The sequence below is a fragment of the Sphaerodactylus townsendi genome, linkage group LG04 (assembly GCF_021028975.2).
Source record: "Sphaerodactylus townsendi isolate TG3544 linkage group LG04, MPM_Stown_v2.3, whole genome shotgun sequence".
Classification (NCBI taxonomy): domain Eukaryota; kingdom Metazoa; phylum Chordata; class Lepidosauria; order Squamata; family Sphaerodactylidae; genus Sphaerodactylus; species Sphaerodactylus townsendi.
The window spans coordinates 27443990-27732347 of record NC_059428.1 but is presented as its reverse complement, the minus strand read 5'-3'; the positions used below and the strand labels follow the sequence as shown (position 1 = coordinate 27732347).

General features: G+C 44.3%; 2 protein-coding genes and 1 pseudogene across 3 annotated transcripts; 1 reads left to right on the top strand and 2 right to left on the bottom strand.

The window, feature by feature from the left end:
* Window positions 1-124896: 124896 nt before the first annotated feature.
* ARHGAP20 (Rho GTPase activating protein 20) lies at window positions 124897-234268 on the top strand. 2 transcript variants are annotated; one of them, XM_048495015.1, is made up of 15 exons: window positions 124897-125136; window positions 150699-150784; window positions 185672-185842; window positions 195652-195801; window positions 199206-199247; window positions 199755-199839; window positions 205943-206020; window positions 209289-209355; window positions 214269-214457; window positions 222553-222731; window positions 225000-225161; window positions 226965-227074; window positions 227556-227745; window positions 229379-229493; window positions 231584-234268. In XM_048495015.1, exons 1-15 carry the CDS (start codon window positions 125038-125040, stop codon window positions 233314-233316), a joined length of 3456 nt encoding a protein of 1151 aa, XP_048350972.1. In that variant the 5' UTR covers window positions 124897-125037; the 3' UTR covers window positions 233317-234268. The 2 variants fall into 2 exon arrangements, with proteins under 2 accessions (XP_048350972.1, XP_048350973.1); XM_048495016.1 differs by lacking the exons at window positions 124897-125136; window positions 150699-150784; window positions 185672-185842 and adding an exon at window positions 195502-195550.
* LOC125432247 lies at window positions 134513-134662 on the bottom strand (annotated as a pseudogene).
* A 32979-nt stretch (window positions 234269-267247) lies between the features above and the next one.
* Window positions 267248-280935, bottom strand: FDX1 (ferredoxin 1). The gene is made up of 4 exons (XM_048495539.1): window positions 280641-280935; window positions 273834-273958; window positions 269690-269819; window positions 267248-267789 (listed from the first exon to the last, which is right to left on the bottom strand). Exons 1-4 carry the CDS (start codon window positions 280766-280768, stop codon window positions 267675-267677), a joined length of 498 nt encoding a protein of 165 aa, XP_048351496.1. The 5' UTR covers window positions 280769-280935; the 3' UTR covers window positions 267248-267674.
* Window positions 280936-288358: the final 7423 nt, after the last annotated feature.

The window sequence follows — 288358 nt, the reverse complement described above, 5'->3', positions numbered from 1 at the left end:
TCCATTTAAATTGGGGGGATTAGCTGGAGAGAGTGGGTAATTGGGATCAATAACCTATGTACACCAGGATTGTCCCCGGTGAGAACTCTTAGGGCATTTCCCCACTCACCACGACCCCCCCATGCCACGCGCTGCTCTCAGTGCGTGTCATTTCTGACGTGCGCCCAGGCGTCCCCACGCCCCCGCGCTCTGCACGGGGTCACCAAAAGGCACCGTTTACAAGAGCGCCAGGAATGACGCGCGCTGAGGTGGCGTGACAGCGGCAGCGTCGGGGCGGCTGCATTGTCACCGCCCCTGTCGTGAGGAGTGCCAGGGGACCCCGCGCTACTTGAGGAGAGTAGCGCAGGGCTTAAGGTAAGTGGGGAAAGGCCCTTAAATGAGCAGGCAATTGTTTACTGAAGTGGATTTTATTGAAGGATAAAAATAGTAAAACAAGGAATACATTTCAAGCAATAAACATATATGCACAAAGCATACAAGAGTTGACTAAGAGAAAAGGGAGAGTGTTGAATAAGATTTTAGGGGCAGCATTGATGTTGTTTTCACTCCAGTAACACATGAATGGCACAGTGATAAACAGAGTTACACTTTGCTAAATTCACTGGGTTTAGACTGATGAAACTTTGTTTAGGACTGCACCACAAACAGTGCTAGGGATTGGTTATTGGTTTTATTTTGCAGTGCTGCTAACAAAACGGGCATATTCGTATGCATCCTGGTGGAGTTTGATTTATCTCCTCAGATCTTTCCCCATCTAGAAGTTGCCAATAAGAACCAGTGAACTTCCCTCTCCCTTCACCTTCGTCTGGAAGTCTTTTTTGCATTCTTAATGTCCCTCACACTGTGCTTTTTCATTTTTATTCTTATTCATCAGAGCATGAAAAGCTTGGTTTTAAAACTGTGGGAAAGTACAGGACATGACACTGAGTCTTCTTATCCATGCTGCTGCTATATAATGAAATGGTATATAATTTCTTTTACCTTCTTTTGTGGTACTTTAGGAAGCAGGCAGCATTTGTTCAATGTGCTTGGTGGGGTTTTTTTGATTGCCCTGTTATATTTCCTTTTACAGTATGCAGGGCTGTAGGTGGATTCTTTACATTTGCAAAAGCGTTTGAATGTTACTGAGCAATACTTTTGGACAAAAGTCTGTTCAGCACCCACCAGCTGAGATAAATAAACTCACACAGATGTTCCTATTCACTCAGCCAATAACGATAGCAATGAGAAGGTCTGATTCACTGAGTTCTTTGCAGCAGGAAAATACATATTTCATACCATAGTTCCATCTCATAGGGCTCTTTTGAACTGAAGTGCTGGTGATGGTTAAAGATTTGTACGTCTGTACATTATTGAAACAAACGTGTTCCTACACAGGGGAATAATTTGAACCTGCTAAGTCCCCTGGGCTCTTGCATGTCTCTTCCCCTCACCTTTGCAATAAAGTAATGCTGCCAGTCAGGGGAATTAAGGAGGATCTAAAGAAGTACAAGTCTATTTCCATTTATGGGAGTGTCTGTTGTCCCCTTCCTACTGTGTCTGTTTAGAAGGAGAATTTATGTTTAGCTATTGAAAGCTAGTGTGGTGTATTGGTGTATTGTCCAATTAGAAGAAGAACAGAAAAAGAAGAAGAGTTTGGATTTATATCCGACCTTTCTCTCCTGTAAGGAGACTCAAGATGGCTTACAAGCTCCTTTCCCTTCCTCTCCCCACAACAGAAACCTTATGAGGTAGGTGGGACTGAGAGAGTTCGGAAGAACTGTGACTAGCCCAAGGTCACCCAGCAGGAATGTAGGAGTGCGGAAACACATCTGGTTCACCAGGTAAGCCTCTGCCATTCAGGTGGAGGAGTGGGGAATCAAACCCGGTTCTCCAGATTAGAATCCACCTTTTCTTAACCACTACACCATGCTGGCTCTTCAAGGATGAGTTGATGTGGAAGACCTGAGAATCTGGAAATCCACTGCCAGTCACAGTAGACAAGACTGATTGTGCTAGACCAGTGGTTTGACTCAGTAGAACGCAGCTTCATGAGTGTTTATGTGTTCTGACAAATAACAGCTGACATACAGACTTATAGTGCAAATGTTATACACTCAATGGGTTTGACTTGAGTAACCTATTTGAAGTTTTTTTTTAATGAAACCTATTACCTCTACTTGCATTCTATCTCTGACTACCACTCTACTCTTTTATTTTTGGGAATTAGGAAATAGATGATATACTTATGCCTGTCTGGATGTACTACTGAATTCAGTGAACATTTGACTGTAATGGTATCAAGATTTGTACTTCTTTTGAAGAGTAAAATTCTATCTTGATGCTCTAATGTGCACAGGGAGATCAGACTTATGTCAATTCGAATGAATTCCCCAAGTCCCTTTTTAATTACTGAAGCACCAAAAACACCAATGGATATCAGATGCATGAAAGCACCCTATTTACATTTCATTAAATGAGACCAAATCTCCCTTGTTTGGGAGTGTATTCCAGACATCTGCTTCTGCAAGGTATTGTGTAGCATTTGCTCCAATAGATCTGAGAAAGGATGACAGATTGCTAAAGTTTAAAGCCAAACAATAACTCCACAGACAGTTTAGGAACTAAAAATTTCCAGTGAAGAATAATAACTTTGAACTGAAAAATCTAAGCACAAATCTGGTAGTTCTGTTATTTACTGAGATAATATACGCTCCTTGAACATTTGGAATGTGCGCTAGAACTTCTAGGTATCATGGGTAGTATTAGGATAGATTATTGTGATCCACACCATTCCCCAAACGTATTAGTCTTATTTGTCAGGAGAGGGAACCACCTACGATTATTACTGCACTAGTGTAATGTAGTCACTATCCTGAACTTAATCAGAAGCAAGTTAGAAGCACAGTGGCAAAAATCTCTCTATCCATACAACGGACCAAATCGATAGGTGCAGAAATCAATAGGTGGAAGCACTATGCTATGAAAAATGCATTTTGCATCAACACAGTTCAAGGTTTCATTCATTCATTCATTCATTCATTCATTCATTCATTCATTCATTGGACTTGTACCCCGCTCTCCCTCTATCCTTCACTGGGACAAATTTATTGCAGCTAGATATCCCAGCCCTTGAACATTCTTTGACAACAATTGGACCTTCTTCTCTTTAAGGACTGTCAAAAGTGGAAGATAAAGCAGATCACAGAAAAATAAATAAAGCATTGAGATGAAGAAATCACAATAATTTCCCCTTTTCTGTCATGTGACTTCCCCCACTTCCTCGTCGCACTGTTGGACTTACTCCTGTGAAGCAAAGACAACACAGCAGTGGTGTATCTACAGAAAATGGCACCCAAGCCAAGCACTGAAATTTTGCCCCCCCCATTGCTCCATCTCTCACTGTGAAAGGTATTATTATTATTATTATTATTATTATTATTATTATTATTATTATTATTATTACTATTACTATTACTATTACTATTACTATTACTATTACTATTATCGTTGTCGTTGTCGTTACCATTATTACCATTACTACTACTACTACTACTACTACTACTTCTACTACTACTACTACTACTACTACTACTACTACTACTACTACTACTACTACTACTACTACTACGTTTATATACCGCCCTCCCCCGAAGGGCTCAGTGTGGTGAACACAGAGTATATAAACAGAGCACAAAGTAAAATCAATAAACATCCAGGAATAATTAAATTATGGCTCTGTACATATTAAAACCAAGCCCCATTAACACACAGCGTTCTAATTACAAGACACAATAGATGGCGTCCCACAGCCTAAACCCCTTAAGAGAGAGGGGGACGGCAGGGTCCACTGGTGTTATGAAAAAGGGGGGGCTATCAGCGCCCAGCCTCCCCAAAAGCTCGGTGGATATTAGTTTACAGATGGGAATGCTACCCCTTGTGTAGGGGCAGCAGCTGTGGGTGGAGCGTGGGCCACTTCCCCCTCCATTGCTACTATCACCGTTGCCACCACCACCACAAAAACCTGTGATTCCTTTAAAATTAAGCTTAACTTACTTAACCTTGTCCTCATCCCCAATCTCTTTCTGGCCACATCGTTCTCACCTGGAAGTAAGTTAAACTTAAGCTTAAATCAACCACAGGCTTTTGCTGTATCGGGGTGGTGGGGGAACATGGATGGCACTGGGTTACAATTCCAGTCCATAGACCCTGCTACACAACTGCAAGCAGTATGCACACTGTGAGCAACAATTTACTTTTAGAACAGGTGATTAGTGCTGGATTGGAGAGGCAAGGGACATAATGAATTGAGAAGGTAGGCATCCTGAGAAAACATGAGAAACACACTGAAGAGCCCTGATTCATTTCATTCTGGTTTTATTCCACAAAGATCCCTTTCAACTTAACTAAAAAGCAGCATAATTATATTCCCTAAAGCATATGTTGCAGTGACAGCATATGGCCGTGGTGTATCTTGAAAAGGCAAGCAGAGATCAGGGAATGACTAAGACTTGTTTTCAGCTGTAACATAATTTTTTTGTTCTTATTAGTACAATGGCATGGTCACCTTGAACCATTGTCTCTAAGCAATCTGCTGGAATTTGAGCAGAACGGGTTTCTCTTTGTCATTTGCTGCAATTAAACTCTGATCAGGAGGAACCGGGTTTGATTCCCAGCTCTGCTGCCTGAGCTGTGGAGGCTTATCTGGGGAATTCAGATTAGCCTGTGCACTCCCACACACGCCAGCTGGGTGACCTTGGGCTAGTCACAGCTCTTCGGAGCTCTCTCAGCCCCACCCACCTCACAGGGTGTTTGTTGTGAGGGGGGAAGGGCAAGGAGATTGTAAGCCCCTTTGAGTCTCCTACAGGAGAGAAAGGGGGGATATAAATCCAAACTCTTCTTCTTCTCTTCTCTTTTACAAAAAATCCAAATAATGAACATATTTGCCTGATACCTTCTGTATTCTGCCATCATACATTTATAACGTGGTTGTGGAACCATTGTTCTGATTACCACTATGAACAGATGCTTTATACTGAAGAGGAAGATGTCTTAGATGTTAAAAAGTACCATAAATATATAGGCTGCCTGCCTAGTTAATAGACTTATTCCTCAGCAAATTCAAAATTCATTAGTAGCACTGGGAGTCCTTTTGCTGTTCGGAGCCATCTGGAAATTTGATAAGCATAACATTCACATATTCAGCGACGTTACTAATGAAGATATGGATCAGTTCCAGACCCAGTGCTGGTTCTCTGTGGAATGTCCCTGAATATCTTTTTCCAACTCCAATGTTTATGCTTTTACTACTATGGTTCTATATATCTAGATAGCCAGTCCATGGTTTTGTGAGTTATTACTGTAATTGTGGTGATTTGAAGCATCCAAGCTTTCTCCAAAGGCTCCCATACAAGTAGTTCAGCGTACAAGAGCCACCATGGTGTAGTGGTTAAGAGCAGGTGCACTCTAATCTGGAGAACTGGGTTTGATTCCCCTCTCTGCCACTTGAGCTGTGGAGGCTTATCTGGTGGACGAGATTATCTTGAGCACTCCAACACATGCCAGCTGGGTGGCCTTGGGTTAGTCACAGTTTTTCGGAGCTCTCTCAGCCCCACCTACCTCACAGGGTAGGGGGGAAGGGAAAGGAGATTGTAAGTGCCTTTGAGTCTCCTTACAGGAGAGAAGGGGGGATATAAATCCAAACTCTTCTTCTTCTTCTTCAGCAAGTGGTTAGCATTATGTCAAATATACCCCCTTTGTCTCCCAAATTATTTGCCTAGCAGTCTGATTTTCTTTGTACAATTTATGACTGAATCTGACCTGGCTAGTCCCAGGCTAACCTGATCTTGACAGATTTCAGAAGCTAGGCAGGGTTGGATGAGCAACCTCCAAGGAACACCGGAGTCATGATGAAGAGGCAGGCAATGGCAAACCACCTCCAAACTTCCCTTGCCTTGAAAACCCTATGGAGTTGCCATAAGGTTGCTGTGACTTGATGGCTCACACAAAAAATATATATATTAAACTGTCTGGGCCATTTTTGGCAAATGTAAACTGTACAATGGCACTCCTTGCAGAAAAGGTAGGCATCTCTACTCAGTAAAATCCATGAATTAACAAAATAAAACTACATACATGATATATAACCATATAACAGGTTTGTTAACCAGGTGCTTCCCAGGTCTCCACACGTGGGGAAGAGGCCATTCCTGCAGTGGCTGAAGTAGAAGTAGAAGGTCACTGCTGGTTCAGCTATACCCACTTCTTGCTGCCAAGCTGACACCTTACCCAGGCATCCCGTCCTTCTCATATCACATTCAGAATGTCTGAACAGGACTACCATAAACTGAGTCATTGTACCTAATACATTCCATACTATATCAGACCGTTTCAGTAGGCACAGTGGATAGATTTTAACTAGAGGTGGGCAGATTCAAACCCTTGAAGCCATGAAGCTCACCAAATTACTTGGGGCCAGTTAGCTCTTGGCCTATTAGCCCAGTCCTCCCATACAATCTCCCAGAGCATCGACTGATACGCTGACATTTGTCCAGTTTTTCACCTGGTGATGTTGATGTGTAGTGTGTTGTCATTCTAGCAGTGACATAGGTATAGATCAGTGTTTCCCAACCTTTTCGAGGTAAGGGTACCCTTGACCTCACTCTTCATATCTCACGGTACCCCTGCCGTCCCCTCCCATTGCCCCTGCTTGCCACACCCCCCACCTTCCCTTCCCAGGGTGAAGAGAAGCACTGGGGGTTGTGGTGGCTGCTGACCTTGTGGCAGGCCCTGCCCCATGGGCCAGCTCCATGTCCTTGCTGGCGGCGGTGGGAGACACCACAAAAATGGGGGTGGTGGTAGTGTTGCCGCGGTACCCCTAGGACATGCTCACGGCACCCCAGAGTACCATGGAACCCTGGTTGAGAATGGTTGGTATAGATTATTTATGGGGTGGGTTCGGTGACTGAGGGCTTTCTGGCTGTTCCATTCCATGCAATGTTTCAAGCAAGCCGGACATGTAATGGGAGGGGTTTGAACCAGAGAAACCCCCTCCCCCTTTACCTATGTCCCTGCATTCTAGCCCTTGTACCACTTTCAAAACTCCCAGGGGTGCCAAGCAATCCTAACTACCTTACAGGGTTATTGGGAGGGAATCCTATGCACGCATGTTGAACTCCTTGAATGATAAGCCTGATACAAATGTGATAGATAATGTATTTTATTGTACCATATACCACACTACCTCGCATGAGCCAACGTATCACATTCAAAAACTCAATCTGTGTGTGCAGTCTGTTAGGAGTGGATAAAAATGAAAGAGCAGGTGTCAACTGAGAGTAAAAGAGCTTTATTTAGTAAGTAGTCTTTGGGTATTTTGTTGAAAGTTCTGGAGATAATGACGGCTGGGCCTTTGGTAACACTCACTTTCATTCAGCAAATGGATTGATGGCTAATATAAAAGAGTCTTTTAAAAAGACTGCATTGACATGAGCTACGGCAGAGCACGTAATGGTTCTCATTTGCTCTTGCCCTGTGAATATGGTCAGTATATAGGTCATTACAATTTGCTTGTAAAGTATCTTAAGCAAAACAAAATCAGATTCTAATGTATTCAACCTTTTCATATTATACATACAGAATGTCCTTTGATCGCCGGTGTAGAATGAGCAGAGAGAGGAATTACATACCATGAAATGTTATCTGCCATCAGCTAATTTTGGTCTTACACCAAGTAATTCCCAAGTCATTGTATGCCATCTGGACGTGTGAATATGCAAAATAAGGAGTACAGACTTATTTCTATATAATTCTGATCCTTTTCAACTGCTAATATGCAGAGGGGATTTTGTTTGAACACATAGACCTTGCTTAGCATATGGTGCATAGCTCACAATAGAAAATACTTTCCAGCTGTTGAATTTTCATGTATTGTAATTGCATCTTTAAATTATTTGAATATGAGGCTCACAAACCTCCTCCTAGGGATAAAAATCTTTAATAGATTCTGGGAGTAAGTATGCATGCATGTATATGTAAATAGATCACATTTCCTTATTCCACATTCACAGAGTAATTCCAGAAGATGCCCAAGGCCCTTAACTTCTGTCTGTGAAATCAATTTTGATAACACTATGTTTATTGCAATTTACTTTGGTTTAAAGGTAGAGTGGTAAGCACAGCGTTGATCAGATTTAGATTAATCAGTGTGCTTTGATGTGTTCTCATCCTGAAGCAAATTATTTTCAAAAATCAGTCTCTGAGACATGTAAGGAAGAGCTTACCCAAACAATGTACCTTGGAAAGAATCATGTGGGTGAAATTCTGTGGTTGGCATTGCAGTGGTGGGATTCAAATAATTTAACAACCGGTTCCGGTGGTGGGATTCCAATATTTTAACAACTGGTTGTTTATATAAGCACCATTTTAACAACTGGTTCTGCCGAAGTGGTGCGAACCTGCTGAATCCTTACACTGAATGTAAGGATGTATAAAACAGGTTTATGGCACTAAGTGACACTGTAATATGGCAGTTAATGGAAGAACATGCAGTAGTCCTCAAGGAAGAAGGACTTTTTCCTCACCCAAACTGTCTGTCACTATCTGGGACAAGTTAAAAAAAACCCATTCCATGTGATGAAATAATAAACATTTCACATAGACCAGGGGTAGGGAACCTGCGGCTCAAGAGCCACATGCGGCTCTTCTGCCCTTGCACTGCGGCTCCACGAGCCGAGCCGCCGGCCCCATCCTTGCACCAACTGCCCGTGGCCGGCTGGGCCGCGCCGCGGGCTTCCCCTCTCGCCCGCCCTGTTCGAGCTGGGCGGGTGCTTTCCCGGCGGCCGGTGAGGCCAAGCCACCGGCTACATCCTTGCCTGCCCTGCAGGCAGCAGGGTGGGCGCACCAATTGCCCGCAGCCGGCTGGGCTGCGCCGTGGGCTTCCCCTCTCACCTGCCCCATTGGAGTGGGGCGGGTGCTTTCCCGGCGGCCGGCAAGGCCAAGCCGCCGGCTTCATCCTTGCCTGCCCTGCAGGCAGCAGGGCAGGCACACCAACTGCCCGGCTTCCCCTCTCGCCTGCCCCATTGGAGCAGCGAGGCTTAGCCGCTGGCCCCATCCTTGCCCGCCCTGCAGTCAGCAGGGCGGACGCATCCATGCGCTTCTCAGAATGAGCGGAGTAAAAGGTAAAAAAACCCAATATGTACAGTGTTATCTTTATTTTAAATGTCAAAAATTATTTACGGCTCCAAGTGTTTTCTTTTCCTGTGGAAAACGGGTCCAAATGGCTCTTTGAGTGTTAAAGGTTCCCTACCCCTGACATAGACAATCAAGCACAGATGAGAAGTCAGAGAAGGTTAACTATGTGAGAGGACATTTGGAAAGTAAGGATACGTCACACTGTGGTGGGTGACATTTTCCAGTACATGCTATTTAATACTAATGATCAAAAACTCACGAAGAATACTTACACAGATACTTTATTCAGAAACTATCCATAAAGCCCATAGGTTGTTAGATTTTATCATTGCAAGTAATAATACATTAAACCAAGAACACTAAAGTAACTAAAATAAGCTATATTAAGTGCTTCTCATTTACATAAGTGGAAATAAAACATACAAAAACAAACAAATATTAGATAAAAATATTTTTTAAAAACATACTGTACATGTTTATCATTAAATTCAAGGTAGAAAACTAACCAAGAGACATCAAATCTTCCACAGGAATTTCCAAGGTTACTGAAAACTTTTGAGCAGCTTCTGGGACCCTTTGGTCATTACCTGCAAGAAAATTTCAAGGATGACACTCAAACCACCACTGCTTTTCACTGGCCTTGAAAACCTCTTTCTGGGATTGCCAGAAGTCAGCCGCAACTTGGCAGCACTTTAGACACACGCACACAACGCTGAGATTGGAACACAGAGCATAATCAGCCAAGGGGGTGACAGATAATCCTACAAAGTATCCTTCATAATGAAATGGTGGACATTTTATTTATTTATTTTACATATCTATACATCACTTTTCTCCCAAGGCGGTTGACTACCTCCTTCTCCTTGCCGCCATTTTATTTTCACATCAATCCTGTGTGTTTGGTTAGGAACAGAAAGTGACCGTCTCCAGATCACTCGGTGAACTTCCATGGCAGAAAGAGGATTTGAGCCAGGGACTCCTGAATCTTAATAAGACATTGGGGCCAAGACTGTCTTGGTATAAAAATCTAATAAATAATAATAATAATAAATAATTGATATGCTTTGTGTCATCTGGTGCTTTATTCCTAAAAGTTTTGTGCCATGATGACTTTTCTCCAGCGTTGATGCTTGCATATAACATCTTTAGGTGGGCCTGTGGAAAAGTGAAGCCAAATCCACATCCATCATGCCTAATTTCTGACCCAACCAGCAAATTTGGCATTGTGGCACAGTCTGATAATAGTTCTTCTAGGCAGAGTAACATTGAATCACAGAATCATAGGCTCATTCCGCACATGCAGAATAATGCACTTTCAAACTGCTTTCAGTGCTCTTTGAAGCTGTGCGGAATAGCAAAATCCACTTTCAAACAGTTGTGAAAGTGGTTTGAAAACGCATTATTTTGCGTGTGCGGAAGGGGCCATAGAGTTGGAAGAGACCCCAAGGGCCATCCAGTCCAACCCCCTGCCAAGCAGGAACACACAATCAAAACACCCCTGATAGATGGCCATCCAACCTCTGTTTAAAAACCTCCAAAGAAGGAGACTACACTACACTCTGAGGAAGTGTATTCCACTGTCGAACTTCCCTAACTGTCAGGAAGTTCCTCCGAATGTTTAGATGGAATTTTTTTTCTACACTTTGAACCCATTGTCCTAGTCTCTGAAGGAGCAGAAAAAAGCTTGCTCCCTCTTCAACATGAAATCCCTTCAAATATTTAAACATGGCTATCGTATTGCCCCTTAACCTTCTCTTTGCCAAACTAAACATCCCCAGCTCCCCAAGTCTTGCCTAATAGGGCATGGATTCCAGACCTTTTACTATTTTGGTCACCCTCCTCTGGACCTCATCAATATCCATCTTGAATTGCGGTGCCCAGACCTGAATACAGATTTCTTGTCTGGCAGTAAGACCTCCACTGTGTAGCTGATTTTCTTGGAATGGATGTAGCTGTATGTGTTATCAAATCACAGGACATCTGCCATGGGGGAGGGATAAACACCATTCCCTTTGTATACCAAGTATGTCACTCTATCAAAAAAAGAGAGATGAGATTAGTCTGGCATGATTTGGTTGTGAGAAACCCATGTTGACTTTTAGTGATCTCACTGTTCCCTTCAAAACTGTCTGTCTAATGATCTGCTCCAGAATCTTTCCTGGTATTGATGTCAGGCTGACTGGATGGTAATTGTTTGGGTCCTCTTTTTTCTCTTTTTTGAATAACATTAGCCCTCCTCCAATCCACTGGGACATCTGCTGTTCTCCAGGAGTTCTTATATTATAGCAAGTGGTTCTGAGATTACTTCTGCCAGTTCTTTTAATATCCTGGGATGTAGCTCATCAGGGCCTGGAGATTTGAATTCATTTAAGGTAGCCAGATATTCTTGTACCACCTCTTTGTTTATTCTGTGATGAATTTCCCCTACTGTATCTTCCGTTCCATGTTCCCTGCTACCTCAATGAGAGTGCGGAAGACAGCTGATTGGCAGTTAGAGTTGGTGATTCACCAGAAGCCCCACCTCTGAGCAGTGGCGTTCCTACCTAGGGACATGGGGTACCCTTTGTCCCCGGGCGCCCCCCATTTGGTCACGTGGGGGGGCGCCAACATTTCAGGGTCGTTTGTATGTTTTTTACATTTTAAAGTGTTTTTTCACGTTCCGGCCTGCAGGGGGCGCATTTTTAAGGCTAGCGGCACCAAAATTTCGACAGAATTAACACCCAGATTGTCTCTGATGATACACACAAAATTTCCAGGATGTTTGTCAGGGAAGCAGTTATGGGACTTCTGTGCTGCGCCCCATCCCCATTGTTTTCAATGGAGCTAACCTGAGATGGGGCTACCCATTTGAGGGACAATAACTTTAGTCCTCCTGAACATAACTTCACCAAGCCCTCAAAAAGCTAACACACACAAGCCCTGTTAACAGATGCACCCTGTTAAATTTTGGGGTCACTAGCTGTAAAATACACACCTTTACAGACACACCAAGACACACCCAAGATTCTTTGTTTTGCAGTGACTTTGCTACACAGTAGCCAATGGGGAATTTCTGGAGTGTGTAGGCAGGCTGCACATTTTGATAGAGGCACCAGACTTTCAGGGTGGCTCACAGGAGGGCATCCTGCTAATTGCATCCAGGTTTGGGAGACTTTGCTTTTTGGGGGGTTCAATTTCTGTCTGCTCCTTTTCTGCTTCCTCCCAGAGTTCAGTGTGTGGGCCTCTGCCTCGAACTCTCAACTCCCCCCTCTCCAGAAGCACAGTTAATGTGCTTGATGCTACATGTTTCTTGGATGGCACCATAGTCTGGTGCCTCTATCTCTCAAAAAAATGTGTTTTTGACCTCCATCTTGATTGACAGAAATTCCCCAGAATTTGCCAGGCTCTTCAGTCAAGTTCTTGTGGTGGGAAATTACTTTCTCTTACACACCATAGGCACTTCAATGGAAGCATCTGTTATGCCCAGATGGCTTTCTGGCATTACACAGGTTTCAACAGGAGGCACTGTGGTAGTAATTTTGCTCTGAGTGGGGGGCATTTCCTGTAGGGCTGCTGGTGTGAGTCTCGTGAAAGGAACCAGCAGTAGAATTTTGCTAAAATGTGTGTGGAAGAGGAATAATGCTGTGCAGCAATCGAGTTGAAGGTGAACCTGATGCCCACAGCATTCGCCATCACAGGCAAACTTTAGCAAAGTTGGCTGGTTCCTTTCTGGTGAGATTCACACCAAGCAGCCTTACAGGAAATAAGTACCCCAGAGAAAACTACTACTACAGTGCCTCCTGTTGAAACTCTCTACCACAGAGCTAGCTGGGCATAACAGAAAGCTCCCATTGAAGGCTCCATGGTGGGAAAATAATTTTTGACACTTTGTAGCATGCACATAAATACAGGCTTGATGAATAGGTAGATTCTGTGGGAATTTCTGGAAGTGTGCCTAAGCATATGACCTACACATTTTGAAGAAGACAGCGCTTTAGACTTTCAAAGGGGTATAGCTCATAGAGGACATTTAGTAATAGCATCCAAGCTTGGTGAGCTTTGCTTTGGGGGTGGGTGGGGCTGAGAGTTCTGGGAGAACTCACCCAGCAGGCTTCATGTGCAGGAGCGGGAAACAAAATAAGCCTTTGGGGGCCTAACATTATTTACAGAAGCAAAGGTCTCTAAGCCTGGCATGCAATTAGCAGGGGATGCCCTCCTGGAGCCACCTTGAAAGTCTGGTGCCTTCTATCTTCGTAAAATGTGCAGCCTGCCTCAGAAATTCTCATTAGCTGCAGTGGAGCAAAGTCACTGCAAAAAAAACAAAGAATCTTGGGCAAATTCTTTTGGGGTGCCTGGAAGGGAATGTATTTTACAGCTAGTGACACCAAAATTTCAGGGTATTCCCTATATTAACTATTCTATGATGTTACCTTAAGTTTGATTGCAGAGAACTTATTAAATCAACCCAAAGTTATTGTCCTCAAATGGGCTTAGCAGCCCCCATGATCAGGTTAGCTCAGTAGTGAAAACAAGGGGATGGGCACCTTTGGGGTGCCTTGCGACTTTGCTTCCTGAATCAAACATCACCAAATTTGGGTGGTGTGGTCAGGACATGTCTCTGGATGGTGTTTCAGGGTAGAGTGGTGCAGCTAGCTTTAAATGCTTTACGCTCCCTGCAGGCCGAAAATACTGTAAAATAACCCCAAATGCCCAAATTGGTCATGGTGGGGAGGTGGCTTCATACGCCGTAGCCGGGCGCCAAACTCAGGTTTTGTCCCCGGGCGCCAGTTTGCCTAGGTACGCCCCTGTCCATGCCCCAGGCGCAGTTCCCCCTCGCTCTGCCCCTGATGAGAGCACATTAGGCATTTACAATAATCTGTGCTGTGGTTGCCAACATGGCATCCATGGTGCCCACCAACACCTTTTCTGGTGCCTGCCAAGTGTATTTAGGAAATGTGTGTTGCCTGGTCCGATTTTGCCCAGCAACGGTTCTAATTGACTATTAGAGATTTGATTGGATATGCAGATTTTTTTAAACGTTGCTTTAGCAGCAACTGCCACTACAGCACAAAGATCTACAGAGTGTTACTTAAGTTAAGCTGTGGCAATTTTTTTTGTGTGGCTGGCTGCACCTCCTTCCATTGAATTGGTTGCTTTGTTGTGGCCGTTTAATAGCCTGTGATAATTTGCTATAGATGAGAGGAAAGCCCAACTGTTCATCTTGGTTTTCCTATATTCCATGCTGAGATCACAATGATGCACTTGGGTGTATTAATGCTACAGAGGGATTTATGGGCATAATTCTTGCTGAATCTAATGAGAGATAATGAGAGATAACGTTCATGCATAAATCCTGTATGAATCCAGAAGAGGGTACAGCTGCTGACAAATGCCAGTCTTAGCAACCACTGAGGGACCTCATTCTCCTGTTTTAATGAAGGTTACAACTCAAAAGCATTGTATTATGACAATGTGTCCCATTATGCATAGAGTGCTTTCCTTGGGGTTCTTCGCTGTGCGGTGGGGTCGTAATGGGGTCTGTTCGTGTTGCTCTGTTAACACGCAAGGAGGTGTCCACTGCCTGCTGCACGGCTTGCCTGCCCCTACTTCCGGGTTGCTCTCGGTAGTCACAAGATTACCGGCTTTGTTAAAGCCCTCTAAACTGATGTTATATTGATATTACTGTTATATTAAATTGCTGTTATACCGATATTATTATACTGATATTGCTGTGTTTTTGAAACAAAAGCGGCAGATCCATCTTGCCTAGGAGGAGCACTGGCAGGCTGCTTGCGCACCCCGATAGGATCATTCCCCTCGCTCTCTCCAGTGGGGAAATTGGCTGTCAAGCGTGCTCTGTTGGTGCTGAAGTATGGCAGCTCTGTTCCCCTCACTGCTGTAGCAGCTGCTGCCTCCACTCGCTCTTTCTCTCTGACAGTTCTCTCTCTGGCCCTTTCCGCACGGGCCAAATACAGCATCCCAGGGACGGCAAAAATGCCATCCCTGGGAGACCATTCGCACAGGACGCGTTGCTGCTGTGCAGCAGCGCCGTCCTGGCTTTCCCTGGGCGGCATGAAGCTCATTGAGTGAGGTTATTGATAAACAGCGTCTTCCCCGCGGCACGGTGCGAACCGCACTGCCGGGAAGCCGCTGCTTTCCCCATTGGCTCCACTCACCTGTGGAGCTCACTCTGGAGGTCGCAGGGCAGCGTGGGCAGGGCTCTACAGTCCTCCAGAGGGACTCTGCACAAGAAGGTGAGTGGAAAGGGACCACCAAGAGGCGGCTCCGCGTGGAGCCGCCTCTCCGGCTGCAGGGGAAGTCCATGCCGGTGGAGGTTTATTTCCGGTGGAGGTCCGTTTCCTCTAGGGTTACTGCTGCCACCACTTGATCTTCATAGGAATTTCCCACTAAGGAGGGTCAGGACCCCCTAGCTTCCTTTCCAACTCATAGGACTCATTTCTGTATCTCTTCTCCATTCCTGTGCACCACAGGGATAATTTATGGTCTGATACACACCTGAATGGATAGCTGTTTACCAATTGCCAGTCTTCCCCTGTCCTGGTAGCCCTTTCATAAAAAAGCCAAGTCCAAGAAAGTCTATAGTATGTGGTATAGAGAACTGCTATCAGGATCCAACTTTAAAAAGTATTTATTAAAAAAAAAGTATTTACAAGAAAACATTTAGCACAGCACTAGATTGAGCAAGGGGTTCAAAGGAAATGAGAGATAAATGCAATTCCTCTATCCATTCCTCTATACATACCTCAATGGACTTTTACATAGGGAAGGCTCTTCAGCTTAGAATATTAAACATTTCACAGGAGGATTCCCATCACCTGGAAGATCGTATCAGCTCCCTGGAGTAGCACATGGCCAAGTTGGCTGCCTCTGCCAGGTCTCCGACAAGAGCTCTGTCCCCGTTCAACCACGAAGGGAGTTCATTCTCCTTTTAAAATAAGGGTTAGAACTCCGAAGCATTGTGTTATGACACCGTGTGTCAATCGACAAGGTCTCAGCTAAGTAATACAAAACTGCAGAGGAGGCAAGCCAAATTCTGACAGGGAGTTGTTTAACATTCTTAAGAATATCAGAAGGGATGAATAAATATTGAATTCCACATCCCACCCATAACTGATGTTGCTGTCTTCACATTTCTGTGATGGTAACCTTCATAAAATAAATCTAATGACTGCATATTACTTGCGACGTCTGTATCTTGACCTTTTGCCAAGAAGCTCATGGAATTATATATGAGGTAATCCCATTTTTCCCCTTCACATCAGCTGTATGAGGTAGACTAGCTGTCTAAAAGACTGTGACCAGCCCAAAATCACTAAGCAAGTTTCATGGCTAAAGGTGGGGTTTAGATCTTGATCTCCCGCAATCTGTGACTATGACCACGCTGCCATCTTTGATGAAAACTATTTTGCTATACATTCAGATAGGATCTCAGAATTCAAATGAACCATTTGCTTTACCATGAAAGTCTGTATGTCAAAAACTATTTCCAGAGTTTGTCACGGTATTGTGTTTCCTTTATGGAATCCTTCTCTGGCATGTATTACAATAATAGAATCATAGAGTTGGAAGAGACCACAAAGGCCATCAAGTCCAACCCGCTGCCATGCAGGACCACACAACCAAAGCACTCCTGATATATGATCATCCAGCCTCTGTTCAAAAACTTACAAAGGAGGAGACTCCACCACACCCCGAGGCAGTGAATTCCACTGTTGAACAGTCCTGACAGTCAGAAAGTTCTTCCTAATGTTTAGGTGGAATCTCTTTTCCTTCACCTTAAATCCATTACTCTGTGTCCTAGTATTTGAGGCAGCAGAAAACAAGTTTGCTCCCTCTTCAACATGACATCCCTTCAAATATTTAAACATAGCTATCATGTCCCCCCTTAACCTTCGCTTCTCTAGACTAAACATCCCCAGCTCCCCAAGTCTCCCTTCAAAGGCCATGGATTCCAGACCTTTTACCATTTTGGTTGCCCTCCTCTGGACACGTTGCAGCTTGTCAATATCCTTCTTAAATTACGGTGCCCAGAACTGAACACAGTACTCTAGGTGAGGTCTGACCAATGCAGAGTAGAGTGGTACAATTACTTCCCTCAATCTGAACACTACTGTTATTAATGCGTCAAAGAATTGCATTGGCTTTCTTGGCTGCCATATCACACTGCTGACTCATGTTCAGTTTGTGGTCTACTAGGATTCCCAGATCCCTTTCACATATAGTGTCGTCAACCCAGGTGTCTCCCATCCTTTGTCTGTGCATTTCATTTTTTCTGCCTAAGTGTAGAATCTTACATTTATCTCTGTTGAAATTCATGTTGTTAGTTTTGGCCCAGCTCTCTAATATATCCAGATCATTTTGAATCCTGCCCCTGTCCTCTGGGGTGAAAGAACCATCCCTTCAGGTTCTTATCTTTTTAGACTTGCCAATTTGAAGAAGACATAGCAGGTGCATTGTATGTGACAATTTCTTCATTTTTCTGGTCAAACACCAGAGGGCAATGTACTTCTTCATCTGCTCAGCAAGATCATTAAAAACAAATAATTGCATCAGTTCCCAGCTGTCACTCCTACCCAGTAAGGGAGGTTTCTTATGTGGAAGTATGATTGGTAAGAATGAAAGTGTATATTTGCACTTATCTGTAGTTGAGGATAGGGGAGCACATCCACATGTGTAGTAGAACGGGTTCAGACAACAAGCCTAGCACCAACTTTTTACCGAATCAGTTTCTAGGATAAGGCATTTTTATTTTTCCAGGCTTTTGATAGTATATGAACTTTGATCTGTGGTTCTATTTTCTCATTTTCTACAGCTGTTTTTGTTACTTGGTCAAAAATGTTCATGTTGAAATTTGAATGCTTTTTATGCTGTGGCAGTGGCATCTTTCCTCTTTTTTTTGTAATTCTCTGAGCTGGCTGGGAAATTCCTTGAGACATTTTTAGTTGATAGACCTGATCTTAAATAAACAAATAATGGGTTGGATCCAAAGGATCTGTTCTGACGCTAAGTCTTCAGCAGACCGACAAGGTATTTGGAGAAGGGCTTCTCTGTCAAACCTAGCAGAGGGCAGTCCTTGGATCCCATTAGAAATGAAGGTACCTCATGACTGAATCACAACTGGCAGAGGGTTTCCAGAGGGGCTGGCAGAGGCTTTAACTGCTGTTGTAAACCTTTAGGTGGAACCTGAAGATCTTCTGGAATTCCAACTGATTTCTAGATAACACTGATCAGTTGTCCTGGAGAAAATGGCTGCTTTGGAGGTAGGGTTGCCAACTCTGGGTTGAGAAATACCTGGAGATTTTAGGGCTGAAGCCCAAAGAAGTTTGGGGAGTGGAGGGACCAATGAGGTATAGTGCTGTAGAGTCCACCTTCCAAAGCAGCCATTTTCTCTAGGGCAGGGGTCGGCAACCTTTACCACCCAAAGAGCCATTTGGACCTGTATTCCACGGCCCCAAAGATCTACCGAGCCGGTTCAGCCCCTCCACTCACCTTTCCTTCTGGAGGGCTGGAGGGACACGCCCACGCTACCCTCCGACCTCCAGGCCATGTGGAGCCGCAGTATAAGGCTGAAAGAGCCGCATGCGGCTCCAGAGCCACAGGTTGCAGACCCCTGCTCTAGGGGAACTGATCTCTGTTGCCTGGAGATCAGTTGTAATAGTGGGAGATCTCCAGCCCATCCCCTGGAGGTTGATAATCTTATTTGGAGGATGGACTCCACTGAGGTCCGTTCCCTTCCCAAATCTCACACTCCTCCAACCCCAAAATCTCCAGGAATTTCCCAACCCAGAGCTGGGAACCCTATATCCTATCACACACACTACCTGTTCCTTTTCACTGGAGAAACTGAGGTTGAATCTGGGACCTTCTGTAGGAAAGCAGATGACCATCCTCTGGCAGAGGCCAAGCCCATGTTTGAACTGGCCTTCCATGTGCCATAAACAGGATGCTGGATTAGAATGGATAAAAATTAAAATGTTTAAAAACTAATCCCAGAACAAAGGTATGTTTCTTGGAAGTATCCCCTTCGGTTTAATTTTTCAAATCCGATTGCCTTTATTACCAGTATGAATAGATGCCAACAAACCCTTGTTAGATCCTGAAGATTGGCAACTTAGAAGCGAATTGCCTCTGCTGTCTATGAAAAATATTGACTTGCATATGGTCTTAGCTTTTGTTTATAGCCAAAACACTCTTTGGTGATATCTGATATGGCTAAAAATGCAGTCATAAAAATGTGAGTTGAAGACATTAAAATCCATGTTTACAAGACATTTGCCAAGTCATAATTTATTACACAGGTCCATTGGTCAAATATGCCTGATAATGCTTTATTTATACCATGCAGCAATTCCTCACTTACTGTAGATCACTTTTTTTTCCCCTGAGCTCTTCCTATTCTAGGAAATAAAGAGGCCATATTAAGCACTTGTGGGACTCTGGCTCCACAAAGCACTCTGGAAATACTTGGAATGTGTTCTCTTTAAACCCATAAAATAAATCATGATCTAATCAGATGCTTTATCCAAATTCAATACATGTTGGGGAATCCATTTGTTCAGAGTGAATTCCTTATTAGACCCTTCTTTCTTTTCACTGACTCCTCTAAATGTAGCAGCACAGCAGTAGATTAATCATGACAATTATTCCCCAAATGAAGTAACAAGTATCACTAGTCTATTATTAAAATAAACATACATCTCTGCACACATATTTTATTACTTGTTGAAATCTCCAGTGGGCATAGCTATTCAAATAGGAGAAATTAATTTGAAAAAAAAAACAACCCACAAGTTTGAGTTGCACATCTGGAAAACTGATTATCCTCTACCTAGTGATCTCATCTGTCTAATGCACAATATCTAAGGGGCCAAAGATCATGATTCATCTGGAATTCTTCTTGGTAAGGCTTGGAGCGGTTTTTTTCCTGGAGAAAGCAGATAGTCACATGTTAACAACAACAACAAAATCTTTTCATAGAATCCTACCGTTATAAGGCTGAAGGACACATTCCACAAATTCCTTCAATGGGATGTCATGGCAACGTTACCAACCTATGAATAGGCAGGACCATGGCTATGATGCTGATTTCAAACATGTACCAAATAAGTAAGGTGGCCAATCAGGTGATTAGAACTGTGGGGAGAGGGAAGGATCTGAATTGCTCCACAAGGTTTTGAACTTTGAGATGCCATTTTCTCCGGACATCTCCCAGAGTCCTTTGCATTTTCTGGTTCATCATTGGTGACATGCTGCTCAATTATATAGTAAGATATCAGATATATATGTCTTAAATGACCATGAGAATTACAAACTGAGGTCTCTGGCCTAATCATGCAAAATCTGTGAGTGGCATGGTTGTTATGACTTAGACCAGTCCCCAGTCTCATGGACTTCTGGAATTTTAGAACAGGGACTGGATTCCATGTTTCTCAATTGGTATTCCCTGAAGACACAGATTTTCTTCTGAAGCACCTTCTGCTTTATTGAGGCAGAAGAAATTCAGAATTAGCTCTTTGCTGCGGGGAAGAAGATATTTTATGGAAGAAGCAAATGGAAAATCCATTGATGTTTTAAAGAGTTGCTATTTAAAGACCACATTTACACCGTCTGTGCTGTCCCTTAGGGGCACTTGGAAGACCAGTTCAAGATATTTTTCTTGCCCCAAGAATGATACTCTTGTTGCTTTCTCCTACAGTTGCCGGTCCAGCTTTTGGAGAGTGGGGAGTGGGGTCACATGATGACGCATGATGCTGTGACTTCACTTGCAGTTTATACCTGGAAGTAATATGATGCTGCAGGAAGCATATATGATTAAAGGACTCAGTCCAAAATGCTGGCACTGTGGAGATCAGGAGGCATATTATAGCCATATGTGGACGGAATGTATAGAAGTGAAAAAAAATTGGACAACTGTAATGTTACATATCGAGAAACTGGTGAAGATTAATATTGGGATAAATAATGGTTTAATGTTCATGGGTGTAATGGAGGATAGAAGGGTAGATAAAAAATATAGCTATATGTATAAAATAATGATCAAAGCAGCACATGCAACAATAGCTTTAGGCTGGAAAGAAAAGAAAAAATGGACAATCCAGAAATGGTTGGAATACATCTGGGAACAAGTGACACTGGACATTTTTGAAATAATAACAAAGAATAAACTATGGCAAGATAAACAGAGTGAAATCTTGAAGATATGGACCATATACGCGGACTGATGAAAGAAGCTGGAGTCAATGAGGAGAAATGGGAGAAAAGATTACAAAGAATGAACTTACTGCTGTTTGTTTGATAAAACTATGAAAAAATATAGGGGGGAGGGGGAAAAAGGGGAAAATGTATTGTTTGAAAACAAATGAAGAAAAGCATTAATATAAAATGTAATATTCAAATGTTACAATAAAAATTATTTTAAAAAATGATGCTGCAGGAAATCTCATATCTATGGGAGGGGTTTTACCATAATAATGTGCAGATCCCTAGAGCGTCGTGACATCATTTCCAGGTACAAACCAGAATTGGTATCACAATGCTATGTTGTACAGTGTAATTCCTCGCTCCCACTGGAGCAAAGGTGCCTAGCAGGACCCGGAGCCCAGGGGTGGGAGCGGGCCCTCTACCCCTTGAAGCATGACAACCATACTTGCTCACATACTGCTGCCTTCAGTGTTCAAGCTCTGTCCCTATGGAAATGCCCCAGGGACTTGGCTTGGACTCAGTGGTAGTGGAGTAGGTCCAGCAAGTGATACTCATTGTCTCCCATGCCATTGATGTCATGTCCATGAGACATATCAATGCCCCCCTCACTGTGCCTCCTCAAACAGTGGCTTGCGTGGGTCTCCAAAGAACTATCCCTGAGCATATGTGAGATTTTCAGCAAAATTAATTGCTGAAGTCATGATCTCAGGGTGTTGGTCTGAAAATAAATATTAATTTTAATTAGCTGAAATCAATCAGCACACAGAGACTAGCAGAATAGTCTCGTTTTTGAGGACCAAGTATAAGCAAGCCAAAACACACCAGAAAAAGGTGTGACACATTTTCACGCAGAAGGATATTGCAAAAATATTGCAGTAGAATATTGCAAAATGTGCATATGAAGTATTTTTTAGCAGGTCTAGCATCACTAGTTTGGGTCTCAAACTGGAAACCACGGTGAACTGAAAATAGTACTTTTGAATACATAGTCATATGGTAACATATAACCCCTCACAAGTAGTGTTCTGCAAGAATGCAAAAGGTATATGAGCACAGAAGCCCCATAAAACAGTTATGAGCTTTCTGTTCAGAGGAACAATAAACCAGGTATGAGGTTTTCACTGAGAAGAACAATAAAGTATTTGCCTCTTCATTATGATGCCTTATGCTCTAGTTGATACTCTCTCAGCTATTTATTTGTATTGATTTGTATGATTTTTGTGTATATTATTTCTCTATTTTAAAAACTTTTTGTAATACTACTACATTTTCATTGAAGTCACTTTCCAAATCTGAGGAGTGGCCGTGTGTAACCAAACCACATACAAGTACCTACTTGTTAGATCTGTATTACATTTTTAATCAAATGTCTTTCACTGAGCCATTTTTCATCCATTCCTCTCTTAATACAGGTATTGTGTATGATAAATGCTCCTGATGCCTTGGAACATTTGTTTCTACCAGCCACTTTTTCTAATTTGGACCATCACAATTAGTGGAATCTTCTATGGACCTGCCTAATGTGATTAGCATTGTCTAGTAATCACAGACTTTTCCCCAGTACCTTGCACCTGAGAATCCATTTAACTGAAGACACTGTAGATTTAACTTGGACTATGACTTTCTGCCTGCAAAGCAGAAACTATTTTTATTGCCGTTTGTTGTGGTTCTGACTTGTGTAAACTCTTTTGCTGTGTTTTAACAGAAAGCAGTATATAGTAGTGTCATCCGAAACAAAGTTGCACCCTTCTAAGGGTGACTTTGATGGGCTTAGGCCCCTTCCGCACATGCAGAATAATGCGCTTTCAATCCACTTTCACAATTATGTTTAGTATGGTTGCTAAATCTGCAAGCATTGGGGCATAATCCAGCCTGAAGAAACCACTGTTAAGCTCTGTGATTTTCAGGAGGGGAGTTAAACACTTATTTTAAAGTGTATAACTCTGGCTTGATGGCACTCACAGTATGCCTTAGCGTTGTATAAGGAATAGAATTTTCTCAGCTCATCTTTGGAATATTAAATAGGAGAAGATGAAGTTGTATTGAAGGAGCAGCAGTGGCGTAGGCGGTTAAGAGCTCGTGTATCTAATCTAAGGTTTGATTCCTGTCTCTGCCGCCTGAGCTGTGGAGGCTTATCTGGGGAATTCAGATTAGCCTGTGCACTCCAACACACGCCAGCTGGGTGACCTTGGGCTAGTCACAGCTTCTCGGAGCTCTCTCAGCCCCACCTACCTCACAGGGTGTTTGTTGTGAGGGGGGAAGGGCAAGGAGATTGTAAGCCCCTTTGAGTCTCCTGCAGGAGAGAAAGGGGGGATATAAATCCAAACTCCTCCTCCTCCTCCTCCTCCTCCTCCTCCTCACTGTGCAAGACATTATTGAGAATGATCGGCATTGCAGTATATATAAGATTACTGCTTGCCCAAGCAGAACTGTGTTTTTATTTCTTGTCATGCATTGTTGGATCTAACTCTTAAAACAGGGATCCCCAGCATCATGCCTGTGGGCACCATGGTACTCACCAAGTATCTTTAGAAAACTGGTGGGTCAGTGGGATTTTGCCCAGCAACGCTTCTGATTGGTCATTGGAGATCTGATTGACGGCACATATGTTTAAAAATATTGCTTTGGCAGCAGGTGCCATCACAACACTAGGCACTACATGACTGAAGGCAAGCTGCAGCAGCCCTTCAGTGACTGGCTCCACCTCTTATGGCAGCCATTTTGTGTCAGCCATTTTAAGCCTGCATTTTGATACTGTGCTGGAATTCCCAATGTGCCTTCAGGCTCAGAAAGGTTAGGAACCCCTGCCTTAATGTATTGCTTGGTGAGATATTTCTCATGCCATATTCACTGTAGAACGATGTCCATAGCTATATATTCACAGTGTTACTTGTCTGGGAAGAGCCGTGTACTGAATAATACTGCAAACAGAATACTAAAGAAGTGATCCATTTTGGCAAGATTTGCTCATGCCTGAAGGGAAGGAATTTTCTTCTCCCCTTTTCTTGGTCTTTTGTGGGGTAATATTTTCAAAGCACTGTACAGGGATTGTACTTTTTCATTTTAAAAAACCCCAACGCGTTCTTTATGAGCACAATAATTGGGCAGCTCTGTGGTAGTGTCTGTTGTTGGAAAAGAACACATTTAAAGGCAGAGGTTATAAATTCAGAACCCCCTACCTCATGTTAAATTGGGAACTGCTTAAAAAGGAAATTACTGAAAGTGTAACGTTTACCATTGTAATCTAATTGGAAGTGGGAAACAATGGCCAAATATCCTTTATAAGTCTTTATAATTACAGTATAAGATAAAACAGTGTAAAATAACCCATCAAGCCAAACTGTATCTGAATTAACACATGCAAGATGACAGCCACAGATCAAAACATTTTCTCTCCAGATAAACATCCTGCCATTAGGTCTGATCACCATCTCATAGCAGAAACCCTATATTCCCACAGAAGGGATTTAGGGGCAGACATCAGCAGAAAAGATGTGAAGTCTAAAGCCAACAATAAGAAAACAATTAGAAACAGACATCTCTTTCTTCTCAAGGACTCCACCAAGATGGGGAAGACATTTTATTAGTGCAGAGGTCCAAGAACAACTTACCAAAAAAAGAGAGATTTTTTAAAAAGTGCTAGGAAGTTTGTCAAAGTGAAAAGTGACATCGCTCTCCCCTTTGTCATAAAAAGGAGAAATTGACTCGTTTTATCCATTGCCCTTATGTGCTATGATGTGGACATAAAACGCCTGTGTAAAGGTCGTGCCACATTCCTTTGTACATCCACAAATATTCCCTGAATTGGTGAATGGTGTGGTTTGCCAGTCTCCCCTCCCCCTTTGGGGTTAGCTCTGGGTCGGGAAATATCTGGAGATTTCAGGGGTGGGCCTTGGAAAAGGTGGGATTTGAGGAGGGGAGGGACTTCAGCTAGGTACAGTGCCACGAACTCCACCCTCTAAAGCAGCCGTCTTCTCCAGGGGAACTGATTGTGGTTGTCTGAAGATCAATTGCAATAGTGCAATTCCCCGCTCTCAATAGAGCAATTTCCCGCTCTCAAGAAGGATGTGAGCCTTCTGGCACTGAACAATCTGAAGATGAGCGATCAATTCAGTTCTGATAAATTCAGATAAATTCAGTTCTGTTCTTTTTGGTTTATGTTCATCCACAAGCGTCTGTAAAAAAGGCATTAAGAACTCTAGCCGATCAGATTATGGAGGCTGAAGCCAAATACCCTGATTCACTGGTTATTATTCTGGGAGATTTAAACAAAGCAAACTTAAGGGAAGACCTACCAAAATACTTTCAGCATGTCAACTGTCCCACCAGAGGCAAGAATATCTTAGACCACTGCTATACAACACTGAAAGATGCTTATCGGTCTTTACCACGAGCAGCTGTAGGCCATTCTGATCATTGCATGATTCAATCTTTGTACCTGCTTACAAACAAAGATTTAAAGCCACAAAACCAATAACTAAATCAGTGAGAACTTGGACTGAAGAGGCAAAGTTAAAGCTGCAGGCTTGCCTTGACTGTACAGATCAACAAATTTTTAAAGACACCTCTGCAGATTTGGATGAACTCACAGATACTGTAACATCATATGTCAGCTTCTGTGAAGATCTTTGTATACCAAATCCAGGAATCCTATGTGTATATATAGTAACAACAAACCTTGGTTCACAGCTAAAACTTAAGCAGTTAATACTGCTCCAAAGAAGAGGCCTACAGAAAGGGTGATAGAATGCTGTATAATCAGGCCAGAAATGTATTAACAAAGGAGATCAGAGCAGCAAAAAGAAACTACTCTGAAAAGCTAAAAAATCAGTTTTCACCAAACGAAACAGCAAACATGTGGAAAACTCTCAAGAATATCACCGGTTACAGCAAACCACCTTCCCAAGCTGAAGGAAATCAGCAATTGGCAGACGACCTGAATGTGTTCTACTGTAGGTTTGAAAACAATCTACAGTCACCTTTCTCCACAACCTCTATCTCAGATGCACCAACAATAGCCAAACTTCCTACAATTGAACCCATTTCATTGGGTTTACAACCTCTGGTGATCTCAGAAAAGGAAGTGCAAGATCTATTTCACAGACAGAAGCCTGGAAAAGCACCAGGCCCAGACAAGATAACACCTTCTTGCTTAAAAGTCTGTGCTGTCCAATTGGCCCCCATTTTCACCCAAATCTTCAACAAATCACTAGAGATGTGCTATGTTCCTTCCTGCTTCAAACACTCCACTATCGTCCCAGTGCCAAAGAAGCCTTCCATCAAGGAACTGAACGACTACAGACCAGTTGCTCTAACATCTGTAGTTATGAAAACTTTTGAAAGGCTAGTGATGTACCATTTGAAAACCATCACGGATCCACTGTTGGACCCCTTGCAATTTGCATACCGAGCAAATAGATCGACAGATGATGCTGTTAATATGGCTTTGCACTATATCCTACAGCATCTTGAATCGCCAAAGACCTATGCAAGGGTCCTCTTTGTTGACTTTAGTTCAGCATTCAATACTATCAGACCGGACATTCTTCTAACCAAACTAAATCAGCTAGCAGTACCTGAGCATATTTGTAAGTGGATCACAAGCTTCCTAACAGATAGGAAACAGCAGGTGAAGCTAGGAAAAATTACATCAGACACCTGTAAAATGAGCACAGGGGCCCCCCAAGGCTGTGTACTTTCACCACTTCTCTTCTCTCTGTATACCAATGACTGTATCTCAAACGATCCATCTGTTAAAATACTGAAATTTGCAGATGATACAACAGTGATTGGTCTCATTCGAGACAACGATGAAACCGCATACAGACGGGAGGTTGAACAACTAGCCTCGTGGTGCCACTGGAACAATCTAGAACTGAACACACTTAAAACCGTAGAAATGGTGGTAGATTTCAGGAGAAACCCTCCCATCCTACCTCCTCTCACAATACTAGTTAACACAATATCAACAGTAGAGACCTTTAAAGTTCTGCGCGCCATCATATATCATGACCTGAAATGGTCACCCAATATCAAAATATGTCATCAAAAAAGCACAACAAAGAATGTTCTTTCTCTAAGCCAACTCAGGAAATCAAACTGCTCAAGGAGCTGCTGATACAGTTCTACAGTGGAATCATTGAGTCTGTCTACTTACCTCTATAACTGTCACCAGTTTTGGTTCTGCAACCAAACAAGATAGACACAGAATTTAGAGAAAAAACAGAACTGCAGAAAAAACAATTGCTGCTAATCTGCCTTCCGTTGAGGACCTGTATACTGCACGGGTCAAAAAAAGGGCTGTAAAAATATTTACTGACCCCTCGCATCCTGGACATAAACTGTTTCAACTCTTACCCTCTAAACGTCGCTACAGAGCACTGCACACCAAGACAACTAGACATAAGAACAGTTTTTTCCCGAATGCCATCACTCTGTTAAACAAATAATTCCCTCGATAATGTCAAACTATTTATTATATATTTATTATATAATTACTGCACTACTTTTTTCATCATTCCTATTACCCATCTCCTCCCACTTATGACTGTATGACTATAGCCTGTGCTGACATTTTATCTTATTTTAAGATTTTATATTTTATGCTTTCATTACTATTGATTGTTTCCTGATTGCTTACTAGACCTATATGACAATCATTAAGTGCTGTACCTTATGATTCTTGACAAATGTATTTTTCTTTTATGTACACTGAGAGCATATGCACCGGAGACAAATTCCTTGTGTGTCCAATCACACTTGGCCAATAAAGATTCTATTCTATTCTATTCTATTCTATTCTATTCTATTCTATTCTATTCTATTCTATTCTATTCAAAATGCATGAAAAGAAATGGTCCATCTCGGACTTAAAAGGCACTGAAGGAGGAGGATGAAGAGCAAGTTCTGAATGACTGTAAGCTTCAGGCGCTAAGGGAACTTTTCCCACAAAAAAGTGACCAAGAACTGTTACATCTTGTAGCATCAAATGATACCATAGATGGAGTAATTGCTGCTTGCCTCAAGTTGTTTGAAGGAGGTGGATCTGGAACTCTCCAAAGTCTCAGGTGACAATCTTTCACATCAACACCCCCCCCCCAAACCCACTATGGTATGTAAACTATCTTCTGAAGGACAAATCTGTTTATTTATTTCATTTATACCTTTCTCAGTGGGGACCCAAAACACCTTATTCTGTTCTCCTTACGTCCACTGTATTATCTCAACAGCCTTGTGCAGTATGTTAGAGACTGGGAGAAAGTGACTGGTCAAAGGTCACCCAGGAAGCTTCTGTGCAGAGCCATAGGGAGAGGGAAGTGCGCCTGGGGCACGTGTGCGCCCTGTGCCCCTGTCACATCCCCCATGACGCCCCTGGAACACCCCACCCCACCCTGCCCCCGCCACACCCTGCCATGCCCCCGCACCGGCACGTACCCGGGCAAGACGCCCCTCCGTCCCCTGGGTGTTACGTCACTGTTTCTATGGCAGAGTGATGATTCAAAACTGGGTTCTCCAGATCCTAGTCGGACACTTTAACCACTACACTGGACAGGCCCTCACATTAGCACATGGCCCAAGGGAAAAAAATCACAATACAATCCTACATAGAGCTTTCCCTGTTCAATCTAAAACTATAGAGTTTCTGGTGATTCCTATAACTATCACAATTGCTTCCAGGTTTTCCCCAGAAGTGCCTGTCATTAAGCTTGCAACACTGGCCCCATGATCATGTCCCTGCCCCCAACCCTCCCGCTAGTTCAGCCTTGCACCCTAATCCCTAACTGACAGGGTACAAAGGCCAAGACATCTTCCCCTGATGTAGTCTCACAGCACTGGTATTCAGAATCTTACTCCATCTGGGTTCCCTTTAGTTGCCATGGCTACTAGTGACGGATAGACCTATCCTCCATGAATCTGTTTAATCCCCTTTAAAGCCATCCGTGCTAGTGGCCTTTACTATAGTTCAGTCACTAATTTAAACTCTATGATTTAAGCATGATTGATTATAGCTGGACTGAGATCTTTCTCAACCGCTACTTGTTATGAGAACCAGTGTGGTGTAGTGGTTAAGAGCAGGTGGATTCTTGTCTGGAGAACCGGTTTGATTCCCCACTCCTCCACCTGAGTTGCAGAGGCGTATCTGGTAAATCAGATGTCTTTCCGCATTCCTACATTCCTGCTGGGCGACCTTGGACTAGTCACAGTTCTTCGGAATTCTCTCAGCCCCCCCCCCCCCACCTCACAAGGTGTCTGTTGTGACGAGAGGAAGGGAAAGGAGCTTGTAAGCCATCTTGAATCGCCTTACAGGAGAGAAAGGTGGAGTATAATTCCAAACTACTACTCCTCTTCCTCCTCCTCCTCTTCTTCTATACTACTTTTACTGTTTTTACTATTATATTTTATCATGTTATAAATTCCTTATTATTTTCAGTTTTTCATGGTTCATTTGATTGCTGGGTATAATAATTCAAATGATAATAACAATAATAAAAATAATGCCATTCTTAGCACAATTTTCCTGTCCAGTAGTCTTTCTTGTCAGATCAAATAGCCATCATATGTGCTTTCACAATCTTGAAGCTGAACTACTGTAATATGGTTTACAGAACAATGTCCTTGATAATGGTCCAGAAGCTCTAGCCAGTACAGAGTGTAATGGCTTCCTTCCCAGTGGCAACAGATGCTGGGATGATTTTGCTCCTCCATGTGCCTTGTATATAAACTTCCTTATATGCAGATGAAGACAATGGCAAACCACCTCTGCTAGAGTCACCATGAGTTGGTCGCAGTTCAGGAGTGCTTTCTTCCCCCCCCCCCCCCGAGCACAGTTCAGATTTGCCCTATAATACCCTAATTGTCTTGGAATTAACATATTAAGGGTGTTTTCACACTAAACTCTGTTCCACATAAAGAGAATAGTAGATTGTATATTCCTCTGATACAGAACAAGGCATGCCGGACCTTCTTTGTTGTAGAATGCTCTGCCTGGGTCCTAGTACCTACATACATTGACTTTGAGGCCCCTTCTGCACGAGCCAATAAACACGGGGTAATGACCAGAGGTGGGATCCAGCAGGTTCTCGGCTATGTTCCTGAGAGTGTGGTTGGGCCACTTTAATTAAATGTGTTGATGCCCGAGAGGGGGTTACTTCAATTGGTGATTTTTGCCTCCGTGATTTTTTTGCCTTTAGTTAAGCTCCTTACTCCTCTCAGCAGGTGCAGCATGCGTAAGGGAACTTGAAGCAGTCTCCAGAAGCAGGAGGTTGCACTGGCGTCGCATTGGCAGCCTGCGCTTCATGCGTGCATTCGCTAAGCTTCCCGGCCAAGGACTGGCGCCAGCTGGACTGCATCCTTACTTTCGGGCACAAAGCCCTGCCCAGGAATGCCCTGCTTGAAATGCCTATTGCCAAGCCCCTGTTACGTGCCCGCCCTTAGCCCATTGGTGCTATGCCACAGTTTGAATCCCACCACCATGGGAACCTGTTACTAAAAGTTTTGGATCCCACCACTACCTCTGATGATGGATGATCCATTCAGCCTATATGGCAAACGGCCATTGATAAACCTACCCTCCATGAATCTGTTTAATCCTCTTTTAAAAGCCTCCTACACAATACTCAGTAGTGGTGAGCTCCACAAACTAATTTAATTATGCAGTGGGCAAACAGAGCGAGTTTGCACCTTGCGCAATCATTTGAAGAAGTTCTCAAGGTTTATCTAGCAACATTGCTTTGAGGACCCGTTGTGTCTGTCTTTTGTATAAGATTCTTAGGAATGAATTGAACATTTTTTTTCTTTTGAAAAGGTAGATTTGTAAAATAAAACACATTTTTATGGCGTGTAACTAGATATGGGCAACAAGTCATTTGTCTATGAGCGATGTGCACATAGCCGTGTGCTCAACGTGCTTGCTGCTGCCCATGACGATTTCTGTATCTAGGCCTCTGTGGGGTAATTTTTTAGTTTGCAAAGGAATTATGGCCTGAAAAGCCTTTGTGCAAAGTCAGCTTTTCCTGCTTCGTTTTCTCAAACCTCTGGCAGCTCGTAAGACTCACAGCCAATTTTGTATCCATGCCTTATTAAAAATAAATTATACAAAAAAATCCCCCTCAGGTTCGAAGGGTATGTCCTGAATGGTGATGATTTCCAGACCTGGAGCTGAGCAACGAGGTTGGTAAAGACCTTTCTAGAAACTGCGTATAACCAAATAGCCCCAGAAATCATCTGCAGGCTAAGAACGGTTAGCATTAATTCATCCTGCCTACTCTCTCTGGAGTTGCAAGTTAAGTATGGTCTCAAATAATGGAGACAGCGGTTTTATTTAATGATGACAGTGTTTGGAGGGAGTTTATGTGGTGTCAAGAGGGCCAAGATGGACAGCAATAAACTGAAACATGAGCTAAAGAAAAAGAGGCACTGTAGAAAGATAGGTTTAAAAACTGGATAGGTTGAGTGGGCCAGCGACACTTATGGGAGTCACTGTGTAACTTAAGGCTATAGAAGCTTTACTTATATAATCTAGTGGGTTATCTGTAAACCTGGAGGAACTAGATGATTCTTAGAGTGTTCATTTTTTCTAGTGGCAAAAAGAAAGGAGAGCACAGCTCGTGTCTAAGCGGTAGAGAAGATCGTTAGCTTCCAAAAAATTAGATAATGCCATTGGTATCATACATTTATGGGACGCAGCTGGCACTTATACTCCTGATGTCAACCTTTGATTTTAAAATGCTAGTTCTTTGGGCAAGTCAGGAAAAGAGAGAGGTGAATGTATGAAACTTCTCTATGCTAAGTCAGATCATTGGTCTATCTTGCTCACCATCGCTTATTTTGTGGGCCTGACTGAAGCCGATTCTGCATGGGCCAAAAACAGCAGTGTGAAAACAGTGTAAAATGATTTAAAATGGTGTGAAAGGGGTTTACACCGTTTTCACTCCGTTTTCACACTGCTGTTTTTGGCCCATGAGGAGTCCACTTAAGTGACACACTGGGATATCCATGAATAGATTGGTCCAGCTCTTTTACAGATCAATTGCAATGGAGGAATTCAGCTCACAGTCATGGTGACGTGAGAGAAAGGGTTTAACCCTTCCCACTCATAACACTGCTTATCAAAATCAGCATTAGCCAGGGAAAGTAAAGATGATACCCCCAGTGGTGGGATCCAAAAATTTTAATAACAGGTTCCGATGGTGGTGGGATTAAAACAGTGACGACAACGCACACATGCGCCTCCAGTCCCTATTGGGCAGGGAGGTTGCTTTCGTAACCCCTTCTCGGCACTCAGAAAAAAATTAGTAACCTCTTCTAGAGAAGTGGTGAGAACTGGTTGGATCCCACCACTGGATACCCCCCCCCTTTTTTATGGTGAATGACTACCTGAATGAGTGAGATCAGCTAAACAGCTTTATGCCTGTTCACCATGCATGTCTCACTTCCACCTCACATCCAGCCCATCGCCCACACACATGATTTGGAAATGGGTAAAAACAACACACAGGTAAAAACAACACAAACAAAATAGGAGAATGAGGCAGTTACTCACTCCTGAAGCCAAGTCCTCCTGTTTGGCTTGGCCACTGAGACAGTCACCTGCCCTCTTCCACAAGCACTCGCCAGCATGGGGCAAGGCCATTGAGGCTGCAACAGCAGTTGACTTGGAACAGGCCAAGGCAGGACAATGGCAGTGACCGCAGCAGCAGGAGTGCACCCCTCTGCTGGCCACCTTCTCCTTGGCCAGGGGATGCCTATGGAAATGGGGAGAACTCTCACCATCTTCATAAGCACGCTGCTAGTTCCCCAGCTTTGCAAATCCGGGATCCAGTTTTGCAAGTGTGTGTGTGTGTGTGTGTACATGCATATGTCTGTGCTCGCCCATGAAGATGGGGAGAACTCTCCTCATCTTCATAGGTACCCTGCTAGCTCCCCCCTTTGCAAAACCAGGATCCAGCTTTGCAAGTGGGAGGGAAGCTATGCAGATGGGTAGGAACTCTCCTCATTTTCACAGACAGCCTGCTCCACCCAGTTCTTATTCCAGAAGATTTCAAGTCCCCACCTGGAGGTTGGTAACTGTACTTATTCAACCTGAATACCTGGAGTCAAGGAAAGTTATAGAAGTAACCTACTTGTCAAGTGTGGAATCACTTGTGATTCATCCCCTTTTTGCACCTGTGCATTTGTATGCACACTTTAAATGGCAGGAGCTGGTGGTGCATTTCATTGCTTGCTTTTTACACCTGTACAGTCAATGACATCTATTTGCAAAATGATTACAGGAACATTATGCAAGATTAGCTCGGTTGATGGGCCCAAATATGTCAAAGGCACCCAGGCACATAGAAGCAGCAAGTCTGAACTCAAAAATCTCAAGCAGATTATGAGCATTTTAACACAATGCTTTTTAAGGGCTACGCTTATAGAATTGTAACCTAGACAGCATACGAGCCTTCCCAAGTCACTTTTTTCTTCTCACCTGACAGAATCCCAGAGGCACTGTAAAGAGATGTTTTCAAAATCTGCTGTGGATATGCTGCCAAGTTTCTCTTTAATGTTGACGCCTCTCCTGAAAATCTTGTAATTTTGTGCAATTTCTCCTAATTCTAAGAAACTGACTGAAAGGTAAATTGTTTCTCACATGTGATGGCTGTTATATCTCAGAAGGGAATCTTTCTCAGTTGGATTTTTGTATAAACTTGTAAAAATTTGGTTATTGTCCCTGGAAACCATGAAATTTAAAAACTGGTCTGGTTTTTTTTTTTGTCTGTGCAATTCAGTTTTTATAATGATGTCTGTATTATCAAGCCAACTGTGGATTTTTTAAATTGGCCGAAGGTTTCCTTCCATAATACAAAAACATCATCAATGTAATGCTATCGTTAATATTCTCTGAAATGGGCTGCTTGAACAGTACATGTTTTTTTCTTCAAAATAACTGATACATAAATTAGCTACCTCTGGAGCCATGAGATACTACATTGCTGTACTTCTAATTTGCCAGTAAATCTTCTCATTAAATTTGAAATAATTTTTCTTGAATACAGTTCTGACAAGGCTATTAAAATGAAGAGGGGAATAACTATTGTCTCTCTTATTTAGTATCTTCTCTATTATTGTCATGACTTTTGTTGGGGAAAACTGGTATATAAGGAGGCCACATCAAATGTAGCGAACAGGGTGATTTCATCAGGGGTCTGCAACCTGCGGCTCTCCAGATGTTCATGGACTACAAATCCCATCAGCCCCTGCCATTGTGGCTGATGGGAATTGTAGTCCATGAACACCTGGAGAGCCGCAGGTTGCAGACCCCTAATCTACACATTAGAAGAAGAATTAGAGTTTGGATTTTTACCTCAGCTTTGTTTCCTGTAAGGAGACTCAAGGTGACTTACAGACTCCTTTCCCTTCCTCTCCCCACAACAATCACCTTGAGAGAGTTCTGAAGAACTGGGACTAGCCCCAGGTCACCCCAGCAGGCTTCATGTCCAGGAGCGAGCAAACAAATCCAGTTCATCAGCTCAGAGTCTGGAGCTCATGACAAACAGGTCAGCTTATTAATGAAATCTACCCCATCTTTTGTGTGAATGAAGGAACACTGGGAACAAAAGGTCTAAAAAGAAAGTGATTTTGGAAGGCTTGTATGTAGTCTAACGTACAGCAACATCCATGACCCTAAGAATCCATAATCTGCCTTGTTAGGCTGTTAGTCACCAACAGGTCATCATCCATGTGGGCAGTGCCGCTTTTGCAAAAATACAAAACCTACGATTTTTTTGTACTAATCTTGTTGGCAGAAAACAACATGATCTCAAACAATTCACAACCAGTAGTAGTGATCATGCATGCGGTTGATGCAATATCATGTGGTTGTGGAAAGATTTCTATAGTTAAGACAAGTAGACCTCTAAAATTAAGACTCTGAACGTAAGAGTGACATGGCACATAAAAAAGTTAGCGATTGCTCTAGTGGAGCTTTTATTAGATTATAAACATTAACCCACAAGCCTCTTGTTTTTGGTAATATATAAATCACATAGAGAGAATGACAGAATTCTGCTGAATTCTGAAGAAAGAAGCTGAATATATACTGAGGTTAAAAACTTTGCTGACAAATTGCACATGCAGAATAATGTGCTTTCAATCCACTTTCATGATCGTTTGCAAGTAGATTTTGCTATTCCGCACAGCTTCAAAGTGGATTGAAAGTGGACTGAAAGTGCATTATTCTGCATGTGCGGAAGGGGCCAAAAGGGTTAAATGAGAACATTTCTTGGCAGATGCATCTGCAGATACGAGCCAGTACCAGCTGGAACCAGAGCTTACTTTTGCCTCATGCATGCATGAGGACGCTTCTTCAAAGAATCTGACAGATCAGTACTAATTAATGTTAATTTAAAATGCGATTTCTTTGTAAATTTACAATACATAGTATTAATTATTGTTTATTTAAGTTTCTCAGCATTAAGATGTAATTCGATGATGTATTCTGTACATGTTCTGTGAATTGTTCTATGTGTAATCTTTCTAAATGTTTTTTCAAATGTTTTAATCATGAATTGTATATGTTTATACTGGTATTACTTTGTGTTATTTTCCCAGTCTCCCTGATGAAGCTGCCCGTGAAATGAGAAGGGGCTGTAAAGATTATTGAAGAATTTGCTTTCCTCCGCACCATTTGTTTCCTTGCCTTCATAACTGTGTAAGATATCAGAGAAGCAGACAGCGAAAGAGCGTCAAGATTTATTGAGCAATTTGTATGCATCAATAACTTTTGATCATCATTTCTACTCTTTTTTAAAATACTGTCAGACTGTTTATTCCTCTAGCCCTGTTCTTGCTCTGTCCCCATCCCTGTTACATGAAATTCTATTTTCAGGAGGTAGCAGAGATTGGAGCCTTCTGCATTGTTTTATTTAAAATATTAATATTATTCTTTTCTCCTAAGTAGAGACCTGAAGCAGCTTACAACATTACTCTACCCTCCTCCCTTACAATCCTTGTAAAAAAGTTGTGGAATAAGCAGGAATTTGGTTGTGGTGGGTTTTCCAGGCTGTGTGGCTGTGATCTGGTAGATCTTGTTCCTAACATTTTGCCTTGACACAGTGTGTAACAGACTTTCCTCTGTGATACACCTCTAAAGATGCCAGCCAAAGATACAAGTGAAACATTAGAAACAAGATCTACCAGACCACGGCCACACAGCCCGGAAAACCCACCACAACCAGTTGAATCCGGCTGTGAAAGCCTTCGACAACACATCAAGCAGGAATTTGTCAAAAATATTATACACGTTGACCAGGGGCTCCTTAGATTTTGAGGCCCTAGGTTTCAACCTGCAAAGCCTATAGATAAAACGGGCACCAATCAGACAACAATCCTGTGAGAGTCTGATAGTAAGTAGGGAGAACTTACAGCTTGCCCTATTTGCTTCATGAGCTGAGGTGGCTGAAGAGGATAGGACTGGCCATCTGCTATAGGAAGCACAGGATGAAGGAGGGTAGAACATGGGTGTGGGGTGTTCACAAATGTTCTCCCAGCATGAGGTCAGGACAGAGACAACAGCAGTGGGACACAAGGATGCCAGGCCCCTCTGTTATAGCTGTTGCATGAGGTCTCTTGGGAATTCCTCTCATTGCCTGATGACTACGTCTTGGGTGCTGTTGAGAGAAAAGGGAGGGAGGAATGTGCAGTATCCTAATGCCGGCATCACTTCAGGATTTAACTGGACACAGGGGATGCTCTGATGTTTCACAAAAACTCTAGAGTACCCCCTGTGCCACTTTCAGTTTTCATTGAAATGCTGTATGCATACCAACTCGATGCTGCTGCACCAGGCCCCACCCCCTAATTTTCCTGGGGGTCACCATTTGTGGCCTGGGATCTCTATGAGATAGAGGACTAAAGTTGGAACCCAAACAAAGTAATAGGGCTAGCAATATGATAATACCAGTAATAAAATTAAATTACTTTAGTGTAGTCAACCCCGCAGGGTCGTCGCTAAGGAATAGGCGAGACGCGGAGGAGGTTTCATCTGGCGGAGAGCGTCAGCAACAGGAAGCGCGGGTTTTCGTGATCCTGACAACTCTCCCTGTGCTGGTCTCTCGCACCTTTTATTAGGGTTTCATTGTGGGCGTGTAAAGGAGGTGGGTAGGGAGATGAGCGGGAGACCGGGAGACCTGGAGATCATCATGTGATGCATGATCTCACCTGGCTACGTGCGGAGAGGAGCGTAAGCGTCTGAGCCTAATCCTCACCTGGGGGCAAGACCATTGTCCCTGCGCCCGGTGACTGAGCCAGACAGTTCATGACCCGTGACTCATAGGGGGATGAGGAGTGGGGGTGCGGTGCGACCAGCAAGGCCGTAGGTCCATTGGCGTCCCAACGTTCTACCACGGTGCTGCTGGGTCAGCAGTGCATCACTACATCTCCTCCTTTTTTACATTTTAGAAAAAGGGGGACCGAAATGCTAAGGGGCGATTTAAAGGGACGCTTGTCTCCTCCGCCATCTGGTCAAGCTGACCAAGCTGCTTGTGTAACATTAGAACTTGGCTGCGGGGTAAGGGAAATTCGAGGGGCTTCTTGCACACGTTACAGGCAATATTAGACACACATTGAACGAAGCAAGATCCGATAACGAGGCACACAATTAAACCAATGCAGAGCTGTACAATAACACTCAACCATCCTCCCGGCAGCCAGCTCCAGAGGGCTGACCACCAATGGGGCAAAACATCATACTTCAGATTAGATACAACTTCTTGCAGCTCACGTACTTTCATATGAATCAATTGGGAATTATCAGAAAGATTAAAACAACACATATTATGTACATTCTCACAACCTTGGTGTTGTAATAACAATAAGTAATCAATAGCGGCACGATTGTCTAGGGTCGCTTGACGAAGTTCCTGCTGCTCGGAGGCCAGAGCGTCCAGAGCAATGGAGGTAGAATTGATGGGCTTCGCAAGGGCACAGGCCAGCCGGCCAATAGTCTTGGTGTTACAGGAAACAAGTCCGGGGGCTCCCACAAGGGAAGTTGCGAGGGGGACAGGCTCCGCCTTGGAGAGGGCGACCGCGTCGTTTCGACAGGAGGGATCGAAAGGCAGAGCGGAGCGGCGGCGGCGGCGTCCGGGCTCCTGGGGTGGAGCCTGGGGTAGCAGAGAGTCCCGGCAGACAGACAGGCGGAAATGCAGCAATAACAAATAACATAACTTCAAAAACTAGGGCATGCAATAAATTTAAACAACAAAACATGGCTAAACGATACATAGGCTGGATGATGGGCGGAAGGAAGGCAACCCGTGGTTGCATAATTGTCCAATGCATGGCTCTTGCTGTTTGACTACCAAAGCTACAGAGCGATGACGTTAGAGTCCATGGATTTCTCAAGAGCGTAGGGAGAGCTACTGATAGTCTTTAGCATTGCAGGTTCAGTGATTCTCACGAGCAAGGTTGTGAGAGAAGGCGTGTTCCAACAATTATTCAAGCGGCTGAAAACAGCGGAGAGTTCCAAGGGTTAATCTATCAGGAATGTTCCTGGCTGCAATTCCAAGTTTCAGCCAGGGGGCGGCAGAGAGGGAGAGAGAATGGCGGCTGTAGATGAGGAGCAGCGACACACAGCGTCAACCTTTGAGCCATAGCTGGCCCGAATGGCAGCCTGGGTTGCGATCTCCGTGGAAGAATGGGTGTCCCTCCCATCTTGGCCCAGGCTGGAGGGTGATCGGGCTCTCTCAACAGGGCGGCGGGGTCGGATCCTCCAGGGAGGCCCCGCTCCATCTCCGGGATGGGGCTGGCCTGGCATGGCGAGCTGGACTCCTGTATAGAAGAGAAAAAACAAGCGACGCTTTTCCCCCAGGGGTTTTGCGTGCTGGCTGAGTTAATTCGTTCTTATAGATGACAATGGAAAGCCCGAGCCCTGAGTGGGGGGGGCGGGCAATTTTTGATAGAGAATAGAGAAGAGTACTTTGGATATGGTCTGCTGGATGAGACCTTGATTGGGTCAATAGGGGGGGGGGAACTACTCCCCTTTTTTTCGTTTGTTTTGGCCAAGCTTTCGTTAGGCGCAGTTGGCCCATTCCGACAACGATCACTTGCAACATTCAAGGCGTTAAGAGATACAAGGCAGGGAATTGCCCGAAGGCTTAGGAGAAGGGAGAGGTCATATCCAGGTCGGATGTTTGTTTGTAAAACAATCCCAATCACCGTCTAAGGTGTGGGTTTTTTGCAAAGCAACTTGAACAATTCACAATTATAGTCATATCGTAATATAGCGTCTATAGGAAAGATATAGAGAAGATGCAAAGAAAACAGTTCCTGGGCTTGAGGTTTGATCACAGGAGCAAATTGAGAGGGGTTTGCAAAAAACCCTTTATCAGATCCTAGATCTAGAGGTGGGGTGCGTCAGCCCATTAGAAAGAGGGAGGGTGTGCAGAAAGGAAGGCAGGGGGGGGGGAAGGGTTTGGAAGTCAGCTCTACCTTCCCCTCCCGTAAGGGGACTTTGGCCGGTTTGAGCTCGCTTCCTACCTTCATAGCGGAGGCTGTGTAAGATAGGTGTGGCTGAGAGACCCCCCTTGGCACTGTGACTAGCCAGGGAGCCCTCAGCAGAGAATGTGGGAGCATGAAAATGATTTTGGCTTCATATGTAAACTTGCGCCACGCCAATGTGGCAGTGTAGGCTCAGATGGACGAAGGAAAAGGTTCTCAAGGAGAGGTTTGAAGAAAAGTTTTGAAGGTTTAAACTAAGATGGAGGCGGCTTGAAGCAGGTCCCATCGGTATCCTGGGGAGCACGCACGAGCTGTGTCCCGTTTAAGGCGGATGCTGTAATGGGCGAAGCCTTTCAAGGCATTGGCACACATAATCAGAAGGAGAAAAACTTTAATTGAAGCACAAGAGCATAGCTTAGAAGCAATGGAAAAATCCCCCCTATGAGGGGAAAACCTTAGGGGTCTCTTGAAAGGGGGCAAGACATACAGAACATACATAGGCATACAGAGCACATATAAAGTAACGAGGAGGATTGCAACTCTGATTTGAGATTTTGCTCTCTCTGAGGTGCTGACGATTTTGCTGCCACTGGGAGCTTTGAGCTTAGGGCTTTGCACAGGCTCAGAGGCTATGAGATCTGGTTTGAACCTTACAGCTGGAGAGGGCCAAGGGGGCTTCTTCTTCACGAAGGACTTTTGGCTTAAGGCCATTGTGCGAGCATCTTCCCCTTTCCATGCCTCATTGTCCTGTAGATTGGCTATGGGGCATTCTGAGGAGGGCTCAAAACGGCAGTCCTCTTCCGTCAGCATTCCTTTCTGCTGCAATTCAGTGACTGTGGACGCTGCAGAGATTTTGAAATGCGTGCCATTCTGGGGCACTGGCGGAGGCATGGTGACTTTGGAAGTAGAAGGGGCTAGCAGAGCAGGAAGTATAGACGTAGAGGGGGAGCGAGCAACGAGATTTAGATTAGCTGAACTTAGATTAGACTCAAGTGAGAGCATAGAGGCAGGGTGTTCCGGTGAACTTGGCAGTTTCTGCAGGATGTTTGTCCATACTTGGATGTGGATGGCTCCCTGGTGCATGGGGTCGATGACCCCTGGGATGATGAACAACCCCTGTTCAGCGGCGGAAGCTTTTGGCAAGACCAGCCTAATGGTCTCCGTGGGGATGGGATCACTATACTGAGCTGGAGCAGCGAAGATCTCATGGGGGAGCTCCGGGGGAAGGGTTTGAGGTGCGGATCTTGGTTCCGGGCTGGGGAGATGCCCGGGCGCGGGCCTCCCCAGCGGGCATTGGGAGCGCCCGGCCTTAGACTTTCCTGGGGGTCCTCGCCCTCTGGGGAGAGACCCTCCTCCGTCAGGGTTGTAGGCCCCCCCGCCGGGCAGCCTACAATTCCTCCGGAAATGTCCTGGCTTGCCGCAATTGAAACACTCGTCTCGGGGCTGCCTCATGGCAGCGGAGAGGGCGGCGACTAGAAGGCTGGCTTGATGGGCGAAAGACCCGATATCCTGGCAAGCTTTGAGCATGTCGGCCAGCTCGGGGTTCCTTCCTAGGCCTGTGATCGCTTTGCGGCACTCAGCGGAGGCGTTCTCCTTGGCAAGGCGCTTAAGGAGTTCGCCCTGGGCCTCCTCGTTGTCAACCTGCCTCTTGAGGGCCTCCTGGAGCCTGTTCACAAACTCAGCATAGGGCTCTTGAGGCTTCTGCCGGGTGCTAGAAAAACTTTGGGTTGGCTGTCCGGCATTGGGGACTTTCAAAAACGCCTTGTAGGCGCATTCAGAGGCGGCCGTAAGCGGGTACACCGGCAGGACGCATCTGATTGTTGGGGTTACTGGAAGGTACCGTGCCGCAGTTTGAGCTGCTGTGTAGGCATCGCCGGAGGCGGCTGCTCTGTTGAAGCACTGCTGGCGGAACTCACTTTCCCAGACCACAAATTGTGCAGGGCCCAGGAGCATGCTAAAGGTGGTCTTCCAGTCGCCTGGAACCATTAGGTGGTTCCTTGGCGATGGCCTCTCCAGCATGCCTCTCAATGAGGGGCTAGTGATTCCTACGTCTTCCGCATTGCTTTATGGAGCTCAGTAAGGATGTTATAGCTTAGGGGGCGGTACTCGACAACCCGCCGGATGACGCCACCCTCCCCCTCAGTATCTGTGAAGTGGACGGGGCACAATGCAAGCATCTTCGGGCATCGCCTTCTCCGCCAGGGTTTCTTTCTTCTGCAGATCGTGGGCTAATAATGCCTATGAGAGTTTTGAAACCCGCGCCATTACGTGGCGCTGACGGAGGTGCAGTGGCTTCGGAAAATGAAGGCGGAGCAAGGGGAGGGGGGCGCTGGAGCCGCTGGAGAGTTTGAAATGGGTGAAGGAGCCGAGGGGGTGAAGGAGGACAGGCGCCCAATTTTAGTGGATAGGAGAAAAATTCGGGTTGGAAATTCCAGCGAAAGATCGAAAGGAGGGGCGGCCTACAGCAGTGGAGCCATAGGGTCTGCAGGCTGATGGCGTACAAAACATTGTCTCATCGCCAGTAGCAGCTGACATCGGGCGCGCCAGGTTTCCAGCGAAGAGTGCTCCCGGCGTTTTCCCAGTCCTTAAGAGATTCAATGTCCCCCCCTCTGGGCACTATGGACACTGAGCTTCAATCTCCTCAACCAATTTGCGCAGCTCCCTTCTCTTTACGGGGACCCTGCCGCATTTCAAGTTAACGCTTTTCAGTTCGGCTAACGTGCTTGTCATAAGCCCTGCTTTTGCAAGCTCCCATACTCACCGGTGTTCCGGCCGGACGAGAGAGTCTCCTAGGACGCGTGTCTTCTGGATGCGCCGATCTGAGGACAGGCGACATCGAAACGGTGGTCCCTGGATGCGCCGATCCAGCCGGACTTCTCGGTATCAGCGGCCCTTCCCCAGGCGACGGTGAGCAGGGTGGAGGTTCGAGGATTCCCGGGTTTCGGCACCAAAGCTTGTAGTCAACCCCCGCAGGGTCGTCGCTAAGGAATAGGCGAGACGCGGAGGAGGTTTTATCTGGCGGAGAGCTGCCAGCAACAGGAAGCTGGTTTTCGTGGATCCTGACAACTCTCCCCTGTGCTGGTCTCTCGCACCTTTTATTAGGGTTTCATTGTGGGCGTGTAAAGGAGGTGGGTAGGGAGATGAGCGGGAGACTGGGAGACCTGGAGATCATCATGTGATGCATGATCTCACCTGGCTACGTGCGGAGAGGAGCGTAAGCATCTGAGCCTAATCCTCACCTGGGGGCAAGACCATTGTCCCTGCGCCTCGTGACTGAGCCAGACAGTCTGGCGACCCGCGTGACTCATAGGGGGATGAGGAGTGGGGGTGCGGTGCGACCAGCAAGGCCGTAGGTCCATTGGCGTCCCAACGTTCTACCACGGTGCTGCTGGGTCAGCAGTGCATCACTACACTTTAGCATCTGCTCTTACTTTCGGTTTGGAGTGATATATTTAAGTCCAGTCGCACCTTAAAGATGAACAGAACTTTCCAGGGTTTAAGCTTTCGGGAGTGAAAGCTCCTTTTTTTCAGATACTAATAAAAATGAAGATACCTTGGCCAGTTTGTTTATTTTCATTTCTAGGTGGTCTTTTGTTACCGGGAGTGATGGCAGATTACCTTTAGGATAAAAGTATTCAGTCAGTAAACCAATTACAAAATATGTTGAGCCCAATGAAGCAGATTCCATACTGTAGAAAACTGAACTCTTCCCATAAGGGATGGCTGAAAGTAATCCAAAGCACGTCCATTAATCCCTGCTCTTACATGCAGACTTCTTAACAGGATGGCAGGTTGCACTGAATCATCTACTAGGTTCACCAGCACTGTCTAGTTCCCATAGGTACTATGAACTGGGAGGGGGTAGGCGGCTGCGCACGCGTGCACGCAGTCGCAGGAGCGCACTGCCTTCTGGGGCGCTGCTGTTTCCCGCCCTGTGACAGGGCAGGAAACGGCAGCGCCCCAGAAGGCCGTGCTCCTGTGGCCGCACGCGCGGGAGGCTGCTGCACTGCCTTGCGCCCCAGAAGGCAGTGTGGCAGCCTCCCAAAAATCGGGACAATGGAACTAACCCGCAGGACGCAGGACAAATTGTGTGAAGGCGGGACTGTCCCGCCAAAAGCGGGATGTCTGGTCAGCCTACCATAGCCTGGCCTGAAACCAGACTGGGACAGAGGATTTATCCAGGAAGTCCTGTTCTGCAACAACCAGGGGATAGCTGGTCACATGCCTTTTCTTTAGCATTTTTTAAAAAGCTGGGTGTCCTCATGACTGCCTGTTTTAGGGCAAAAGGAAAGAGGGAGCAGGACAGCAGCTCCCAGTACCTCATTTAGGGTCGCCAACCTCCAGTTGGGGCCTGGAGATCTCCCAGTATTACAATTGATCTCCAGACTATAGAGTCCATTTCAGCTGGAGAAGAATGGCTGCAGAAGTTATTAACGGTAATAACGTCAGGCAGTGCTTTTTATTGTCTTCAGAAACACTACAAATAGCCCGTGGTTGTTTTTTTTTAACCTTGAAAGGACTGATACACATTCCAGAATGTGACTATTTAGGTCATGTTACTTCTTTTAAGGAAACCTCTCGCTTCTGGACCCAAGTGGTTAATTCTTCATGGTTTTTTTGTTTCAACACTAGTCTGATTTGTGATTACAGCTCATTATCGTTTGCAATATATCCATGTGCTTATGCCCTTTTGTTTTACTAATATTGTTATGCATCTGTATTTATGATGAGTCCAGAGAGCCAGAAATGGGAAAGGGAAATATAATTACAAATTAGCCTGGTGACAAAAGTGGGAGGTAGTCCACTGAGAATTTCTCCTAAGTAAACTTACTAAAATGTACTTGTGAACCTTCTGTTTGTTTCAGTGGGGCCTGTGTGAGCGAGACATTGCAAATGGGTTTTGCCATGTTCTGTAGCACATTATCCCGGTGAAGAAAACTGATCATAAATTTAATTTGCTGCCCCAAAATGACCCTGGTTCTCGGTAGAATCCAGTGCAAATAAAAATTATTCAGTGGCCCTTCTGATTGCAGAGATGTGTTTTTAAAATCTCTGATAGGAAAAGTACTTACCCCTGTTTTCCCCAAAATAAGACATCCTCTGAAAATAAGTCGTCGTAGAGGTTTTGCTGAAGTGCTAAATATAAAGCATCCCCCGAAAGTAAGACGTAGCCAAGTTTTTGTTTGGAAGCATGCCCGACGAACAGATCACCAGAGCATGCAGCTGTGGAGCGGAAAAATAAGACATCCCCTGAAAATAAGACATAGCACATCTTGAGGAGCAAAAATTAATATAAGACACTGTCTTATTTTCGGGGAAACACGGTAGCAACAAAAGAAGTACCTTGCTTGTCCTTGTAGTCCAGCATCCTGTTTCACACAGCAGCTTCCTCTTCAGCAAGACTTTTTCTGGGGTGCTGTGTGGTTTCCGGGCTGCATGGCCGTGTTCTAGCAGCATTCTCTCCTGACGTTTTGCCTGCATCTGTGGCTGGCATCTTCAGAGGATCTTATAGTAGAAAAGGAAAGCAAGTGGAAAATATATACCTTGCTTTCCCTTCCTACTATCAGATCCTCTGAAGATGCCAGCCACAGATGCAGGCAAAACGTCAGGAGAGAATGCTGCTAGAACACGGCCATGCAAGCCCGGAAACCACACAGCACCCCAGTGATTCCGGCCGTGAAAGCCTTCGACAATACAATACTTTTTTCCTTTTCTGTTTCAGGTGGGCAGCCAGTTTGGCCTGCAGTAGAACTAGATTTAAGTCCAGTAGCACCTTAAAGACCAATAAGATTTTCAGGACTTTCAAAAGTCAAAGCTTCTTTTGTCAGACATGAGTAGGGATTGAGATCTCTGAGCCCTTAAATCCTAGTCAGGAGGTGGAGGGGGGTCTTGCAAAGAAAAGATTCAGCATGCAAATGTATCAACAGAGAAGCTTCAAGGTGAGATTACAATACAAGATGGTTGAACTTGAATTCATTTACAAATTCAGAACAATAGACCCCCTCAGGGCTCAATAGGGACATAGGATTCTTATCACACTACAAATGCTAATTTTCTGCCCCTAAGCATTCCTTCCTTGCTGTAATCTTACTGATCACATTTTGCATTACACCTCTGCATTGTGACTTGCTTCTTTCCCTGCCTGCATGCCCAAATCCCCACGAATTTCTCATTCTGGAATTGGTGACCCTATGGCACTATGGGCTGCATCAGAGCACTGCTGGTGAAGGCTAGGCTACCTAAGCGGCAGAGACGGTGAACGAGTTTTGATCCTACCACAACACTGTCCCCAAAGAATAAATGTGAACCATTCACTTATATTGGATAAAAAATGGATACTGCTAAACCTGAATTCTCCCTTTCCAACCTGACAGTCACTACAGAACATCAGATTCCCTTCTTCCAATTGCAGCCTATTTAATTCATCCCATAGATTTCGGTGAGAGGCATTAAGAAGTCCAGTTTTCTGTTTTGTGAATAGATCTGAGTTTCTCTTGGACAGATTTGAGTGGGATGGAATCTTGGAAAGAGTTTTTTTTAAAAAAAATAGGTTTTCCTTAATAAATCTCTTATTTTATTTTTTTTAAAGACACAGTCTTGGTTTGTATTGCCAGGTAGTTTTCAACTCCTGAGACAGACTTCACCAATAGAACGCTACTTGGTATGTGGCATACAACTTTGTCAGAAGGATGGGAACACCAGCCAATTGCTAAAAGGTCTTTAAGCTGAATCTCTGTCCTATCCCTTTCTTGCAGGATCTTTTTAAGCCAGAGGTGGCCTCAAGGGTTCTTGGCCCGATGGTTGTAGCCTTGAGCTGGGAGGAAGATCTGCTGGAAGAGAGAGAAAACTGCTCTCTGATGGCTCCGCTTCCACTGTTGATTGGTTCATATTGTAGTTTTGTACTGTAAGATATTTTGGGTACATGTTGGAGAGAAAAGCAACACAAGCATGCTTAAATCTATAATAATCAAAGGGTATGTCTGTCCATCCATCTGTGACACAAATGACTCCAGCATCCCTGAAGAGCATCTTGGGTAGGGTTGGCAGCTCTGTGTGAAGGGAGGTACTTGGAAAATTTGGTGGTGGAGCCTGAGGACAATGGGGTTTGGGATGGGAGAACTTCAGCAGGGTATAATGTCATGGAGTCCACCCCCCAAAATGGCCATTTTTTCCTAGGCCCTAGGGGAACTTATCTCTGTTGTCTGGAGATCAATATAATAGCTGGAAATGTCTAGATCCCACCTGGAGGTTGGCAGCCCTAATCCTAAGTCTATAATGAGATAACTAACCACTGCTTGTATCCTGAGTTCCTGGTTAAACCCCTCCAACAATTATGTGGGCGTGAGGTATCCTTGTTCACCCTCCTATGTACGCTAGTCACGGGCCCCTTCTGCACATGCAGAATAATGCACTTTCAATCCACTTTTGCAATTGTTTGAAAATGGATTTTGCTATTCCGCACAGTAAAATTCAACTTCAAAGTACATTGGAAGTGGATTGAAAGTGTGTTATTCTGCATGTGCGGAAGGGGCCACAGAGTCCCTCTTTGTGGATGGTGTGCTAGCAGTTGATCCACTTAGCATACAAGCCCATTCACCAACTGACCTAACGCCAACACCTAAACTCCCAAAGTTATCCATGCATTTTGAATTGTTTTTTGCAAGCTACTTTGTCTTGGTAAATATTTTTTAAAGTGTAAAATGAACAATTGGTTAATTCATCTTATACTGTTTATTTCAGAGAAAACGTCAATAACTGGGACTAGCAGTTTCAACCCTGAAATAAGCAAGCATAATTATAACTAATTTCCATTTTCTTTCTCTCTTTTAAGAATGAGTGACTGGAGGCATAATTAAGCCGTATATCAAAAATGAAGTCTTACGGATGAATTTAATATGATGTTTACTACAAAGGTTGTTTGTGAAATGGAAATGGAAATCTCTTGCCACGGACCTTTAGAGGGAAGGGGTTCTTTTTAAAGTGCAAAGCAGGCCCCCAAAAGCTGTCAACCATTTGAATGCAAAAGATTTTGTGGAATGAAATAAGCATGCATAAGGACAGGTATAGTTTGCTTTTCCTGCTCAGTCAAAAGTATTGGCAGGGAAAGAGAAAATAATTTTTAATGGCCATTTGTCATTTGCAGTATCAGCTGTCTAAAATGGAATTTGACAGGAAATATCTAAATAGCCAATGAGGCTTATTAATGATCAAGAAATTCCTGGAGATCTGAAAGTAGAACCTCAGGAGGGTGGAATATGAGGGGAGGGAGTCCAGTGGGGATATGATGCCATAGAGCAGTGATGGCGAACCTTTTAGAGACCGAATGCCAGGGGCAGAGCGAGGGGAAACTGTGCCCGGGGCATGCCTGCGCCCTGTGCTCCTGCCACACCCCCATCCGCCCCCACCCTGCCCTGGAATGCCCCAGAACACCACGCCTCGGCCCCGGAACACCCTCACTATGCCCCTGCAGGGGAATGAGCCCAGTGCGTTGCGCACCCCTCGTCCCCACGGCGCTATACCACTGCTGAGTGCCCAAACTGGGGCGACGGCGCACATGCCCACCAAGAGGGCTCTGAGTGCCACCTCTGGCAAGAGTGCCATAGGTTCGCCACCCCTACCATAGAGCAAGGGTCTCAAACTCATTTGTTACGATATGACATAAATGTGACTTGGTTGGGCTCTCCAGGCCAGATCGGGAGTGGGGTAGATGGGTGGGTGCCTAAAATGGTGAGCCTGCTGTGGGTGCCTGGAACGATGAGGCCTCTCCAGCCCAGATCGGGAGTGGGGGTGGGGTGGGGGTGTTGCCTCGGTTGACCCGGGGCTTGATAAGGGGCCAAAGGCAGCCTTAGGCTGCATGTTTAACACCCCTGCCATAAAGTCTGCCCTGCAAAGCTGACATTTCCTGCAGGTGAACTGTGCTCAGCAGTCTGGAGATCAGTTGTAATTCCACAAATTCTGCAAACATGAGGTTGGTAGCCCTATTTCATAAACTGGAGGAGGAGAGACCTAGGAAGGCAATAGATCTTGCCAATAAAAACAGATGGCTAGGAAGAGGAGAGAGGAAAAGGGGATGGGCCAGATCAGTGATTACCATCCATGCTGAACCAAGGGTATATGTGGAATTTTAAGAACAGGAGGTGGCATGGCTTCACAGTCCCGAGCCCCCACAGAACTACCCCTCCCTGGCAGGTTGGGCTGTCAATCAATTATTTTAATTCACTTGAGATCTACATTAGGCCTCCTGAAAGCCACACTGCCCCATTTTTGTCTTGAAAAAAGACTTGGAAGCTTCCAATGGCTCATTCTGTTCTGACGTAGTATCATAGAAATCTATGGGCTGCCCAGCTGGATGCACTGAAGAAATCTTTGATGCTACATTCAGAGGTCCACGGGCAACTTTCTCCAAAACAAAACAGCAAAAAATGAGGTACTGATGTCAAAATCTTTCAAACGGTGCTTTACCAGGTTTTAGAGACATTCCTAAAAATTGTGTTTTTTTAAAAAAGCTGGCTTGTATTAGAAAGGATGTACCAGAGCCGGTATTCTTTTGAAACTTTTTGCTTAAGTGACATACTGTGAACTGCTTTCAACAGTCATTATAACCTCTTTTCGAACAAATACATAAAGTTCTTGATGCTGAATTCATGGTCCTATTTTTAGCTTCTGCCTGTTGCCAGGTACCCATTTTTAGAAAGCACGTGTACTAATTTTAATCCAACATGTACTGATGTACTCCTGTGTTGTATGAAAGGATTTCTTATTTCTTTCTAATACAATCTTAAGCATTTTCTCCAGATGGAATACGTATAATTATGTGTTTGAATATTCTGTCATGGAAATTCTTTACATGCTTATTTTTCAGTGCCTCTTCATGAATCCCTAAATAAAGAAAAGTGTTAGAATATCCTAACAGGAACTGGACAAACATTTTAGCTTGCTGTTTATGCTTCACCTGTTTCCATTACGCACTTTCGGAGGAATCTGTACCGTCTTCTCATTTTTTCCCCCTTTTGAGGGATCAGCTACTGGCACATGTTAGAAGAGAATTACCTTGTGCTGGGGAGGAAGACAAAAGACAGAGAAAGGCTGGAAAGAACAAGTTTATATTTATTAAATACGTTTCAAAAACACCTTGACTTTCAACACAGCTTGAGTACAGAGGCAAAATTTTGAGTACCTGGCAAAATTTTGAAAAAACTTGAAAAGCTGGTTGCATTGGATTATGGTACCATCCCAGAGCCTGTACAGTGTAATTATTAGGCTAGTTAGATTGTTGGAATTTGGCCCAGGAAGTTCAACCCCCCTATCAATGATGACTCTTATTGACTGACCTGGGTCACTCAGTACCTGTTAACCTAAAGTATCTCTCAGGGTTGTTGTACGAATAAAAATGAGGAAAGAGAGTCAGCTCCTTGGGGCAAAAGGCAGGGTAAAATATAATTTGTTTTGGGGTTTTTTTTGCTGTCAAGACACAGCTGACTTAGGGCGACCGTGTAAGTGTAACCCCCATGCCCAGAATGGGTTGGCCCAGAATGGGTTGACCCAGTAAGGGGGTGGAGACTCGGAGCAGCAGAGAGGCTGCAAGAGCTCTTTTGCAGAAGAAGCAAGGCTACCAGACTTGGACTCTGCAGTTCTCTTATAAGCCCTGTAACACCGCCTTTGTTAAAGCGTAATTTCAATATTGTTGGTAACTACTGGGAAGGTAGTTGTTGTTTTGCTATGTTGTAAATGTTGGAGTTTATTGTTTCAGGGTTTTCTTGTGTGGTTGTAATGGGTGAGAGTTCTCCTGGAAACCTTCATCATGTTGCAACCTGTTCATCAAGCCCTTGGAGTCTTCAAAACCAACCACCAGCAAAGAAGAATTTGGACTTGGCAATATCAGTAGACTGTAAATAGAAGGACTTGAAATGCAAACCTGAACAGGACCTTGAATTGTAAATGTTAAATGTTGATGTTTAATGTTATTTGTAAAGAGAAGTAAACCATTTTGTTGTTTAAAAATTGTTGTTGCAACTCATTCCAAGTACTGCCCCACAGAACCCACAAGCTGAGGTTACATAAGGTTTTCAAAACAATAGATATTCAGAAGTAGTTTGCTATTGCCTGCCTCCACATCACCCCATCTCCCCGATTTAATTAGATTACACTACTTGTTGGACAACCCTGATCCTTCTCTCTGTACGATAGTGGCAGACTTTCTCCTGGAAATTACTAAACGCCAGTAGATTTCCGTCGACCTGTATTGTATATGCTTTTTGATCTGTTTTAATCTGTTTTTTATTACTGTTGTACTGTTGTCTATGCCAATAAAGGCTTGCTTCTTCTTCTGCCTCCACATCACAATCCTGGTATTCCTTGGATATTTCCCATCCAAATACTAGCCAGGGTTGATCCTGCTTAGTTGCTGTGATCTGACGAGATCAGGCTAACCTGGAGCTTTCCGACCAATGCTGTTTGCTTCTAGAGCTCTTAACATAAAACAAACACTTTACAGAGAATGAAAACAGGAAAAGGTAAGCCCTGACCTAAGACTCAAACTCTAAGCATAGATTAAGCATAAGTGGAAAAGTGGAAAAGGAGGGAAGAAAATAGGATAAAATCCCTTCACACTGCGCCACGGAGAGAAGCACACCTTTCTTTGACATATCTCTGAAGATTTGTCAGTCATAGATGCAGCCAAAATGTTAGGAGCAGAAACTACCAGACCACGGCCACAGAGCCTAGAAAAACCACAACTGCCAAATAAAATATAAGTGATATAGCAGATCATTGAACTGCAGAGTTATTACCAGTCAAGGGTCTACTAATGATCTTCCTCATTATGGACATTGCTGTTGTACTTACTTAGACTTAATTCCACCTATGCAACTGGACACACTGGGCAACACGCGTTCTCCAACGAGTTCGATCAGCTGTGACGAGCTCATCTTCATCCCATGAGATGCAAGCCTTGTGTAGATCTTCTTTGAAGGTCTGTTGCTGTTGTACAAACTTTAATATTTTGTGGCAAGTTTGGGATAGATCTGTCGTTGGGAAGAAAGGGATGCACTGGCAGTCAGAAGAGGTAAAGGTTCTCAGATTGTGGGGTGGACCTCCTTTGGGGGATATGGGGCACCTAGAGGGAAGCTGCCATATTCCCAGAGAACAACTGAATCCTGAATTAGGTAATGTATCGATCCTTTACTGTCTCATAAGATCTGGGCAGTGGTAGGGCATTCTAAAGAACCCAGCCAGAAGTAAACATGGCTGGACAGGAAGTGATGGATTGCTGCTGTCAGAGGGGTTGGGACCATCCCTATCTCTTGGTCAGTCAAAAAAAGGAAATTGGCTGGCAGCAGGGGACAGAGACATGGATGGCAGATGGGGAGGACGGCCAGGAAAAAGGCTAGTCCCCAAACAGACCAAGAGATTCTGGTGGCCCTGTGGTCAACAGAGAGCAAGACAACCTGACCCAGAAAGTAGCCAGGATTGGAGATGTGATTATTATGTGCAAGGAGGATGGCACTTGGAAGGTGAGTACACTGGTGCAGGGAGATTCATGATGAGACCTAAAAAATCATAAGAAAGGAAAGATCTGCAGAAAAAAAAGAAGAGCCAAGGAGGAATCAGTAGCCCACAGAGGCCAGGGACTTGATCGAAGGCCCATTGGCTAACGTTACAAAGATAACTGACTGCTCTTATTGCTGCCACAATGAATTTGTGGGTTTAGTGCCCCATCATCCCAAAGTGATTTGGGAAGACTATAGCTCCAAAACAGCTAGTGCTTTTTCCTCATAGGCATAGGCTCTCTAAATGAGTTTCCCCTCAGGGCAAGTTCTACTAGTGCCAGGGTTGGGATAAGTACCCCAAGACACAAATGGACAATAGCAAATTCCTATGGATGTATTTTCATATAAGCGCACAAGTCTGCAGAGAATCTCTTTTCATCCTGAATTCCCACAGAACAAACACATCTTAAACCATGAGCTATAAAGGGAGCTCCAGAGCACCCTCAGCTCTGGGCAGGTTATGACTGTTACTGTTCTTATAAGGAGCCAAGGAAATCCTTATTAAAGTCCACCAAGTCTCTTGCAGGAATGTGCTTTTCAACCATCTTCCAAGAGCACAAGCAGCCAAAAGTGGCCGCCCTTTAGGGTGTATGGGGGGATTCAGTACAAAAATCCACAGTGTTTTCATTACTGTAATATCTCTCCACCATTATAGAAGGATTTAAAAACATTCAGGAAAGGCTTTCCACTGAGTGCAAAACAGAACAGAGCATTTCATGTTTAAAAAATAAAAATAAAAATGTTAAGTCGATCTGTGTGCAATGAGTTCATTTTCACTAGTGGCAAGTAAAGCTGCAGTGAGACCTGTCTGAGCTCATTTCCTTTTCTACCATCAACCATCTAGGCAAACATTTGATAAACCCATAGCAAATGAGAGAGAGAAAGAGAGAGAGTCCTCAAAGTTAGAAAAATCTTGGAGAATGCAAAGTGAAATCGAGATTCCGCTTCTATCAGTGTTAAACTATAGTGTTAGACTATAGCCTGTGCTGACATTTCATTTTATTTTATGATTTTACATTTTATGTTTTTATTACTATTGATTGTTTCCTGATTGCTTACTAGACCTATATGACAATCATTAAGTGCTGTACCTTATGATTCTTGACAAATGTATTTTCTTTTATGTACACTGAGAGCATATGCACCGGAGACAAATTCCTTGTGTGTCCAATCACACTTGGCCAATAAAGATTCTATTCTATTCTAAACCATATAATGAGATGTGTGGTGATAGCAGACCGTTCCAAATGCAGCTGCCAATCTGCGGTCCTTTCCAAAGACTTGACATGATCTAGTTTGGACATTGCAAACCTCAGATTTATGTCTGGCAACAAGACAGGGGGTAGATTTCTTCGTCTGAAAGTTCTTATTTCAGGACGATCTTTGTAGCAGACTTGCCCGCTTCCTCTGCTGTTGACTTGCCCTTCCCTTAATAGTTTCCTCGTCAGTCATACCCATGGAATTGACGCTGTGTTGTCCAGGGGTAACTCCTTTAAAAGGTTTGGGACACCTCAGGCTGTAGCATTGCTGAAGCTATGCAGGTTTGGGCCTAATCAGTGCATAGCTGAAGGCTCCAAATAAGGCCATCCAATTAATGTATTAGATTAACAATTAACAAATTGTTAATTGCCCTCACCTGGATAGCCCAGGCTACCCTGATCTTATCAGATCTCAGAAGCTAAGCAGGGGTGACTTTGGCAAGTATTAGGGTGGTAGACCTCCAAGGCATACCAGGGTTGTGAAACGGAGTCAGACAATGGCAAACTACCTCTGAAGGCCTTGAAAACCCTACCAGGGTTGCCATTAGTCAGATGTAACTTGATGGCAAAAGAAGGTGGTTATACTTTTGAGCAGGTGTGTCCAACTCTAGCCCTCCAGAGGTTCATGGACTATGATGCTGGTAGAAGTCCATGAACCTCTGGAGGACCAGAGTTAGAAACCCCTGCTTTAGAACTAGTATTTTATTTATTTAGAATATTTACACATAGACTCAAGGTAGATTACATGCTCTAGGTTAAATACAATCAAATTCAAACCTCAGGGACATTAAGTAAACAAGTCTCCTGTACCTTTCCCCACCTTGCATCATATGAACTACCAATGGAAGGCACTGATGGTCCAAGATCTTTTCCAGATTTCTTTCCCTCTTCTCTCCCTCTCCACTCAGGTGGAGGAGTGGGGAATCAAACCTGGCTCTCCAGATTGGAATCCACCTACTCTTAACCACTACACCACACCAGCTCTTGTGGTGTCAACTGAGACTTGTTTGCAAAAACCATAGAGGTAATTCTTTTCTAGTAAACACTCAAACAGTGAGGTTGCAGTTTTTCCAATTAGTACTTATTTTAATCCTGATTACTTTTTTGATCCTGTTAACTGTGTACAAAAAGGCTGTCTTAAAGATACTGTGCATTAATTTAATTGGATGTATTGTCGAAAGCTTTCACGGCCGGATTCAACTGGTTCTGGTGGGTTTTCACACTGAAACAGACTTTTCTCTGTGATACACCTCTGAAGATGCCAGCCACAGATGCAGGTGAAACATTAGGAACAAAATCCACCAGACCACGGCCACACAGCCCGGAAAACCCACCAGAACGATTTTATTGGACTTCGTCTGATTCTATCATATAATGTTAAACAGTTATCGTATTTACATTGTCCTACTGTTCCATAATTTCATAAACTTCAATTGTGTCCTGTTTTAAGATTCATTTTTTATTTCTTAGGTTGCTTTTTGTTTTTGACTTTCCTGTTGCTTTAATAAATTGCTTTTTAGATTTGATAGACTGGTCATTCCTAAAGGACACTCACAGCCATCATCTCTAGATTCCATTCTTGTTGGTTCTGTGCTCTTGATTCTGATAGTCTGCAGTGTAATGCCAACTCTGAAAGAAATCTGCAAACAATGTGGACTTAATTCCCTGTGGACCTCATACTTGCATTGCTTGAAAGCCTTTTGAAAGAAAAAAAATTCCCCACCCTGCTTTGGCCCCCACAGAACCCTCTTGGCTAGCAATGCACTTTACATTGCTTTTGCCCCACCAGCCTGAATATTTATGAGGTGGCATAGGATTTGATGGTGTCTGGTTCCATGCGTAATGCTGATGTCATCTGTTTTAAATTTAAAATGCCAGTTCTGTTTTGTAGTGCATAATAATTTGTTTCTTCAGCAGACTATAAAAAATTACACAGAAACTTGGCATGGGGGTGATTTGGAGGGCTTACTGTATTGTATTTGTGTGTATGTGTGTGTGTGTGAGAGAGAGGGAAGAACTATCCTCAGATAAATTTATTTTACACAATCGAAAGTCCATAATTTTTCACAGTACCTTCTATTCGGAAAAAAACGAATTCCTTGGCTAAGAACAACTTTGTTTTTGGCCCAAGTAATGTTTTGAAAAATAGCGTTAAACTCTGAAAACCTTGTGCAATAATTCAAAAGGTGTCCCTACTCTGAGGGTTAGTTCTGACATGGCACCAAACCACGGATTTGTGCTATGTAAATCATCCTGAACTTCATGTACTCCCACCTTCGCTGACCTGCTTGAAACCAATTAATAATACAAAACAAGCACAAATTACACTGTGTATGACTCACAGCACAAATAACTGTCCCACTTAAAGTCATCTAGTAAGGACACAAAGTCAGTGGTGTATCTAAGGGGGACCAGATGGGGCAGATGACCCAGGCACCACTTTTAATTATCATGTGGGGGTGCCTTTGATTGGTGCACCCTGGCCTCCCCTCCAGAAGCAAGCAGGGCCTGGTGGGGCAGTGGAGGCAGCAAGTCACCCTTCTGCTTGGTCCAGCAGCAGCTCAGCCCTCCCCACAAAAAGCAAGCAGGGCCTGGCAGGGGTGAGAGGGCAGCAGTAGCCATTTTAGCTATATATACCCTTAGCTCCAGTTCCTCTTTTCTCTCTGCAGAAGGCTGCTAATTCTTCCAGAGTTTTCTTTGTGTGTGAAAATCCTGCACCCAGCCTGACAGCACGTTGCAGAGGAGAGTCTCCAATTCCCCCTCCCCAGATGTGTGTGTGTGTGTGTGTGTGTGTGCGCGCGTGTGTGCGTGCGTATGACAAGTGGGGCTTCCCAGGGTGGGGAAAGAAATTTCCCCTCCACTTCGTGATCTTTGCCATCAGGCACCTGTTTCCCAAGCAAGCAGCAACTGCAGCAGCAGCATTCCCCAGCCCAAACTCTCTTCTTTGCTGCCCAAAGTTTGCTGCCACCACAAGCACTTCCACTTACTACTTACTGTGGACACATCCAAGCAGGCGCTGAGCATCAGGTCTCAGCAACAGTGGAAAGCATGGGGGGGGGGGGAGGCAGCACCCGGGGGAGCCCTTGCACCATTTTAGCTAGATATTCCCCTGCACAAGGTGTCCCAATATGTACATGAAAGAATACCGAGTCAGTATTTCCAAGATGGAACACACTAGTTTTCTATTGTTTCCCAATTCACTTCTTTAAATGGTATCAATATTATATGAAGTACAACTCAAATAATACAAAAGGTTGTACGTCCATCAACATTAGTTGCACACCAATAAATCCTTTGTGTTTAATCATACAAACATAAATCAGTCTTTGAACCACTGAACATATATGAATTAATAATTAAAGTATTAAGCTAATCAACATCTGGATAAATGCCTGACCTCGTCAGTGCTTCAGAGGCATACACACAACTTCATGGTATGCACACAACTCTCCCAAGTTTCATGAAATATCGAGAATCCACTCCTTGTTGGAAGGTGGAGTTGGCCTCCCTGAAATGGGCAGAGTATGGGAAAGCACACTAGCTCTTTGATGTGTTATCACCTCTTGATTGGAGGGACCAGATATGGCAGGCTTAAGTCCCAGGACCTGGCACTCAAACTGGTTGAGGCTCCAGGAGCCTTTTTGGGAAAAAGGTCTGAGCAGAGCAACTATTGCTTTGTTTGAGGATGCTTGTTCATGTGTGTGATGATTGATGGTTGTGATAAGAATAATTGAGGATATCAAACACATGGCCTGAGGGCTGGGATCCAGCCCCTAGAAGAAGGAGAAGGAGAAGGAGAAGGAGACGATGACAAAGAGGAAGAGGAAGAGGAAGAGGAAGAAGGGATATAAATGCAAACTACTACTACTACTACTACTACTACTACTACTACTACTACTACTACTACTAGTAGTAGTAGTAGTAGTAGTAGTAGTAGTAGTAGTAGTAGTAGTAGTTTGCATTTATATCCCCCCTTTCTCTCCTGTAGGAGACTCAAAGGGGCTTACAATCTCCTTGCCCTTCCGCCCTCACAACAAACAGTGAACTAGTATAGTGTCTGAGAGAGCTCAGAAGAACTGTGACTAGCCCAAGGTCACCCAGCCGGCGTGTGTGGGAGTGCACAGGCTAATCTCAGTTCCCCAGATAAGCCTCCACAGCTCAAGCAGCAGAGCGGGAAATCAAACCCGGTTCCTCCAGATTAGAATGCGCCTGCTGTTAACCACTACGCCACTGCTGCTCCATTTGAGAGGCTTAAGCCTGCTCCATTTGAGAGGGCTTATCAGGTCTATGAACCAGCTGAGGCACACCTGCTCTTGCTCTCGATCTGGCCTGGCTAGCTTGCTGCGAGCTCAATAGCCAAGCAGCCACCTTCCCTCCCCCAGCGCTGATCTGAGCTATTAAACTCGTTAGGGGGCTGCCAGCAGAAGAAGCCCTCCTCCCCTGGTCTGATCAAGTCACATTTGTGTCATATTCAACCCTTGTAACAAATGAGCTCAACACCCCTGCCTTGCAGGGTGTATCTAGAGTGCAGATATGAACAAGTTCACTGGAATGCTGTGAAGTAAAGCTCTCTGATCTTTAAAAGAGAATCTACATTCTCACCAAGGCTCTTTCCGCACATGCAGAATAATGCACTTTCAAACTGCTTTCAGTGCTCTTTGAAGCTGTGCGGAATAGCAAAATCCACTTGCAAACAGTTGTGAAAGTGGTTTGAAAACGCATTATTTTGCGTGTGCGGAAGGGGCCCAAGCTACACTTCCAGTGATCTTAAGTGGAGCGTGACAATGAACTTGGTAAAATACTGTTAAGATTAAATAGTAATGATGGGACCTCAGGCGCATCTCTGATGTCATGGGAAGGAGTGAGAGTCCTTCCCCACCCACCCCATTGGAAACACCTGCAGGGGGCGGGGCCTGGCAGCTACAACAGGAGTTCTACCAGCAGCCCAAGGCAGGTGACATGGGCAGCGGCTGAGATGCACCAGCTGTTCAGGGACTGTTTGGGGAGGGTTGATGGAGCAGACTCTATGCTAGTTCACTGTATTTTAGCTTTTGTAGTTGTGGGAACTGTGATTTGGGGGATAGCTGATATAATTGGTTATTGCTTATAGTATATTATTGTGATCCATTATTATGCTGTCGATATTGTTGTATTATGCTTTTTTGTTGTTGCTGTTTATGCTATGCTTTATTGTTGTTCACAACCGTCGTTTGCCGCCCTGAGCCCTCCGGGGGAGGGCGGGATATAAATTAAATGTGAAAATGAAAATGAAATGAAATCCGTATGGTCACTATTGTATACAAAGCTATTGCCCAAGGCTTGTGGCGGAAATGGGCTCTGAGTACATAGTTAGTTTTGATGTGACTGTGCAAACAACTACATTGGGACAAGTTGCCAGGCTGTGACTTGCGGAGGAAGGAGGGTAATTCCTTTGCCTCATATATGCATTTATATATTTTGAAACTGTATAGGTCAGCTCTCCAAAGGAACCGGCTCAAGAAGAAGAAGAAGAAGAAAAGTTTGGATTTATATCCCCCCTTTCTCTCCTGTAGGAGACTCAAAGTGGCTTACAATCTCCTTGCCCTTCCCCCCTCACAACAAACACCCTGTGAGGTAGGTGGGGCTGAAAGAGCTCCGAGAAGCTGTGACTAGCCCAAGGTCACCCAGCTGGTGTGTGTGGGAGTGTACAGGCTAATCTGAGTTCCCCAGATAAGCCTCCACAACTCAAGCGGCAGAGCTGGGAATCAAACCCGGTTCCTCCAGATCAGAGTGCACCTGCTCTTAGCCACTGCTCTTAGCCACTATACCACTGCTGCTTCCTTGAGCTCAAGGTGGCTCAAGAAGTAGAAAAAAACAATAATAAAATAGTATAACATCATTAACCACAGCAAACTATTAAAGCTCCAGCCATTATGCCAGAACATAAAATCATAAAACATAAAATATTTAACAGTCTAGAATGATCCTCATAGAACATACTTTAGAACATAATTTAAAACCATTTTTAAAAGGCCAAAGTCAGTTAAAAGCCCAGCTTTTCCCACAAAAGGGAGTTAGGACCAAGAGAGCCTGAAGGGGAAGACATTTCACAGACAAGGTGCCACCACTGAAAAAGCCTCCTCTGTGATTGCCGTTTGTCTTTTTATTGATGCAGGCACAGGCTCATAGAACAGAGTTTGAGAGACAGATCTGAACTGGCAGGCTGGATAATACAGGATGGTGGAGGTCTTTCAAATACTATGGCCCCAAACCTGATACTGTCTTAAAAATAAGAATCAGTACTTTGAATTGTGCCCAGAGACAAATGGGCAGCCTGTCCAGATCTTTCAGCTCAGGGATATGGTATGACACAATTGTACTGCTCTTCACACCTACAAAACACCCAATGGAAGGAAGATGCCTCTGTTCCCATCTCCTAGTGCAAAATATCAACTTGCAGGCACAAGAAAGTGATAATTTTGGTCTGTGCTGTGAAAAGCCACACTTTTGCTGGGTTCTGCAAAGAAGCTGCTGCTGATAGCATGAAATAGGCCAGAACAATGCTATTTTTGATTTTGCCAAATGATATCATGTAGAAAGAAGTCAGGTGCATTAGTAATAGGAGTGCCAGTCATCCCCTTACCTTACCTAGGACTTCATCAATTGACCTGGTGAGCCCAGGTGAGCCTCCCCTTATCAGATCTCAGAAACTAAGTAATGTTGGCCCTGGGAAAATTTTTAGAGATTCGAGGTGTGTGGGGGGGGGGGGGAGGCAGAGGAGGACAGAGAACTGGGAAGGAGAGGTTGCTTGGAGGATCTAATGCCATAGAGTTCGCCTTCCAAATCTGCCATTTCCTTCAGGGGAATTTATTTTCTGTAGTCTGGGAATCAGCAGTAATTCCCAAATGGAGGTTGGTAACACTGATCCATAATATGGGTTATGAAAGGAAATAAATTACAGTCCCCAAATGGAGGCTGGTAACAGTAGTCCATAATATGGGTTATAAAAGGAAATAAAGTTGTGCTCATAGTTTCTAGTTGTGTTTTATGTATTGTAAAAAAAAATAGTTGTATAAGAGACTAGCCTTAGGTCAAGAGCCATTGTTCCAATCACAGCGCAGTCCTAAAACAAATTAACCCTTTTGACCATAAAAGCAAGAGGTCCTGGAAGGGTATCACACTGTTTAGGATTTCACTGTTATTGAATTAAAATTTGACTTTAAAAAGTGATGGATCTCATTCAGAACCTGATTTCACAGAATATTCTACATTTTCACTGAAGTCTCTTCAGCCATGTTCATTTTAATCCCAGGGCCAGAACCGACAAGGAACACCATGAACAGCTGGCAATGGTTTACACAGCAAGGGTTCTGAAGCACTTTGCCCTGTTAGCATATCATAAAATCCAAGTTAAAAGGAGAGTAATCTCTCATCTCATCAAAGAAAATAAATTTGTCATAGGGAGAAAAATGTTATCCATCAAATCTTTCATACAGCAACTGGGAAACACTGCTGTTATATTTGTGGACTGGTTCCTGCATATAATAAACGTAGAAGTCATGTAACCCTTTCTCCATCTCCTTTCTTAAACTTTAGAGCTCTCCGGAAACACGTTAACGCATTTATGCTGTAAAGTCCTCTTTTCTTGAAGAAGGTCATAATTTTTCGGAAGGTCATAATTTTATATGAATAACAACACTTTTATATTTATTTCATAGACATGATCTCAGCGTGCCTTATAAAACCCTTGCAAGATGGAACAGGAGACTCAGGGGAAAGCATGCTAACTTCTTGATTTGCCATTTGCCCATGCATGGTTGGTAAACCCCTGACCTTTGTTCCAGTCCTCCACCTTCAAGAAATTGAGGTGTGGAAGAGAAAAAGACCAGAAAATGACCTCCTTGGAATTTTTCCAGGTCTGTGGGAATTTTACCATACAGATTAAGGGAAATTCCTGGAGTAGTGCCCGAAAGTGATGTCAGATCTCCAAATTCCACCATCCTCAGGCACTACCCTCAAAATCTTGCATCACGTCCTAAGTTCTGCAGAACATTGATTGGAGTGTCATTTTTTTTAAAGTTCTTCATTAAAAAAGCCTTGCACATAAGAAAGGAAGTGAGGACTTCTGTGTATTGCAGCAGCAGACTGAGTGATAGGCGGCTGCTGGCACATCTGCTACCTTCTCTGGGTAGGGCAAATGTGCCTGAATACTTCCTAATGCCCTTTTGGCCCTCCTCCATTGGATGGGGCTGTTAGATATTCAACCTAGTTTCCATTTTTTAAGACAATAAACATCAAGAGTTGGATGCTAAAATCTGACATAGAACTTTCAGTGAGGTTTGAATCACTGGAGTGAAAGGACAGGCTGCAAATTATCTGAAGTAGGGAAGGAATGGAGAGAAAAGATTTGATGCTTCTTTCTCTACTTTCAGTCCTCCCCTCTCCCCCAACATGGAGGCTTCTTTCTTTTCTAAAAATGGAGTTGGTATTCTAGTATGCCTCTGTGCACATCACATAGTTAGCTCCTGGACACTGTCAGTTCTCATGTTTGCTCCACACCTTATATTTACTGCATGAAAACTACAGAAGCTTCTGAAAATTTGACCATGATGGGGAGCTTCAGCATTAGGGTTGAAATTGCCAGCTAAAGGTAGAACACTTCCTAACTTCTCCATCACCTCAGGTTGTCACTGCTCAGCGACCTGGTGGGAGGGAAATGGTTGAAATGGGCAGGAGGCAATTAGCCTTCCCAATATGATGCTACCACTTCCACCACAAACTAAAAATGACATAATCACATCAGGTGATGCTTTAGTATCCAGTCCTAACTCTATGGTTAAATCATAGAACATTGAACAAACGTTCCAGCAGCATCTCCATGATATCACTTCTGTGTTACACTGAAGGTGGTGTGATCACACTGAGGTGCCAATTGCATGTTTCTTAATGTAAGACCCACCACCTCCATCTTCCGCCAGTGCCTGGCAACCCTATAACATGGCATCAGTGCCCTTAGTTTCTCTGATGGCCACTAGTCAATCGTTTCCAAAAAAGCTTTGGATAGAGTGACAGTGCAATCCTATTAATGAACTTAGAAGGATGTAACTCTGCTTAGGATTCCACTGCTAGAGTTTCTTGTAACGATTTATGAAGGAAACAATTTTTTTCAAAACAACTCCCCACACCTTCTACCCTTTACAAATAGAGCTCAAAATACAAACAGAGCTGGCTTAACAAGGAAGGATGGGTAATTAAAACAGGACCCTTATATAATATCAAACATAGGCAACATATTTTAAAATTGGAACGAGGGAGGTGATAGAGTCTTTTCCTCTCCGAGGCCTTCTGAGAGTCCCTCATGCTCAGGCCTTTGCTAGAACTGGGCTGGGTCTCTGTCCTGTTTCTGCTGCTCTTGGGGGCTGCTATGAGCAGCAATGGCATAATGGTTAAGTGCACTCTAATCTGGAGGAACCAGGTTTGATTCCCTGCTCTGCTGCCTGAGTTGTGGAGGCTTATCTGGGGAATTCAGATTAGCCTGTGCACTCCCACACATCAGCTGGGTGACCTTGGGCTAGTCACAGTTCTTCTGAGCTCTCTCAGCCCCATCTACCTCACAGGGTGTTTGTTGTGAGGGGGGAAGGGAAAGGAGTTTGTAAGCCACTTTGAGTCGCCTTACAGGAGAGAAAGGGGGGATATAAATCCGACTCTTCTTCTTCTATAGGTTTCTAGACACTGCAGCTCTTTGAGGCTCCCCTATTCTCTCCACAGAACACTCCCTCTCTTTAGAAATGTATGTTTGTCCCTTTTCTCAGGAAAAAAACTCCCCTTTTACACACACACACACACACACACACACACACACACACACACACACACACACACACACACACACACACACACACACACACACACACACACACGTATTGTTGATCTAAGTGAACATCTAACATCTGGATATAGCCTACAATGACATATTTAGTCTTTCGACCCATTCAGTGTTTGGTTTCATGGTTCAGATATTTTTTCCCCTCCCAGCTTTCATCAGCACACTCACACAGAAAAGGCTGAGTAATCTACTGCAAAGGAGAATTCGGCATAGTCCAGAGGAGAGTTGATTGAACTATTTGAACACGAGATAAGGTCTTGTAAATGAGCTAGACTTGTGTTATTCCTGGCACTGCTGAGGAAAAATCCAGCCTGTGTGTGAAGTTCAGACCTAAAAACACACTTATCAAAACTCTGTCCACACTACATGAAAGCAAAAGCACATGCTGGTACGTTTGCCAAACTGGGGCTCACAAAGCATCTTCTTGATAGGAAATATATGTAAATGACAACCAAAAGTGCACACAAAATCTCCAGCAGATTGTGCAAAAACAAAGAATCGTTTGGCTTTGCTTACATTAGAAAGGAGCACTCCCGAGACTAGAAAGCTCCATCTGTCTCTTATCATTATTCCCTTCTGAGCCCAGCAGGCTCATCTGCAAGGTCAATTTTGTAGTCCTAAAAAAGAAAGGCCCAGTACCCTGGTTGTAGCCCACACAATTCAGATCTCGTTTCTTCCTTTTGTGCCTAGCCAGCACAGAATGAGAGTTTCTCTGTACACACTTGAAGTCGCCTTATTATATCCAATCAGTGCTACCTATGGGTGGGTGACCTTGGGTTAGTCACAGTTCTTCTGAGCTCTTTCAGCCCCACCCACCTCACAGGGTGTTTGTTGTGAGGGGGGAAGGGCAAGGAGCTTGTAAGCCCCTTTGAGTCTCCTATAGGAGAGAAAGGGGGGATATAAATCCAACTCTTCTTATGCCGACGGGTGATGAATCTCCAGAATTTTTCACATCACATCATCCTTTAAAATGGAGACACTGGGGACTGAGCCTTGAATCTTTTGTGTGCTAAGCAGGTGCTCTGTCACTCAGTCACAGCCCTGCCCTGCAGTATTGCAATGACTGGCCAAAGTGTTTCTGCCCATCTCAGCATGTAAAGTAGCCTGGGCAGTGCTGTGCAAAGAATCAAGCTTATCTTCAGAAGCTAGAATGCTCACCAGAGCCAGACACAAAGGATGCAGACTTTTGTTTGGTTCTCATGGAGGCCAATCGGTACTAATTGGAATTCCAACAATAATTGGGAAATATATGAATAAGTTTCTGTCCACATGAAATCAGAATGAAACCCTGGTTTCCAGAAGGTGCTGTCCTGCCTCAAGGCAAAGGACTGCTTTGAGGACGCAGTGTGGGAGTCCAAAAATTTTATATAGGAAGCTGGACTGCAGCTGTTCAAGCTTGGATTTCCATGCGTTGGATCCATATAGGAACCCCATACAATAGATGTTGAACCACTTTCATGTTAAATACTTTCAGGGCCGCCGGGATGAATCTGCCACCATTGGAAGTAAAAAAACTTCAGGACAGCAGCAGAGGCACATTTGCTACCCTTCAGAGCCTTATTTCTATGTTTAGCCCAGCCAGGCTTATGTTGGAAGACAACCCCTAAGTATTTAAGGGATCAGACTTGCTCAGTAACTGAGTCCTGAATAGACCAGATCATAGTACTATGGGCATTTGAAAAAAACCATGACCTTAGATTTTAATGGATGTATTGAAAGCCGATTAGATTTGTAGTAGTTGTTGCATTTAAGGAGTAAGTTCTTGAGGCACTTGCTACTTTCCATAGATGTTCCCCTCCTGATGGTTGATGAGGTGATGGATAAATGCGAAGTGTGTTGTTCTGGTCTTGTTGTTCTGGTCTCTTCTTAAAAACATATTCTGGTCAGCAAGGTCTGTTGAAGCAGTGGATTTACTCGGAGTAGACCACCTTGCAGGACGCAATGTAGACAAGAACTGACAGACACACAGTCACCAGTGCAGTTCTATTTACTGCTATCTACTGACAAAGTGCTTCGCCAGACCACAGGTGTTTTCAGGCACACATCACTCTGTTGTCTGTGCTATCTATATACAAATGTGGTACCAATCAGGTGCCCTTACCTTATCAGGTTTTGCACACGGTACATGTTGTGCACTCAGTCCTAATTTGCACACGGCACCTGCTAGAAGGAGGGTCCAGCTGTCATTTAGATTTTGCTTATCTAAACACATGTTCTGACAAGGTCTGGATAACATCTGGGTGTCAGGAAGTCCAAATCAAACACCCCCAAATATCAACTCAGTCTTCAGTCCTTGCTGACATCATCTCTTAGCCCAGAATGAACTGGGCATGACTGCCTTGGAAATCATGAAACGTGTGGAAAGACTCTCTCCTTGGCTATCTTCAGCGGGAAATTCTTCAGGAGAACTAGAAATGTCAGAAGCAGTTTGTGGTCTTAGGCTTTGGCTACGTTTTGGTGCCTATAAACAATCAGGCCCAGGAAAAATGGGGAGATAGAACTTTGGTATGTCAAGATTTACCCGTGCTGAATAAAAATTCAAATAATTAAATTAAAATTTAACCAATGGAAATCAGGTGTGCACAAGGCACCCTTGTATGACCACTCCAACCAAGCTGAAGTTTCTTGTCCAAGATTATATTTAGCGAGACCTTATCCTCTGCACCTGCTTATTTAATAGAGAATTTTACCTTAAAATGCTCTTTCTCAAGACCACCTCCAAAGAAGGGTCTGCTTTAAAATGTTTTTACACAGCTTTATAAAGTGCTTTTTAAAGAAAAAGGATATTTGAACATTTAATGTCATGGAAGGGGCTCGAATTGCACTGGTGTGAGAGCAAAGACTGGCAGTTCTTTTCATTGCCTTTTATTCAAAACACATGATACCCTGACTGTATAAGTCTGAAAGAACGTCATCTCAATCCTCACACTGGAATCTCTTAAAAGAGATTTCACGGAGGTATCCCTGCAGAGCTCATTTGCTGATTTGCTAATGTTCCTGTTCAGGGCTGCCATTTTCTTCAGAGCTTTCGCTCTGCCTGTGTTCCCAAATGTATTTTGAAATCATCTGCCCTCTCAGCCCTTGAAACAAAGTTAAATATACTTTTTGCTCATCAGTCTGCATTGCAGAGGATACAAGTGAAAGCCTGATGTAAACCAAAAGGGGATTTTGAGAGCTGGTTAAATGAAACACATTCTTTCAAAGTATATTGTTCTCCACTTAAAAAATGCAGCATGATACAAGAGTATTACAGAAACTAAGAACTTCTAGTGGCCAATATGGAAAAAAATCTTGGTTATCCAGAATTAGTGCAATGTCAATGCAGTGATGCCTATTTATTAATTAAAAAAATGTTTTGCAGGTAGTAATGGGGGTGTGTAAAGTGCCACCAAGTTGCAGCCAACTTACAGGGTTTTCAAGGCAAGTGATTAAGCTGAGGTGGTTTGCCACTGGCCCATTACCCATGGGACATTTGCCCTGGTGCTGGTCTATGTGCACTGGGCTTGCAGAAGGCTCTCCTCACATTTCTGTAGTCATACACAAGGAGGAAGCCCACAGCCTGCAGCACAGATGCTTACATGGGCCTTTGGTTCTCTTAACTCTACCCATCAACAGTTTTAAAAGCACAGAGATCTCAGCTGACAGTCTCTCCTCTTCCCTTCCCTTCCCCCCCAGAAACTGAAATAAAGTTTAAAAAGCCCTCCTGATCATTGGGGAGGGCAGAAACAGAGCAGGGGAGGTGAGATGGAGCCAAATAGATGCCCTGCTTGTGCTGTCCCTTGCAAAAGTCCTCTCTGTTGCTTTGCAAGCCTTCCCCCTTGGCACGCCTCTGTGCTGTTGGTTCCTTCCTGCTTTTCTAAGTGCACAGATCAATCTCTGTGCTCTTAGAAAAGCAGGAGCTGGCAGTATGGGGTGGGGGTTGGGGTGGGGAGGAGGAAGGCATGCAAAGCAACAGAGAAGGCTTTTGGAAGGTACAGCACAGGCAGGGCATCTGTTTGGCTCCATACCACCTCCCCCACTCTGCTTCCACCCTCCCAAATGGGGAGGGCTTTAAAAACTGCATTTCAGTCAGCGGCGCAAGGGAGTGGGAGGGAGGCAGGAAGATGTCTGGGGCCAAGCTGTGCTCAATGGCAAATCTCCATGCTCTGGCAGCGAAGCAAAAATTAAAATCAGAATAGAAATGGTTTTGCTTGCAATAGAGAGAATGGAAAGTGAAAGCAGGGTTCCAGGAAACAGGTCTGTACAATAAAACTTGCTGCAATGGACATTCGCCCCCATCACACCGCAAATACCTTGTGTGCAATGGGCTATTGGCTACCTCTGCAGAATGTTCCTTGAAGGCCTTCTTCCAAGTACTAATTTTGCTTTGCTTCTGAGATCTGATGAAATCAGGCTAAATCATACTGCCTCCCCCTCCCCCAAGTAGTAATATGAATACATTTATGGTTTCTTTTGTAACAGAAACTGTCATGCCCCCACAGAGGCTTTTGTTATTTCCCCATTAAGATTCAGTTTCCCCATAGTTAGAATGGTTTTAGTTCGTTGTTAAGTCCTCGAAGGAAGGGTATTTTAGTTAGCCCCTGTCCCTTTAAGACATTTCCCAATAGGCAGTTTCTCTCTACCCAGCAATCACCTGTTTTAGCTCTTGCCAGTCAGTCAGAGTGAGGTGCCAAAGGTAGCTGGAGACTGGAATATTTGTGACGTATATGGTGATCCATAGAGCACAAGTTAAGGTTAACAGCAATTAGAATCAAACAAAGACAGAAGGGACTAAAAGGAAGCAAGACACAGTGGACTTTCCTGAAAGCAGCCAAGAGAAGACACAGTCTACAGCTTCAAATCTGCTCAAGACCAGCAAGTACTCCGATTTAGATAGACCCAAGGGAGGAGTTAGGGTCTTAATTCTCCTAATTAATAAACCTATTGTAGAACTGTTGAACCTGGCTTGTTTCTCCCCCACTCTGTCCTGGCCAAGTGCAGGGCACCAAAAACAGATTCACTTGGGGGGCAGAACAGAAACCACAGATCTCTTGTGTATGTTCGATCTACCTGTCAATTAGTGAATCAGCCCACCAATATAACATAAAAAAGCAGACTTCGGATGACTGCTCTTTCCAAAGACAGAATAAAAATATAATATTATGGATTCATGACTGGAACCCGCATTATCTAGTTGAGCTTTGAAAAGTGGTCAGTTCCAACGAGTGAGGGGTCCAATTTGGATCTGGACCATAGTGCGCAGAGAGAGTGGGCTTGAGCCTTCCTTTTGCAACTTTTTTTAAACCCAAAACAGCCCTAGGGAGCCACTAATTGCTAATCTGGGGAAATATGCAATGACATCTGCTTGTAAATTTCCTTAGTGGGGCAAACTACAGCTCCCTGGGGCCATTTCATATTGTGACAGTGATGTGGGCATGGAAAACTTAAACTTATCTCCTCACATGCCATAGCCTTGATCCAAATTGGGCCTTCACATTCCTGGGAGAATGAAACTCTGGATGCACATCTGGTCCAAAGTCCTTACTGTGGACCCAGGGAGGACATGAGGCCAATGTAATGTATAGTTTGGCTGAGCTATAATGAGGCTATACTCGGAGAAGAGCATGTCAGTTGCTCTGAGCTCCTTGGAGAAAGGGCGGGCAACAAATAACAATTTTTTTTTTAAAAAAAACTATACTGCTTTTGGCAGTGTTCTTAAACCTTGTGGATTCCATTCAAGTTACATTTTTGGCTGCCCAGTTCCCTTCACTCTGCATAGAGGATATATTTTATGGCCAACAGCAGATAATTTTAAGCTATCTCCACCCTCTTTCTGTGGTGTATTATGTACCAGAAAAAAATTATAGGCCATACTTCACAATTATTGCAGCAGTTCATTTTATGACTTGTCATTCCTCACTGGAAATGAAAGACTTCCATAATTATTTATGAATAATTTATGTGGGACTTAAGGTTGGAATGTTTCCTTCAGAGTGTTTTTCTCTGGCGTTTTGGGCTACTGATTTAGAGTGATTCTGAGGCAAATTATTTATGTTTATGCTGATGGGCCAAAGTTTCTTCTTTGTGGTGCTGATTGCAGCTGGTTTGGACCTCGGCTTTTGTGAAATATCTAGTATTTTCTCCCTCTGTCTTTCTATGTATCAGAAGGGACTTCAGGCAACAGTATGGAAATGATCTGAATGACTTGATAAACCAAGCCAGTGCTGCACTTTTGGGCTAGATCAGCCATTCTCAACCAGGGTACCGTGGTACCCTGGGGTGCCGTGAGCATGTCCCAGGGGTACCACGGCAACACTACCGCCCCCCCCCCCTCATTTTTGTGGTGTCTCCCACTGGTGCCAGCAAGGACATGGAGCTGGCCCATGGGGCAGGGCCTGCCACAAGGTCAGCAGCCACCGCCCCCAGTGCTTCCATTCACCCTGGGAGGGGAAGGTGGGGGTGTGGCAAGCAGGGGCAATGGGAGGGGACGGTGGAGGGTGGTGGCAGGCAGAGGTGGGATCCAGTAGGTTCTCACCGGTTCCCGAGAATAGGTTACTAATTATTTGTGTGTGCCGAGAGGGGGTTTCTAATTGGTGATTTTGCCCCGTGATTTTTGCCTTAGTTACGCCCCTCCTCTCAGGAGTAGCATGCAGAACTTGAAGCAGTCTAGCAGGAGGTGCACCGGCGTGCGTGGCAGCCTGCGCCTGCGTGCATTCGTTTCCCGCCCAAGGACTGGCGCAGCGGCTGCGTCCTTGCCACAGCCCCGCCGAGGAATGCCCGCCCCCGTAATGCCTGCCCCCGCCGTGCCCCGCCCAGCCCCATTGGCGCTATGCCACAGTTTGAATCCCACCACCATGGGCACCTGTTACTAAAATTTTTGGATCCCACCACTGGCAGCAGGGGTACCGTGAGATATGAAGAGTGAGGTCAAGGGTACCCTGACCTCGAAAAGGTTGGGAAACACTGGGCTAGATGTCAGCTGAAGAAAGTTTTGCTGACTGTATCCTCTGGCCCATAGAAACCTTGCCCCCTGAAAGAGAGTGGCACATAATCTTTTTTAAAAAGCTGTTGTGAAATGATTAGTAAGTGTGTCAGAATCTGTCTGGAAAGGCCCAAGTTCCAAGTCCTAAATTCTGGTAGGGTTGTCAGGCAATGGCTAGCACCTAACAAGAAGCTGGCATGTGTGAGATGGGGACATGGAGGAGTGCAGTCAGTACAACCGTGTGGTATCACTTCCAGGGGAAACCTGGAAGTGACATCACACCACTTTAGGAATCGCTGAAATTAATTTTTCTCCCACTGATTGATTGAGTGGCAACAGGAAGCAGGGGTTATCAGGGAAGATTGGCATAGCAGGAGACCTGGCAACCCTACTTGCTGGGTGACTTTGAGCCAACCATTTTCTCTTAGTGCCCTCCCTGGCCTGTCCCTGCCCTCAATCTCCTCCTTGCTGCAGCGCCACTTGCCTAGATGTACATTAAGCTTAGTTTTAAAACAACCACAGGCTTTTCGTGTGGAGGCAACGGCCAGGTTGCCCCCAGACAACTGACATCCATGGCAAGAGCCCTCCCTCGCCCCACCCTCCTTTCTCACCTGCTTCCTAGACACGAAAAACTGGAAGCCATTTTAAATAGGTTCTCAAAGAGATGGGTGGTGATACAGTTAATTACATTCTCAACTTGCCCTCCCGATAATTATAACTGGCAGCCTGTGGTGTTCAAATTAACATTATGAAATCTCTGCAGATACCCTCTAGCTGGAGCTTGTGGCAAAAAGGGAACCCCACTTTGCCTCTGAACCTCTAGTGTCCTTGATCCTTTGAGCTGAGGAGATTTGAAATCCAGCCTCAGGGCTGCCAACAGCCTTCTCTCTCTTTTGATAGTAAAAATGAGCTTTTAATGGCACTAACAAAATGTCTGCTTGTGTGCAGGAAGGTTGCTAAGTAAATGTATGATACAAGCCATGGGTGCCTGCACATTATCACTGGAGGTTAGTAATTCATTATCTCTGTATATAAACACCATTATAATATACAAGAACGCCATTAATCTTCCTGTCTCAAGGTACATACACATTTCACTGCATAATTAGAGACGGTTAGAGTTAGAGTTAACCCTACCATCACCATAGCAGGCCAAAGGCATAAGTTGTAAATACCTGCTGTAACTCTGCTGAAACTAAGAAACTGGATCTCATCTTGATCTCAGGTAAGTGACTATCGTAGGAATATTGATGCTAAGTAATAATAAGTACTGAAAAAAAGTTCTATTTCTAGTGCTAAGTGTAGATAAGGAAGCATGTATTCCTAGCACTAAATGTCTAAGGATCTTTACACATCCTGAGCAAGGGAACTGATAGGTTATTACGGTATATTCCTCAACTTGCCCTCCCAATAATTATAACCGGCCACACTTCACTATAGGGAAACAGAGCTGTTCTACACTTGCAGTAGAATGAAGGGTAAAATGTCAGTGGTGGTGGAATGGATGTAATATTTCAGGTTGCTGGTGGATGAGGGGATCACAGTTTTGCAATCATCTCTACAAAACATCTCTCCACAAACAGAAAATCAGAGCAATGAGAAACAGCACTTTACTCCCTGATGTGTTCCTTTTTTTAATTTACAGGTGGTATTTATTTAAGGGAATAGTCAAAACTGCCATCCCTTACCCAATGTGCTTCCTGTTTGCGGTGCACTGAGACAGGAGGTGCGTTGGGGCAAGATTTCTTATCCCACTGTGCTTCCTCTTACCCCATGTGTGCTTCTCGCTGGGAGCACTTCTGACACAGCTTTTTGCCCCAGAGCAGGATGAGGCCAGGGAACACCGATAGGGGGTAATTAGCCAAGGATAGTTATTTAGGGTGAGGAAAACAACATGTCTTAACCTACTGCATCTGTGTATGGTTCTCCAGTTGCACAGTGGCAGATAGGAAGGCGCTCCAAAGGGTGATCACTACTGCACAGAGGATTATCGGCTGCCCTCTCCCCTCCTTGGAAGAACTCTATAATTCACGAAGCCTAAAAAAAGCCCAAAATATTCTGAGAGACCCGTCTCATCCAGCACACTCTCTTTTTGAACTGTTACCATCCGGCAGACAATACAGGTCTATCAAAACTAGGACAAAGAGGCTTAGAGACAGCTTCTACTCCAGAGCTGTGGCTATGCTGAACTCCGTGGCTTCGTGTTGATGTGTTTGGGGCTGTGTAGGGATGGGTGGAGGAAGGGGAAAGTGAGGATGGGGTATGAGTCTGAAATTGTGTGCATCGAGGAATGCTGCTGTAAATTTCGTTGTGCGTGCACAATGACAATAAATGCTTATGCTTATAACTTTGGCTTTTATAATGATATCTCTTTAATTCCTTCCTTGATGGCATTGAATTATGTTTTCGGATTGTGACTGATTGATTTCATAGTATACTTGTTCATCTGATCTGTTCACTTTAGTATTTTTTATACAGAGACTTATGTATGTACAGCCCTCAGGGCTTTTGCAGAATGGCTAACAGAGAAATGAAAGAAACAAATACACAACATCTTCCTAATATGAATCAACTTCATTTTATAGATAATTGTATTCTCTGTTTTGTGATCTGTTATGCAACTTTTATTGTAATCCAGAATAAATGTAATTCTGGAGTGAATAAAGTTTACCCCCTTCAAGCTCTCCTTTTATGAGAACAGTAATGAGGCATAAATGCATTTAATTTTCTTTCTTTCTGCCAAGATGTTGTGTGCCTATTCAGCAACTGTTCTTGTACAGCCTGAGTCTTGTCTTTATACCACAAATCTCTGGATGTTTTTTTCTCTTTTAAATTAATTGTCATTCTGTGAAGTAAGGAGTCATGGACCATTTAGGGAGAAAAACAAGGCACAAATTATCCCAACAGGTGCAAATGACAGTCAGAAGAAAGGCTGACAATCACACAACTGAAGCCAAGCAAGAATTGTACCTTCCCTCTCTCTCAGACAAGTTCATGCTATCAAACACTCTTTGTTACCCTTTTGCAGCAGCAAGTAATGCAGTAATGCACCATTCCATGAAACTGTAGACAATGATTATGACAACATTCCATGCTGCCCTGTTTCAGGAGGTGTGTAAGGAAGTATTTTCTCAAAATAGTGTCAAATCACAATTGAGTCAGATCACTGGTCTATCAAACCCTGTATTGTCTACCTATGGTGCTCCAGATGTTCATGGACTACAATTTCCATTCCCAATTGGCCGTGCTGGCAGGGGCTGATGGGAATTGTAGTCCATGAACATCTGGAGCACCATAGGTTGGCCACCCCTAGTCTACTCTGATGGGCAAGGGCTGTCCAGGGTCTCAGGCACCAGTTTCTCACATCACCAACTTCCTTACCATTTTAATTAAGATGCAGGGGATTGGATCTACTTGTAAAGCAGATACTGTACCACAGAGCGAAGGTGCTTCCTATCCATGGTCCTCCCCTGCTGGCATAAGCGGTGGTGGCGGCTACTAGCTTACGTAGCTCTAAAAAGGAAATTACTTGAAAAAGTATATCAATGATTACTAGCTGTGAGAACTACATGGAGTCCCTATATTCAGAGGCATCCTCAACCTCCAACCTCATACACATATTGTGATAATGTTGTATCAATACAACAATGTTCAATTTCTGATTAATTAAACAAAAAGCTCCCCAGTGGGAAACAGGACAAGGTCATCATGAAGACAGTGTCAGGAGATGGTTGCCATCTCTGGGTTGGGAAACACTTGGAGATATTGGGAGGTGCAGCCAAGGAAGGGTTGGGTTTGGGAGGGGAAGTACATCAATGGGATATAATGCCTTCCAAAGCAGCTGTTTCCTCCAGATGAACTGATCTCTGGAGATTAGTTGTAATAGCAGGAGATCTCCATCCACCATCTGGTAGTTTGCAGCCCTACTGCCATGTGAGGAGAAAAATCTGAGCTTTCCCACCTACATAGCAGCTTTCCAGTATTTACTGTGATCATTCCCAAATCTTCACAGCAAAACTGATTTGTGAAAGATCAGGAAAAAACCATGGAAACGCTGTGATGTTTAAGAAAGTACCACAATGTTGTGGGGAACCAGAGGATAAAACTCACTTTCCAACAGCAATGAAACCAGAACAATGTGTGGAAATGGTTTGTTGGACTATTAGCTCATCTAAATGGCCTGAGTCAGGCACTGGACAGTTGAGTCAGCCATGTCCAAAATTCAGAAGACAAGCAGGCAAGTGAGACCAACTAACAGAACACATTTTTGGGAGGGACATCCAGTTTGGTATTATGGGTAAGATCAGTGGTGGGATCCAAAAATTTTAATAACAGGTTCAGATGGTGGTGGGATTTAAACAGTGGCGCCGCAGCACACACGCACCTCCAGTCCCTATTGGGCAGGGAGGTTGCTTTAGTAACCCCTTCTCAGCACTCAGAAAAAATTAGTAACCACTTTTAGAGACGTGGTGAGAACTGGTTGGATCCCACCTCTGGGTAAGATGTGGAAAACTGGAAGGTTCACATTTCCAATTTGCCATGGAAGCTTTTTGGATATCTGGTCAGCCTTTCAACACAATCTACCTCACAGGGCCACTGTTGTGAATTAAAAATGGAGGTGGGGGAGAATAAAGTTGCAAGTCACTTTGGGCTTCCATCATTTAATAAAGGGGAATTTGCTCACTCACACCACTGGGAACTTCTAGGGACTCACCTGTTGCTCCATGTTTGCACAAGTCCACATCAGTGGGAGTAATACAGTTCTCAGCAAATGGCACACCTATCCAGTACCAACAATGTGGCTATTGATTGTATCCTGCCAACCTTTTTGGTGCTAAATTGTTTATTACAACTCCCATCGCACATGGATTTTGTTCATGCAGGTCCCATGATGCCCACCATAGATCCTTTGGTGCCCAAAAAGTTTTGCACCAGTGGAAAAATTGGCTGAATCAAACCCTATGTGCTGAAACACCGGATGGCTTTCATTTATACAACATACTTATTATAAGATAACCTCTCTTGACTGGCTATATTTCACAACCAAGGAGGATAATCTTTCTGCTTTTCAAATGTATAAAAAACCAAGGTCTGAGGCATCCTTTCCAGAAGGACAGGAGGACCTCAGGGGAGTGACAACCTGTTCTATTGCTGTGTTGCGGATGTGCTGCCAACGTAGCAACAGAGTTAGCACTCAGTCTGCGTTTGTGTCACGATGCAATGTGCCTGACACACTTTGGCAGCTTGCTCTGTAAGGATATCCAGAAAATGGTTTTGGAACAGATTTTGTAAAAGCGTTTTGAGAAGGAGCTAAATATAAAGCTGCCCATTGGATAATTTTGAAATCTCGTTGTTTTTGTGAAAATCCAGTGGGGTACTTCAGGCATCAAGACAGTGCAGTATTGTAGAGTGTATATGGATATCTCTCTCTCAGCTCAATTACTTCTTCCTTAGATGGAAAACTTCTTAACATTTGGAAACCACATGCTATCACTTAAAATTTAGCAGTGCTAAACTGAAAGGGAGTAGAAGAAGCATCTCCCTTTAGTGACTTTTTGTGAGTTTGTGAAAGGTGTCCTATTGATTGGATGGCTTTGGGATGCCATTCCATTCACCCTGTGTGGTTTAGAATTGGCTGGGGTCGCCCATGCAAATTATCGAGGAGAAAGGCTTCAGTGTTCCCACTATGCACCATTTTCCCAAACCAAAATGACTGAGGGGGTAATGTTTAACCTATTATGGGGGATGCGTGTACACTGGTTGGCTATGGATGCATACTCAACCATAGGGAAGACACTGTCCTTCCAGGACATTTTAAGTAGGAAAAATGCTGTGGGAAAAGGCCAAAGTCCTTTCCCCGCTGCACTTAGGTCCCAATACATATTGGGGCCCCACATGCTTGGGAAACAAATTCCTGTGCTGCTGACATGATTGCTTGAGCCAAAGTCAGGGAGAGGGAACCCAGACACAATATGTTAAAAATTGTAACTTGTGGGAGAGATTTGTGGGAGAGATTTTTAGAAGGCTACATAAGTTGTGCTGTCTGCTGATGCCTGTGGGGTGGTGCCACGTGGCAGGAGTCTAAATTAGACCACGGATGGTCAGAACCATGGACAGATCACTTGGGAGGAATACAGGCTTTTTGGCAAAAGAAAGTGTTGTTCTTGCTGAGGTCTGGATCGGAATTGGGGCTTAGTTTGCCCTGCAGGGAGATACTTATCTCCATCTCCATCTCACCTCACTGGAAATAATTGCTGGAAAATAAAACAAGTATGTGTGAGTCCAAAGATGTGCACCCCAGCAGGACTCAGTTGTCTCCTGTTGCTTCAGGACTTTTTTGGAAACTAGATGAGTCAGAGGATGAAGGAACTCCTTTGCAGCAATGAATAGAGGTGTTTCTGGGATTCTTCCTATTCTTCCACGGGAGTCTCAAGAGGCTATCTCTGGAAATAATTCATTATTCAAGCCCTCTATCCCTTATCTCCAGAAGCTTCTTCTGACAGACCCAAATCCTGGAGTCATAATTCCCATAGTTGCAAGGCGCCTATTGGTCTTGGAGCCTGTTGATAAAATACATGTATACCTTTTTTGTTGATGTACAAAGAAGTTTGGCATGTTAATCCAGAAAAAAAACCTGTGGCCAAGGTATCAAAAGTTTGGGTAGCAGCTCTGTTTAATCCCCTATGGCCGTGGTGGCGAACCTTTGGCACTCCAGATGTTATGGACTACAATACCCATCAACCCCTGCCAGCATGACCAATTGGCCATGCTGGCAGGTGCTGATGGGTATTGTAGTCCATGAACATCTGGAGTGCCAAAGGTTTGCCGCCACTACCCTATGGGAAAAGGGTGGGATATAAATTTTTTTAATAAATAAATAAATATATAATATGACAGAAAATATGTACTGAAATCCAACAATCAAGGTTTGGATAATAAATCATATGAACTAGTTTGGATATCATCTGCTCATGCCCATTTGTTACCTATCTCTCAAATATGCCTATATAATTAAAATTTGGCACAAGGAATAGAGTTTTTATTCATACATATGGTGTAACAGCTTGAAGGTTTTAGTTCCTTTCAAAATTTAAATAAACTCTTCATGAAGAAGACAAATACTTTATACAAAATCCTGGAACTCAGAGAGCTTTTTAACCTGCACAGTGTCTTTATCTAACCAATTAACCTTTAAAAATTATATTTGAAAGCAAGACAAATGGATAATTAAGTGAAAGGTTTGCTTAATGGGTTCAAAAGGGAGCCAAAGATTTCTAGGCAACTATGCAAATCATTTTTGTAGGTCTGCATTTCAATTTACACGCTCTTGTGATTTAAAATGGAAATGCTTCCAAGTGATTCACTGATGATATGCTTATCTGCAGACTGCAATCTTGTGTCTGATATGATATGGCCTTTTAGAAATGAATATATTAGAATAAATTATATTATAATAGATACTATGTTACCCTGCTTTGGAAAATACACAGCTTCATAAGAAGATGAAATAATACTGATCGCAACCATGCTAGGGAAGGACCTCATTAAGAAACTATCAGAATATGGAGAGAAGGACAATGCTCTCTACAGCTATTCATCATTTAAATTAGGGGAGAAAAACTCTCCCCTGGAAAAAAACGCACATACATGAATTGGTTATGCTATGATGCACTTATTTGATGCACACATCTGGTATTTGCAGTATCTACTGATTTAATTCCCAACAAATACCACGAGAATGAATTGTTCAGAAAAATTGGGTTAAATGGTCACTGTGTTTTCCTTACCTAATTAAATTCACTGACTGTAAATGCATCTGGCTATGAAACAGATGGACTAAATCCATCCCTGATGTAACTGTGATCCTGCTGACTCAAGCAGTGATGAGATAAGTATTCGTTCCAGTGCATTTAGTGCTCTTGATGGGTTTGGCTTTTAGCTTTGAACTCCCCATTAATGTAGCTTTCTTATTAACTGCAACTCAAAGAATGCCTCTTTTTGCAAGTCACACTCTTGTGGTGAATGGTCACCCTACCCGTGATGCCTGTACTCTGTGCTCTCTGGCTGTAGTCTGGTAGTTTTTGCTCCTAATGTTTCTTCTGCATCAATGGCTGGTGTTTTTAGCTGCATGTTAGGTGAGATGTGTTTCTCTGCATGGCGCAGTGTGGAGTGATTATCTGGTGGGGTATTCATTTTGTCCACCTTACAATGTCAGGAGCAAAAACTACAAGACCACAGCCATGCAGCCTGGAAAACCACAGCAGTCGGTTGATTCTGGCCAGGAAAGCTTTTGACAATATATTTAGACTGTCTGTCTGAACAACTTAATTCACTACTTCTTTCAGATATATTCTCTGTGTTATTCTCTGTGCCCTGACCTGGATGGCCTAGGCCAGGGGCAGGGGCTGATGGGAATTGTAGTCCATGAACATCTGGACAGCCGCAGGTTGCAGACCCCTGGCCTAGGCAAGCTGGATTTCATCAGTCCTCAGAAACTAAGCAAGGTCAGTACTTTTTAGTACTTGGAGGGGAGACCACCCAGGAAGTTCAGGGACGTCTTGCAGAGGCAGGTAATGGCAAACCACCTGTGAACATATCTTGCCTGGAAAACCCTATTGAGTTAGCATAAGTTGGCTGTGACTCAATGGCACTTTTCACTACCAGTTAGGCATCCTTCCTCTATTGCATGCCCTCCGTTTGTTTACAATATCATCTAATATTGTAGTAAGTTTTTATGGGCCAGACCTAAAAATCAATTTGCTTTCAAGTCTACATTTCTCAATTCTTTTCAGCAAATCTTGATAATTAGAATTCTCTGCATGGACAAATATTAAATAGTTTTACATTATTTGACATCCTATGATTCTGAAACCTGACAATTGGTATTTGACAACGGGAATGTTTAGTTGATAAGATTTCATTTGTGATACCTGCCAAACCAATGAAGATTTCATTTCAGTTTTAATTCAGATTTCCATACCTGAAATTTTGGTGTTAAAACTTCAGTGAATTTTTAATATTTGTCAATATTACTTTCATCTGGACCAGAGACCCATTTTCGCTCCCCTCCCTCCCCTCCCCTTCCCCCTGCTGGGGTGGGTGGGCTATGTCCAGATCCCAGGGGCCCCTCCCTCCCCTCCCTTGCATGCCACCCCTCACTCCCACCCCTCCCTCACTCCCAACTGGTACCATACTGATATCATACACACAATATGCTGGCATACAGGTCACAACAACATAAAACCTTCCTCCCTCCCTGCCATGGAAGCTACTTTGAGGTAAGAAATTGGTAACAAAAAACAATCCTTAGATTGCAGGTTTTACTATAAAGACTTCACCAGTAAAGTGAGGAGTCCACATGTTTTGGCTGGGCAACAGAACGTGTTACCAGTGGAAATGTGAATCTATCACATCAGACCATAGCTCAATAAATCTTGTAACCTCTGTTTGGTGATATCTTACATCTGAATTCCAAACACGCACAGATACGTGCCAAGAATTGTAATGAAATGTACTCCAGTTTTCTAAAATTGGATATTCTGAATGCCTCTTAAGTAGTAGGTAAAAGAATACACTTATTTGGTTAGACCATCACAGAGTTACAGGAATTTATTTTTCACTTCCTCATAGAATTGAGTTCACATAAAATTGTCCATGAAATGATGTTTTTTTTTTAAAAAAAACCTTTTTAGAGAGCATGTGCAAAGGCACATTAATAGTGCGATCCATGGGAGAAGAAAGAGTTCTAAGGTGGCAGGGATGGGGCCTCTGTGACTTAGGCCTATTCCCAGTGGTGGGATCCAAAAATTTTAGTAACAGGTTCCCATGGTGGTGGGATTCAAACTGTGGCGTAGTGCCAATGGGGCTGGGTGGGGCACCACGGGGGCATGGCCGGGCATTCCGGGGGCGGGGCATCCCTGGGCAGGGCTGTGGCAAGGACGCAGCCACTGCGCTGGTCTTTGGGTGGGAAACGAATGCACGCAGGCGCAGGCTGCCATATATGCCGGTGCACCTCCTGCTAGACTGCTTTAAGTTCTGCGTGCTACTGCTGAGAGGAGGGGCATAACTAAGGCAAAAATCATGTGGAAAAATCACCAATTAGTAACCCCCTCTCGGCACACACAAATAATTAGTAACCTACTCTCGGGAACCTGTGAGAACTCCTGGATCCCACCTCTGCCTATTCCACACGGGCCAAAAAGACTTGTGTGCTGTTGGTAAAAACACAATTGTGGGGCAGGATTTGCAGCGCTGCTGCTGCTGCTGCTGGAGTGCAGCTGCAACGGCCTATTCCCCTCACAACGGCATTTTTCTGAATCTGCTAGTTTAGTGAATCTTTTGAAAAGTAGCGCTGTGAAGCCAGTGCCGAGCAAAGGGCATTGGGTACACACTGCTGCTTTTCAACATGCCACTTAAAAAAAACCTTACCCCTCTTCCCTGAGTAGCTCTGTTGGGCTGAGGGGACATGCCTCCTGCCCCTGACCCCCGGGGCATTGCCAGGGCCATGGGGGGGGTGTTCCCTCAGCCAGACAGAGCTATGCAGGGAAGAGGAGGAAAGGTTTTTTTTAAAGCAGCATGCCTCCATGCAGACCTATGGCCGGGGGCTGCAGCAGCTCCCGGGCTGCCTGCGCACAAGTGTGTGAATGGTTCCAGGGCTGCACCGGTGTCACGTACACTGATGCCCTGCTGCTCCCTGGGACCGTGCGGAGTGGGCCTTAGTTGCACTGCCTCCTAAGGTTTTCTTAGGTAGCATGGGGAGCACAGAAAAATGAAAAGCTCTCCAATCAGCCTGAAAACCTCTTCTGCATTCTGCTCAGAAAGTTTTTTTCCCCCTTTTCTAGTACTGATTTGCATTACTAGACCCATCTTGGAATGGCAGGTTGAAAGATCTATTTTTTCCCCTCAAATACTGCTAACCCAGCAAATTTCATTCTGTAAAAAGAGACAAATTCCATTCAGTTATAGCAGTGGAATTATTCTGGCATTCTGGGCTTGCTGTTCATATGCTAGATCTCTCTGCTCTACTGTAACTTAAGAGAAAGGTGAGAAGGAGCCAGTATGATGCCATTTTGCTAAAGTGGAAATACGCAGCAGTGGCGTAGGAGGTTGAGAGCTCGTGTAGCTAATCTGGAGGAACCGGGTTTGATTCCCAGCTCGGCCTCCTGAGCTGTGGAGGCTTATCTGGGGAATTCAGATTAGCCTGTACACTCCCACACACGCCAGCTGGGTGACCTTGGGCTAGCTTTCTCAGCCCCACCTCACAGGGTGTTTGTTGTGAGGGGGGAAGGGCAAGGAGATTGTAAGCCCCTTTGAGTCTCCTGCAGTAGAGAAAGGGGGATACAAATCCAAATTCCTCCTCCTCCTCCTCCTCCTCCTCCCCCCCTTCTGGAGGAGCTCTCTGAATTCCCTTTGTTCTCACAACATTTGGAAATTGGATAATCTAACGGACATCATTATGTTATTTGGTTCGCTAACAACAGCAAGATGAGAATTAGAAGTTGCAAGAATTTCTAACCTCGTGTTTACAATCTAATCTAAGGCAAAGCAGGAGCGTTCACTGAGAAATGGAGGGGGGGATACCCCTCGATTTCAATTCATGTGTCCTTCCCCAGCGATTTTTCTTGAACAGGCTAAGAAATAACTTCAGTTAAGAGAAGAATAGCCAGTAGTGTGGGATTGGGAAAATTGGCTCTAAAGAATTCATATCTCTTTTGCCTCTAATTCTCCTTGCAAACCCCGCCCCCATTCAGAGGCGAACGCAGGATTAGGAATACCAGGTTCATTACATAATATCTATTTCATTGGTGGGAAAGGCATCACTTGTGCAAGGGCTCAATGGGACCTTCACCAGGACTTTGGCTTGCAAAGACAAGTTGTGGAACAGATGAAGGAGTTGGGAATACTGATAAACTGGAACATGACCATACTCTCACCTACGTTTTTTAGCTCTCCAACAGCCCATATGGGCCTGGATCTCTGGGAAGATGTGAATTCCCTTTTGAAAAGCATGGGGAAGGGCCAGAGGAATGTTCCTTGCAGACCTCTCCTGAGTGCCAGTGTGGGATGGTGGAGGGGAACTTGGAAGTCCTCAGATGTGAATTTCCATTGCAGGATAAATACATGCTTTGCACACATAAGGTAGGAGGTTCCATCCCTGGCATCACTCGTTCAAAATCTGAGGCATCAATATGAGGAAAGCCTTGGGGTTAAAAGTAGAACAACGTCCATTTCTGAGAAAAAACCCACAGTTCAGCAGCAAAGTTAAACATGCACTAAAGACCCAGATTCAAATCCTGTAGAACAAAAGAATCAGAGTAGGAAACAGTCTGCCTGAGGCCTTGGAGACTCACTTTTGGTCAGTGTTGATGCTAGGATAAGCCAATTGTAAGACACAGAATAGGACATTTTCATACATGCCCTCTCTGGGAACAGAAGTCAGGAGCAAAGAGCCGAAGAAGCAATTAAAATGTAGTAGACAATTCTGCACAAACAGACTGGCATCTTGAGCAATTTTAAAACCTCCTCCTCCGTCCTATTGACTCATCGGTGTCCCCAAGAACTAAAGAACAGATTATTCTAAAAGCCTGTGAGTTAGGAGGAACAATTTTAAAAAAGGCATGCCGGTAGATATCAACATCAGAGTAACTGATAAAGCAATAGTGATGAATCCTATACTTCTGAGTTGATAAATGTTGTCAAATTCTTTCTAACCATGGGCTTATTAAGAAGAAGAAGAAGAGTTTGGATTTATATCCCCTCTTTCTCTCCTGAAGGAGACTCAAAGGGGCTTACAATCTCCTTGCCCTTCCCCCCTCACAACAAACACCCTGTGAGGTGGGTGGGGCTGAGAGAGCTCAGAAGAGCTGTGACTAGCCCAAGTTCACCCAACTGGCATGTGTTGGAGTGCACTGAATTCCCCAGAGAAGCCTCCACAGCTCAGGCGGCAGAGCTGGGAATCAAACCCGGTTCCTCCAGATTAGATACATGAGCTCTTAACCTCCTATGCCACTGCTGCTCCTTAACTAATCATCAGAGTATACACGTGGACCTGTAATTGCACATCCTGAATTATAATTAAGCCATTAAAAAAACTTGATGGGCCATGGTAGGATTTGGGATATAGTATATGGAAGGGTAATTGTAAACTGGTCCCCAATGCTATTTCCCCTGTCAAAAACCTGAATCACCGCTGCCTCCTTGGAAGGAGAAAAGGGCAAAATGTCCATCTTTTTCTCCCTCTAAGGCCAAAAGCTGTCCTTATAGGTAAACAGTGATAGAGTTGGCTTCCCTTTAATACTATGACCCCCAATCCTGTATCTGCAGCTGATTTGTATTTATTTATTTAAAATATATATATCCTGCCTTTCCACAAAGCTCAAGGCATTTAAGAAACAACCCAGTAAGAACAGTATATACAATACCATCTGCCAGCAACTACTAAAATATCCGTACAGCAGCTGTACAAATAGCCCAGGATGACATTTGTTAGACTGAATCAGCAAAATGCTGTGTGAAATAACAGCACAACACCTTCCTGGAAGCAGGCAGTTAAGATGCCCTTCACACTTCTTCAGGCAGCCTGTTCCGAAGGGTTGAGGCAGCTGCAGGGGAGACCTGAGAAATGAGCTGCAGGTGTGCAAACTTCCTGTTGTCATGATGAGTACAATGGGTGTCTGGGTTCAGAAATGGAACGAGATGGCCTTTCAGCACAGTTGGCTCAGATCATGGAGGGATTCAAAGGTAAGAAGTTGACCAGAATCTTGACCAGAATCTGGAAGCACATAGCTAGCTAGCACAGTTGTTGATGCTTCTGAATTGACTTCAAAGGCACTCTAACATAGACAGAGGTAAACATCGTCCCCTTTGCAAGCACCGGGTCATGGCCACTAACCTGGATAGTTTTAAAAGGGGCTTGGACATATTTATGAAGGAGAAGTCGATCTATGGCTACCAATCTTGATCCTCCTTGATCTCAGATTGCAAATGCCTTAGCAGACCAGGTGCTCAGGAGCAGCAGCAGCAGCAGAAGGCCATTGCTTTCACATCCTGCATGTGAGCTCCCAAAGGCACCTGGTGGGCCACTGCGAGTAGCAGAGTGCTGGACTAGATGGACTCTGGTCTGATCCAGCAGGTGATGAATCCTATACTTCTGAGTTGATAAATGTTGTCAAATTCTTTCTAACCATGGGCTTATTAACTAATCATCAGAGTATACACGTTTGGTTTTCTAAGCAGTTGGAATGCTTTGCAAGTCAGAAAGCTCAAATTAGCTCTACTAACCAGTGACAGAGAATTCATTGCCACAAGCACCATGCAGTGTAGATTTTCAGTTATTTCTGTTATGTATTAGCAAACTGCAGGGTTTTTTGTTTGTTTCGTTTGGGGGTGGGGTTTTTTGTGTGTGCTGTCAAATCATAGCTGACATATGGTGACCCAAGGAAAGAGACTTCAGAGTTTGCTACTGCCTGCCTCTATGTCATGACACTGGCTCTCCTTGGAGGTCGCCCACTGAAATACTAACTAGGGCAGGCTAAGCTTCTGAGATCTGCTGAAACCAGACTAGCCTAGGGCAATTCAGGTTAGGGAGGCTGCAGTTATTGTCTGATAAATACTCCTTTTGAAAGCTTGGTTTATTTTTCCTTTGTGTCTGCAAATTCAATGCACCTGACACCCATGAACCACCCTAGAAATATGCTGATCCCATCAGATCAGACTATCTGTCACGTAGATGGTACAGTAGATGTAAGTATAGGTGGTACAGTTCCAATGAAAAATTGTCCCCGGGATTGTTGTGAAACTGCCTACCCAGCTTTCTCTCTGGCTGTACTTTTTGTTCCAAGTAAAATACTTCCAGTCACTGCTTTGCAACCCGTACTACTAAGAACAATGAAATCCTTATCTCTTGGTGCAGCAACGAAGAGATCAAATGCAATAGGAATAATTAAACATTCTACGCGAAGAAACCCCAAAAGTTATTGCAGTCATGAAAACCAACAGTGTTATTTCATTTGTAACTTTCCATTTTCTCACATGGAGACCCAATGGAAAATATAACCCTGCACTCCAAAATGGTGTGGCAAAGTCGTCATTTGACAGCGTAAGGCTCTAGTAGTGCCAGCCATCTTTGTCACGATCCAGTTGTATGACTGTTCGTATATCCAGGTCTATGTGTGTATCATGAAGCAGCTTTATAGTAAATCAGACCATTGATCCATGTAGCTCAGCATTGTCTACTCCGATTGGCAAAAAATACCTCCTAACATCTTACACCTGAGATCCTTTTCCTGCAGAAGCCAGGGATTGAATTTGGGACCGTCTGCAAATGAAGGAGATGTGGTGGTTCTGAATCACTGATCTACAGATCTTCTTTAAAAAGAGAGACCCAGCCAGCCAGATGTGCACTAGCCAGGAGGCAAGTTTGCAAAAAGGGAAAAGGGTGGTGGTGGAGAAATTCTGACCATAAGTCCCTTCTGTCTTCTCTCTTTTCTAATTATGTCATTAGAAGAAGAAGGAGGTGGAGGAGGAGGAGGAGTTTGGATTTATATCCCCCTTTCTCTCCTGTAGGAGACTCAAAGGGGCTTACAATCTCCTTGCCCTTCCCCCCTCACAACAAACACCCTGTGAGGTAGGTGGGGCTGAGAGAGCTCCGAAAAGCTGTGACTAGCCCAAGGTCACCCAGCTGGAGTGTGGGAGTGTACAGGCTAATCTGAATTCCTCAGATAAGCCTCCATAGCTCAAGCGGCAAAGCTGGGAATCAAACCCGGTTCCTCCAGATTAGAATACACCTGCTCGACCACTAGGAATGTGATGGGACCTAAAGTGGTCTTAGAAACAATGGACAGTATCCCACCACTCTATGTGAGGAAGATGTAGTTTCCCCACATTCCCTCTATATTTCTGAGGTGGGGGTCACGAGACCCATGTGGGAAGAACGGTCACATGGGTTGGGGGAAGGCTGGAATGAGGAACGACCCGGTGCTGAAATGGCTCCTCCTTCCTATCTGAAGTGCAAATCCACTGATGGGAGGGGGTAATTTTATCCCCTTGTTGCTCTTCACTCTAGCCCGCACACTCTTATGGTCTCTGTCAGGGGGCCCTAGGAATGACCTTCTCAGGGACTGGACAGAGAGGCATCAAAACAGAGGAATCTGGGAAAAATCGGTGTGGCTTCCATACATGGGTGGCAGGGAACTGGGCAGCACAATTTACTTTCTGATTTTGTGTGTGTGTGTGTGTGGGGGGGGAAATCATTCTTTTTAGCCAACTCCATTCCGAACTGAGGTGTAGGGGAGGAGTCTTGGCCTTCACTACTTCTACCCCATTTACGATGGCAGCTTATTTCTTCATTCTCAGAGCTAGAATTACTGTCAAGCCCGTCATGGCTAAAGAAGCACTGAGCTTTCTTTGTTAAATGTAATGAGAATTAATGACTATCTCTCTCAGCTCCACACACAGAGGTCTTTTTTTTTCTTGTTAGGAGTGCCAAGCTTATTGATTTAGACAGATGTTTCAGTGTGTGGCTAATGACATGTTCAGAAATCTGAAGGGGCCACTTCAGGTCAGTAAACCAAATTTCAACATTTGCATGCTTCATGGAAGGGCAGCAGTAACCAATGCTTTTATTTATTTAACTGTTTGTGTAGATGTCCTCTCCTCCTCCTCCTCCTGTTTTCATGGTCACTCACTACAGTGTAGTGGGAGCCCCAGGCAGAGAAAGCAACACGATATGTGCAAATATGTTGATGACTGTATTTTTATATCATCCCCATTATAATTAATCTTCATTAGGGTTGTCAGATTTGGGTGGACTGATACCTGAAGATTTGGGGGATGGAGCCTGGCAATGGAGGAGTTTGTGAAGGGGAAGGACCTCAGCAGGGGACAATGTTTTAGAGTCACACCATCATAAAATCATAGAGTTGGAAGGGGCCATACCAAGGACGTAGGTAAAGGGGAGGTTCCCAGGTTTAAACCCCCCCATTACATGTCCAAAGCTTCGACCCCCGTTTGTGGGGTTTTTTTGTATGTTTAAAGAGTTTTTTCATCTGCAGGGGGTGCAGTTTTTAGGCTAGCACAGGGGTCTACAACCTGCGGCTTTCCAGATGTTCATGGACTACAGTTGATGACTGTATGACAGCCAATTGGCCATTCTGGCAGGGGCTGATGGGAATTGCAGTCCATGAACATCTGGAGAGCCGCAGGTTGCAGACCCCTGGGCTAGCAGCACCAAAATTTCAGGGTATCTTTAGGAGACTCTCCTGATGATACCATCCAAGTTTGGTGAGGTTTAGTTTAGGGGGTCCAAAGTTATGGACTCCCAAAGGGATTTTCCCAATGGGAGTTAATAGGAGATGGGGGCTACATCTTTAAGGGTCCATAACTTTGGACCCGGTGAACCAAACTTTACCAAACCTGGTTGGTATCATCAGGAGAGCCTCCTAAAGATACCCTGAAATTTTGGTGTTGCTAGCTTAACAATTGCACCCCTGACAGCAGGCACCCCCCCAAATTTCCCCAGATTCTCCTTTTAAATCCCCCCCCCCCGGCATGGATTTAAGGGAGAATCTGAGGTCCCCAATTTAAACATTGAAAGTGATGCTGTTTCAGGGTGGGGGAGAATCCACCCCAAAACAGCATCCCTTTCAATGTTGTTTTAACTGGGGACCCCAGATTCTCCCTTTAAGGTGGATTTAAAAGGAGAATCTGGGCTCCCTAGTTTAAACACAATTGAAAGTGATGCTATTTTTGGGGTGGATTCCAGCATTATAGTGCCTGCCCATGGGGGGAGGTGCAAAACTCAGATTTTGCACCAGGCTCCATTTCCCCATCTACGCCTCTGCCCAGAGGGGAGGGCAGAAGGAACTGCCAGCTGCCCAGGGGTTGGGGGTGGGGGGCGGGGCAGCTGGGGGGGCAGGACAGGGCAGGGCAGGGGAGTCTGCCCTCTCTGGCCTTAGAGAGCTGCTTTTATAAGCACTGGGACTGGGGGCGGGCCTTGGGGAACCCTCCCCTCCCTTGCATGCCACCCCTCCCCCTCCCTCCAGTAGGGCAGGTGGTTCATGTCCACATGCCGGGGCTCTCCCTCCCCTCCCTTGCATGCCCCGTCCCTGAACCCCCCCCTCCCATAAAAAATCTATACCTACATCCCTGGGCCATACAGGCCTTCTAGTCCAACTCCTTGCTCAGTGCAGGATCAGCCTAAAACATTCCGGACAAGTGTTCGTCCCACTACTGTATGAAGACTGCTCTGCAGGGTCCACTCTTCGAAACGGCCATTTTTCTTCAGTGGAACTGACTTCTGAAGTCTGGCTATCAATTGTAATCCTGAAAGATCTGCAGCCCTGCCTGGTGGGTGGTGACACTATCATGCACATGTGTTTTTGTAATTTTGTTCATTGTTTACTTCCTAAATCTTTTGTTTGGCCAGAGCAGCACCAGATAAGATTTATTGATGACTGATTTGTAGAATTTGTAATTTAATTCTTTATTTAAATTATTGCCTGCTGCAAAGAGCAGTTATGCAGCAAAGATATGTGGGTAGTAGAATTCAGTCAGGCTGTGTGTTATGCCTCTGGACTGTTCAATAATGAGACTTTGTGTTCAAACAATTTTCTTTATTGAAAACAGCATCAGGATCAAGCATTTAGACCACAGGTGTCAAACTCGTGGCCCTCCAGATGTTATGTACTACAGTTCCCATCATCCCCTGCCAGCATGCTGGCAGGGGATGACAAATCCGTAGTACTTTAACCATCTATCTGAGAGGGCCATAAATATGTCTGTCTTTATCTAAGAGTTTGACACCTATGAACACCTAATTAGATTCAAAGTACGGTTGACAGAACCAGAGTCTGTGTGCCATTATACCATCGCCCCCATTTTGCCCCTCTTCCCTCAACTCCCATTTTGCCCCCTCTTCCATCAACCAGTGGAATTCCGAATCATCTTCAAGGTGTGGGTTCTGACCTTTAATGCCTTACGCGGCCTGGGACCCTCGTACCTGAGAGACCGCATTACCCCATATGCTCCTACTTGGCCTCTGCGTTCGGCAGAGGCCAATTTGCTGGTGGTTCCCGGCCCCTCAATGATGCGGCTGGCCTCCACAAGGGCCAGGACCTTTACGGCCCTGGCCCCGGCCTGGTGGAACACTCTCCCTATAGCTGTCCGGGCCCTGCGGGCCCTTGGTGAATTCCGCAGGGCCTGTAAGACTGAGTTGTTCCGCCGGGCCTTTGGAGTCCATCCAAGCAGTCAGCTGAAGTGCGCCCCTCTCCCACCGCCCCTCCTTTGCTTTGCTTCCTTGGGCTTTTGCCCCACTATTATTTTCATAATCTATTTGTATATTCATTGTTATTTTAAGGACGAGTTTGGCCGCTCCCTCCTTTTTGGGGGCAGTTAAAGGAATTGGGCTACGGGACGCCATCACCATCGTTATTATTGTTATTGCTTCTGCCCGCTGTTTAAATGGTTTTAATTGTTTTAATGGATTTTAGTGTATTTGGTCTTTATTGGGACCCTTGTTATATATTGCGTACATAATGTTGTACACCGCCCAGAGCCCCTCGGGGATTGGGTGGTTCATAAATCCAAATAATAAATAAATAAATAAATAAAACTCCCAAGTTCCACATCACCATATACCACCCTTTGGTGCCGGTTGACAAGGTGCGGAGTGGGGGGGGGGGGCAGGCAGCCCATCATTCCCAGGGGAAGGCAGAGGTATGACCTTCACCAGGTCAAAACAACCCATACTTCCCGGAGCTTTGAAGTGCAAAGCAAGCAGCTACTTACCAAATTAATTAGTCTGTGCCAGAAAACAACAGTAACAAGCTAGTAAAGAGAAGCATCCCCATTGGAAGTTCCTCACATCCTAATCAGGAGAAATGATAGGATTGGGCCGGAACAAGGCCAAGTCATGACACTGGGTGAGAATGAATATGCACAAAAAGGCAGTCGCATTCTACTGTATGGTTACTAGGGTGAAACACAGTGAAACAACCTACTACAGTGAAACAACCTGAACAGATTGATAAACTATCGAACTAATTATCGAAAAATCAGGTCTCTCTCTGCAACTGATGAACAGGGTGCAAACTGAACTGGCGAATATTTGTGCATCCCTAGTCTTACACTGTGTGAAGCAAAGGCTATGGTCTCCCCCTGCCCCCCCCCCACCAAAAAACCTTCCTCCAGTCTAGCATGGAATTCCAGCATGCCCAAGAAGGTTTATGTATGCATACCAGATGTGGATATACATTTGCATCCACGCTGCAGTGCTCATCTGGGCCCCATGGAATATGATGGATGCATCTTTTGATGTGCATAGGAATGTGCAACCCCCTTTCCCCCGCTGGCCAGTATTTTAGTTCAAGAGTAATTATGTGAAATCTAGGTTAGTATGCAACGATTTAAAAACAAATACTGCTAAGATATAGCACTTTTTCTTTGGAACGGAATCCTTTGCCTTTAACAGCAATAGTTTCCATTGCTTTATTTCTGCTGGTGAAACTAATGTTACGAGCAGAGGTACAGATAGGGTGTGTGTTGGGGGGGGGGGTAGATGTCAACTCAGTGCGAATGTAGACAAGGATTGGGCTGCATCTGAAAAGGCAATCGGACTATCCAGAATCTTAAGGGTACTTAAGTTTGCACAAGTGATGTCCTTTGGAAGAGATTCCCCCTCTTGTATAATCATATGCGCCGGATATAAATTGGTACAGAGTGACTCAAAGTCAAAAGGACGCGCTGTTTTCTTTCCCCCTTTTTCATAAGTCCCAGCGTGAGGTTCTGTAGTTAGGCACAGCAGGTAGGATTGGCCTGCACAGATTCAAAGAACAGCTCACGCTGGCAACCGTGTCGCAGACTTTTTTTTAAGCCCTGGGAGAATCAGAACATCTCATTCATCCGCACATATCAAGAGCTGGGAGCAGAAAATGGCAGAGGTGAAAACAAACACCTTAGTGTGCTGGGCTGTCGAGCCAGAGAGATGAGGAGGATAATGAATGAGGAGGATTATGAAAACTAGCAGGCAATTGCAATCTGGAGTACATTTACTCTGAGTAAGTCCCACTGACTTGTGGGACTTGCTTAAAAGTAAAGTTAGAAGAAGAGTTTTGGATTTATATCCCCCCTTTCTCTTCTGCAGGAGACTCAAAGGGGCTTACAATCTCCTTGCCCTTCCCCCCTCACAACAAACACCCTGTGAGGTAGGTGGTCACCTCTCACCACTTCTGTCCAGTATGTCACCTCTCACCACTTCTGGTTACTAATTTTTTCTGAGAAGAGGTTACTAAAGCAACTTCCCTGCCCAATAGGGACTGGAGGTGCGTGTGTGCGGCAGTGCCACTGTTTGAATCCCACCACCATCAAAACCTGTTATTAAAATTTTTGGATCCCACCACTGGTCATGATGCTCAATTTTCAGTGCAACAACTGCCATCTAGAAAGGGCACGAAGGGTCTTTGCGTACACACGCACAATACATGCACCAAAAAACCCTGCAGCTGGTGATTCTTCAGCTTCCCGCTGCCTTAGGACCATTCTTTGACCTTTGACCCTTTCTCACGTACGTTTCTGTCCTGTGGTGAAGAATTACAATAATTATTCAGGTAAGTAAGAGTTAAAATTTGGAGGAGTGGTGTCGGAAAGGGAAAAAGTCATGTTGGGATTGTTAAGGCATAGAGTTGCCAGTCTCCAGGTGGGTCTGGAGATCTGCTATTACAATTGATCTCCAGTTGACAGAGAAAATAACAGCACTGAAGGGTGAAGTCTATGACATTATGCCTCACCATGGTCCCTCCCCTCCCCTAACACTGGCTTCCCCAGGCTGTACCTCCAAATATCCAGGGCCCTTTCCCCACTTACCCTTGTCGGAGAGTTGCTGCGCGCAGTTCCCAGCGCGCGCAATTCCCAGCACGCGCCCCGGCTTCCCCATGACATCAAAAGGCGCCATTTGAAAAGGCGCCAGGAATTACGCGCGCTGAGGGGGCGCGAGAGAGGCAGCGTCAGGGTGGCTGCATTCTCGCCGCCCCTGAAGTGGGGAGTGCAGCTGGACCCCGCGCTACTTTAGGAGAGTAGCGCGGGGCTTAAGGTAAGTGGGGAAAGGGCTCAGGGCTTTCCCAACCTGGAGTTGGTAACCAGACTACTGAAGTTGATGCAGTTAACGCCTCTAGGCCCAAGTTGTATATGTGCAAATGTATGTAAATAAAAACCTGTTCAGCTTATTGACTATCAGCTGGGATTAATTCATTGTGGAACCTAAAGCGATGTTCACAAGTCCAAGCCATAACAAGTTCCATTGCTATGACATGATGCATGTGTTCATTAACAGATTTTTGAAAAGGCCTGGCCATGTGTTGTTGTTGTCCACACAGGGCTTTCTTTAAAACAAGTATCGAATTAATAGTGTAATACTTAGTAGTGTAATACTTACCTTTCTAAGTCCACCCGCTATCCAATTAATATGCATTTTGAGTACACCCTGCCTGGAAACATGGCCAAAAGTGACAACTGTTCTTCAAGGAGCTTCACAACACTTGTGGAACTGAACACACACACACACACACCACCCCTGCCTTCAATTCAGCTCAGCTCAGCATATATTATCTGAGTTCTCACTTTGTAACTTTATACATCTGCCAACCCATGGCAGAAGTACAAGAGTGCCAGTCAAGTATCTTCATTTTGTTCCCACCTAAAAAATGAAGTATGAATACAGTGAAACACTGGGGATATTGGACTGTTGGTTGCCTTTTGAAATTCCTTCATCTCAGTTCTGTGTTTTTGACATTCTGTTCATTTGCAGTTGCTGCTTTATTTGGGATTGAGCTTTTGGGATAGCATCACAGAAATAATTTCTCAACCTTTTGCAGACCAATCTCATCAACCGGGCATATGGTGGAGGCAGCAAGGGCTACCCTCTGGGCTCCCCTTTCTCTCCTCCTCATGTGGTTTGTTACGGAGCTCAGTGGAACTCAGAAGTTTTATCACTATCTTGGAATTCAAGGGAGGGGCAGTATAGAAATTTAAATAAATAAATAAAAATCTAGATCCAGTTCACATATTAATCCAAACAATACAGCAGCCTTTCGATCACAGATGTTCCCATTAATGATCTAGTAAAGTCTTGAGAGAAATTATCATGTGGGTGAGTTAGCAGATATGGCTCCTAGGCTGCCAGTGTCAATATTACCCCGCCATTGGAGGACAGTTGCATTAGCTAGCCTACTGATTTCCCTGGAACTTTCCCCTGCATAATAAACAGGGGCAGCATGATAAACAGGGCCAGATACCAAATTTGAGATCTATTGTCACATTTGGTTGTCCCAGTTTTTCTTGCGAGAGTTCACAATGTATCCTGGAATGTTTCCTGGAATACTCATGAAAATATGTTTAACCACCTTCGACAATACATCACTGATATGATGGTTCACTTGAAATACTGAGTGCTTCTGACGGGGGAAGGGGATTTGGTGATTTTATTAAATGGCATCAGGAAATGGAAACAGAGATTCTCAGGTTTCTACTGCAGCTCTGTGCAGGGGCACAGCGGCAGAATTCAAGACTGTCAGATAATGCCAAGTTACTATTGTCCCCTCAGCATCTATGTGCTTACATGGTCTCCATCACTGTCTCCTCATACTCTCCAGAGAGGCATAGTGGTTATAAGGTGGAACTAAGATCTAGCTTCAAACCCCCCCTTCACCATGAAAGCTCTGTGGATAACTTTGGGCCAATCATACACCCTCAGCCTAATGTATTTCACTGTCTTGTGAAAATAAAATGGCGACAAGAAGAACAACATCAGTCACTTTGTGTCCCCATTGAGGAGAAAAGTGGGAATATCGGTTAAATAAATAAATAAATGAAATCTCCTCCTCCCCTCTCCCTTTCTCTCTCTCTGGCTCATTCTGCACATGCAGAATAATGCACTTTCAAACTGCTTTCAATGCTCTCTGAAGCAAAATCCACTTGCAAACAGTTGTGAAAGTGGTTTGAAAACGCATTGTTCTGCATGTGCGGAAGGGGCCTCTGTGTGTAAAGTGTCATAATCTCACAGCTGACTTATGGCGACCCCAGCAAGGGGCTTCAAAGGCAAGTGAAAAGCCGAGGTGGTTTGCCATTGGCTTCCTCTGCAGAGTCTTCCTTGGTGCTCTCTCTTCCAAGTGCCAACCCTGTCTTACTTACAAGATCTGATGTAGATTGGGCCATGCCTCCAACCCTCCCTGAAACATCCAGTGAGAATAAAGATATTCTTTCAGCAGCACTCAGGAGCAATAACTCTAGCATTCTTAGTAAACTTACTCACAATCCAATGTATTGTCGAAGGCTTTCATGGCCGGATTCAACTGCTTGTTGTGGGTTTTCCGGGCTGTGTGGCCGCAGTCTGGTAGATCTTGTTCCCAACGTTTCACCTGCATCTGTGGCTGGCATCTTCAGATGTGTTAATTCAGGCAAAAAGACAAAAAGTCAGGGTTGGCCAAACCCCAAAAGAACTCGCCACACGACAAGGAGAATTACACTACTGGATGAGTGTTAATACCAACAGTGACTATAGTATTGCATATATACAATATTCACAAAGTGGCATAAATTCATTAAATAATGAAGTCCATTCATGAATCCATAAGGTTCTCCCGATGGTAATAATGTCATATAAATATTTTCATTCACAGTCCAATGGAAAACAAGACAGGATATGGTGGAAAGGCAGTCCACTCACCACACTGCCAAAAAGCACGGAGTCAAGAGAGCAGCAGAACGCCTGCGCGCTGAAAGTGGTGACATACTGGACAGAGTGTTGGTCTGTGCCCAGATTTGACTCTGTTTAGCTGTGAAGCAAACTGGGGGGCCCTTGGGCCAGTCACTCTCTCCCTAACTAACCTACCTCACAGGGCTGCTGTGAGGATGAAATCCTACCTCCTGCATTCCGCAGAGAAAGGCAGGACATAAATTTAAAAAACCGTTTTGCTGACATCACATTGCAACACATGCAGCAGAATGATCGTGGATGGCTCAACTGAAAGAAAGCATTTATGACATATTCTCCTGCCTTTTGTCATAGGGCCTTTCTCCACTCTCTTCCATCCCCCCCATGCCATGTGCTGCTCTCAGTGCGCGCCTTCCCAGGCGCGCGCCCGGGCGTCCCCATGGCCCCACGCTCTGTGCGGGGTCATCAAAAGGCGCCCTTAAGAAAGAGAGCACTCTACCAGGATGCGTCTTGGCGCCTGAGGGTAGCGACAGCAGCAGCATCGAGGCCCGGCTGCGCTGTCACCACACCTGTGGGAATCGGGAAGTGCCGGAGGGACCCAGCGCTACTTTCTCCCTTCAAAGGCGCAGCGGGGCTTATGGTAAGTGGGGAAAGGCCCATAGTTTGGTGACGAAAAAAATCTGTGATTTTGATTCAGCCTTGCTCCAAGTTCTGTAATTGCTCCAAGTTCTGCAGTTCTGAAGTTCCATGAAGTCACCATCGACTGATGGCAATCCCTCGGGGTGTTTTCAAGACTGAGATATAAACAGAAGTGGTTTGCCATTTCCTTTCTCTGCATAGCATCTGTGGTCTTTCTTGGTGGTCTCCCATCCAACTGCTAACTGGGCCAACCCTGCTTAGCTTCCAAGCTCTGATAAGCTCTGGCTAGTTTGGGCTATTTTGGATTTTTATGTGAAGACCACACCAGCTCTCTCAGTGATACAGATTCATGCATTTGCTGTTCTCCTTGAATTGCTTCACTGCCCGATGGGGTCAGTAAGAAATACATTCGGAATATTAGCCTCATCTGGGGAACAGAACTCAGCCAAACTAGTGCTCTGGTTCACTTGCGATAAGCTATTAGTGTTCTTCACATTTTACCTCTTAGTGACTCCGTAGTTACTGGTCTGGCAGTGTTCCAGTTTAGAAGAGTCACTTTGTCCATATCCCCAGGGCTGCACTGGTCACATTTTCAATGGCAAGCTGAAAAATTCTGGGAAAGAATCTCTACTTTCCAAATAGGTATTTTTGAAAAGAAAATCTCTCCTCTGTAAGCCTTGGATTTAATAAGCAACATTTCTCAAAAAGCCACGCAGATGGTGAAATGCACCCAAAAGTGTCAGCTACGGGACTGCCTCTCCCCGTATTGCCCCTCTAGACCCCTCTGTTCTTCGTGGGGGGGGGGGGGATGACTTACTGGTGGTCCCTGGTCGGAGACAGGTTTGGCTGGCCGCCACTAGGGCCAGGGCTTTTTTGGCCCTGGCCCCCACCTGGCGGAATGAACTCCCTGAGGAGATTAGGGCCCTGCCCTAATCAGTGAGCTCCGCAGGGCCTGCAAGACTGAGCTCTTCTGCCGGGCTTTTATATCGTGCCATCCGGCCTGACTGGAACTTCGCTGCCTCCCATGGGTGTCTGGTTAGGGTTTTATCGCCAGCTGTCTTTTTATTGTTTACTAGCAGGGCCCGGCCACGCGTTGCTGTGGCAATTGTCCTTCTCATCACAGTCCGCAACCCACACAGATGTCCATGCAGGTCCAATGATCTGCAGCATGGCCTTTTGGGGTGGTCAAATGGAATCCCTCTTTCCCTTTTCAATTCACATTGTTATATGTCTTGTTTTTTTAGTATAAGGTAACCCTTTCCATTCCACAACGGAACTGTCCAGAGTGCGAATCCCGCTGTCCATGAGGCTGGTTGACACGCACAGTCCATGGCTTGGGTAAAAGAGGCAGAACTGGGGCAAGCAGGCTATCCCAGTCAGGCAGCAGAGGCAGGGTGGTGAGTCGCTCAGATCGAGGCCAGCTCTCTGGGTTCTTAAAGGGCCATGTGCAAAAGAAGTGGAGCTGGTAGTGTTGGTCGCCCCCACCCCACGGATTGTCTTAAGAAGAAAGATAACTGGCGCAAACTCCAGCTCGCTTTTAGTAAAAGAGAGCTACAACGTGGGCAAATATGGAGTGAGGAAGTGGGTGAGTGGTGGTTGGATGTGAGGGAGGGCAGAGTGATGTGTGTGAGGAATGAGCTGGATGTGTATGAGAAAGTATGTGCTGCGTGTTATGTGGTAGCAGTGGGTGAGGCACAGAGAGTGAGAAAGTTACCTATGCGTGTGAGGGGGGGGACTCCCACACTGGACGTCCTCACACGGCAAAAAAGTGTGTACATGTGTGTTTCACGCTTCCAGTCGTATTACCTAACAGTATTACCTGTTTACTGGTTTTCACTGCTCATCTCTGCCCATCTGCACGAACATCCTAAGCCCTCATACCAAGCCCTCAGGCCACAGATAGACAGGCTGCACAAACATTCTAAGGGTGACAGTTAAACACATCCAGCTTCATGGCCTGGTGCGCCAGGAAAAAGACGTTTTACCTGGCTCATGTATGGACTTTTGGTGATTTGAAGGTCCGATTACCTGCCCGCAACAGGGAGGAACGTCATGTGAAAATTTGGGGGCGATCCGTCCAGCCGTTTCAGCATTAGGGAGTGACTAACAAAGTCACTGTTAGCTTTTTATATATATAGATTGTGAATGTTTTTAAATTATACCGTTGTGTTGGTATTGGTTTTATACTGTATGATTATTTGTGTGGTTTTATTGATGTTTGCCACCCTGAGCCCTGTTGGGAAGGGCGGCATATAAACCAATAAACCAGGGGTCCCCAAACTTTTTAAACAGGGGGCCAGTTCACTGTCCCTCAGACTGTTGGAGGGCCGGACTAAAAAAAACTATGAACAAATTCCTATGCACAAATGATTGTCAAATGTTTGATTTCACCTTTCAGCCTTTCTGTCATGGTCTATTTTTAGAACAGTGACCAAAGTATGTCAAGTACAGGGTGGGCTCCAAATATTGTTGGGGAGGCTGTGGAATACCTTCCCCCGTAAAAAAAAAAGCAGAACTTTCCCAATGAAGCATTCCATCTATCCCAGGATCAGGTATCTTCCTGGGTTCTTTCCTCCCTAGCAGCCAGCGAAGCTGGATTAACGGCCAGCCTGGCTGATGCCAATGGGAGATTGAGGCGGGAACAGAAAGCCTGAGGAGCAAACACATGGGAGGTAGCTGAGGAGGGAAGAGGAAGCGGAGAAGCGTTAAGCCAATACATGTAAGGTTTCCAACTCTGGGTCAGAAAATTCATGGAGATTTGGGGGTGCCATCATGTAACTGCAATCAACAGCCGTTGGGGCCGGTTCCTCCTCTCCCTCAAGCCCCCACTGCACATGAATGGAGCCATCGCCGCCATGCCTGGCGGGCCGGATAAATGCCTTCAGGGGGCCACATTTGGCCCCCGGGCCGTAGTTTGGGGACCCCTACAATAAACCAATAAACCAATAAATAAACCAAGAAAGAAAGAAAGAAAGAAAGAAAGAAAGAAAGAAAGAAAGAAAGAAAGAAAGAAAGAAAGAAAGAAAGAAAGAAAGAAAGAAAGAAAGAAAGAAAGAAAGGCTGTGATGGTGACATAGGGTTTTGCAAATCTGGAGGGGCTCTCAGGTTTGCAGAAAACTTTCAAAAACAAATACTAACTTGGAAGCAACCCCTCAACTACCCTCGCCAAAACCTTACAAACAACATATTCGCAAAAAACGAAACCACCAGAATTCAGATGCCGTAGCAAACTGGCAGCAGCAAGGAAGTGGCAATCAAGATGAGGTAGCAGCGGTAGAAGTCAGCAGGAAAGAATAAGGTGAGGAGAGCAGGCATGAGAGGCCAAAGGGAAGGGGAAAATGTCTTGTGGGTCCTCCTTGTATAGTTTTACAACATTATTTTGTCAGTCAGCTACCTTGAGCAAGATTTTTTTTTTGAGAAGCAGGATAAAAAATATTCTAAATAAATTTTGCTTCCCAGAGACCCTACAGCTACCATCCTGTAGAAGAAAGGCCTGAAGGAGATACACAAGTGAGTATATGATTATTTGGGATGATACAAAATTCTCTGCAGGTGCCTTTGAAGATCATACAGAAGTAGTTCTCGGTAAAACTGCGTTACAGGTGGGCTTGTTTGCATCCTGGGTACAGGGGATCATTAGCAGCCAATTGCATTTTTTGAAGAAATTTTTTAAAATAAAAATCAGCTCATTGTAAAAAAAAAAGGGGGGGGGAGTAACTGAAATGTCCATGAATAATTTAGACTTCTGTTCAAAGGCTGCTTATTAAAGCAAGTTTGGACTTGCTACACAGACATTTTTTGCTACGGTACAATACTGTACTGTGTCCTGGGCTGTAATGGCTGGTACCCAGCTTCAAAACAGAGGTCACTTTCATTACTGCTACTGATCTTCCCTGCCCAGTTACACTGTAATCACGACAACTGGATGTCATAACACATCAAAGGCCCCACAGAGGAAATTGTTTGCCCTGGATTATTACACTTATAATTAAGAGCATACAAGGGATTTCTTTTTATTCAGCGGTATGGTATAAAATTAAGGTTGCGTCAGACAGGATTGAGTGCAGCCGGGAATGGGCTTATGTGATGCACCTGAGCATTGACGGTGACATCTAAGTGACCATCGTAATCAAAGAAAAATCTTATCCTAAAGGGCAGGCCTGCAGTGCAGTTCTGAGAGAGAATTGCCGACATATTGGTAGCAGCTGTGCTGCCAGAGCTTTGAAAATGTTACTTGCTAGTTTCTGCAGAGTAAACTGCTCCTAAAGCTGCAAGAACAAACTAGGCAGGATTTTTATGGTCAGTTGGCAATCCGGTGACCATATATATACTGAATGCTTATTTACGCTACCTAAGTGTGCGCCAGTGATTTAGTTTTGCATCCCCCCCTCCTCATTCCTCTTGCTGTACAGACGTTGTTGACCTTCTTAAATCACCCTTGGTTTGTTAAGGGTTTCTACACTTGCTGATGAATGAAAAACAACAGCGTAAAAATGCTTTTTGATCACTGTATTAGTGGGCAGAAACCTTTGTTAAATAAGCCTGAAACTATGGTGAATTGCTGTTAAGAATCCAGTGTGCTATCTTGTATCTGTTTCTTGTATTTCTCTCCCTGCTTCCCTTTCTGTATTGAAAGGTTTAGTGTGCCTGTTCCTGTCTTTTGGTGGAATTATCATGTATGCACATGTGCACCTGTCTGAACGGCTTTGTTGACATGCTCCTGTATCATCTGCTCCCCTCCCCTCTCTCTGGATCCCACTGACTGCCTTAGCAGCCTGCAGGGACATCGTGGCATCCCTGCCTCTGGCACTTGACCCAGAATTCACATGACAGCGCACACATTTCCCCCTGCTCTATTGCACCCTGGAAAGTCACAACACAGACCAAAGGTATCATTTGTCTTGCATCTGGGGAAACAGATTGCTCATGCCATCCAATTCTGCCACCTCCTTTTCATTTTTTTACCTATTCATGGGCCTGCCCATCTATTTATTTTAACAATTTATACCTTGAGTCTTCAACCCAAGAGTGGGTTCCCAATTCAATAAAAACCCATAATGCAGGCATTGATCAACAGACCCGCGTGGCATTTCAAAACATAGTAAAGGCCCAAAACAGCAGCAATCAGTCAATAATTAAAAACTGGAGCAAAATCGTCAGCACAAATATAAATTTTCAGGCCTTTACCAGCAAGGATAAGGGAGTTAGCAAACAGTATAAAAGAAGAAGAGTTTGGATTTATATCCCCCCTTTCTCTCCTGTAGGAGACTCAAAGGGGCTTACAATCTCCTTGCCCTTCCCCCTACACAACAAACACCTTGTGAGGTAGGTGGGGCTGAGAGAGCTCCAAGAAGCTGTGACTAGCCCAAGGTCACCCAGCTGGCGTGTGTGGGAGTGTACAGGCTAATCTGAATTCCCCAGATAAGCCTCCACAGCTCAGGCGTCAGAGCCGGGAATCAAACCTGGTTCCTCCAGATTAGACACACGAGCTCTTAACCTCCTACGTCACTGCTGCAGGTTTTAAAAGCATTTATTTTATATTACAGTTATTATTTATATACAATGCAACCAAGAAATAGTACTTTCCTTGATGATTTCCAGTAGTTCCCCCGGAGTCTCAGACAGAAGGGTATCATAACCCACCTAACTCCAAAAAAGGTGCCAGGGGAAAGGGGGCCAGGATACCATTTCAGGAAGGAAGACATATGCTCTCATACATATCTTTCTAGCAAACTCAGTTTCCACACAGGAAAGCTCCATCAGCAGGTAGAAGCCATGGAACATAAGAAAGAGCCTGCTTCTGGAAGTTAAATGGAACCTCTATTTTCAAAAGCAACCTGTCCTAGAATGCAAGATTCTGAGATCAAACAATGGAGAAAAGCTACTTGTTTTCATGGCCTGCACAAGCTGGCAGATTAAAGGGCAGAGAGAAGAGACCACATCAGAAGCAAGAACCTGCCTTAGCAGATCCAGTGTCCAAATTATCACCTAATAAGGGGCTACACAAGATGGATTTAATAACTGGTAATAGTTTTGTCCAAGAAGTATGACAGCAGCAACCTGTGGACTATTTGCGCAGGGTAAGTAGATCGGTGTTGTGTGGTGTAGTGGTTAAGAGGAGCGAACTTTATTCCGGAGAACCAGGTTTGATTCGCCGCTCCTACACATGAAGCTTGCTGGGAGACCTTGGGTGTCACAGTTCCCTCCAAACTCTGTCAGCCCCACCTACCTCACAAAGTGTCTGTTCTGGAGAGAGGAAGGGAAGAAGTTTGTCAGCCACCTTGGGAGTCTTTCTGGTTGAGAAGAGTGGGGTATAAATCCAAACTCCTCCAACTCCTCTTCTTCTGCCCTTCATCATAACGTATCCTTACATAGGAGTTCTGACGGGGAGCGTTGCTGGATCTAGGGGCATCCCTGGCTGCTTTTGAGGATCCTGAGCTGGATGGCTCTCTGTGTTGTCAAAGGATTTTGGAAAGACTCCAAGGTTTAGTGTTGTCACCTGCATTCTTCAGTTCCACCCCAGTTGATTGGGGTTTCGTTATGTAGGTGGGAATTGTACAGGGGCTGTTCCCATTCTGCTGTTGGCAGTGTTGTGCTCTTCCACCCTGGTGGTGATAATTGTTGCAGACCCATTGTCTTTCTCCCAGCAGGCTGCTTCCCCACACCCTGTTTGTGGGCTTACTGAAGTATTTGGCTGGCTGCTGTTAGAAGCAAGATGCTGGATAAGATGGAACATTGGTTTAATCCACATGACCTCTTATGTTCATACTGAATTATTAAGATTATTATTTATTAACAATGCAACCAAGAAATAGTTCCAAATACCAAATCCCTTTGCTTCAGCAAAGGGTGACTATCTGCTCCGAACTGCTGCTATTTCCATAGTTACTCAGGCACTAAGAAGTAACCATAATAAATGCTCCTTAAAATGCTCCTTTTGCAAATGATTATGAGTTAGCTTTGCTAGGACTAATTCTCTTCATCCAGTTTCTTGCAGCACTCCCACAATCTGTCTCTATTCTTCTTTTTTTAGGAATTTGAAATCTGTTTCTTATCAGTTTGATAGAACAGAAATTCAAAGAGAGGAGAGGCAGGTATGGAAGGTCTACAAAATTTCCAAATTTCACTCTGAAGGTACTCGGAGGAGGCTGAAGTTACGAACAGGTGTACTGATTTCTTTACAAAGAGAAATGGAACAGTATTCCCTCCTTTAAAAGAGAGAAAAATAAGAATCAATGGTTATATTTTTTTAAAAAACCACAAAATTTTAGGGGAAAAATTCCCCTCCTCATAATGCTGTCTTTCATATATCCAAGAACAGCTTTACAAGTACCCCTAAGAACATAAGAAGAGTCTTGATGGATTAGAACCAGTGGTCTACCTAGTTCAGCATTCGGTTTGTTGTAGCAGTTTCCCTGGAAGGACAACAATCTGGGCAAAGAGGCCAAGCCCCCTGATTTTGTTTCCTGGCACTGGTATTTAGAAGTTTACTGCATCTTTAAAAGTTTATTGGATTTAATGCAGAGATTGAATGTCATGTTAAAAGTCTCTCACAACAACTTTGCCCCTACCATCCCTGAAGTCTGAAATGGCACTTCTGTACACAGAAGGGGTATAACTTTGCTTAGGATTGTAGGGTAGGATGCGTACATTGACTCCAATCCAGAGATATCTCCCAGTTAGCAGACGACTCTGAGAATATTGGTACTCTGTTGGAGGTGGGGGAGGGATTGAATTGTGGGAACTAGATCAAGGCCAGAGCTACATTCACAAAGCATGCTGTGGAATGCAGAGGATTCCCCTTCACCTGACATCGCAGGACTGATCTGCTTGCTGAGGTCAAGTCAATGCCCCTCCAATCAGGACCACCCCAACTACAGAGCAGCCCAGCATAAATTGGACAGGAGCCATCACCACTGTGAGCTGGTTGTCACTGCCTCTTTATCCTCACCTTGGCCCATCCCTTTGTCCAACCTGTCTGCTGCCAGCTCCTGTTTCCATGGAGCCAGTGGCCACCATTGCGCACCAGACTTTTAATCACCAAATCTGAAATATCCATGTTTTTATGTAGGGGTCGCCTCTTGAATTATGCCACCCACCTCCTCCATGGCCAAATGAAAAACCAAATGACTTGGCAAGGCAATGGAACTTGGCAAGCAGCCTGTGGAGGCCCAAGGATTTCATCCTCTGCTCTCTGCCTGGTCACCATTCCCCAGCCTGCCAAAACCCAGTCATTGTTTGAATTGTAAATGAAATAAGAGCAGAAATGTTTTATTTTGAAGTTCTGTCCAGTCCTTTCTTTTGACTCTTCAGTGCTTATTGTTTTGACCCTTAACGTTTTAGATTCTGGCATGGTTTTGAAGTCAACAGCTGTCTCTGTGCACATGTGGGTAAACAATATTGTGCCGTGTGAGATTGATGCTCAATTCCGCCAGTGACCTTTGCTACATGTCATGAATCGTTTTGTTCAACATTCTCTGTGTTCTGTGGCTTGGTCTATTAATTCTCTGTAGCTCCAACAGTTCATGCTATATGATCCCATCTGGAGTTAAAAAATCTCGTTCGTGTGTGTGTGTGTGTAAAAATCTTCTGCTGTGTACATTCCAGTTTTGATGATGAAAGCACAGCTTGTTTTTATTCTCTTGAGATTTTATTTCTTTCCCCCACAGCGGGTGGGTAGGAGGGATATTTCACAGGCATATGCTGAGCTAATTGTTATGAAAAAGTGGAAGACATAATTTAGAAAGTTATAGGCATGGTAAACAAAATGTGGTTAATTTGGTAGTCGGGACCACAAACAGGTCACGTGAAGCTCTGTTCAAATGTCATGGAGTTACAGCTGGAAAGCTACCAAATAAGCAGTCATGGTTGGCCACTTATAAAAAGTAACAACAGTTGTAGTCTTAAACGTGAGATTATGTAACCTCTATCTGTGGGTTCTGTGGGGGAGAACTTGCAATGAGTTTGCAACAACAAATTTTAAAAAACAAAATGGTTTACTTTCTTAATATATAACATCAAACATCAACATTTAACATCACACTTCAAGGTCCTGTTCAGGTTTCACTTTAAGTCTTTCTAGTTACAGTCTTCTGATATTGCCAAGTCCAATTCTTCCTGCAAGTGGGTTGGCTCCTGAAGATTCCAAGGGCTTGGTGAACAGGATTCAACATGATGAAGGTTTCCAGGAGAACTCTCACCCATTACAAACACAAAAAACCCTGAAACAATAAACTCCAACATTTACAACATAGCAAAAATAAACAACTACCTTCCCAGTAGTTCCCAACAACATTGCAGTTCCCTTAACAAGGTGTTAAGGGCTTATACAAATCAAGGTCCGAGTCTGGTAGCCTTGTCTCCTCCAAACTACATGAGCTCTGCAGCCTTTTGCTGCTTTGAGTCTCCACCCCTTTCTGGGTCAACCCATTCTAAGCCTGGGGGTTATAATTACACAAGTGGCACTATGAAACTCTGCAGAGTCAGATACCATGTTGTAGAGATGAACAGTTTCTGTGTCAAATTTTGCTTGCTGTTCTTTGCCCTGATGTGCTGGTAACCTGCTTTGCCCACCTTCACCTCAGAAACACCCTCGTCCGACATGGAGAAAGGATTCCTTCACTTTTCTTAGTATCACAATGTATTGTGTTCATGCAAAAGATCTTGGGGAATTTACAAACATTTCAACCACGAGGAAGAAAAAAGAGAAAATGGAGAAAAAGTAGCTAACTAGGGAAGAATATGTGCTATATTTACTTTAGCTGGGTTCCAGGGGTGAATAAAGAATAGAGGAATTAAGTCATATATATATTAGGGGAAATGGGCGAGATAACATTGGTAGGAAGCCAGCAGGAGACTGGAGGCATGAGGACATGGGGAGAACCTTGAAAGCAATGGCATGATGTCACTTCTAGAGTGAACCAAGAAGTGATGTCATTGCATTCATGCAAGTTTCTGGTGAAGCTTAGAATGTCACATCATTGCAATGGCGTCACTTCTGGCTTGGCCCCCAAAGTGAAGTCATGTTGTTGCTCTGATGGTGATTTTTTGGCATATTTTTCCCCTTGCCACTCCACCCAGCTGCAGTGGGAATTAGAGGTTGCTGCCAAGAGAAGACCTGGCAGCCTTAGACTATATAATATACTTCTGTTCTCTAAGCTACTTATCAGGAATATGGCTAGGTCATAGAATTAGGCCCCTACCATTGGTCTGCCTGGCCTATCAGTCACATGGCCCATCCCCTCTCAAAGCCTAGCCATATATTATGTTTTCCCTACCAGTAGTTATGTCCCTGGGACAGGTCAAGCAACATTTTCTAGACTTCTGTGCTTTCCAAACATGCAGGGACCTAATCTGAATTAGGAGAGTAGAGCACAGAGAGAGGGGGCTTAGACCTATCACCATGGCATTTCTCCAAACTACAGTGATTGCAATGTGCTACTATTCCGCCCCCCCTGCCCCCGCCCCCCGTGCTTCATGGTAACTACATGACTGGGAGCCAAGTTACAAGCCAGCTGCACAGACAAAGGAAGAAGCTACAGTTACAAAGTAAAAGGAGAAATGCTTGCATTGCTACTAGGTGTGGCAGGAGGCTGTGCGAAATGGAGGCATCTGTATCTGAGGACTGAGTCCTTGCAGAATCCTAACCTCATTAGGAGGAGGAGGAGGAGGAGGAGGAGGAGTAGAGTTGGATTTATATCTCCCCTTTCTCTCCTGTAAGGGGCTTACAAGGGGGCTTACAATCTCCTTGCCCTTCCCCCCTCACAACAAACACCCTGTGAGGTAGGTAGGGCTGAGAGAGCTCAGAAGAACTGTGACTAGCCCATGGTCACCCAGCTGGCGTGTATGGGAGTGCACAGGCTAATCTGAATTCCCCAGATAAGCCTCCACAGCTCAAGTGGCAGAGCGGGGAATCAAACCCGGTTCCCTGAGATTAGAGTACACCTGCTCTTAACCACTACACCACTGCTGCTCCCAAAATGTCCTATATAAACCTTCTTTTAGGCTTCCCTCTACCTGGGTGCATTGAATGTACTTCCTGGTAAGTTCCATGTGCCTGGTTGTCCTCTGGCATTCAGCCTACCTGCCTGACCTCCTGCTTGTGCCTTGACTGTGGACTCTTTTGGACTATGCCTTTGCCTGCTCTGACTCTGGACTGTCTTGACTGTGCCTTGCTTGTTGCTCATCTGGACTCTGGTCTGTCTGGCCACACCCTAGCTAGTACCTGCGGGCAGCACAATCAGTCACCATAATCACTAAACTACACTGGCTCTGAGATACTCTTAGGCTGATTCCGCATGGGCCAAAAACAGCAGTGTGAAAACGGTGTGAAAATGGTGTAAAAGGGTTTAAAACGATGCAAAAGGGTTTATACTGTTTTCACACCGTTTTCACACCGCTGTTTTTGGCCCATGCGGAATCAGCCTTAGTTTCTCTTAAAAAGCAACAGTTTTCCCTAATAAACTAATCAAACCTATATTGCTATTAAAAAGTGTTCTAGCAACCTGAGCAAGTGGATTAAGTAAGAAGTACACCCACAAGCTTGTTCATCCATATTTTTCATCCATTTACATTGGTTGTAATACTTTTAACATATACTAAACTGTTACTTGGATCTGTCTGAATTGTAGTATCTTTTAATTATAGAAAATTTCCTACCCCTAGCTATTTAGACTTCATAACACTATACTTTTTATACTAGCTAGTTAGGGCTCTGTCATTTGTCTAATGTTTCAGTTCTCTCTTCTTTATCCTGTTTTTCCTGCTTTTTCTTCCTCAAAATGCTAAAAGGTGTCTCTCTCTACCTGGTTACAAGGCTATATGTTTAACCAGTCATAACACAATTCTTTTTTAACCAAAAACCTCTTCTTTTATCATTTCAAAAACCTGAATTTAAAACATCTGAAATACATACAAGACTATGTAATGAAGTAATTTCCGTCACATAATCAATGCCATACTACAGGAGAGGAAAAGATAAGAGACAACTGTAATGCACTGAACCACAAAATATCTTTATCACTACTTGAATAAGAAGTAAGGAGTTTTGTTGGAGATGAGGACAAAGTTTTTGTGTCCAGGGCCCAGGCAGGGTCCTGGTGAGGGCTCTTATAAGGACTTTAATGTGTAGTTTAAATGTTACACTTAACATGCTTCTGGTTGTTGATTGGTGTGAATACTTGCCATTCATGCTGATCACTGCAGACAATAATGTGCATTTCATGTGTAAAGGATTTTTCTAAAAAAAATAATTCACTGCAATATATATTTCTCTCCTTGATGCTCTTGAGGTCTCATGTCCCCATGAGTCACTGGTAAATTTCTAAGGAAGTTGTAATAGCTGTATCTAAAGTCAGTATTTTGGAGGAGAACCACAGACACACAGAAGGCTAGACACTTCTTTTGGATAGTTTGGAATTAGAAAACGATAGCTGAGTAAACACCCAATGTTGCCAACAAACCTTGTAAGGTCCGTTCTGTGTTCAAAATAACACAGGTTGTTACAGAATTCTTTAGGTGGATTCTTAAAGCAGCAAGCTAACAATTCAACATGCCAAACTTACTTCTATAAACTAACCCATCACTTGAAAACAGAAATCTCCACATGATAAGTGTCATATGTTCCTGTTTGTTACTAGTCTAGGATGTTGCCTTCTCCTCTGGAGTTCCTTTCCAACAGAGTTCTGATCACCAAAATCTCCACTTCTATGCTCTAAATTGTCTAGACATGAAGCCTAACTGTGTACCCAACTGAATGAGGTGCATGTTCCCAGGCTGGGATTTACAGACTGCTACTGAAGTGGTGTGATTGGCTGTAGAAATAGTGTACTCTCTGGTATGAACACACAGCGGGAAGAAAGGGAGTGTTTTTTGGATATTCACTGACTTTGGGTATTATAATTGATACCACCTCTTTTCTTGGTAAATTATTACACAGTCACTTAGATGAGGACCTAAGATTGCCAGCTCCAGGCTGGGAAATACCTTTGGGGGAAGAATTGGATTGAGGAGGGAAGGGAAGGGACTTCAATTGTCAGTACGTGTATTTTGATGAGCAAAATCTAAATGACAGCTGAACCATCCTTCTAGTAGGTGCCGTGTGCAGATTAGGACTGAGTGCACAGCTTGTACCATGTGCAAAACCTGATAAGGCACCTGATTGGTATCACTTTTGTATATAGTTAGCACAGACAGCAGAGTGATGTGTGCCTGAAAACACCTGTGGTCTGGCAAAGCACTTTGTCAGTAGATAGCAATAAATAGAACTGCACTGGTGACTGTGTGTCTGTCAGTTCTTGTCTACATTGTGTCCTGCAAGGTCCACTCTGAGTAAATCCGCTGCTTCAACAGGTTATGGGCCCATAATTCCATAGAGTCCATCTTCCAAAGCAGTTATTTTCTCCAGGTGAACTGATCTCTGTTGCCTGGAGACCACTTGTAATGGTGGGACATCTCCAGCCACCATTTGCTGCATCCCTACCACACCCCATTTCTGCCCTTTGTGGAAAAATATCGCAGTTGGTATTGAAGTTCCCCTGGCCAGAAGAAAAACAAACAGCAATTAGGTCAGCAAGAGGATTTTTGGGAGAGACTTCAATTATCATTCTTATTCACTACCAGCTACCTTGCAGGTGTAAGGAAGGAAGAAGAGAACGGAGAGCCAGAGCACCATTGTTTGGTCTCACTGAAGAAGCCCCACTCCGTGTTCTTTTCATCAACATCCTGGAGAACAGAAAGACCAGCAACTTCAGGGTTATTATAGAGGATGATGAGAAGACTTTAGCAACCATTATTTGAATTGGATATTGTTAAGCTTTGGAACTGTGAGCTGCTTTGAGAACAAGTCAGGGTAAAAAGTGAGGTATAAATAAATAAAACACTAATAAATAAGTAAATAAATAACATACCAGGATACTACTACAGGATTGTTGTATACCGTGTTTCCCCGAATATACCGTGTTTCCCCGAATATAAGACAGTGTCTTATATTAATTTTTTCTCCCCAAGATGTGCAATGTCTTTTTTTCAGGGGATGTCTTATTTTTCCGCTCCACAGCTGCATGCTCTGGTGTTCTGTTCCACTGGCATGCTTCCAAACAAAAACTTTGCTACGTCTTACTTTTGGGGGATGCTTTATATTTAGCACTTCAGCAAAACCTCTACTACGTCTTATTTTCAGGGGATGTCTTATTTTCGGAGAAACGGGGTAGCAGTGTATGTGAAACCTTTTTTTGGAAGCAAAAATAATACTGACATGACACTGGGAAATTTAACATGATACTGGCTAAAACGGATGGATACGTATGATTGCAAACATTTTGGAAATATATGTAAAATCAAGCATAGCCGAGAGATTTTTAAAAACGGTACAGTGGCTGTCATTGCAAAAATAAGTGGAAAAGGGTAAGCAATTCATCAAATAATCATTTTAAAATATCTTCCTACGTATTGCCAGATCTTTAGCAGATGATGCAGGAAACGAAACACGTGTATTGGTTATTGTTTAATGACTTCCACTAACGAAAATTAAGATCCAAGTTGTATTTTACAAGCATCTGGGAGTGAGCCCAAAAATTACTCTGCAAGCAAAATGACTTGCAAAACTAATAAATACTAGGGAGGTAACTCTTTTCACGAAGTATTTAAAGGAAAACGATTGCTCATAAGACCACTTTAAAAGCATCCTGAAACCACATGGAAGCAATACGTTTTCCCATGGATGTGTGCTTTCTTGAAGCGAACGTATGGCATACATTCCATATAATTAGAGATGGTATAAAAATCCCTGCAAAGGTTCCCCCCACCAAAGCCCTCCGTGTGCAATAAACAGCATGTGTTTATAAATAAAAGATTCTGCCAGACAATCTTGATTGCATATTGTGACAAGAGTTTTTAATATTACTGGACCAAGGCATTGCGGTCAATGAAAGATCCTTTGTGTTTAGTAAAACAATTGATACAATCTCACTCTCAAAATATTGATATTGGCACAGATACAGACAATGTCACGTGGACCATACACTTGCTGGAGTAACTATAAACAGAAGGTTAAAGCAAAGAGGGGAATCCACCAGTGAAGTCGGCATCATAGCGAAGTGCCTATTGATCTTAGATCCTGCCTGCCTTTAGCAGCATTAAAACGTAATTGGCCTCTTAACAGAATTTGAAAATGGGAGGAAGAAAAAACAAACATGGGTCAGCAAAAAGAAATGAGAAGGAGAAGGAGAAGGAGAAGGAGAAGGAGAAGGAGAAGGAGAAGAAGAAGAAGAGGAGGAGGAGGAGGAGGAGGAGGAGTTTGGATTTATATCCCCCCTTTCTCCCCTGTAGGAGATTCAAAGGGGTTTAAAATCTCCTTTCCCTTCCCCCCTCACAACAAACACCCTGTGAAGTAGATGGGGCTGAGAGAGCTCCAAGAAGCTGTGACTAGCCCAAGGTCACCCAGCTGGTGTGTGTGGGAGTGCACAGGCTAATCTGAATTTCCCAGATAAGTTGGTTCTGGTAGGTTTTCCGGGCTGTGTGGCCGTGGTCTGGTGGATCTTGTTCCTAACGTTTCGCCTGCATTTGTGGCTGGCATCTTCAGAGGTGTATCACAGAGGGAAGTCTGTAACGTTAGGAACAAGATCCACCAGACCACGGCCACACAGCCCGGAAAAACCACCAGAACCAATTGAATCCGGCTGTGAAAGCCTTCCCCAGATAAGCCTCCACAGCTCAAGCAGCAGAGCGGGGAATCAAACCCGGTTCCTCCAGATTAGACTGCACCTGCTCTTAACCACTGCGCCACTGCTTCAGTTTCAGCAGAGATATGGGGAAATGGTTCACACATGCATGTACACTTGCTTCATTGCTCACAAAGTTAAGTAAGACGTGAAGGGATCATGTTGAAAAATGCTGCGCTGGAGGTGAGACGGTGTGATTGAAAAAGTTTTTCTGCACCTGTGATAGCTCCTTTGCATGTGCGAGTCATCCCTTAAAGGATGTAGATGTTCAGAAATCATACATAACCGAGCTGGTTCCTGATGCCTATGGATTCAGCTGAACATCTGCAAACAGCGTGTCTAAATGTGTGCCTTTATAGGCTCTTCCTCACGATGGATCACCTAAAAGGGCTGTCTGCTGACATTCAGCTGAATGTATTGGTGACTGAGGCAAAGCTGATAGATGCTGCCCCTCTCCCCTTTATGGGTGAACTCTGTACACATTTTCAAATGTCTGCACAGCCTTCTGATATTGAAGCTATCAAGTAGTAAAAAAATCACATGCATGAACCAACCTATACATATGTCCAAACCTACAGTAGCCCCGCACTACAAACTGACTAGTAAGTTACCACTTCAGATGGCATGTGGCCCCAGGGCAGAATCTGAGCCACCGACCATCATATTCTGTTGATTTATCCATGTAACCATTGTCGTGCAATCAATAATTTAAAAACCAAGCTAGGATCCGTGAAAAGAACAGTGAGGAGGGAATTCCTATACCTACTCTCTGCTGGCCCCTGCTTCCTCCACTTTTCTCTGCACTGCCCCACTGCTTCCTCAGCCTCTTCCTCCCTATTGCCTCTTTCTCCCTCCCTAACCCACCTGCCAAATAGATCCCCAATCAGCTGGTAGTGGAGGAGGGAGGGAGGCTTATGGTGGAAAATAGGTTCTGTAAGCTTAGGGTTGCCAGTCCAGCTCCAAGTCGCAGCAGAAGCATTGGGGGTGGGGGTGCAGAGACTTCAGAATGACATTGCAAAATGCCATAATGTCCCTTCAGGCTAAGAACCTGGAAGTGACTGTGCCACAACACAGCGAATGCTCTAAGATTTTCCCCAGCTTTATGGTAAAAACCAAAGAAACAGAAAATTCATGGAGTGAGGCTGTATTGCAACAATGCCACTTCTGGGTTCTGGAAGTGGTATTGCAGGATGCCATTTTTCTCCATTGTCCCCCACCCCACCCCACTCACCTCTCCAGTGAGCAAGACTGGGTGACAGGGAATGTGGTGGGAGTTTGACAGCTCTGAACCAAAAAAGGAAGAAATAAATCTACAACCAACACTCAAAACTATCTATCTATCTATCTATCTATCTATCTATCTATCTATCTATCTATCTATCTATCTATCTATCTATCTATCTATCTATCTATCTATCTATCTATCTATCTATCTATCTATCTATCTATCTATCTATCTATCATCTGACCAAAATAAGGAAATGGTACCCTAACTACCAGTGTACTGATTTTTTTTTTGAGATCATCAGAAGACTGGTTTTGGTAATGCAAGTAAGAGGCAGAAAGTGCTCAGCATGCTTCTTTCGACTTGAGACCTCTCTCATATCTCCCAGCTGATTGGGGTTGATGGCTCTGAGCATTGTTGCGACTATCATTTTTGCCTCCCCTTCACCTCCCCATCTTCCTCCCTCCTCCTTTATTGCCACCTTGCTTTTGCTTTCTTGGCATCTCTCCCCTCCTCCTCCTCCTCCTCCTCATCATCATCAGTTTGCCTCTACCACCTCGTTCTCTTCCTTCTCCCAAGTCCCTTTCCCTCTATTGCTGTGTCCTTATGCTGCTGTGTCTTCATTCTGCTGCTGCTTTTTTCCTTCAGTTTTTTTTTAAATATATCTATTGGAATACCAACTGTGTTTGGGGGTTGACATATTTGGTTTTGAAGGTTTAAAAACCTATTATTATTATTATTATTATTATTATTATTATTATTATTATTATTATTATTATTATTATTATTATTGTTGTTGTTGTTGTTGTTGTTGTTGTTGTTGTTGTTGTTGTTGTTGTTGTTGTTGTTGTTGTTGTTGTTAAAAGAAAGGTTAATATATTTTTCGCAAACCTTGGGATTTTCTTTGGTTTTCTTTCCCTTTTCTTTGCTGTTTTTCCTGTGGCCTACCTGCCTGACCATTCCTTTTCTTTCTTTCTTTCTTTCTTTCTTTCTTTCTTTCTTTCTTTCTTTCTTTCTTTCTTTCTTTCTTTCTTTCTTTCTTTCTTTCTTTCTTTCTTTCTTTCTTTCTCTTCCCACCTTTTCCCTTTTCCCTCCTGGTTTGTAACTCCCACTATTGGGATAAAGGGATGGATGTTTTATATAGATGGGATTTCAGCTTGAGACAAATAGGAGATAGCTCCTAAACTGCAATTTTAATTTAAATTTTAACTACTATTTATACTGTATTTCTATTATTTTATTGTGATATTGTTGTATTATTGTATATTATTGTATTAAGAACTTGGAAACCACCCCAAGCCCGGAAGGGAAGGGCAGTGTGTAAATCACATTAAATAAATAAATAAGCACCCCCCACCCACCCCCATCTGAAAATGGCCTCAGCTTGCGGGCTTTTTGATATGCACTCTGGAACCATTCTTCTGAATTAGGTATATGATATCCTAGAATACTGAACTAGTATTAGTACATTTCCATCTGCTGCTAGGCATCTTAATGGAATTATGTTAATATGCACAATTATGGACTTGACCAATTTCCAGCACCAACTGTGTTTCAAAATGCTTTTCAGGAGTATAAAAAGAAACAACATCCAATTTCTTTAAAATGTTTCTGTTAAAACTATTAAAAAGATTTCTTTAGGTTTGTTTTGACTGGTGGATTAACACTCACGTTTGCGCAGCAAAAAGTGGTCAACTTGAAAAGGCCTTACCTGATGGATGGCTTGGAATGTGAAACAATTGGTCACTAAAAACTTTCTGAATCCTGTCAGTGATGTATGAGGTAACATAGAAATTATGGCACACTTCAGAAAATAGAGTTAAAAATATCAAAGTCATGACTCATGACAGTGTCTCAAGCAAGTCACTGAAAAAAAAAGTTTGGCTGTTGCTGTTCAGAGCAGAGGTATTTTGAGGGCCTGAAAAATACAGAATGATATCATGCTGATATCATATATTTCTATAGGATCTGACATATATCTCCACATGTTTAAATTATAGTGCACAGAAAATGATTTTTGCTTTCTAGGTTCGTCAAAATTAGCCTCTTAAGCAAATGACTTGTTCTGAGGCCAAAATCCATTAATTTTCCTGTCAGGCCTCAATAGATCAGCATTTTCTACTGGGCCAACCCTGCTTAGTTTTCGAGATCTAATGACCTAGCACAGACCATCCAGGCTAGCATAGACTATTCAGGTCAGGGCAAATAGCAGTAGTCCCCATACCAATTCTTATGGGACCCCATTGTTTACTTTGCTTCACTGTGATAACAATCCATTTATTCTTGTTCTCTGCTTCCCATAGTTCAACTAGCTCTTGATCCACGAGGACCCATCTGCTTACTCAAGAGTCTTTGGTGAAGGACCTTGTCAAAAACCTTTTGAAAGTCCAAGTATATAATATCTACCAGGTCACCACTATGTACATGCTTGTTTCATTTCTCAAAGATTGCTCAAAGATTGCTGAAGCAGGACTTCCCTTTGCAGGAGCTATTCTGATTTTTTCCTGAGCAGGCCATATTCCTTTATGTACCTAATAATTCTTACTAGTTTCTACTAATTTTCATGGGACATATATTAGGCTAACTGGCCTTTCACTTCCCGTTTCCCTCTGGACTCCTTTTTAAAAAATCACTGTAACATGTGCTATTCTCCAGTCCTCTGATACACTACTGATTTTAGCAACCAGTTCCGTCTACTAATTAGCAGATCAACAACTTCACACTTGAGTTCCCTAAGAACTCAAAGGAGTTCAAGACCTGGAGACGTATTGGTTTTTAATTTCCTCAGTAGGTATTAGCTTCATTTTTTGTCACCTCAGTCTGACTCAGTTCCTCAAACCTGGTTCCTGAAAATAGTGGCTCTAGCATGGGTACATATCCCTGGGTACACCTGAGCAGCACATATATGTTCCATACAACAGTCCAATGAACTCACAGGTGCAGTGAGTTTGCTGTCATGAATTCCACTCCCTTAAAACATCTATTGATATCTGGGAAAGTTGCTGAAAATTACATTTCCCTGTTTAAAACCTGCCTTCATTCCTTCTGATGTCCCAGTAGCCCTTTGTAGCTTAAAAAGCCAAAATGTCCTTTCTTTCCCAGACAGGAAATTGAACTAGGATCACAATGAAAACAATTAATCTTCATCACAATTCAGTGCTTCAGTGGACCCCGTGCCTAACTTGCAGTCATCTGCAGGTGCTAATAATAAATTGAGAGTTGATATTATAGCTGCAGGTGATAAACATGTCAAGAAACATTCTGGATGCCTAGAATTCAAATTGCATTTCCAAGAACAGAAGCCTACCAGGCAGTTTTCTGTATTCTGAGAAAAATGTCTCATTAGTACCTCATTAACACCAGCTGCTAATGATCGACAGGTCAGGGGGCGTGCTGCTGTTCAGCCATGAATACTGCTAGACACTAACAGGATATTGTGCCAAATATCTCAGTATCCAGTTCAGCTGTGGGAAGAACCTGATTTTAGCTGCTTCCAAACTGCTTGTGCACAATAACCTGCACTGGATTCATACCTGTTCACACATTCTGGGGTATATGGGTTGGTCCTGGGTCCCCAAACCATGTCAGACGTAATGCAATCACATGTTGAGTTGTGAGTTCTCCTTAGTTCCTGAGCCCGTAGCGACTGATTTGAATCAGGAACACAGTGAACATGCAGAAGAGGATCCAGCCCCTTCCCTGGCACCATTTGCCCAACCTAAAACAGCTCCAGGAGATCATAATTTGGAGAAAACCACATGTCCCCTGGGATATATGGGAATTTCCCCAATAGGACTAGTAGTACACTCTGGGACTGTTTCATGCTGGGAAAATGGCACAGGAGAGAGGCTGCAAGCCCTTCTATATGATTTTAATTGGCCACCAAGTGAGCAGTGATTCAAAAGAACAGTGATTCAAAAGGGGGAGGGGAGCGAGGGGGAGGAGTGGCATGCAAGGGAAGGGGAAGGAGGGAAGGAGGGGAGGGTAGATAGGGATAGGTAGATAGGTGGCATGCAAGGGAGGGGAGGGAGGGAGGGGTGGCATGCAAGAGAGGGGAGGAAAGGGGAGAGGAGATGGGGAGGGTGGCATGCAAGGGGAGGGAGGGGTGGCATGCAAGGGAAGGGAGGGGGCCGGCATCTGGACATGGCCCACCAACCCTAGAGGAGGGAGGGAGGAGAGGGTGGCATGCAAGGGGAAAGGGAGTGAGAGGAGTGAGTGAGGGGTGGTATGCAAGGGAGGGGGAGTTACTCACTTGTAACATCTGTTATAGCTGACATGAAAGAGGAACAGTACCCAACTAGTGTACTTCATAATGTATCCTGTAAGTAGCTAAAACTGTTTGCATCTAGAAACAACAGGAGCACAGAGACTCTGAGGCCTCACCTATAAATCTGACAGAGGTCCAATTGCCTTTGGCTCCTACCCTCCCAGACCTGTCTCCTGCAGCAGCCATTCTCTCTACGATGACTATCATGGACAGCCTTTTTTTAATATATAAGACAGAGGCCTCCAAACTGAAGCCCATGGGCCACCATCAGCCCAAAGACTTTTTTTCATCCAGCCCACAAAGAGATAATAAAAAACCAATAAATGCAACTAGATGAGGAGTTGCTTCCTGAGTCTCGCTGGAATAGACCACGGGAACATCCAGCATGTGACTTCCACAAAGGCCAGATTTTGAGAAGGGCATGAACAGGTCATGATACACTTTGGCACATTTTAATGCTTTTGGGAACAGGATGTAGACATGAAGGTTTGGTTATGCCAACCAATTATCTGAAATGCAAATTCAGCTACAAGATGATATAACTGATACATTGCCAGAAGCTATCTGATTGTGAAATACCATGCAAAGTCCTTTATGAGGACTCCTTTCAAATTTAAATGAGATGCAAAAAGTTAGTAAGGAGAGCTATAGGTCAGAGGTTAGAGTTGAGAGAGAAGATATCATTCAGATATCAATTTAACAGGAAGGGAGCCACTTACTGCTCCTTATTAGAAGAAGAAGAAGAAGAAGAAGAAGAAGAAGAAGAAGAAGAAGAAGAAGAAGAAGAAGAAGAAGAAGAAGAAGAAGAAGAAGAAGAAGAAGAAGAAGAAGAAGAAGAAGAAGAAGAAGAAGAAGAAGAGTTGGATTTACATCCCCCCTTTCTCTCCTATAGGAGACTCGAAGGAACTCCTTGCCCTTCCCCCCTCACAACAAACAACCTGTGAGGTAGGTGGGGCTGAGAGAGCTCAGAAGAAGTGTGACTAGCCCAAGGTCACCCAGCTGGTGTGTGTTGGAGTATATGGGCTAATCTGAATTCCCCAGATAAGCCTCCACAGCTCAAGCAGCAGAGCGGGGAATCAAACCTGGTTCCTCCAGATTAGAGTACACCTGCTCTTAACCACTACGCCACATCTTCCCTTGTCCTTCCCAGGGAGCCCAGCAGGTGGCAGTAGCCCCAGTGTGGATGCTGTCGCATTTTGTGGTCTATATTCCAAATTCACAAATGTTTACCCATGTTTAGAGTTGCCAGATTTGTACAGGGAAGTTCTGCAAATTGGAGGCAGAACTTGTGAAGGGTGACTTTTGGGGTGGGAGGGACCTCAATGGGTGTAATGCCATAGAGTCCGTCCTCCAAAGCTGCCATTTTCTCCAGAAGTACTGGTAGAGGTGTAGTGATTGGAGGCGTGGGAGGGGTGGGGCTAGAGCCCTGGGCACCACTTCCTGTGGGATGTTTTGCAGAGCCACCCCCACTCATAATTGTGGCCTGCCCCTAAACTCCCCATGGAATTCAACCCACTGAATAACCAGTTAGTTTGGAAGGCCAACCAATGTGGTCCTTGATACTGCCTCCTAGCACTGGTATTTGGAGGTTTGCTGCCTCTAAATACAGAGGTTTCCTGTTGTCGCCATTGCTAATAGCCATGGGAATTTCAAGTTGCTGCTACTTTGAAAGTCAAGTTCAAAAACACACCTATCAAGCAGTTGCGAGGCACAACTCAAGTGAATGGGCCTTGAGTATTGAACATTGAGGAATTGATGCACCATTGGAAAAAGTCCACATTTAAAAATAGAAACCTTGGCCCTTTCCCCACTTACCTTAAGCCCCGCACTACTCTCCTAAAGTAGCGCGGGGTCCAGCTGCACGCCCCACTTCAGGGGCGGCGAGAACGCAGCCGCCCCTCAGCGCGCATAATTCCTGGCGCCTTTTCAAATGGCGCCTTTCGATGACCCCGCGCAGAGTGCGGGGTCGTGGGGAAGCCGGGGCGCGCACCAGGAATTGTGCGCGCTGGGAATTGCGCACAGCAACCCTCCGACAAGGGTAAGTGGGGAAAGGGCCCTTGATCCAGCCAGCTATAAAATAAGTTGACATTCCTGAAATCCTGAATCTTTTTGTGTGTGTGTCTCATGTTTGCCAATCTCTGATTGCTTTTGTTTATTTGGTTATGTCCCTTGGGATGAAAGCACTGAAGGTGTGGGGTGTGCTGGCTGCAGTCAGATCTGGTTTTGGGTACTGTTGTTCAGGATGCTTGCACATGGCTGCGAGGTTCTTACATGGGCATGCTGTGTCTATTCCACTAGCTTGCCTTGAAAGCATTCTATGTGCTCGAGCCTCTAGGAAGCACAGTTCATATAAACTGTTGTTTCTGCTGAGTCACTTCTCCTACCTAGGCCTAGAGAATATACTGCTTTCACCGGCTTTGGGGCAGAAGAAGGAAGGTCACTGAAAGAGAACAAAAGGTGATCAAAACATATACACTGTACAGATACAGGTTCTGAAACACTTCACAGCTCCCTGTGATTAAGCCATCAAGAGAGGTATGACAGAAAGGTACAGGTGACATTGAGATCCACCCCCACCCCCACCCCCACGTTGCTGATGGCTGAATGTCAAGCCGTAAGGACCAGTATCTTTGTTCTGAATTCACTCTTCACACTGATCTGTTCCAGGAAAAGGAGGTAATCTCTACCCTGTATCTCACAACATCACCACTCCTTTAGGGGTGTTTATTTGTTTGCTTACTTCTCCTCCAGTATATCTGCTATAGCCTTTGTTAAACCTGTCCTTGTTGGTGGGGATCCATTTCACAAGGCAAATTTCCCTTCTGGTGCTTGAAATGGAGCTTTCCACACTTGACAAGTATATGGGGCTGCAACAGATCTCTCAGCAAGGAATGACTGCAGTTCAAGAAAACAGTGGAGTCTGCTCAGGTGAGAGTCCATGCAATACCCATGCAATACTTAGTCCATGCAACGAGATAGTCCATGTAATGCCCAGGTGAAAGCGCCAGGCAAGAGACTTCTTTGATTTCGTCTGAGTTAATTTTTGGTGCATATTATTAAAAAAAAACACCTTTGCCTATGTTGTGAAGTTTTATACAGCTGTATATGTGCAATTCTATTGTACTGAAAAGAGAGCCAGCATGCTGCAGTGGTTCAAGTATTGGACTAGGATATGAGAAACCCATTTCTAAACTTCACTTTGCCATGGAAACTTGATGGGTGACCTTGGGCCAGTCACACACTCTCAGCCTTGACCAGAGGTGTAGCTCCAAGGGAGTGGGGGTGCGCACGACGCACTGGGCGCGCAGCCCTGTGGGGGCGTGATGAGGGTGTTCTGGGGGCGTGGCATGGCATTCCGGGGGCAGGGGTGGACGTTGGTGTGGCAGAGGCGGAGGACCCACCAGTGTACCAGACACGTTCCTCTCTTGCTACACCGCTGGCCTTGACTCTGGTAAGTAATTGGGTGGAAAACCTCTAAGAATACCAGGGGCATGATGTGGAGGCAGCAATGGCAAACCACCTCTGAACGGCTCTTGCCTTGAAAAACCTACAGCATCTCCTTAAGTCACCCGAGACTTGACAGCAAAAAAAAGGGGGGGGGGAATAATTGTATTCAATACATGAGTTTTCTACTGCCTAAGAAACAATCGGACTCAGGGGATGTAAATGTGTACAATTAATATAAACCAATGTCTGTTCAAACAACATTCTAGAAGTCATGAGGGAAAGAGAAATGTACATTTTCCTGCAAAAAGCCAAGTAATAAAAGACCTGGCCCAAAAACTGGAAATGGGGTGGTCATTTTTGCAATAGGTCAGGAAAGAGGTTTATTGGTGAAAAAAAAGTGTCATGTTGATGGATCTGATGTTCCTTTTATATCAAAATTCAGTACAATAATTAACAGGAAGGAAAACATGCAATGCTAAAAGCACTGAAATTCCTGAACGTCAACAACGAAATCTTACTCTGCTGTTCTGCCCAGCTTTGTGGGGGAAGGGGTGGGGGGGAATGCCATAATTATTAAGTGATCGGGGAACCAGATCTCTGAAATATCATAGGAGAGTCAAATGCGTCTGTACTTTTAATAGCTTAGAAAAGAGGATTCTGTCTGGTACAGCTTGTCTTGAGTGGTTTATGACAAATTCAACACATCTATGAAAAGGAGGCCTGCCTTGACCTTAATTTTTCCATCTCTGCATCCTAGCAAACTAATGAATCCCATTCTATAATACAAGAAAGATTATGCCAACCTATAAATTCACTTAAGCTCCAGTACTGAACGTAAAGTCAGTATATATTAATTCACATAGATAAATTGCAAGAGGATATTTTGTTTACAATCACGTTGACCCATATGCAAAAACCTCAAAGCCAAAAACTCCACCCATGCGATATCTTTATAGGACCGACTCAGTGATATACAACAGTCCAAAAGCTTGGGCACCCCAAAATGTACATACTGTTTAGGGCTGCCAACTTCAGGTTGGGAAATTCCTGAAGACTGAAGGCTGATCTTGTGTGGTGTAGTGTTTAAGAGCAGGTGGACTCTAACCTGGAGAACCGGGTTTGATTCCCCACTCCTCCACATGAGCGGCAGACTCTTATCAAGTGAACCGGATCTGTTTCCCTGCTCCTACACTGCTGGGTGACCTTGAGTTAGTCACAGTCCTCTCAGAACTCTCTCAGCCTCACCTACCTCACAAGTTGTTGAAGCAGTGGCTTACTCGTGAGTAGGGCACCATGCAGGATGCAATGCAAACAAGAACCGAAAGACACACAGTCACCGTGCAGTTCTGTTTATTTGTCTGCTGTAGGGAGAGTTTGTGAGACTCCTGAAAGGAGAGAAAGGCAGCACAGGAGAGAAAGGTAGCGCATAAATCCTGACAGAAGAGAAAGGCAGCACATAAATCCAAACTCCTCCTGCTCCTGCTCCTGCTCCTGCTCCTGCTCCTGCTCCTCCTCCTCCTCCTTCTTCTTCTTCTTCAAAAAGTTTAAAAAGGGGAGAGAACTCTAGGGATGTGATGCTATAGAGTCCACTCTCCAAAGCAGCCTTTTTCTCCAAGGGAAATTTCTCTGGAAATAGTCTGGAGATCAGCTGTAATTCTTTGAGATCTCCAGGTCCTACCCACTATCATGTGTCATTGCGATGGTCGGGTCCTAATACAGGTATTACATGGATGGTGTTTGTGTCTTAAGAGGATATTTGAAAGGTACATTTGGCATTCTTTTCTCCTACTTCCAGCTTCATGTGGAGAAGGCTGACTGTCAGCATGGTATAGTGCTGTGGTGGCGAACCTTTGGCACTCCAGATGTTATGGACTACAATTCCCATCAGCCCCTGCCAACATGGCCAATTGTAGGGGCTGATGGGAATTGTAGTCCATAACATCTGGAGTGCCAAAGGTTCGCCATCACTGGTATAGTGGCTAGTGTGATTTGTACTAGGAGCTGAGAGATTCAGGTTCAGATTTTTATTCTGCCATTCAAAAGTCGCTGAGTGTCCAAACTCTCAGTCTAACTTACATCACAGGGTTGTTGTTTCGAGGGTACAAAGGAAGGGGAAACAATGTGGTAACATACTTTGGATCCCCATGAATAAATACACAAACATGCATGGGAAGGAGTTATGAAGTTTGAACGACACTGCTTCCTCTCTAAAAATGGCAGTCTTTACAGACTTTCTCCCTACAATTATAACCACTAGCAATTCCTTGAAATTGAGAGCTGACATAATATCATGAAGAGTTTGTGGGCAAGAGGGTGGGGCTGAACAGCAAACAGGAATATAAACCAGCCTTTCTGGCTGCATTCCTCTTCTCCTTCTCCCAAACCAAACTCCAGATGTTTCTGATCTGCCAGGGTCTCCCCTTTTCCAACCATCTGATGTCCCCATGCTTCCTCTGATTCTAAGAGACAAGACCAGACCTACAGTTGCCAGGTGATATCATTAAACATGAACTCAGCTGACAATCTCTCTGTAGAGTGTTTTTATATGCCAGTGCCACTAATGTGAGGCTCTCAGTTTGAAGAACTGTTTTTAATGTGAGACAGAAAGTGAAAGCAATAGAGATCTTTAAATAGAAATCTTATTTGAATTACTAATGCCAGCAAGTAAGAATAGGTTTGCTTAACTTATCACGAAATGAAATCTGATTTGTCACTGCTTTGAATTACCCATATTTACCTAAAAGAGAAGAAGAATAGTTTTGAATTTATACCCCACCTTTCTCTCCTGTAAGGAGATTCAAAGGGGTCTACAAACTTCTCCCCACAACAGGCACCTTGTGAGGTAGGTGGGGCTGAGAGGGTTTGGAGACAACAGTGTCTTAGCCTAAGCTGGCATGTGTCGGAGTGCACAGGCTAATCTAGTTCCCCAGATAAATCCAAACTCCTTCTTCTTCAGTTCTTATACCTGTTAAATAATAATGTTGATAATATAACCAAGACAACCGCCAAAATCCTGTGCCTCGTTATTGAGAAGCATCTACAAAAGTAGACTAGAACTTCTATAGTACCACAGCCGATTCTCAAGATCTAATATGACATATAGGGGTGGTGTTTTTCTTTTATGCTGATCTGCCAATAAAGGTTGACTTGACTCTCTCATTCCTCTTGGTGTAGTGGTTAAGAGTGGTGGACTCTACTCTGGAGAATCGGGTTTGATTTCCCACTCCTCCACATGAGCAGTGGACTCTGATCTGGTGAACTGGATTTGTTTCCCTGCTCCTACACATGAAGCCTACTGAGTAACCTTCTGAACTCTCTCAGCCCCATCTCCTTTTGTTGGGGGGAGGGGAAGGGAAGGTGATTGCAAGCTGCTTTGAGACTCCTTAAAGGTTGTATAAAAACCAACTCTTCCTCTTCCAATGTATTTTTAAAAATTACTCCTTTTGAACCCTGCATTTGGGCTTTTCCCCTGTGGCTACATTTCCTGTGGTGGCTATTTTGTGGCTGTTCCCACCACCCGGTGTCAGAATTCCAAAGGCTCAAAAGTGTTGGGGACCTTTGATCTATGTCAATTTATAAGCCAACTTGTCAACTTTTATCCCTCTCCTCTTCACAGAACTTGTGCCTGTGTCTTCAATTGATGTGTCCCGCCTGCTCCTTCTTTAAATGCAAATCTCCCTGAAAATTATATGTTGCATGTTGTAATTTTAAAATAACAATTTTAAAATAACAATTTTAATCATATTATATGTATAGTAAGTACATGTTAATAAAAATATGCCTCTTTGGGGTTGTGCCAGGAGATCACTTGTATTAAAAATCTTAGAATCATCCATCATAGAGATCAACTGTCCTTATCTTAATTGGTCGCAAAGCAAACCTAAGAAATTTAGTAGCACATTAACAGAAGAGCAATTCTGAACGAGCCTACTCGGGAGTAGGTCGCATTTTATTCAGCGGGACTTCCTGCTTCCAGGGAAGTGTTGCAAGCTTGAGTGAGAGCTCAGAGTCCAAAGACTTCAATGGAAGGTAACGTATTTGAGGAAGGCGCAACTTTAGTCAACCTGGCACCAGCCTTTTTGATGTTAAACCCCACTTTGATAGATACATAAAACATTATTAACAAAAATCCGTCGCGTGGCCACCCAACCTCGACAACCAGGCAGCACCCGCAACGGCCCCAGGCCATGCCTTCAATCCCCTTGGGTGGGCGGGGCCACAGCCTGTGGCGTGGCTAAACAGGCGGGAACGCCTGAAGAAATCCCCGTTTGCGGGGCGTGGCCTCCTGTGCATATGTGGGCGGGACTTGGCGGCCCGGCGCTCCCGGTGATTTGCTGAGGGGGGCGTCGCTCGGCCGGGTGGTGGCGCGCGCTTGTCCCGGCTCCGGCGCGTGCAGATGCGGCAGCGGCATCAGCAGCGAAGCCGCCCCGGGCGCCTGCTGCGCTTCTCGCCCGTGAGCCGGCCTGCCTCTCGTTGCGCTGCGCTCGGGACGCGCCTGTGATGCCTCCGGGCGTCCTTGGGGCTCTTTAGTAGCCGGGGGTGGAAGAGGAGCTTAATGGAAGCGATGTCCCCCCAGCAAGATCACGTCGGGCAAGGGCGCGCTTCTTCGCTGACCGGGGGGTCCCGGCTGTCTGCCATCTCCGACGGCAAAAAGGTGAGCCAGACAGCGGTCCTTTGCGCTGCGTTTCCCTCTCCCGGGCATTGCCGGACAGCGCGCGGGCTCCTATTCCTGGATCAGCCTACTCGGGAGTAAACCTTGCTCGCATCAAGGGGAGGGTCTGCTTCCGAAGAAGCAGCATGCTGTGAAGCAGGTTGACTTGGATGCAAGCCCCGCTGCAGTCAAGGAGGCTTACCCCCCCCCCCCCGGTGAAGCGTGCGTGGGATTGCAACCGAGGGGGGAGAGGGGACTCCCTCGGCTCCTCTTCCGCGTGCCCCCCCCCGTTTTTCCGGCTCTTCTGCTGTCAGTTGCGGGCGAGGGGGGGCTTTCCCCGGCTGCCCCCTTCTGGGTTTTGGCCAAGGCTTGCCAGCGTCGTCATCCCGGGGAAGGTGATGGGATTAATGGGAGGACGTGAAAGGGGACAGGTGGGGAGATCCGGAGCCAGCCTGTGAGGCTGAAGCTGCTTGGCAGGCTACGCTCCTGCAAACGCTTACCTAGGAGGAAGTCGTGGTCGGATAAACTGGAGCCACTCACACCTACTCTCGAGGACCCCCCCCCCCCGGTTTTATAAAGAGCACCAGAACACCTCCTGGGCAGGGAAGGGAGACGCGTGGGCCGTACTGCCGCCTGCTTGTTTCATGTCTCCCACCTCCCTTCTGCGCACCTCCAGCCCCTCCTTGGCACTTCCAGAGGGTGATGGGTGGCTATTCTGCCAGGGTGGCTCCTGGCAAAAGCCACTTCTGCTCACTGCGGACTTCTCTCTGGCAGTTCCTCTCTTTGGGCTTTTCTCTGGACCGAAAGGTGGGCATGGCCAGTGCCCGGTGATCGGCTGTGGGGTAGCATTTTGGACAGCTGCGGCTGGACCCTTTGATCGCTGGTGTGCATTGTTGCTTTAGTGTGCAAGTGGCAGCAGATCAGAACACCCTACCTGCAAGGAAATCGCTCCTGGGCAAATAAAACCAGCCTGGGAAAATTGACGGAGAAGCACATCCCGCTGACTTAAATGGAATTTGCTGTCAAGATATTGAGCATGGGGTCACTGCCTCAGCATTTCATTCGCTCTCCCCCAAGTCCTAGAAGAGCTTGATAAACCCTCGCTTGAAGATCTGTCCAACGGTCCTGTAAAGTAGGCCACATTGCTCAGGGAAGGTGATTGATTGCGGCTAGCCTATGAAAGTGAATTTGTGGCGAAGGGATTGAAATTTGAGGGCGTAGATTGTCACATGGGGCAGCTGAATGTAGGGGTAGATTTAAATGTAGGGGCATGAACATTCTTGATATGTGCGGGGTGATGCATTTTATGGCGGCTTCCCAGAATGCATGTTGTTAGCTGCCTCTCATGACAAGCTACGTTCAGGGATCACACTCTCTCCAGCCAGGCAATTAGCAAAATTTACCTAGTGTGAAACTGTCTTCAGAGAATGGCTTCTTTATTCTGCTTGAGATCTCACTGCCGTTGTAGGAATGAAGTAGCTGATGTGTAGAAGGGGATATAAAGACTCCGATCTCCATTCTGACTCATGTCTGATGATGAAGGGTGCTCTGACTCTTGAAAGCCGATATCCTGAAAATCTTGTGGTCTCTAAGGTGCTACTGGACTTAAATCAAAATAGCTAATAGTGAGATAAAGAATATTGCCAGGTCCCTTCCTTGCTCTCATCCTCAAATAAGGTCTATTCTGGACCTTCCCCTGCTGTTTCTGAATTTTGCTTGGATAGTAGAAAAACCTATGCTTTGTGCAGAATTCTGTTTCTGTACTACATAGTTGCAGTCTTGTTTACGCTTGGATATGCCATCAGGTTGCAGCTGACTTATAGTGACCCCACCAAGGGCTTTCAAGGCAAGAGAGAAGCAGAGGCAGTGTGCTGTTGCCTTCCTCTGCAAAGTTGTCCTTGGTGCTCCCCCATCCAAGTACAGATCCAGCTTACCGTCTGAGATCTGATGAGATCAGGCAGTACCATGCCACTTTCTTTCCCTCACTCTCCTATATACTCTAACTTCGTTTCTTTAGAAAAACTGGCTGTTTAAAGAATTGTAGGAAGTTTTGAAGACGTTCTACAGGGCTCTTTTCATGTTGTTCAGGTTTTCTAGGCCAGTTTGCAGTCAAAGGTATCATTTGATTCTCAAAAGTTTATATACTGAAACTCTTGCTGGTCTGTAAAGGGCTACTGGACTCAAGTCTAGTTCTAGCCCACTTTACTGTTTCCAACAGTACCAAGCTGGGTGTTTCCCAGAAACTAAGTGTGAACACAAAAGTCCTCCTCCATATCCCATATGCAACAACTGGTGTTGTGATGTATACTGAACATGGAGGTAGCTAGGAAAGAGCAGTATTCTGCTCATGTTTAGAGGCTTTCTCTAATTTTTTAAATAATGTTTCTGCACTTGTCTTGACCCTTGTGTTGAAAATAGGGCTTTGGACGAAGGCAAATTATAATTCAAAGTAAATTCCTGCCCCCAAATTCCCTAGTTTACACCACACCAGAAATCTTGGTTAGTGCTCTCGGGCAAGTCATAGTCATTTGGGGTGTACCTTACAGGGCTGTTGAAGTGAATAAAGTGCCTAGTTAGGGCAAGTTTTGAAACTTCTTGGAGGAAGGAGGGGAAAGAGTGGGAACAATTTCAGAAAACTCATAGAGGAAGCTGTGGGTCTAATCCAGCACTCTTAAACGGTACAGATACTCTGATGTGGCAGAAATGTCTGGGAGATTCTTAGAGTGCAAGTTGTCCCTTATTCTGGGCACTCTGTTTTCAAAAAAATGTTTTGCATCTCAAATATATTTTCTCTGTGTGGGACTGCCTCCTGTTGCAGAGGAGAAAGTGTGATTTCTGAGTCAGAGATATGTTAGGGGCCCAGAATTTGGTCCTGTATACATTCTTGTTCTCCTCCCACTCACCCGTAGGGTTTGCATTTTGAAAAAAAAATCTAGCCTTGGCTGAGACTATTCCAGAATAAATAGCTTGAACACTAAAGGGAACCAAGCTGGGAAGGAAATCTCCCATTTGCAGGGATTGCATTAAAATGTCATTAAATCCCCACAAGCACATTCTCCATAGCGAATTACTGCAGCGGGCTGCCAGATTGCTTATTGGGATTTTAATGTCTGTCTGGGTTATGGTGTACTTCATAAATATTTCCTGTCTTCCTGATGACAACAGCGAATGAGAGGGGTGGGGTTCAGCGGGGACTTCTTAGAGAGAATCTTGCTCATGAATGTTCGCTCTGAGGCCTATAGTGTGGGGTTGTTGAATTTATAAACGTTTCATTCTCCCCGATGTTTGAGCCCATGTAAGTCAGGTATCCAGAGCCTCTGAAATGCCATACGCTTCTGCATTTCATCTCTTTCTGGCGGCAAGAAGAAATTCTGCATGAACTTACACCAGGATTGCTTGAACGATGAACTTTGCTAATAAGTATTTGGGGAAGGGGGCGCACAACTCAGTTGTCAGTATTTGATGCTTCATGTCCTAATAGCGAATGGTAACTTGTTCAATGGTACGGATAATTGTGAAAGACAACCAGATCACTGTGTGCAATCCCCATTAAACATGTTACAGCATTTTCAGTACTACTAAAAGAATAAGGGTACTTGTATCCAAAGTCTACCAATTCCTGTCTGCTTCCACTGGGCAGTTCCTAAGGATCCACTCTCTCTTTCTCTGGCTGAGTGAGACAGGCCAATGCGTGACATTCAGGACTTGGGACAGCCCAGAAGAAAGGTGCTGGTACTAAGTATCCGTGACAACCATAAAAAAAACAAACCTTGGGTATCTTATAGAAGAAGAAGAAGAAGAAGAAGAGTTTGGATTTATATCCCCCCTTTCTCTCCTGAAGGAGACTCAAAGGGGCTTACAATCTCCTTGCCCTTCCCCCCTCACAACAAACACCCTGTGAGGTAGGTGGGGCTGAGAGAGCTCCGAGAAGCTGTGACTAGCCCAAGGTCACCCAGCTGGCGTGTGTGGGAGTGCACAGGCTAATCTGAATTCCCCAGATAAGCCTCCACAGCTCAGGCGGCAGAGCTGGGAATCAAACCCGGTTCCTCCAGATTAGATACACGAGCTCTTAACCTCCTACGCCACTGCTGCTCCTTAAGTTATATTTGCTGCGGCTTGTAAATAACAACAAGCCTGTTCCAAATGTCCTCCAGGCAAGGAATCATTTGTAAAAGGAATGAGAGCCTGTTCATTTCTAACTCCGATCTGCCACAATTGCTAATGTAAGTATATGGCTGATTTTACAGTGCTGCTCTGCCCTGCAGCAAGAAAACGTTTCCTTTATGGCAGAGATTTCCTTGCAGACATGCTCTATGTTATGGTGTCACAGATCCCGAAAGCCCTCTCTCTTTGGGGTTTCTGCTCCTTCTGGTCTCCCCACAACCACGCCTTTCTCTCTGCTCTGTGAGGGAGGGACAGATAGAGAGAGCTGTTGGAGAGGGGGAGATGGTGATGGCAGCATCAGCGGTGAGGGAAGAGCTGAGCAGAGCCACGGTACTCTGGCACCAGCAGAGCATGCCTGGCAGCCCATTTCCTCACTGGAGAGGGTGGAAAGAAGAATCCCATTGGGATGGGCACTAGCCCCCCAGTGCTCCTCCAAGGCAAGATGGATCTGCCTCTTTTGTTTCCAAAACATAGCAATATTGACATAACAGTATCAATATAACAGCAGTTTAAAGTGCTTTAACAAAGCCAGCAATCTTGCAACTACCAGGAGCAACCCGGAAGTGGGGGCAGGCAAGCTGTGCAGCAGGCAGTGGGGTGCCTCCTCATATATAAACAGAGAAACCTGTGGAGACCCCAATGTGCAGCGTTGAGCCCCGAGGAAAGTGCTCCAGGCATAATGGGCCTCAGTGAACAACTGGGCGAGTAAAATAGCTTTTGTCAACTACTGACTTGTTTAAGTTTCACCTTGCTCTGGTCTTTCTGGATGAACAACTCCAGGGGTCTGCAACCTGTGGCTCCGGAGCCGCATTTCTTTCGTCCTTGCACTGCAGCTCCGTGTGGATTGGATCCTCTCAGCCTCCTTCGGAGAGTCGCCCTAAGGATTAATGGGAAAGAGTCCCCATTCCTAGAGAGGCACAGCCCGAGATGGCTATCCCAAGCCACTTCCGGCTTCCCTGTCCCAGCTGCCTGGTTGGCTGATGCTGGTGATGACGGTGCGGGGTGGGGGTGGAGCACCGTTGGTGGATCCTCTTGAACAGGTGAGCAGCGAAGAGCGGGAAACAGGAGGGAGTTGCAGGAGTACAGATTTTCAGCGCAATCCTAATCTCAGTTCGCCCCCCCCCCCTTGAATGGGGAGTCAGGGGTTGACCCTGCTTTGGGTGGCCTCATTTCCCCCTCCCCGGGTCCATCTTGGGGGGCAAGACCACATGGGGACCCCAGCAGTGGTTGCAAACTTCCCAGCAGCCCCACTGCACTCCAGGGGCTTTCCTGGTGGAAGGCAGCCTGGCTGAGTCCAAGTGAGAAATACAATGTCAGGTTTCAAAGGAGTTATTACCTGCAGCCCTGCAAGGTTGCACTTGCCGGGGCTGTTTGATGGGGAGGCATGGGTGGGTGGGAATTGTTTGCTTCTGCATTGCCAAGGAGTGCAGGAGCTCATGGGGAAAGCCTTGCATGTGGACCTTGGAAGGTTTACTTCAGAGTAAGCCAGTGGAGGGTAAGCTTGTAGATCGTGGAAGGGAGGAAGGCTGGGATCATCCTCAACCATGGTTGTTGTGGGTTGCCAACTCCCAGGACATTTGGGGGTAGATTCTCAGAAGCTGTGGCTTTTGGGACAATGGCGGGAGCCATGCTCAGTGAGGAATATGGCTGTCGAGTCCACCCTCCATGGCAGACATTTTCTCAGGGGGGTGTTTCCAGCCCCCCCCCGCCCCCCGGAAGTTCACAATCCCATTAAAGGCACCAATTTTGATCCACCATCCAAGTGGAATTTGAGGAGGTTCTTGGGGGGGGGGGACATAATCAATATATTTCAACACAAGAAAAGAGAAATGTGTGAAACGGGGGATCTATTGCTGGTCATTTGAATCATGTACAAAACAACAGATTCCCCCCTCCCCTTTTTGGCTTTGATGGGTAAAAATGGGCCCCAAAGAAGGGAACTTCTCCCTGCCTGAGAATATATACAGTGTTATCTTCATTTTAGATGTGAAAAAGTATTTGCGGCTCCAGGTGCTTTCTTTTCTGTGGAGAACAGGTCCAAATGGCTCTTTTGGTGTTAAAGGTTGCTGACCCTTGAACTACTCTAATACAGCAGAAAGCAATGATTTAAATCCACTAAGCTTATTATGAGTTTTTTTTTAATTGTATGCGGTAGTTGATAACGTTATGAAAGGTAAAGGTGCGAGCACCGGGTAATTACTGACTCACTGGGTGATGTCACACCACAACATTTACTAGGTAGACTATATTTACTGTGTGGTTTACCATTGTCTTCCCCAGTCAGCTACACTTTACCCACAACCAAGATGAGTACTCATTTTACTGACCTGGGAAGGATGGAGGGCTGAGTCAAATTGAGCTGGCTACCTGAAACCAATTTCCATTGGGACTAAACTCAGGCCATGAACAGAGATTGCACTGCAATACCGCAGCTTACCACTCTGTGCCATGCCACATGTAATTCTATTTAAACAACATTTTCTTTCTCAGAGTTTCGTAGTATTCAAATGGTTAGAATGAAATCAGTCTGTTTGGCTAAATTAAATTGCACTGTTCTAAAAAACTAATCTCAAATGGGACCGTAGAGTAGGGCACTTCAGTTTTCTTGAGGGCCAGTGGCCATTTCTGACAATCCACATGCCCAGTGTTGTTCCTGGCCTCAGGAACAGTATGGTGGGAGTCTGTGGTATGAGAGGGGAATGATTGGAAATCGCCACCACCTCTTAAAACACACACACACACACTCTCTTACAACATAGATGCCCTTAGTTTTTGGAGCGTGGTTGAATACAAGTCCCTGCATATAATTATATATTTAAATAATTTTGTTACCAGGTCCTTTTTGGGATTCATCATTTTATACATAGGATTCTGTAGGATAATTGCTGTGAATCTTATCCTTAACTCAGTATCTCATAAACAAGACTAGGTTTATAAGTAAGCATATTCTATCCGGTAGCAAGCAGTAAATAAAACTAGTCCACACAACACTGTATTCAGCATGACCAGCTACTAAGTGAAAAATCTGCAGATTCATTTTAGACACATTCAAATATAAAGCAGATTCAATTGAGAAATACAATAGTGTAATTTTTTTAAATGTCACACAAATAATACACAAAGAAAGACAACCACTAACTGCAAATGGTTGAACACAAGGACAGGCTGTCCTTGGAGGATCTTGTCCTTTAGACTATTTTTTTAAAATAACCCTCTAATCCTGATGAACTTCTAACACTTCTGAGACTTACCAGACCTAACATAGAACGACGTTGGTTCTTGTTTGAACTAATCTTTCCATGAAGCATTGCATTTCAGCAATTAATTACTGCATTTATGAAGAGAAACGGGGATTCTGGGGATTAAGATGCAGAGGGTAAAGCCTTCTTTGATTTTGGTTCCCCATTTCCTCATGACACAGGTTGCCCATACCCTTTGCCCAGAAGAATGGTCTGTAGTGGGGTCATTTCAGGTAATACGGTCTCTACACTAGATTGCTTACAGTCTCTTAATTCAGCAGTGGTGTACTCATGAGGAGTTCAGAATCTGTCATGAATGGCCACACAGAGGAGATATGGTACAATCAGCTTCATTATGCAGATATGCACTGCAGATAAATGACTGCCTACACATATAACATGTACCATATGGTATGATTATAAACAGTCACCATGTGGTGCTGTGTCATTTGAAATTACTCCCACAGTCCATATTTTGCAGGGAAAGTTTTTTGTTTTAAACAAGTCCTTTGAGAGATTTTGTTTCACATCACGTTGCAGAGGGCATGCAGCTACCTATGATGTTCTGCATTGGTTGTCACTGGATTGTACCAACACCTCTGTAGTAATGACTTCTGCAGATCTGAAATCAGTGGGTTTGGGGATTCCCTAGAAAGGGGCCATGCTTTCTCCATGTTGTCAGAAATGGGGCAATACACTAGAACGATGAATCTTGAACTTTGTTCTTTGCCAACTCTAAGGTCAACACCAGCCTGTGTGGTGCTAGTATAGAATCATAGCATCATAGAGTTGGAAGGGGCCATACAGGCCATCTAGTCCAATTCCCTGCTCAATGCAGGATCAGTCTAGAGGATCCCAGACAAGTTTGTCCAGCTACTGCTTAATGACTGCCAGTAGGGGTGGGGGGTGGGGGCTCCACACCTCCTTAAGAAGCTGATCCCACTGTTTCACAGTTCTTATGGTAATTTTTTTTCTAATATCCAGTTGGAACCTTTTGCCCCATAATTTATTCCTATTATTTCAGGTCCCATACTCTGCTGCAAACAGGAACAACTTCCCTGTCCTCCTGAGAGCCAGTGTGGTGTAGTGGTTAGGAGCAGGTGGATCTGTTCATAATCTGGAGACTCATAAGTGGCACACTCTTATCTGGTGAACCAGATTTCTTTCCCCACTCTTACATTCCTGCTGGGTGACCTTGGGCTAGTCACAGTTCGTTCAGAACTCTCTCAGCCCCACCTACCTCACAATGTGTCTGTTGTGGGGAGAGGAAGAGCCACCTTGAGTCTCCTTACAGAAGAGAAAGGTGGAGTATAAATCCAAACTGTTCTTCTCCTCGGACATCCCTTCAGATATTTAAAGAGAGCAATAATGTCACCTCTCAATCTCCTCTTTTCATGTCCCTTGGCCTTCCCTCATAGGGCTTCATCTCCCAGCTTCTGATCGTCCTCATTACTCTCCTGTGCACCTGCTCCATTCTGTGCACATTTTTTTGAAGTGAAACCTCCAGAACTGAACACAGTACTCGAGGTGAGGCCTGATCGATGCAGTGAATAGTGGGACTATGATGTCTTGTGGCTTGATTATTATGCCTCTGTTGATACACCCTTGGTGGGTCTGTTTCTGGCTGCTTCTCCATTGCCATGACAGCCCAGCCTGGCTCTTGTTTTAGTTCTCCACTGAACTACGGGGTAGTTTTAGCTCTCCACTGAACTACAGCCTGAGGGTAGAGGACCCTAGGCTATGACACTCCCCAAGGAGATTCGTTTTGGAAAGATGGAAGGAAGAGATGTCAATCATTTTAAAAAAACATTCCAGATCTTATAAAAATTATCAAGTTTGGTCTGATTCTTCGCTAATTTCATCTGAAAGATTATCTTCTCCATTAAGGTGAAATGTCATAGAGTACCACAGCTTTTTATATTTTGAGTTTAGCTTTAAGTTCTTTGGTTCTGCTGCTCTTTGTCTTGCTGCTATTGTTAAAACCTAGGTACCACAAATAATGCAGTCACATTTCCCAAATTGGGGGAAATCATGGGGGCCAGCATACCTGAAGTGCAATGGATGAGCCTTATCCTGGGACACTGGCCTTGGTGATGATGAATGAATCTCCACTGGCAGGGAGAGAGAGCCAATATGGTATAGTGGTTAAGGTGTTGGACTAGGACAGTGGTGGCGAACCTTTGGCACTCCAGATGTTATGGACTACAATTCCCATCAGCCCCTGCCAGCATGGCCAATTGGCCATGCTGGAAGGGGCTGATGGGAATTGTAGTCTATAACATCTGGAGTGCCAAAGGTTCGCCACCACGGGACTAGGATCTGGGAAACTAGGGTTCAAATAGCCACTCTGTCACGGAAACTCGTTGGGTGACCTTGGGCCAGTCAATCATTCTCAGCCTTGACCCTGGCAAATATTTGCATGGGAGACTTCCAAGGAATACCACAGTCCTTACACAGAGGCAGGCAGTGACAAACTATATTTCAATGTCTCTGACCTTGAAAACCCTTTGGAGTTGTTGTGAGTCCGCTGTGACTTGACAGCAAAAAACAACAAACAGCAACTTCTAAGTAATGGTATGTTGGGAGATTTTACATTGATTCCCTATGGGGAGGTGTGGGTCTGAAGAGATGTTATCATGGTGACTTTCACTGGCTTCAGAAAACTTCCTTATTTTCAGTTTTTGGAACAGCACAGAGGAAGAAGTTGAGCCATGGTTTTAACAACCCTTCTGAGATCACAGGGAGGGTGTCTTATAACTATCTCGGAATTTAATTGGTGTCAAATACTAATGAAACTTGATAGTTTGTACTTTTATAGAGGTTTACTGTTGGAGAGTTCTAGATAGAACACCAATTGTTTTTCTGCAATTTCTGTGCTCAGCTGTTGTTTGTGACTGGGAAGATTTGGCTTCTGAGCTTTTATAACTTTGCTTCTAATGCTTAGTAAGTGGAAATGTTTGTTAGTCTCAATACATGAGAAATTCTTAAACATATGGTGTTGGATATAAGCCACTAGAATAGGCACAAAGTGCTGCAGCAGTTCGAGGAAGATAGGATACTGACTTCTCCCATAAAAATAGGAGGGGTCAGTATTTATCTATACCCTGCTTGTTTTCATAATAGATGCCAAACATGGTTTACAACATCATTGTCCCCTTCTCTACGAGGAAAAGAGAACAGTGTTGTAAGATGCTTTGCATTCTGGGAGAAAAGTAAAATATAAACCTCTAAATAAATCAGCAATAATGGACGTTTCTTGATTTGTTTACCTTCTATAATAGATTATTTGTGATGATTCCAGCAAAAAACAGAACCCATGTCAAAAAGGCATGATGTCTTAATGGACCAGATTCTATTACTACAAGCAAAGTTGAAAAATCACAAGTATATGGTCATTTGGGTGCCTTGGAATTTGTTGTTGGTGTGACTGAGTGTGGGAAAAAAATTGCAGGTGTGAATATAGGTATGTGCATGCTTGAGTCATTGGGCAGAATGGAGAGGAAGATACTTATAAATCTATCTGTTGTGCATACATCTTGAGAGGGAGGGGAAATTTTAAAGTTGCTTATTATTGCCTATTGGTTTCAAATGCCAAGTGTTTCATGGAGGAAGTGACCAGCAGGAGGATTGCAAACTTACAGTGACCCATAAACTCTGTTATATGTTCTAGCTAAAGTGTTATATGTTCTAGCTAAAGTTATATGTTCTAGCTAAAGTGTTATATGTTCTAGCTAAAGTGGGTGTTAAGTGCCAGGTATGTGTATTTTCTGTATTTTTATTTTAGAAAACCAGGGCAGAATACGTATAGTGTCTTAACTGGTTTGGACATTACAATAGCAGTGATAGGGGCAGAGGTTGCCAGCTTGTTTAGTTATATGGGATACTTTTCAGTTTATTCACTCCATGGGTGTGGACAGGATTCTAGGAAGTCTGAGGCCTGTCATCTGTTTGCTTGTCCCTTGCCCCTCCTGGTTGCTTGTCCCTTGCCCCTCTCTGATTGACTGAGCCCAAGAGATGGTAAATGTCTTTTTGAGAGAAGGGATGATCACCCTTGAGGGAAACAGTCAATAGTGCTTCCACTTGGGAGATCTGAATATTGTCCAGTCTCAAATGCTAAATTGTTGAACATGTGGTGGTAGGGCAGCTTCAGAGTTTTGTGAAGAAAGCAGATTGCCTGGGTTCTTTCCTATCTGGTTTCAGGGTTGGATATTGGACTTTGGAAAGGATGAGGGTTTATAAGCTGAAACTTAATCTTGACAGAATATAGGTGCTACTTGTGTATGTGTGTGGGGTGAGAAATGACCCAAAAACTGATGTGTCTTTTGTTCTGTGGGATTGTGTTCTCCTTAAAGGAGCAGGTTCATAGCTTTGAGGTGCTACTGTACATCTGCCTCCTGTTGGAGAAGCAGGTAACAGTTGTGACCAGAGTTGGCTTTCACCAGCTTTGGCTGGTGAGCCAACTGCAGCATTTCCTGGGCAAAAATATATACATCTTGCCACTATGTTATATGCCTGGGGTAACATCTAGGCAGGGTTGCAGCTATGTGCTTTACCTGGGATACCCTTGAAGTCTGTTCAGAAGCTCCAGTCGGTATAGAATGCTGCAACCAGAGTGCTGACTGGAGTGGAGTCTTAGAGACTGCATCACTCCAGTCATGTTCCATCTATTCTTGTGCCCAGTTGCTTCTGAGCCCAATTTAAGATGCTGATGTTGACTTCTAAAGCTGTTTATGGCTGGGACCAATGTACCTTAAGGACTCTCTCTTCCCTTATGAAGCTACCCAACCAATACAGTCATCTTCAGGGGCTTTTATTTGGATGTCTTAGCCCTCTCAGGCTAGATAATTAGCAACTGGAGGAAAAGGCATTATCAATCAAAGTACAAAAATGATGGATATCCCTGGGGAGGGAATTCAGTCTGTTCCCTTCTATCATCACCTTCCACCAGCAGGTGGAAACTTACTGTTTTTTCTGGCAGTCCATCCCTGACTTTCCTTCCTGTGTATGTGTTTTAATATCTATATGTGCTTTGTTTAATTGCTATTTTTATTTGTTTTTGTATTATGTATTTCAAAGCTTGTTTTAATGTTTTTGACTGTCTGCTGCTTTGAAGACCCTAAACTGGCGGAAAGGCAGCATAGAAATGTTTTAAGTAGTAAAATTAAACATTGCATTCTCCCATCTAACAGGAGCATGACAGGCAGAAATTCTGCAGACAATTTCCTAACATAACAGAAACTTTTCTCAAGGGGAAAAAATGCTATCTAGTGATCTTAGCCTGAGTTGTAACTGTTGAAGGCACAGGAGCCCAGTCTAAAAGCAAATGTTGGCAACTCCATGGTTGTTTATGAACACTGGTCCCAGAATGACAGGCTGTGCTTGCTCATATTTACTTTTCAATGTGAGTTCATTCAAGAACCTAAGGACTGTTGGTTAATAGACTATTACTGCTGAGACGTCTGATTCATTGTGCAAGTACATCACATGCTGTGACAGGCACATGTAGTGTCTTTTGTCTACTGAATGGCTTATCAGAGGTGCCATAATTTTGGGTCTGAAATTTGCTTTTCTGGCAAGACGTATTCTAGCATACATCCTACAATGTAGAATAAGGGTTTTCCCACCTTTAAAACCAGGTGTGTGTGGGTAGCAGATACTGACCTATTTATTTAAGGCTCGAAAGTAAATCCCATTTAATTCAGCAGTACTTATTTAAAGTAACTACGTATAAAAACAGGCCACATAAATCCGAGGAAGGCTTGTGTTTTAACAGGTTTGCGGAGAACCAGTATGGTATCCTGATTAGTTTGACTGGAGAATCCTGGGGTCAGATCCTCATTCTCCTATAGGGCTTACAGGGTGACTTTCTCTCAGCCTAACCTACATTACAGAGTTGTTAAAAGGTAACCCTGAACTCTTTGGAAGAAGGGCGGGATAAAACTGTGATAACTTGTTCCATTACAAGATTATTATTGGCACCGTTGTCCTCTGACGTTATAAGAGGTGTACTAAAAGTCGAGTTGTCTCCTGGAATTACAGCTGATCTCCATACTACAAAGATTAGTTCCTGTGGAGAAAATGGCTACTTTGGGTAATAGACTCCATGCCATTATAGTCTGCTGAGGTTCCTCCAGGGGTCTGCAACCTGCGGCTCTCCAGATGTTCATAGACTACAATTCCCATTTGTATTGGGAATTATAGTCCTTGAACATCTGGAGAGCCGCAGGTTGCAGACCCTTGCTCCATACACCAAATCTCCAGGAATTTTCCAACCCAGGGTTGGCAACTCTAATAAATGGATCAATTGTTGCTGAAAAGACTGCAGTATTCTGGGGCATTTTAAAAAGGCAGTGTGTTGCAGGAGGAAGTCTATTTTGATTTTAAAGACATAAAACTTGTAAAAAACAAAAGTGGCCGTGATCCAAAATTTGCTGTAGATGCTGAGTGGTCTCATTCTTGGCATCTCTGTGGAGAAAAACCTAATACACTTTAAAATTAGTTTTCTACTTAAACTCTCAGTGCAGTATGGAAGTATAATAAGGTTATAGTGTATGCCTGCGGTCTGTTTTTGGTCTGTGTGCTTCTTGCTTTGTTGCTGATGCGCAGTCCTTTGTATCATAGAGTACTCCTAACAGGATTGACTTGTCTGGCCGTTACTTTGTCTCTTCCTGTAGCGGCCATTTTGAACCAGGAAGTGGCAGTTGAATTGCACAGTTGGCTAACAACGGTTCCCAGGAACTGTTGCCCTGTGACGTTGCGCAGGGAAGTGAGAGAGGAGGAAATCGGCATAGAGACTGGTGTTGTTCAAACAAATCAGGAACAATGTGGATTAAGGTGAGCTGATAAAATTGTGACCAGTTTTGAGCCTGTCTGAATAAAATTTAGCATTATTGGGAGGTAGTGGGGAATTTATGAACATGCCAGATATTTCTGGAGGGAGAAGGAGAGGATACTGAGAACTGTCACAGGAGAAGGCAACAATAAATATTCACTCTGTCCCACCAGTTTCAAATCTCATTCACCTTCTCATAAGAATAACGGTGACTGGGGAGGAAAAGAAATTAGAGTTGCTGATGCCAGACCTACAGAGAAGAATGACCTGCACCTTTAATAGAGTCTTACTGTGTGGGAATGGGCAGTTGAAGCTTTTCATGGCAGAGAGGTAATTAACATCACCTAGTAAATAATGTCCCATTCAGTCTCTGCTAAAGAGACAGGACATTTGTTGACAACCCTTGCAATTGTACATGGGCCAAGGAAGTGTCATTGGGTATTAGTATGTGCTGAACCTCCCCACCTCCCTCCATGCATGAATCTGCCTTTGTGGAAATGCTATGGCTCCGAGACAGAGAATACGCTTTGTGTGTGGATGGTGCTACACTCAATATCTTTTGTTCAAAAAACCTTAGGCTGCATTGGGAAGGACTCTGTCTGAGGCCCTGGAGAGCTGCTGCCAATCAGAGAACACAACACTGAGCCTGACGGACCAATGGCTTGCTTTGGTGTAAGACCGGTTTTTATTTCCTTGTGTTCACCAGTAGCTGGTAAGGAGGATGTGTACAAATGAAGGAAAGAGAACTGCCTTTGAGTGTTTGCTTGGAGTGTCCATCTTTCACACAGAGACAGAATAGGAGCATATGTGTATTTCAAATGCTTCTTGGTTTTGTACCAGCTAGTCAAAATCTTACTACAAAAAAAAATCCGGGATTTGTAGAGGCAAGACGTTTGATGTGTTGCTCTTTAAGCATCTTCATAGAACTATGAATCCCTTATTTGACTTTGCTCAGGTTTGTAGTGCTGAAATGCTGTAACAAGGGAAAATTAAAAATAAGGGAGTGTCAGAGTAGTGATGCTGGCTTCCTGGAGCTATTTTTTTGAGGTAGATTCATTTTAGTTTGCTGCTCTAGTTAGCATAGAATATAATTAGTGTAACCTGCATGTGGACCACCCAACTGATGCATCAGAACAAACCACTGTTTGTCTTGTTTGTTCAGAAATTTGTTTTGGTTTCGTGGGTTACCCTTGAAATGAGATCATCAGAAACTTACAAAACTAAAATAGTTTTATTTTTTTCATTGATTAACAGTGGAAAAATAAATTTGGGTTAGATTTGATATCAGTTCCTCTGTTAACTTCTTGAAGTTTGTAACCAGAAGTTGTGGATTTGTCAGGTACATTTTAAAAATCAGAATCTGAATGCTAGCATTTCTAGACAGAGCTAGAAGAATCTATGACTTTGTTGCTTTGGTTCCTAAAATTTACATGTTGACATCTAAGATTTAAATTCTTATGTAATAAATAACAGCAGCTGGCTATTAGGAGTATTTCTAGCCTTGCTTTGAAGTAATTATTGGTACAGGGGTACTACTTGTGCTGGTTCCTAGGACGCAGTGTAATCCACATCTGTCTTAATTTATTTAGTTTTGGGTCCTCTCCAGCACACAGTTGTGTATTTTTAATTCTTTTGACTTCAGTGAAACCATGTGTAGGATTGTGCCTTTCTAGAATTATCTGCTTGCTCTGAGCTATTTGTGCATTAATACTGTGCCACTACATTTCCATATCAAACCATTAGAGGTTGGATTCAGTGGTTTCTTTCCACCAAGTGAGGAATTTTCCATTAGAAGAAGAAGTCCTTTCTCCATTGGCTGATTCTTTATACTGCAGAAACAAACTGGTGACACGATTGCTATTTTTTAAAATTTTAAACTTTTATTAAAAGATTATGACGAAGTCCAGGACAGTTGATGCAGATACTTTGGACAAAAATCCGGCCAAGGGATCGACTACATTCTTGATACCAAGAATTCTGATCAATATAAACAGTAAACAGCATTTATAACATAAAATATTTTTCTGGCTGTACCTTCAATAAGATGTATTGGGTGAGGAACTGAACAAAAACTCATGAGAGTCCAGTATATGTTGTCAGTTTAGCGTTAACAAATGTACATAGACGATTTAATAAATGCATATGTACTACTACTTTCCCTTCTAGTAAGTGCAAATGTACTACTACTACTATCCCTGCTAGTAATTATCACTCATGCAAGGGAGGGGAGGGGGGCCCGGCATCTGGACCTGGCCCACCCTAGTGGAGGGAGGGGTGGGATGGGATGGCATGCAAGGGAAGGGGAGTGAGGGATGGCATGCAAGGGAGGAGAGGGGAGGGGTAATTAAGGGAGGCAGGGGTAATTATGCTAGTAATTATCACTCCCGTTCTGAACTGGCCACAGTAATCCATGCTATGATCACCTCCAGACTGAATTATTGTAACTCGCTCTCCGCTGACCTAACTTTGTCTGTGATCCGGAAATTGAAACTCGTACAGCTTGCAGCAGCCAAGCTCCATACTGGAACATCGTTTAGGGACCGGATTACTCCGGCCCTGTGTCATGTGCGCTGGCTTCCAGTCGAGTACCGGATCGTGTTTAAAGTTCTGGTTTTGACCTTTGTCTGTGAGCAGTCTTGGACCTACATACCTGCGGGACCACCTCTCCCCATATTGGCCCTTAAGATTCCTCCGCACATCGGAGGGAAATCTGCTGGTGGACCCTTGCCCCAAAGATATCCGGCTGGCCACTATGAGGGCCAGGACCTTTACGGTCTTGACCCCATCTGGTGGAACAAGCTCCCCAGCAAGATCAGGGCCTTGCGGGATTTGAATAGTTTCTGCAGGGCCTGTAAAACAGAGCTGTTCCGCCAGGCTTTTACTTCTGACCAGCTGGGTCTGAATTGAATCAACTTGTTGTCTGTGGCCTCCCAGAGATATGTTAAGGGGTATGGGATGGCGCCATCCATTGTTATTGTTTTAAACTGTTTTATGCTTTTGAGTTTTTATGATTATTTGTTCTGTATGTTTTGTCACTGTTGTTATTCACCGCCCTGAGCCCTATGGGGAAGGGTGGGTTATAAATCGAAATATAAAATAAATAAAATAAAAATAATTATCAGTGTGGTCTTCTGGAAGATTAACCTCAGGATTGTGCAGTACCATAAATTAAAGAGATATCTGCAAGGGCATTATCACAACTCTAATTTTCGACACTTACTGCTAGGGAAAAATCACATTTCTCCAATTTTTTGGCTGTTCACAACAGAGGAGATAACAACTAAAGCTACATTTTTCATGATTCCCTGAATGGTATATTTAAATTCCAGCCCCCTTTATGTCATTTTGTTCTATGTTATACTCCTAAGCTTGCTTTCTTAGAAGTTCCAAACAGTTTCATTGTTTCAGCCATAAGCCAGTCCAAGTCCATCCATGAATGGCTGTGTTTTTCAGCACAGTTCATAACATGATGCTCTTGGACCTTAATGCCTGTCTGTAGCGGAACATTAATCTACTGGTCACAACGTATTTCTGCTCCTCTATAAAAATCAAATTTTGAGATCTCTTTTCCACGGTAATGCTTTGTGTACAACAGAAGCCAAAAAATGTTTCACTGGTTGTCTTTTATGAGGAACATTCTAGTTAGAACTGGGAAGAGGTGCCTGTACTCCAGAGCTGTGGGTCACTTCAGGCACCATTTTTGGCACTGACTGGAATTGAGGGGCAATCAGGGTCATTGTATTATTTTTGACATTGATGTCAGATTTATTTATTTATTTATTCACGCATTTATATCCCATCTTTCCTCTTGGTTCAAGGCAGCTCACACTAATAATAAAATATCCCCAGCTAAAATCAAAGATAAAATAAAGAGCCCCAATCCCTCCAACCTTGTCCCTTTAAAAAGTTTGTAGAAAAGGCAGAGTGAGTGCATACACTCACTGCGTGCTCCTAAGAATAGTTCTTTGTCTGAATTAATATACGCTGATGACCCTGTGCATTTAATAGCAGTGGCTGTTAACCAAGTCATAGGTAATTTAGGGAACAATCCTAAGCAGGTCTACTCATAAGAACAAGCCAGCTGGATCAGACCAGAGTCCATCTAGTCCAGCATTCTGCTACTCGCAGTGGCCCACCAGGTGCCTTTGGGAGCTCACATGCAGGATGTGAAAGAAATGGCCTGATGCTGCTCCTGAGCACCTGGTCTGCTAAGGCATTTGCAATCTCAGATCAAGGAGGATCAACATTGGTAGCCATAGATTGACTTCTCCTCCATAAATCTGTCCAAGCCCTTTTTAAAGCTATCCAGCTTAGTGGCCATCACCACCTCCTGTGGCAGCATATTCCAAACACCAATCACACGTTGCTTGAAAAAATGTTTCCTTTTATTAGTCCTAATTCTTCCCCCCAGCATTTTCAATGTATGCCCCCTGGTTCTGGTATTGTGAGAAAGAGAGAAAAATTTCTCTCTGTCAACATTTTCTACCGCATGCATAATTTTATAATCATATCCCCCCTCAGACGTCTCCTCTCCAAACTAAAGAGTCCCAAACGCTGCAGCCTCTCCGCATAAGGAAGGTGCTCCAATCCCTCAATCATCCTCGTTGCCCTTCTCTGCACTTTTTCTATCTCTTCGATATCCTTTTTGAGATATGGCGACCAGAACTCAAAAGCAAGTCTCATGTTACACACACACACACACACACACACACACACACACACACACACACACATCACAATAAAATCAGTATAAAACAATGAATTAAAAGTTGTAACTCAACAGATTAATAACAACAGCTGATGGTGACTTCCCCCCCAACCCCATCCCACCCACGGGAGACCTAGATGGTACAAAGATCTGATGTTTACCCCGGCTGGCCAAAAGCCTGGTGGATCAGGTCCGTTTTCCCAAGTGGCGATCCAAAGCAGCTTGTCTCCTTCTCCTCTCCTCTCCTCCATCTTGTCGTCATAGCAACCCTATGAGGTAGTTTAAACTGAGGGCATGTGAGTATTAGTGGCCCAAGGGTGCCCAACAAACTTCCATGGCAGAGTGGGGATTCAAACCTGGTTCTCCCAGATCCAAGTTCACCCACTGACCACTACACTACAGTGAGCTTTCTTGGAGATTTGCTTGTATTACATCTTTCCAAGGTGTGAGGTAATCAGGTTGTATGGTAGAACACATTTCTTACCCCTGGACATCTCTGTGGAGAATAAGAAAGCACTTGACAGGACAGACGATGGTGCCACTTGAATCTGAGTATTTAATTAACTATATCAATGAATGTTAGTGTATCTTTTTTAATAGTGTTTATTAGAACATTTTGTTAAAATCTAACAACTGCAACAAAAAACATGAAAGATATTACCATGCAAATAAAAACACAAGACATAACAACTCACATATATTACTCTCAAATACTGCTTATTTCCATCTTATTTCTTCCATTTGTTCCTAACTAGATATTTACTTTTTCATTTTGCTAATTATATTTCATATGCTTGTAAAAAAAGTTTAGGAAACAAGCAGTCCTACAATGATATTTACATAATACTTCCCACTCTATTATTTTGTACATTCACATCAATAAACTAATTTCCTAATTTTTACCTTCTCGTATATAAATCTTCCTTATTTTGTGAAAATTAAATTAAAGCTAGTGTATCTTGGTGTGGTGCAAGGCGTGGATTTTTAAGGACTTGAGATCTCTTCTGTATCTATAATTCCATAACTGCATTTCTGATATTTCCACTAACCAATCTAAATTCACAATCGATTTCACTCTGGACAACAAATCAGTGGAAACATTCATTTATGATCTCAGGGACCACAAGAAGGAATTCTTGCTATGAAACTATTTGAGAGCAAATAACTCCTTTCAAATGTTCCTGCTCATTATGAGTTTCTCTCAGTAGGGATTCTTTGGCATCGGAACTTGGCACGTGTATGTTGGCTCACTTGCACAGAGACATATCCCCGGTAGCAGTTTGGAATGAGTTTAGGACCGTCTGAGTTGTGTCAGTTTTAAAATCCCGCTGGGAAAGCCCTGAAGTCTTGGAACATGGGCATGCTTTGCCAAGTGCTAATCTGTTTGCTTTTTTTGTATACGTTTGTACCGTGTGCACTCTCCTGGTCACAGAGGCCAAAATGAAAACTCCATCAAAAGTCATTTGGTGATGTTGTCAAGTAGATTTGGCAATAAAAACTTACTGGGAAAATGTCCTCTCCTCCTCAAAACGTCTTCTGCATGCTAGTGTTCTTAATAAAGGGGTTCTTTCCGCCCATTCTTGATCACAAGCGAGTGATACCCTTCAGCCAAATTTAAATTAAAGTCATAGCATTGTATAATGAACTCTTCGTTTTGCTGCTGGTAACCTGTGGACACGTCAAATGTGCAGAATACTTTGCAGGTCTTCTCTTACAACCGCCTTGTGATATAAGACACCAATATTCCCATTTTACAGATGAGGAATTGAGGCTGGCAGATGGTCATGTGGATTTAGAGGTTGAGTCTTGTTTTCCTGAGCCTGTCATACACTTTGTCTGGCTTTCCTAGGACAGAAGGTGCAGTTTATACCTAGACTGCCATTTTGTCCAGCTCAGTGCTGCCTACTGTGATTTTCAGTTGCTTCCTACTTTCCCAGGTAGAGATGTAAAATTGTCAGAAAATTGTTTCTTTTTAAATATTGTCATGGTCGTTATTTGGGTATTATAAATAAAAATTAGGAGAATTTTGCCTTACTTCTAAATGCCTTACATTAGTAAATCCTCTCTTGACCAATAAAGGAACCAGAACAAATAATCAAATTAATGAATAGCCAGAAGAGAACAATCAGAAGGAAAGAAGAGGGGAAAAAAACTAATTAGGCTAAAAACAAAGGAACAAAAGGAAAAAGTGAGGCTACTGTTTATAGATTTAATTTACAAAACTTATACTGCACCTTTATTCCCACATTAGTACCGCTAAAGTGGCTTACAAATTGAAAATGTGCACACATAATAAAATACATTTTATTCACCTTTAAAATCAAACAGAAACTCATAATTTGAACAGTTAAAACAAAGCTACAATATATATACAAAAACATTACAGCAAAAAAAAGGCAAGAAAGAGAGATCGCCGAGGGAACATCAGACAAAACAAAAGTCTTCACTCAAGTGCAGGAGGACAGCCACAGAAGGGGACAGGAGAGTTTTGATGCCACAGCTGAGAAGACCCAGAAGGCAAGATACCTAAAACACAACCTCGGAAGATAACTGAGAGAGCTCCGAAGAACTGTGACTAGCTCAAGGTCACCCAGCTGTCATGTGTTAGAGTGCACAAGCTAATCTGGTTCACCAGATAAGCCCCCACAGCTCAAGTGGCAGAGCGGAGACTCAAACCCAGCTTTCCAAATTAGAGTGCACCTGCACTTAATCACCACACCATGCTGGCTCTCTAGTAGTAGAAGAAGAGTTTGGATTTATATCCCACGTGTAAGGAGACTCAAAGCGGCTTACAAACTCCTTTCCCTTCCGCCCCCTCAACAGACACCTTGTGAGGTAGGTGGGGCTGAGAGAGTTCTGAATGAACTGTGACTGGCCCAAGGCTACCCAGCAGGAGTGTATCAGTGGGGAAACAAATCTGTCACCAGATAAGAGTCTGCTGCTCATGTGAAGGAGTGGGGAATCAAACCCGATTCTCCAGTTCAGAGTCCACCTGCTCTTAACCCCTACACCACACTGGCTCTGCATAAAGGAAACTTTTGAACACAGCTCTTAAAGTTATACTGGTAAGACCGGTGTCAGCTGCATTAATATTCCAGCTCAATTCACAAAATATATCAGCAATTCTCATCCTGGTCTGCTGAAGCCAGTGCAAGTAGTAAAGACTTGGCGTGTCTCAGAAAGGTTTGGGTTAGTTCATACATCCCTGATTCTTTCCCTTGCCCTTCTGTGGCCCTTCTCTCATCCCATTATTCCATGAGCTCTAACCTGTGGTCATCCGTTCTTGTGCCAGTCACTGGAAAACAAGCAAATGCTCCAGACTCTGTCTGGGGAAAAAGATCTCACAAGTAATACAATTTGATAAAGAAGCATGTATATACACCTGCTGTTCTGAAGATTGCCTCTAGGGTTGTGTCCATATGAGGGCGATACCCCATTGTGCACTCATTGCTTCCTCAACGCTAGCGCATTCACAGCAACAACAGAGTGCACACGTGAGGGACATTTTGCAGTTTTCCTTTCCTTCCACCATTCCTCCATTGCCGATGAGTGAGTTGTTTCACAAGCTTTAATAAAAGAAAAGGTAAAAGACACACTGCTAGAGTGTATTAACGCTAGAACCAGTCAAAGGGTGGTGGTGGTTGGAGTCAGGGGAAGTGGTACTAAAAAACCACACCTTCCCATTGATATGATGGCTGAACCCACTCTGAATATGATTTTTCCAGAAACATTGTATCAAAGCAAGTTTTGGGGGGGAATGCGGTGGCACACGAGGAAATATAGAAAGTGGGGCCGTGTTCTGCAGAATTCTCCCCCCCCCCCCCCCCACAACTGCAGTTTGAGAGAAGAGGCAGAGCTCAATATTTATGTCAAAGCAGCTCTGGTATCCATGTTGTGCTTCTTTTATTCCATGAATGGTTGCCATTGATATGACTGGAAATGCATGCTAATTACAATGTATCTGTAGTTTCACCCTAAACAGATCTGTCCTAAATCTGAGCTGCTTTGGGCACTTGCTTCAGAGTAAGCTGCATCCCTGTCGGTTTTCCTTCTTGTCCTAACTACAAGGGGTCTAGGTCCATCCCTTTTTCTTTGCTTCCTGTAAAGTTCAATTAATATTCACTCACTGGGAAAGTTATGTTTTTATTAAATAATTCTTCCCCTCTGCAGCTGAATTTCTTATTGGCTTATTGGAATAATTTATTTTGGTTTGCCAATGTTTTTGTTTTTCCTAGTTTCCTTCCTTTTTCCTCTTCATGCCTAATAAAGGTTTGTTGTTGTTGCTGTTGTTGTTGTAATCATCCCTACCAATTTTCCTTCTGAATAAACAGTAAAAGTGTACTTCTGCTGTTGGATTCAGGTGTATGGGGCCGGAACACGAGATTTATTTTAATTTAGCATTCCAGACCTTCTTCCCCAATACGTTGTTTTGTTTTTTAATTTCCATTTGATGTTTGGAAAAACTGTCTCAGGCACAAGCATTTTGCTGCCAATGTAAATGGTTACTAAGGATAGCAGCTAACTGCTCTTGCCTGCTTTGTCTCCATAGCAGGCAAGTCCTTAGCAGGACATTGCATTCTTTGTGTTAGAATGCCTTTGCCAAGTGCTGAGCGCACGCTGATTGTATTAACGCCTGAACTATTGGCTCAAGCAGCAGTCAGAACCTCCCTTTAATGGAAAGGAATACAGGTCGATACTATAAATATCGTCAACCTGCTGATGAGAAAGACGTTCCCTTATGATTTGAATTAAAATAAAATCAGCTTGTTGCACAGTGATCTTAATAAGTATTAGAGACAAAATAGGAGCCTGTAATGATTGCTTACTGCTTTGTGCGCTGGATTGTGCGAGGTCTTTTTATGCTTCTTTTCATACCTTCAGGTCAAAGCCATTTGTCATTCTTGGGACTGGATTGTGTCAATCAGGTGCATGAGACTTAGTCTGAGTTCATTTTTGACTAATCCAGCAATGTGGGTTCACGCTGCTATTTTGTTGGTTCTTCAACTGCAGTGCAAAGTGAAACATGTAGGTTTGAAATCATTAACTGTGTTTTGTCGAAAGGGATCTGTTGAAAGCACAATCCCCTTAGCGCCATGGTGGTGAACCTTTGGCACTCCAGGTGTTGTGGACTACAATTCACATCAGCCCCTGCCAGCATGGTCAATTGGCCATGTTGGCAGGGGCTGATGGGAATTGTAGTCCATAACATCTGGAGTACCAAAGGTTCGCCACCACTGCCTTAGCATATGTGTCGATATAAGACAGGTGCTAGATACCCTCGTCTGTATGCAGTAAAATCCAGGGAAAAGGTAGGTGGTGATTTTCTACCCTGTCACTGAACCTCAGCTTTGATTCATTGTTAGGAATTTAAGTGTGTCTCCACTTCTTTCTTGGGGAAACAATTGTGTGACAAAGGACGCTTTTCCAAAAAATAGATGGAGAGCTCCATCTTTTATGAAGGACCTGTACTGATGTTTGCTGTTACAGTTCTGGCAGTGAGTTCAAGGTATTGTCTAGAAAGGAAATTAACTTTTGTATCTAACAAACACAAACCCAACAACCAACCTTCTCAAATTTCTTATCTATAACTGGAAATCTACCCTCATGATTACCTTATTGGCTGTGGCACTGGGTAGATTTTGGGCACTTGCATGCTATTTCCCATTGTCAAGTGCCAAACTTCGGTCAGGGCAGATTGGAGGGGGAGCACTGTTTTGATTTTCTTCCTGTATACCAGTGTATCTTAGGATAGCCCTGATCTCCTGGGATTCATATGGAAATAGATGCTGAATTGTGTGATATGGGTATGTTCTTGAAGTTACTTGCCAGTTACAATGATATTTGCAGTGCCTGAGAGCCAGTGTGTTGTAGTGGATAAGAGCAGGTGCATTCTAATCTGGAGAACCGGGTTTGATTCGCTGCTCTGTCGCTTGAGCTGTGGAGGCTTATCTCGTGAACTAGATTAGCTTGTGCATTCTGGGTGACCTTGGGCTAGCACAGTTTTTTGGAGCTCTTTCAGCCCCACCTACCCCACAGGGTGTTTGTTGTGAGGGGGGAAGGGAAAGGAGATTGTCAGCCCCTTTGAGTCTCCTTACAGGAGAGAAAGGGGGGGATATAAATCCAAACTCCTCCTCCTCTTCTTCCTCTTCCTCTTCCTCTTCCTCCTCCTCCTCCTCCCCCCCCCCCCCCCCGGGGTCGAAAGACAGACCCTTCCTCCCTTGTGTCCACAAACAAGCTGGAAGCATTCAACCCAATTTTTCTCTTAAAGCTGGTCTTACCTACATTCTTAACATGAGTGGTCATTTATAGAGGAAGAACAGGATAGCTTGTTACAAAAACAGACTAGTTCACAAAAATGGATGCCCAAGGTACATGTGCTAATAGTTTACTGGCATATGTCATGCAAGGACCTGCTTTCTCTCACCCAGGGATCTCTCCTTTTCTTAGTATGTCACATTTTGCAGACTTCATTCCTGGAGGCTAGAAAAACACTGAAAAAAAGAAGAGTGCTGTTAAAATCCTTTCTAATAAAAGCAATTGTGTTTTTCCATGCATTTCTTCCATTCAGCTATTATAATGAAGCTTTTTTTTCTAATTTCATTTTGTTTCTGTTTCTCATCAGAAAATGAAGAGCTTGGCCCAAAGACGTCAGTCTGCCCCATCCCTTGTGATCAGCAAAGCGCTGAACAAGACCAAAACGAATGCCAGGTGAGGTGGAATGTGTTTTTTCTGGCTGTACTTTCTTGCAGGTTTCTCATACCAGATTGTAATGTGTTTTTGACAAGCAGCTAACCACACACGGCTCAAATAGTATCTGCAGGAAGAGGTGCAATCCACCCCCACAGTGGCCTTTTCAGGAGTTTTTGGATCTCTGAAAAGTAGATAAATGTGTGGAGCAGAGTAATGACTATACCTTCGTAAACTAGGTTCTTCACGTTTTAAAACTTTGCATAATAATGTTTGATGATTGATGGATGCAAAAAACTGTGCGTGATTCAGTTATTCCTCACATAGGAATTTGCAGAGGCAAACCAATTATTTTCAGAAGTGGGCTGTCGATTGCATGTGGCTTTGCCTGTACTTTCTTTGCAAGTGTTAACTTCTGTGGAAGCTCCACCTGCTTTGCTGTCCGAGGGTGGACCTATTTTGCACGAAACCCTTTCCCAATAATACACATCACTCCATTTGCTGGGGTAATAAATTGGCCATAGCCATTTTATTGAGCAGAAGCGTGAAGCTAAGCATGGGTCTGGATCTAGTCATGTGGGTAACATGCTGAAGCTCCGCAGGGCGGGTGCCCCGTACCCGAGCTTCGCTCTTCTGCGGGGCTCTGCCGGGCGGCCGCACTTGGCAAGAGGTGTTCCCCCTTTGGTCCTGTTTGGCAGGGTGGACACCTCTTGCCGTTGTCGCCGTTCCCAAGGGGAAGGCCTAGCTCCCTTCCCCTTGCCCTTCCAGATCAATACCCATGCACAAAACCGCCAATGAACCAGGCTATGACAAAAGAAGCATGCATTAACACATAAGAAAAATTAGGGAGTGTGGGTGGGCAAATCTTCAGCAGGCGACCACATGGCCGAGACAAAGGAGGGTGAGCTCTGTTAAAGCCTTGCTTCGCCCCTCCTTTTCTTCGGTGACGCTAGCCCTATCCAGGCATGGCTCCCCTTCCCAGTCCTCTCTCGCTTGGGCGGCATCTGCTGGTTTCGCCTTCCCCACCCCGAGCAGCAACTGCGGCCCAGGTTAATTCCCAGCCGTCTTTGTAGTGTATTCATCACATGCTCAATGCAAATATAATGAAACTTCCTATAAGTTTCTCTTGTTTATAGACCAGTCTGTCAACTTTGATTTGTCCAGCAGTTGCTTATGGAGGTCCTTTTCTTCTGGAACATCCATTTTGCCTGAGTCAAGTCTTTGGCCTTATGGGAAGTAACACCCAGTCTCCGCAATGACATGCTAAATATCTTCTTTGGTTAGGATCCATAAACTGTGTGTAGGATTGTTTTAGTCCAGGAAGCTTTTCCTGCTTAAATTGTAATGCCTGTGATCTTTGGATTTACATTCTGGGCAATTTTATTCTTGAGACTGACTTCTTCTTTTTTAAAAGAGAGTTATGACTTGCCCCGTCATTGCAGCATTATATTGTTATATATCAATATAAGCATGTGCAATAAATAAAAAATACAAAGATACGCTGTGATGCTACCAATGATGACAGCTCACTCCTTTGATAATCTTGATTATTTAAGGCACATGTGAAAGAAAATAAACTGACTATACAACTGTGAAAATGCAGAGGAAGGGCAGATGTGGGGTAGAGCAATGCCCAAAGCGATTCCAGTGCTTGTGGATCAACTGCCAAGAAAATCGGGAGTAAGTCAAGCATGCGGAAAAGCCCTAAGGTGTTTGGAAATACCCCTTTCCTTTTGTTTGCTTTTTCTGCTTCCATCCACCGATGCAAGAGACTTGTGGAACTCTTTTCAGAATGTGTTTCCAGACAATCATGTTGGCACAGTTCATTTCTACGGACTAGCCTGGCACAATTCCTTTCTATGGACTATGCCTGGCACATGCTTAGCAAATGGGAATATCAAGCTGTATCTACCCACTCTTGTTAGCAAAAAAAATGGACCTCCTATTTTAAGACTATGAATATTTGATGGCGTCCTGGGTATGTGGAGAGGGGGGTATTTGGCTATGAATACGGTGAACAGCTGTAATTTGCCAGTTTATCGCTAGTGTGTCATTGTGTGAGAGAGATTTTAGTGCTGGCTTTTCATGGAGTACTTGAGATTTGCCTAACTCAGCTAATTATCTTCTGTTGAACTGTTACTTATGTAGGGAGATGAGAAACCGAATTAAGACCAGCTAATAAAACCCTGATGGTTTTAATCGGTTAAATATAGACCTCCCGAGCAGAGGCCAAAACTCTGTTGACACCATGTCGCTCGTTTCTGTTTACCTTAGTACTTTGAACACCTAGTTTTCAAAGCAATGCCACTTTTTTTGTCTTCTGATGCAGAGTAAAAGTTTGGGTGATTTTTGTAGATATAAAATGGCATATTTTGGCTGCTTCCACACATGTTACTTCCCTCATTACGGTACACCATGAAACAGACTGTAATGTACTTTGATCAATGTGTGGCTGCTGTCCACTACCAGGGAGTAAAGCATGTGCTGAAGACACCTTCATCCTAAGTGTACAAACCAATGGCTCTGAATGTCAAATCAGCATCCAAAACCGATAAATGTTATACACTCAGTCTTACAAAACAATTGATAAAATATTGATCCAAATAAAATAAAAATGATAAAATTGTTACAAATAAGCCACTTTCTTTTGCCTTCATTTGCATTCTGTAGTGCCATAGTCAGTTCTCTTGGCATTGCCCCTTGAATGGTTCAGTGCAATTGTCCTCTCCCTCTTTTGGACTCAGTGATTAGCAAAGAGATCAGTCAATCCTGTTCTTCTCATATGCAACATTAAGCTGAAATGAGTTCCCCCATGTCCTGCCCCTGAAAGGTAAAACCGCCAACCAGCTGCTTTGGACATGAGAGCATCCAATCACCTTTCAGAGAAGGGAAGGAATGTTGGAGGGAAGCACAGTAGCAGTTTGAGATTGATACACAATTCTACAGGTTTTGTGCAAGCCCTGCCTTTATGCTCTTAGGACCTATCAATTTCTTTTTTCCAGATTCATGTCTGCACATTGACCTCTTCCACCATGGAGGGCCATGGTAATATTTTCTAATGCATCTTCTTTTGCAAAGGCCATAGATGGAGCCCCGTTCTTAGATTTTAATCAACTCATTGGAGAACATTTGCATCCCTTAGTTACCTGTGACCTTTACCTTCTTGCTTTAATTTTTCCATGATTTCTACTTGCAGGGAAAGTAAATGTTCAGGGATATGTTGTGACTCATGCTTCCCAAGAATGCACAAAGATAAAATGGTCCTCCACTGGACATTACAATGTTTCCTAAACTGTGACTCATTTTCACACTAGCCAAAATGATCCAGTCTTCTTTCCAGAACCAAGCGTTAACAGGAGCCCTGTATCATCTGAGCTAGTCACAGCTTTTTGGAGCTCTCTCAGCCCCACCCACCTCACAGGGTGTTTGTTGTGAGGGAGGAAGGGCAAGGAGATTGTAAGCTCCTTTGAGTCTCCTGCAGGAGAGAAAGGGGGGATATAAATCCAAACTCTTCTTCTTCTAAACTGAGGACCTCAGATTCTCTCTTTAAATCCATGCCGAAGGGGATGGATTTAAAAGGAGAATCTGGGGAAATTGGGGGGGGTGCCTGCTGTCAGGGGTGCAATTGTTAAGCAAGAAGCACCAAACTATCAGGGTATCTTTAGGAGACTCTCCTAATGATACCACCCAGATTTGGTGAAGTTTGGTTCAGGGGGTCCAAAGTTATGGACCCTCAAAGGTGTAGCCCCCCATCTCCTATTAGCTCCCATTGGAAACAATGGGGGATGGGGGTGCCCCCTTTGGGAGTCCATAGCTTTGGACCCCCTGGACCAAACTTCACAAAACCTGGGTGATATCAATAAGAGACTTTCCTGATGATACCTCCCAGGTTTGGTGAAGTTTGGTTCAGGGTGTCCAAAGTTATGGACCCTCAAAGATGTAGCCCCCATCTTCTATTAGCTCCCATTGGAAACAATGAAGAATGGGGGTGCCCCCTTTGGGAGTCCATAGCTTTGGACCCCCTGGACCAAACTTCACCAAACCCGGGTAGTATCATCAGGAGAGTCCCCCAAACAATCCCTGAAAGTTTGGTGCTGCTAGCCCAAGCAATGTGCCCCCTGCACGCCAAAAACCAAGAAAACACTAAAAATGTTTTAAAAATCCACAAACGGAGGGGCGGAGCTTTGGACATGAATGGGGGGGTTTGAACCCGAGGAAACCCCCCCCCCCTTACCTACGTCCTTGGTGGCTAACCATTCCCTCTCTTAATTAATCATTCACATATTTCTCAGATGAACCTTTCTGAATTTTGTAAAGCTGTAAAACGGGTTGCTGCCTCCATATTTACCAGACACTATGCCTTCAAATGGATGAACCATTTGAAGAGATGTTCTTCAAGGGTCTCTTTAATTTGGGACTTTTGTTTAGTTTATTTACTTTGTTTATACTTTTCCCCCATGAGAGACCCAAAGAGGCTGACATGATTCTCCTCTCCTACTTTTTATCCTCACGGCAACCCTACAAGGTAGGTGAGGCTGACAGTGCGTGACTAAACCAAGGTTACCCAGCAAGCTTCCATGTCAGAATGTGTCATCCAACACTCTGACTCTATACCATGCTTACTCTTTAAGTATGAAACTTCCATCCAGCTACCCATTGGAACATGCATGGCCAGACCAATCAAGTTCACTGTCCCAAAAGTGGGGGGGGGGGGGAATGGCAAGCCCCCTCTCTTAAGCTCTAGAAGGTCTCAAATGTTCTATGCAGGTACAGAACAGAATTAGGTGACTACACTGACAGCCATTTGAAGAACGCCAGATAGCAATACCCCCAACACCCCCTTCTATCTTTTTGGAGGAGAAGCTGCTGTACTTTCTATGTTCTTTAACTTCTGATGTTTAAGTTTCTGATTTTACATTTTTGAAATGAAAGTGCCAGCAGTGAAACCTTTATCTATCTCAATATATCCAGCAGCCTGTCGTTCAAAACAGGAGATTGGCATGCTTCAGGAAGAATGTTTAGTAGACTTTATACATTTATTAGAATTCTCTTATTTGTAATGCTAAATTTAGAGGTGCTGACAGCGAATGGAAGATGTGGCTTTGGCTTTAAGGTATTTCCCTGACTTTCTTCCATCTTCGTTGAATATTATTAAGGATCTGAATTTCGTGGAAACCTTGCTCTTGCTTGAATCACAGCAAATGATTTTTGACATGTTATTTTACAATCTTGTGCCAGATCGAAATATTCCCAGATAACAAATATCATGTGTGTTCTCTGGTAATGCAGACGGTTTTACTACAGAGATACAGTGTGTACCCTAAAGAACTGCACAGGGTGTTCCTGAAAGTTTAATTTGAAGACATGTGGATCATTTGGCTATGTGGCTGGAAACAGACAGAACTAAATTAACTGTGAATTATTAGGAGGATGTAGCAACCTCACATAGACAATGCTTCATCCAAATCTGGGTTTGAGGGGGGTTATATTTGAGAAGAATATTATTGGTAGTTGCATTAGTTTATAGTTGTGTGTGGTACATTTAAACAGGTGTCTGAATATTTGTTAGAGGACTTGATGAACTGAAGTAAATAAAATACTAATGGTGGGGAAAAATCATAGTTATTAGGTTCGATGGCTAAATGGATCATTCACATTTAGAGGTGATGCAATACTGAACACCAGTTGCTAGGTGTTTTGCCCTGCTTCTGGCCTTCTTGGAGGAGTCCGGCTGACCATTGTAGAAATGGGATGTTGGACTAGACGGACCACTGGCCTGAGCTAGCAGAACTGTTCTTGTGTTAATTTTCTGGAGCAGCGATTCGTAGAAATCATGGCAAGGCTGTTCAGTGAGTCTACCCTAAAGATGATATTATCTCATAATGTATCTTAAATCCTTTTTTTCCCATGGCCCGGTTATTTTAATACCTCTCCTCCGTGACCCACTAAATTTTTAATGGCCTGTTTATTAGTACAATAAAACAAATTGGAATGTCACCCTGCCATCAGTCTGCCCATCCTGTGCCAGGTCTCATCTGCATGCAGCAGTTCCATCCCTGGACTCTTTCTGGGTAGTCGGCTGGCTGGGGAGGAGCCCTGAAGCTGCTGTACCCTCCCAGCTGGCCTGGCTCCAATTAGGTGGTGCCCTCCAAGCAAGAACAGGGGTGGGGTGCTTGGCCCCAGCCCCAGACATTCGGTGTCCCAGCATTTTGCTTTCGTGACCCACCATTTGGGAAACACTGCTCTAGACAATAGAAAAAAATCTACCAAGGCCTGGTCTTGTGCCTGAACTGACCTTCTTCATTGGAAGCTCCAAACTTGATTGACCTGGGGTGCAGAGATGAGAACTGGGGTCAGATAAACAATGTGTATTGGTGTGGGTGAGGGGGAATGGCAAAAAGTATGGTGAAAACGAAAACTGGAGCTTCCAGATTTGATGTTTCCATATTCCGCTCTTTGATCAAATAAAGCTGGGAAGACTAAACCAATTTTTCAAGAGAAGAAGAGCGGACAGTGATGAATGTTGAGAATAAGCAAATGGTATTCCCCAGGCTAAATGAGCTCTCTCAAAACAAACTTGGACGTTATTCCTAAATTGCTGGTATTGCCTGAGAATAAGATTTATACAGACAATTGCTGTTTTGGTGCAGTGGAAATTGTTTTCCAATGAGTGCTAGGGTGGAATGAGCATAGAACCTAAGACAGTAAGAGGTCATACTACAGATGCAACGGGTGGAAGAGAGAGAAACATATATGTAAAGTTTATTTGCTGTTTCTTTTTATTTATGTATTTATTTACTTCAGAAAAATGATGTGCACGTCTCTGGTAGCATAGATGGATACTTGCTCACAAGATTAAAAAAAAAGGAAAAGTGTCTTGATTTGACTGAGCATTGCTATAAAAATGTGTGAGAGCCTGGTGGCTCATACCTTGGATTCATCTAATCCAGCATCCTGTTTCCCATAGTGCACAACTACCGGTAGATGCTTTATGGGGAAGGCGGGGAAGGCAAAACTACCTTCTTACAGCTGCAGTTTATTACTGCTTTTGGTCATGGAAGTTCCATTTAGCCATTGTGGTTCATAACCATTAATCATATTCCTCCAATTCTGCAGACTTCCCATTGGCTGTCCATCTGTTACCAAGCTCAGTTTAAGGTGCTGGCTACCATACAGAAAGGCCTTTCATGACCTTGGCCCACCTTATTTGTGGGACTACCCCTCTACCTATGTTCTGCCCCGACAACTTTTCTCAAGTCAGCAGGAGCTTCTGCAAGTGCCAACCTGCAAATGGGCAAAATCAGCAACTACTCGTGCACATAGAAGAGAAGAAGAAGAGTTTGGATTTATATCCCCCCTTTCTCTCCTGTAGGAGACTCAAAGGGGCTTACAATCTCCTTGCCCTTCCCCCCTCACAACAAACACCCTGTGAGGTAGGTGGGGCTGAGAGAGCTCCGAGAAGCTGTGACTAGCCCAAGGTCACCCAGCTGGCGTGTGTGGGAGTGTACAGGCTAATCTGAATTCCCCAGATAAGCCTCCTCAGCTCAGGCGGCAGAGCTGGGAATCAAACCCAGTTCCTCCAGATTAGATACACGAGCTCTTAACCTCCTATGCCACTGCTGCTCCTCTGCCACATACTTCCTACATTGCAGCTCCCGCCTTGCAGAATGGCTTGTCTGAGGAGGTTCAGGAAAGGGAAGGTGGAATTTTCCCTCTCTGTGATTTCCTTGTGGGTCTGTGCTTGTTAAAAAAAAGATAACATATTAAAACCATGTGATGAAATCATTTAGCCATGCAGCCCTGGAGTTTGTGTAGCAGGGAAAAAATTATATTGTGTACAACAAAAGGAGGTTGTGGTATCTCTACAAAGGCATTATCTGTACAAGCCCACAGGCAGCCATGGCTGTTGAGCGCCAGATGTTAAATCTTTGAAAATGTGAGGTGCTTCATAATAGCCTCACTGCAACCAGCTGAAGAATTGGTCTGTGTAATATTATGCTATCACACTGAGCAATTTTGCTGTTGTGTCTTCAGCTGCAAGTCATGGGCAGACCCTGCAGGGAGCTTTGCTGAGAGAGAATGACAGTAATCTGACCTTGTATTGAGGAGGGCAAATGTTGCTGTTATGGAGTTGTCCCAGGATAAATAAGGATGTGACCTGCACACCTGAGAAAACACCTTTGCTCATCTTGGCATAGGCCTGGCTTGGGAAACGATAGAAGTGACAAGGAGAATTTGCACTTGTGAGAGGCTGGAAGGCAGCTTTGTTCTTTCCTCTCCTCTGGAGATATTAAACATTCAGCAGAAAATGTTGCTTTCTGGTGTGGAGTGACACAGGATTTCAGCATTCTTCAGCTTAGTTTGGTGAATGTGGGTAAACATAACACGCGCTGTGGGACACAAGGAAATCAACAGCCCTTAATGTGCAGAGAGCAAGAGAAACTGCATTCCAAACTCTGTTACAGCCCATGGGATTGAAGTGACCTCTATCTCCACCTTTACTGGTATGCCCAGCCCTGGCCTCCCTCTTTAGCTTAATCTCTTTCATCTCCGAAGTGAGGCCATGATCCAGTGGCAGATCCTCTGCTTTATGTCTAGAAGGTCCGAGGTTCAATCTGTGTATCTCCAGTTAAAGATATTGGGTAGGAAGAGATGGGAAAGCCCTTTGCCTGACTTCTCAAAGACTTCACAGCCAGCCAGAATAAACAGTACTGATGTTGGCAGGCCAGTGGTCTGACTTAACATAAGGAAGCTTGGTGCATTGCCATCTTGTTACTTGTAGTCAACCTCAAGTGGGGACTTCGCAATTTGTGCTGTTAGCAACCGCACTTGAGCTGGAGCGATTAGAGGGATGAAGAGGGAAGAAGCTGGCTACGTGGATTCTACTATGTTCCATTCCCTTCCATTCCATTAAGGCTCCATCCACCATTCCATGCTGTGGTGAGCCTACAAGGCTTTCCACCACTGTCCGGTCCATTCCGCTCCATCCACTATTCTTTCCCCTGTACAGGCTGGGATTAGTGTCCACCTCCATGCTGTGTGTTGGTCCCTGAACAGGCTTTCCTCCATTCCACTGTGTTCTGCTATTCCTTCCATCCATCCACTCTTCCTTTTCCATCCAGTGTCCCTCCCCAGTCACGTCCATTCATTTTCTTTCCACCTTCCACCTCCATGTTTCACGTTCTGTACATGCCTCCATTTCCATGTGGCTTGTCCCTCCATTTCCATGCCCAGTCCACTCCCTTCACGTTCCTCCTTCCTTCCATGCCTCAGTGCCACTCTTCCATGCCACTCACTGTGTGCCACTCACTGGGTCTCCTTCTTCCTCCACCTCCTTTTTTTTTTTCCTGTCGTTTCTCTCCTTGTCCTCATCCTCCTCTCTGCCCTCCCTCTTGGCCTTCTCCTTCTGGCTCTCTTCAGCCTCGTCCACTCCTCTCTGCCCTCTCTCAGGCCTTCCACACAGCCTCCTCCGTCCAGCACTCTCTCACTGCACTCACACTTCCAGGCTGAGCCACCTCACCTCCACTCCTCTCTGTCATCCCACTCCACACACGGCCATGTGCTCCTCGTCCTTCACTGCACTCCTTCCGACCTGTCCACCTCATCTCCTCTCCCTCCTCCACGGCCACTTCGTGTGGCCTCCTCCGTCCAGTCCTCACAGCTCTCTCACTGCTTCAACACAGCCACCTCATCTGTCTCCTCCTGCCTCCCTCCTGGACCTTCACACAATGCCTCCTCCATCCTTCCAAAGGACTCTCCTTGCTCACACACTTCAGGCACACCTCATCTCCACACTCCTCTCTGTCCTCCCTCCACCCTTCACACAGCCAGCCTCCTCGTCAGCCATTTGCTCTCTCACTGCTAACCTGTCACCTCATCCTCACACCTCCTCCTCCCTCCTCACAGCCACACTTCAGCCAGCCTCCTGTAGCACTCAAGGCTCTCTGCTGGCTGACGCCCTCGTCTCCACTCCTCTCGACCTCCTCCACCCTTCACACAGCCATGGCCTCCTCCATCAACCCGGCAGCTCTCTCACTGCTCCACATTTCAGCACAGCCACCTCGTCTGCGCTCCTCTCTCCCTCCCTCCAGCCACTTCCGCACGGCGGCCTCCTCCGTCGCCAAGACCTCTCCCTGCACTACCTCACTTTGTTGTCGGTTCAATCCTGCCTCACCCGGGTTACCACTCAGCTCATCCCACCTCACCCTGCGGCTTGACTCTCCCTCCCTCGCGTTCAATACATTCCACTGCAGCAACTCATCCACCACACTCAGCCACTCCCTGGCGCTCCTAACATCCCGTTTCCACTTCCTGCGCCCGTCTTCACAGCCTCTCTGCCTTCGGTTGCTTCCCAACACCCGGCAGTAGACGACCTAGCCCTCTCACACCATCTCCCACCGACCACCATCTCCTCCCTGCCTCGACACCTTAGCTAGCCTGCCTGGGGTTCACCCGGCTTCCTTCAGACCTTCCCTTAGATTGTGTGGGTTGGGTGGAGGTCTGATCGATCTCAACCCTCCCACCAGCAACAACAACCTCTGTGTGACGTGCCCGTGCACAAATATCCAACGATGACTCCGGCTGTTGCCAGGTGACTTAATGCCTCAAAGGGGTCCAGCAGCTAAATAAGTCCATACACTACAACTACACATCTCTAAGGTTACTACCCTGCAGCATTGCTCACTATGGGATCTTTTCTCATGATCACCCCTCCTCCCTGCAACACCCTGCAACCCAAAACTACACCATTAACAAGGAACAATTGCATCCCACGGACCATCCTCTGCCTCCTTCTGCTCACAGGGTACAACCACAGTTCCCCACTTCCACAAGGATCACGCCAAACAAACCACAATTCCAAAATACAACAAACTGATGCGCTCAAGCTGATATGAAATAAATTTTCTTTACTATTATGTATCCGGTTTGTGCAGCCTTATTCGCCTCATCGGTTTATTTGTAATTAGGGCCACAATATTGACCAGACCCTTTCAAGGTGAGGATGTCCTCATCCTCGCTATATGATACCAACAGATATGCCATTTCCAGTTGAGACTACAGTGGAAGATCCAGCAGCATTAAGCTATCACCATCCAACAAAACGCAGGGACCAAGCTCATGGTGGATGCGGTGTCGATCTACCGCTCAGATAAAGCTGCTCTTGTATTGACTATCGTTGCGTATTGCTCATGGGTATGTGAGAACGCCTCTGCCTCCTCTTGCGCAACGTGCAAAGAAATGTGAACTGGGAAGCACAAACACTGCAACCTATTCCTGGGAATGCACTACGCTCTGTCACCGCACCCTCGCCCCTTACGCTGCAGCCCTACTACAAATCAGCCCTCCCACAATGGGGTGGGTGAAAGGAGAAAAAGGATTCCGATTTGACCACCCAAAGGCTCTATCACTTCTGTAAGTGAGCCAACCACCTCAGCTGCCTTGTGGGGTTATGGGACTGTTATAGGAAGGACAATTGCCACAGCTAATGGCGGTGGCCAGATCTGAGCTGGGTATGTTTATAAATATCCTGGACTCCACCAATTGCTGCAGACACAGTTACAGCAGCCTTCCTTGATCAGTGGGGATGTCATATTTCCAAGTGGCTCTTCAAAGGAGTGAGTTGCTGTTATGGTTTTCAACAGAAGCTTCTATAAGCTTGCTAGATATCTTAAATTATTACTATCTACTATGTATGCATTGAGTATGCAGAAGAATATACATACATACATACATACATACATACATACATACATACATACATACATACATACATACATACATACATACATACATACATACACGCACACATATACATATATATAAAATGAACTTCTTCCTTAAAGAAGGAACTCCTTTACATTATTGTGTAATGTCCTTTAGCATCCTACCATGTTCAGAGTCATAAAAGCTAAAGGAGAAGTTGTTTTGATACTTAAGTATGAGGTTGCTGGTAGTTTTAAGAAATCTATACTGAGCCAGGCAATTCTTGGGTGGACCAAGCGGGGCAGGTCATATGAGTAAAGTTTGGTGAACTGCCATTGTTACCCTAAGTAGGCAGTCTCCACTTTTGTTGGGGGAAATTAAGCTGGAGGCAGAGAACAAGTGGGTATAACTGGGATCAGTAACCTGTACCAGGATAGTCCTGAGTGAAAACTCTCAGATGAGCAGACGCTTGCATAAATAAAAGTAGTTTCATTAAAGAATAAAAATAGTAGACCGAGAAATATATGTTAAGCAATGAATATCGTCACAAGGCATACAAGAGCTGGCTAAGAGAAAAGGGAGGAAGTTGGATCAAAAAGAACAGCCCCACACACGTGTTGGATCAAAAAGAAAAGCCCCATGCACGGATCCAAGACACACACACTCACTAAGAATGCCCAAATTGAAAATGCTGGGGGGAAGAATTTGGACTAATAAAAGGAAACACTTCTTCACACAACATGTGATTGGTGTTTGGAATATGCTGCCACAGGAGGTGGTGATGGCCACTAACCTGGATAGCTTTAAAAAGGACGTGGACAGATTTATGAAGTCGATCTATGGCTACCAATCTTGATCCTCCTTGATCTCAGATTGCAAATGCCTTAGCAGACCAGGTGCTCAGGAGCAGCAGCAGCAGAAGGCCATTGCTTTCACATCCTGCATGTGAGCTCCCAAAGGCACCTGGTGGGCCACTGCGAGTAGCAGAGTGCTGGACTAGATGGACTCTGATCTGATCCAGTAGGCTAGTTCTTATGTTTTTATATTCTTAAATGATCAATATGTATACCCCCCAAATGGGTCCTGAGGTGGTATGGAGCAGCAGTGGCGTAGGAGGTTAAGAACTTGTGTATCTAATCTGGAGGAACCGGGTTTGATTCCCAGCTCTGCCGCCTGAGCTGTGGAGGCTTCTCTGGGGAATTCAGATTAGCCTGTACACTCCCACACACGCCAGCTGGGTGACCTTGGGCTAGTCACAGCTTCTCAGAGCTCTCTCAGCCCCACCTACCTCACAGGGTGTTTGTTGTGAGGGGGGAAGGGCAAGGAGATTGTAAGCCCCTTTGAGTCTCCCACAGGAGAGAAAGGGGGGATATAAATCCAAACTCTTCTTCTTCTTCTTCTGAGCTGACAGGAAAGCCGGAGGTGAAGACTTGATTGCCTTTCCAGGGTTCCAACAATAAGATGGGAGAGGCTTAATGAGTCATCAGGACCCAATTAAATGCCTGGACTATTCTCTTGAATACTGATTGACTTCTTGGATGGGTGTAGAGAAGATAAGTAATGGTCTGGTTAGAACACTTTAGGATGACTCAGTGGGGATTAACTGGACCCATTGTCCAGCCAGGACACCTTAGGACCAGGGGAAGAGTTCAGCATCCAACCAGCTTCTTGCCCAGGCTGGACACACAAGATCTCAAAACTCTCTGAGAGTCATCCATTTTGTGTAGAGAAGTGTCTTGCTCTTATGCCAGACTTTGGACCCCGTGCCTTCGTGACACTTGTTAGCGGGAGGAGGGGTCCAACTGCTTCCACCATGGCAGCAGGGTACCCCCCACCCCCGGACCACCACTAGTATTTTCTCCATCAGAAACATTACGGTTTTGAAAAAGAAGATTGTATTCTTTTAATTGACCTTATCAGAGGTTGTTTTTTTTCAAAATCAGGGGGTCACCATAAGTGGGCTGTGACTTTATGCACATGCACACGCATACAGAGGGGGGGCAATCCTTGCACTGCCCCACCGGATTGTTGCGCATGTGGAGTCACACGCCGGAACATTTTCCAGATAGAGATGTTTGCATGATTGCTTTAAAATCCATTGAGGCCGCAGGATTACCCTGAAAATAGCCGTGAACGTAGCCCAAAGAAATAAACAGCGGAATATCATCCGCCAATTTTCACACCTGACTCTTGAGGTCAGGAAAGGGATCATTGCGAAAGAGTCAAAACCCTGCCTTTAATGGGAAATTAATGTGCCCAATGTTTTCCTACGAGACAAGTATATGGTTTCTGGTTTAAGAAAAAGAAAAGATAATAGAAGCAGATATGGGTGTATAAAAATGCGGGAGTGGGCAAAACGCCAGCACAGCAAGATGTTCAGTCCTCCTCATATGGATTCAATTACACCCGGTTCGATTGACTGGCAGGTCTATTGTGCAAAATGGAAGTTTAGGATCTTTGTATTCCTGTTTCATTTGGGTCACTCATTAATGCTGGTGTACTAGCCCCCCCCCCTTCCCCTAAACAGTGCACTCAAACTTCAAGGTTATTTTTGCGTATTAATAATGAGGGATAAAATTTCATCATAATGGTTAATGAGGAACGACATGAGCCTTGAACGTTCCTCTCCCCTCACCCCCAATCCATTAACTTAGAGCCTTGAAATCCTTTTCCTCCTGCTGAGTCCCTTCTCCACCTCCCACTTTTGTAGGACATTTCAGTTCTCCAGGTTATTACATAAAAAGTAGGCTACAGCTATGTTTGCACACCTGGAAAGTGAAATGGACTGGTTCGATTAGCCTTTTGTGGTATTCTGGGTTAAAAAATTAAAAAGGGGAGGGAGGGCCAGGAAGGAGAAGGATAGATTCAGAAGTGTATTGTACTTTAATAGTTTAATCACTGGATTATAGTACAGTTTTCTGACTGCTAAATTTGGACTGTTCTCAACAAAAAGGGGAGTTTCGAAACTCTGTGGCCCAGTCATCAACATACACTGTGGTGTGGTGGTTAGTGTCTGACTAGGATTGGGGAGAACCACCTCCAACTGAATTCTCTGCTGATGAAACTTTTGGGAGGACTGAACATCTCGCTGTGCTGCCGTTTTGCCCACTCAGCATCTTCGGTTCACCTACCCTACCTCAAAGGAATGTTACGGGAAGGATGTTAAAGAGGAACCATGTATTCTGCCCCGTTTTGCATAGAGCAGGGGCAGGATAGAAATACAATAGCCACAAACCTGGCTTAAAGAATGGTTGTGAATTGCTTGATTAAGGTATTTTTTTTAAAGGTGGCAGTAAACTTCGGTATAAATTAAAAATTGAATACAATTCTTCCATAATCTCTTTCTATTGTAAAGACTGTTATCTGTAAATTGGACCACATTTGATATTGAAGATTGCAGTAGAAATCTGTAAAGGGTGGACTTCCATTTCTTATAGGGTTACCTGCTTCAGGTGGGGCTTGGAGATGTCTGGGATTGCAGCAGATCTCCAGACTTCAGAGATCAGTTTCCAAGGAGAAACCGGCTGCTTTGAAGAGTGGACTCCATGGCGTTCTATCCTTGTACCTCCACAAGTTCCATCTCAAAATCTCCAGGAACTTCCCCACCTGGAATTGGCAACCCTAGTTTTTCAGGACATCAGACTTTAAAATCACACCTGAGGAACTCGTGAGCTTGCTGACTGTTATGACCTATTAAAGACATTGCCCCAGTATTCTCCCCAATGGGCCATCAGAACTATCTGCATTTTTAATCTTTTTTTTTTTACTTTAGGATCTCTAGACTTTGCATAAAGTAGCTTCAAAATACAATTGAAGCACGAGGCCCGAGAAATGTAATTTATTACTGATCTAATTGTGTCTTCTTGGGCCTTGAGAAACCAGGATTATGAATAGATTCTCTCATTACCTAAAGCATTAGTCATGTGAATGCAGTGCACCGGCAAATGGGTAGTCAGGGTATGGTTTATGTGCCTGTTGTCTTTTCTTAGGTTTATTCCTCGCTCTAGTATATCTGAACTCCCACCTTTTTGTCCAGCATAAAAAACAAATGAGTCTCCACCGACCTGCTCCTTACTGAATTTTCTCAGAAGTAAGGATTCTGAGGAATTGCTGTCAGACTTAGGTATGCTTAAGCATTTTTATTGGCCTGAGAGAGGATCATTGTGGTAAGAGGATCTGAGAATCTGCAGTCTAGGTGATCTGATGATGTGACATCACTTCTGGTATTCACCAGAAATGACATCACAGTGCCAGTATGGTGCCATTCCCTGCACCCCTTCTTGTTGCCAGTCATTGGGTTGGCTGCCTTACTTTCAAATAGACTTAAAATAACATGTTTTTGAGGTGCGGTGTACTCAGTTTTGCACTAATCTTCAGAGTATTGAAGAACTGGACTTATTTCCTCAACAAAGCCAACAGTTCCAAATAAAAAGAGGCAAAGACCTAGGTTTGCTGAACGCCCAGCTGTGACTGGGGAAAGAGGTGGATGCAACTGGTATTCCTTTATCTACTGTGCTGACATACATAGAATCTGGGTCATTCTGCATGCATATTTGCAATAGCTAGCAAATCCAGAAGAATCAATTATTATCTTCTTATCTCTTTAGTACAATTGGATAATCCCTCTGCAGTAAGACAAACATCAAAATATGATTTAAAGCTCTACAGATATATCAAGGTCAGATTCATTCCTGTTAAATCAGTTTGGACTTCTAGTAGCAATGTAGTCTTTGTAGCTGTAGTTTGACTTCAAGTCCAGAATTCAATTGTGTTGAAAGATTCCCTACGTGATGGGACCAAACTCTTATTTTAAAAAGATCTGGGAAACCTGTGTTGCACTGGGGAATCTTGGGGAATCCACTACCTTAACAGAGAATTCCTGTGCGAAGAGAACATCATACTGCTATTTGTTAGATCTTCAGTGTAAAAATACCGGCTCAATCCAAAGGCCACGGTGGCTAAGGATGGATGTGCTGCCATGCCATTTCCAGAGGGCTTTCCAGGCAGCATGAAGAAGCAACAAAAAGGAAACCCTCGGATCCTTGGAAAACCCTCCGTAGCTCAAATGGCATTGGTGTAAGTCCGAGGGCTACACTGGGGGCATTCCTGCCCTAAAAGTATGGTGGAAACTGACTAATGCTGGCTCCACCCCCAGGAACGCCCCTAGCCCATTCCCAGCTGTGCCAGAAGCCAGATTTGGGCTGGCGCAGCTCTTCAGGGGGGCAGGCATTTCTGGGTTGGGTTCTGCTGAGCTGTGGAGTTCCCCATCCACCTCCCAGTTTTTCCACTCTGCCTATGAAAGTGCCATTTACACCAGTGGAGTGTGCAGGCCTTTGTCGGGTCCCTATGGCAATCTCACACACACACACCCTTTGGATTGGACTGTAAGAGACACAGAGCAATCTGGTTTGTCCTTCAGCTGGAATATTGCTAATCTCTTCCACCCAATGTGATACAGTAGGGTAGCCCCAGCCCCCTAAGCCCATGTTACGAGGCCCAAACAGGGTAAGTGCTACTCAGGTAGCCTTGCACAGCACTTACACTGACAGCAGGATTGTGTTAGATCTGGGAGGAGGATTCCTTGTGATATTGGCTATTGAGCACCCCTGCCATTTTTGGAGGGACTGACAGATGGACGGACAGACGGACACACACACAACACAGAATGGGTCAGGAAGCAGTGTGAAGACTGGGATGCTGGCTGTGCCTTTGGCTGTCACTGCATCCCCTGTCAGCAAGTTCCACATTTTAGTTGCTGAGTATTTAATGTATTGACTGAGAAGAGTCTACCCTAGTTCTTCCTCCAGAGTTTGAAAGAGGTGTCTTGACTCCTACCCAGTTGTATGAAAACACCACAGATGCTTTCTTCCCTAGCTTCCTAGTCCAATTGCTCTTCTGTCTGCAAAAGAACCAGTCGTCATGGATGCTGACTTTACGACTCTGTTTATTACCTGAGCCTTGCAAATGCTCTTTTGTCTCTTGGATCCATTCAGATTTAAAAGCAGACTGCATGATTTTTTCACACACGTCTCACTTCATTTTTTACCTCCTTCACGTATACTGGCTCCCGGCACATTGTTCCTTAATTTTGCTATTCCCTGGTCAGGCCAGCAAGTGAGGCTGTCCCTTGCTTTGAGGCTGGCTACAATCTGCAGGCAGATGACAATGGGAATGCCAGCTTTCAGGCGAGACGCCATCGTATTCTTTCAATTGGTGTAGTGCCGTTGAAGTCAGTAGTCACCAAAAATCTGCACCTAGTGGCTTAACCGGCTGAAAGGCAGCCTGTATTTCACAAATTCTTTCAACGAAGGTCAATAAAGCTATTCCCTGGTAAACTGTAAACAGATTATTTGAGACCAGGCTGCATCCAGTTTGCTGTTTGGAGCTGTAGAACCACTACCATTCATTCAGCCAGCCAGTAGGCTGCCTGTCCTTACCAGTGGGCTCAGGGCAGCTTACTGAAGTCATATGAACAAAATACAACCCAACCATATAATAAAACTTCATTTTTCATCAACAGGTTTTTTTGAGCAACAATTATCAACATCAGCATTTTACAGTGCCCTAATTAACAGTGAATAAAATTGTGGAATACAAACATGGCACCTAATATAACAGTACCCCAAGAAAGTAAAAGAGAGCAGGTACTATGACTGAAAGTGTGCTGCAAAAGTGTCCACGGATGATGGCAATAGCTGGGATATTATTATATTGGAAATGTTAATTAACAAAACATCTGGCATTATTCAGAGCAAGATCCACCTTTGCTGTGGATTTACCTGTATGAGACATTAGGAGAGGTTCCATAATGGGGAATAACATTGGGGGAGGGGTGCAATTCAGATTACCTCATGGATGTATAATCCATTGCTCTGGACTGTTTTCCATACTTCAAGCCACCCCCATAACCTGTTATTTGCTCTGTGAAGGAAACATACAATCTTCATATGATTTACCTGCCTGTTTCTCCTGGAGAGGCAAATGACTGATCCAGTGAGCTAATCTGAAATAGGGACAGAATGGCACTATCCTCCACACCCTCTCAGAAGCAATTGTTCCATGTTCATCAGTGGACTTTGTATCTCCTCAGGTTCTGCCCCTGGTGATGCTAATGGTAGCTTTCATTTGTGCCATGCTTCTGGGTGTTGCATTGACTTTTTGTAGTCCTTCTTACTTTCCTGCAAGAGCAATCAATATGTTATTATCCCTATGTTATTGCATAAGAGGGGCTGAGAGAATGCCTCATCTGGAATGGCCTAGCATGATTGTGGCCTTGGTGAAATTTGAACTGGGAACTTCCTGTTTCCAGTTTAGTCTCTTATCTGCTACACTGCTCCAGTTTGCTAGGGAACATCTACAAATATTCTACATTGGACTTTTGACAGAAATGTTTAACTTGAGAATTAAAACTCATTTTTTAAAGAAAAACCAGGCAAAATATGTTTGTGCAGAACAAAGTTTGTGTCGTGCTGGTGCAAAAATACTTGCACCATTCAGTGTTGCTGTTCTTGAGCAAAAGAACCTCATTCCTCCGAGGGGCTTCTGATAGCACTGGAGGGACCGAGCTGACATTAAAATTGCCAAAAAAAGATTGGCTGTCCTTATGAGAAAGGAAGTTTGATGCTTTTCTGTATCCAAGTATATCCTATTAATAGTCTGCATAAACTTGTACCCTCATGCTAATTTTCCAGAACTTCGATTTTATTTATCCTGATTTCTCAAATAAAAGAATAAAAGAAAGTGCTGTAGATACAATTCTTTAAATTTTGTATATTTCTAAAAAGTTTTTAACTGCCGTTTAGAAAACGAGTCCAAGGCAATTTACAAAATTACTTACCTATAAAAACAGCAATACTAGTAGGAAAATTCAGTAAAATAAAATTGTAGCACCACTAAAACACTCCTAGAATGCAATGGGACATAAATGTAGAGAATAAAAAGAGCTTTACATTAAAGTACGGTATTAAAAATTGGGGCAGGACATGTCTCCTTGTTTAAAAGGGTGGGTGTTGCATTGAAAAGGGGTTGCTTGATACTCCAGGTTTAAAGTTTGCCTGGAATAATCAATCAATCAATCAATCAATCAATCAATCTCTCTCTCTCTCTCTCTCTCTCTCTCTCTCTCTCTCTCTCTCTCAAATGGTGGTCAACAGTAACAACATGAATATGCAATTACATTCATCTAAAATGTTACAAAAGTGGGAAGAAGTCCAAATGATCAACAATTAAATATAAAAATGGAAGTTAGCCAAAATCAGTGGGGGGGCTTAGGGGCTAAAAGCCAACTGTTTTGTTGCAGGTACACACTGAGTCAGCATTTCCATCAAACTATCTACTACAACCTCCAGTTTCCCTTTCTCATTCAATTGCAGCCAAGTTGTGCCTCATCACCATATATTTACAATCAGGAAATCTTATGACCCAACGTGCATCGGTTTGCACTTAGTTACTTCATTTATCACGTTCTTGGCCTTCTCCCAATTTAGGACAATCCATCTGGAGCTCTTCACAATCTGCCTTGCTTTTCACCATCTTGAATTCTCGGGTTTCATCTGGAAAGTTGGCCAGTATACTCCCTACCCCCAAATCCAGATAATTCATGAACGAATTAACTTCTACGTTTATTTAGAAGTTTTTGGTGAGGTACCTGGTCAGAAACCTTTTAGAAGACCAGGTTTATGACATCAACTGGATCACTCTTATCTGCATGCTTGTTGAAAAAGCCTTTGAAGAAACACGAAAAGATTAGTGAGGCAGGACTTGTCTTTGCAGAGGCAGATGTGAACCAGATGTGTTTCCGCACTCCTACATTCCTGCTGGGTGACCTTGGGCTAGTCACAGTTCTTCAGAATTCTCTCAGCCCCACCTACTTCACAAGGTGTCTGTTGTGGTGGGGAGAGGAAGGGAAAGGAGCTTGTAGGCCATCTTGAGTTTCCTTACAGGAGAGAAAGGTGGGATATAAATCCAAACTCCTCCTCCTCTTCTTCTTCTTAATCATTATCATCATAGCAGGGTTACCAACCTCCAAGTGGAATGTGGCATTCTTCTGGAATTACAGCTGTCAGTTACCCTGGAGAAAATGATAGCTTTCAAAGATGGATTTTATGGCATCACATCCATGCTTGGCATTCTTTCCTTGCCAAACTGTCCTCCTTGGATACCATCCCCAAATCTTCAGGAATTTCCCAGGCTCTACGTTACAGGCTCTGCATGCTTAATAATTCTGTCTTTAATAATTCCTGCTAACTTAACCAGAACAAATGTTAAGCTAATTGGCCTGTTATTTCCAGGATCCCCTCTAGATTCCTTTTTCATTTGCTACTTTCTAGTCCTCCAGTACAGAGGTCAGTTAGTGACAAGTTAAGTATACTGGTTAGTGGGTCTATCATTTCACATTTGTGTTTTATTAAGAAAACTTGGGTGTATGCCATCTGAACCCAGAGACTTGTTAGTTTTTAATTTACCCTAGAACTTCATCTGTGGTCACCTCCATTTGAGTCAGCTCTTCAGACATCTGGCTCCGCTCATTGTCTCTCTGACATATCCAGTTGTTCTTGGCTGACACCTGTGGCAAGGATACTACATTGAGAACACTGAGAAATTTGATTGCTTAATCCGTCACCTTACTGTCATCTTCTTCTCTCCATAGTTCTTCACGTTCTGCTCTGCTGTCCTAATCCCTTTCAAGATGCCTCCTTTCCTACTCTGTATTCTTTGGTATGCTGCCATCTCAATCTGCCACAAAATTGCCAAATTAGAATTCATTGACAAATTTGAGACTGTTTGCCCCAGGGTTACAGCAACATAGGATTCCACACTCGCTAGAAGTGCTAATAGCATAATCCCTCTAATTTCTTATTCTGTCCGCTTATCTTTCACAAGAGTTGTATTAATCCTGCTTTGCCAGTCTAACAACAGTTGAGGGATGGCCTTCGCTCACCCTTATTGAATGATTACTCTTTTTATATTTATTATTACTCTTTTTATCATGATATGTTGTTTTTGACTGGCCTATCTTGGCACCTTTTTTTCCTCTCCTCTGCCTTTTCTGTTGTTGGTATGAAAGCGGTAACCTAGTGGACTTACATGCCAATGAATTGGATGAAGTAAACTCTGAAGTTTAGGCTGTTATGCTTTGGTTAGTCTTTAAAACGTCACCGGGCTCTTGCTTTGTTTTGCAGTTGCAGGCTAACATGCGTACTCATCTGGAATTACCCCTCATAATGTGAGGTGGGACTTGTGTCACTTTGTTCTGAAAAGTCCCTACCAAACAGATAAACCTTTGAGTAGTAGCAGTAATATTGTGTAACACTTCCTGTAATTGTCAGGGAAGTGTCCATGCAGAGATTGACAGCTCAGTCTTAAAAGTTGTTCGTCATCGCTGCATTCAAGCTGATTGCATAACCCTATTAATCTGCAAACTCTAACGTGGATAGCCCAGGCAAGTCCAATCTCATGAGGTTTCAGAAGCTGAGCAGGTCAGCCCTGATTAGTACTTGGATAGGCGACCCCTGAGGAATACCAGGGTTTCTATTCAGGGGCAGACAACGGCAAACCACCTCTGAACATCGCTTGCCTTCAAAAACCTATGAGACTGCCGTAAAGTGGCTGCAATAATAATCATAATAATGTTGCAAGCTGATATCCCTCAGGACCGTGGTGGCGAACCTTTGGCACTCCAGATGTTATGGACTACAATTCCCATCAGCCCCTACCAGCATGGCCAATTTGCCATGCTGGCAGGGGCTGATGGGAATTGTAGTCCATAACATCTGGAGTGCCAAAGGTTCGCCACCACTGTCTCAGGACTTTGAATGCACCAGCCACATAACACACATAATCCAGACCACAGTGTGTGTAAGCAGAGGGCAGGAATGAACAACAAAGGAATTAACAGACCTTATGTCTCCCTGCAGTTCATGCAAGTGAAGTATACCATAAAGGAAGGTAGCAAGATCTTTATCTATTAGTTGGAAATTTTGATCTATGGGAAGATATAGCATAAGAAGACCCCTGTAGGGTCAAACCAGTGGTTGACTTAGTACCATGTTTTGTTGCCACAATGGCCAACCAGATGCCTCAGAAAAGCTTATGGGAAAGGCAGACGCATAGCTCCATGGGGGCGGGGAACATGTGACACACCGGGCAAGTACCCCTGTGGGGGCAGGGCAAGGGCATTTCGGGGCAGGGGCGGAGGATGCACCGGTGCACTGTGCACTTTTCCCCCTTGCTACACCTCTGGGGAAAGGAATGAATTCTTCCTGGCTGCCATCTAAAAACATGATAAAGCAACATTGCCAAGGCTATGCTACCTTGAGTCAGGTCAGAGCCCAGAAGGGAACTGCCTCAGGATGTAGTAGGTGCCGTCAGATGAGCTTTAACAGACATAAGATGTTAAACGAAATGTAACTTTATAGCTACAGAGACATTGGATGCAGTGCTGAATTGTTGTGATGTAAACACCACTTTTAAGTGATCTAGAAATATATGTGGGATATATGCTTTGTGCTGTGTTCTCTGGTCATTATGTATTTTTTCCCCTATCATTTCAGGCTTGCTATCCATTATGGAGATAATGGCTCTGGATGCAAATGACCTAGCCAAATGGTCTTAGTTAATTGCCCTCACTTTGAAGACTGCTGCTAATGAGAATTCAGTTTGGTTGCTAAGATGCAGTTAGTTACATGCACACGTCACATTCTGCAAGCAAGTCTTGAAGCAATGGTGTGCAAAAAGGTTTTTCTTAGAGGAGTTGTTTTGAGACTCAGAATCTGACAATTAGGCTTTGAAATATGGTACTGCCATGTGCTCACCACGATAGTTTAGGCAGCCATGTGCTTGCCATAATAGTTTTCATTTTCGAAATGTTCTTGACCCAGCTTTATCTTCTTGGAATAATAGCTACAGAAAGAGAGCAGTGGAGCACCAGTCCCTTCAATAGGCAGTAAATATTTTCTGGATGCTAAAATAACAATACAATAAATTCAGATGGCCTGAATTACCCATCAGCTGGACTTTTCTGTCACCAGATTTACAGCCTTGTGGTTCAAAGTATTTAATGGGCCTAGGGATGTTATTCGACAGGATTGTGGTTATGTGGAGTAGTTTATGGTGGGTCTGACGTATCATTTTTCCAAGAGGGAGAGCCAGAAAGCAGGTATAAATTGCGTCTACAGTCTAATGAACTGTCAAGGCTTGTTCATGTATTGGTATTGACGTCCTTGTGGTTGCTAAGCCCAAGTAAGTTCAGAGCTGAAGAGAATGCTTTCCTGAAACATTATGGTACCAGTCATATGTCCCACACCAACACTTATCTTACTTTGTTATATATGGGTACGTGCTGAACAGTCATGTGGCTTACTCATTTCAACTCTTTGAGGGTTGTTTTTTTTAACCACAGCATGTTTGATGTGGACGGAAGGTGGTGCTACTCATGGGTTGACTAGTTAGCAGGGGTTCATGGCGCCTCATTGTATTGTTGAGCTGGACTCCTGTGGCACCTTGAAGACTAAAATGGTTTCAGAAGAAGGAGACAAAAGCTTGTGCTGAAATAAAATGTGTTACCTTTGAAGGCACTATTGAAGGACTCATGTTTGTGGTTGTGGCAATAACCTAACAGAGCTACCCTTCTGGACTCATCGGAAATTGTGTCCTCAGTCTTATAGAGATTTGTTCATGTCTTAGTACTGACCTTATCACCTGGCATTATTTGCCACGCCGTGGTGAACAGCATCTGCAGGATGTGTGCACATAGGAAGGATCCTTGATAGTCCAATTATTCTTTTCCCAAGCTGATGAGCCACCTGGGGCATGTGGTAAGGATCCAGCTCCTATGCCTCCCACAGCTGTTTGCATTTGCCAACATTTGCTGAGAAAAAAAAAATCCCATGATGTAGATGTTCAATCTTCGAGTGAACTGTACAGCTTGCAGTTCTGTTCGTATGGACGCCCTCCCCCACCAGTAACTGGAAGACACGGGTTGAACTCTTGGTGTCTTACATCCAGTCTTCCTTTCTAACCTAGGAATATGCGAAGAGATCTTCCTATAAAGAACAAATTCAGTATCCATCACCAGCGCACTGCTTAACACATTTGATGCCAGGGATAGCTAACATATGTAGTTTTGGGGAGCTTAGAGGAATGGCAGGGTTGGCAGCTAAACACCAACTTTTCATCATTCTGTCTCCATGGTGCAGTGCTCCTTCTAGAGCGGGGCACCCTGCCCAGCTGTTCTGCAAGCAGCTGAAAACAAGCCGTATTTTCCGCATGATCTCCTAGGCTTGTTCCAGCAAACCCATGACAGGATTATCACCGTCCGGTTTGTCTTCCATTGTTGGGTAATTGCTGGAGATAAGAAGCAATGATCCATGATGACTCATCACAGTGATGATTGATTGTATCAATTTCACACAATGAGATAATTGAGTAGTGACCAAGGTTGCCATGTGACTATAGTAATTAAGTTAAAAATCAAGTGTATTTTTAGTTTTCTGGCAGCTGTAAGCTTTGTCCAGGTTGACATACAAACTTGTAGTATAGAAGCTGGGGGAAAAAATGAAAACAGACCAAACCGACCTTCTAATTCATCTCAATTCATGGGAAAGTTGTAGGAATAATTTAACTTGCAGTGCAAATCTGAACAGGGATACATATTTTGGTAGCATCTCTTGCTTATCCTCCCCTCCCCCCCTTTTCATTTCCTCTTCCTTTTCCATTGGCAAAAGGGAAATAGGAAAGAAATACTGTTATTCTAGATGGAAATCTTTTCTTGGACAGGGTGTTTTAAAAGCACAGGAAGTTTGAGTGGTAGCAGCCAATAAGAGATTTCCCTGGGGGGGAAAAGTCTGTACTAGATGTTTCAGACTTCTGATGTTTCTCACTCTGTAATATCCCTGTTTCCCTTTGATTTGAAAGACATGCTAAAATTTTAAAAAAAGTTTGAAGTTTCATATTTCCAAAGATTCCGTTTCTGCTTGGTTAGGTCTTTTGCGCTGGGCACTTGCAAAGTGGAACTATCAGTTTATCCTGACCGTGACTGAAATCAAAAACATCTCCTTCAGTCCAAGTTGATGAATGGTCCTTGATTCCTCCCCCCCTCCCCCCCCCCATGATTCTTCGAAACAGGGATGTTTAGCTGGTATGGCAACAGAGCCTACAAGCAGGGCACAATGGCCTTCCTCTGATCCCACTTCCGGGTTGGTCTTTGATTTGGCAGATTTGAAATGGGGCTTGGAATTAGCACTGAGGTTGCCGTTTTGCTCTAGCGGGATGGTGAAGGGAATCCTTGTTCTTTAGCAAAAGTGTGGCTTTGTATTTACGGCAGGTCCTGCTCTGTGAGCTGCTCCTAGTATACTCCATTCCATAGCACCCGACCTCCCCAAATTATTGGCTGGCTTAATTTACTGTAGCTCCATGTGGTCTGAAGGTAGCCAGTGTTTTCAGTCACTTGTTCACAGTTGGTTACAGATTGATCTCCTTGTTCTCTTTTTGGGGCTGTGGGTTCAGCTGCAGGGCATCTGCTTGGAATGCAGAAGGTCCCAGGTTCAATCCCCGACATCAACAGTAAGAATCAATGGGCACTTTTGCACATGCAGAATAATGCACTTCCAATCCACTTTCACAACATTCTGCCTGTGCGGAAGTGCCCAATGTGAAGTATCCTGGCTTGAGACCCTGGAAATCTTCTGCCAGACTGAGGAGACGGTACTGATTTTGATGGACCAGTTGTTTGATTCGTTACAAGGCTTCATGCATTCATGTATTCTGAAGGCTTTCAAATTCCTACTTTACCCACTAATTTATGGTGAGTAAGTATTGCTTCTGGATGAGCAGATAGCTTATTTTTTAAAAAATAGATGTTAATATTCCACACTGTGTTACGTTGTGTGGGAATACTAATAACAGCATTTGACAGGAAGCAGTAATTCTTGTGTACTTCCATCTGCAAATCTAATAGACTACTTCTGGCCAAGTCGATCCTTGTGGCTATGTTGCAGGGGCACTGACGAATGGCACCAGGTTTCTAGGAAGAACGTAATGAAGTACCTGCTTCAGCACATCACTTGCCATGGGGGTCAAGAGATAGACTGATCTGCTGCATATGTATTGTCTTGTCCTAAACTACTAATCACGGATCTCAGAAGGATCCAGTGTTTGTATGGAAGGCTTTGACACCATTCACAGATCTTAACCAAATGTGTCCCCTGGTGGTGTTCCTGTTTCTCTTAGACCAAGAAGTTCTGTGCTTCCTCTTCACTATCCTTCAAGTTGTTAATGGTTTGATTGTGTTCCACCTAGCTGTAGATATTTAAAGTGTAGTTGTGCTCTGCTGTAATTGAAAACAATCACTTTGGCATTCGTGTAATAAAGATAGCAACTTTATTTAGAAACATGATGGAAGTTTGGGGGAAGGGAACTGCTTGCTGGTCGTTCTTGTTTTGATTTCCTGTTAATGATGATGCCATAATGATGTGAGCACCAGAGTGTTTGTTTTCACTCTGGACATAGCACAGACGTTCTTTTCAATATTTAACTATCTTTTAATACCAGGCTAGGAGCTCCCAGTAATCCATATTACATAAGGGTTGACAAAGTTCTTTGAGATAATTTTGGAGCTTCAGCAGTCAGGTTAGGATGTCAGAGAGGAGTAAAAAAAAGGTAAATGACTCACATTTGCCATGAAACTGCATAGCAAAGAAAGCCTTCACCCTTTCATCTCCCAAGCCCTTTAGAATCCTCATCCTTATCCAAATAGATTTTGGAAGGAAAATGGAAGGAGAATAGGAAGGAAAATGATCTAGTTGAGGAAAACGCTACTGCTTTGGATTCTGAACCACCAATATTGGAAAGGGTATACTTGCATGGTGCAGCTGCCGCATATACTCAGAGTCCAAGATGACTACCTTCATGCAGCCCAATATCCTCCTGGTCTCTTAAAACCAAGCTGACCAATTCAGAAACTGGTATCCTGGACTCGAGCTGTCAATAAAATAACTCAATTGCAATCCTTCAGGTTTCTGTATCTTTTCTGAAACTTTCTGTTGGCCAAATGCCACTCTGGCTCAGAGCTGAATTTTGTGCCTGCACTCTGGATCATTTCCAAGTGCCATGGCAACCCTTCAAGTGGTAGGGTCAACCATGCTGGTCCTTGGTTCAATTCCAAGGCTGGCAGCCACTATTAAAAATACCACCAACCAGTTATAGACTTATTTAAGCACTTGCTCACACATTTGATGATAGATGATGTGGGGAATCAGATAATTAACCTTTTTTAAGATAAGTACTTTCACCTTTACCACACGTCTTCCCCACAGGCTGAAATGCTGCAATAGGATTACTAGGTGCAGACTCCAGCCATAGTCACGTCTCATCTTGTGGCTCCTATACAGGGATAGTGGGCAGTTTGGCCAAATCGCTTCCTGCCACCCCTAACTTTCAGTCACATTATACCAGAGGCATAGCAAGGGGTGAAAGCGCCCGGTTCACTGGTGTGTCCTCCGCCTTGCCCCGGAATGCCCCGCCCGGGAACGCCCTCACCACACCCCCATAGGGGCACGTGCCTGGTGTGTCGCGCAACCCCCCATCCCCTGTCCCCTTGGAGCTACGCCTCTGCATTATACTAAGGCCTTATAGTATGGATTGTAATTGTAATCATCTCTGTTCTGTGAAGTGTCTATTAATAGGTACAGCCAAATCCTTGCTCCCCTATTACCTCATTTGCACTTATTTATTTATATCCCACTTTTCTTCAAAGCAGTTTAGAACATGGTTTGCCCCTCCTCCATTCTCTCACAACAACAACCATGGGAGGCAGGCCAGGCTGCATTTTTGAGACAGGTCCAAGGTCACCTACCAAGTTTCCATGATAGAAGTGGGGATTCAAACTGGGGTTTATCGGGATCTTCATCCGATACTCTTATCTACTTCGCCATGCCAGCCTTTGCTGATTCAAGACTACTTTTTTGGAGTCACTCCTGCAGAGCACCTGAAGCTGCAGATATGTATGTTTAGTTTCCCCTGCTCTTGTTTTAGTTTGTGCTGTGAGTAGTGAAGACATTTATTTCTCTGAAGATCAATGACACAGCATTATGCTGATATTGCTGTATGAATTATGTTTTCTACTCCTGGGCAGGTAGCAGAGAAACAACCTAAAATGCACAGCTATTTTGTCAGGCAACATAGGTAGGACTTAATGTTGAAATGGACAGGGCTGTGTCCTCTCCTTCAGGTGAGCCTATGAAAGTGTCCCGTACTGAGCAGAGGACTTCTGTCACAGTGGATAAGCTGAGTTATAGCTATTCATTGAAAAAATAGAAAGTTCTCACACACAAAGATCAAAGGAAGCAGGTTTATTGGTCGTTTATTTTAATGTTGGAAAAAGGTCACCCGTGCGGTCACAATGAGCAGAAATCAAGTCCGTTGCTTTGGTCACAAAACAATGCAACCTTTTGTGCTGGCGCTTGCCACGAAAGAGCTTGAAAGCTTCCATTAATTCTTTTTTTAACCGCCGTAATAGAAAGCTTTATGAAATGTTTATAAAACCATGCCCCCCCCCTTTAAATTTTCTGGATTTATCATATGCACCCAAGTTAGAAACCTCTCTTTGTGTGTATTCGTTTCATCTTCCTTCGCACTCACACCCTACTTTGTGAGCTCTCGGAGCTGTGGGTGTTCATAAACCTGATGCCAATAAGACTCGTCAAACAGGGCTCTTCATTTCAACTAACCTTTGCTGATGCCTTTCACCTGCCAGTTGTAGAATGCTGCTCTGGTGTTATAAAATCGTTTAGTTTAACATGTGAAATGGGCAAAATTTATATGCTAATTTAATTGAAGGAGTTTGTAACCAGTGCAGTAGAAAGATTCTCAAGTGTGCTTCTACTAGGACTGTGCATTTGGATAAGGTGAACCAAGGACGTAGGTAAGGGGGGGTTTCACAGGTTCAACTCCCCCCATTGCATGTCTGAAGCTCCGCCCTCATTTGTGGGTTTTTTGGTATTTTTAGTGGGTTTTTCTGTTTTTGGCCTGTAGGGGTGCAGTTTTTAGGCTAGCAGCACCAAACTTTCAGAGATTGTTTGGGTGACTCTCCTGATTATTCTACCCAGGTTTGGTGAGGTTTGGCTCAGGGGGTCCAAATGTATGGACTCCCAAAGGGGGTGCCCCTATCCCCCATTGTTTCCAATGGGAGCTAATAGAAGATGGGGCTACACCTTTGAGGGTCCATAACCTTGGACCCCATGAATCAAACTTCACCAAATCTGGGAGGTATCATCAGGGGAGTCTCTTACTGATACCACCCAGGTTTTGTGAAATTTGGTCCAGGTGGTCCAATGTTATGGACTCCCAAAGGGGGTGCCCCTATCCCCCATTGTTTCCAATGGGAGCTAATAGAAGACGGGGCTACACGTTTGAGGGTCCATAACTTTGGACCCCCGGAACCAAACTTCACCAAACCTGGGTGGTATCATTATGAGAGTCTTGTAACGATACCCTGAAAGTTTGGTCCTGCTAGCTTAACAATTGCACCCTGACAGCAGGTACACCCCAAATTTCCCCAGATTTCCCAGATACTCTTTTTAAATCCATCCTTCGGCATCTGAGAATCTGAGATCCCCCGTTTAAACATTGAAAGTGATGCTGTTTCAGGGTAGGGGATAATGCTCCCCCAAACAGCATCACTTTAAATGTTGTTTTAACTGGGGATCCCAGATTCTCCCTTTAAGGTGGATTTAAAAGGAAAAGGAGGAGGAGTTTGGATTTATATCCCCCCTCTCTCTACTGTAGGAGACTCAAAGGAGCTTACAATCTCTTTTCCCTTCCCCCCTCACAACAAACATCCTTTTTTAAAGGGTGACAATTGGGCTTTAAATGTTAACTCCCTCCCCCAAAACTTGCCTTGGCTGGTGCTCTGGTGGGCTTCCAGGTGGGTTCTGCTGGGCTAGCAAAGGTGCCCTCCCTTTTGCTGGATTGCTCTGGAAGTAGCAATTTCCTGTTGCCCTTTTTCTACCTTGTAGCTGGTTTCCAGGGCAACTGGAGGGAGGGGGAGAGGCATTGTGAAAGGACAAATAGGAGAACTCACTGGAGCTTTCCTATTTGGCCAGTGGCTGCAATGCAGTTTGCATCGTAATTTTGCTAAGTGGGCAGGGCAGTTTCCCAGTTCGGTTAGCAGTCCCTTCCCCAATCCCTGATGCCATTCTGAACCCATCCCCACTCAGAAACCTACACCACTGAGAATAATTCATCTGCATCTTGTTGATAGGACTTGGGATAGGGACTTGTGTCAAACAGTTACTAACAGAACCCACAGGAGTGCCATGAACAATGAAGCTAATCAAGATGTACTTATGCCAAAGAGTGGAGGTTGGAAGGCAGGGGGGCAGTGGAGGTTTTCAATTGTTTCCAATGGAAGGTGGTATACCCCCTTTGAGGGCCCATAAACTTGAACCCCCTGACTCAAAATTCACTTCTAAGGAGAATGACCTGGAGCTATGTTTCAGATGTGGTCCCTCTACCTTGAAAAACACCCCCCACGATGCCGAACCTCAAAACAATTCCTCATAGACTTTAATAGAGCTGAAATATTTTAGATATTGGGGGGGGGTGTGTGTGTACCATTTACCAATATGAGTATTCATCTTTTTTCAGTCTTTCTTAAAAATGTTTTGGTCCAATAAATTCAGATCTGAAAAATGCCCCCTCCCCCAATGGTGCACACCCCTAGATTCCACAGATGCTGAAATTCCCTTCTGAGCTCAGTGCCTGATGTAACCCAAGAATTAGAACAGTTTGTATATATGCATGCTCCCACACCTTTTTTAAAAAAAGACAATAACTTGAAAGTATTTCCTGTTTCTGGAAGTATTCAAGGCTACAAATCCTCAAAGCAACTGAGGTCAGTGGAGTTTCTTCAGAATAATTGGTTTGAGGTTTACAGTTTCATTCTGCTTTTATGAATAACCTTCTATGTCAACAAGGCTGGTGTTTGCAAACAGCTTGTTTGGAGTCCGTGTCTACCATAACCTTTTCTTAAGGATGAATGAGAACAGAATGCAGGCTAGATGGTGGGGTCAACCAAGAACAGTCTGGTAAGAGAGGCAGATTGAGGGAAAAAGAACTCTCCAGTGAAAAGTTGTGCCACATCCTACCCCCCCCCCTCCCCCCATACCTGCAGGCTGGCTTCTGCCCTCTCCAGGGCCTGGGGAGGGCAGGAAGCAGCCTGCAGGAAGGCAGGGGGGCAGTTCAGATGGGCGCCGTCCAGGAGCCAGTCTGCTGCTGCGGTGCCCATCTGAGCCGCCCCTGAGCATGTGGGGACATGGGGTGTGTGCTTGGAGCAGGTGTTGTCCCCAGGCACCATTTCTCAATACGCCTCTGCTTGGATGGGAGGCCAACAGCAAGGCCTCTGCAGAGGAAAGCAATTGAAAACCACTTCTGCTTCTCACTTTCCTGGAAAGCTCTTTGCTGTGGTCATCATAAGTCAGCTGCAACTTGACAACACTCTCTCTCTCTCTCTCTCTCTCTCTCTCTCTCTCTCTCTCTCTCTCTCTCTCTCTCTCACACACACACACACACACACACACACACACACACACACACACACACACACACACACACACACACACACACACGGAGTTTTGGGTGGTAAAAAGTGCCAGCAAGTCACAAGCAATTTATGGTGACTCGGTAGGGGTTTTAAAGCAAGAGAAATGGTTTGCCACTGTCTGACTCTTCATTACAACCCTGAAATTCCTTGGTGGTCTCTCATCCAGGTAGTAATGAAGGCCAGCTCTGCTTAGTTTCTGAGATCTGGTTAGCTTGGACCAACCTTTTAGGCACCCTGGAATCCCTTTCCAAACAGGATCTTTGTATGCAAATCACAGGGCAGTTCATTTCAGCCATCAGTTCCTCTTTGCTTGCTTGTAAACATCCGAGAGCTGAATTAATAACGTAAAACTCGGAGGAACCCTTAACACAATTAAGTAGTAATTTTTAAAAGGGTTCTTGACTCAGCTGGGAAATGAGAAGCTAAATCTGCAGTCTGCAACCTCCTTTCAGGCCAGCGAAAGTGAGTCATGCTCCTGCGGGCCGACTGAAGTGCATGTCCTGCCAGCACCAGCTGTCAGGGTTTCCCAAGTCAGCATTGTCCCTAGACCCCTGAGTAATCCAGCTGCACTCAGCGAGGGTCACAACAAACACTGGGAAAACGAAAGGCCTGAAAGCCTCCGCACTCCCCATTAGCCCAGGCCAGTGGCCTGCAGAGTTCATTTGGTGGCCAGCTGTTTCTCCTGATAAGGAGGCGCACGGAGCATTTGGAGGAATGGCACTCTGTCAGATTCAAAGCAGCAGAGAGAGAGGTGAGATCAGTACATTCATAGGACGTGAAGAGCTAAATTGAAGATTAAATTTGAGAATTGGGTGGGGATTAGTGAAATTTAGTCCCCATCTGTTTGTCTTGAAGAGATGCCAGGTGTCACCGTTTTCAAAGTTGGAACTCCTTGTCAGATATTGCTCTCCTAGAACACAGGTGTCAAACTCGCGGCCCAGTATGATGCTGGCAGGGGATGATGAGAACTGTAGTCCATAACATCTGGAGGGCCGCGAGTTTGACACCTATGTTCTAGAAGGAGGAGGAGGAGGAGTTTGGATTCATACCCCACCTTTCTCTCCCGCAAGGAGACTCAAGGTGGCTTACAAACTCCTTTCCCTTCCTCTCCCCACAACAGACCCGTTGTGAGGTAGGTGGGACTGAGAGAGTTACAAATAACTGTGATTAGCTCAAGGTCACCCAGCTGGAATGTAGGAGTGCGAAAACACATCTGGTTCACCAGATAAGCCTCTGCCACTCAGATGGAGGAGTGTGGAATCAAACCCGGTTCTCCAGATTAGAATCCACCTGCTCTTAACCACTACACCACTCTGGCTCTCCTAAAACCGTACTTGAACTTCACTTCAGTTTTTGCTCTCCCTGGGACACTCTGGACTGGATTTCAAATTCCAGATGCTCTTCCTTCAGTATTTTTATTTGGTTTATTCGGTTTATCCCCCCCCCCCCCCCCGTTTAAATCCTCCCTTTCTCTTAACGCATGAGGGAGGGCTTGAGGGCTCTCTGTTGATGTTCACACTGCAAGGGAAAGAGGTTTGACTGTATCCCAGCCTGGGAGAGCATGAATGAAGTATGTAATACTATGTGCATGAGTGAGAGGATTTCCTGCGGCAAGGGATTATGCTGGTGGCTAGACGGGAGGCCAGGGAGTGACCTCTGATTGGCTATTCTGAGCCTAGTGTGTTGGACGTGGATGAAGGAAATTCACTCTCAAATCCTTTCTCTGCTGTGAAGCTTGTCAAATAGCACAGGGCAGACCTGTCTCTTATTTTAACCTCAATCAGAACGTTACGACCCGAATGGCCACTCAAAACATCTTGGCAAAATATAAATGATGAAAGTGGTCAAGGATCAAAATTACCGCTGGAATGCTTTAGTTTCTTGTGTTGGATACATAGACCGATAGTTTGTGCCTTATTGTCCTGGGGTCCATCAAATACATTGCAGGGAACAGAAAAAGCCTAAGGTTTCCCAGCATTGTACTTTGTGCCTGTACAGAATGCAAATGTGTACATACACACAAGCAGGAACATATTAAACGGGACATTCATTTTGCCTGCTGCTGATTTAGGATGTTGAGAACCACTTTACTCCGCCTTTCAGCACAATGGGAATACAGAGTGGTTTATCTCATTCTCCTCCTCTCTATTTTATCCTCAAAATCACTCTGTGAAGTAGCTTAGGCTGAGAGCAGGTGACTGGCCCAAGTTTCCATGGTAGAGCAGGGATTGAAACCTGGATGACTCAGGTTGTAGTCTGACACTCTTTACCACTACGCTGCAATGACTGTCCCAGTTTTCAACCCTCACCCTTTCTGGTATCTGCTGGTTCTTCTGACTGCTCAGTAATGCAGTTGTCCCTGGCACAGGCTTAAGCCTCGTACGCACCAAGAATGCTGGAGCACAGCCCATCTCCTGAACTGGCATCAGACGTCTGTGTCATTGGGGTATCAGCATCTTCTTGTAACCATTTTATATTGATAGCTGTGTCTGAGCTAATGAATGTTGAAAACCAGACAGCTAAGAGCAGAATGTTCTGCAAAATCATTCTTCAACTTCATTGCTTGGCTAACAATCTCTGTCTTCCCGTGTTGGTTTTTGCTGCAGGGAAAGTTGCTTCTCCCCAGTCAGTCCAGAGACGTGTCTGCTGGTACAGTCCTTCCTCTCCCCCAACAGAACGTTAATCCTGGAAGGACACGTGCAGCTGAAGACGGGCCTGCAGACCCAGGAACGACACCTTTTCCTTTTCACAGACGTCCTTGTGGTTGCCAAGGCCAAGTAAGTCCAGAACTTAAGGAAATGTTCACCCTGGAATGCTTTGATGTGAACCGCCATACTTGCCCCCACTACGTTTTTAATCAGACTATACATTTTCCCCTTTTCTCCCTCCTCCCCTCCTTCTTTTTCTGTTTGTTCAAGCAAGCAGCAGAAAGTTCATCCTTCGTATTCTTTGTTCCCATATTTCTTCGTTAAATCCGGCTTCTCTCATCCATTCTCCAGGAGACGTAGGAAGTCTCAGATGGGTGTTTCCTGTGCTCTGTGTTCAAAATGTTTCCCCAAAACTTTTTTACCTCCTTACATTCAATCCACATGTGGGTGTAGTATGCTCCCAGTTCGCCACAGTGCCAACGTCTTGGGCATAAACCCTTAATCATATAGGCTAGCTGTATTGGGGTTCTATACCATTTGAAAATTATCTTTCTCTCCAGTTCTGCATCAAGACAAACTTTTCATCTGAAGCAGTCAGTATGAGCTCAACTGGAATAAAGTATGATACTCTTTCAACCCTGATAGCTCAGGCCAGCCTGATCTCATCAGAGTTCAGAAGCTGAGGAGGGTCAGTACTTGGAGTGGAGACCCCGGGTGACTGCTATGCAGTGGAAAGCAAACCTTCTCTGCTCATGTCTTGCCTTGTATACCCCATGCAGTAGAACACCTCGAGTTGGTTGCAACTCAACCACATTCACACACATACACTTTAAGGGACCATTTGGGCTCCAGTTTATGATTGGTGCATTAGACTACGGATCAAGCTACACAAATCTTTTTTGAAAAGTTGGGACCAGGGTTGCATTCATAACTCCAAAATGAGGCTAATAACTCCTTCTTGGGGCCATTTTGGTTCAGGAAAACAAGTCAGGGGGTGGATAAGTGGAGCTCCCCTTCACCTTGGTCTGGAATCCTAAGTTGAATCAATCTCCCATGGACTATTGAAATGACATGCCCTGCAACTGTGAGGAAAAGAAGTTGGATATCTGGACATGACTTGTTTTTTTCTCTATATAGTTTGGCCCTAACAAAACTCTCTGGAACCACCATGTTGTGAATTTGCTTATTTATTTGAGAGCAGCACTTTACAGAAGAAGAAAAAGAGGAGGGAGAAACTCCTCTCTTCAGAAAGCTTATAGCTTATATTTCAGAGCCTCACTGTTCCTTAAAAGACTTAACAAGTTTGTTGTGATTTAAGGTTTCTTGAGGGAAAGCCCACTTCATTAGACGTGTCAAGTTTTATACTCAGTTGATACAGTGAAATCTACAAAAGCAAGAAAAGGTGGAGAGTTATTATTACAAAGAGAAAGAAGGCCCTCTTTCTTAGAACATAAGTGAGCTCAGATGCAGAGTGGACCACAGAGGAAAACAGATCTTCTTGTGATATATGTGAACTACCCCCTTTTGGAGTCCATAGCTTTGGACCCCCTGGACCAAACTTCACAAAACCTGGGTGGTATCAGTAAGAGACTCTCCTGATGATCCCTTCCACGTTTGGTGAAGTTTGGTTCAGGGGGTCCAAAGTTATGGACCCTCAAAGGTGTAGCCCCATCTTCTATTAGCTCCCATTGGAAACAATGAGGGATAGGGCACCCCCTTTGGGAATCCATAACTTTGGACTCCCTGAACCAAACCTCACCAAACCTGGTTGATAGCATCAGGGGAGTCTCCTGAAACATCCCTGAAATTTGGGGGCTGCTAGCCTAAAAACTGCGCCTGCAGGCCAAAAACAGAAAAAAACACTGAAAATACAAAAAAATCCCACAAACGAACCTGCAGTTTTTGCGCCCCTCACAAGGAGGCGCCCTGGGCAATTGCGCACTTTGCCCAATGGGAGGAACACCTCTGGGGCAGAGCCTTTTAATGTCCGTGTGGGTGTGCTGAGTGTCCTCCCTGCTGTTTCTCTTTCCTTCTCACTTCCTCATGTAGAGGAATAATAATAATAGGGCTTGAATGGTAGAAAAGACCATAGTCTTTAGAAGCTGACTCACAAGCGACTGAGATGTTGTAATTGCTGAGCCCCTTTGTTTTAAATGTTTTTAAATAGTTTTACATCTGCGTATAAAGTCCAACTCAGCACCTTCTTGCTGGAATTCCCCTCCGAAGTTCTACAATGGTTGCACGTCCAGGGGGGTTGAAATGCTTCCTTGATACTTTCTGGATGTGTTATGTTTTTCTTGTAATCTCCTCAGGTTCACCACAGGGACACTTGATCTGATGTGCCTTGAAAGTTTAGTTGTTGGAACTCATTTCCCAGGCATGTGGGGGGGCCCAATTCAGATCTGGACTCTGGCATATGGATAAGGAAAGCTTAATTATCCTGTTCCCCAGTGACAGTTTCCTGACCTGAAATAGCCTTTGAGACCAGCTCATTGTCCCATTAGAGAAACCTGTGCGTAACCATCAATACACATAAATTTTGCCTAACAAGACAAGTAGCGGTACTTAGGACCATTTCGGGATGGGAGAAAGCCATGACACATCTGAAGTATGAAAGGCATTTCCCATTCAAAGTCCTTGTGGCGGAAAAAATGTAACTTACAACTAGGTTCTGAGTGTTTCCATTTTTAATGTCTGCTTTGAGGATCGTTTATTCTCTTGGGTAGAGAGTTTGTCCACGGTGAATGACAGGAGGACGTAGTGGGCACGTGCACGTGATGACATGCATATGTCCGGGGAAGGAAGAAAGCAAAAGTCAGGGTTGACTGTGATAGATATGAGCAAGCGTGGCTACATATATTTGGCCTTGTTATTGTTGGGGCTGGAAAATGCCATTGCCCTTTTGTCACAAACGAGCATCAAAGAACATGACATTGGCATTTCCGATCTGCCAAGTCTTGCAAACAAATAATATTCCAGCAGTTTATCTGATCATTTCTGTTTCCAGTACCAGGGGAAAATATTTGATTCTTGGAATAGGCAGGGTTGCTTTTGACTTGCATTGATGCTGGCATGAGATGGGAATGTTTCCTTATTTCATTCTGCAAAGTAAAAATATGTCCAGAAGGAGTCTGGGAAAGCTGTGAAAGGGATCCCTTTGTTTAAATAATGTACTCACAGATACTTTTGAACATGTTTTCTTCAAGAGAGGTAGCACCCTTAAATCAAGGGTTAATTGTACATTACCTTGTACAGTCTGAACATTTTGGCAATAGAAATGTTTTCCAGTGATTATTGAAGGAAGTGAGGATCTATTATAAACTCAGATCTGTAACCAGCTGGACTCTCATAGACATTTCCAATGATTCGGAAGAGCTATAGATCGGTGACTCAAGATCAACACAGATATAACTTTGGTTAAAAGGATTAGGAACTGGCTACCTGAGTGGACCTTTCACAGTGACGCCTTCCCACCCCCTTATTTACGCTTTATCATAAATTGCCCCTTCTTGACTTAACCATGGTCATGCATTGCTTGGGCACCAACATTATTGCAAAAAACATTATTTATGGTTGGCTATTCACATTCAGCACTCAACCAAGTCTTTTAACCAGAATGTGAAGCTAGTTAAAAATCCTGATGTAACCGGAGACCAGTTTAGTCTTTTGCCGTGACATTAAACTGGGTTAAGAAACACTTCTTCCAGGGTTGAATCAGGAAAGGGATTCAGGTCAGAGAGGAAGGAATGTGTGGGAAGGAAGGCATGCTGCCGCCTGTTATGCATTTCCTGACATAAAATGGTCTGTATGATGACCTCACCATGCACCCATTCATAAAAACACAGTGACTGCTTTGCTGGGTCTGACCAAGGTTTCATCTTGTCTGGCATCCTCTGGAAGACAGTGTCCAGCCACGTGCCTCCAGGGAACTGTAAAACAGGACATGAAGATGGCAGCTGTCCCTCAAATTCCTATGAAGACAGCGTGTGTAATATTGGCCCTCTGTAATTACTTTCCAAAAGGAAGAATGTATGGCAGTGAACAACCGCATCAAGCATCCACCCTTTATCTTCTAGGATTTTCCCCTCTTGTTTTCCTCCTTCCTGCGTAATCACATGTGAAAGGACCCTCCAGCTTTGCCAGAAACCACACGCGCTACTACATGAGGCTGGCATGCAAGAGCTCCAGCTTGTAAATTTGATTTAATTGTGAATGGTTGAGTGAATAATCCAAGCTCAGCGTCAGGCCTGATTGCACACGGTCAGCTTACCCAGACTCCTCGGTGTGATCGCCTTCTGTTGAGGAGCGTCTTCCGAGCAGTTTCCGTTAACGGGGAAACACAAGAGAGCCTATGCAGTTTGCTTACTAAATGAGGAACTTTTGTAAATCTGTTTGCGGAGACCATTAAAACAGTTCACAATACAGACACTTCACAGTGTCACAGTGACATAAAAACTGGTGTGTGTGTGTTACCTTGTCTGCTTCTGCCCCAATTCTGGCTCTCGTGGCTCACAGCTGAAATGCATTTGATCTTCTGTCTGTCCTGATCTTCCTCAAAACTGGTCCACCTTGTCTTCTCTGTGTTGTTTCTATATGAGTTATGTCCTGGAAAACTGGGCTCCCCTGACAATATGCAGGCAGCCTCACTTCCGTGCAATCCTCCAAGGGTTTTCTTTTTTCCCCCTTTGCCACATTCCTGTCAGACTCCAGTAGCAAACATGTGTCAGATTCACCTTGCAAGTCTAGTGCAATCACACGCTCACCAGAAAAACCTTAAAGACCAAGCAAAAAATAAACTGGTTTGGGTATAGTTCTCTTTGCAATGAGCTGCTGGAGAGCCACTGTTGTGTAGTGGTTAAGAGCAGGTGGATTCTACTCTGGAGAACCGAGTTTCATTCCCCACTCCTCCACCTGAGTGGCAGAGGCTTATGTGGTGAACCAGATGTATTTCCACACTCCTACATTCCTACTAAGTGACTTTGGGCTAGTCACAGTTCTTTGGAACTCTCTCAGCCCCACCTACCTCACAAGGTGTCTGTTGTGGGGAGAGGAAGGGAAAGGAGTTTGTAAGCCACCTTGAGTCTCCTTACAGGAGAGAAAGGTGGGGCATAGATCCAAACTCTTCTTCTTTATTATTCAGAGAAGTTTCAGAGGGCATATACATGCCCCATAACGCTTAGAAGCTGATTTCCCAAGGAAAACAATTAAGTATGTACACACATTCAACTTCTTCTGTTTAAAGAACCTCTCCCCGCCCATCACCCCTCAAAACTGCTTTTGTCTTGGAAAAACAGCTGCCACATTTTTCACACGCATATAATCCAGGTAGGTCCAAAGACAATGGAAGGGAAAGTAGTGGAAAACTAGTAACCCAGACAAGCCCTTGGTCATGAATAGGTCTATCATGTAGGTGAATCTTGCATGCTCAAGAGTTGTATAATTTTGGGTATTGAAAGCTAGGGGCAAACAAAGGATGATGATAATGTTAAATATTTATGTGATACTTGGGAGTACTCACAGTTCCTCACATATATTATCTCAATAATCCCTGTAAAATAGGTAAGGATTATTGTCCACGTGATACAATGAGGTACTGAGGTAGAGAATATAGACAGGAAGTTGCCTTCTACTGAATACGACTATTGATCTGTCAAGGAAGTTATCAGGTGTTTTCTGTATCATCAACTAGTTGATTCTTTTAACTGAAAATGCTGGGAACTGGGACTGGGTGCAAATCAGATGCTCTGCCATTGAGCCACAGCCCACCCATTGTGACTTACTGAAGACTGGCTTCTGTGTTCATGGCTGAGATTTGAGCATGGAACTTCCCACTCTTAGGGCACAACTCGACATTGTACCTCAGTATTTCTGTTGCTTTAAAAATGTAGCTGTAGGGTATAATCTTGCTCAGGACTGTGACATAGAGCGGGCTCCTGTCTTTCCCCCCACCCTATACTATTTCCAAGAGTACCCTGTCCTTGATGCGTTTTTGTAAAAGGAGAATGTTTTTCTGTATTGTTTAGCAAAATTTGCAATGAGCTACAGGAGTTCGTTCGTTCGTTCGTTCGTTCGTTCGTTCGTCCCTCCCTCCCTCCCTCCCTCCCTCCCTCCCTCCCTTCCTTCCTTCCTTCCTTCCTTCCTTCCTTCTCCTTCTCTAATAGTCTACTGTAAAATTTAGCAGACAGAGCAAAGTTTTTCCAATCTCCATGCCTTTGCCATATCTGGAAAAATTTCACATACCAAATTCTGCATTTCCAGTAGCTGTTAAAGACGCTGGGAAAAAAACAGTAAGGAAGGAAGGAAGATCTCATTGAGAGAGCAAGAGAAATGGAAATTGCACATTGTTTTTGAATAAATTATTTTACAGGCAGATGGCATACTGTTAGAACTTTAAAGTGTCCAGAGTAATGGAAGGTTATAGTGATTTAGAGGGAGCTGGTCTAAGAGGGAGATATAAAACTGAGCAGCATTTATTACATTTGATATCTTAAGATAAAATGAGTTATTTGTATGGGGTCCACTTGTTAATGTAAGTCTATCTGATGTCCAGGCCAGATTTTCTGCAGAATATGATTTCACTCTAATAATTCCATAGCATTAAGAATTCCACAGCATACAACATTTCTTATTATTGCGATAGTATGAGAAGAGAAGCTGCATCTGGGAAAATTCTCTGTTTTGTTCAACCATTCAACATATTGATGGATTGTCTCAGGAAACCAAGAGTGCTAGATCTGTAGCGTTACGCCAGAGGAATTTTTCCAGAGAGCTTTTCAGTTCAAAAATCACAGTGAGACGTTTATGTGCTGATATTTCCCCTTGTTTGGATACCATTAGCCAGTGTTACTTCAGGAAAACGTTCAGCACCTGGATCAGAACCTGAATTAGTCGCCTAGTAAGATTCCCTTTCTTAAGCTGACCTCCTTTTAGCCAAGAGCTTCCCAGGTAGTAATCTGCTTATCAGGTGAGAATCTCTGCAGTAACCACTCCCAACAGAAGTGGCTTTTTTGCAGAGCTGAAAAAAGTGTGTGTGTGTGGGGGGGGGGGCAAGGAGATACGTTTTCAGAAGAACTGGAAGGCTGTACAAGGGAGAACCTCTTCAACAGCTTCCATCACCACCCAGTTAGACTTTAAAACCTGCACATTTAGACCTGGGCTTTTGCTATGTCTACCAAAGGTAAATCTCCCGGTTTTGCTGCCTCCAGGAAGAGATTAACCCAAGCTTACTGTGTCTCCCTTTTTAGTCATAAGGGGTGATCAGCTATTCCTCACCTTGGAAAAGGAGGAGGAGAATAGTCAGGCAAAGAAAAAAATAGAATGATACTAATGTATACTAACCAGTTGACAAAGAATTCATGACCCCTCAGCTAACATCTAGCTCATTTTGTTTCTGCTTGTTACTTAAAATTTCTTGTCTTGTATCAGGGATTGGGTACCATTTTATATTTCAGTTTAGAAGAACAGAGGACTAAGATGTGCATCTTCAGTGCCTCCAAGTCTAGTGTACCCTCTCTGAGTCCCCCATATACACAGCAGAAAGGGGGGACGCAGGTCACTGTGTGTGCTGGCCAATACCACCTTTGTTGTGCTGTAGGGCGAAGTTTCTCTTGTTTATGCCTATTAAAGGTTAATAAAGATAAAGAAGTTTCTCTTGTGCCCCATTTTTCTGGGAACTTCTGGACGTCCATTTTTACATGCAAGTCCTAAATCAAAAGCAGGAGCTGGGGCAATTAAGGAAGAACTATGGGGGCAGAAGGCACAGAAATGCCTTAGCAAGCCCAGATGAAACTCATAGGAACTATATAACAAGAGAAGATATGATGTTTGTTTGTTTGTTTGTTTATTAGATTTTACAGACCGCCTAATCCACAAAGGGCTCTAGGCGGTTCACAATGCAATAAAACCCAATACATTCATTAAAACATCTAAGAACATTTGAAGTTCAATATGCAGCATCATATCGTGGCACCTGGTCTTAAAGCCGGCCTTAAGGCTGGGAGGGGCTGGCAGCACCCAAGATGAAACCAGTGGGGGCGCTGCCAGAGATGACAAAACCATGGCAGGGCCTCACAAGGGAGCAGCCAATCCACGGCCAGCCTCACCAAAAGCCCGGTAGAACAGCTTGGTCTTACAGGCCCTGCGGAGCTCACCAAGGTCCCGCAGGGCCCGGACAGCTGGGGGAAGAGCGTTCCACCAGGCAGGGGCCAGGGCTGTAAAGGCCCTGGCCCGGGTAGAGGCTAGCCGCATCATCGAAGGGCCGGGGACTTCCAGCAACTCCGCTGTTGCAGAACGCAGCGGCCTATTCGGGACATATGGGGTAAGACAGTCCCACAGGTATGAGGGCCCCGAGTCGCAAAGGGCCTTGAAGGTTAATACCAGCACCTTGAAGACGATCCGGAATTCCACTGGAAGCCAGTGCAGACGGCGCAGCATGGGGGTAATATGTTCTTGATAACTACCCCCCGTAAGAAGCCGAGCCGCTGCATTCTAGACCAGCTTCAACTTCCGGATCAGTCTCAAGGGAAGGCCCGCGTAGAACGAGTTACAGTAGTCCAACCTTGAGGTGACCGTCACATGGATCACAGTGGCCAGGTCAGCCTGGGAAAAGTTGGGGGCCAGCCGCCGGGCCTGGCGAAGATGAAAAAAAGCTACCTGGGTAACATGGGCCACCTGGCCCTCCATAGAAAGGGAGGAATCCAGGCGGACCCCCAGGCTGCAGGCCAGGGAGGTCAGGGCCAATGTGACCCCTTCCAAAACCGGCGGCTGAAAATCCCTAGGCCTCTCACCACGGCCCAGCCAAAGGACCTCTGTCTTCGATGGATTGAGTTTTAACCTGCTCTGCCTCAACCAACCATCAATTGACTCCAAACAATGCTGTAGAGCCACAGGGGCAGAGGCCGCCCCCGCCCCCCCATCAACAGAATGAGCTGGGTGTCATCAGCATATTGGTGACAACCCAGCCCAAAGCTCCAACCAACTGGGCAAGATATTGTAGATATTAAATAAGAGCGGGGATACCAAGGCCCCCTGTGGCACCCCACACTGAAGCGGGTGCCGTTGGGAGGCCTGGTCCCCACACCACACCTGCTGACCCCTATCCTGGAGAAACGAGGCAATCCACTGAAGGACAGTGCCCTGCACTCCGGAAGCAGCCAGGTGGTAGGTCAAAAGGTCATGGTCAACCACATCAAATACTGCAGCAAGATTGATCAATATTAGCAGCGCCGATCCGCCTTGATTCAGCTGCATGCGGAGCGTATCTGTGATAGCGACAAGGACGGTCTCCGTCCCATGCCCAGCACGGAAGCCGGACTGGAAGGGATCGAGTTGTTCAGTGTCCAGTTTTCATCCATTTCTGTTGGACTTTTGTAGGAGAAATTTCCCCGTGAGCTGCACCCAGAGCAATGTGGGTTTTAGGTTTTGTGCCATTCCCTCTATGTGGCCTAGCATCTAGTCACAACTGGGAAGGGAATATATGCTAAAGGCTTTGGAAGAATTGAGCATCATGAATGCAGGTGACAATTAAGAACTATTCCTTTAGATGGCCAGATAGCTGGATGTGATCTTCATTTGTATCCTAGTTCTGAAGAAAGAGGCATTGCATTGTCCGTGCCCCCCCCTTCCCCCCGCCAGGGAGTGTTCAGTCCTTACTTGGCTTTCAGGAATCCAACTGAGGTGAGACTGGGGTCAAATGAGACTCCCATCCCTCCTCCCCCATTTCCCCTCATGACAGGGAGAAGACAAGAAGCATTTCCTCATAAAGCTTCACAATCAGGAGGGAGATGGTTTCGGGGAAGTGTTTGTATCGACAGGGTACCTCTTTGATAGGGATTAAAGGTGATCTTCATTTCCACTGCTGTAATTACTCTTCCATCTGCTGCTGTTGTTAAATTGCAGTCCTAAACAGTGGTATGCTCTAACTGACTTCTCTGTTGCAGGTCCCAATTGCACTTCAAGCTGAAGAGCCAAGCTCGTCTCTGTGAAATATGGATAGCATCTTGCATGGAAGAGGTCTGTGAGGGCAGCACTAACCCCGAGACGTCCTTCGTTTTAGGATGGCCCACGACCAACTGTGTTGCTAACTTCAGGTACAAGATGTTCTTCGTATTGGTTGCCCCTTTGATGCATCTCCCACTGAGACAAAGTCCGACAGTTCACTCTCTATTCCTTAAAACCAAAGAGAGTTTCCCTGTTGTCTTCAAAGTGGGAGGCAAGTTTGTATTGTAAGTAGCATAAATTAAATCAGTGCTTGGAACCCAGAAGCTGATCAAATTCTGTTCCTAACCCTTTACAGCATAGGTACCCCACTGGCTTGATTTCATCATGGTGGTTTTCACTGTATTTCCTCAAATGTACACACAATTCTAAATTCTATCCGCAATCCCCGATTCCAACAATGTACATTAATTAGAACAGAAATATTCATGCTGTTGCTTCTTTCTCAGGGATCTTTGGGCTGACATATACTGCACGCATGCATCTTTTTCCTACCAGTATAGATGTCATGGCTTCCCACAATTTTTTCCTAACAGTTTGTAATTTGGTGACTGTGCCATGATTATTCTGTGCAGGAGGTGCCCATCTGCCACAATAAAAACTATAATTTCTTGGGGAGATGATTTCCTGTCAAACCAGCGTGAGTCTTACAATGCCATATCTAAATCTGCTGACTTCAGTGGACCTTGAAGGATGTAACTCTCCTTAGGAGTTTCCTAAGTGTGCCCTAAGATCATTGTGAGAACTGTGACTTCTGTTGTCATGACAATTCTTTACAAATATTTTGAACGAATAAAATATTGACATCACTGCACTGGTGCAGTCTGCAGCAAAAAATAAAAATAAAAATATTTTTTCTTTGCAAAACAATTTTAAACAAGTTTTTCTTGCTTTAAATTCTTTCAAAACTGAAACCACAAGTTTTCACAGAGTGAATGCTTGCACCAGTCTCCTTGTTCATCGTGTTGAAGGCTTCTAGAGGGCAAGTCAAGATACATTACCCCATGGTCTCATTGTAGTCCAGTGAAAAAAGATTTCCCGTTTGTCACATTTTTACCTTTGCATTGAGAGAGGAGGGTAACACACATCACAAAAGGCAGTCGTTTTGCCAAGGTTGTTTGGCAGAATGGTGAAATTATTTGCTTGGATATTTCTTCATAACCCCCACCCACCAACCCCCACCTTAGCAGTGGTGTAGGAGGTTAAGAGTTTGTGTATCTAATCTGGAGGAACCGGGTTTGATTTCCCGCTCTGCTGCTTGAGCTGTGGAGGCTTATCTGGGGAATTCAGATTAGCCTGGGCACTCCCACACACTCCAGCTGGGTGACCTTGGGCTAGTCACAGCTTTTCGGAGCTCTCTCAGCCCCACCCACCTCACAGGGTGTTTGTTGTGAGGCGGAAGGGCAAGGAGATTGTAAGCTCCTTTGAGTCTCCTACAGGAGAGAAAGGGGGGGATATAAATCCAAACTCTTTTCTTCTTCTTCTTACATTTCAGCAGGTATTTAGGAAGGGGAAAGATGCTGATCAATCCCTCTCCCTCAGAGGAGATCTGCTCCCCCTTTCTAAGTTGTTCCGGTAGATTCCTCATCTCTCAGGAGCAGCATTTCGGGGGGGAGGGGAGGGTTGGGTTCCCACAGAAGAGGGGGATCAGCAAGAATTGCCCCTTTCACTTAGAAATGTAGGTGGGATCCAACACTTGGATCCAACTACGATGTACTGGCTGATTCTCATGTTTCATTAATTTTTTTGCCAAATACTTGTGATTAAAAAAGGTTTTAAGTGCTAGGATGCAAGCCGCAATCTATTTAGGAATGCCTTTGACCTCAGCATGATAGCATTATGGTAAGCAGGTAGTATGATGATAACTTACTCCTGCTTTTATCTGAACTCCTGTGCTAATGAAGAAAAACTGCTTGCCCCCCCCCCTTTTTTTGTCAATTCTGAAGCAATCTGCCTTATAAATGAGATGGCATTTTTGATGTCATGTGGTCAGAGCTATTCACTGTGGGAGGTAAAAGAGGTCTTGAGAAGTATTTTACAAGAGTTGTTCTGGAGTATTTAATTACACAAGAATCTGGTTAGCAAAGAGATTAAAAAAGAACGTCCAAATATTTACAAGGCGCACGCTGTGGGAGCCACTGACACTTCCCTAAATATCCTCTTTGAATCTTAGGGAGTCTTTGAAGCTCTGTCTGAAAGATAAAGATACACAAAGGAAAGAGACGCAGCGTTTGATTTTGGGCGGGAGGGTTGTTGCAAAAGTCATGGCCATTGATGAAGTTCAACAGCCAGGCGCAGCCTACCCCAGCTTTCTTAGTTGGTTTTCAATTTTAGGGGTCAACCAAGTTCTTGACTGTACCCTGCCCAGGACTTTGGTGAAGAGTAAGAAATAATATACAAACAAACAAATTATATCAGTGCTGAAATGTTCATTGATTTGGGCAATGCAGTGTGGCCTTGAGGTGTGCACTCTTCGGTCTGTTTTGTTTATTGTGCTCGTGGGTTACGTGCAAGTTTTGTTATACTTAATACAACATAGTTTTAACCAGTTGAGAGCCACCAAAATTTACAGAAATTTTGTTTTGGAGAGGGGTGTTTGTATGCAGTAGCCTTCATTCGCAACCCATTCATAATATCCCCCACCCCATGCATAGTACACATTACATGTCAGAAATGCATATGTATGTCTGTCCGTCCGTCCGTCCATCCGTCCGTCCATCTATTTACACATTTACTGATTATTTTATTCTGCTTATATGCTGTCCTTCCCCTTATGGACTCAGGATGGCTTCCAACATATCAAAAGACAATAAAATCTTATTGTCAGGGCAGGGCCAGAGTGAAGGGGAACTGCGTCTGGGGCACGCGTGCGCCCTGCGCCCCTGCCCCGCCCCGGAACGCCCCCACCATACCACCGCCCTGGTGCACGTGTGTCCCCTTGGTGCTACACCACTGTCCTTAGGCCTTGTTGAGTGGCAGATTTTTAAACTTCTAAACAACTGGAATATTCATGAATATTCTCATCAGCACAGAACCAGTGGCTGAATAGGTTTCTTTCAAGCAACTCGATCAAGCAACTCATATGCCCCAAAGCCATCAAGTGACATTTCTTAGACTCACTCAAGGTTATTCCAGCATGAGTGTGGTTCATCTTAGTTAGGCTTAATGGTGCCACTTGATAACCCGTTTTCCTTTGGCACTGCAGACTAACATGGCTACATTTTTGATAACGAATGAATGATTTTTTTAGAAATTGCATTCAGCAGTTACCTCTCCTTTTTTTCCTTTTGGGATGGTTATCTGGGGAATAGGTTGGTGAAAACATTAATTTTTCTGCACACCATGTATTCTATCCTGATATGGCATGCATTTACCTCTTCCCAGCCATACGTATTCTAAAATATTACCCAAAGCTAGTTTTTACTTGCAAGCGGATATATGGATAATATTGGCATGCTGCATTACTACTATGTGAACCTTGTTTTTAATATTTCAGCTCCACTGAGCAGAAAGAGAAGTGGCTCACTTCCCTTCAAAGGTAATTCTGTTCTGCTATATTACCCATGATAGAAATACAGGCAATATCAAGCCTCATCTGCTTAATCTGTATCTAGCCAGTTCTTTAGTATGGATTTTTCTGAAGGATTTCCTATTCTGTATCATATCAAAGTGTGGTTAATTTGAAGTTTCAGACAGTCAGATCAGTTTAAGATTTATAATTGTGAATTAGAAAGACTGGCATGGGGCTTGAATAATAAAAGTCAGATCCAAACTTTATTGAGTAAGATTTCAGCTTGCACAATAAAGCTCAGCTATTCAGAGTCTTTTGTGTGCAGTGGGTGCTTCCTAGCAAGAATTTTAAGGGGTCTTCTAAAGAGACCACTGTAAATACTTCTGCCATGGAAGAAACCCACATGGAACATTCTCCTGCCAGCCGATAGTAAAATATCTTTGTACTTGCACTTTTTATTATATTCTGTTGGCTATATAATTGCAATGACTGGAGGCATTTTAAAACTAGTTCCATTTCTGTTTATTTTGACAGCCGAATCAATGAAGAGAAGTCAAAAGACTACCCCAAAAGCATTCCCTTGAAGATCATTGCAAAAGATGTTGGAAACTGTGCATATGTAAGTGATCCCTGGCTTCTGATTGAGCAAGAAGGGTGTCAGAACATGACAAGTGTTTCTGTTCTACAGCAAGAACAGTACAGATGTGAAAATTCATTTATATTGTCCTATGAACTTACAAGTGTTGCAGGATGTTGTCCAGTGTTTATTGTGAACACTTTTGTATTGAAGATAATTTACCTTTTTCATTATCCTGCAATATAAAAGACTAGCCACAGTGGTGACGACTACTTCCAGCCAATCACCGCGCACGACTCGCTTTCAGCCAATCACCATGCTTTGGACAATGGATACTAGGGCATTATGTCCATCTGAAGTCCTCCCAAACCCCATCCTTCCCAGGCTCCACTCCCCAGTATACAGGAATTTCCCATCCTGGAGTTGGCTATGCTCAGCAGAGCTTGGGGAAGTTAGGGGAAAGGAGGAAGCTCAGTGGAGTGTAATGCCACAGAGTCCACCCTCTAAAGCAGCCATTTCCTTCATGGGATCTGATTGCTGTAGTCTGGACATCAGTTTTAACTCTGGGAGAACTCCAGCCCCCCACCTGGAGGTTGGCAACCCTAAGCTTGACTATGGCTGGTGACTACATGATCCCAGGAAAGGATGCCAGTCTGCCAATCACACTCCTAGCAAGGAGCATCAGGTCCATCATCATCATCATCATCATCATCATCATCATCATCATCATCATCATCATCATCATCATCATCATTCTTATGGTAGATTTCACAGCTGCCAGATCTTTAGCTGGTTGTTGGCCTTCATTACAATTCTAGCCTCACCCAGAGGCCTAGGAAGTTGTAACATATCTGCGTAGTATTCGTGTGGATCCCAGCCAGGGCTGCCTTCTGAATTGTACAGATGTTAATTTTGTCAATTTGAAGATGTTTATTTTAATTATTATTAATTAAATTTGAACATCATGGTGATGATGAATTAAATTTAATAGACCGCCCTACCCCCGAAGGGTACGATAAAACCAACAACAAACAATACAACATAAATTATCATTGTGCCTTGCCAAGAAATGGCTTCAATAATTTGGCCTGCCTGTAGTCTTTAAAGAGCGGTATGACGGACCCCTTTCTTATTGGTTTTGGGGGTGGGGACTAAGATCAAGGTAGAAATTCAAAAAAGGAATGACTTCACAGATGCTGTTAACAGATTAGATCGGGTTCCACACAGGCCTGTTTTCCTGAAGAAAATGGCTGCTTTAGAGGGTGGACTATGGCACTGTACCATGCTGAGGTCTCTCTCTTCCCCAAACCCTTCCCTCCCCAGGCTCCACTACCCAAATCTCCAGGTATTTCCCAACTCAGAGTTGGCAACTCTACCCTAACCCAGCTCTGCCACTGGGGTATCACGCTACTTCATCAGCCTGCCTTTCTAATTTGTTCCTTCTTCTCTGGTTCATTAAGGAGTGGTTAAGAAGGAACTGAGGATCACTGGCATTTTTTCTTACATTTAAGGGCTATTAAAGGCTCTGTCGTGTCTTTGTTGAGGACAAGCATTTGCACAGTCATTGTAACGTATGGGGCAAGACCAGGATGAATCTACAACTGCATTGATTTGCAGATAGGGTTACCATGTAACCCGCTAGTGGCAGGAGTCTTTCTGCCAGTGCTCTTGTATCCCCCATTCTTACTTCATAAAGCAGTGAGAGAGGGGGAATAGGTGGTGGAAGCAACATCACAATGCTGTAGAATGTACACAAAATGCTAAGGTTTCACCATAAACTGTGGAAATTACCTTGAAGTAACATAAGGACATCAGTTATCTCTTCCCCTTCCTGTGCCCCCACCCAAAGCTCTTGGGGGGTTGGGGGCTGAGGCCTGGTGACCTTTTTGTGGTGCTTTGGATTGCTTGGCTGCATGTTCTTGAGGTACCCTATGTGTTGTAGACTTGTGTTGTTCATTTCTGTATACAGGTCTTGTAGTGCTGTTTCAAATGCTAGCAAAACCCCTATATCCACAATACTGCATTTGAATCCAACAGATTCTTTATTTTCTTGAGGAAATTTGTTAAAGAAACATGTTAAGGACAGTCCTCCTTTTTAAGACCAAGATCCCATCTTGTTATGCATCCTGTTTTCAACAGTGGCCAGCCAGTACCTCCGTGATATCTATAATCAGAGCTGCAGAGCAAGGTTTTCCCCAGCATTTGGTATTTGGAGTTGAGCTGCCATAGTACTAGAACGTTCCATGGCTGCCATAGCTAATAGCTATTTACGAAATGTGTCTTCCCTGAATTTTTGTAATCCTTAGTAATAAAAAAAGCAAACCATCAGGAACTGTTGGGTTTCTGATAAACCAAAGGTAGTATTGCAGACTGACTCAAATTTGGTCGAGTCTGGGAAACAGCATCTGTCATGCAAGGAAATTGGGCAGTGGTTCAGAATCTTTTGACCAGTGTCTCGGGGTGGGGGGTGGGGGCGGAGGCAGCGGGGTCAGCTTGGAGTGAAATTCAGCAGCACTAGAAATATCACCGATGAGACTCAACAGCAGCAGATGGACACTTCCTAAAAATCTGAATACTTTCTATGAAGCTCCACTTCTTGTTCTGATAGAGCAGCTGCAGCTCTGAGGAAATTGTTTCATTTTAGGCAAGAGTTAAGGCTAGAGATGGGGGGGTGAGGAGGCGTATGCCACGCAAATCACTTTATTATATTCTTGCCACAGGCAAGCCTTATGCAAATGTGCTGACCTACTCCTGAGTGCCAGATGTCATTACTTTGAGAAAATGTTAATTTTTGTATGTTACAATCATTCAGCTATATCCTCAGGCAAAAATAGATGCCATTTGCTCCAGTTTCCTTGCCAGTTTATTGTTTACAGTGGCCCAGGCAGATACTGTAAAATTGTGCATGCTGTTAATTGTTTTTAATATGATGTTTTAGTTTTGGATTTTACTTTTTTCTTTTTTGATGTCCAATTTTTTTGATGTCCAATTTTATTATTGAGATGTTTAAAAAAAGCAAAGAAAAAGATCAGAAAATATAAGAAAGTACACTTAACATAAGGACTCCCAATTTAATCAACATCAAGTGTGAACAGTAAAAATTAATATCACTTCCTCTTTAACCACATACTTAAAGTTCCAACTTAATAACCCTACTGATAATTAAAATACTTTTCTCTGTAAAGTCCTACAATAACAATCCACTAATCTTCAAAACCAATAATCATCAATTTACTTTTTTCTGTTTCACCCAAATAATCCATGAGCAGTTTCCAATTGTCCAAAAAACCTTCAACCACCATTCTTCTATTGCATGTATATCTGGAGATTTCCATTTTTGTGCATGCAGCATTCTTACAGCTGATGACATGTATAAAAACAAAGTTCAATGTTTTCTCCCACAGCTCTGTCCATAAGTCCCAACAAGAAAACTTTGGGTTTCAATTGTATATTCATTTTAAGGTCTTTTGAATTATTGAATTTATTTCCCTCCAATACTCCTTAGCTTTTTCACAAGTTCACCATAAACTTCTTGGTGTTCATATTTTCAACACTTGTTATATATGTTTTTGTATATCTTTGCTAATTTACTTGGTGTCCTTTACATTGATACATCATTTTATAAAAATTCTCTTTTAAATTCAAGTTCAATGTAAACTTTAGATCCCATTGTTCTATTTGTATATTATACCCAAAATTAATGGCCCATTTGATCAGACTCTCCTTTACTTGTTCTCCTTCCATTTTATAGCTCAACAATGGTTTATACATTTTAGAAACAATGTGTTCATCATTTGTACATAATTCCATTTCAAATTCAGTCTTGGTATTTTCAAAACCATGCAGCCTTTTATCTAACTTAAATTTCTCAGATAATTGTAAATAAAGAAACCAGTCACAAGAAAAGTCTTCTGACAGCAATTGTTCTCTTGATTTCATTTTACTTTCCCTTCGTGAGGTGTCAAGGAAAATCGCCATTTGTTTTCAAAAGTCATTTCACGTCTAAATAGTGCTTCTTGTGGCGACAGCCGCCTAGGTATTCTTGGACATAATCTAGGTTTAAATTTAGTCCATCTTCTCAGCATGGTGTGGCTAATATAATGGTTATTAAAATCCTAACTTACTTTAACCTTATCATACCATAAATATGCAAGCCATCCCAATTTCATGTCCTTCTAGATCCAGCACTCTTTTATTTCTTAAGGCAATCCATTTCTTCAACCAAACTGAACAAGATGTAAAATATAGTCTCAGATCAGGAAGGCTTACTTCTCTCCCCCCTCCCGCCCCACCCTCTTTCTTTTGTGACTTGTAGTATCTTGAGTTTGACCTGAGACCTCTTCCCCTGCCATTGAAACCTTGATGTGTCCTTTTGCCATCATTGAAACAAAGTACCTTTTATAGTGTCAGAACTGTTTGAAATAAAAAAAATAACATTCTTGGTAAAACATTCGTTTTAATGGCTGGAATTCTATCCAAGAGTGACAACTGCCATTTATTACACCTTGACTGATCCTTTTTAATTTCATTCCATGTTTTGACATAATTATTTTGAAGTAACTTCCTAGTCTTATCTGATACAATCCCAGGTATTTCACTTTTCTTTCAACCTTAAATACTGTTTTTCTTCATCAGTTCTTTTTCATTCTGTTTACTCATATTTTAAGTTGAGACTTTTGTTTTCTGTCTATCAACCTTGCTAGGGCACCAGACTCTCTGTTCAAACGTTAAATGTTCAGCTCCTCTTATAGAGTTTTCTAATGTCACTACCAGATCATCAGCAAATGCTCCTAGTTTATAAGTCTCTTTTTAAAAAATTTAACCCCTTCAATCTTCTCATCACCTCATATCTCTCTATAAAATACTTCCAAGACAATCTCCATTAACAATTATTTGTGCAGTTTGGGATGTATATAGTTTTCCTCTTTTTTTTTTGATGAGTCATCTCTGTAGCTATGCAGACACAAATATGAGTATCTACACAGACACTAATATGAGTTTCTAAGTCGGTCTGCGGAGGGCAGGCCAACCCTTACTGCAGAGGGCTGTTCTTCTCAGTGGGAGGTAAATGGGTCTTCCAAGCAGCTAAGATTCTTGTATTTGTGTCTGTGTAGCTACAGAGATAGCTCACTGAATTTTTTTTTAAAAAAGGGAAACTATGTATTACGGGAACCAGTAGGACCAGCTGAGTACGACTATGTGCTTTTTGAGCTGAAAAGGCACCCATGATCGGAGCCTGCAGAGCAAACGTTCTGGGGCTACCTTCAGCAAATGGCGGCAGGGAGAACCCCTTCAGCTGCACACAAAATGTTGGGTGCAAGCTGAGGGTGAAACTTACCAGAGAGCAAAATGGCTGGGTGGGAAGCAGCCTCTTTCCCCCACTTACTCCTTTGCTGTCTGGAAAGCACCCAGAAACCACCTCTTTTTAAGACATCTCCAGACGTCTAAGTGAAAAGGAGGCAGTCCCACAGACATCTATTTTTTTATGCTATGTGAGACAGACCAAGTATATTCTCTTGCATTCTCATTCTTGTGTCTCCATACATCCACCCAACAACCCAAGTTCTCCATCCTATCAAAGATATTTTTAGTATGTTGCCTTGTGTATTTTTTTAAAACATTTTTTCCTGAAATTCTGTCTATTTGTGCTAATGTACTGACTATTTTGTAAACCACTTCGGAGACTCTTTGGTCAAAAGGCAGTCTTTAAGCAACTAACTAAATAAAATATTTTGGATAACGCTGTTGGGGAGGGGGGCGGGGGGAAAGGTATGTGACCTGGAGGTTCTCTGCTCAGTTTAAAAACTGATGTGAAAAATGTGTATGGTAGAGATAGGCAGCATGCCTCCGGAGACTGAGATGGCGGAGTCAAGCTCTGAATTTGATTCTCCCTCTCAGCATGGGTGAGAGGTCAGTTAAAGTACGGGGAAAATATATTTCTGATTTTGGGGAAACTGGTCAGATTGCAAATACCACATTTCTTTATCAGCTGGGAACTAAATGCTATGTTCAAATTCTAATTGAAGTTTTTTTTGTTAATACTCTCCTGTGAAAGTCCAGTTATCATGAGGCTTTTGCTGCTTTTCAAGTGCTGTTATTTTGATGCTCACGTTGTCTTCTGTCTTCCTCCCTGCTTTCCCCAAAGTCAAAAACGCTAACTGCAACCAACATGGATACAACGAACGACGTGATCCTCATGGCCCTGCAGCAGCTGGGAATTAACGTGAGTTATGATGATTTTTCAAAAATGCACATTACATTTAGCTTCTCAGAAGGATTATAGCAAAAGTATCGCTATCGCGACCACTAATACTAAAATTGTGGTTGTTTGGTGGAATCAAAACTGGGCGACCCATTAGACAAGATAATGCTTGATTCACAGCTTGATTCCCAGGTATGTGGAACAATAACACTTTGCAAATTGACCAAAAGTGGGGAAAACCTCTAGCCTGAAAAGGACTGGAAACATTCAAGCTGGAATATTAAGTCAGTTAAAGAGGGTAAAGGGGAGCTTGAGCCACGCTTACAGAGGCCCCTTCCGCACACGCAAAATAATGGCTCATTCCGCATGGACCAAAAACAGTGGTGTGAAAACGGTGTGAAAATGGTATAAACCCTTTTATACTGTTTTAAACCCATTTTCACACCATTTTCACACCGCTGTTTTTGGCCCATGCGGAATGAGCCTAATGTGTTTTCAAACCACTTTCACAACTGTTTGCAAGTGGATTTTGCCATTCCGCACAGTTTCAAAGAGCACTAAAAGCAGTTTGAAAGTGCATTATTCTGCATGTGCGGAATGAGCCAGAATCATGGAGGGGGAGATTTGGAGGAGGCTGGGGTTTCCAAATTGCTCCGGTGATTCCTTGCTTTCTCTTAGCTTGTAACTATCAAAGCTGGACCACCATTCTTTGCCATCAAGTCATGTCTGACTTATGGTGACCACTCGAGGGGATTTCATGGGTGATTCAGACATGCCTGACTAAAGGTCACCATAAGTCAGCTGCAACTTGATAGCATCTTACATGCACACAATTGATCGTGTCTACTAAGGAGAGAAGTCCCAAAATGAATATACAGTGCCGGGTTTCCTCAGGACACTATTTTCACACTATAATTTCATTTTGCAATACAGGTATTTTATATTTTCTTTTTGCAGGGGAGGGGATGGTTCCTTATTCTTCTTGCTTTTTCCCCAGTTTTATGTATTTATTGATTGAATAAATTTCTATCCAGCCCAAATACATTCCAGGGCAGGTTACACACTATAACAGTGTCTCTAAACATTACACTACTGAGGACCTCCTCTGTTTTTTGTTTGTCAAAAATATTAGGAGTGTGGCTTTTTCAGAGTCAACACATTGTATACTACCTAGCGGCAGTAATTCGGTGGATCGTCTGCCTTAGATCAGACAGGTTGGGACAAGCTTGCAGGTCTGTTTTGTGAGGGATGGTTATAAGCATTAGTCATGATGACCATCTTAAGGCAATAGTTCTCTGTCCTTGTCTTTTACTAGAAGAATCTGCTGGTAGTGACTTGTATAACCACAGTAGGACCACAGTTTCGGATTCCAGGCAAATTCAGAGGCTTTGAAGGAAGATCAGTCAGTCCCTCAAAATCTTAGTATTGCCAGACAAACAGGCTTATCTGAGCCAGGCAGATGCTCCTGACATTAAGACATTTATATTTATTTATATTTATTTATATGTATATATATATGTGTGTGTGGGGAATAGAATACACTTCAGCTGCATTCTCTTGCTGTGCTGCACCAGGCAATTCTCCAGACTTCTGTTTTCCTTTTCCTGTCTGCTTGTTAGCTTAGCAGTGATTCTAATCTAAGCCCATCGTGTGCTGTTTCTGTCAGTCACAGGGCATCTTCTGCTCAGAGAGCTTCTGTTGGCACTGCCCACAGCTTGCCTCTGTCAGCTGCTAATACTCACACAATTAGTGCCCCCCCCCCCCCGCGCCTGGGGATCATAGCACACAGAAGGGGGTCCTACAGTGCTTGACAAATGTATGAAGGGAACCAAGAATTGCTGGGCTGCTGCAAATAATATGTTTCTGTTCTTCCTCCCAGTATTATGACATTGGCTTTTTCTATTGTTGTAGAAAAAAGTCATGCCCTATAATGTCATTTGTAGCCTTGTGTTTCTTATGCATTTCACACATAAAGCAGGAAAAGCATTCTTGAGATAGTGATGTGTCTTGTCTTCATATAATGGTTTGAACCATCTGCTACCTTTTCCCGTTAATTGCCTCTGTGGATATTATGGCTTTATGCCGTTAAGATTTATCTCACAGCATGGTTTTGTGGAATATTAGAATGCCCCCATTTTACCTTCACAACAATCCTGTGGTGCAAGTTAGTCTGAGCAAGTAGCCGAGGTTCTTTCTGTCCTGCATTCAGTCTTGTAAGTGATGCAGAGGCAAAAATGACAGGTCTTTGCATTTCCCAGCTGTCTTTCACCTTTGAGAAAAAGTGAGAAGACAAAGCAGGGGAGTGGGGGCAGGATAACTAAGGAAATGATACAAAGGCTTTGGTCTCCCCACCCCCCCACCCCCAGCTGTGTTGAAAAGTATTGGAGGCGGAGAGGGAAGCAGCTAGGTTCTCCTAGCAAACTGCCAATGGTTGATGCTTTCCTTCCCTGGCCAGTAGAGACATTTTCAGAACTTCTTGCATCTTCCAGTTGTTGTTGCCATGCCAGATGATGAATGCTCAGTGTATGTTTCGGAGAAGGCTCTTGTATGTCAGATTTTTTGGTTATGTGGAGATCTTGTTACATATCAGGCTTCCCGGCTTATCTTCTGCCCAGATGCCTAAATTACTGCAAAGGAAAAATACAGAAGGAAACGGAATGTTTTTAAAAAGCAAAAATGCGTCCCTTTCTCCTCTATTCTCACCATGTTGCTAGAACCTGTGGAGTTCCATGAACAGAATCATCAGGTGCAATTCAGCCAGGTCCATGACGACTGCATTCAGTTTCTTGCGTAAACCAGTGTTTTATGTAACATGCTGCCACCTGCAGAATGCTTGCAGACACTTTGGAGCTTGGTAGTAGCCCGTGCCAAGCCACAACTCGACAAAGAATATGCGGACTTGTTCCACCAGGCTTTTGGCCAGCCGGGATAGCCATCAGAACCTCATGTCATCCAGGCCCCCTGTGGATGGGGTTGGGGGGAGGGAACTGTTGCCATATTGATTGTTTTAAATTACAGATTGAACTACTGTTTCACATTTTATTTTATGTTTTAATTATGATGCACACCGCCCTGAGCCTACTGGGGAGGGCGGTCTAAAAATACAATAAACAAACAAACAAATAAATAAATAAGATAATGTCCATGTTTAGGTGTTGTGCTGCAGGTGACCTGCCCTCTAGTGAGATCTGTGACACCTGTGTTCAAAGCATGGGTTGTAACATACAGTTTTTAAAACCTCAGTTCCCTATTCATTCTAATAACTGTGGGATGGTGTTTTTTTTTTAAGGGCTCTGAAAAGGACTACCAGCTGTGGGTGAATTCAGGGAAAGAAGATGCACCATATCCCCTCATTGGTAAGAATGTGTTAAGCTTTTTCTCTTTGTTATGATACGGTCAACTGACCTCTTTCAGTAATGTAATACAGTCATTAAAACAAATGGCTTTTAATTTTTGTACATGTTTGGGTAAGATAATTCCTTCATCTATCAGAATCCATTCCTAATGGCTGTTTTTTGTTTTTAAGTAGCAAGTCTTTCAGATTAATAGCCAGTGGCTTGGATACACTAAAATGTTTTCATGGATGGATGGATTTCCGCTTGTGAAACACAACTTTCTCCCACACACTGCAGCTGAAGGACTGTAACAGGAAGGAGGAGTTGAGAAAGCCATGCTCCACAGGCAAATATCCCCCCAACCAGCATGGTGTAGTTGTTAAGAGCGGATGCACTCTAATCTACACCAGGTTTGATTCCCCGCTCTGGCACTTAAGCTGTGGACACTTATCTGGTGAACCAGATTAGCTTGTGCACTCCAACACATGCCAGCTGGGTGGCCTTGGGCTAGTCACAGTTCTTTGGAATTCTCTCAGCCCCGCCCACCTCACAGGGTGTTTGTTGTGGGGGGGCGGGGAAGGGCAAGGAGATTGTAAGCCTCTTTGAGTCTCCTTACAGGAGAGAAAGGGGGGATATACATCCAAATTCTTCTTCTTCTTCATCCATAAAAATGTTCCGTTCCCAACAAGACAAGCAGTAACTAAATCTTCTCCTAAATAGTCTGACACGGTAGCCAAAGGCGGAGTAGTGATTTCGTCTCTAATTTATGGTAATTACAGAATAGCAGCACATGGGCTACTGTCTCTTTTATCTATGCGCTGCAAGGATTTTTTAAAAAGGTTTCTGGAAACATATTTTACATCTATTTGTCTATCCAGCCTCTGCTCCTTTCCAAGGCCTTCTGGGAGGTGATGATAATTAAAAAGAGAAAAAAAACTTGCATAAGACCAAAGTACCCTATTAAATTACATTTCCTTCACACCTGCTTAATACTGGCTCTTGAAAGCCAGTCCGACTACAAACCAGGAAGAGAAGTATGCAGGCTCAGAATCTGATGTGCTTCTATCGGAAGGGAATTCCAGGTTTGTAAGGGAGACACCACCACCACCTGTATTGGGTGCAGGTGCTGTTGGATAGTGCAGTAAAAAAGGTGTTACCTTAATTGTATAGAATAAACATCCTTTCATTTAAAAGATTATCAGAAGTACAGAAAAGTAGAAATATTATTTTCTGATCCCTACTTGCCCTTTCCCTCACCTTTGTTTTTCTTTTTTTCTACTGTGCCAACTATACTGCTTTGATATGGGTGCATCATGGGAAGGATGTGTGTCACAGGACAAGGTACAATGTTTTGTAGATCACTGGCCCATTTGACTCGATATTGTCCATTTGGATTATCTTGAGTCAGAGAAAGGTCTTCCCTAACTCCTGCTCCATGTGGAACTGGAAATTCTTGGGATTGAACCTCAGACTTTATCGTCAAAACAGACTTGTTGCAGGATTACAATTTGGGGAGCTATCATATAATCACATCCAAAACATCCATAACCTACATACCTGCGGGACTGCCTCTCTCCATATTGCCCCTCTAGATCCCTCCGATCGTCGGGGGTGGGGGGGGATCTGCTGGAGGTCCCCGGCCCTAGACAAGTCTGGCTGGCTACTACTAGGTCCAGGGCTTTCTCAGCCCTGGCCCCCACCTGGTGGAATGAGCTCCCATCCGGGATCAGGGCCCTGCGGGACATGGGGGAGTTCCACAGGGCCTGTAAGACTGAGCCCTTCTGCCAGGCTTTTAGATCTTGCCAGCCGGCCTGATTGGAGCATCATGATCTCCCCTGGGTGTCTTTTAAGGGCTTTATCGCCATCTGTTTATCTTATTGCTTTTATTGCTGTAAGTTTTAACTGCTGCGGCTGAATGTTTACATTGTTTTATTGCGCTGTTTTATCTGATTTATGTTGTTCGCCGCCCTGAGCCCTATTGGGAAGAGTGGGAAATCAATCAATCAATCAATCAATCAATCAATCAATCAATCAATCAATCAATCAATCAATCAATCAATTAATCAATCACATCCAAAACAGCTTCCAAGTATAAAACAGGCCTAAAATCCAGAGAAACTGCCAGGTTGATGTTTTGCAGCAAAAAAAGGGTGTCTTGTGGCAACTGATTTTAAAATAAACCAAAGAATTGTGGCTAAAGAAATCGCACTGGTTAACGTACAGGTTAATAAAACCTATTTGTGGTCATGAAAGCTCCCTCAGAATGGCGTCTAGTCCTCTTCAAGCTGAAGAAGGAAGACAGAAGAAGAGAGCCCTCTTCTTTAGTTCACTCAGCAGAATAGGTCGTCTGTTTGTAGACCCTAGTTGGAGAAGGGCTGCCTGAATTGAAAGCTTGTTGGGTGCTGGGGATGTTCGGTAATATTGAAACGAGATTACTGCAGTGCCTTTGAGAATAGGGTTGGCAGGGGCAGTGCCTCACCACTGGCAGGAGGGCTGCTGTTAATAAGGGAATTGGAGCTCTGAGTACAGTGCTACACCTCTTCTAGTAAAAGAACTAGAAGTGACATAGGGAAGCTCTAGAAATCACCAGAAACTCTGTGGTAAAACATGGTGACCTAGCCTGTGTTGAGGGATTGATGATGGAGGGGTTGGAGCTCCTTTCCTATGAGGAATGGCTGATGAGTTTGGGACCCCTCAGTTTAGAAAAAAATACAGCTATGAGGGCACATCATGATGGAGGTTTATGAAGTGTACATGAGGTAATGGGGAAAAAAATTGATAGGGAAAGATTTTTTCCCCCTTGTTTGTAATACTAGAACTCAGGGTTGCCCAATGAATGACAAAAGAAAATACTTCTTTATACAACAAGTGATTAAGCTGTGGAATGTACTGCCAGGGACATAGTGACAGCCATAAGCATGAATGACTTTAGAAGGGGGTTCGACAGATACATAGAGAAGAGGTCCATTAATGAATACAACCCATGGTGACTGAAGGGAACCTCCATCCGTGGAGGCAGCAAACCTCTGAATAGCCATATTGGCAGGCAGCATCAGGGGAAGTCCTCCACTTCTGCTGCCTGTTTGTGGGGAGCGTCAGGGCAATTGGGTGGTGGCTGTGTGAAATAGGATGCTGGACTAGATGGAGCACTGGACTGATTCATCAGGGTGCTTATGCCAAGCAGAAGTTCTCCCACAGAGCTGTCCACACTTCCCGTTTTTGTAGCTACCATTTTGAACAGCACATGGGAAGGATTTTAATCCACAGAGTGTCTCCTTCAGCAATCCCAGAACGTCATTTTTTCCTATTGAAACGGTATCAGACGCTACTGTGATAGCAGCCTTGATACTTTCCCTGGATCTTAAATCAAGGCTGCCTGCTGTTGTCCCTCTTTCCATCTCTATTTGATTTTCAGTGGGAGTTGCACAGAAGGCAAACTTCAGCCCTTGCCGCGTTAGCTTTGTTCCCTGACTGCCAGTACACCCACAAACAGATTTCTGGCTCCATAACTTCCAAATCAATGTTAGGCGATTAATGCTTTGCGGTATTTCACAGAGATGGAGAAGAAGATTATTGACCCAAGAGAGAGCCTGTTTGAATTTGTTTGTTGGTTCAAATACTTCCTCTATCCTTTCAGAGTTGCAAAATATCCCAAAGAGTAAAACAGGATTAAAATGTTCTAAATATCTATGAAACCACCTCCCCATTCTGTGTTTCTAAAGGGGTTTTCCCCTTTTTTATGGCGTGTCTTTTAAAAGATGCCACATAATATATTGAAATGGAAAAATATGCCACTTACTTGGGGAATAATTTTTTTTTTAAAGCAAAGACATCTGTGGTGCATGAGAGTAGCAGAAATCCACCTTGGAAATGAAGCCAGCAGAGAATGTGGAGAATCAACGTTTGCCCTGGAGAAGCAGGAAAATTTTACCTGTTCCAAGAGGGGAGATAAAATCTGTCTTCACCCTAATTTGCGTCTCCCAAAGTATTTATTTATTTGGGTGCTGTGTGGTTTCCGGTCTGTATGGCCGTGTTCTAGCAGCATTCTCTCCTGACGTTTCGCCTGCATCTGTGGCTGGCATCTTCAGAGGATCGGAAGTATTTATTTATTTCCTTCAGTTATAGTCCACCTGTGAAACCTCAAAGGCCAGGGCCCACATCCCCCTGCGGTTGTTCTATCTTCTTATCATCATTGTCAACATGGAAAATGCAGAGTTTTCATTTTAATTGCTTGGCTCACTTTCAGTGGACTCTGCTAAGAGCTTGATGGTGGTCCTGTAGCCCAGCCACACCTCTACCTGCTTCCACCAAGGCTTTAGGTTTGCTAGCCAAGTCCTAGGATGGGGAGCTCAGCAGGAATTTGACATCATAAACTGGAGCCACCAAAGCTCCGAGGGACTGAGTTTATGCAGTCTGGAGCAATTCTGAGGCTCCACCTGCAGGCTGACAACCCTACATTTCTCCCACAGATCTAAGTGCCTGTTCCCTGGGCTCTGCCACTGGACTGCTCCATTCCATGGGGCTGCACACTGCCCCACCCCCTCTGCTCCAAGGGGTAGGGTGACCAGGGCTGTGACACCCCCTTTCTCTCTGAAATTGAAGGCGGATTTCACAATTTATAACAGTTGGTTGAATACCATCAATATGCATGGCCTGTTACAGATTTATGCTACCCATTCTACTCCTCTTTGCTAAAAGTTTATGTTCTGCAATCAGACAAGGAGGGGGAGGGGGAGGGAAAAGGTTAAATAAACTGAAACTGAAAGGGTTGCGGCATTAGGAAGGTTGAGAACCACTGATCAAGGGGGATGAATACATTCCTTCTGAGGTTTTTAGAGAATAAAGCTCATTGCGACATCCCTAGGAAGTGCTCTGGCCTTGCCCTGCATCTCCACTCAGCACAAATGAAATCCTCTTCCTCTTTCTCTGAGCAGGACATGAATATCCTTTTGGAATTAAAATGAGCCACGTTCGGGACACTTTGCCTCAGACGCAAGGATCAAAGGACTGTGCCTGCCCTCTGGACCTTCAGGGGGCCTTCCTGATAGAACAGCTGCCCCGGGAGCTCCAGTGCCAGTTTATACTCAAGCCAAGCCGCCTGGCCTCGGGCCATCAGCTGAACGGTGAGTCCCTCCCCTCACATAAGCTTCCTTCAGAGAGGGTTGGCAGATCAACTCTGTGTCGAAGCCAGCCAACATGCGAAGGAGAGCCCGCCAGAGGACAGAGGCTGTGTTCGACAATCTATTTATGCTGTTACGTAGGGAGAGTGTCTTTTATTAGGACAAGACTTAAGATGCAAACATGCCTAAGACGGCAAGAGACTAGCTGCATATTCTGTCGTTTCTGGTGATTGACTGGTGCTTTTGTCAAACCTGTTGTACCTGGCCTGCTTTCCTGTTAGCAAGGGCAAAAGGTGTGGGGCCCCCATTGTCGACTAGTCAGATTGGTTTTGATAAGCAAGTTGGAGAGCCCGGTGTGAGGAAAGGGGTAACAGGAGCAAAGACCCAAAGATTAGACTTGGTGTCTGTGACACAGTAATTTCAAAGCAGCTGTCTTTAAGTAATTCTGTCTTGAGTTATAAGGCAAGTAATCCCTAAATGTCTCACATGAGCACTGTAAACTGCCTTTTCCTGAGTCAGACTACTAGCCTTTCTCGTTCAGTATTGTTTACTCTTTCCACAGTGGCCTTTCTGGGTCAGAGGCAGGTTTTTCCCAACACATGCTGATGGAGACCCTTTAATTAGAGAAGCCACATATTGAAACTGGGACCTTATTCCTGCAAAGCAGGGTCTCTGCCAGTGATTCGTGGAATCCCTATAAGTTGCAAAGGTCCAGAGCTCAAAATGGGATCTCAGCCTTCAACTCCATTTTGAAGTAGTGCAGCCCAAATATCCCAGTTAGCAGTCCAAATATCCCAGTTTGGCCTGAGCTTGCAAGCTTGGAAGCTAAGCCAGGTTGACCACAGGCAACACTTGGATGGGAGACCACCAAGGAAGACTGTGGAGGGCAGTAGCAAACCACTCTGTTCACATCTTGCCTTCAATGCTTCGTGTTTGAGTCAGTTGCAACTTGATGGCACATTCATCTGCATTTCTAATAAGCATGGCTAAGCTGGGAGTTTCTTTATACTCTTCCGTACTGCTGAAGCATCCCAACTAGGATGAAAGATCACCAATGAGCTCAGAGTTGCTATGCCAAGGGAAGCAGTGGCAAACCACCCCTGTTTGTCTCTTGCCTTGAAAAACTCACAAGGTCGCTATAAGTTGGCTGCAACTTGGCAGAACTTTCCACCACGCCTTTCACTGTCCCAGATTCTGTGATTTAGGAAGAAGAGTTGTCCAAGGCTAAGAATCTTTGATCTCTGCTTACTTATGAAGATGATCACAGTCTCAACATTCCAGATTTACTCTTTATGTAGAACATACCGTCTACCTCACCTTTTCCATGATCTCTAAGAATGCCAAGTATTTGGAAAATATAAGTTATCTTGTATTTTTCAGGTATGCCTTCTCAGAACAGTTATGTGAAACTCTATGAAGTGTCAATATTTTCTTTGAAACCATAAGCACTAGAAACTTCAGAATCTTTTAAAAAGTTTAACACAGTGAACTGTGGAGATTATCACTTGTGAAGGGATTTAAGGTGTAATAGAGAATTCTTAGCCTTCTCTTTCGGAACCACAGTAATTGAAATTGGTGGTATATGCCCACTGATGGCTCTGGAAACACTCAGTGTTGCAGCACTGCTAAAACTAAACTGTTTCCTCCTGCTGAGACACACCAGGAGAGCAGTTCAGGCTTTTCCCAGAGTTCAGCATGATAGAGCTTTTATTAAGATTTAGCATGACAAAGGGGTTCCAAAACAGGAACACTTTGCTAAACAGATACTCCTCAACTATGGTTGTTAGGTCAAAGCCAATTGGCCAGGTTTCAACCTGGCTACAAAAAAATCACCCGAACCACCTGATGTCAAAGACACCTTGTCTCTTGGAAGGCTATTTTTCTACACATCAATATACACTTAAATGTCCACAATGTTTGTTTCACAGCAAGACCTTTTGTATTGATGCTGTTACCATTTCATGCGGTTTATTTTATTGCTGTGGACTGCCTGGCGTCCAAGTACTTATGTAACCATCTGTTACAAGGCAACAGAGTATAGTCAAGTGGCTCTCATCCAACCTTGGTAACTGCAGAAATACTCCAGCATTAATATTATTATTTGTTTTTTAAAAACGTGGGTAGAAAACACTCTGAAATTGCAAAAGAAGCAAACATTCCATGTTCTTATGAATATTCAAGATATTCCTTACTAGATCATAACATGAGAGAAGGATGATGGTTTTTTTAGCGTGGTGTTTAGATCAGGGGTCAGCAACCCAATTGGCCATGCTGGCAGGGGCTGCTGGGAATTGTAGTCCATGAACATCTGGAGAGTCACAGGTTGCAGACGCTTGGTTTAGATGAATTCACTGTTGTTTTAAGTTCGGATTCAGATTACTTTCTTAGGGCATGATCCTGGGCTTGAGTGCTCAGAAGGAAGTCCTACTGAGTTCAGTAGAACAGTGATGTAAGAGTACGTGGAGCATTTGCTGTAGTCATGATCATCAACAACAAACATCTTTATTAGCATTGAGCATAAAAAGTTACAGAAAATTGCATTTTTTTCTCATATCCTAGCGATTGAGAGAAACTTGGCCACCTCCACTGTTGTGTGAGTACTGATCACCTAAAACCGTGGTGGCAAACCTATGGCACTCCAGATGTTCATGGACTATAATTCCCATCAGCTCCTGGCACTCCAGATGTTCATGGACTACAATTCCCATCAGCCCCTGCCAGCGTGGCCCAGTTATCCCGCTTCTTTGGCAGGGGCCTGATAAATTAGCGAATCCATAATTTATCTGGAAGTCTCGCCACTGACCTAAAAGATACCATATTGTTTCCTTGTCAGTAAATGAGGTACTCCCTTTTAACAGCGGTCTGATAAGTGTCCCCTGCTGGGGTACGTAGAACTCACCGTGGAGCATGTTGTATAGACAAAGGGTAGTCTGACTGCAAATAATAGTAGTGTGCAAACTACAAAGGCTTGTGCCTAGGCTTGCCGTTCGCTCACTTACGGTGAACAAGCCCCCAGTCTCAGTTCCCCACCCTTCATGATTTGAGAAATGGGGCGGGGGGAGTGGGTAGCATCCATAGTGACATTCTAGGAATTTTCCTGTCTCTGCAAAGGCCGTAGAGATTGGAAGGATTCCTATCAGAAGCAGCATCACATCCTCTGTGATTCTCTAGGAATTTCCTCAGTTATTATGGTTTTTACCTTAAAGATTGGGGTATTCCTGGAACATCACAGAGGATTGTGATGTGCTTTTGTGCTTCTACCCTCCCCTTGTTTTTTGCTGTCAAGTTGCAGCTTATGGAAACCCCGTAACGTTTTCAAGGCAAGCGGCGTTCAGAGGCGGTTTGGCATTGCCTTCCTCTGCCATTATGACTCTGGTATTCCTTGGTGGTCTCCCTTCCAAATACCAGGTAGGGCCAAACCTGCTTGGCTTCTGAGATCTGATGAGATCAGGCTATCCAGGTCAGGGCATCCTTCCCATATACCACCCAATATATTTTTTGTACATCACTTGCCAGCATGGGACTGCTGACCCTACTGGTGCTGCTTTCTGAATCTATTGTTAGCTATGGAATCCCCTTTCAACCTTCCGGCACTTTACAATTCATATGGGAATCTTGATCTTAAATGCTACATCATAAGAGCTCTCAGTGTTTAAATAATTCTGAAAACCTTTTCTTAGAGCACCAGCATAGGCGGAGCTACAATGGGGCGGGGGAGGGTCTCAAGGTCTCTTGGGAAGTATAGTTCCCACCAGGGTGTTTTTTCAGCCGGCTAAGGGAAGTGGGGCCGGGGCTAAGGGAAGTGGGGCCGGGGCCACAGGGGGCAGGGCGCCACGGGGGGCCGGGGGCCATTTTGCCCCAGGTGCCATTTCCCCCCCCCCCCCATGCCACCTAGCACCAATAATGGGGGGATGAGGAGGTTTAGATGTTCATCGCAAGGGACGACGTGGGCACTGTCCAATAGTTGCTCCTCATGATACTTGGCACAGCGGCCCTCCACCCAGCATTTGTCATTGTGCTACTGTTTACTCAGCAATACAGAGCTGTGAGTTGATTACTGAGAAAATGCTTTTTCCTTGCAACCCAAGTGCTGACCTGAGGACGGGCAATTAAACCATGTGGAATTATTTGAACGCACAGCCCACCCATTGAGCTAGGAATACAAGCATGCAGAGTTAGGGCACAATCCGTGGGGAAGTTCCATGGCTCAAGCTGTATTGGGATGTGTACAAGAGTGCCAAGAGGTGAAGAGAGGCATCTCTCTTCTGCCACAAAATAAGAGGAGCCAGATTCATGCAGTTCCCATTACTACCACCTTTTTATCTCTCCCTTTTTCCCCAAGGGTCTCAGGACAATATTCATGTTTCTCCCCTTCCCATTTTACCCTTGGAGCAACTCCGTGGGGGAGCTTGAGCTGCATAAGAGTGACTGGGCCAAGACGAAGTAGAGATTTGAACCCAGGTTTCCCCAGTGGTGCACATCCTCTAATCACTATACCACAGTGCCTCACTACTTATTGATCAGCATTTATCACTCTTAACGCTGAAATCGCAGCATGAACCTTCCTTAAAGAGTTATGTTTGGTCAAATGATTCCAAATACAGCACAGATTGAATCCAGCACAAAAATAAGACCAAAGATCGACTCAGCAGGGCTTGAACTTGTGACTCAGATGTCCTTCCTTTAATTAGTTTGAGCACAGTTGTTCCCTATGGCGTGGGGGAAGGAAGCAATTTCCCTTGTGACTTTTGTTCCTCTGTCTGATGGCTGAGACCAGATTGCTCTTCCTCGCATGATGGTGCCCCTCTTGAGAATGAGGAGTTGCAACCCTTGGGCCCCTGGCCAGTAGTGAAATGGCACATAAGTTGTAACATTTTCCAGATTTCTGTTTTTGCATCACTGTGGTTTGTTTTCATTTTGCCTCGTGGAATGTTTTATGGAAAGAATTTTTACCAGCAAGTTATAAGTTTTAAAACAGAGCACATTTTGAGTCAGGTGCTGCTGACTTGACTGCAGGCTTTTAGTGTATTCCTCCCACTCCTGAGGTAAATGTGAACTCTGAATGCATGCTGTGCAGCAGAATTAACTATTTAGCCTAAAAGCATGAGTAATGTTCTGCTGCAATTCATGGAGATGAAAAGAAGACAAATGGTAATTTTTGGTCTGCTGGTCCCACTCCTAATTTTAAACTAGTCAGGGGCTTCTTAAAATGTGCATGAGAGTGCATGCCCTCGCAAATTCTCCCACAGATACATACAAACTCTCTCTGCCCTTGTAGGAAGATTCATTCCCATTGCTGCATAAAAGCACAGTGGCTTGTGCATTCTCCCATCTAGGCACATGAATTTGCCCCTGTGCTCAGGCACATATATGTGCCTTGTCTTTCTCATGTACACATGCATAATCATCAGGTCTGGGAAAGGAACTCGTCTCTTTCCATGTTTAGCTCTCCATAGCTGTTCTTTCCAACCATGAGAAATGTTATTCCCAGAGCTGTGGGACCTGCGTGGACTAACAAGCGTATTGAGGCTGCATTAAGAAGGGGAAATGAGGCAGAACAGCTCCTTCCGACCTCTTCTGTGAGTGAAACTGCACTGACGGAAGAGGCAGAAATGGCCTCTCTGCCCCATTTCACCTCATTTTACTATATCCTCCTGATGTGAGTAGGTCCATAAGGATTCCACAATCCCAGGGAAGGGAAAATCAGTGAATGTCAACACCTTTTGCTGGTGGATGGGGGAATCCAACTCAACAATGGCAGTGTGATGTGGAGGTGGGAATAGTAGACTGGGCTTCAAATAGCCACTCTGCCATCAAAGCTTGCTGAGTTATTTTAGGCCCGTAATTCTACCTCAGCCTGGCCTACCTCACCAGGGAATTTGTTGTGAAGGTCAAATGGAAGAAGGGATAACAACTTTGTAATCTGCTTCGGGTCCGCAGTGAGAAGAAAAATATGATATAAATGAAGTGAAGGGGAAAAAAGTAATTCATCTCCATGTAGCATGTGCCCTGAGCATAAGGGAAAACAAATGCATACCACCAATCATCAGCAGATACTGTGAACAGCTGCACTGTGCATAAGAGCCTGTAGCTGTGCCTGTGTGTGTTAAGTGCCATCCAGTCGCTTCCAACTCATGGTGACCCTATGAATCAGTGTCCTCCAAATGTCCTTTCGTTAACAGCCTTTCACAGTTCTTGCAAAATTGAGGGTGTGATTTCCTTTTAGAGTCAATCCATCTCATGTCGGGTCTTCCTCTTTTCCTGAAGCCTTCAACTTTTCCTAGTGTTATTGTCTTTTCCAGTTACTCTCGTGTTTGCCCAGCACTTACCAAAAACCATTATTGGTAGATAAAAGCATATTATTCTCTTAGATCAACTGAGACAATCTTATCTCTGTCTTTTCAAACTTCCTCAAGTTTTTCATTTGGAGCACTTATTGAAGAAGCCACTGGATGTTCCCTTTCAGAGTTGACTAATGGCCATCTGATACTGTACTGGCTACATGGTGAACACCAGGTCAAAGTGAGCTAGGCTAAGAGGAAGAGTTGGAACCAAGTTACCGATTGAATCTTCAAGGCAGATTTTAATTAGGCTTTTCTAGGTCTCGCTAAACATACATCGGTAGGTCAGTACTAAAGCAAATAGTCAGTGTTGCCCAAAATGGTAGGGTCTGTCCCTTTTAGAGTTGGGGAATTTAGGACAGACCCAATAGAATGAGAGAACGGGTAACCCTGAAATCTTGGTTGCCTACTTTTATGGAGATTGGCTTTTGCAAGATATCCACAGGAAAATGAAGTAAAGTTTAATCATTTTATTAAAAGGTAAAAATAATGAACGTACAAGCACGCAATAATAAAAGCAGCAGAACAGACACACAGCCCTAAGGTATATATAGAGTTGAGAGGATAGGTCTGGAAAAGTGGGTGAATTGGGAATTAAAAGCGCAGTATTACTTGATCATGAAGGGGAATGGTCTGATGAACAGAGCCTACCAACCCGCGCTAAACTCCAGAAGAAAGAGGAAGCAATGTGTTGGGGACAATATCAACAGACAGAGAGGTGTCCAGGGGGTATTGAACACAAAGTGTTCTGAGAAGGAGCTAGTTATAGGGAGAAATGGGTCCTCAGGTTATACAAAGAGACCCTTAATCTCCCAAGACAAAGGGAAGCGTTAACTTTTGGGGGGAAGACAAGAGAGAGATAAACTTAAGTATTCAGGTAGTTATTGTAATGGTTTGAACACTTGGCTTAATGGGCTAAGCTCAGGAATGTCTGAAAATGAGGAAGGAGCTGAAACTAAAAGACAATGGCAATTCAAGCAAAGTGGTCTTTGGAGAGTAGAAAATAGAAAAATGAGATTAGTTTCCTTGGAGGATAACTGGCAAGGACAGTGTTAGCATATCCATTGTTGCACTGAACAGGCAGACTGGGGCTGGAGGTGGGAACAGGCTTTCCGAGCTGAAGACATTGTTTTAATCCCTTTAGTAAGGGAGTGAGCCAGTGCAAGGGAAATGTGAGGGCAGGTTTTTCTGTCCTTGTGGGTGACCCTGAGCCACTGCAGAAAATGGCACTTTGGCACTGCACTGCTAGGCATCCCAAGGATTGGCAGGACGGATAGAGACAGGGCTCCCCCAACCCGCTATGGGTCAGTCTGGGAACAATTAGTTTCCTCTGACTTGTGACCTAGAAGGACCCTGAATGGATTTTGTCTTTTGTTAATTCTTTTGTCATCTGGAGACAGGTGCTCCTGACCACGGAATGGGAACTTTTGAGCGTGTGAAAATAAAATGAATAAAATTCCTAATACAGGAAGGATCGAGATGCGAAGAGAGTCTCAAGGCTGGATTTTTCATAAACCTGAATGTACAGATAACAGGGTTTCTATTACTAAAATGCAATCTCTGGAAAGTTGTCATGAGCCCGAACACTCTACTCTTAGGCACGCGTCTTAGGGAGCTCACAAAAGCAACTCTGCAGCTGCCATTTATGTTCCTTCCCATTTCCAGAACCATAGCAATGACTAGGACAAGCAGATAAGGGCTGTAATATAAATTCATTTTCTTCTAATATTTTTTTTTAAAACTCTTTCGTTCCTCAGAGTTAAGCCAAAAGCCATTTAAAAGGAAAAGATCAATTATCAGCTGGGCCTTCTGGAGGGGCACAGGCGGCCCACTGGACAATGCGCCACCATCCCCAACATCTCCTTCATCAGGAAAGCTCTTTGGCCTTTCGCTTTCGACCATCTGTGAGAATGACAACCTGCCCAAGCCAATCTTGGTGAGTTCAAAAGCAGAGAACTGAAAGTCTGATCGACTGCTTTAACGCAATTAGAAGGGCAAGAAGGTCCTATTATGTACCATAAGGGGGAGAACCATATAGTTGTGGTCTTAGAAAGCTTGAGCAATTCCTTCCATTGTCAGATGGATTGATAGGAATTAAGCTAGCTAGTTGCTCGGGGAAGGACTATGTGCCTCTGCACGTTTTGGAGGTGCAAGAGTTTATCGGTTCCCAGTATCTCCAATGAGTGTGGTTTGAAAAGTTTATTGGACTATTTTTATATTGTTTTCCCATGAAAAGCATCTGTTCAAGACAGATTATGGAAGGTGTGAGGTTGCCCTTTCTCCAGCCTGCTCAGTAGAGGAGCAGGGGAAAATTAGCGAGGAGGGGTAAGCATTACACCAACACTGCAGCCTTACTTCCAATACAATCCTGGAAGTGACTTCAGCAAAATGTTCTAGGATTCTATATGGAAAAACGATAGAATTTTGGTGACTATAGAGTTTTGGAATCCTAGAGTATCAAACTGACATGTGACACCACTTCCAGGTTCATGCCAGAAATGACATTGCAGCGTTGATGTGGTGCTTATTATCATGTCCCCACCCCCTAAGCATCCAACAAGAAAAAAATCCTACCAGAAGAGAGGAGGCCCTGATGTTCTGTATCCCTGTACACGATATTCACAGTTTATGTCCATGGTAATGGTGGAATAGTGGTTAGGAGGCTGGTGGAATAACAGGTGGCCTCAACCAAAGGCCTGGTGGAACATCTCTGTCTTGCAGGCCCTGCAGAACTCATTAAGGTCCCCAAGGGCCCTAGTGTCTACTGACAGAGAGTTCCTCCAGACTGGAGCCAGGGCTGAGAAAGCCCAGGCTTTAGTTGAGGCCAACCTAACATCCTTAGAACTAGGGACCACCAGCAGATTTCCATTGGAAGAGCGTTAAGCTCTCCACGGGCAACAGGGGGAAACGCAGTCCCTGAGGGCCCCAGACCGCTCAGGGCCTTAATCAAAACGAAGACCTTGAACCTAATCTGGAATGCAACCGGCAATCAGTGCAGTCGGCGGAGGGTGGGAGTGATACATTCCCTCACTGTAGCACTAGTGAGGAGCCTCGCCGCTGTGTGTTGAACCAGCTTTAGTTTCCGGATCAACCTCAAGGGCAGGCCTGCATAGAGCGAGTTGCAGTAGTCTAATCTGGAGATGACCGTTGCATGGATCACTGTGCTGAGTTTGGTATGAGAGAGGTAAGGGGCCCACTGCCTGGCTTGCCGAAGATGGTCTAAGGCCACTTTTGGCATGTGCGTAACTTGGGCATAGATGGAAAAGACTCCAGAATTACACGGAGGCCCTTGACAGATGTGACAGGTTGTAAAGCCGCTCCCACCAAATCGCAGCAGTCAAAGATTTTGTCCATAGAAAAACTTGCAAAAGCCCTCGCAAAAGAGTTACCTATGAATTCCATAGGTAGGGTTTTTTAAAAGAAAAAAGAAAAGAAAAACTCCTGCAAATGGAAAGCTGGCACATAAAGGAGATGGTTTTGGCTCAGCCCTGTGCTAGTTTTCAAGGAGATTTTGATGTGCTGTTCAAAGATATAAATCCCACCTGCTGTCTAAAGAGATCCAGCCATTCCATTTGTGTGTAGACCGAGGTCAAGACTGTGCCCTCAGCTAGCTTGCAAAAGCAGATAGGAATACAAAAACCCTTCCCACTTCATCTCTTGAGTCAATACTGTGAGCTTGTCCAAGGAATAAAAATGATTTAGGACACAGCTAAATGATGACTTTGCAGACTGAGGAAATCATGTGATTTTCAGTCCTGGTAGATGCAGCAGTTTCTCTCTCATTTCAAAGGCATATTTTGCCTAGGAAACGTACCTAGGCTTTACACATAAGTGAAGCAGGACTTGACGCTCCTCTTCCAGTAGACAAACTGATGTGGTCTCAGCAGATCTGTGCTACAAAAGGCATGAAAGCAACAATCTCTGGAGCTGCAGCCTGGGGTTTGCTGGCCCCACAGCCTTAGATTTGGTGTATGCTGGGAGTATGGGGGGGGGGAGGGTGTCAGTTTGTGTCCGACCCCATAGGTTCTATGTAAATTAGCCTTTTTAATGATACAATCTGTATGCCCGTAATTAGCAAAGAACCATGCTGGAGGTCTTTTATGGGTATTTCACCCACCATGTTTGCATTAGAAGCCCCCACCCAGCATGGCCTCTCTGGGAAATGTTAGTCACCCACCAGGGCTCTCTATGCTTTCTTTTCCAGGAAATGCTTTCTTTTCTCTATCAAGAGGGGCCTTTCACCCGAGGTATTTTTAGGCGTTCAGCAAATGCAAAATCCTGCCGGGAGATGAAGGAGAAACTCGACTCAGGCGTTGAAGTGCACTTACTCTGCGAGTCCATCTTTGTGACAGCTTCTGTGTTTAAGGTAGGCAGAGATCTCCTTCTTTAGGGCTCTTTCTCACTCTGCCAAGAATCCCATCAAAGAGTTGCCTTTTACTGAGCGAAGACTAACCTGCTGTCTGTCTGGCCTGGTTGACAGCAAGATTTTAATTCTGATTCTCCAGCAGCTGTGGCAGAGCTCAGCCTTGCATCTGGAGAGGAGGTGCCAGGGCTTTAACTTGGGGCTTTTCAAACATAAGGCATGCCTTGAACTACCGACCTATTATGTATGGCAAGCTTGCTACGGTCCCCTTTTCTTGCCCTTTTTGCAGCCGGGCAGGCTGGTGGGCTTAAGAGGTCAAGGGGATTTGCCATTTTGACGTGTCACCAATGGAGAAAATGCACCAGAAAGCCCCTCCCCCCCCTTCCACAAAAAGAAGAAGAATGTTTTCCATTGGCACCCTGTGTTTATATCGATATATTGATATAAAATGTTTGAACCAGGGATCACTGTTCAGCGCTGGGTCACTGGTTCTCTTCTGTGGTGGTGGTGGGGTAATGGTGGTGTGCTAACCACAAAGGGACAACACGAGCATCTTTACCAAGCTCTCCAGATTCCCAATCGTCCCTTCCCCAACATGCCAGAGAAGCCCTGGAGTTTAATATTATTAAAAGGAAAGAGTCGGCAACAGGGAGGGGGACGAGGGGGAAGGCGTGAAAGGATAGTGCAAAGAAGTGGAAGGGGTGAAGCTAGGTAGGCTGGCCATGGGTGGAGGAAAGATGTTCGGGGCAAAGCTGTGCTCGCTGGCAAATCTGCCCCTCTGTGGCGGTAAAGGACATTAAATTGCGCTGTAAGTGGTCTTGTTGCAGAGGGAATGGAGAATGAAAGCGGGGCTTGGGGAAATATGTCCATACAATAAATTTTGCCACAACAGACATTCACTCCTGGTGCGCAGCAGAGACCTTGTTTGTAATCGGCCACAGAGGTGTTTCTGCGGGTCTGCCATTCCTCTCGAGAGCTGAATCCTCCAAATCCCCCCCCCTTTTTTTGCAAATCCTCTTTAGAAGTCACTGGAAGAACAGGTCTTCATTCTGCAAATAAGCCCTTAATATCCGGTCTTGCTGTGGAATGATGTAGTTAGTACTTTCTACAAGCAAAATGCATAACCTGCTGGGGTGCCAATTAGGGTTGTGAGAGAAGGGCAAATTCCAAAGGTATTCTCTTTGATATAGTGAAGATTCGATTGCCTAAAAGGCTTTTGACACCTTAAAGGCTAGCACATCAGCACAAGTCTTTGTGTGCCAGAGCACTCTTCATCGAGGGCTGTAAAAGCTTATGCTGCAGGAAGCATGAGCTATTTTGCAGGAACAGTGACGTGGGCTGGTCAAGAGTTCAGGTTGTAAATACTTTGCCTCCCAAAGTTCACAGCTAACGAAGAGAGACTAAACAAAGATTTACTCATTTGCCACCTCTGTTTCCTACGCTTCTTCCAGTTGGCTCAGGAGGAATTACTTTATGGCTCAATGGGAATTTGTGCCCATATCTTCCTGGTCCAAGTCCAATATTATACCTCATTGACTGATAGCAGATAATGCTCTTCCCCCCTCCCCCACTATCAAACTGTTTAGTTCCTGCTTCATTTATCAAGTGAGAAACTTATAATTGCTGCTAAGATGCATCCATAGAGGAAGACGATTTTGAGACAAGACCAAACGTATTTAATGCTGGACAAGTTTATATGGGCTTAAAGGAGACAAATGTACAGCCCTGGGGGTCCCTGTAGCGCCCCTTTCTTTCCACGGACGAGTGATTGCTCATGGGCTTTGTTCTTCTTTCTCGCTCAATAAGGATTTTCTGCGCAATATCCCTGGCAGCATTTTCTCCTGCCAGCTCTGTGAGCAGTGGATCTCCTTAATGGACGAAGGAAACTGTGAAGAGAAGATAAAAGCAATCTGCAGGTAGAATTATTTGTGCAATTTGTTCAGCTGTTTCCGAAAATAGATACCCGGAAAGATGAGAACTGTGAAATTTTTGTTTGGCAAGCCCTTGTTTACAACAAGCTCATGAACTGCAATTTGTGTGTCTTGATTGCATAGTTAGTTAAGCACACCATTTGGGTCTCTTTGTCATAATCTGCTTGTTACATTTTTAAGTGAATTCCCACCACAGATTCCCATGTTTTTAACAAAGACCATGGGAATATTTATTTGGAAACTTCCTTTTACCATGAAATGGAGTCTACATTGCCCCAAGTAAAAGGCTCAGCTGTATGGTGGGGTGTGTGCGCGTGTTTGTGTGCGCGTGTGTGTGTGCGCGCGCGCGCGTGTGTGTGTGTGTGTGTGTGTGTGTGAGAGAGAGAGAGAGAGAGAGAGGAATCTTGGGGCTAATTTTTGCAAACTCAACATTGTGTTCTAAAGAGTTATATTTGTATGTTTCTAGGCTATTGGAACAGCTCCCCAGGGCCAATGTGGTTTTGTTGCGTTACCTCTTTGGAGTGTTACATAGCATAGAGAAACAGTCTGAAGACAACCAGATGACCGCCTTTAACTTAGCTGTGTGCATTGCACCCAGCTTGCTCTGGCCGCCAGCTCCCGCAAGCCCTGAGACAGAGGGCGGATTCACAAAGAAGGTTAGTTCAGCAGTGATCAAGCCCTCTTTTGTACCTTTGAAACGTCTTTAAGTGAAGAGAGGTCCTTGGGCAAAATATTCCCCCTCTTCAAAGCTTTGCGCACTTTCCACAACTTTGTCTTGTTTACTGATCAAAAAGCTGGTGAGAGTTCTTTGTTAGAAAGATGGGAAAGGGGTGTGAGCAGCTGACAGAGTTTCTAGTAGGGGCCAGACCTAGAGCATCAGTTTCTCCTTTCTGTCCCACACGGACATGCTCTGCATTCGGATTTGATCCCAGATCTTATGGGTTCAGAGGCAGGATGCCAAAACAGATTTGGCTGTTCATATAGTCAGTTGGATTAAGAGATAAAACACATCCTGGACTGCACCAAGTATGAGGTTTCATAGAATCATGGAATCATAGAGTTGGAAGAGACCACAAGGGCCGTCAAGTTCAACCCCCTGCAATGCAGGAACATACAGTCAGGGCACTCTTGACATATGTTCATCCAGCCTCTGTTTAAAAACCTCCAAAGAAGGAGACTCCACCACTCTCTGAGGCAGCGAATTCACCAGTTATTCACTTCCACTATTCTTCTTTCCCACCTGGGCCCATGTCCTTCAATTGGAAGTAGAGATGAAATGACAGCCTGTACATCCAGTACCTTCAGCTTCCTTCCAAGAGCCTCAAAATCCACTGCTTCATGTCTGAACTCACACCAAGGCCCCTTGCGCACATGCAGAATACTGCACTTTCAATCCACTTTCACAATTGTTTCAGAAGCGGATTTTGCCATTCCGCACAGTCAAATCTAGCTGCAAAGTGCATTGACAGTGGATTGAAAGTGGATTATTCTGCCTGTGCGGAAGGGGCCAGGATGACCACCTTGCAACAAGAAAGTTCAACTGATTGATGACAAGGATTCAGTTCACCCTCCCCTCTGACACGCTGCGGAGGGTATCCAAGTGTGATCTTCCCAACCACCCATACAGCCTGAAGGATATATTTTCCCCACCATCCCCTTTAACATTTGATTCTGGTCATAAACTGACCTTAAGCCTGTGGTAGAACCTGTGCTTTACTTAGAAATATTTAATTATTTTATACTGTTGATTGAAAAGGGATCTCAGGCAAGATTTTGTCTAGATTTGATAGAATCAAGAGCAACGGTCGGCTGCCGCAGTATCAGCTGGTCCTCCTCTTTCTCCTCATTTCCTGAGCTGGCCTATAACTCTTACAGGGACAGACTTCTTGGGAAGCCGCCTAGAACAGACAGGTTGCACTAGAAGGATTTGTGTGGGAGGAAAAGAACTGGCAGAGAGTTGGGATCGTGCACAGCTGACAGGAGGCAGGCAAGAGGAAGGCGTTGTGGAAGGAGCCTGCTGCATGCCAAGGGAACAGCAGGCGCTAGAAGGGAGGTCCGTGCTGTATAAGAAGCGCATTATGTTACAATATTAACCTATGTTATCCTAAAGGAATAAGGCATTTAGCTAACTGCACAGACCCTGATAGTTAAAATGAGACACTGCTTAAATCCAGGGGACACGGGAGCGGGAGAGGAAAGGGTGAGGGGCCACAGCTGCTTTGGAACAAATTGCGTGGTGACAAATCTGTCATAACCAGTTGATCAGCATTTTGTTGGTGTCAATTGCAGGTTGCTGTCCTTGTCCAGTTCCTGATTGAAAACTGCTGCAGGATTTTTGGAGAGGAAATTACTTCCATCTTTGCAGATATAGTGCCCAAAAATGACAACAGAGAAGATGGTTCAGGTAAAAACTGTGCGTGTGTGTGCGTGTGTGCGTGCGTGCGTGCGTGCGTGTGTGTGTGTGTGTCTTGGCTTCAAGTTCCCTGAGACTGTTTTGGTGCCATGTCTGCAGTGACTATAAAATAGGTTCGGGGTCACAATATCATATGGTGACATGGATGTAAGATGAGTAGGCCACTTTGGTTAATGTTCGGAAGCAATAAGAACATAAGAACTAGCCTGCTGGATCAGACCATAGTCCATTAGTCCAGCACTCTGCTACTCGCAGTGGCCCACCAGGTGCCTTTGGGAGCTCACTTGCAGGATGTGAAAGCAATGGCCTTCTGCTGCTGCTGCTCCTGGGCACCTGGTCTGCTAAGGCATTTGCAATCTGAGATCAAGGAGGATCAAGATTGGTAGCCATAGATCGACTTCTCCTCCATAAATCTGTCCAAGCCCCTTTTAAAGCTAAAATAACCCTGTTGATGCCAGTACTGGAGTGTGGGGCAACCCCAAGATGAGGTTTTGACCACTGCTGTCTGCTTTGTAGGCCTTCCAGGGGCAAGTGTGTTGGCCACTGTGTGAAAGAAGATGCTGGAGTAGATGGACCACTGGCCCGATCAAGAGCAGCCGCTCAAACATTCTTATTAATACAGACAATTAATTCTTATTAATATAGTTTTGCTCACTGCAAAAGTACAACAATGAGGTTGACCTCAGATGGTTTTCTCGTGTTTTGTAGTTACTGTTGCTCAACCCCTAGTTTCTGACTCATTTTCTTTCTATGAGTAAAGACATTCGTTATCCCTGTCCCTTTGTGCATGGCTGCAGGGTTTTGGCTTTTCTCCCTAGTGCTTTATCTCCTAAGCGTTGTTTTTCCCCCCCAGTAAATAGCAGCCATATTGAATGAGGAGGGAGGATTTGGGCAGGACAGACAGCTTTGGAAGTCCATGTAAGAATGGCAAGAGAGAAAGCTCAGAGGGAAGGAGTCAGAACTCCCCTCTGCATCATGGTCCCAGTTTGATTTTGGGCGGGCTATTGGGCTGAGATCTTACGAATAAGTTCCATTTGCACTACCTAATCTCTGCTGCACCGCACGGTTCCTTTTCACTGGCTTTTCTGCTTGTGCAAGAGTTCATTGAAAACCGCTGAACTTACACAGACATGTTAGCACAAGAGGAAGTGTGGTCCGCGGTTGAGACTGTCTGGCATGCACAGAACTTTCTCACAGGTTGCAATCGCCAGAATCCAGTCTGACTTGGTGCTAAGTGTCCCGGAGCTACCCACAGACTCCCAGCTGAGTCCTTCTTCATGGGATGATAGTGCAGTTGAGATCAATATCTTGTAATTGTACCAGAAACTGCAAAGTGGTAACTTAAATGTATTGTTGAAGGCTTTCACAGCCAGAATCAACTGGCTGTTGTGGGTTTTCTGGGCTGTGTAGCCGTAGACTGGCGGTTTAGCCCCTCAGGTTTTCCTGCTTCAGAGGCATGTCATGGTAAGATGCTAGAAGATAAAGACGCTTATGTCTCTCATCAGGTAGCAGAGTTTTGCATGATAACATATAAAAAGCACAAGAGTTTGTTAAAATAGGGAGCTGATTTAGTATTAACTGTTATCACATTTATTCATTTGTAATGTAAGTGTTTTATACATATTTTGTAATATGTTTATATTCGTAATTTATGTTGTATGTAGCAGGGGTGTCCGACTCTGGGGCCTGGATGTTCATGGACTACGATTCCCATCAATCCCTGCCAGCATCGTCAATTGGCCATGCTGGCAGGGGCTGATGGGAATCGTAGTCCATGAGCATCTGGGGTGCCAGAGTTGGACACCCCTGGTATATAGTTTGTGAATAGCTGGCTTATTGCCATATGAAAACCATTCAATTCATGGTAAGGTGTGTTTCTCTGGGCATGCCTGTGAAAATGCCAGCCTGAGATACAGGTGAAACGTTAGGAGCTAAAGCCACCTGACTGTGGCCACACAGCCCAGAACACCCCACAACAGCCGGCAACTTAAATGTTTGCTGTTTTTTGCATTGGGGAAACTGCTTTTCGTTGACCAGACAATACCTCGTGATATGCTAACACCTATTTTACCTTCTTACAGATCTCTCTTCTTTTCATTTGAATGACTCCTCTTACGACAGTTTGGAAAATGAGCTGAATGACTGCGCAGACTCCTCGTTTAACAACCTAATCAAAAAACGAGGTCAAGAGAACAGGAGCAGAGACTCCGTTTTGACCCTGAGTGACTGCGATTTGGACCCACCAGAAACAGAAGATTCCCAGATCAAAATGCCCGCCAAATCACAGCCTGTGTCCATTTCTGCCGGCTTCTATCACAAATCTCCTTCACGGGAGCATTCTGAGAACGAGTCTTTATGTTCCGTCACATCAGGCTACTCATCAACAGCCCTCTCAGATGTCCTCAAAAGTTCAAGGAGACACAGGCGCTGCTCTGAACCCACGATTGGCCTTCTTGCCTCCAAGTTTACGCCCGTCAGCGGGTTCCACGAAAGTGCCGTCCGCAAAGCCAGCTGCGATGCTGTTCTGTCCCACACAGACGAAGATTGTCTGAAGCAGCTTCGCTCGCTGCAAGTGAAAGGCCAGAAGCTTATTAATCAGAGTTTGGTCACGGGGATAGATGTGGGCAAGAGTGCTCCGGAAAGCCATAGCGGTGAAAAGAAGGACACATCTAACCGCCTTCTGCCGCCACCTCCGCTCAGACTGAATATTAGTTCCAGAACTAGCTGTTCTAGTCTGTCATCTCCTGGTACGTCCCCTTCAGGGTCTTCAATGAGTTCTTTGGACAGTGCTTTTTCACAGTTTTCAGACTACTCTGTGTTTACCCCAACTGAGACCTCGTCTCCTTTGGACTGCAATTTTCATCCTCCAAGGAAATATGGAGAACTTTCCCCGGATTTTAACCCTTTTTCAGGTATCCAGCTTGGGTCAGAGGCTGCCTCTTTTCCCAGTCAAACTACCAGCAGCCATAGCAGCAACCCGATAAGCATTAAGAGAGAAAGCCTAGAGTGGCCCCCTCATAAAAACCCCATCACCCTCCATCCCAGCACGTGGCTAAAAAGCGGGGCTTGCACCATGAAAAACTGGACTCTTCGCAAAAGGGAAAGGGCTTCCAAGCAAGAAGAGCAAAAGAAGAGCTCCACTAAAATCACTGTGGAGGCAGAAACATGCCCTTCAGATGTGTCTGAGACTAATTTATACCAAGGGCAGTGCCAAGGAACGGAAAATCCCGTTTCAAGCGGAGGTGTTAATGCTGCATCACTGAACCAAGAGAGCCGTTCTTCTCAGGGAGCTGGGCAGCTCAGTGGTCTTCCCTTTTGTCCATCAGATGTCAAGGATAAGAGGTTGAAGGCCTTGGAACTTTTGGCTGAGCAAAGCAAAGAAGAGGAAGAGGAGGAAAGTTCTTCGGTTTTCCCTTCTCATAAAAGACAGCCTTCCAGTACAAACCGAAGTGCCAAACGTAAACTGGAGCCAGATGCTACACTCAGCAGTCAGTGTCGACATATGACCAAGGAAAACGTCAATGAATCTGTGATCTCCTCACAGGCTGAAGTAGGAGATTCCAAGAATGATAAATGTTTATCGCGTGTGGAGTCCAAATTTGCTGGCGCTGCCTCTGAAAAAGACTTCTGTGCCTCGTTAGAACTCACAAAAGCTGAGGGGGAACTTTTGTTTAGATCCAATTCCGATACTCGTTTCCCGAAATCAGAGGATAGGACTGAGCCCGGCAAAATGGAATGGATGAAGAAGCTGTGTGCTGATCCCAAGTTTGAGGAGATTGACCAAAAGTTTTTCACTGAGGAATCTTACGTTTGAGAAACAGCTTGTGTCAGCGAATTGCGTTTCAGCTTAATTTTTATGGTTTTTGTTGGGTGTGATTGTCCCAGGAGGATATATTCTCATCGGGGAAGCTGACAGAACTCGTGCTGTTTGAGGAATTGTCAGAATTACTTTTCCTGGAGACGTTATGGATTCAGAGACGTTTACTGGTCTCTGGGAAGGCCACGTCAAACCTTTCAGAGGCACTCTCAGCTGCACAGCTGGAGTGTGCTTTGCTATTCAGCCACTCCTGTATGTTTCAAACATCATAAATCCATGTTTTGTGTCCTTTGGTGATTTGGATGTAGTGTGTGAGGTCAAGCCGAGCACCATAGCTGTGGTATTGTAGTGTTGTTTTGAAGCTGATGGTCCCTTATATTGTCCTCCACAGGAAAAGGTTTAATGTCTTTCTGTGTTTTATGAGGCAGCCGCTTAATAGTTCCAGTCGTTTTTCCTCTTGCAGCAAAAGAAGAAAGTTTTAAATGAAGCATAAATCCGGAACCTTCTATAACTTACAACGACAAGTTTTTTGTGTGTATGTCACTTAACTGTGTGCCATTTGGATGTTACATTTTGGTTTCCGATTGTGAACAGTTTCTCCACGATAATGCTATCAGACGGCATTATTATTATTATATGTGTATTATTGTTGTTGTTGTTACTGTCATTCTTGCAAGCTGAACTTACATAATTTTTATTACATACCATTGAAATAATCTTTATTATAATATATTGAAAGTAATGCATTATCTTAAAAATGCTTTGAGATTGTATAATATATCTTGATAAAATTTTTGCTATTGTATATGTCCCCAAATAAATGTGTATTTTTGTACTTGCGGAACATGCTGCTAACTTTTTGGGTGGTGAAGGGTGCTGGTGGTGTTGTGTACGCATTTCGTGGTGTATTTGAAATAAACATTCTGCTGTAAAGCTGCTGGGATGAGAACTCTTGGGGGAAAGAGTGTTCTTCTTCATGGTTTCTCTGCTGCCACACACATGGGCGCTCTTCACCTGTGCAGATTTATATTCTGAGTTCAGCTTTTTTGTGTTTTTTAGCAGTCTGGTTTGGGTTGGCATCGACTGATGGGTGAAAGTAGCCAACAGGAGTGGGTGTCCTTTTGGTCTTCTTCCTGATAAGAAATAAGGTCTGGCTTTACCATTTCAACCCGCGTATAGGTCCCTATATGCTGAATTGCTCCTCCAAACAAAATAAGCTCCTTGTATGTAGACTATCAAATGTTGGAAGATAGGATCATAGCTTTACGTTCTCCCTAAATGTCTATGTCCAGGGAATTTTCTGGGGAGTCCTATTGCAGCCTGAAATGGCACAGTCCTGACCTACATAGACCACCTTAATGAGAACTATGCCTTAGTTTTAACTGCACTGCCTTGAAGTGCTTTGTGTCTGCCAATACACATAGTACCAAGGAAGACACACAAGAGCAGCAACTAGTACTTGAAATTCTAATATCTTAACTAAGCTTTTTCTAGTCCACTATGAATTGCTGAAGGAGCCCTGTGGCACAGCGTGGTGAACTGCAGTACTGCAGTCAAAGCTCTGCTCATGACCCAAGTTCGATCCTGACGGAAGTCATTTTCAAGAAGCCAGCTCTGAGGTTGACTCAGCTTTCCATCCTTCCGAGGTCAATACAATGCTGTGTAGATGATGGGGGAAGGCAAACCACCCCTTAAAACAGCCTAGTAAACTTTGTGTTGTGACATCACCACCTTTATTAGCTGTGGAAGTAGAAGAAGAAGAGTTTGGATGTATACTCCACCTTTCTCTCCTGTAAGGAAAATCAAGGTAGCTTACAAGCTCCTTTCCCTTCCTCTCCCCACAACAGACCCCTTGTGAGATAGGTGAGGCTGAGAGAAGTGTCAAAGAACTATGACTAGCTCAAGGTCACCTAGCAGGAACGTAGGAGTGCCGATACACTGGTTCACTGGATAAGCCTCTGCCACTCAGGTGGAGGAGTGGGGAATCAAACTCGATTCTCCAGATTAGAATCCACCTGCTCTTAACCACTACCCCACACTGGTGTGGTGTATGATTGCACAATAATTTCAGAGAATAACCATGTTTGAGGGAGGAAAGGTGACATGGTATAGTCCAACCTGGTCAGATCTCAGAAGCTAAACAGAGTGGGTACTTGGATGGGAGACCACCAAGGAAACCTCTGCAGAAGAAGGCCGTGGCAAACCACCCCTGATTCTCACTTGATTGGAAACCCACTTATGGGGTCATGTCACCATAAGTCAGTTATGACTTGATGGCACTTACATACATATGTTTCCATGTTGACCTGTTGCAGCAAAACAGAACTACAGTGGGGCTGTGAAGACTAACACAATGTACTCCAGCTTAAGCTTTCAGCAAAGCTCACCTTAATTAGATATGTTGGAATAAATTTCGTTGCTTTTTAAAATTTCCACTGAACTTCTGTTAGTTATAGAAAACCAACCCTTTTGTAGGCTTACACCCTGAGAAGCCAATAAGCTAAACAGGGTTTGATCCATCCTCTCCGAGCCTGATTATTCACTATTGCAAACTTGTGACTCTGCAACTAAAGCAGCATCCTTAATGCTGAGGAGGGAGGATGCAGCCGTGCCAAGCCTTGCCTTGAAAATCCCGCCAAGTCTTCTTAATGGGCTGATGTTGGCCCAGAGAAAGTGGTAGCTGCAGGATGTCTGGTGAAAAAATATCTATTATGATGTTTGTCTTGTCGCTGCTTGTGATATGTTAAAACTTTTCTAAGGCTTAACATGGCTATTCCTGGGTTGCTTTTAACATGCATATCAGAATAGGTATACAACGTGACACTAGCACTCCCCCCACCCAGCGGACAACAACGTGGTTTGGGGCACTGGAGCTGAGAAATGGGAGAGGGGTGGTATTTAACTTTTCCCCACCTGCCATTTTTCCACTCCAAATGATTCTCTCCTGACATGGCTTCCCACGGGACGCCATTTGTGTTTGGACCTTCACTAGAAAATGTTGCTGGGAGTGGCTTGGAATCAAGAAACAGAAAATGGGGACTTCTATTGCCAGAACTAAAGCTTAAGTGCCAAAACAACCACCATTATACCCCTCCCCAAGCCCCTCCCCCCTTCCACGTCACATAATATCACCTCTCGGTACCAGTTCCTAAGGGATGGAACGGCTCCCCTCCAATCTCATGGGAAGAGGATAGCATGGCCCTCACTACCCTGTTTCCCCGAATATAAGACATCCCCTGAAAATAAGACATAGTAGAGGTTTTGCTGAAGTGCGAAATATAAGGCATCTCCTGAAAGTAAGACGTAGCAAAGGGTTTTTGTTTGGAAGCATGCCCGATGAACAGAACACAGAAATATAAGACATCCCCTGAAAATAAGACATAGCGCATCTTGGGGAGCAAAAATTAATATAAGACACTGTCTTATTTTCGGGGAAACATGGTAGGTCAAAGCAACCCATTTCCACCAGTGCTTTGAAGTTCAAAAGCTAGCAAGTGACTAACAAGCAGGTCAGACCTTTCCTGGAAAATGAAACTAAAGCAATGGGCAGATAGCAGACTCAAAGAGGGGAAAGGATCCCATGTTCTGATTGGGAGACAAGGCAGGATCAAACCAGAACTGGGCAAATCATGACAGGTTAAGTATATCAGCCCTGTTTCTCCACTTCTAAATCCCCTTCCAAAGTTGATTTTCCCAGGAAAACTAGCACTGGACTTTTATTTATTACATCCTGCCTTTTTTCTATCATGAAATTCAAGATGGAGTCCCAGGAGCTCTTGGCAAGGCCCAGCCCAGTATAGCTTCATGTACCTTTCAACCACACCTGGGAATGCCTTTGTTTGAGTCACATGCAGTGTGTTGGTAATCCCCAAGCCACCAGAGAAGTGAGGAAAAAAAATACACAAATCTTCCTGCTGGTGTCAAAAATAACACTTTCGCTGGCGAAGCATTTTCTGACCAACTGGGATGTCGCATGAAGAACTTTTTAGCTACATCGCTTCTGTGTGTTTTATTGTTTATTTATTTATTGTTTAAACTTTTATACCGCCCCATCCCCGAAGGGCTCTGTTGAGCTTGTGTTTCAGGCACCCAGAACTGCCAAGCCCACCCAGTAATGCCTGAGAAGGTGTGGGAGCAGCCAGGGAAGGGAATTTGGCAGTAGCAGAGGAGACAGTGAGAAACTAGTGCAGAGATGGTTTATAGCCAGGATGGTTCGAGCGTATCTGCATCGGCAACTGCTGTTGAGGAGGAGAGACATGGGGGTCCCTTTCCTTCACAGGCAGATAATTCATTCTGTCAGCCCAACACCTTCCTTCCACAGTTCTGCCCCTTCCAAAGAGAAAAAAAGGGAAGCGGGTAATGCACAGGCATAGCTACCATGGGGACATCCGGGAACAAGTGCCCCGGGCGCCACCTTGTGGTGGGCGCAAAAATTGCAGGTTTGTGGCTTTCTGTATTTTTTACTGTTTTTCTCGATTTTGGTCTGCAGGGGGCGCAGTTTTTAGGCTAGCAGCACCAAAATTTCAGGCTATCGTCAGGTGACTCTCCTGATGATACCAGCCGGGTTTGGTGAAGTTTGGTTCAGGGGGTCCAAAGATATGGACCACATAAGGGGGTGGCCCCACCCTCCATTGTTTCCAATGGGAGCTAATAGTAGATGGGGCTATCATTTTGAGGGTCCATAACTTTGGACCCTCTGAATCAAACTTCACTAAACCTAGGTGGTATCATAAGGATAGTCTCCTGCTGATACCACCCAGGTTTGGTGAAGGTTGGTTCAGGGGGCGCAAAACTCAGATTTCGTCCTGGGCTCCATTTTCCCTAGCTACGCCACTGGGGTAATGTCAGAATAGTGCAATTTAACTGCATTAGTCTACAGCAGTGAGACAAAACTTCAGTCTGACAGCACTTTAAACACCCAACAACATTTTTCAAAGTATAAGCTTTTGTGAGTCAAATATCATGTGGTATCATTCACCTTGGTATCTGACAAATTGAGCTTTGGGTCAAAAGAGCTTGTGTGTGTCATGTGCTATCAAGCCATTTCTGACTTCTGCTGACCCTATAAATTAATAATCTCCAAAGCGTCCTATCACTGGCAGCCCTGATTTTGCAAACCGAAGGCTGTGGCTTCCTTTATTGAGTCAATCCATCGTCTCTTGTTGGAGCCTTTCTTCTTTTCCTACTGCCTTCAACTTTTCATGAAATCTTAGACCCTAAACATGTTTGCTGGTCTTTAAAGATGCAGCTGGACTCACATTTTGTTCCAGTGTAGCTAAAGGGTCAAACTAGGAACTATTAGACCCAGGTTCAATCAACACTTCCACTACTGTTTACCACACCACACACACATAGTGTTGTTAAGGGGTTATATACTAGCCAAGGTCCAATCAACCTGTGGGTAAAACTGCTGACTGGCACATTTGCCTTTTGACAGCTGCTGATCTAGGTGTGAATATGTCAGTTCCTGTTCCATATAGCTCCACAATGTTGTCCTCACCTGAGGACAGTCACTGTCTCTTATCCTAACCTACTGCATGTCTCACAGGGTTGTTGTGAGGTTAAAGTTGGGACAGCAGACCTGTGTTTACCACTGTGATGACCACCTTGGAGGAGGTGAGATAAAACTGTACTGGATAAAAGGATTTCATGAATGATTTCCGATATAACGCTCAGTTCTTGAGTGATCGCTGTATTGCTCAGTCTGTGAGAAAGCTCAGTGATTTTCACAGCAGAAACCGTGAGGTTCCTCCTCATTCTTTTTAGCAGATTTGCTCCCCACTTTTTCTGTTCTCTTTTTGTTGTCTATAGTACTTACGCTTATTTAAGACTGCTTTGGCATTTTTCGGGCAGCACTTCCTGAAAGGCAGAGAGGAAATACCCACCATCTAAATCCAAAAGACTTTTTTTCTCAAAAGGAAGACAAAAGATCTGGAGCTGGAGGCAGCAAGCCTGACGCTGTTTGTTTTATGGCACTTCCTTGCCAATGTGAGGAATGTGCTTCTAAATTTTGATCTGTCAAAGAAAAGAGACAAGAAAACAAGATTCTCAACATTATATCAAGAGTTTTTGAGCCAAGAAGGGGGGGGAGCACTGTTTTTGTGGGTTCAGTACAACCCACGCGCCATATGTTTCCCTCCATTGTTTATGGGATCATATGGAAGAACACACAAGAACCATTATTTGTCCTTCCTCATGTGAATACCCCTGGGGTGGTGTCAAAAAAACTGTGATGGAGAAGTGGGGGGGAGTAGAAACGAACTAACCTCATTTTTAAGTGTATCTCCTGTGAGATGAGGTTACAATTAATCCCACTCTGTGGTGAATTTAATTCCGAGAAAAGGCAACCTTTAAAAAGCTTAACAGTTTGGTTCATACATGTGGCAGCAAAGCTATTATTTTGAAACCAAGGATACCCTGTGGGTTGCTTTAGCAATCCTGCATTTTTGACAGAAGTTATACTTTTTGAGGTCGAGGATGGAGGCTTTTACTCATAAGATACTTCAGGAGCTGAGCTCCTATAATAGCTGTTGTTTTAAAATATGGAAGGAACTCACAGAGGCTCTGACAAGAGAGTATCCATCTTGGAGGAATTTCCCAGCTTCACCTAGTCAGTAGCCTCTGCCAGGTGCAGAGTGCACGCCCCCGCTCCCAATCACCGCTTATCTCAAGGATGAGTTCCCAGAATCCATTGCAGTTGAGAATTCACAGTCGGGAGGCGCAACTTGCTCATTTCCTGGAAGGTTTGACGAAGATTGCCCTGTAATTGGTTATCTGTGGTCAGGAGGTTATGACCAATGTTTACCATAAGAGTAGTCCATGCAATAGTTAGTGATCCCTTTTCCATGTGGCAGAATGGTTAAGTGCTTGCACTGCCACTCACACGGTCAGGAGTTTGAGCCCCCTGTGGGTCAGATATCCTGGCAGCTGGCTCATGATCAACTCAGCCATCCATCCATTTCTTGGTCAGTAAATGAGTACCTAGCTCATAGCTAGGAGGTAAAGAATAGCTGGGGAAAGCAATGGGTAAAGAATAGCCAGGGAAACCCCACAAAGAGGCTTGCCTATAAAATCACTGCTCTCAGTGGTACCCCAGGGTCGAACACAACTGAAGGGGAAACTTTACTTTTATCTTTCCACTACTTGCCTGAAATAAACTTGCTTTAAACTCTGAAACCTAAAGAAGCAACTGTGCTGTGTAGGATTTCAGTAAATAGTTATTATTTTCTGCGTGTCCTGTCATTGCTGAACTGCTTTTATTTAAATGTCTTTCTAATTTTTTTTTAAATAAAGCCCTGTTTTGCTTATTAAACGGTGTAGGTTTACTGACCAAACCTAGAAGAACTTGGTTGTGCTGCTACAGGCTCAAATGCTGAGAAGTGGAAAGCAGAAACGATTTTAATTCATCCACATAGTGGCTAATGCTGATTTATTAGTATTTTTTTCCTCATTTATTGCAAAGCCTGCCCTCAAAAAATGCTCGAAGCAGCCAACAAGCAATTCAAAAGAATAAAAATGCAAACAATAGCCAAAGCTGACAATTCTTCACCAGTGCTGTTCTCTCGATCCCAAGGAGAACTGGCAGGATTTAGGCTCCAAACGCTTTCTGCACTCATATGCTCATGACACCCAGTTCTGGCTCTGTGGTGTGCCTCTGCTCATCTCTCTGGTAGTCCCTTTTCCAAAGCCTGCAGTTATCCAAGCCTGGGACAGCTCCACTAGTCACCACAAAGATCGGCCTGCCTGCCTGTAGGCCCTGTTCACTGATGGAAACGCTCATGCATATCCCCTTCAGCGTGGAATTCAGTCAGCTGCAGGAAAGGTGGTGCAATCACTACTGAGCAGCTGGTTGCAGTAATAGACATGGCTTAGCAAAATGCTGCTGCTTGGGGCTGATGGATGTCTGCCTTCCGCTGCAGTTTCCTTACCAGGTAAAATCCAGCCAGAGCATTCTGTTAGCATAGAGGCTAGAAAGGGGAAAGGGGCCGCTCTCCAACAGAGATGTAGCCAAGAGGTGGCTTCTGGCCACCAGACCCAGCTGGGCTGGGCTCTCCTCCCAAGGGCTCCTCACAGCAAGTTCAACAGCAGATGCAGAGGGAAAGGGATGTAATCCACTGATGCAGAGAAGGAAGAGAGGAGCAAAGGTGGACAGGGAGTAGGGGGGAGAAAAAAACCACCCCTGTACTGTCACCACTGGTTATTCTTTCGCAGGTGCTTTCTACACCTGGCTTTGCCTGCAAATGTCACTGGAGGAGAAGGCAGCAGCAGGAGGTTGTGGTGAGGAGGAGGGGGGCATTAATCTGAAGAAGAACAAAGAATTATGAATCAGTGCACACTCAGGCGAGGCACATGAATAGGCAGGCAGGGATGGCACCCACCTTCAAGTGGTACCCAGGGCAATGGCATATCTGCCATACTTTAGATATGCCACTGGTTACAGCTTCAGACTAGGATTTGAGAGACCCAGCTCACTGGATGAGCTCACTGGGTTACTTTGAGGCAGTCATGCACTCCCAGCCTAACCTACCTTACAGGGTTGTTGTGAGAACAAAACGGAGGAGAGAAGAATGATGTAAGTCGCATTGGGTCCACATTGTGGAGAAAGGCCGAGAGCACAAATGAAATTTTAAAAATATAGCTAAAGATGGGGGTGGCCAGTTCACAGTGAGTTCAGAGAGGGAGAAAAATTAAAAGGCCTATGATGTTACCTACACTGAAAACCCAGAAATAATGTCACACCTCTGTAGGAACTGCCAGAAACTATGGTAAAACCATATAGTTTCCAGCAATTCCTGGACAGGATTGACGTCACTTCCAACTTTACCCCGGAAGTGACATCAGTCTTCTCTAGAAATCACTGAAATTTAGCTACTAGCCACCCAGGTGTCTCACTGGCAACCCTCCCGGGGGAGGGGGGCAGTTTGGTAGATTTGTTGGTGGGTGGAAAAAAGAGGAGCAGAGAAAAGTTAGGGGCTGCATGGAGAAGGGAGTGAGAAAATAAGGCCAGCAGGAGAAACAGGGAAACGAAAGTTCACCAGCACCATTATCACCGGTCTTTGCAGCTGGCTTGGCTGGCGCTGTGCAAGTAGGCCAGGGTTTTCCTTAGTACAGGCTGGTGGGAGAGGGAAGGAAGAAAAACTGAAGGCAGGGGGTTTGATAAAAATAGGTTGGGTGGTGGGTGGGAAGGAGAGAAGGAAGCAGGAAAATGGGAGAGGCTATGGGAGCTCTGAGGCAATGGAAAGCAAAAAATAATGGGGGAAGGCTTTCACGTCCTTGTGAGTCCCCACTTGTCATAATCTAACGATGCAGGTTGTCTCACATTTTAAAAAAATAATGCAACTTGTTTTGGCTGAGCAAAACCTTCAGTCAAAAATCATTTTGCTCATCCCAAAACAGAAAAATACTTCATAAGAATTTTTTCTTAGTGTTTCACCCTATTTCCCGATTTTTCTGTCAGAAAAATCGAAAAAGGTCTTCGGGGAAAAACAGGTCACATTCAGGAAAATATGCAAGACAATTCTACTTAAAGGGCACTCGGCGGATGGTAAACTGTTCCGGCAGATTGACCTGCATGTTTAAATTTTGTCTGTTTCTATATTGTTAATGGACTCACGTTCTGGCAGCTAGTTGCTGTATTGCTAGCCACCTTGCGTTTAAGGAGATTAGACAGCATATAATTATTTTAAACTAATGCCTACTTGGAGCCAAAGTGGAAAGGATCTTAAATATATAGTCTAAATAACAACCCAATGCCAAGCCTTCCTCTGTTGCTCCTTCACAGAACCTGTGATGGCCATGTTTTGCATATTCCTTGACATGATTGGTTAGTGGTAGCGAGAAAATATGGCATGTCATGATGTCACAACATGACATGCACTCAACTAGATACTGCAGAGTAGAATGTGGGGACATCACTTTGCTGTTGTTGATGTCAGATGCACATGTAATATCTAGTCTGATCCTTGGATCTGAATGAATAGTTCTGGCGGTATATCTGGAATAAATCTTCCTTTTTTTCTGACATGAATTTTTCAACGTAGACTGAATATCTGACACAAATACTAGTAAAATGAATTTGATTCCCCCCTGCCGAGAAAATCACCTCTCTAGGTGATCACAGTTGTTTATGTTTGAAATAATATTTAATATGTGCTAATTCTCCCAGAGGTCCTTAAAAGTGTCTTTTCCACGTGTGGAAACAGAAGCACGGAGATTAAGAGACTTCCTTAAGGACACTGAAGAAATCAGCATAAAATCCACAATTAAATAATTCAAAACCTTGCCAAGGTCTCAAGGTCAGACCTTACTCCTGCAGGATTTTTTTTAACCCTTAATGTTATGCGGTTGCTCAAAAGACATAACAGCAGTTTTTTTCACCTCTGAGGTAAAATCAGAAGACCATGCACATCGTGCCACAGACCTTTTTAGCTGGATATTAAAACAATATGTGACAATGAGGATCAAGTAGAAACATTTTTTTTAATACTGAAAATGCTTCTCTCGGAGAAGGTCACTGAATGGCTAAGTTCGGAACTGTTTAATGTAGCTTCTGCCGGTTGCGGCACCCGCCTACTAGCCCCTAGGAGCAGCTGACATTTGCAGTCAAGCCTTCGAAAGATCTCACTGTGATAAGACCTAGGGCAGTCTTTGTATCGAGAAAAGTCAGTGCTCAGCAGACAATTCAAATTAATAACTTAAACGCATGTGCCAAGTCTAATAGGCCTCATGTAACAGAAATACCCCATGAGGAACCTGAGAAAGATGCAGAGCTTCCATCTGTGGATTAATTAGTTTGTCTATCCCCTGTGACAGCAATATGGCAGGATTATTGGCCCATTTACAGCTATCAAGACTCCTTGCTTCGTACCTTGCAAGGGAAATATTATAGATGGTGGCTAAAGGTAGAAACCTGCAAATCCCCACTCAGGATCGCACTAGGTGGCCCTGGTGGAAAACAGGGTTGCAATTACTTATAATGGTTGTTCATCAACATGTCTGTTGTGCAGAAAAACATGGAGACTATATACAAGCAGGCTAGCTGCTGATAGAAATGTCAACCTCTAGTGAACCCAAGGGGGTGCCCCTCTCCAGGCCTTTTCCTGCCTAAACTATCATGTACTCTAAGGAAGTGGCCCTCCTTCCTAACTTCCTGCTCATCTGCCTCAAACCAACTACTCAGAACAAAAAGAGAGCTCATGGTGAGAATTCCCTTCCCTTCATTTCATTCAGTCATGGTGTGAGTTGTGAATTTATAGGGGTTATAATTTAAATTGCTAGTGTTTTATTCCCCTTGATGGAGGTCCAATGGAATCAAGATGTATATGAGAATGTCTATGGATTGTATTATATTTTATTGATTGTTGTCAGTCACCCTGAACCTATATGGGGAAGAGTGGCCTATATGCTAAATAAATGAAATGAGAGATTTCATGAAGGTATGAATGATATGAAGATACTCTCATGAACAACAGTTAAAGGTTTGTCCAACCTTGTTTTCATCTTCCATCTTTCATGCAGTACTACATTGAGATTCTAGCAAGCTACTCACCAAAAGGAGGTGTGGTTACCCTCTTACTGGAACAATGACTGGAGAACAGCTCTATTGACTTCTGCATCTTTTTTTGCCAGCAAGTTCAGGGCACAGTGCCTCACAAAGCTGTCTTCAGAAGACCAGGCTGTTGCCTGGCAGATGTCCTTGTTGATTAGTGAAGATGGCAGGAATGCATAATAAAGGGCATTCATCCAAGAAATTTGAAATGCATCTCCCACTGAACAGGGGGGCTCTGCCCGCCAGGGAACAGGGACCTTCACCATTGCCTGTGTGATAAACAGGTCTATCTGCGGTATATTCCAAAGGCTGAAAATGAGTCTTAGGAATTAGTCCTTTATGGACCATTTGTGACATGAGAAGGCATTTTTGCCCTCATATTAAGGGATCCCTGCAACAGCCTTTAGAGACATATTGTGGGAAATTCCAAGTGCCAGTGGCTTTCAAGGATAAAGACTGAGGATTGGGCCTAGTGCCACCATCTCTTTTCTCAATAAGAAAAAATCTAGAGTGGAAGTCCTATTGGGTATATCCATCAGAAACAGTTTCAGCTACTTCCTTACACTGTAACTCTGTCACCTGTTGTAGTAGTTTTATTTATTTATTTATTTATTTATTTTTATTGTCATATTTATATACCGCCCCATCCCCTGAGGGCTCTGGGCGGTGGACAACAAATTAATATTACATAAACAATAAATAATTAATATAAATAACATCATTAAAACATAAATTACAGCGTTCTACAAAAACCACTTGGCGCCCAGTATTAAAACTATCAATAAAACCCTCCCAGAGAGGGGATGGTAGATCTAGATGTCACAGCTCCCAGAATGTTAAAAAGGGAGAGGCAAAGAGGGCGCTCACCATCAAGTTCAGGATAAGGGCTATCAATAGCATGTGAGAACAACTCTCGAGGTGGTTTCCTCTTAAATTCTAAGCACAATGAGTCCAAACAGATTGTGCAGCACTTTTGTAAAAACCTGTCCCTACAATTCAGGGGACACAATGTGGATAAGGCCTGTAACCAGAATATAATGTGATTCTGAGGAGGCTGCTGAGGCTCCTCAGATGAGTGTAGTTCGGCCCCTGATTTAGGTCCAGACAATCCCCTTCTCCTTGAAAAGTGTGCTGGTTGGCATTGTTTCTGAGGAACATATTGTTGGTACGATGGAAAATGTGATTGGCCACAGTGGTATAAAGAAAAGTGTCCATGTTGACTATGGTAGAATTTCTGATGGTAAAGACGCAAGGGAGTCGTGATGATCCAAAGGACTCTGTAGTTTTCTTCATCTGTGACAGAAACACATTTGTTGTTCTCAGAAAAAGCGGCTGGCAATCCGATGTTTACACAGAGAATTAGGCACATTGTAAGAGGAGAATCAGAACAGGAAGAAAAGATTCTTCAAACTGTCCTGCTCTACTGATTCTCTGAGCAAATTCTTCTTGGTAAATACCCCAATGTGCTAAAGTTATGAGGGAAATGTAGGATTGGGAAGCCTGTTTTATTCATAGCATGCAGGTCCACTGTTAGGCAATTGCTATCTCAAAAATCCCATTTTACCCAAACTGCATCATAGGAATAATAACACTCTCACCTTCCAATGTTCCTCCTAATGCAGACAAAGGCACGGGTAATTGAAGATCACTAAGGGCTAATTTTAAATTGTACAAAATGTTGCATTGTTAATATTTAACACACTCAAATATTTTAAACATACTAAGCTATTAAATCTTCACTGTTCAGTATGGATTAACCCAACCCCACCCCATCCCATATCCTTCGGTTCCTTCACCACAACATTTCTGGCTGCAAGACTGAAATTCCTTTCTTTTTTGCAAATATCCCTTGATGCATCCTGTCATATTCTTCTCTGTCTTTCTTCACCATCCCATCCTTCTCTGCTTTCTTCAGTTTTATTCACTTTTGTGTCTGGAAACCAAAGAATGCAACTCTAAGCATTTCTCTTAAAAGGAAATTGGCTGAGTCTATGACCCTTAAGTCTGGTAAATGCCTATGTAATAGGGGGAAAGAGTTTCAAACATGGATGAATCTCCTGCTTTCCTGCTCCACCCTCATTCTGTTCCTTATGAGACAGCTGAAATAACACTGCCAAAAGGGACCCCTCAACCCTATGTTTATTTCCATGCCAATCAAAAATCACACCAAACATACTGGCCTTCACTCACAGATGTTTTAAGCAAGAGGGACAGCCATCCACTAAACAGCACGGGACATAGTTGTGCTTACATTAGACCAATTGCTGAATGTCTTGAAGTAAAGAAGATGTACATTCTCCACAGACATAGCAGGGGGTCTTTGGAATCTTCCTAATATGAGCAGAGGGTTGCAGAGACACAATGGGTATATAAGGGGATTAAGCAAGAGAGAAAGACAGTGAACGATAGTCTTCAGTTTTCCACAGAGCACTTATTGGTTTCCAAGGCAGTAGCAAGCAACATTGGACTAAGTGGAACTTGGTCAGATGCTATTTGACCTCTTTTTGTCTTCTTAAATGAGAGGGCATATTCATGATCGTGAATATGCCTTCAGACTGAAGGGGCATTCTTGCTACCTAAATTGAAAGCATGTCAGCACATATCAGGGATTCACTTATGATTGAAATTACCCTACAGCTGGCATAAAAAATGTGGCTATTGAATTTGAGGGCCAGTTCACCTATTTTAAAGTTCTAGTGGTAGACCTGTAGTCTGTCAACAGATGCAGTCTGTGCTTGGAATATTATACTGAGGCAGCAGGGGTCCAATTCAGATAAGGGCTGCATACAGTTCTTCATTAACTTAGTAGGTGAAAGTAGCATATGCTACAGGCCCTGCATTTTTAAGGCCCCGCTAAATGTTTGCAACCTGTCTGGTGAAATCAGCATCTCCCTACAGTCTTACGCTCTGGCAACACTGTAGTTTACATGTCAGGGGAGAGCATGCTAAATCTAGAAAATGTAACTTTTAAATTGTAGTTTTCTTACTTTCGACATATGAAATTGATACCTACATTGGTACTACTGAAATGTCAGATATTTCTTATGTTATTTGGCTGTATAGATGAATAGCAAATGGGGAAAAAATGAATTACTTTACTAGGCAAGTGAATGATTCGCTTTATTATTTATGTGCATTTTGTATAATTTAGAACCCCTTGCCATAGGCCCCACACTAGCTTAATTCAGCCCTGACTGCATGTGGAGAGAAGGGGTTTAAACCTCACCCCACACAGGCCATTTTCCTAACCTAAAGTGATTCTGGTGAGCTGCTGTTTGCCCCTTTGGGAAAACTGACGTGTTCTCATGACTACACTAATTTCCTCCCTGGGGCAAACAGCAGCTCCCTGCGACCATTCCTGGTCAGGAAAGCAGCACCAAACCTTCTTCTTGTAGGGTTGGTGGGAATTGGGGGTCACACAGGCCACACTAACTTTGTTTTTGTCAGCAGGGCCTTCTGCAGGTGCCAACCCGCAAATGGACCAAATCAACAGGTGCCCGTATACATGCTTTCTCCACTGACATCCCACCTTGTAGTATAGCCTGCCCAAGAAGATCAGGAAAGGTCCCATTCTCCTGGCCTTCCACAAACGATGTGCAACAGAACTATTCAGAAGAACCTTCTCTGCAAAGGTAATCGGGTTGCACGGGACAGAGTTGCTTGGATAAATGATTAGGGACTGTGTTGCACAGCTTATTATAAGTAGGATCCTGCTGTATAATTTCTGTTATTAATGTGTCAGGTTAATACTTATGCTTATGTTGTGCTTCAGTTCTTTCAGGTGGCTCCAGACTTCTGAAATAATAACACCTTGGTTCCTGAATGTTCCCATTCTGTTGACTGTTTAGACTCGCTACATGTAATCTGCCTTGAATCCCTGTGAGAAAGTTGGACTATAAATAACACTAGCAAAACAATAATAGATAAATATTCTTTTTTAAAAACTAACTTTTAAACGTTTCTGGCTTGATCCATGAACAACGGGGACTTCGCTTGCATAGTCTCTACTTCCCTTTTTGGGATGGACAAATTAGGCGAATTTGACCCTCAAACTTCCAGCAAAAACAGGGAGAGTGTCTCTGAATATTTTGTTTCATCACAGCTTTGTATATCCTAATTTCAAACAAAGATTCTTCCCCCCTATAACTCCTGGTCAAAAGGCAGAAAGGTCTTCAAAGCTGCCACTTCTCCATGATACACCAATTTGCTATTCATTTCCATGGCGACCACCTTCTTTTTTTGTGTCACGCCCTTGCTCATTTTACGCACTGAAAGAGCTTCCTGCTGTCAGGAACGAGGCTTTTGACAGCATCCTTCCTTTAGCCCCATATCTTCTGTTTCACACATCAGTCCTCAGCCAAGAACACTGTTGGCTCAAGAATGAGTTTCTGTGTCAGGAGGAAAGAAGCTGAGTTGACAAGCTGAGTCCTCATTAGGTTCTGCAAGCCACTCTGAGTACAGACACATTTCCTTCCATTAGTGAACGGAGCCATCATGAAATGGAGGCAGAAAAGCCTGATAGTATGCAGGAGGTCTCCAATACATAATGGAGATTAGAATACACAAGTTTTGTCAGATGCTCGAGCTTGGTAGAAAATTGTGACCTTTGGTTAAGCAAAGCTACAACTTCTTCCTTAGTTGTTGATGCTTTGGTGTTGTTCTTCAGGTATCCTTCAGAAGGGGAGATTGCCTCTCCATCATCTTCTGCAAAGGGTCAAAATAATCATTAGTTGGGAGCCATATGAATTTAAATCACAAATCCCCCCAACTCACACCTAAAGCAAGAGGTAAGTTTTAAAAAAAGAAAAGAGAGCAGGCAAAGAAGGTAAGCTAAACGATCGTTTGGAAAAGCTGCCTTGGAAGCAGTTGGCTGGGAGATTGGATACCAAACTTTCTGAATAAATAAGCCCTATAGTTCCCTGAGCTTTCCTCCTGGAGCTCTGTTGTTTCTCCCAACCTGACTCCAACAACAGGAAAAAAAACCAGACTGGAAGAAAAACAGCTTCAAGCAATGGAGCATTGGGAGGTAAGGCAAAGCATTTCACTGTCCTCACTTGCCAACCTTCAGGAATGGCCTGGTGTTCTGCTGGGATTATAAATTATCTCCAGTTTACATGGATTGGGTCTCCCAGAGGAAAGGGCAGCTTCAGCAAGTAGACTCTATGGCATCGGATCCCAGCTGAGCTTCCTCCTTTTCCCAAACTCCACCTCTAATTACTACCCCCCAAAATCTCTAAAACAGCAGTTCTCAACCTGTAGGTCGCGACCCCTTTGGGGGTCGAACGGCCCTTTCACAGGGATCGCCTAAGACTCTCTGCATCAGTGTTCTCCATCTGTAAAATGGATACATGTTAGGGTTGGGGGTCACCACAACATGAGGAACTGTATTAAAGGGTTGTGGCATTAGGAAGGTAGAGAACCATTGCTCTAGAAATGTCCCAAACCCAATACATCAAGCCTATCTGCACACTCCATTTTCAATAAAAAAAGAAATACCCACCTTCCTTTGTGGATGGGGATGGGGGAGGTCCCATGTATCTATACACATTATTTCCTACCCTTATTACATTGAATTTGATTGTCAGGCAAAGCATTAATTTTGCTTCTTTGTTGATAGGAGGAAGAAGGGAAAGGTGCCTTTCCTTACTGGGAAATTCCCTTAAGCAAAGGGCTCCCTGAAAAGAACCCAGCAATAGCTACCACCCTATGAACATCTGGACCGACCTGCTAAGAAGGGTCCCTTTTAGCGCAGTACTAGATCAATAAAGAAATAACAGGGCATAGACTCTGGAGAATACCTTACAGTAAACTGTGTAGTGTCTGGGTAGTCTGGCACAGGTGTCAAACTCACAGCCCTCCAGATGTTCATGAACTACAATTCCCATCAGCCCTTGCCAGTATAGCCAATGCTCATGTTTGGAGGGACTGATGGGAATTGTAGTTCATGAACATCTGGAGGGCCGCGAGTTTGACACCCCTGCTCTAGCGCATAGGGAAGAGATTAGGAGAAATATCCAAGAGAAGTAAACTGTACTGAAACAAATTGGGGGGAAAGTATTTATAAAAATAAAATTCATTTTAAAAGGAAAAGGGTGGCTCAGTTCAAAAAAGTGTCTGTGTTATTGAAGCGAGTCCACTGTTTCTATACCTAGTGATTATGTATTTTACTTCATCGACGTGCTCTTCAGATCTGGTCTTGTCCCCTTGTTGATGTATAGGTGGGTGATGAGCTCTGTATGATGTGTGGGGCAAGCTAGAGCTGGTGTCCTGTTGGCCTCCTCTGTTACAAAAGCTTCATACAAAATGTTTCTAAGGAGAGTAGACTGGGAGGCCTGTTGCCTCCTTCTTCAGCAATACTGTCTGGTCCACAATGTGTCTACCACAGCCAGGCGATGCATAAACTGTCCAGCTTTAGGAGCTTCCACATTTCCTGGAGGATGGAGATAGAAAGTTGCCTTTCTGCAGATCAGTGTGGTTGAGGAACTGGAAGTATGTGCTTCCCATTCACTGGAAGTATGTGCTTTCCATTCACTCTCTTAGAACAGGGGGTGTTCCTTAAGTAAACCACATATTTTGCATGCAGAAATCCCTTGTCTGTTCTCAGCAATTCCAATTAGACAATCTCATATAGCAAGTTCATGGGGAATGCTTCTGTTGCCTGAGCTAGTCAGATATTATTGAGCTGGATGGATCAATGGGAATATGCTAGCACAGCAACCTTTACCACCCAAAGAGCCATTTGGACCAGTTTTCCACAGCCCCGAAGATCTACGGAGCCGCCTCTGGTTCAGCCCCTCCACTCCCCTTTCCTTCCAGCGCTGAGAGACGGAGGCGCGGGGCAGGGAAACACCCTCTGCCCGACGGAGCAGGCAGTCGCCTGCACTATGGGGCACCGGGGGGATGGCGTCTGCGGCCTGACCAGTACCGCTGCCTCTCACGCTGTGGGAGGCAGTGGCGGCAGGCAGGGAAACCCCCTCTGCCCGATGGAGCAGGCAGTCGCCTGCTCTGTGGGGCAGAGGGGGGATGGCGGCTGCGGGGATAGCAGAGGGGGGATGGCGGCTGCTGTGGAGAGTCGGAGGGTCCTGGGGTTGGAGGGTAGCGTGGGCATGTCCCTGGCAGCCCTTCAGAGCAGTGCTGGAAGGAGAGGTTAGTGGAGGGGCTGTGAAAAGCGGCACACTCACGCACGGAGGCACCTCTGGTTTGGCTAGCTTGGTAATCTCTATATTCTATCTTGGTAATCTCCTTTCTGCACTATGGTATGTAATGCTATAGACAGTTTGTTTGCTCTCACAAATTCTGTTCCATCGACATTGTTCGCTGGATATCTTATGCTGAATCGTTTTCTAGATTTGGTAATCTGCCCGGAGTCTTAGAGGGGAAGGCAGGGTATAAATAAACAACAAATCTTGGAGGACCACAGTTAGATAGACAAACAACCTGAAGTTACTGGACAGCTCTGTGAGGTGACAAATGGAAATCCAAGCTTGTTTTGAAAAGGCATTTAAGAAACCAAATACAAAGGCCTAGAGAAAGAACAAGATAAACATAATAATCCTCAAACTAGTCACCCCAGGGTATAACCTCCCCTCCATCACCTCTGCAAGAAGTCCGACTAGCTGCCCATCATAGCACTAAATCAGTGCAGCTGTTCAGGACTAGAGAACATTTTCAATTGTAGGACTGAATCATAAATCTTGGAGCTCTCACCATTCCAGCATTGGTCAATACGAGGGAAATGATACTTAGCACATAGTGGAAATGAGGAAGTGTGTCAGACTTCGCAAAACATTGTTAAATAGAACATGTCTTATTTAGCATTTAATTGGTGAGAGCAACGGAGGGGAAATGTGGAACGAAAGCTGCTTCTGTTGCAGAGGTCTCTGAATCAGGAACTGCGGGGGAACATTCTTACATCTTGACTGAGATGGGGTTTCAAAACACATGTAATCTTGCCAGACACGAAGCCCTGAAGATTGGCACATGATCCTCTTGGCTGGTAGCCACCCCTCCCTATGTGCCTGTATCGGCAGTCTCGGACTCTTCCGGCAAGAACGATTCAAAGGAAATGTCAGCTTGTCCTGAATCAATCCAATTTATTCTTCAATTCTCGGTCACTTCCCATCTTGCACTGGGAATAGCACATCAGTTGTTGGCTGGGAAATTGGCCTGGCGAAACTGACTGAGCTTCCTTGCCTGCAGCTAACTAGAAAACTGAACCGTAATTCTTTCAATCCGTCTTCACACTAGCCAAGCGGCACCAAGAATGGCTGAAGGATGGCGGGGTGGGGTGGGGGTGGGGGGGCTAATCCACCTTCTGTAGATTAGCTCAGGAGTTCCAGGGTCAGGTGGCAATAGTAGCCTATTTACATTGAACAGTAGATTTCAAGCTCCCCCATTTGTACATACTGATTGCCTTCGTCTGAAACTTGATCCGTCCAACCTAGTATGTGCCTTCTGGCAGGGCTGTTCGCTATCCAAGGCAGAGAAAGATGTCTTTTCCAACTCCTCCTACTTGAGATCCTTGGGGATGCCTGAGATTCAGCCCGGGACATGCATGCAAAGTCCAATCCCACAACACCTTGGCCCCATCCCAGATTGACTAGTTCAAGAAGAAGAAGAGAGGAGTTTGGATTTACATCCCTTTCTCTCCTGTAAGGAGACTCAAGGTGGCTTACAAGCTCCTTTCCCTTCCTCTCCCCACAACAGACACCTTGTGAGGCAGGTGGGGCTGAGAGAGTTCCAAAGAACTGTGACTAGCCCAAGGTCACCCAGCAGGAATGTAGGAGTGTGGAAACACATCTGGTTCACCAGATAAGCCTCTGCCACTCAGGTGGAGGAGTGGGGAAGCAAACCTGGTTCTCTAGATTAGAATCTACCTGCTCTTAACCACTACACCACACTGACTCTATGGCGGATTCCGCATGGGTGTGAAAACAGTGTGTGTGTGAAAACATTGTAAAAGGGGTTAAAATGGCCGCTTACACCATTTTCACACTGTTTTCACACCACTGTTTTTGACCCATGTGGAATCCGCCTGTGATTCTATTCTCCTCTCAGCCGGCAGCAGTGGCACTGCCGGAGGAGGTGGCCCTTGTGGGATTGGACCCAGAGCAACAACCAGCAACCAGGAGAGAGGCCGTGGGATCATACCGAGTCACAAGCAGGAACCAGCACAGAAGCTCCTCAACCCCCCAACACCGGTCTGACCGTAGGGACCACAAGGAGACCCGTTTGCTCTCTCCCACATCCCGTGAGCCCCTTGAGTGTCACAAAAGAAGACTGCATAGCAACCTGCAGGGCAGGAGGCGCAGTGCATGCTTGGCAGCCCTCTATCACTCCAGCCTCCAAAGCAAAGAAGAGTGCAGAGGATCTCCAGCTGCTTGAGAGATGAAGATATGGGAGGCTGCATGCTAGCTACTGACCTTGCCATATGTATGTTCGTGTTGTCTTCTCCATCCTGACCTTGGCCTGTACTTTTGGATTCTTGTTTGTCAGAACTTTCTAAGTAATATATACTGCTATATACAGTCTTTCTGTCTGCGTTTTGAATGTACTCTTGATTTGTATTTCAAAAATGTCTGGCAACGCTCTAGAACCTATTTTTAAATGCCAAATAAAGGTTGTTGTTGTTGATTCTTGTTTGCTGTACCGTCTTTTTGAATTTGACGCCTGTGAGAGTGACCTTTGGAACTGACTGACTACTGAATGTTGCCTGGGTGTGTTTGTGCCAACTACTTCTTTGTCAATGGCCGCTGCTTCTCTGGCTTTGCCACACTAGGCCAATCAAAGTGCTCCTGTTCAAATGGCAACACCCATTCTCCCTCTCTATCCCTTCTTCGTGGAACTCCTGCATACAGCTGGAAACACAGAGGCAATAAAGTTGAGAGGAATACAGAAAACGCAAGAACCACTGCTCTTCTTTGGAGGACTTGCCCAATACAGATATCCTTGAGAAAGAGTCGAAGAATCCCAAAACATGTTGGGCCATTTTCAAGGCAAGGCGTGTGTAACCCCCATGCCCAGAATGGGTTGACCCAGAAAGGGGTGGAGATTCAAAGCAGCAGAAGGCTGCAGAGCTCATGTAGTTTGGATGAGACAAGGCTACCAGACTCGGACCTTGATTTATATAAGCCCTTAACACCTTGTTAAGGTAACTGCAATGTTGTTGGGAACTAGTGGGAAGGTAGTAGTTTATTTTTGCTATGTTGTAAATGTTGGAGTTTATTGTTTCAGGGGTTTTTTTGTGTTTGTAATGGGTGAGAGTTCTCCTGGAAACCTTCATCATGTTGAATCCTGTTCACCAAGCCCTCGGAGTCTTCAGGAGCCAACCCGCTTGCAAAAAAGAATTGGACTTGGCAATATCAGAAGACTGTAACTAGAAGGACTTGAAAATGCAACCTGAACAGGACCTTGAAGTGTGATGTTAAATGTTGATGTTTGATGTTATATGTTAAGAATGTAAACCATTTTGGTTTTTTAAAAATTTGTTATTGCAAACTCATTCCAAGTTCTGCCCCACAGGACCCACAGGTAGAGGTTACACGTGCACACGCACGCACCCCCCCCACCTTGCACCCACTCCTTGCTAGATATTGTGTCACCTCTGAATCACAGCAGACATCTGCAACTGGGTTCTCCAGTGTGGGCAACACAATCCATGAGGTGAACCATCCCTGGAACACAATGGGCCTTTCCCCACTTACCTTAAGCCCCGCGCTACTCTCCTCAAGTAGCGCGGGGTCCCCCGGCACTCCCCACGACAGGGGCGGCCACAACGCAGCCGCCCCAACGCTGCTGCTGTCACGCCCACTCAGCGCACGGCATCCCTGGCGCTCCTGTAAATGGCGCCTTTTGATGACCCTGCGCAGAGCGCGGGGTTGTGGGGACACCCGGGCGCGCACCAGGGATGCCACCCGCTAAGAGCAGCACGCGGCATAGGGGGGATCGTGGTGAGTGGGGTAACGCCCAATGAAAGAGCAACACTCAACAAAGTGTGGAGGCAGCAGTAACTATCTTTATTCGTCTGGATTTTCCTGTTTGGGGAAATGGGCAAAGCCCAGATTTGCATGGTAGGGTTGAAAAAAAACCCTCATATCCATAACCCACAACTGACGAACTAAGCAGTGTAAAATCTTTTCTAAGTATCTTGAACTGGAGCCAATTAGATTTCAAGGGGCGGGAAATAAATTTGCTTATCTGCTCCCAGGATCAAAGAGCTCTGCCTAAAGCCCCAGATGCTCACTCTTAGAAAGTCCTTCTAGACAGAAACAAACCTTTGCTTTACCCTACAGGAAAGAGTCGAGGAGGAAGCTCAGAGAAAATGATTGTATCATGGGGACAAAGGATAACTTATTCTCATTCACTCAGCCATCATAGTATAACAGGTATAATCTTCCAGATCTTAAATTTGTGAGACTAAAGCTAGACCATTATTTTTAAACACAGCTAGTTTGCAAAAGACAAACATTCATTTATTTGTTTGAAATCTTACCTTGCAGAAAGAGAGAGAAGGAAAGAAAGATTAAATAGTATTAGCTATTTCTAGAAACAGCATTTCTGGAAAATTAGTTTTAATAATAACATACGGTCATGCTTATTATATGGTTTGTGGCAAACGTCTGGGTTTATTAATAAACACTATAATTGAATTCTCTGCTTTATTTAAAGATATGTTCACATCAATGCTTCTATTTAAAGCAATTTTCTTCGCATGGAGATCATCTGTTACAGACTGTACGAGTTACAGTCTAGCCCCTTGTTGGCGAAGCTGTTCTTTAAAAGATTAGATAATGGCTGAAGTTAGTGCAGGTTTTGCCACCTTGTGGCATTTCATTCGTTCACGTCTTCTGATTCACACAGCTCTATGCATTTTGACTTTTGCCATATCAGCATCTTATAAGCATGGTATATGTATGTACAAGCAGTGGATCCACCCAAGGACCGCAGAGATTCCTGCTTGTCCCTTCCCCTGAGTTCCTTCCAACCCTGAAAATTTTTTACTCCCAGGCTGGTGAGGCCACATAGAGCAACATCCACATCAGTCATGAAGACTGATGAGGGATGGGGAGGAGAGGGTGAAATTCTACATTCCCTTCCCTCTCCCTACTCCACCCTCACAATCTGCACAAAGGTTACATGACCTTGGGAATAAACTTTCTCAGGGATGGAAAAGGCTGCTGGAATAGAATGGAGAAAAAGGAAGGGCAGGGAGGGCACCTTTCAGGGTGCAATCACAGGAGCTAACCCAGTACTGTAGAGGAAAGAGCAAGACACTTGGGTTGCATTCGCTCTATGTCTATTTAGCCCCATATTGACCGAGTCCTGGCCCAGATGACTCTTGTTAGCTTAATCTCAGATTGCAAATGCCTTAGCAGACCAGGTGCTTGAAAGCAGCAGCAGCAGCAGCAGCCCATTGCTTTCACATCCTGCAGGTGAGCTCCCAAAGGCACCTGGTGGGCCACTGTGAGTAGCAGAGTGCTGGACTAGATGGACTCTGGTCTGATCCAGCAGGCTCTTTCTTATGTTCTTAATCTCAGCAAGGTTGGCTCTGGTTAGTACTTGGATGAGAGACCACCAAGGAAGTCCAGGGTTGCAGCGGAAGGCAATGACAAACCCCCTCTGTTCATCTCTGGCCTTGAAAACCCTACAGGGTGGCCATAAATCAGCTGCCACTTGATGGCATGTTCCAGTACCACCATTGATGCAAAATCTATACAAAGTGCCCACATATCTGTTCTTTCCAGATGCTTTTCAAGGGTTCTTTATTGTGTGGACAGAGCCTAAGGGCAAACACAGATAGGTTCACTGCCAATGCTGGGCTGAATATGTGTAGGCAGGGGGTGGGAATAGCAGACACAATCCTGCTTCCTGCTGCGTGTGTGTTCCCAGTCCACATAATGCATTCTATGTCCAAGGCTGGGGAGTGTGGTGAATTCTGAGGAATGCTTCTACCTGAGGAAATCCACCGAGGCAGCAGCTCATAAAAATGTGATGATTTGGACTTGGCTGCTGACAGCAAAATAGTACCTTATTAGGAAATGCAATACCCTCTGCTATCAGTTCCTGAAGATTCTAAAACAGACTCAATTCTAATGGAATTTCTTCCAGCGCCAGCCAATCCTGACTCCGGCTCACACCCCTCTAGGAATTGAACACGATGACCTCTGGCAACAGCCCGAGCGCAGAAAATGTGATGGATGATGTCGTCGGCCGGGGTCCTTACCACAGCCAGAGTATGCAAAGCAGCCAGCCGTTATTTATTCATCCTTTCTGACCTCCCACCTTAATACTGGTAAAATTATCGATGATGGAAAATGTTTTAAGCAGCAATCTGGGCTCGCGAGTCTGTTACTGTTTCTGAAAAATTCTCGTCGCTTGGAACCCAAAGCTGATAAAACCAAAAGCACAGTCAAGTCCAGGAATGCCTGTATTAACAGCTCTATTAAAGCCAGATGCATCAAGCTGCTACGTGTTACACAACGATACTCTCCAGCCCTCTGTGCCAAGGTTTCACAACTATTTTAGCAAAGGCTGAACGGACAAATAAGCCCCCGCGTAATGATGCAACGAGCTCTACAAATCCATCCCTGAGATCGATTTCCATTTTGTGCCTTACTGCGTTTTTCAGCCATGTTTTGGTAGTACAAGGCAGTATTGACACCAGGGACCAAACAATGCACTGTTGCGATGGAAGCAATGGTAGATGGCTGGAGTAGTAGCATGTATAGGGTGCTGTGTGGGTTCCAGGCTGTATGGCTGGGTTCTAGCAGCATTCTTTCCTAACGAGAGGAGAGGATCCTCTGAAGATGCCAGCCACAGATGCAGGCGAAACGTCAGGAGAGAATGCTGCTAGAACACGGCCATACAGACCGGAAACCACACAGCAGCCCAGTGATTCCGGCCGTGAAAGCTTTCGACAATAAATAGTAGCATTTATACTCCCTCACCTCCCAGTTCTTGCACTGCTCATAGCTGGCATAGTCTTCTACCGCCTGATCTTGCCCCTTTTGCAAAGGCTCCCTTTTGACCTTCCTTTTGAGCAGTGCAGCAAGAGTGTGCAAAGAATGGGAGGGAGAAGCCCATTAAATGGCTCATATGGTAGAACAGTATGTGGCAATGAGATGCCCTGCCCCATTTTCAAAATGGATCTTAGCTCCGCCTCCTCCCCACAGTGGAAGCAGAGGAGGGTCCACAAAGGCAGAGCATTTATTTATTTATATATTCATCTATCTCTATACTTGTTTCTCACTCATCACAGAAGTCCCTCAGTGGGTTACAGTCATTATGCACAGCACATTCAGCATACATTCCCTTCAAGTTGGATTCTTGGTTACGCGCATGTTTTCCCCTCTTTCAAAACTCACCGTGCTCTCAGGTCAAACTCTCCCTGAAGTTAAAGTGTGACTTTTCAGGAAAGCAAAGAGAAAGTGAGGGGAGTCAACATGAGTTTCCCTACCCACACATTACAGTTCCTCCCAATCAGACAAAACAAGGAAGTGGGAGGCAAGCCAAATGGCAGATAGGCTCAGCTGTGGACACTTCGCAGCCAGAGAATCCTATTCAAACATGGGGGAAAATCCACCGCAAAGCATAGTGCAGCAAGGTCAGCACCGCATGCATAAAAGCCCAATTTCTTCAGAGATGGATCGAAATTTCAATAATTTTAAATCTGCTTTAAAGGGGGAACATATGAACAAAAGAAAGAGCCTGCTGGATCAGACCAGAGTCCATCTAGTCCAGCACTCTGCTGCTCGCAGTGGCCCACCAGGTGCTTTTGGGAGCTCACATGCAGGATGTGAAAGCAATGGCCTTCTGCTGCTGCTGCTGCTCCTGAGCACCTGGTCTGTTAAGGCATTTGCAATCTCAGATCAAGGAGGATCAAGATTGGTAGCCAGAGATCGACTTCTCCTCCATAAATCTGTCCATGCCCTTTTTAAAGCTATCCAGGTTAGTGGTCATCACCACCTCCTGTGGCAGCATATTCCAAACACCAATCACACGTTGCGTGAAGAAGTGTTTCCTTTTATTAGTCCTAATTCTTCCCCCCAGCATTTTCAATGGATGCCCCCTGGTTCTAGTATTGTGAGAAAGAGAGAACAATTTCTCTCTGTCAACATTTTCTACCCCATGCATAATTTTATAGACTTCAATCATATCCCCCCCTCAGCCGTCTCCTCTCCAAACTAAAGAGTCCCAAACGCTGCAGCCTCTCCTCATAAGGAAGGTACTCCAATCCCTCAATCATCCTTGTTGCCCTTCTCTGGGAAGGCCCTGGCAACACCACAAATGGTGCTTGGAACGAGCATGGCATCACACAGATGCTCTTTTTTAAGCAGGGGTTTTCTTCCCTCCCTCCCACCCATTAAAGAAGGGCAGCCACAGGATGTCCTGCACAATTAGTGGTGCTGCAAGGCAGTGGTGGAATTCAAATAATTTAACAACCGGTTGAGGTGGTGGAATTCAAATAATTTAACAACTGGTTGTTTACAAGCATCATTTTAACAACTGGTTCTGCCGAAGTGGTGCGAACCTGCTGAATCCCACCACTGCTGCCAGGGCTTTCCCCTTGAAGGCAGGTTAACAATGCATCCTCTTTTCTGGAATAGTCATTTGCTGCGTTTCAAAGATGGCGGTTGGCAGCAATTGTATAAGTCACTTTAGCAGCACCTTCTCCTCTACCGATTGAAAGGTGGACCATGGCACTGAAAGGAAACACCCAAGACAGTTGGAAATGTTTTATTATTTTCTTTTTCAAACTTTTCCATGTGTGTATGTGCTGTTACGACTTAACAGCCTCCACAACATCATATCATTAACAGCCTTGCTCAGATCTTGAAAGCTGAAGACTGTGGCTTCCCTGACTTTGCAAATCTGTCTCATGTCAGGTCCCCTTATTTTCTTAACGCCTTCAGCTTTTTCTAGCACTGTTGTCTTTTCTAGTGAGTCTTGTCTTCTAACGATGTGACCAAAATACAATAGCCTCAGGTTAGTCATTTGAACTGCTGGGGAGGATTCATGCTTGATTTGATCTAGAACCCACTTGTGTGTCATGTTGGCAGTCCACAATATCCATATAACTCCTGCGACACCACACTTCACATTAATCAACTTTCTTCACAGCCCAACTTTCCCATCCCGGTTCAATAATGGGGGAATTCCATTGTCTGAATTATCTTGGTCTCAAGCAACACTTCCTCATATTTATGGATGTTTTCTAGCTTCTTCACGGCTGTCCTTTTCAAGTCTCAATCAGTGTCACAATCAATACACGTATGTGTGTCTAAGATGGACTGGTTAAAAAAGGGTGGGGTGGGGGGCTAATAATATTTGTGGCCTTGCCAGGAAAAGAAATTCTTTTTCTTGTTTTTTCAATCCCCCCCCTTCCAAGCTTCTGAGTTTCAGAAACATTTCCATACCCACGTTCTCAGTGCAAAAGAAGATCGTATCTCACAATTTATTAATGGCAGCAGTAAGAAATTAAAAAGGTGCAAAGCGGTGTGTATGTGGGAAGTGTAAATATGCTTTGTAAGGGAATCAACCAACCAGAAAGACACCTGGGCTCAATATTTAACATCGTTGTCCAACAGGAAAAGTGAAAGCACTTTGCTCACCTGGCCTGATAAGAACAGCAGCAGGGCGACTTTGAAAAGCAGCTCTGACGATCAATATGAAATGCTCACTTACTTCCTGGTCCTTTCCACCAAAGCTCGCATTTAAGCTTGGCAAGTGCCATAAACAGAAACAGCAGGTAATACCCTATTTGGGGGGAAATCATCAATGTCCAAGACCCACGCTTTGGTTTCGCTAGTAATCATTTTAGAAATACACTGATAAAAATTCAAATTATTCAGACAGAATGCCCATACGCTGAACACTGGTCACAGCATGACTTCATGCATGTAAGGCAGCCATTAAAACTATCGTTTTGACATATGGGACTGATGCCTGCAGACATGGAAACAAGATAATGGATTAGATTCCAAGCACCACAAGTAGAACAAATTTGCCAAAAGGACCTCTGCTGTTTTCCTTCACTCTTCCACTTCTGTTGTCTTCCAAGATCTGCCAGACTGAAGGAGACATCTGTGGAAAGATGTGATCTGGGGCTGAAGCAAGAAAGATGGGGGGGGGGGATCTGCACACAACTGGTCAAACTCTTCCACAAATGGAAGAGAAGTAGGACTTCCCATCCTGCTAACCCCCCCCCCCCAAAAAAAAAACCTCAACAGCAGCTTTCCAAGCAGTAGTGGCTTTATGAACTGTTCAACAAACTAGTCTCCATCCATCCTAAGATCTAACCCCATGTGAACTGCATCTGTCGCAACTAATTTAACAGAGGTAAAAAATCCACAACCAAAAACAAGACAGTGTCTTATATTAATTTTTGCTCCCAAAGATGTGCTATGTCTTATTTTCAGGGGATGTCTTATTTTTCTGCTCCACAGCTGCATGCTCTGGTGTTCTGTTCAACAGGCATGGTTCCAAACAAAAATTTTGCTACGTCTTACTTTCGGGGGATGTTTTATATTTAGCACTTCAGCAAAACCTCTACTATGTCTTATTCTAGCTTGCATTAGCACACTATTTTTCTTCCCATTCTGAATGAAGTCTTTCATAAGTTTGTGTAACTATTCATCATTGTCTGTCTTTTGCTGCATTTATTAGTTACCTACTTTGTTTTAAACGTTGTGAGTTTGCCTGAAAGCCATATTTCTTTCTTTCTTGTTCCACAATTTTGGCGCTGAGTATTTTAAAACCTTGTAACAGATAAGCTGATCACTGAGGTACTTACCAACTTTTAATACACATTTTCTTTTAAATGTACTAATTCCTAACAAATTGACATGTCCTCCCTGCAAACACTCAAACAGTACTTGTGAACCACCTTCAAAACGGATATGGTGCACAAAGGGGCTGTACTCATCATCAACCACAAGATTTCTTTTTTACCGTTCTCTTGATTGTTATTTCTGCATCCATTCCTTTCAGGAATGCAGCTTTCATTTTTATGTGTGCTGCACATTTTGCTGGTATTCTACTGAACTGTGAATGGAAAGTGTTTGTGAGATGCATTTTTCCTGTCCCTCTCCATGAAAAACTGCTCTGACTGGGGTGGGGGTGGGGATTGATGTCTTTGGAATAGAGTAGAATACAGTATGGGTCAGCATCAAAAAGAAGGAAATGAGAAAAAATGGTCCCTTCCTGTTCCCCTCCTGCATGAGCTTTTGCCATGTACAGTGGAAAGGACTGCATCATGGACTCAATTTATATAACTTCAAGTCTGGGAATATCAAATACTTGTTTTAAGCTCCAGAGGTGTACGACCTATAGAGAAATGGGGTCACCCATAACCCTGGGTGCACGCCTTTTGGTCATGTGTGCCCTGGGTACATGCCACCTAGCCCCACCCCCTGCAGGCCGGCTCCTGTCAGCCTGCAGGAAGGTGGGGTCCGGCGGTGCCCACCTGGGCCGCCCACTGAGCCCTGCCCCCTGCTTCTGCGCAGGCTGGCTTTTGGCTTCCCCAGGCCCTGCTGGTCTGCACGGATGCTGAGGACAGGGCTCAGGAACAGGCGCCCCCCCATGACCTCCATGCAGGCCGGTGGGGTTGGAGCTCAGCACCCTCGAGCCACAACCCCGAATGTGAGGGGGGCACCCAAAGAAGGGTATGTCTCCAGGCGCCATTCCCCTCTTCCCTTCCCCCGGATACGCCTCTGGTAAGCTCTGCAGGCAGTGAACATTAATAAGTTCTCCCCAGGACCCTGGATCTTAACAGTGGAGCTTCAGTCCAAAACAATATAAGCATACTCTGTCTACTTTCTGTTTATTCTGATGGCTCAAGATTTCCCAATGCTCAAATTCACTTACTGATAAACCCAAATGGGAAGGTTGCCTTTTGTCCCTACTATATGGAAAGCTCACAAATATGAATCTTCGGAGGAAGCCTCAATTCTTTCCCAGAAAACAGTACTTATTTCTAGCGACTGCTAACAGCAGAATTGCCAATTAAAGACAAAAACAGACGCTGTTAGAAAAAGATAAAAAGGAATTATTTGCTGATTTGTTTAACATCGAGAAATACAGATATCTGTGCAGACTTCCTTGAGTTGATTAATCACCAACATCTGTAGGATACTGAAATAGGAAAGCTGGTTATGAACTTGGTTCACATAAAGCTCATTCTTTCTGTGCCCAAATTTACAAATGGAAGCCCAGGACAAATTAAGTAGAAGGTACCTATGCTAAAATACCCATCACTAAACCAAAGCTTACTGTGTTCGTTATTGTACAACTGCACTGGCTTAATATAGCAATAGGATCCTGGTTCAAAAATAACATATGAATGAAGCAACATACAACGGATCTGTGCACATTGCTTTGACTGCACTGGAAGAAGTAAAAGGAAATATTTTAATATGTATATGAAATAAGGGAGATAAAGAAGTAGGATAAATCAGTGGCTTGCTTTCGGTCACACAGTCTTCACAAATCACTGGAGAACTTTGAAGGGAACTCTTATGGACAATTTCTTAATGATCTTCCTTCAGCTTGTTAAATTTTCTCCACCCCGAGGCATAGCAAACTAGCCAATAACTGTGTTCTTTCATGCAGGACACTATTTAATAAAAATAAATATCCTGACAAGGATAAAGGCCAAAAGTCCATAACAGAACCATAGTGCGTTGCACAAGTTGACAGCTGCAAGATAAGACTTTGAAGTACAGATTTCACCACATTTTGAAGGGAAATTCAGTTGTTTTGTGAAACTGCTCAAGTTATCAAAAAAGTCTAAAAAGAACTGGGCAATGTCAACAGAAAACATGATGTGTAGCAAGAAGAAGAGGAGGGACTGAAAGGAATCACTGGGAAGAGATCAGAAAATCACTGGGAATTTGGACACACAGGCAACACCGCCGTGTGAAGCTGCTGAATTCTGGGGAAAGGCAAGAAGATTCCTGCTCACACTAAATTATCAGAACTGGCACAGTGTTGAATGCAGGGCCTTGAGGGGGGCAACAAGTTGCTAGTCTTCCCAGGAAGCCAACAGGAGCAGTGTGAGAAAGAAGGGATTGCTTCTTGATGCTACTTTTGAAATTCCACTGTTTTTCCGAGGCACTTAAGGTGATATACACGGTTCCTTTCTTCTGGTTTATCTTCATGGCCACCCTGGAAGGCTGATGAGGCTGAGAGTCTGGGATTGGTCCAGGATCTCTCAGTGAGTTTCACTGGCAGCGTGGAGATTTTGAACCCAGATCTCCTCTAGTCTGAAAAGCCACTTGGCGCATTTTCTCTATCGCACTTCCCTCCCTACGGCCCCTTCCGCACAGGCAGAATAATGCACTTTCAATCCACTTTCAAAGCACTTTGCAGCTGGATTTTACTGTGCGGAATAACAAAAATCCACTTGCAAACCATCCTGAAAGTGGATTCAAAGTGCATTATTCTGCATGTGCAGAAGGGGCCCATGAGTCAGGCAGAGGATGAACACCTCAAAAGAATACCATCAGAAGCCAGAACATGCCAATTTCCCCCTCTCCCTACTTCAGGGGTCCCCAATCTTTTTGATCCTATGGCAGTGGTGGCGAACCTTTGGCACTCCAGATGTTATGGACTACAATTCCCATCAGCATGCCAATTGGCCATGCTGGCAGGGGCTGATGGGAACTGTAGTCCATAACATCTGGAGTGCCAAAGGTTCACCACCACGGCCCTATGGGCACCTCAGGAATTTTGGCATAGCATGGTGGACGCAGCCACAATATGGCTGCTACCGGTGGTGGAGCCAGCCATAAAATGGCTGCCACAAGTGGACTTGGCTCCATTCACTTTCTAAGAACAGTTGGTGGGTGCCAGGAAAGGTATTGGCATGCACCATAGCCCCGGCCTTACTTCCAAATCTTCTCCAGATCTGCTCTCCATGACTCCAGAAGGGCAAAGTGCAATTTCTGTCTTTACTAGATTTGGGGTATATGTCTTTTTAAAAAAAATCTGTATAGGGAAATACCCAAGAATGAACAAATCCTGACTAGGCCTGCAGATGATCCCTTTGCATGGCCTTACTGATAGCCAGCTTGATGGTCAATGGCCCATCACAAGGAATGATATCGCTGAGTGCTGCTGAACACCCTTACTACTGATAGCTTGATGGAGGAGGGGACTGACTGACATGTGTTGTTGCACTACTTTTTAACACCAGCCCTTTTCTCCACAGAGAGCCACTGTGGTGTAGTGGTTAAGAGCAGGTGCACTCTAATCTGGAGAACCAGACTTGATTCCCCGCTCTGCCACTTGAGCTGTGGAGGCTTATCCGGTGAACCAAATTAGCTTGTACACTCCAACACATGCCAGCTGGGTGACCTTGGGCTAGTCACAGTTCTTCGGAGCTCTCTCAAACCCCCCTCCCCCCAACCTCACAGGGTGTTTGTTGTGGGGGAGAGGGAAAGGAGGTTGTAAGCCCCTTTGAGTCTCCTTACAGGAGAGAAAGGGAGGATATAAATCCAAACTCTTCTTCTTCCTAGTATAGATCATAGGTGTCAAACTCGCAGCCCTCCAGATGTTATTGACTACAGTTCCCATCATCCCCTGCCAGCATCAGGCAGTGCTGGCATCATGCTGGCAGGGTATGATGGGAACTGTAGTCCACAACATCTGGAGGGACGCGAGTTTGACACCTGTGGTATAGATGGTAAAGGTTCAAAGGCAGAAGGCAGACCCAAAGCAAATGCAGCAACTGGCAACATTTGTGAAATGAGAATAAGGCAACTGTTGCATACATCAAAGCAATTTTTTCTTCCCAAAAATAACTCTAAACTAATATGTGCTCATACAAAAAGTAATTTTAAAGTAAGTACGTGGTCCGATTATTAGTAACAGCTGCAAATATGGAAGCTTACCAAACTATCTACCAACTGGCTACAGCACATGGCTACACATAAGTGCTATAGATCGCAACAGCACTTAGCACTTAATATGGTTACACAAAGAACTGTTGCTTTCAAAGGGCTTCCATTTCAGAGGACCCAATTTGTGGGAACACCCGACTTGTACTGTTACATGCTGGTGACTACCCAGTCAAAACATCAACTGAGATATAACCATATGCCCACAGACACACATGTTCCAGTATCAAGCCAAAGACACTTGCTTGGAATAATAATACCATGCCATTATAGGAGTGACTCCAGACCAGGGGTTTTTAACCTGCGGCTCTCCAGATGTTCATGGACTACAATTCCCATCTGGAGAGCCGCAGGTTGCAGACCCCTGCTCCAGACCCTCAAATCATGTGGAGCTCCAATAGAGATCGTCAGTATGGCAAACAACACTATGATACCATCTTCCCAGCTAAGGGAAGAGATTCACTCAGGTTACACCGGCTTTCAGTGCTTTGTTTAAACTAAACTTTAATTTTAGAAGGAAGACTTTCACCTCCCTCTATCTCCAACTCCGTACAAAGTAAACCAGCGCTGAATTTGTAGTTCCTAGAACTTCAGATACTATTTTTTTTAAAAAAAGATTCACCCCTTCTGCAGTAAGAAAACATTTGTTATTTATAATGAAGGACAAAAGAAATATCCCTCTACAATAAAAACCACTGCATCGTGTATAACATTCCACAGTGCATTTCTAGGTATTCGCTCGCTTCAGAATCACAAAAACATGTGGCAGACTTTTGATAAAAGAAAATTAAACATACTGACAGGTCTTAAAATTACGGCATATTTGTGTATGTTTTCACTTATCATTAAACGTACAGAAATAAGTTATAAAAATAATTCGGTTTGCAAAAAGGCATCCTAATTTTTTTCCTTTAAGGGTTCTTGCCAATGTCTACGGATTGCCTGACATCAGCAATGCCTTCTGGCACTCGGACAACCATATTGTTCATAGGTTTCTGCAAGCAGATCTGGCAACCCAGTCGAGATCTAGGAGGAGAGGGAGAAGAAGAAAAAAATCTTAAGATTAAGCTGTGCTTTTTAAATAAAACTTTTAACAAATTCCAAAGATTTGGCAGTGATTCGTGTCAGGCTGGGAGAGAGAATTTAGCTTGTCGCAGTTAATATTTCAAAGGACAAAAAGGTGAACACGGAGAAAGGAAAAAGGCAAAATGTGAAGGAATGAAGGTTTAAAATGCGTGCTTATGTAAATATCAGATAAATAAATTGGGAGTCTGCGCGTGTGCCGTCGAGTCACGGCTGATTTATGGCAACCCTGTAAGGTTTTTGGAAACATGTGGAGGTGGTTTGCCATTGCCTGCCTCCGCATGGGCTGAGAGAGTTCTGAGAGAACTGTGACTGGCCCAAGGTCACCCAGCAGGCTTCATGTGGAGCAGTTGGGAATCAAACCTGGTCCTCCAGATTAGAATCCACTACTCTTAACCACCCCACCGTGATGGCTCTCAGATTTATATAGTGCTTTACAATGTTCTCAATACTGACCTAGATCCGGACTTACACAAGCAACTTGGACATGTGGAAGAGGAATTGGCCATTCCACCCAACAGCAAGGGAAGGCAATTCTCCCCAGCTTTCTTTCCTCACTGCTGCTCACTGGCATTTGTTTTCTGAGGGTCCCCCCTCCCCCCATACAAGACTCTTTGCACCAGGGTACAAAACGAGGATGCTGCAGGAAGGGGAAGAGAGCAAAATGCTCTTCGTTCACACAAGCCTGAATCCAATTCATTACCTTGTACTCTTAAAACACTAACCAACGTTACAGGATTCTTCCTTCATACTGCAGAGCAGGGACTGACCAAGGTAGCTTGCTTTTGGATTTATATCCCACCTTTCTCTCCTGTAAAGAGACTCAAAGGGGCTTACAATCTCCTTTCCCTTCCCACCCACCCCCATAACAAACACCCTGTGAGGTAGGTGGGGCTGAGAGAGTTCAAAGAAAACTGTGGCTAGGCCAAGGTCACCCAGCAGAAATGTAGGCATGAGGAAACATCTCTGGTTCACCAGATAAGCCCCTGCCACTCAGGTGGTGGAGTGGGGAATCAAACCCGGTTGTCCAGATTAGAATCCACCTGCTCTTAACCACAACACCATGAATGCTCTCTTCTGACTAGTAAGTGAGCTCAAGGGAGATTAGAACAGGAACTTCCCCAGTTAATGTTTCAGTGCTTCAGCTACTGTACCATACCTGGAGATTTAGTAAGGGGGCACAGGGAAACTGCTGCCAGAACAGCATTAATTTCTATCATCTATCCATAGGGAACGACCAATGAAACACTCAAGCATCCATTCAAGCCTTGTTCTAAAAGTTACATGAATGTAAGGCCACAGGAAAGGATGACAATCAGCCAAAAATATGTCCTTGAAGATCTACACTAAGAATATAACAAAAGCTGGAGAGGGGGGAAAAACCGGCTTTAGCCTCTCTTTCACTTATGCGGACAATATTCATTCCAGCTTTAAAAGAAGCCAAGCAAGTGTGGAAAAGAAGGGTAAAGACAGACAGACCAAATGCTATAAACACAAAAATCTGACATTCTAGGTAGAAGGCAATTTTTTTTTTACAAAATCTAAGCATAGGTGTCAAACTCGTGGCCCTCCAGATGTTATGGACTTCAGTTCCCATCATCCCCTGCCAGCATGATGCTGGGAACTGTAGTCCATAACATCTGGAGGGCTGCGAGTTTGACACCTGTGATCTCAGGAATTGGATTTATCTAGAGGGGGGAAATATGATTGCTTGTGAAGCAGAACTCAGGGTGTCATGACTTGCATATGACTGACTCTCTACATTTAGTGCAGCCTAAACGGCACGCAGCTTCGAGAAAGAAATGGCAAGTCTCTTTGATCGGTTAAGTTGTTTCCGCCTTACGTTTCTGTCAATCCATAGGCAAGGTCCAGCATATCCAGTTCCTCGTCGGTAATGGCATCTAGCTTCTGAAACATGTGATCTTCGAAGATTAAGTGACATGTAGAACAAGCGAGGGTTCCTTCACAGGCACCTAAAAATTAACACAAGAATTAAGTCCTGCTTTAGATTTTTCCATTAAATTCCACCATTATCAGATCACTAGTCCATCTAGCTCACTGTTGACTATCCTAACAGCGATGGCGTATTGGGAGGGGAAAGAGGGAGCAAACGCCCCAGGCGCCACAGAGGTGTTATGTGGGGGTGCTTTCAGCTGATCTCCCCCGCCCTCCCCCCAGGAGCAAACGGGGCAGTGGCAGAGGCAAGGCATCTTCTTACTTGGTCGGGCAGCAGCTCAGCCCTAGCCAGGACTTGGTTGGTTTCCCCTGCCTCTCCCCCAGAGCAAACAGGACTTGGTGGGACAGAGGTGGGAGCAAGCTACCCTCCCACTCAGCTCGGAAGCAGCCCAGCCAGCATTCGTCGCCGCTCACTGAGAAGGGTTGGTCTGGCTGGAGAGAGAAGCTGGAAAAAGCAGAAGGGAAACACTAGCTGCCTCACATCGTACATCCTCTTGCTGCCACAGCTGCTGTGAGAACCGCAACTCTCTCCCGAAGAGCATCCCCTACAGCCAAGGGAAGCACCATGTGGAAGGAAGTTGGGAAAGGGGCGGGGGAGGCGCTGCCTGACCCCCACCAGAGGGGGGACGCAACTTGAGCACTGGGCGCGCTCTGGCCAGCAGCAGGATGCTCTGCCTCAAAGCCTGCTCTCACCACCGAAGCTAGTGTAACTCTGTGAGCAGCGATGTGATTTGGAGAGGTAGGCAAGAGATTGAAGGCCCCCTTTCCTTCCGCCCCTACCCAGGGATGCAATTTGTGGGAGGAGGGGCAGGGTGCAATTTCAATACTTGCGCCGGGTGTCATTTTCTACAGGTATGCTCTTCAGGCAGTGGCTCTCTTGAGTCTCATGGAGAAAAATATTTTTCCTCACCATCTGCCACTCTTTGCAAGCATTAGGCCTTGATTCAGTCCTTGGCATCTCTGGTTAAAAGGACTGGGCAATAGCAGATTTGAAAGATCTGTGTCCGAGACTTCATTGACCACAGGCTGATTCAACTTAAGGCAAATGCGAGTGTTTATCCTTCAACTGGAGATTCCAGGAAGTAAATTCAGGACCTACTGCAGACAATCACTAAGCTAATAATACAAGAAAAAATTAAACTCTATGATTACTATATTCACCTTACGCACTGAGGAAATTATTATTGAAAACGTGGACTAGCGCGCAACGCGTTCTGCGGACGTTTATGCTGCCGTTGTGGTGTTGTCATCTACTTGTGGGAGCTGCTGCTGTTATTGCTGTTACGTTGTCTACTACCACTGTTCCATACAAGCTTTCCTGCCACTTGGACATTGGTGATACGTGGCTATTTCAATTATTGGAACGACAAATGGATGATACAGGTCTAATACCTTATGTACAGTGATTATGAGTCATGTTAATAATTACTACCCCACTACATTTCATAAGGTGCTTAAGTACCTGCATTGTTTTATGTTTTATATGTTGCACATTAGTTACCATATATACACAATATACCTCTACAAATGGTTTGTCTTACCAATTGTCTTTACAATTTGGAACAACTGCATATACCAATAAGTTCATTTGCCTCGCGTCCGTATATACAGTCCATGTTTTCCAGGCTTGGCTGGCCTTAGATTTTTAGACTGTGTTTTGACTGTATATATTTGCTACTCAGCTACGAAGTATGTAACTCAGGTCTAAGCCACTATCTCCTTCAACACATATGAAATGGGACATGTTAACAGTATACAGATCCCACTACTTACCCACAACATGTGCATGTTCAGAAAACCATTTGGAAAACATTAAGTGCATATTTAACTACTAAAATGAACAGGAAATATGAGTCCATACATAGTGTTTGAAGGAAAGAGAAGGTAAGGTAATCCTGAGTCTAACACAGATTAGCCTTGAAAGGCCAAGCTTCCTTTCTTGAGTTGTTACATAGGTTTTAAAGACTAATGGTATCTCAATAAGCTTAATTTATGTGTTCAGGCAAAAGATTACGAAATGGGACAGTCTAAATTTTAAAAAAACTGAATTTGGAGATGGGTCTATCACAGCAATGAGATATACTGGAAAGTTATCTGTATCTGCAGTGCCCCCTAGTGATAAAATTAGAGATAGGATCTTCATTTTCAGGCACAAATTTCCTCACCAGGATACTCCAGGCCAGAGGTCTGCAACCTGTGGCTCTCCAGATGTTCATGGACTACAATTCCCATCAGCCCCTGCCACCATGGCCAATTGGTCCCTGGTCCAGGCTATCCTGATCTTATCAGGTCTCAGAAGCTAAGCAGTGTTGACTCTGGTGAGTTTTTTGGGTGGGAGGCTTCCAAGGAATACCACTGTCGTGACATGGAGGGAGGCAATGACAAACCACCTCTGAACGTATCTTGCCTTAAAAACCTTACATGGTTGCCATACGTCAGCTGTGACTTGACAGTCAAATTTTTTTAAATATATAAATGACAATAGTTCGTTATGGTTTAAGATGAATTTGCATCAGGGCATTTTAGTCTTTTTGCTTCAGTCATCTGGTTAGCGTATTAAATATGCTTTGGAAAACAGAGAAGTATTACAGTCAGTTTTCCGGTTGGTGCATGAACATCTCTGGCGTTAAGAGGCAGCATGGTGCAGTGGTTGGGAGCAGGTGGATTCCAACACAGAGAACCAGGTTTGTTTCCCCACTCCTACACATGAAGCCTGCTGGGTGAACTTGGACTAGTCACAGTTCTTTAGAACTCTCTCAGTTGCATCTAGCTCACAAGGTATGTGTTGTGGGGAGAGGAAGGGAAAAGAGTTTGTAAACCCCTTTGAGTCCCCTTACAGAAGAGAAAGGGGAGGGGGTATAAATCCAAAACTCCTCTTTTTAAAGTTAATGTATTGAAGTCTTTCTTCATGGCTCAAGTTTAATATGCTACATGAAGGTTACATTTGCTGAACCATTCTTGGGATTTCGGATAACTGCCTAATAAATCCAGCAAATAATAAGCAGGAAGTAGTATATTAGAATTCTACCCATATGGATAATAATTACAAATTAGGTGAAATGCTGGATGATCAGGCACCTATACCTTGATGCAGTCTAAAGGTGTTTTCTTAAAAGCAAGCAAGAGTTACCTGCCAAGGTAAAAGATCTTTTGAAGACTGATTACAATAAGTTCTTTTTGAACACTGATGAAGCAATTAGAGCAAAACAGTGTATAGCTTGTATTCTGTATCTGGTGTTATATGACTGCCTGCTATTTTCATTATGACTATGTAATTGCCAACTGACTAGAACCCAGTGTAGTGTAGTGGTTAAGAGCAGGTGGATTCTAATTTGGAGAACTGGGTTTGCTTCCCCACTCCTCCACCTGAGTGGCAGAGGCTTATCTGGTGAACCAGATGTGTTTCCGCACTCCGACATTCCTGCTGGGTGACCTTGGGCTAGTCGCAGTTTTTTTGGAACTCTCTCAGCCCCACCTACCTCACAAGGTGCCTGTTGTGGGGAGAGGAAGGGAAAGGAGCTTGTAAGCCACCTTGAGTCTCCCTACAGGACAGAAAGGCGGCCTATAAATCCAAACTCCTCATCTTATATTGACTGAAAATAATTGTAACATGCTTTCCTCTGTGACATTGCACGTGAAGTACTTTATGTAACCTGCTAAGAATTGTTGTTGTTCCGACAAACTGGGGGTGGGGTTATATTTTAAACAGCACTTTGTGCTTTTTGTTTAATGTCCTGGCTCTTCTAGCCTCTTCATGGTTTTTGACAGTTTTATGATAATATTTTCTATCAGTATTGCCTTCTACTTTATACACTACCATGGATGATCAGGCTGGAGCACAGAGAGATTTATGATATCTATAAACAAATAAAAGCCAGAATGAAAGAGGAACATGGAATTGGAAAAACAAAAGCAGGAAAAAGATCAACAGCCTGGATCCACTGACTATTTTGAAGCTCAAACACCCCAACATTCATTTCCTTATGAAATAATATTATGTAGTTACTAGAAATCAAGCACTTGCCACTTACCAAATCCGTCTATGTCTAGATTGTTATCAACCACAACGTCTAGAAGCGAGTCTCCAACTTTTCCCTGTGCTGTTAGTTTATTTCCATCGCGAGTTATAAAGTGCACAGTAACTTTATCTTCTGAGCTGGGGAGAGAGGAAAAACCCACAGTATTTTTCTTTGCATACAGCAATGTAAAGGACAAACTTTTGGGGAAAGTCTGATAACAAAAAATTCTTAATACTGGTGGACAGCATTGCTGAACATCAAACGAGGCACTGAAAACCCATCTAATAAATATGAATCTTCACCCTCCATCTGTAGCACCTTAGTTTAAAAAAAACTTGAGAATAAGAGTTTTTCTAAGTCTTTTTCTTTTAGTGGGATAGTGGGTAAGAGTGTGGGACTGCTATCTAGAAGATCCGGGTTTGAATTCCCACTTTCACCATCGAAACTTGCTGAGTGGTCTTGGGCCAGTCACACTGTCTTCGCCTAACATACCTCACAGGGTTGCGGTGATGATAAAACAGAGGTAAGGAAAATACAAGCCACAAGCCACTCTGATGAAGAAGAGTTGGATTTATACTCCCCCCCCTTTCTCTCCTGTAAGGAGTCTCAAAGAGGTTTGCAAACTCCTTTCCCTTCCTCTCCCCACAACAGACCCCCCTGTGAGGTAGGTGGCATTGAGAGAGTTCTGAGAGAACTGTGACTAGACCAAGCTGGCATGTGTTGGAGTGCACAAGCTAATCTAGTTCACCAGATAAGCCTCCACAGCTCAAGCGGCAGAGCGGGGAATCAAACCGGGTTCTCCAGATTAGAGTGCACCTGCTCTTAACCACTATAACACAGTTGCTCCGTTTGGGTCTCCGCCAGGAACAAAGGGGGCGTGTAAATGAATGAAATAAAATAGAAAAATGTTTCAGACATTTCTCGTGCTCTGCTACTGCAAGTATAGACAGAAGTCATGAACACAGAATGAGTTGTGGTGATCATTCCTCTGTATGGCCATTATGGAGTCCAATCCTACATACTGTCAGGTCCATGCCTGTCAGTGCTTAGATGTCTTGCTGTGTGGGGATTGCAAATGTGTCCTGTAAAGGCTTTCCGGTGTCTCTCTCCTCTCCCTGGCAATTCCCTGGCGCCAGCCCTCCTGCGGGAAGTGCGAACATTCCCAGGGTTCTTGAAGCTCTGTAGTGCAAATGTTATACTCTCTGTGAAACCCATTGGGTGGGAATCGAATTGGGGGGGGGGATTGAAGGATATAATCGCTGAATCTAAGCGGGAGAGCTTAGATTCAGCTTTCTCTGTTACTCTACGTGTTGTAGAAATAAACTGCTTTAGGACTTTCCTACAGTCTCTGTTATTTCCACTTCCAGGTTAATGCACATAGGAACGCAGTTGCAGTACCAACTCCCTACAGGAATAAGCAAGATAAAACAGAGCCACACAGTTTTTGGCATTATGCAGAATTGGTTTCACTGGACTGTACCACAGCAGCATGAAGACAGGAAAACTAGCCGTGTCAAAATGTTCCTTACACGAAGAAAACTAACTTGTCAGAGACAAGACTATACCAGTACAGAGCTGCACAGACTTGGGACTGGGGAGACTTGGGAAGTAGGAGGATACTTCAGGAAGTTCACAAGACCCTTATAAGGACAGACAGCGAGCTCCTCCCGGTTCTCTTCCGACACCCCTTGATCTTTGTATGACAGGCAGGAGGCTGTACCAACCATGAAGGGAAAACCAGTCGCTCAGATGTTTCACCCGTGAGGCTCTGGAAAGGCTGCTCCAGCACACAGACACCTGGGGAAGCCCAGTGGCCCACTGTTCAAGTCTTCCTCAGGGAGAGGGAAGTCATAATCTGGGTCTGCCTCAGCAAGAAAGCCGTTCGAAGGGGATCGCTCTTGGCTGATAGAATGGCAGAATTTAACTCCACCTCTGGGAGAAGATTGAGTACCTGTTGTTAAACGTGTCTCTGGTGTTGAACAGACCTTGAAACACTTGGGAAAGCACAAGCTGGTAGGGGTGGAACCTTGTGTGTTGTCAAAGGATCCAACCTGCCAGCTAGTCAAACGGAAGTCTGTTTGTACCTGCAAGCACTCAAGAGAATTCAAACCCCACTCTGAAGCCCCGACTAGCTGAAATGGATGTGCCTCAGCCAGGCTACTCTGACTTTCTGAATTCCGGTGCTGCTGATCTCTTCTTTGAAAACAAAACTGTGAATAAATAGATCTGCTTTGTTCTTTACATGCAACTTCTACCACAACATTTACTTCACCGCAGTAAAGCCTTTGCACTTGATGCTCTCAGAACATCTGGTAACTTGAAGGGAAAGTTTAGATATTAAAACAAACTTGGTTCCCTAAAACTCATAAGAGGCTGTGTGGGTCCCCTCAGTTGGTAGAATGGACGTGTCACATCTCCCCCCCCCCCCCCGGGACAGGTACAAGATGCTCTCAGGAATAATGATTTGGGGCACCACTGATTTGGGGCACCACCTGACCTCCTCAAAATTCAATCAATCTTTCGACAGTTAGTTAACTTGCTGAATTCCTGCCAAGTTTAGAACAGCATTTTAAAAATTATTCTGAACTGTTGCAAAAATCACACCCAAAGGACCTGTTTATTTGTAGCTTTGTCCACCCAGAACGACACCGAAGGTGAGATCAGACCTGCCGTCCGGTTCATAAATTCCTTCCCTGCTGAAAAAATGAACAGCTGAATGGAAGAGACCTGTTTATTTAAACTTAGGCTCTTCCTATCCCTGCAAGATTAAACAAGGTTTCTGCATGGTTCTATTGCAAGGCCAGCGAGTTCTCCAATTCAGATAAAGGATCACCTTAATTCATTCTCTGTACAGAAAGAAGCAGGCACAGGACAGAGGCACCCAATGTCAACATGGACAGTATCAGAGCAACTGGAAGATGGTGCTATTGCCACAAAATCTGAGAAGCCATAGCAATAAATAATGGCTGCATTCAGACATCACAAACAAGCAACAAATTGTCGAAGGCTTTCACGGCCAGATTCAACTGGTTGTTGTGAGTTTTCCGGGCTGTGTGGCCGTGATCTGGTAGATCTTGTTCCTAACGTTTGGCCTGCATCTGTGGCTGACATCTTGATAACACCTCTGAAGATGCCAGCCACAGATGCAGGCGAAACGTTAGGAACAAGATCTATCAGACCACGGCCACACAGCCCGGAAAATTCACAACAAGAAGCAACAAATTGATTGTTACGTACAAGTCTGAAGTCCTTGCTTTTGCTCCCTCCCAAAAGCACAGCCTGGACTAAAGGCTTTCTGGCTTTGCAAGTATTCGGATTAGCCAAAATTTGCCATGACATCCAAATCAAGCAGATAGGCCTTTAATATTTTTATTTAAAAACTTTCTTATTTTTACAACATACAGGTAACAATTAATAAATTTAACTTATAGAGCTGGTTACATTCCTAACAATTTGCTTTCACAATAACTACTAATCTTATTTTCCTCTACATTAGCTTATATTAAAAAAGCTTCTTTTAAAACATTGCCTTCTTAAATATTTCCCTTTTTGCTTTAATTCTCATCTGAGTTTCCAGCCATATAGGCATAAAAGACATTCCATTTTTCCTGAAGTTCCAGTCTTGGTCTGTTATGTATATACAATGCTAGACTTGCCTTGACACTATATTGTGCCGATGTGTTTTTCTATTCTGCCAGAGTTAGTGATTTGTCTTCTTTCCACTTTGCCGCAAAAACTATTCTTGCCATTGTTAGATATTTGAATAATTCATTATATATTTCTGGCATATTACTTGGTAATATATGCAGTTATATACCGGTACATTTAGAGTACATCACAAACTTAATTTTTAAAACTTATTGCATGTCACCAGGGATCTCTATCCGGTATTTTCTTGCCTTCCTGCATGATCACCACACATGACTGAACATTATATCCACAATCAGGACTTTGACAATAGGATTAACATGCTGTTTAGAAACTTACACAATATGTAACTGTTTGCTGCTTGTGCTTTCTAAGTAGCACATGGGTAACTTGCAGAACTGGTATGACAAGAAAGATAATACTTTTCTGATAAATACCAGTCTGTACCTGCCAGGGATTATTTGCAAATCTAGGCTGCCGTTCTCAGAAGTGGGGTGGGTTGGGGGGTGTCCAAGGTGGTATATATGATTTTTTTCATTTTACAGTGGATGAAAAACCTTCTGAGAATCCCCAAGGCCTTATCCACAAAGGTTAAGATTAGTTGCAGCCATGCAGAGATGTAATCAAGATGCAAGACCTTGTGCTATCTGTATTTTATACTGGATAAAAAGCATGCTGAGGATCCCCCAGGCTTATCTACAGAGATTATAATTAGTTGGAAAAAATGTAATCAAGATGCAAGATGCTGAGAATCCAGGGCTGTTCAGATGATTATCATTAAAACACGGCCTGAATCAATTGGCTGTTGGGGTTTTTCCGGGCTGTGTGGATGTGCTCTGGTAGCCTTTGCTCCTAATGTTTCACCCACATCTGTGACTGGCATTTTCAGAGTCAAAATGCAACTGCAAGTGAACTCCACCTGGACACATGCAAATGCACCTCACTCCCCACACAACTGTGAGATGGACAAACATACAGCCTAACACTGTGGTGGCGAACCTTTGGCACTCCAGATGTTATAGACTACAATTCCCATCAGTCCCTGCCAGCATGGCCAGTTGGCTGTGCTGGCAGGGGCTGATGGGAATTGTAGTCCGTAACATCTGGAGTGCCAAAGATTCGCCACCACTGGCCCTAACATGTCTTACCATGACATGACTCTGAAGATGCCATTCATAGATGTGAGCAAAAACTACCAGACCACGGCCACACAACTCGGAAAACCCACAACAGGATTTTGCTAAGGTTATCAACAATGTCAAAAGTATTCTACCCATAAGGTTGATCACAAGAAAATCCAACAGTGAGAAACAGAACAGGAAAGCAGGAGAGAAAAAAATATTCAAACCGAAGAACATATAACTAGAACAGGGGTCTGCACCCTGTGGCTCTCCAGATGTTCATGGACTGCAATTCCCACCAGCCCCTGCCAGCATGGCCAATTGGGAATTGTAGCACATGAACATCTGGAGAGCCACAGGGTGCAGACCCCTGAACTAGAATGAACACATTCTTTCCCTATTCAGCCTGCACAGAGGCAGGCAATGGCAAGCAATTTCTGAACCTCTCTTGCCTTGATAACCCTACAGGATCACTGTAAGTCAGTTGTGACTTCACAGTAAAAAAAAGAAGCAGATTTTAGATAGTAAAGACTTCAGGATCTGTTTCTAGAGAGGGCCATCCATGCTAATGTTTACAGAAAAGAGAATTTCAGAAATGAAAGTTTATGCAAAACTTAAGAAGAACTTGTTAGTCATTAAGGCGCAGCAATGCTTCCTGTTTATCCTCAAGAGCTGTCTTCTTGTCCTCTGAGCACCACATGCAGTCTGGGGCAGGGATGGTACTGAGCTAGGATCTCAGAGAACCATGTTCAAATCCCTGTGAACCTCAGTGCCCGACAGTGGGCCAGCCATTTCTCCTACTCTCAGCCCAACCTACCCCTCTGAGCTGAGGAGACCTATGCAAACCAACTCCTTGAAGGAAAAGCAGGACCACAATGTACGAAAGCAATAACAACCAAAACAATAACTACACTGGGGTAATAAGTCCTGACCCCTCGCATCCTGGACATAAACTGTTTCAACTCTTACCCTCTAAACGTCGCTACAGAGCACTGCACACCAAGACAACTAGACATAAGAACATTTTTTTCCCGAATGCCATCACTCTGTTAAACAAATAATTCCCTCGATAATGTTAAACTATTTATTATATACTTATTATATAATTACTGCACTACTTTTTTCATCATTCCTATTACCCATCTCCTCCCACTTATGACTGTATGACTATAGCCTGTGCTGACATTTTATTTTATTTTATTTTATGATTTTACATTTTATGTTTTCATTACTACTGATTGTTTCCTGATTGCTTACTAGACCTATATGACAATCATTAAGTGCTGTACCTTATGATTCTTGACAAATGTATTTTTCTTTTATGTACACTGAGAGCATATGCACCGGAGACAAATTCCTTGTGTGTCCAATCACACTTGGCCAATAAAGATTCTATTCTATTCTATTCCATGTTGGTCTGTTGCAGCAACACAAGAACAAGAGCCCAGCAGAAGTGAGCTCTGACTTACAAAAAACTTAGGCCCCTTCCGCACCTGCAGAATAGTGCACTTTCAATCCACTTTCACAATTGCCAGCCACAGATGAAGTGAAACGTTAGGAACAAGATCGACCAGACCACAGCCACACAGCCCGGAAAACCCACCACAACCACTTTCACAATTGTTTGCAAGTGGATTTTGCTATTCCGCACAGCTGCAAAGTACACTGAAAGTAGATTTAAAATGCATTATTCTGCATGTGCGGAACGGGTCTTAGGCTGGATTCAAACCTGCTGTGCCTCTGAAGCACCCCAATAACCTGCTTCATCACGAAAACCCACCACCACAGCACTATAAAAGCAAAGCCACAAAAAAATTATCAAGATTCTGACAATTCTAAATATATATATTTTCCACTGAAGCTCAATAAACATGGCATCCGAAGAAGGGCAATCAGGAGACCGAGATTCACGACCGGGGCGCCACCACTGAGAAGACCTCGTCTCTCCTGTCTCCCCCAAGAGGAAAGGGAAGGATACTGGCCACCCCGTACCCCGAGTTTGTGTTGGGTCTCTCATTCCTCACCTGCAACGGGATCTACCTGTCCTTACCTGAGCCTAGCTGGGGAGGAAGCGTGCAAAAACCGGCCTGGACGACCTAGACTGGGAGTGGAGAGAAGCCGGTGGCAGGAGGCGGCCGCGGCCCGCAGGAGAAGATTCGCAGCACCGGAGGCAGCCATAGCTCCACGCAGCCGCGGTCCAAGGACGGAGACGGCGAGGCCAAAGCAAAGTCCGGCGGCTTACACAACCGGTACAGGCAACGGCGATTCTCGAAGCGCTGTTACGAGAGCGTAACCTTAAATAACAGCGGCGCTGGCCGGGGAGGAGCAAAGCAGTGTGCGTAGCAAGCGGTAGTTCCTAGCTCATAGGGGAAGAGGTTTTGCCCGGCAGGCAGCTATAACTTCCGGTTAAACATTGACTAGGCTGTACTATAGGCCTCTGTGGTGAGAATCGTATACGTTCTGCGTTGGAAGTTTGAGGGGAGAATTAATTTCATTTCAGGCCGGTAGCATTTACAAAGCCTCGCGTGATGTAAGGGTTAAGAGGAGCGGGCTCTAATCTGGAGAAGGGGTTGAGCCCCCCCACTCTTCCACATGAGAAGAGCGCTCAGATCTGGTGAACTGGGTTTGTTTCCCCTCTCCTCCACACGGAGCCTGCTGGGTGATCTCAGGCCAGGCACAGTTCTCTCAAAGTTTCTCAGCCCCACCTGCCTCACAAGGTGCCTGTTGTGAGGAGGAGAAGGGAAGGTGCTACTCACGCAGATAGTGCAGAGAAAACTGTACGAAGAATGTGCAAAGGGAGTAGTAATTAGTTCAAATAAATATTCTGTGAGGGATGGGATGTCATGGCTTAGTGGTGGCCAGCTGTTTTATCAGTAGTCCTTGATTCCCCCACTTCCATCTACTTAATACGGAAACTTAAAGTATTTGTAGTTAATAGTGAGGTTAAAGTAGATTGTTCTGAGCCGTTTTTGATTTCTTTGGGTCATTGAATGCATATTCGGCATTAAAGTGTATTACAGTTAAAAAGAGATGAGAAGCAACCCTGTAATTACTCATAAATATATTTTATTATGTGAAGTAAGCCAGTGTTGACATGTAAGATATGGGAGATCTGGACTTAAATCCCTGGCGTTGCCAACTCCAGCTCATTTGTACTTTTGACTGTGAATGTAAACCTACATCCCAGTTCCCTTGTTCTGGGAACTGCTGCATCTCAGCTGGACTTTGAGTATATTTCTGGTACTTGGACTATGCCGGGAGTTCTTCCACTCTGGAACTCCTTGGAAAAGAGACAGGATGGAAGTATCATGATCACCAATTGGCTAGGATTAGTCATGTGATTAATTCCAGGACATGAAAAAGCTGTACCTAAAGAGGGGAAGCAACGATAACGGCCCCTTCCACATAGCAGAATAATGCACTTTCAATCCACTTTCGCTATTGTTTGCAAGTGGATTGTGCTATTCTGCACAGTAAAATCCAGCTGCAAAGTGTATTGAAAGTGCATTATTCTGCATGTGCAGAAGGGGCCAACGATATCTTAGAAATGATAACGATATCCTAGGCTAGAAATTAAGATTTTTTTTTCCAGGGCATATTTATGCAAAATAAGGACAACATGCAGTAAATACCTGAATAGTATTTTTTGATGTCTCAGGAAATTCCATCTTAGGACTTTTCTCAGTTAAGCCAGGTGGTGAAAGTAAATCAGCTGACCTGAAATTCATTGACAGATTTGGCAGTCTGGGTGGAACCAGTTGTTTATTGATTGTTTTAAAAGATTTCTTTTCTTTTGTAGAGATTGGTTGCTGTTGTGCAATTTCTAGTGAAAGGGTCTGATAAGAGCTTTGTAACCTTTGCCTCATGTTATCCTCCCTACCCTCTGAAAAAAAATCATCCTTCCAAACTGCTTTTATATCCAGTGGGGAAAAAAGATAGGTACTCATATTTTTCTGGTAAAGATAACATACTATAAAAGCAAGTCTTGAAATCTGTGGGGGGATGGTCGGGTGAGAAGGTTTAAAAGCCTCCTTGCAGGTTCAACCCTCCACTGGAAATTGCAGTCAGTGGGGCGTGGGCAGGAGTGTACCGCCCAGGGGGATATATGGGGTCAAATGTCCCTGGGCTGTGGCCATTTAGGCACGTTGGGGGCGTAAAATCGCCCCTCCACACCCCTCCTCCTCCCCCCAGGTCCGTAAACTGACTTCAAGACCTGGTGCAAAAAAAGTTGTTTGGTCATGGTGGGGAAGGGTGGCCCCCATGTGGGGGAGGGGGATGGAAAGCTCAGATTTTGCACCGGGCTACATTTTCCCTAGATACACCTCTGGGCCTGGGGCTGGAAGGGCAATCAGGAAAGAGCTAGAAAAGATTCTTAAATGTCAGGCAACCAAGATCAAGCTAATTTGTGTCGTAATATTCACAATTACTATGTATGGATATGAAAGTTGGACAATAAAGAAAGCTCAGAGGAACAAATATTGATTCCTGTGGTGACGGAGGGAAGTTTTATAGATACTTTGGATCACCAAAAAGTCAAATCAATGGGTTCTAGATCAAATCAAGCTTGAACTCTCCCTAGAAGCTAAAACAACTACACTTAGGCTATCATACTTGGGTCACATTATGAGAAGACAAGAGTCACTGGAAAAGTCAGCAATGCTTGGAAAAGTTGAAGGCAGCAGGATAAGAGGAAGACCCAACATGAGATGGCTTGACTTAGTCAAGGTAGCCATGGCTCTCAGTTTGCAAGACCAGAGTAAGGCTATTAACAATGGCACATTGTGGAGGACGTTAACCCATAAGGTTGCCATAAGTAGGGAGTGATGATGGCCCTAATAGGGGTTGGAATTAGTTAAAGTTCTACAAACAGCAGTTCTGTATGGTGGATGTACTTGGGTCTGCCTAGATACAGCAATCAGCATATCATATCTTTACCTTCAGGGGATGTTCCTTTGAAAAGTTAACCTCACTTGATACAAAAGATTGAGCTTACTTTGATGTTGTTGTTTTTAAGCCCTGGTATTCTAATGCCTGCTTCATGCATCTGACAAAATATATGTTTACCTCAGAGGTGGGATCCAGCAGGTTCTGACAGGTTCCCGAGAGTAGGTTACTAATTATTTGTGTGTGCCGACAGGGGGTTACTAATTGGTGATTTTGCCACGTGATTTTTGCCTTAGTTACGCCCCTCCTCCGCTCCTCAGCAGTAGCACGCAGAACATGAAGCAGTCTAGCAGGAGGTGCACCAGTGTGCATGGCAGCCTGCGCCTGCGTGCATTCGTTTCCCACCCAAGGACCGGCGCATCGGCTGCGTCCTTGCCACGGCCCTGCCCAGGAATGCCCCGCCCCCGGAATGCCCGGCCATGCCCCCGTTATGCCCCACCCAGCCCCATTGACGCTACTCCATAGTTTGAATCCCACCACCATGGGAACCTGTTACTAAAAATTTTTGGATCCCACCACTGGTTTACCTATAAATTGATTGTACTGCAATGAAACATAGCAAGGTTATTTTGTTTCCTGCTACAATAGACTTTTTGGGGCCGGGAGTGAAATTCTATATGTATTCTCCCTGTTGGATTTTATTTTTCTCTTTCAAATCATGGCTTACTCTCTCACTCTCTCTCCCCCCTCCTTCCTTTGCAATTGTCAATTAATTATTCACGACAACTCCAATGAATCATAGCTAATTTTGAAGGAATATTGGGTTAGCAGAGTGCTCAAGGCACATAGCCCCGTGAAATTTACCTCGTGTGTGAGACTAGAGCCTGCACAATAATGAAGTTACACATGGACCCTTTTTATCTTTGTAAATTAATATGTGTCATTTATTGTAAGGAACTCCATTCTAGAGTAGAATACACAAAGGATTCTAATCTGTATAACTAATTCCCAAGTGTGCCCCCTACATATGAATACTTAAATCAACCGAAAAGGAGCACACTCACCCCAAACAGATTTTTTGGCAGACTTAGGGGTCTGCAGAAAAAACTGAAACTTAAAAGGGGGGTTTAAATCCCCCCAAAACTAAAGAAAGCATTCTATGTGCATGCATGGAGAATGCACCCACTGTTAGTGGCTGCCTGCATTCCTCACCAGCCCCGAGGCAGATGCTCCTGTCCTGTCTGACGGGATGCTGACAGCCACCTAGATCAGGACTGGGGGCAGGTTGGCTCAGCCGATGACCCTGCAGGAGGTTTGGCAGCCAAGACTGTGGCTGGGAGAGATTGCCTTAGCTGGTTAACCCACAGCAGGCTTGGTATTTGAGACAGGGACTGGAAGGGATAGCCCCAGCTGGTGAGCCTGCGATGAACTTGGCAGCTGGGATTGGTACTAGGAGGTGGCCTCGGGGGGGCTCAGCAATGTGGGGAAGGATTCCTCCCTTCCACAAGTTTCAAAGGCCCCCACTTGTTTAGTCTAGCTAGCTAGGATGAATGGTTATGTAGGAGGCCTGTCCTGCCCTCAAGGTGGCAAGATGGAGAAGAGTGGTGTGGGAGAAGGTGTCAGCTGGAAGGAACAAACGTTTCTGAGAGTAGCAACCTGTACACTAAAGGGATAGTATCAGAGTAGTGGAAAGGAAGGGTGCTCAGGATCCTAACCTATCTTTTTCTCTGACTCTCTTTGAAGTCTGACCTTGGCTTCCAACAAATTTAGCATGAGATGTAATAAGATCTTTAGCCAACAGGGGGCACAGCTTGTCAAGAAAGGAACAATATGTTAATATAAAAAGATGCCTGGTGTATTGTGGGCAATATATATCTCTTTCAGGGGTTGCCATATGAAAATAATTCTTAAAGAGAGATTTCCCTTGTGGCATGACCAAATGATTCCTGTAGCTGGCACAGCTCACTGAAGAATTTCTGAAATCATATAACCAAAATGTACATTAATTTGTTGTCTGGAAGGCCTTGAGATCAGCAGCCAAAGATAGTAACTGGAGTGTAGCAATCCAGATTCACTGTTCTGTTGACGAAGCAGAGAAGGAAAGTCAGACTTTTATTTGTGCTACTAAATACTATTAGTTATGCCAGACTTAGCCAACCAAAAAAGTCCTGCCCTTTAATAGAGGCTGACTGGGATGCTATTTACCAGGTGATGTTGTTTACTTCCCTGCCATGAAAAGCTCCCTGAACCCATTTCCACATGTTAAGCAGGTATTAAAGGGAGGGGACGTTTTTCTCCAGGCAACTGGTAACCCTATGGGCCAATCCAGAGATTTCAGACTTCCTGCCAACCACAGGAGCTGGTGTAATGCTCTTCTATGCCTGCAGAGAGCGCTAATGCCTAAATATACGCCATCTGTGGCAGATTACTGGAGCTGGTACCGTGTTTCCCCGAAAATAAGACAGGGTCTTATATTAATTTTTGCACCAAAAGATGTATTAGGGCTTATTTTCGGGATAGGGCTTCTTTTAGGGAAAATATGGTACCTTCACAATTCATTAAGGCAGGCTCTTGGCAGCCCTGTTGCTTTGGGATGCAAGTTGCATCCTCATTGGCAGGGAGCACCCTGCTGGATCACACCATCCTGATCTGTAACTAGTGGTAGGGCTTCTTTTTGGAGTAGGGCTTATATTTTAAGCATCCTTCAAAAATCATGAAAAATCAGGATAAGGCTTATTTTTGGGGTAGGTCTTATTTTCGGGGAAAGACAGTAGTTGACATCACAACAGAGGGGATGCTGGGAAAACCACTTGGATCTTCTCAGTGATACAGAATACCACAGGGACCACTTGGTTGTTAAGAAAAAGACATCGCCCTACTTTTGCTAGTCTTCTCTTCTGTTAAAGCGCTAAAGCACTACAAAATGTGTTTGCACCAGTTTCCGCTAGGAAAATGTGCGAGGGAGGGATTACAGCAGTCTCCCTGCCCCCCGCCCCCAGTGCAATTTCAATCCAAACCCAACACACCTAGGATGATCCTTTTAAATGGGCAGGCATTCCTACATAGAAAACCTCACTGTCATTCTGGAAATGGTGTTGTCTAAGAAAAGGTGCTACTACGTACTATTTTGCCATGTTTGTATTGGCATTTTGCCCCTTCAGTATGAATTGAAATGGATTTATACCAGTGTGCTCTGGATTAACCAATCTGTGGGCTGAGCCATGAGACCACTTCCATGCATCTAATTACAATATGAAGTAGATAGATGAATGCTACGACTTGATGCATCAAGTATGAAGGATTCCCTGCCATGTTTAGATATTTGAAGGGATGTCATGTTGGTGAGGGAGCAAGCTTGTTTTCTGCTGCTCCTGAGATTAGGACCAGGAGTTTAATACCTGCTTAACGTGTATTCAAGGTGAAGGAAAAGAGTTTCCACCTAAACTTCAACAACACTCTAGGAATCTCCCCAATTTTGTCTTTACCATAGAGATCACCTTTACCATATTGTCTTTACCACAGAGATTGGGTGATTCCTAGAACATTGAAAGGAGGTTGTTACATCACTTTCAGGCTATCATCCAGAAGTGACATCACAGTGCCCATGACATTCCCAACCCCCAGGCTCTACCTCCCAAAATGCTCCCGAGATTGCCAGTATAGACCTGGCAACCCTACTCTGATCTGTCCCATTGGGAATGTTCTTATGTTTTTATGTTACTCAGTTTACATCATATTCTGGGACCTTGGGCAACAGTGCAGAAGGCCTTAGTGGGACCAGCAAATCTCAATCAAACATGGACAGTGGATCTTTTATCTTCTTTTACTGCTCCAGTTGCCCCACAGAATAGTAAAAGAAAATTCTGATAATGTATCCTTCCTTGCCCCTTCCTAATAGCAAGAGAGAGAGGAGAAGGGGAATTATATATTATTTATATTGAACACTTACGTTCTGCCTCTCTCCAGAGACCTGCTCAAGGCAGCTTATAAAATAATAAAAAATAACAATATATCTAATTATCAACATGGTCTCATGTTGATACTTAATCCTTAAGTATCCTGTAGATACTTAAATCCTGAGACAGGAGCCATGAACAGACAAGGGTGATCTTTCTGCAAACTTGAGAAAATCATCAAGTCTGTAGAGCAATCTAAAGTCCTTTAAAAAATCTACAGCGTTAACCTCTTCTACAAATAATAGAAGCAGCATCTGTACCTTTAAGAAATGAATACCCTCTGAGGGCTCAGTGGCCATTGGGAGTTACTAGGCAACAATACTGCAGCCTTCAAACCTTGGTAAGTAAAAGGCAGGAGAGTCCTCTCTGGAGTTTTTTTTTTTACCTCACAGTCCACTTCTGCTTCTTGCCCTCCTGCTCTGTTTGAGACCAGACCCAGCATCAGCTATCACACAATTTGCTACAATGCAATTTGCACAACTCACCCAGGTGGTTAAAACTCGATGCCAGACAGCTCACCTAGGATCAGCAATAGCCTCCACACAACTTACATGACTTGCCTGAAACTGTCAGTGACTATCGTCACAACTTACCTGATAGACCTGCTATCACACATCATGTGCAGCTTGACCAGCCTTTTCTCAGGGGTAAGTTACCAAGGATAGGGAAGGAGGGGAAGTTGAACGCCAATGTGGTGTAATCAGTGGTGTACCTGCAATGGAGACATGGGGAGTCAAATGTCCCTGGGCGCCCCCTTGTGGGGGCGCAATAAATTCAGGCCCGTTTGTGTGTTTTTTGGTATTTTTAGTGTTTTTTCCATTTTTGGCCTGCAGGGGGTGCAGTTTTTAGGCTAGCGGCACCAAAATTTCAGGGATTTGTTGGGAGATTCTCTGATGATATCACTCGGTTTGGTGAAGTTTGGTTCAGG

What these genes read in the sequence shown, in the direction of transcription:
- FDX1 (XM_048495539.1), bottom strand. Translation starts at nt 280,768, where the DNA reads ATGGCTGCCTCCGGTGCTGCGAATCTTCTCCTGCGGGCCGCGGCCGCC. An exon ending in TCTAGACATAGACGGATTTG is followed by an intron (nt 269,820 to 273,833) that starts GTAAGTGGCAAG and finishes GTTAATTTTTAG; the next exon opens with GTGCCTGTGAAGGAACCCTC. An exon ending in GCCTATGGATTGACAGAAAC is followed by an intron (nt 267,790 to 269,689) that starts GTAAGGCGGAAA and finishes CTCTCCTCCTAG; the next exon opens with ATCTCGACTGGGTTGCCAGA.
- ARHGAP20 (XM_048495015.1), top strand. Translation starts at nt 125,038, where the DNA reads ATGGAAGCGATGTCCCCCCAGCAAGATCACGTCGGGCAAGGGCGCGCT. An exon ending in CCATCTCCGACGGCAAAAAG is followed by an intron (nt 125,137 to 150,698) that starts GTGAGCCAGACA and finishes GTTTCTCATCAG; the next exon opens with AAAATGAAGAGCTTGGCCCA. An exon ending in ACCTGCCCAAGCCAATCTTG is followed by an intron (nt 222,732 to 224,999) that starts GTGAGTTCAAAA and finishes TTTCTTTTCCAG; the next exon opens with GAAATGCTTTCTTTTCTCTA.